Here is a 266,518-nt window from a genome sequence, read left to right on the forward strand (position 1 = left end):
AGAATGCAACACTGAAACCAGTGTTGGAATATGTTGTTCTGATCCCAGCAACACAATCTTATGAGGATGTGCAATGAGTTAAATCACTGTCTCAATTTAAGTTCTTCATCTTCATTGGAAGGCTATGGATAAAATCCAAGTAAGAGCTGTCTATATGAGGTCTGGGTGGATGGCATACTTTGGATGATATTTGCAATCTGTTGTCTCCAGTGCAAGCACAAACGGAAATATTTTTTCCAACATATTTGTACAAACATATGATGCAGAGAAACAAAGTGAAGTCCAAACCTTCAACTTCTTTATTATCTTACTGTAATCTGTTGGGTAAATACATGTTTAAAAAGAACCAACTAATCAATCAACCAACAAACAAAAGACATTATTAGAAAGAAAGATGGCTTCATTTAAAAAAAAGACTGTAGATTTTGGTTTGTGTGTGTGACATTTCTGTGAACTCAGGAACAAGAAGAGCAGGAAATTCCAAAGATATTGAGGACTTCATTTCACACAGTGTTGTTTTCAGTGACGTTGCAAGAGAAAATATTTCAGAAATCATTCAGTGTTCCATCGGGGACCGCTTTTTGTAAATTAGTCTGTATATTCCAGTTACCTTGACTGAAGTCAGAAGAACCAGGCAGACAAGCCAGAAAGACTGACCTCTGAATATATTATAGAATCCCTGGGTTTGAGAGATGGAAAACAGAGATTGGAGAGTATTCCAAAAAAGCTCTGTTTCAAAGTGAAGAAATTTGTCTGGTTTAGTTTAAACTCAGTCAGTATTTGTTTCAGGTATTTAGCAGAAGTTTTGATAGGACTCCTAATATCATGGTTCCCTTGTCTTTTGTCTGAGCATCCTTGAGATGCCGGGAGCTGAGACGTCACTCTGTATACCCTGACCTCTGGTATGTGATATGGCTTGCCCCAAGGTCTCAAACTCCCTGTTGACAAGATATGAGATTACATCAACGCCCACTTCTGCTCTCTTCTGGCATTTGCACTCCCTTTTCTGAGAAACCTGGGGGTGCTGGAAAAAACAGCTAGGATTTCCAGCAAAGGCATTTCCCCAGCATCAGGATGTGTGATCAGCACTCACAAGAAGTACTCCCAGTTCCTTTCATGTAAAGCTCAAGTGTAAAACACTAGTGAGTTTGAGGAATTGGACACCATCATAATTAGAGTCTAAGAAAGCATGCACAAAACTTTTAGCAAATCAAAGAACCTATATATATGTATATATATATCTCCTCTATAGGCTGTGCTCACCTTTGCCCCTCCATTATCAGTTATCTGTAAAACAAAACAAAATACATCTGAATTAAGACTATTGATGTTTTCAGAGAGTTGGGACCTATTTTAAAAGACAGAGAATTCTCTTTATTGTTTCCCTTTGGGGGTCTTGTAAATTTAGGGGCTAAAACCCCCAAACTGTAACTTTACTAACAAAAGAAAGTTACTGCCTTTTGCCTTTTTGCCTCTTAATTTGTGTTCTCATCTTGAGCCTTTGGTGAGTGTGAAACCAGAGAAGTCTAGAAAAGAAGAAATTATTTCCCTACAGACTAAATCTAAAGTGTTCTGGCCTACCTAGAAATATGGTATTGATGCAACTAGCATTAGTCCTTGAAGAGATGTATTTCTGACTAAAGACAGGTGACATGTCATAGCTGAATTCATTTCAAACAGGACTCTATGTGGAGAATTCACCAATATTTTTATATTTGTATGTATGTTTGTACAGAAGCAGCCAACATATATATTGTGAATTGCAATCAATGTTTTTGCATTAATTATTTTAATAAAGTTCATTTAAAATCACAGTAGCTTGACTTGGTGAGGCAGGGGTGAGCTGTACTCTGTATTTGCATCAAAAGTAATTTCATCAAAAATGTTGCATGGCTGTAGTTACATTTGCCTCAGCCTTTTCCCTTTAGTAACACTTAAAAAGAAGAAAAAGGAAAACAATTCATCTAGAAGACAATTGAACCTGACACAAAAGACTGTAAAAGCTTGAAAGATGGTCTAATGTGAAAATACATATTTCAACAATTTGTAAATTGTGCATTATATACTCAGTGAATAATTGTGGTCTGTTTACCAAATACAAATATAGACAATTGTTAATGTAGTATCATGTCAGTCCATGCGACAAAGACTTTATATTCTTGATACAAAAATGCACATTGAAGAAACAGCACCAAAGAAATAAGTACTTGCCACTGTTCGAGCATTAATAAAAGAACTGCTCTCATGTCATGAGAGGTTTGGAAGAAGTCTCATTTGGAGGCAGCTGAAACTTTTAAGACTCTGTTGCCTGAATGTATATTATAAGCGTGCAAAATGCATCCACATATGATGTGTTGTTATCTTGTCTGTCTCTTTTTTCTAATTCTGTCTTTTAATGTCATTTAAAAATGGCTAGGGGAGTGTTTTGAAGGCTTGTAAGAAGAAAAGCCTGCACTTGTTTCCAAGACGAGCCGTGCTACGAAGCCTCAGGAATCAGTTTGGGTGAAGTATTACAAACCCTTTAAGAAAATGGGAGTACACAAGCTGTAACAGCTCAATTTAAAATAGAAAATCTACATTCTCTGTGTATGTGAGTGTGTGTGTGTATGTGCGTGCAGGCAAACATGGCATTCAGGAGAGTGAAATGAAATGAGCCAGAAACTTCTCACATTTTCCTGGCATCTGTGGCGTGTCGCCATATGAGAACCATATGACTGCTGGCAGATTGGCATGTCAGCTCAAGCATGTACAACTTGACCTCACTGAGCTCTGTGTTTATCAGTTTATAACAGGAATATTGATACAATTTTAGCTGCAGTCTTTCTGTGCAAGGACACTTCATCCTTTCACAGTCCTAATTCTCCTTTGCTAAAATGACAGCACCTTGTTTTTGAAGTTGCTTTTCCACTTGGGGGGAAAAAAAAGAAAAGGCGGCAGAAGACAGCAGAAAGCTGTTCTGTGTGCCAGAATGATGTTTCATTCATTGTTTTGTTAACTGTGAAGTCCTTAGTGGAGTTTGTCGTGGGATTGCCTGGCTGACTTGCCCTGTCTCTGCAGCTGAAAACCACGAGAGTGTTGAAGACAAACATGGAGTCATTTTTGAATGGAAACAAAAATCCAGAGTAATGTTAAAGGTGAAAGTCATCTCTGAAGTATATCTGCACTGAGCAGATTGATATTGTCCCCGTTTTGAATTTGAAGAAAGATAATACAGAAAAACATAGACCACCCCACACTGGCTCTTGATGCCTCTATCTCCGAAGGAGTGAAATTCATCTGAGCATATATGTAGCTGCCATAGCTCATAATTATGCAGTTAAATATCCAAATGATATACATAATATAAATTCTGCAACAAATAGCTCTCCAAGAATAAGAAAATGGATAGAAATGTAATCATAAATCTGAATTTGTTTAAAAAAATCAGACAGCACAGAAACTCTGACTGTTTATTACTGGGTGAGATTCAATAACAATGAAATGATGTGGTTACAACCCTGAACCATGACCTGGATTGCTGAGAGAAATAAAAAAGTACAGAGAGCACTTCTAATGTTAGGATTTCACTTAAGCTGCCTTCAGAAACATTATTTCCTTCAAGAATAAGAATCTCTCTGATTCCGAAGCACACAAATGCACATTTCCATTGTGACTTGTTCCATTTAACAGTGTGGAAAGATGTTCTAATGAACATGCATCCATACACACTGATACCTGCAATTGCTCTCACAGTTTTTCACAACTACTGTTAATAATCTCTGTTCAAGATTCCTTGAAGGTTAAGCCTTAAACTACTGCAATTTTCTGGTTTTCTTGATACTAGCAACTTAATTAGAATGTCGTTAGGGCAGATTCTGGGGTTGAAGTTCCAGCTTTCTCATAAAACCACTGTTCTGATCAGAAATATGAGGGAGGTGGCACTACAATGACTAGGTACTTTCTACAGACCAGCATGGAGAGTACATAGAAGAGCAGCGCCGAGCATCTGCAGGAAATGAATCGGCAAACTTCCAGCATTAAAAAAAAGAAACAAGAGCATTTCTACTTGTTCTTTCTTATTTTTATTTCTTTATTTAATTTTAAAATAGGAACTGAAGGAAAGAGGCATCTAAAACTTCAGCATTGCGAGAAGCAGCGAATGGAAGAAATACATGTAAACAAATATCCTACTGCACCCAAATACGTAACTGTGTAACTCGAGCAGCCTGCAGTGATCAAAATTGCTATTCATAATATGCTTGAAGAACTTTATCCAAAGTCTAAACCATTTGTGCATGTATTCCAGAATTTTCTTCAACAGCCCTTTCACACTGATAGTGCAAAAGAAAAAGAATAGAAATTAAAAAAAGAGGGAAAATGGATCTATTCTGGTGAAAATTAAGTGCAATTTATTTCTAGAGCTGAGGTTTTTTTTTGTTGTTGTTGTTTTTTGTTTGTTTTGTTTTTTGTTTTTTTTTTTTGTTTGTTTTTTTGTTTTTCCAGCAAATTTGGCATTAAACTAAAACCAAACAGTATTGTTTTTACCCACCCTGCATTTGTCTACACAAGCTATGGAATTTAAAAAATTTAAAGTCTCAGAACATTTTGATTATGACAGACTCTGGTTTAGTCTTCATTGTGTGTCATCTGAATCTCTGCTGATAGATTGAGAAAACTTGCCATATCAAATTACTGCACAAAGATGTCCAGTCTCTGGAAATGAACAATGAACAACATCTATTTGACAATTGTCTTCTCGGTTGACCAAGAGATGCTCTATCAAAAGCATCAGTATGGATCAATGATGACATCTAAGGGGCAGAGTGCACACTCAGAAAGACCATTCAAAATTGAATATGAGCACAAATTCTCATCAATGTGTCAGTTAGGGAATTTGCATACACATTTGCAGTGTTGCACACACACATTCAGCTTGGAGAACACACGTATCATTATGGGTAGGCTTGACTCTCACCAAAATGTCCAAGTAGATCCTATGATTCTTTTCCCTCATTAGGAAAAAGTGTAGATGTGCAACTTATCATATTTATCAGACATACAATTATTATTTTGAGTGGAAGCAAACATGCTTTAAGAAGTAGTAAAAGCTGGAAACATGCCCGTGGCTCATGATTTTTTTATGCCTTTTTAAGGTGAGGTAAAATAACTTCTGAGCATTACACCAGTCTTACACAGTGGGCACCAAACAGTAAAACTGTAGTCATTTTAGAGAATGACATAAATCTGCACTAAACTGTATAAACAGTTATTACTGTAGTTGTAGTATAAACTTGATTAAATGGTCTATATATACTTCAACAAGAAAACTCCTAATCATTAAATAGTACTTAGAGTAAATGGACAAGTCAAGGTGTTTGTGCCTTTTGTTTCTTTCCATAGAAGCATAGTATGAGCGGGTACTTCAGTGCATAATTCAGAAGGGAGAGAAAATCATTTACTGCAGCATGTGGACAGGTTTGAGTGAGAGCAGATTTCCATGCAGGAATGAAATATGAGGAAGGGAAAACACCCCCTTCTGAATGCACTCACAAGCCCTGATTACATGGCCCACAGCTGGAGTTAATCCAGATTCCTGTTTAATTAAATAGTAGCAGTTATTCTGCTGTATTGCATCAAAATGCAAAAAGGTGACACGGAGGTGAAACACTAAATATGATATCAACCCCTCTTCATTGCTACTGGGAAAAGATTTATTTGAAATCTTTCAATGAAAATATACTAACAGACCAGGATAAATTCTAACTGCATAAAGAAATGTGTGGAATAATGTGAGATAAGTGTGGCCTTACTAGCATACGGTATTTTGTCATTGAATAAATTCTGTACCAAATAACCCCTGCTGTATTTTTCTATGAGAAAACATATCCTACCCTGGGCCTGTGTTTTCATTTGTTTGTGAAAGAGAATCATTCAAAGTTTTTTCCTTCACAGAAACTGCAGTTCAAGGATCTCGACATGGAAGAACCAAGAAACATTGTCCCAGTATATAACATTGTATGACAAATATAGCCAACATTCTTGAATAACAACAATAAAAATAAATCAGCAACCTTGATTTCCTCTTGTTATGGAATATAAGGCACAAGTTCTCTTTATTACCTGCATGAAGCCAATTAAAAAAACTGTTAACTACACTAAGTAGAGTGAGTGGAAGATGAAAAAATCAGAGCAGCAACATTTTCCCCACAAAAACATTGGACCTCTCCTTAATTCTTTCTATACTCTCCCTTGAAAGCAGGAGCAGAGAGAATTAAATGAAATGGAATGGTTAACACTTATCAAAGTAAAATGTTATCTTTACATAGCTCCTTATTGACTGGTATAACTCATTTTGCAGATATTACTAAGCCAAAAATCAGCAGGATTCAGCAAATGTATAAAACCTTTCTGCAGATATTGATATTGAGAGCATTCAGTCACATAGAATTAGAGGAAATTATCTCCTAACATTGTGAGTACCCATATCTTGAGGAATAAAATATTCTGACTGCCTGCTCATCCTGGCTAGGACATTATTTCCGGTGCAGACAGTTGACTTCAAATGGTTTTTTAAACCTTGCTCTGACACATCAAAGCCAATTAGATGGACTATTGATCTGACCTGGAATATCATTCTTGTGTTACTTCTTATGCTGTATATCTTTGTATCTGTCTTAGCATCATCACTTATCCCTTTAAGTATATATTTATGCAAGAATGTGTTTTTCCTTTATACACATTGACTGCCTCTGTCCTGTTGGCCTCCTCTCTACCTTTGGTAGTCTTGACAAAATGTCTTTTCCCAGAGTTCACCTTAGAGTTTCTCCTCAACCACTGATACCTTATAACTAAGTGGGAACAGCTCAAAAAGGCCTTCTTTTTTCCCTATCAGAATATCCTGAGGCATACACTCCAAATCTGTTGATTTCTGTATCCACCTATCTTTCTGCAGTCCTTTTCCCACTTTTCTTCAATAGCCATCAACTCTGCTCCTTTCCATAAACTTGCTGCTGCTGACTTGGCAGGGATGGGAAGGATGTTGATAAACACATTTAAAGAGTCCTGACATCTAGAAAAATGAGCAACATTTCAGAGAAAGAAGTTTCCTCTGAAGTCTGATTAACAAACCTGAAAATCTTCTCAAGGTACATTATTTTCAAACGCAGCTTCAGTTTCACAGAATCACAGAATCACCAAGGTTGGAAAAGACCTACAAGACCATCCAGTCCAACCATCCCCCCATCGCCAATAGTTCTCACTAAACCATGTCCTTCAACACAATGTCCAAACATTCCTTGAACAACTCCCCTATCCCTGTTTTTGAGACCCCCAGTGTTGCCTCCTCACCACCTACCTCAGGTCAGCTGACCTACAGGTCAGCTCTCACAAGCAGCCCACTAGGTGCAGCATGCTTCTCTGCTGCTCCTAGCTCTGCTTCACCCTTCCTTATGGTCCTGGCAATGGAGCTGCATTGGAAACACACTCTTGGGCACTATGCTCCAGTCAGTGCCTGCTAGAAGACAGACCACTGGTAAATCATGTCCTCTACAAAATGAAGAATTTTGATCTAAGTTTGGAAGGATGTTATCTTCATCTTCTTGCCAGCCATGTTCCAGTCTTTATACATTCATTCTCTTTATGACACATAAACAAAGGAAGGATCTTCATCTGCACAAGCTTTGTGTGTATTCCATACATGCACATTGTGTCTGTGGCCATTCTGGGACTTTCAAAAAGCTTACATGGAGCTCCTGTGTGGGCAGCAGCTCCCATGAGAGACAGTGGGATTTCCTGGCACAGGGGACACATGTCCCACTGTTGCTGCAGCAAGGTGGAGCAGGCTTGGTATGGCTGCTGTCCTACAGCTCGGTCCTGTCTCCTGGCACTGCTGAGGATGCCTGGAGCACCCTGTATAAGTACATCTGCTCATTTCACTGTGATTGCATGTTCTTTTTATTTTGCTTCCATTTTTTCTTCATCTGACCATATTTGACCATGTTTATCTTCTCCTCCATGTATTACTCTTCTTTCTTTCCTTTTGCATGTTTACAACCCTTTTCCTTGGTCAAAACAGAAAACATTATTTCTTAAGGTTTGAAACCCAGGTTTTCTGCTTGGGAGCATGGAGTTTCCACTCCTCCTGGTAATTTCCTTTCCTTCCCCAAATCCAGTTTTAAAAACCACAGGCAATGTAAGCTAGATACGATTAAAAAGAAACCCCGTGTTAATAAAATGTCATTCAGGTTTTGAATGACAGAGTGAGGCTCTATATTTGATATATTATAAAAAGCCTCAAACACCACTATATTATGTGAAAAAGTAACTGCTATTCATTGTGAAGGTGCCATTTATCAGCATCTGAAGAGGTTATTCAAGTGAATAGATTAACAAACATGAACTAAAGTGTAATGTTTATCAGCTGTCCCGTTTAACTCTAAATAATATAGCAGAAGATGGCTCTTAAAAATGAAACGGCCATCAATCAATATGTGTTGCCAGTTTGCACACAACATTATATATAGCCCTGTGGAAACACAGCACACTTGATTTGAGCCGCTGGGGGTCACTCCACCAGGTGGTGGATAAAGGCTGAATAACACACCTTGAGCAGGCACAGCCAAGCACTCTGTCATTTTAATCACACTCTCATTCCAGAAAGTTTCACCAGTTATGGCCATCACGCTTAATTGCTCTCATTTATCTCCCTAATAAATTATGTCATTGACTTAGAGCTGTTGTACAAATACATAAGGCAAGTCAACGAGTAAACTTGCTACCCACACCCACTGATGAGAGCGAAGGAGTAAATGGGTACAAAAAATACACCAAAGTGCTTAACAATGTAGGTAGATGAAATTTTGGTCAGTAAAACAGATATTTTATTGATTTTTTTTTCCCCTCTTTGTCTTGGGTAATCTAATCGAGCACCAATAAAACAAAAAGACATACGAAAACACCCCAAATGCCCTGTGTGTGGATGCAAGCCTGTTTAGTAATGCTGGGCAGAGAGTTTTAGTGGAGATAGTTACCTTTTGGTCCTGTTTCATCATTACATGAGAAGACTGTTGCAAAGCTGTATGATAGATACCTCCCCACTCACTGCATGGAGAAAAAAATGTTTTGGCCCCACATTCTCCTTTGTAGTAAGATTTTTATTCTTGCATGAAGTAGAACAACAGTCACAGTGCAGTAAAAAAGCAAAAACAAAACCAAACATAAAGTCCCCCCCCTCAAAACAGCTTTCCTCAAGTTGAGTGAACAAACAGAAAAAAAAAAAAGAAAAAAAAGAAAAAAGTCTCAAATACATCCCTGCTCAATCTCCATAGGGTATGAATCACTGCCGTTTCCATGCTTTTATCTCCCTTGCAAGGGTTACCACCTGCTGCACTTCCAGCAAACCAGGATGGCACTGCTGTGGCCTGGCTAGGGGCCGTCAGAACTGCTGAGCTCAGGCAGGGTAAGATGTGTCCAAAGGGCCTGGGTTTTTGTTTGTCTATTTGCTTTTTCTCCTGCATTCTAGATCTAAAAGGAATCTATTCTGACAGAGCTCAGCTTTTGGAGCCAATCTGCATTTCTTGTCTCAGCTCTGCCCCTTAATGGGGGAAAACATAGGAGGGCTGCTGATATCCTGTATCCTGGAAATTCCCCTTGCCCAGGCTCAGGAATTACATGGCTGAAGTCTGGAAATTAAGAAAAATTGCCCAGTCTCAGTTAACCTTTGTGCCTGCAAGGGCAGAAAGCAGCAGGACTTTGCAAGTCTGAGTGCTCTAAGAGTGGCCATGCGAGATGATGAGAGTCTTGGGGTGTCCTGTGCTGCTTCATGCAGGAAATTAGGTGATTATTGGAAAAAAACATCTTGGGAATTGCTAGATTCTTTGACCCAGGGTAAGAAAAAAATGATGAAAGTCCCTTTCAGGAAAGCATAAAAGGAGGGAGGAGGGAGGGAGACATAGAATGAACTGAGTAAAGCCAGGGGGCTTCTGCAGGGCCAGAAGGAGGTAACTGTCTATGCAAGCAAATAAGAGGTAGACCAGGGATGATCCACAACCCTGCAGTAAATCCAAGTTTCTTAATTTGTTTTATTCTCAGAACGGTTTGTTTCTTTCTTTCAGTCCACTGATTTCAAAGCTACAAAGAATGTGTGTTTTGTTGTGTTGTTTTGTTTTTTTTTTGTTTTGGTTTGGTTTGTTGTTTTTTTTTTTTTCTTTATTGTTGATTTGGTTGGTTTGGTTTGGTTGCTTTTTTTCTCCCTTGAATAATGTCCCCAGTTTATGGCATGGCTTTAGAACTTCTTTCAAGGTCTTGCACCTTTAGCTAGAGAGCTCAAACTGCCAGTGGGCAGATAGCTTGCTGCTGCAGCACTGAGAGACTTCCTCAGCAGGGTTCACAACTGTGGATAACAGCTTCGGTGTTTCTACTAAAAATACATTGCACCTGGAGATACTTGATGACTCTTTTCCCAGAGTTGATGAAAATTACTGTTAGTTTTTTGAAGGAATTTTCAGGAAGTGTTAGAAATATCTATAATAAGAGTAGCTGGCTTTAAATGTAACATTCGGTACAGCTTCAAACTGTTGGTAAATCCAGTTTGCTTCCCACAATTTCCCCACATTTCTTTATGGAAATAAATTCACACAGTTGGAATCTGTGAGAAAGAAGGTGATACGGGTCATGAAATTATACCAGATCTTAATTTCTACTGCATGAAATTCATAGCATGCAGGATCTCAAACAGCAGCTAACAAGTTAGACCATATTCTTAATATAGAGCCTCAAACCTGCAGCTCCCTTTTTGATCAAGCATTGACTTTTCTTACATTAAAGCATAAAAGGTTGATGCTGTGTGGGAAGTTCAAGGCAAATTGCAGGGTGTAAAAACAAGGGGAAAAAAATGATTTTATATTTTTTTTCCCCATTTTTGGATCCTTTTAAAATGTTGGAAAAATATTTCAGGTCATTTCAAAGCCAGTGCTTTTGAAATGTTGGTAACATGAAAAGCTATATAAAAGCTGATGGAATGAAACTTTGGTTTTTAAAATGCCTTTCACTGGTGATAAAGAAAACTGTAAATGAAGAGAAAACTGCAACTTATAAACATGAAGTATTTTTTTTTTCCAGGTTTTTTCTACAATATCTTTAAAGCTTTTGAATTTTCCTAAGTGAACAATTTGGTAAAAAATTGTGCAGTCGTACGAGATGATCTGTGATGGTGGTAAGGAAGGAAAATGTTGGGACAGAAGACTGCAGTGAAAGATGGCCATAGAGAACCCTCGCAAAAGTCAGGAAAATACAATATAGTTCAGAGACACAAAGTAAGTCGATAACTTGAAAAGAGACTCAGCAACTGAGATGGAGGAACTACTGAGAATATGAACTGAAGACTGAAACCAATGAACTGCACTGGCATAGTGACAGTATTATAGTATTATAAAGCTTTGTGAGAAAGATATAAAGGAACAAAAGAAGAAGAAATGACCATAATGGGGCCTGGTTGTAGAAGTTCAGAGAGAGGATCTGTAAAAGAGTGGAAGATATCAGCCTGCAAAAGAGGAGAAATACGAGACAGAGTTGGTGGAGAGGATATGGAATGGCAGCTGGAAGTGTCTGTGCAAGCCAACTGCCCATTCGTGTTCCACAATAACACATATTCATCTATTCTTTTCGGGTGAAATCCTGGCTCAGTCACAGACAATGGGAGTTCTGCCACTGACTTCACTAGGGCCAGGATTTGCTGCTTTTGGTTTAGTTCCACAAACAGTGTCTGTCTCATTTTAAGAGCAAAAAGATGTTTAAAAATTAAGAAGAAAATGAAGTCTGCAAATCAACAAAGCCATTGCTGGAAAGACTGGATCAGGGGTATAGAAACCCCTTGCTCAGAAACCAGTTGGGTGAACAGCTTCTGCACTGGTGAATTCTCTTGTCTGTGACTAGGAATGACAATAAATGACAGAATATTTCAGCAACAAGCCTGTTTTGTTGTGTTTATATATGTTTATATAACAGGCATCAGGTATGCTCCTCCCCTTTCCTATTTCTCCATTCCGTGAGAAAATTGCAAGAAGAGTTGCAAAGAAATCCTTTGCCTTTTCTTCTACTCAATGCGTAAAGGACATATAGTAATAAAGGTGTGGATTTTTAATAACCCGAGAACTATGTGTAGTTTTATGGTGAGTGAAACACAAAGGTATACTTAATAATGTCAAATTCTGATCTTTTGAAAAGCAGTAGGTTTTCTTAGCTGGATTTCAGTGAAGTTAGCCTTGATGTCTAAACAAATACCGCATGGAAAATGGGTATAAGCAAGGAGGATATTATTTGATTCAATATATAGATCTATTAGATAACTAAAGACACGCAAATAGAGTTGGTTAAGATGTTAACAACAGAATGTCAGATAGCCTCAACTTCTCAACTTCCACAGTCACAGTAAGGCATGTAAAGTGCTACATGAAGAGAGCTTTAAAAATAAAGATTTTCTTCCAATTCCCAAAGCAAAGTGCTTTTTTTTTTTTTTTTTTTTTTTTTTTTTTTTTTTTTTTAATCAGAGAATAAATTCAGTATAAAGATAAAAAGAAACCTTTGCAATTTTTGTGCAAAATTAAACACTGTTATTTGAACCACTGACAAATATATTTACATATTTCAGGCTAAAGATCTTTTGTAAATGTTTAGTTGCCACATTCAAACCTTTCAACACTTCTCCTGAAATCACATTATTCTTAGGAAGACACAAGAAGTCAAAGAAGAAAATGTAAAAAAGCTCCCCCTCAATAATATGGAGGTTGTGAAATTTGCTGACAGTACCCAGGGAGCTGGAAGTTATGGCTGACAGTCTGCCCTTAACTCATGCTGTGTGAAAAAAGCAAATGGCATTAACACATGTTAGCTGAGCTTGGAATTTGAACCCCTCTGCCCATCCCCTCCTTCTCTGTTGGGGTTGTGGGAGCCGGTGCTTTGAGTTTGATATTCAAACTCATTTTCATTGCTGCTGTTGTAAAATGGGTGTGTCAGCTTCTCCAAAATCTCCATTCTGTCCTGCAGTGATGCGACATTCAGGACAAAGGATATTGGTTACAGACATTTAAATCTTTCCTTGGGATTCTAAGATTTAATCGAGTGGGCAACAGCTCGATGTACACATATTCACAACACATTTGTTTTACCTTCTTCCTATCTTTTACCCCACTGTAGTTTATTGCCCTTTTCTATATTTCTAATTAGTAATGCTCAGTATAGATAGAATTTAAAACCTAAGTTTATGTTTGAAACCTATGGGGAACTCGCAGGTGATCTGTGCTGTAGTCTGCTCCTTTTAAGGAGCTGGCTTATACTTGTGACAGCATGGAGAGGACAGACAACATTTCCTAAGACTGCTTCATTGCCAAAACTGACTCTTATACTGCTTGGGAAAATAATAATAATAATAATAATAATAATAATAATAATAATAATAATAATAATAATGCATTTCAACAAACTATGTAGCTACTCTGCAGGAAGCAGGGAAAGCTTCACTAATGTCCATGGAAGTTTAGGAATACAAATTAGCATAAAAGCAGATGTTACTGTTTCACAGCCTAAGAAACCTCCCTTGCATTTCCTAATATGCAACCAACATTAATTCAGCTGAAAAGAAACCTTCTCAAACAGTTCAAACCGTTGTACAACTTCCAAAAATTCTAAATATGAAGAGTTTAGGTTTGGCAAGATGGGTAAAGTCAGTGTATGTCTTGTACCACATCTCTTTTTCAAACTAGTTCTCAAATATTCAATGTTTGTAATCTATATATCTGTGTTTCAGATTTCAATACCTGTGTATTTCAATTTAAGGCAAATGCCCGCTATATTTGGTATCTGCTTTCTCTGAATGCTACTTTTCTTTTTCCTTGCTTTTCAAGGCACTGTGCACTGGTATTGCTGATTAATCTGAGCAGCTTCCATAAGAACAAGTCTTGACAATACTCACTGGTTCTTGTAGATAACACTTCCATGACCTCTATTTGTGAAACCTTTCTGTCCATTCCCTCCTTAACATGTCCGAGCTCAAACAAGTGGAAGATGCTGGTAGCAGGATGATAATGATATTAAAGGAAAAAACCCCTCAAAACCACACAGTAGAGGAGGTATTTAAAAAAATTAGAACGTCTGAGATAAAAAGGTGTAGAGAACATGACAGTCTGTCAGTGGAAGTCTGAGCTGATAAAGGCAGCAGTTTGTTGAAATGTAACGGCGTTCTACTAAAATGCTAGGAGAGTAACAAGGCACCCATGCAAAAAGGGAAAAAAAAAAGGCTGGATGAACATTTTAATTAACTCATGTGCAATTTTAATTAAAAACATAATGTGTCAGGAAAATGAATAATGCCTTGGGGCAATAAAATAGCTAGATTTTCTGTTCAGTCTTCTGCTTCATATCTTTTATGGAAGTAGGATATTATTGTTAAAAGAAGAAAAACATCCTCACCATCCTTCCACCCCCCTGTCTGTATACATCCCACCAAGAACCTGTAATGTAGCAAAATACTAAGCTTTATGGAAAAAAATGAACAAATTAACATCGGGTTGTCAAGCAAGATAACCGATGTGTTGCCATTTTGCTGGTTGTACCATGATTTTTCTGGCTTTTGAAACACCTGACATCAAACTACAATATAAGCATCTTTGTATTAAAGTACATATAAAACATTTGAATGTTTCCATATTTTTTCAAGAGAAAACTTGGAACATCTGAGAACTATCAGGACTCAGTTGTCCTAGCAAGTTGTTCTATCAAGTTGTGGCCTCCACACTTTGCAGCCATTTTAAGTCATTTTAACCGGAGACCCCAGAAATCCCTACACTTTTAAAATAAGAGAAACAATCCCTTGATACGTGGGCTTTCAAATCTTAAAACATAAAAGGAATAAAATAAACCAAGGAGAAAATAAAGTTAAGGGAAGTTAACTTTTCCCCAGATGGAAAGCGTGGAATGTCCAAACCTATTTATTCTCTTTTCTTTGCCCAGATACTTCTCGGCCCTCACTGAAGGAGATCTGAAATTCTAGCAGCTATAGCATTGCCTGGAGCAAAGGCAGGGTCACAAGCACCATCATGTAACACATTTTAAAGGCTGTCAAATACACTTCTTCATTTCCTATGTCCTCAGCAGTTCCAGAGTCACTGGCTTGCTGCAGGGACTTGCTACCTGGTCATACCTTTTCTACAGCTCACATCCCTTTGACTGTAAATCACATATACACTGTGAGAAGACTCTTTTTCTTAATGCGCTCTGAAAGCATACTAAGCTTTGTGTGCAAATAGTCCTGGGCCACACGCAGTCTGCAGCAGATCTTTCAGATCTCTGTCCACCCACTGGCTTCCATACGCTTGGATTGGAAGAGAAAACACCTGGGATATCCCCTGTATGTTATAGAAGAGCCTAAATGTAAGCTTTTAATTTTGAAATCTTGTAGTCTGTTATGAGACTTGTTTTGGTCTGTTAAAGCTTTCACTCTTCTGAAAGCAAGCATAAAGGTAGGTGCAGGGCAGTGACGAGCCAGCACCCATGTGCACATGGGAGAGAGGTTAACAGGCAATGCAGCACAGCCAGAGCCCAGTGCTGCTCATGATTCACCAGCTGCCTGCTGCACCACTTTGGGCAGCCTACTGAGTCTGAAAGTGGAGGTAATGATATCAAACTTGGGCAAACACTTTGAGAGCCAGCAACTCAAAGTGGCTAAGGGAGAACCTCATCACATTTTTCCTGAATATAAAGGACAGATAAAAAGAAGGCAGAGTCTCTCCACAAAGATTCCCAAGGAGAAGACAAGGAGCAATGGGTACAAGCTGCACTAGGGGAGTTTTTGTCTTGATATAAAAAATTAAAATTTCAGTGACAACAATTAATCATCATCTCCACTATCACTGAAGATTTTCAAAATGCAATTGGACACAGTGCTTAATAGTCTCACTAGGCTCTGTTTTCCTATGGAAGGTCAGATCTGATGATCTTTAAGGTCCCTTCCAATCTGGAATGTTCCATGAATATTCTTATTCGATAGTATTTTTTAATTGGTTAGGAAAATCCTGACAGGGCAGGATTTTTAGAGAAGAAGTGGGGACTGAGTTGCTTCCAATTATTTTAGGAACTGTTTCTCTTCATATTGTTCCTGAACATCTGTATTCATACGCTTGCTAAAGGAATGCAAGGAAGTCTGTATCTTCATTCTGAAAAAGATGTTGCTTTGTTGCCATAATTATTACTACATCTAACGTAACTGAGTACCTATGCCCTACCCACTGCTAAGACACTTGGACCATACCTCAGACTAAACTCTTCAGACACAGTCTGAAGACAGTCTTTAAATACTTTAATTCCTACAATGAGACATGGAAATCACAGAAGAGCTATTAACATGCTTCTGCACATTTAACTTTGGGGTTCTCAATTAAAGAGAAAACATCTGTGATGTAACAGCTGTGAGTGATGTATGTCTGGGGATGATAAGAAGCCCTAGATTTCCCTTAACTTTTGCAATCCCGTCCACCTATCACCCCTCATTATATGAAGAGCACGTGACTCTGGGAACATGGTGCCCATAAGTCATAAAAGCCCTGAAATATGCCAGCTCTAACAGGAAACCTGTTCCAAGAGTAGCCCATCAAACAGAAGTGGGGCAGATCTCTAGCATCAGCCTGAATTCACAGTGATGCTCTTTTAAAATTAGGGATGTTTGTTCACTAACATGTTTACAGACATTACTCTTGCACACAGTGCTTGAGTACAACTTGGGTTTGGCACATGCTGTGGTAGTGATCAGTGAAGAGCATGGATCAGCCCTTGGAAGGGGGCTTGTGCTAGCAGAGGTGTCTCGCACACCAGTATGGTCAGCACCTGATCCCCTGTCTTTCCCAGATCCTAATAAAGCTGTGGACTCCTGGTACTGTTTTCTCCTTTGGTCTCACCTTTGGGAATGTGACTGCAGTCAACACAGAAATGATCATACGTCCTCCAGGAAATGACAGAGGTTTCAAAAGAAATACTGAAGATTCAAAAATGAATAAACTTTTCATTTGATTTGTCAAATAGCGAGGTCCTTTATGCAGCTCTGGCTTTAACTGGGTGTTAAATAACCACAAATTAGCTTGATTTGTCCATTTATTTTTACTTGATGCCTGATTCACAGATGTTCAGCCGCAGTACCTTTTTCTGCCCAAATGGGTTCCACAGTTCAGGTCTCATGTGATTAATGGACTTGCTTTGAGGATAAATTTCTGCCAGCTGTAGACTACTGGAAGACACGGTTAAGTAATACTATTTTGCTTTGTCTTTCCTCTCTCTAAGGCAATGATCGTAACACTTTCTCAGCTCACCAGACTGCCATGAATAGTGATAGGCTACAGGTTGCTCATACCCCAGCACAGCGGTTAGACAATCACATAGGAGGGACAGAAGTACTATGAGGCCATATCTGTGAGAGTCCACAGATAACTTACAAAATCTTCCTATTATCTTCCTGGTCTATTTAGTTTTTTGCAACTGTTTCATCCTTTTACTTTTCCCCTAGTCTTTTTTCATGCTTATTAAAGGACAATGGATATCACACTGACACAAAAACAGGAGTGTCCCTAAGAGAAAATGCTCAAGGATGGAGAGCTGCAATATTTCATGGAAAGTTTTTTTCCTCATCAGTTCAGTGGATGGGCTGAGAGCTCACTGCATGGCCCAAAGCCCACCCCACAGAAATACCTCGGCTCCTGGAGCTGCAGCAGTGTCAGGCTCCCTCAAGAACTGTCACCACTCACAGGCCAAGTTCAAAGAACTAGACCAGCCTATGGTATTGAGAAAATTGCAAAACGCAATGGAGAGTTTGCCACAAGCACAGTTCAGAAAGTGAACAAACTGATGGGAGTTGAAAATTAGGCTAAAAGCATGAGCCTCTTCCTCTGAACTTTTATATGTTTGCACTCACTTAAAACAATGAAATTCCTGAATGTGAGGTTGTAAAGTCTGTTTTCTAGAGCCTAAGAACCTAGAATGGCTTTCAATGTACAGAAAATTTCTTAGCAAGAAATACCTATTTAATGCCTCCTCAGAACTGTTATTTGTCTTTTCATCCTTTTGTTTCCCTTCAGTTACAGGTTATATCACATCTTATAAATAAAAGGTAGGTATGACTCCAGGTTGCACACACCACTGATGAACAAACATGCTTTAACCATGTGTTTAACAAGATGCCTGCCATTTACATCTCACAGAAGAGTTTGCTTTTTGTCATAGCAGAAATGCCCACAAGAAAAGTTAATTTTATGCAAATTCTGGGGAATGTTCCATTTTTTTCCCCCAGCCATTCACTCGATTCTAAGACTGCCATTCACTGATGGAATAGTAAAACGCCATTTGATTTAGGAGAGAAATCACAGTTCATGTTTCAATTCCTGAATATTCACAATAAGATGAAGCAAATTATTACAGAATTATTCATCAAATTGCTTTGAATAACAAATACGTGTTGTGGAATTACAGTCTGGATGCAGACAGTTCACAAAGGGGTAAATTCAGTTTAAGTAAATTCTTCAGCATTAATTAGTGGTTAATCTGCTATAGCCTAGGATCTTCTGAGCAGAAATCTATGTAATAGTTTACCCTGTTGATTTCAGTGAGATGATCTTTTCTGGGATTATCTGCAATATTAAGATTTTGCCATGGTGACATTCAAGCAGAAAAAGTGTAAAATAACCCAATAGTTTCACCCAGTAACTTTATTTCTGGTCATAGACTGGAAGAACCTAAAAAAGTTTTCTATTTTCATGAGGCAGAAAGTAAATTTACGGGCTTGTTTCTCAGACTCTGTTTTCAAACTTACAGCAATTAAGAAACTGAAATTTATACAGTAAATATTGCAGGTCTCTCTAATTATTCCTACCTAAATTTGGCCAAGAGCGGAGTTCTGACATCCAGGAACAAGGATTTTTAAAGCATGAATTGAGTACTCAGTGAGTGAGCAGAGGACCCAGAAGGGAATTTCCAGATACTGTCTGACTGTTGTTTCCTCTCCCTCTTAAATCACTTTGGTTCAAACTAATGAAATTATCCATTTGTATTTTGCTACTACGTATTGGTCTGCCTTAGAAATGAAGCCAAAATTCAACTGATAGAAGTTTACACGTGGACACTGCTGCAATAAATGTGTCTGAGACAGACTGAAAACACCATTAGTTGCAAACTGAGGTTTTTTTCATGGAGTTATTTAAGAGGTACAGGTATAGTTTAGAGCTAAGTTATCCACATAGACAAGATCTATATTGTCATTTTATAGAATAAATATGAAACATAACTTCCAGAAGTGTTTCATCAGCCCTTTAGAACACCAAGCAGCACACTTACTTGCCTAAATGTCTGCTGTATCACCTATGCTACCAAGGCCTGATTGGCATTCAAATGGTGTTTACCGGAGACTTTCCTCCCCGGTAAAGCCTCTTTCTGCACATCAGACACTTGCCTACAGATAAGGAAGAGAAACACTCACAAAGGACAACTTTCTCCTGTGGTTTAAGGACCCAGAAATATTCTGAACCACTGTTGTTCTCTTCCTTGATTTCCTCCCAAAGTTCTTACATCACATATGTGAAATGGCTTTTAGTTCTGATATAAATATGACAGTGCTTGATCTTCTATGTTATGTGGTCATTTTGCAAAGCACTTATGAACATGACAACTATGAATGGACCGAAATGTAAGCTGGCAACACCCACTGTTCCTTTGAAAGGAAGATTAATTTCTCAGAGAGGATCTAGATCATCTTGACTCTTCTCCTATAGATACCTACAAATGTTTTATATGGAGATTTAAGAGTCCTAAAATTTTATGTAAAAAGGGAAGGAAGTAGATCATTTTAAGAAAAATGCATGTATACATTACTTAATCTTTCTCTACATTATTATCGGTACTGTAGATCCATAAATACTGATGTCTAAGTATGTGAGCAGTGTTTACCATTATTTCAGCTAGTATATGTAAGTTAATGTTCTTGCCTCAAGGACTCAATTAATCCCTGAAGGATTTAACTCTTCTACTCAGTCTGATTTTTCAGAATATCCAGGTAGGTTACATGGCTTGACAGTACGGTGTTTCCAAGCTCCTTGAGACAAGATGTCACACTTCCGGTTAGCCTACAGTAAAATAAAAAGTAGTGGTCTTACACGTGCTAGCTGCAGATTTGCCCATCCTTTTAAATTTCCCTGTACACAAATACATATTGTCAAGACAAAAAGAAAGGGCTTTGCAAAAATTCAGAGAAGCAGTGTTCACATCCACAGTTAATGTTGACTGATGCAGATGCAAAGATAATTAATGTAATCTAACACATCTTGAGGTAAACTAATGTGCATACAGATATAAACAACAATTCCAATCTTTTAAAGAGCACAAATCTGGTGCTTATTAGAACAGTTCATAATCAGTCCCATTTCAAGTTCTGCATGAGAATATGCTATAATGAGGAATTTAAAATCTTCTAATTAGACGTGATTTTATAAAACAGACAGATAATTAAAATGGTGAGGGTTGCAAAGAGAAGGATGAGAAAGCACTGCAAAGCAGACAGAAAGAAAGAAAGAGTATTGCAGAATGAGAAATTGTGGTTTGCAAACCACAAGTTGTTAAAACAAATCAAAATGTGTTCTTATCTGGAGAACCATTGCAGAGCTATTTGCCCTGTTTGTATTCAGTGAGAGACAAAAAAAAATATTTTATATATATTTTAAAGAAGAAGAATATGTCCTTTTTATAAAAGACATAAATGAGTAAGAAATTTATTCTACAGAAAACAGTTATACTTTTCCAAACAGAGTGGTGTACTTAGTCCATATATTAGGAAGAAACTATTTACTGTGAGGGTGATAAGACACTAAAACAGGCAGCTCATAGAGGCTGTGGATGGTCCCTCCCTGGAGGCATTCAGTGCTAGGCTGGATGGAGCTTTGAGCAACCTGGTCTAGTTGGAGGTGTCCCTGCCTATAGCAGGGGGTTGGAAATAGATGATCTTTAAGGTTCCTTCCAATCCAAACTATTCTATGATTCTATGAGTGTGAATGCCAGGCTCAGGACTATGAATGCTTGTTTGAAGATAAAGAACAGAAGAAAATCAACCCTTGACCCCAAAGGAAGGGTAGTTTTAATTCCTTCTGATGAGTTCATATCAAAAAGGGTTGGGAATGAAATTTCAGCTGGGAGTATCATTTCATTTTGTTTTCACTGAACCAGCTGATCTTCCCCAACGGTTTAAGCTATTTCCAGATTGTAACAAGGGATGCCACACGCTAGCGAGATACTGAACAAGAGTCTATCCAAAGAGTTGCTGTATTTCCAAATGCTCCATACCAGTGGGAGAAATTCAAGGAAGTACATATGTTGCTTCTAGTTTCCACAATATTTTGGGTGTGACTGACTAGACTCATATGTTCCCGTATTTCACCAGCAGATATGTATTGGACTCGGAAACAATTCCACATGATCAATATGAAACTGATGTGTGAAGCCAAGAATACTATTACTTAAGATCTTGCCAACTACCCTAGATCAATACATGAAGGTCATCTCACTCAAAAATATCTATTTCTGATCAATCAATTCTAGCTGCTAGGAGCTAATCTGCATATATTAAAAGAGCAGTGTTTCTCTTTACTGATAAATAACTATCAATGTTGCAAGTGCTGCTTATTTTGTGAGGAATTATTCATTCTTGACTAAGTTTAAGAATGATAGCAAAGAGAAAGAAGTTTGAAACTCATCCAAAAGTGAACTTGTTGATTAAAAGAGTTTCAGTATGAACTTCTGAGACACTCGTTCAGCAAGAAGTGACTAGCATGACATAGGAAATAAATTTTTCTTTCCTCCTTCCTCTTGCAAATAAAACTTAAAAAAAAAAAAAAAGTTTTCAAGGAGATGCTTGAATTCTGACTGAAAATAAAAGTATTGTTAAAACAGAACCTAACTAAAAACTAAAATTATACTGGAGAAGAGCTCCTTTCCTTTTCCACATTTTAATAGATATTCAACATTACAGTTTTTGTTGGGTTTTTTTGTTTTTTTTTTTTTTGTTTTTGTTTTTTTTAAAGGATACAGAATTCCATGAAGCAACATAATTCCTCATTTGAAAGCCAGTACTGACATGCAGTTGTCTTTTCTCTCTTCTCCTTTAGCCCATGCATTGAAATGTCGTCTCTGGTTCCATCTTAAGCTTCAACAACAATAGAGCTCTCTTGAGGATCTAGTATTATTCTTGGTTAAAGTGAAAGCTGTGGCAAAGTATGTATTTTTGTACAGATCTAGTGGATATAGTATCATTCAAGAGATGCTGAATCTTGTGGATTGCCTGCTTGTGTGTGAGACTTCAACAAATTCTGTCACCCACTGCAGAATGATTATCAGTCTCTGATCCATTATCATCGTATCAGGATTGCTCCCTCAAGTCAGCTGTCTTCTTCAGAAATAAGAAATAAATCTCTTAAAGAAAAAAAAAAAGATTTATATTACTTCTGCTTCTCTGTTTGGTGGATGTTGCAGATGCCTCAAAAGATAAGATGAGCATTTTCCCAGAGTTCTCTAAGCCTTGGCCCATAGGAGTGGTTTTTAGGTCTTTGCACTTCATTTGAAGTCAGTCATTCATGAATTCTAGTGAAAAACAAAATGTGGTCATCCCTCAGTGTTTTAGGTAAGGTCAGCTAGAAGCAAAGAGACTCCAACTAGGGGACAGCATACGACTTCTAGCAATAAATTAATATTTAGACTTTTCTGACAGCTTTGGCCTTGAAGATACAAAATTTATGATATGTATACATTTTTGATATGTATGTTCGCCAAAACTAATACAATGAAATTGTTCCCATTGTTAAGTTTCATGATACTCCTTTTTATCAGGAGTTAAAATTTACATTTATTGAAGTGTTATGAGGCACTGAGGTAAGGTGGTGGCATTTGCTCTGTTTTGACAACCACTGTAATGAAACAATCTGAAGTGTGTTGGGTGAGTGGAGGGTGTTTAATAATGCTTTTTTTCTTTTTTTTTTCTTGTCATAACAGATTGATTCTCTTGTTTGAATTTCTGTCAGAAAAGTCTTTTTACTGCTAAGGACAGACTTGAGTGTCATATGTATACACTTCCTTGGCAAAAATTAAGGCCATTATCTCTTGCTGTTCCCTGGGAGAAGAAGCTGCCCCCCACCTTTCTTCCACCCCCTTTCAGGGAGTTGTAGAGAGTGACAAGACCTCTCTGAGCCTCCTCTTCTCCAACCTTAATAATCCCCTTTCCCTCAGTGGCTCCCCAGAAGTCTCATGTTCCAGAACCTTCATCAGCTTTTCTGCTCTTTGCACTTGCTCCAGGACCAAAATAAATTATAAATGGCAGACTGGTTCAAGCTCCAGTAAGACCACTGTTCTACACATCTATCTTACCCAAGTGCCGTGTCCTACACCTGAGGAGGAGGAACTGCATGCATCAGTACAGGTTAGGGGTTGGCCCTCTGGAAAAGAGCTCTGTAGGAAAGGTCCTGAGTGTCCTGGTGGACAATGGACACAGAATGGAACATGGCAAGTTCCATACAAACATGAGAAAATACTAAGTTATTGTGAGGTGACAGAACACTGGAAAAAGCTACCCAGAGATGATGTGAAGTCCTTCTCTGGTAATATTCAAAACTCACACAGGATGCTTTCCTATGTACAGTAGGGAACTTCTAACCCCTACAAGTCTGTGATTCTGTGATCTGTTGAGTCCCTCAAAAGCAGCGATTACTCAATTGGCCTTGGATTATCCATTTGTGGCAACATTTTGCCTCACAACTGAGTTAAACAAGGAATTATTCCTACAACCAGAAAGCACAAATAGGATGATAAGGGAAGACTGATTTATTATCACTTGGTATCTGAAAGGTGTAGCATTCTATTTAACAAATAGTATTCCTCTAGATTGGAAAACATCATAAAGACATTGGAAAGCCTTCAACCCAGACCCATCAACCACATATATATATTTTTAGATTTTAATTTAGCTATCTGTTTTGGATTACATAAATAAAATAAAATGAATTCTGCATTTTCTTTCTGAAATAAATCAATTCTGCTACGTTGGAATTACCGATTAGATTGAGCATTAGGGAATGTATAAAACTGCATCTTTAACAGACGAGACATTTCTCAATGAGAATCAAGCAGTTTGCAGTGACCTTCATGTTGATCAGTAGGGGGTCAGTACTGGCATTAAATCATTTTGATTCACAGATGAGATCAACATATTCATATTTGTTTGCCAAATGTGTATTTTAATTTAAGCTTCCTCTGATTGATGCATGTAATTTATGCTGCTTAGAACTAAGGCGTCATATTTTTCTTTTTTCCTAACAAACCGGGGGAGACTTTCTTGGAAACAGATAAAGGAAAGAGTCCAGTAATTTGTAGCAATGTGACTACAGCCACACATGTTCTAGAATTAATGTTCTTCATTAGGGTGAGGAGTATCAGCTGTATATATACATCAGGATTTTAATTAACTTGGTCCCCACAACAGGACACATGATTCAGACTGTTTTTTGCTTTATTCCTCATTAGATTAAAAAAAAAAACAAAAACAAACCAACATGATATAGAGTTAAAACAGAAAACAACAGCAACAAAACAATCCATTCACATGCAACAATAAGAAACAAAATCTGAGCATTGCAGTCAAGGTCAAGAATGTGTCTATAAATTGGAATTAACCACCAGGAGTAACTTGGCACTGACTACTCTCAGAGTTGTGTTCTGGCTGAGACCTAAGCACTTCTACTGTGCTTAGCCCAGTGTAATTCAAAGGCTACTCATTCACAGGATATTTTAAATTCTTCTGATGCAATTCTGTTTACAAGCATCTTACAATTGGCTACAAAAACTGTTATAAAGAAGGAAAGCTGTGGACTCAGATATAGGTATGTATTTTCAGAAGAATGCCTAATCTTCTATAACATAATGTTTCCAAGGGCTGTGAACCTTTCCCATGAGCCCCTTTCTCCACTTCTCAAAAATTTTCCAAGATATCTTATTGTGCAAAACAGAATTGCCATCATGAAAAGGAAGCCTTTTTTTCAAGTGACATGGACAAGAGCTGGGCAGTGCATTGCATGCAGCCTCATGTACAACAGGTCTCAGCTGACTTTGTGCATTCAGTCAAACACTGAGATAGGTGCTGGATTAGGTAAAACTGGTACTGATCCAACATAACTCATTGGCTCAGAGTATGGAAAGGGACTCATGCAAATGGAGCCACCACATCTCTGTGCTGTGACAGGCAGGTTGTCCTCCAGTAGGACTGAGCAATTTGTCCAGGGAAATAATGCATCTTACTCTGCAAGTGACTGGTTCAAATTTCACCTGATCAGCATGTAATCAAACTAGTGAATGGATTTGCAGCCATCTTGGCTGAGTTTTTTCTATCTCACTGAGCATGAATAATGAGGTCTGCTCTGAAAGTAATGTGTCCTATTTTATGATGTTGGCTCACAAAGTCAAAGGCAGATGCTGGTGGTATAGCAGTAGAAGTGGAACCTTCCCACCAATATTCCATTACATGTTGTTGCCGTGTGACAGATGGCAGCAGAGGGTGTCTGACATGGAAGTGCATATGAAGCAAAGGGATGTAACTGAATTCCTACATCCAGAAGAAATGGCACACACTGACATTCACTGGCACTTGCTGAACATTTATGGAGACCAAACAGTGGATGCACAGTGAGGCAGTGGGTGGTGCATTTCAGCAGTGCTGACAGCAATGTGAAAGACAAGATGCATTCCAGACGGCCATGCACAGCTGTCACACCATGAAATGAAGAGAGTCTTGATCAACTCATATCCATGCTGTCTCAGTTTTTGGTAGGTTCTTTATATTGATCATCCTCTAGCTGTGTAAATTAAGATTTTGAGGGGTTCACATTTTGTTATGAAATCTTTTTGTACTGCTGCTTCAAATTCCAGAGGTGTATAAATTTTAGGTTAAAAAGTGAATAATAAAATAAAAGTTTGTATGATATTTGGTGGCTGGTCATTTGAATTGACAGCAATAGTGTTGCAAATAATGAAAAATTCCCTATGTCAAATTAAGCTGTTTTGGAAGCTTTGCTCCATTAAAATTTATGTATGTTTCTGGACTACAGATTCCATTGGGAAGGTGCTGGGTGCCCCTCAGTTTGTGCAATAAGACATATAGCCTATGTCTGAAATTGCTTTTCTAAGGCAAGAATATGCATTACATTTTTCCCATTTCTAGCAAATTTCCTAATGGCTGAAATATAAAAACAGAGTCTGGGAGAAGATTCTTCCCTTGCAAGAAAAGCTTTGAATTTTCTGTTTGCAGCTCTTTGTGATTTGATTAAGTCACTGAAAATCCAACTCACTGGGGGTGGTTTGCCTTTGGAGCTGTAGAAATGAGCCACTGAATGGAACAGTCCCAGAGAAAGTCCACTCTTCCCACAGAGGTGACCTTTATCATTTCTATAGAAATTGTTAATGTGCTAGAAAACTACGGGTGACAACCACTGTTAAGAAAATAAATCATATGTTTTGTGGAATACTGTTGGTTGGGAGTCAAGACTGTAAGTAAAAGCGTTGCACCATTTGTGTTTTGTACTAGAGCCAGTGTCTGAACATGTCTATATTGCTGTTGCCACAATCCTCACTTTGAACAACAACTACATTGCAAAAGGTGGTTTAACAAAAGAAATTCAGACAATATGGACAAAGCATGAATGAAGCTAAAACTTCTGGAGTTAGTCTTAGCATGACTTTTGCATTCTGACACAAATTCAGGCTAGACTTCTGATCATGTACTGCCACATATATAGCAACTAATGCAATCAATAACCTAAACTTCTAATAGGATTAAAATAAAGGTACATAGCTGGAGAGAGGTACATTTGATGCTAAAGTTAAGTTGGACTCTAATATCTGTAACTAAAAAAGGGAAAAATGAAAGTGCTACAGAGTAACGTGAAGGATCTTAACATGCTGAGATATTGGTGAGGCGTTGGATCAGACTGCCCAGGAAGGTGATGGAATCAGTGTCTCTGGAGGTGTTCAAGAAGTGCGTACGTGTTGCACTAAGGGACATAGTGAGTTGGCATGGTGGAAATGCTGATGATCTTAGATGGTCTAGATGATCTTAGTGGTCTTTTCCAAACTTAGTGGTTCTATGATTCTATGATCCTATTTTGATGAAACATCTGAGGATTAGCCTGGTCACTGAAGTTACCCAATACTTATCAAATTTCTCATAAATTATAGTTTCAAAAGACAAAAAATAGATTACAGTGGTTTCATTGTGTCATAATGATTTAGGAAATCACCTTGAATTATAAACTGAATTCTTTAAGATACAGAATTAGTCATTCTGCCATTATAGCACACTTATTGTCAGTTGGTAATCAGCAAGTAAAGGCTTTTTATTGTGGGCTTAACACAAATATATTTGATGCTGATCTGACAACAGGACACTGCTGTTATTTTTTTTCTAGGGAAATAATGTTATTAATTGCTTGGTGAATAAGAAGGAGTGTAACTGGGTGGTAATGTCTGTTATATAATAAATAAAGATGTTACAGTAAACCTACTGTAAATCTGGATACATATGCCTGGAAGCAGATCTGGCAGTCAAAAAGCAGGTTATGCACCACTTTTGTTTATCAAAATTGCAGACTCCATTTCCAGCCACTGAAAAATTTCCTGTTACCAAAACTTGTTTATCCACTGGCCATTTCCATACCATTATTCTTTATTTTGTTCCAGTCACCAATAATACAGAAATGTTATCAAATCTCTCCGCTGGTTGATTCGATGATCTCTCATACATAGCAAAGCTGACTACTTTCCAACAACTTGATTTCACAAATGGAGAAACAGCATCTGTTTTCCTGCAGCTCCACATATGGCTCCCATCACTGTTGTGCAGAGGGAAGCAGGTAGCTCCCATCCACCCCCTGGAGCACCACAGCCCCCTGGGACTGGGTCATGTGGTCACCTGAGAGAGACACCCACTCCCCAGGTGGTTGAAAACCAGTACACTATCAGCACGTGCAAAGCATTCCTCTGAGCAGTAGCCTGTGGGGAAAATGCCCAAACACGGATTTAGGGCTCCTGTGCTTATCTTTTTGGCATGGGGATTTAAGTATACCTACTCCAAGGAATGACTGCTTGAGGACTTCAGAAAAAATCTAGCTGTTGTCAATGGAGTGTGTGGAGAAGTCAAATAATTTGCAGGCAGAATCATGTATATATGAAAATGTATCTATATCTCTGCCAAAATTAGCTTAAAATGTATTTATTTTTCTCTCCAAGGCACATGATTACTTGTGTCCCTGCAACATATGCCATCCAGTGCATCTTCTGGATCCATTTGGATGAATCTGAAACTGAAGTGAGATGGAAATATCCAGGATGTTTGGTTGTGTGTTTTTTGTTGTTTTTTTTTTTTTTTTTTTCTTTTCATATGTTTTGGTAAGCATGTGTGCTTGTGAAGGTCAAGGGATTGGCAGCATCAGAAATTGAATCTCTGAATATATCTGCAGCCCAGGTATATTTCAGACAGATGCTCTCATTCTCAGACTGCCCTGCCAATGACCTTAACCCCGATTTGGAAGGACAACTTAATCTACTATAAAGAGGAAAGGTGATTTAGTCTCCAGCCATGCTGGCAGAGTCTTGGAGCTCTCTGAACACAGTTTGTCATTTGTGTTGAAATGTCAAATCATTTGGTAACATGAACTATCTCCCACTAGAGATTAAACAGAGTCTGATCAGTAGTCTTTCTCTCTGAAATCTGGTTCCAAATAATACCAGCAATTAAATAAACAGTTGTGGTGGGTTTTTGTTTGTTTGTTTGTTTTTGTTTTTTTGATTGTTTGTTTTTTTGCCCCTTTCCACAAACAAATATAACACATTACTATCTATTTAACCAGCTATGCCATGTTTTCAAGCTTCTTGGAGTCCAGATTGAGAAATAAAAAGCTATCTTGTGTGGTTTCTTTAGCAGGAAGGTCAGTTTTCTGCTAACATGAGAATCAAGAAAAGAAAGATTGGCAGGAAAGGTCTGGAGACTGCATTATATTGAGTTATAATTCAGTGAATTTCTTGTTATGAATCAGATGTTCTCTTCGTGCTCTGAAGACCCCGAGAAAGAAGAAAAATCCATTGAGAACTGACTTCACTGGGGGATACAAGTTTGTCTTTGGGGGTTTAGAAACTCTTGTACATAGGAGATGGAAGAGTTTTCCTGTATTACATGGACTTTTCAGCTGGAAAAATACTGGGACCTACAGTGAAACTGAAAGACCAAGAGGGAAGCAGAGCCTTTGCCATGCTGTGAACACTGTGGCAAGTAAGCCTCAGATGACTGTCTTGCATGGCTGCTGAATATCTTCTCATACTGAGTAACTAATTCACAGAAATTGATGCTGGAGTTATTTAATAATTATCCTCAGGACTCTGAGAGTCAATGCACTAACATGTGAGTACAGGAATCTAACTAACTTTTTGCATCAAATTTGCAGAATAACACAAATGATCAATGTGTGTGATCAACTGCCCTCTAAATGCCAGTTTCTGAGATTTAATTTCATTAACTTGCTTGCGGATGTGTTAGTAAAGACTTGTTTTTATTTGCCCTTTGGTAGAAGTGGCAATGGGACAGTTCCCTCTGACTGAGAATTAGGCTAGTTCATACACAGGCAAAGCTCTTTTAAAAGAAAATATCTAACTTCTGTCAAATACAAGAACTACTTACAGGAAAAATACTAAAATACAAATGATGTAAACAAAAGTAGGCACTGGGACATAACAGGAAAATCTGATCCCTCTTCTAATGCTGAAGTCTGTATTTTTTAGTTTGAATAAAGCATACATTTAGCATTCTACTTCACTCAGTGAAATGCCATGGATGTGCTTGAATAGCAAAATTCCTTCCTTACAGAGCAGTAAATTTTCCAAGTGTCTGCAGTTTGTTCTTTTCAGAACAAATTGAAAAAAAGGAGGCAACCCACCTCAGAAATTATTAGAATACTGTCACAGCATCATTCATCTTGGCAAAAGTTGACTGAGCAGATGATGAAGATCCACTTAACTTGGACTCAATCAAAGGTTTTGCTATTTTCATTTCACAGGCCAGATGTAGCTCATCACCAGTTGGAGCTGATTTCAGAAGAGGTGTTAGAGTTTGCTGGTCCAAGAGAGGATGTCATCCAGGCATCAAAGGGAGCCACAAGAGAAGTGTGTGTTTCCACCCATGCTCTCAATTGTCTGCACTGCCTGCTGCTCGCTACTGATGACACCACACAGCCAGACTGGAGTAAGGGCTCACACATTCCCCTCCAAAACCATCATCTTCCAGGCTCTCCATCCAAGCCTACCATCCTGCTGGTGGACAGTGACACAATCACAATATCACATTATCGTGCGAGTTGGAAGGGACCTTAGAGATCATCGAGTCCAACTCCCGGGTTTCGAGCCCTCTGTGTAGCGAAGCGACACTTCTACCCCCTGCACCACAGGGAGGATTTGAACCCCGGTCCACCGGTGTTGCAAGCAGCAATTCTACCACTGCACCACTGGGGCACACAATGAGGACTTGGTGCCCACAGAAGGGCAAGGAGGAGCTGCTGATAAATGCAAGCATGTGCTCTGTGAACACTAGGAGCCAGCTTCCTGCTGTGTGCTTGTTTGACTCATCCATGCCCATACGCTGAGTAGTGAGGTAGCTATCCCCTCACCATTCTTCCTTCATGACTCTCAAACTTTTTCACTCTTTTGTGGGGAACACGCTCCAAGTCATCTGTGCAGCATCGGTTGCCTGATCTTTCTGACCTGTGCAAGAACCTTTGCTCATCTAAAATGACTGAGATTTGTTTGTTGCTGCTGATGCCCACAGAACTCAAGATGTAAAAAATTCAGCAATAAACCAGCATATGCAAAAAAATTGTGAAAATATTTCTTACTCTGTCTTATGTCCTTTAATAAAGGGTGTGCCTGAAACACTGACAACTACTCTTCCCTATGTCTACCACTCATTCTTATCAGATCATTTCTTGAAAGTAAAGTCCTCTCAAGAACTGATAAATAGACAGTGGCAATTGATGCAATATTCATCCAGTAGTGATTTTTTTGTTAAATTACAATTCAGCCTCATAGAGAGCATCAGCCTGAGACCTGTTATGATCTTCAGACTCTAACTCGAATTTCCTCGAGTTTGAATTTTTTTTCTGACACTTTCTGAGGGGTAACCTCCCCTCATAGGTTTTCTGTTACTGGGTCATGGGATTCTTCAAAATATTTTTAAACCTTTTCTGGTAGCAGCAACTTAAAGATGTTTTTTTCTGGCAATTTCCTTTCATTTTCAGTCTCTAACTGGAAAAAACAAAATGTCTAACCAGCACAAAATAAATATTTCTTAAGGAGGTTACAGCCAAACAAACTGGTTAATAGTTGCTTGTGTTTTCCAGAACTGAGATTGAAAGTAGCAATTACCTTTCAGATTTTACAAGGTCAAACTCCTGCCTGCTCACAAAAAAAAACTACATTTTTGTTCCTTGTTTGGTTCTGTATTAGCAAAGACTATTAAAATTCACCTTCTGCAAATACAATAAAAGGATGAACCAATAGAAGAAACTCACATGGTAATAATGCACATTTAGGGTACTAGAAGAGTACATATATTCATTAATGCTATGCAAGATGTACTGTTAGTTTTGTTCTTCTTTTCATATTTCTTTTTATTATTATTTTTTTTCATTTTGCCAATGACAGCAAACAATAAAACATTTAAAAAACTAAAGGCCTCATAATTGCCTAAGCAGTTATCATTTGGAATATTTTCACAAACGCTCTTTCTAAGGCATGTCTTATTCAATGAAATAGATGCCTGAAATCACGCACAGTTCAATGTATTTCCTTTGCACAATCCTTCTGGTCATGTATTTATATGCCAACACATCTTCATAAATTTTGTACTGGCCTTATAATAGCACAAATTAATGATGCCACTAGAAAAGAACTCAGTTGATTTCAAAGGAGCAATAATCATGTCAGAGGTGCAGTTGGCATGAAGATGATTGAGTTGCACCTCTTTGAGAAATTTTCAGGGATGAATCATCTCTTACATAATATATAACAATGAACAAATTTTCCATGTTACTGTTCTACCACATGACATCACATTTAATTGTGTAACAGTCAATCATTATTGCATAAATTTTCTTCCTCAATGATTTGTTCTAAGATTGTGGTAGATGTGTTTTTGGTAAGCTGATTCAAGATTTCCAGAGATGCATATCTGATAGCACACTTAATTGCAGGGAATATGGAATACTGACATATCTTTCTGGAGACAAACTCTCCTGACTTTTTGATGTGAGCTTATTGGTACTCCCCACTTGAACATTAACTCCCCCACTGTGAGTAGTTAAAGGGAAAAAAAACATAGTCAATAAGAAGTTACTTTACTGTAAAGAAAAGAGCCTTATTATACACTTTGCCTAACACTTTTTCACGCCTTCATATATCAAATATTTATTTTACTGCTTGTGACATTTTTCAGGTTATGTCTTGCACCCCTCTTTAAGAAAAGTTTAGATTAATTACTCGTCTAATATTGCAAGCTAAATATATCCATCTAAAGTTCCATGCTCTTTGCATGCCACAGTATGGATACAGCCTTGCTGATGTGACACAGGCTATTGTCAGGCATTCAAATCAAGCGTCTAGAGTATTTTTACTAGGTTTAGATTATTAATTTTTTGAAGAAGCCAGAGTTCATTTTAATACAATAAATATATTACTAAAATTTTCACTGAGGACTCTACTGAAGAACAAAATTAAACAGAAGTAGTTTAGAAACAATGCTTTAATGCAAAGTTGTTATTATTCAAGTGCATTCCAAACCTAGAAAGACTGAATGTCAGCCTTCCACAGAAAAATATTCTCGGTCTGCATTTTGGGTGCAGATCAGGCACGGTGCATCAGGCTGCTGTTTTACAAAAGCTCCATGGAATGTGGAATCTATGTAAACCATCTAGTCTTCATTTTTGAAAACATTCCACATCATCTGAGTACATCAGAGGAGTGAACTGTGTTTACATCTACCTTAGTTTTAACCTAACTGGGAGAGGTTCACTCCATTTCACTTTAAACACATAAATGACATGACTATTTTACCTATCTAGGTGACTCGCAACTTAAATACACTGGGTTTTATATTGGTACATTAAGACTCACCTCCCCCCGCTTTCTTTCCTTCTTCCTCTCTCTCTTTACTGAACTTATTAAGCTCAGTGAGGAGCCAAAAGCTACACGATTTAAATTTGCCCAGAGAGGCTGTGGATGCCCCATCCCTGGAGAAGTTCAAGGCCAGGTTGAATGGGGCCTTGGGCAGCCTGGTCTAATATTAAATGTGGAGGTTGTCAGCCCTGCCTGTGGCAGGGAGGTTGGGATTTGATGATCCTTGGGGTCCCTTCCAGCCCAGGTCATTCTATGATTCTATGATTCTATGATTCTATGATTCTATGATTAAGATGACCTTCTGAAAAGACACAAGATCCGCAGCTACCCAAGGAGAATTTCTAGCAGCAGAAAAATCAGATTTTATCTCTTCTGTCGAGGATAACTGACTAGGTTTAAATTAGCATTGTCGTTTCAAATCCTTCAACAGATATCTTGTTCTTTTTACCAGAGAAGAGGCATGCATGCACACACATACATTACCTAACATGTTTTACTTTTCTGACACCTCTGTTAGAGACCAAAGATGTGATCTAGTTGAGGAAAATATCCGTGACAGAGATTACAATGTAAATTTTCTGTGAAATTGTTCCATAAAAGTTTGTTCAAGAGAATTTGTCTAGTCCAGGACAAGGCAGAATAAAGGGAAATAAACTTAGCACAGTATACAATTAAGGAAGAGATTAAGATTTTGGAATGAACTTCAAGTCATATGTTGGATCTTACTCCTATAGAAAAAATAATTTAAAGCCAGAAATGGAAAAATTCGTTCAAAACACAACATTATGAACAATTTCTAGGATATGGGTTCTATTAGTTTTTATTTCCCCTTCCTCTGCAAAACTGTAAACTGTGCAATATATTTACCTTCTTTACAATTATACTCTAATATGCACTTAACATACGGCCTAGCTGCAGCCTATGTGATCTAAGGCTCTATGCAGAAAGCCACGCTGTTCTTAACTGGAACTGTATGAAAGACTACCTATATTGAACTTCCACTTTGACACAGTCCCATTTCCTGCCAGAAATTTTGTGTGGATAGAGTTTAAGGATCTTGAAAATCTGCCTAGAAATTCCAGAACTTTGGCAGCCTGACTGGGCCAACAGGACACTGGACATTCAGAATTCCTGAGCACATATGCTTTGGATGCGCTCCACAACCCTGAAATGCATGTAGGGTAAGGTTGAATTTCTGGAAATACACCCCTCAATGGCACTGACTGTTCAGGAGACAAATGATCAAACTGTCCCTGTGGGTTCTGTCTTTGGGATTTCTTCCTGTACTTCACACATAAATACCTGTGCAACAAACTTTGCCTTTCCAGCCTTTGCTGCAGCTTGGTTGTTGTAGTACTGTTAAGGGGACATAGTGCAAGTAACTGGACAATTTCTTTTCTGAAAATTATTGAGGAAATGGTAATGCTTCTACATACAATTGCAACTTCACATTTTCTGTTCAAATAATCCAGTATTAATTTCTACTTTTCCCCCTCCTTAGTGTCTTCCCAAGTGTTTTCCCGTGGTTTTCCTTTCTCTACTGTTAAGAAGCTAAAGCATTTCAGCACTTCTCTGAATAAAAACAATCCATAGGTTGTTTTTTTGTAGCGTGTGTGTGTGTGTTGAGAATGTGTAAAGTGAGAACAGGATCCTGTGTTTTTACTATAGTACTGATGGCTCTGCAGTGATATTGCAAAACTCACTTATTTCTGATTTTTATGTCTCAGTAGATATTCTTGCATGCAGCAAACTTTCTGTCTTTGAAATAGCATGCGTTTGATGGCTTTTTGTGCATTTCTTGACAAGGCAATCAATCTTTCATCTATATATACTTTTAAGGTAAGATATGAAGTAAGGATGAAGAAGCACATAGAGCTAGAGTGACATCTATGGCATCAGTAATGGGAAATGGGCCTTGCTTGCTAAGCCCTCCCAAATGCTAATAGCCTCCCTTGCTCTTAGCCACCCATAGTATAAAAACTGAATATTTGTATGAAAAGAAAACATGGGTTATTTTCTTTCATATACCTTTTTCTTTTCTTCTTGGACTCTCCTTGTTGTTTTTTGTTTGTTTGTTTTGGCTGTTTTTGTTTTGTTTTGTTTTTTATTTGTTTGGTTTTGTTTGATTTGGTTTTAATTTCCTTTTTTTCCATTACAGTCTTCCAGTTTAACCAATACATTTAAGGAGATTTGTAATAGACTCTGCACACATTTCTCAAAAATTCAGGTGTCTCCCTTTATTAGAAATTACTTTGCTATATCTTGCTGGGTTTCAACACAAAAAATACCTGTCTTTAGGAAAGTAAAATGTTACACAATCACTTTTGTGGCACATGCTGCTGTTTATAGTTTTAAACAGACTTTAAACATTCCACACTGGCTCTTAAACCAGAATGGATTGAAATGTACAAGTTTGTAATTTACAGAATTGCTATTCAAGATCTGGAAAGAATTGCTTCCTTCTCTCTTTCTGAATAAATTCTACATTAAATATCCAGTGTGAATCTAATTTAAAAGACTCATCTCCGGTTCTGCAGAGAAATCAAATTTCCTATAAATATTTCTTACAAAGCAGATATTTTCCTTTCAAAATTCCAAAATAAAACTGCCATTGGTGTGGGCATATTGAAGTCAAAATTTATTCTGTTATTTTCTTTTATTTTTATTTTTTAATTGAAAGCTGTAGCTCAGACATTAGGGAGCAGAGTTTTTTGAACTGGGTTTTTGTCTCAGACAATGAGGGGTTGGGCAGTTAACTGCTTTTAATCATACTGTTCTCATGACTTCTGTCAGCATTGCCTAAAGCCACAGAAAGCTGCTCAGTATTCAAATAAACAAAAGTTTACAAACTACATAAATGCAGATGTATATAGAAGGAGATGGGTTAGGATAAACTCTCTTACCCTCTGCCCCTAGTCTATATATCAGGAGGGGAGAAGCGTACACAACTGGCTAGAAGTGCATATGATTTACAGAAGCAAAGGTGGTAGCAGAGAGGACAAGGAAGCCAGAGCCCAGCTGCTGTGTAACCATAGGCAACTATACAGACTCACAGGGAATTTCAAAGGTGCCAGCACAACTGCCTTTGGGGTCTGCCAAGGAGCCAGATGCTGGTACTGAGTGAATATTTTAGACCACTTGCCATACTGTTTTCAGAATTCTACCTGATCATCTTCCCATCTTCTCTGGAAAACCCAGTGGTGTGCTAATTACCAACTCGATATATAAAATTTAAAAAAAAAAAATTGAAAGTCCGCTGTAAGTTTAGTGAGTTTACAGAACTTTTGCTGAGATGCCAGACAAAACATGCCAGCCATGCCAGAGGAGAAAGCAAATAAATAAAGTGCAGTGCTGTAATCAGTATGTTAAAATTCATGGACAACATATACAACGTTCATAGTCTCTTTGATTAAAAATGAAGTTCCTTCTTTCTGTAACACCCATGGATTTTCATTAAGCAAAATGAATGTCTTAACTGCAGCTACTAAAAACAGCAGCTGGTGTTTCTACTGGTAGTTCTACACAGCCTATGACTAGTTCTTTCCCTGCTTCTCGTTTCTAGGGAGGCAACACGTCTGCTGCTTTTTCCCTTCTGTTCAAAGCTCTCTGACCACCTGAGAAATATGTGAGCCCTGTAATAATTTGTGGTTGAGTCGTTCCAGTGAGAAGGGTAAGATGGAGGTATGGGTTTGCAATCTGTAGATGCCTGTCTGTTGATTAGATATAACTGTGTTTTTATTTCCTTCTCTTCTAGATTAGAGGATATAAAAGCAGTCACCTGTCAACCCAATCCAGCAATGAAATTCAGCAGCCTATTGTCCCAATCACTGCTTTCAATCACTCTAAACGGTCTCCAGAGACAATCATTATTATAGGACATGTTCCTAAGAGTAGATAAATGGAGCTCAACCTGCCAGCCTGCATAGGGAAAGATGGACAGTCTTGGCCAAAAATATGAAAGGGCCTGGAGCTTTATTGACATTTACATCAAAAATAGTTAGCAATGAAAGCAGCTGTTGTGGAGAGCTTTCACCACAACGTGTTTGGAATATGCTGTGAATTGAAATACAGACCTCCTGACAAGCAATTTACCTTCTGTCATTCTCCATGTGCTTGCAGCATTACTGGGTACTTGCTGTGATAGCCCACTTAAAGCTGCACATGTGTACAGTTTGGATGAAAGATTAACTGCAATTTGAGGCAGGAAGTAACGAATTGTGGAGTGTCATTCATAATGGCCGACATTGTCATCTGCAGGGTGACACCACAGCAAGAAGGTGCCTCTGTTGTGACGAGCTCATAGATTCAGATGTCATTCATCCTAATGAAGATCTGCCTACAGTTCTAATAAGCAGAATGTGAGACAGCTCAGGATTATAAGCATTAATCTGCCTTGTTTGTTGACATTAACATGATGACTAAAATGCCATTATGCAAGAAATTCTTTCGAAAGCTATTAAAAAGGGGCAATCTTAATATGAGTATTACAGCTCAGAACAAAAGATGTGCCAGGAGTTAATTTCCATGTTTACTCTTGTCATTTTCTACACTGTATTGATTTTTTTCTCCTCTAAATAACTGATACTGCACAAAAAGTGTTTGATATTTCATGAATACACCACCACTATGACCAAAATACAACCCACATGTTAGTTTCCCCTAGCACAAAAGGTAAACCCATTAACCTAAAAGCAGGTTACATTAAATAGAAATATCAATATGATAAATATTTAGCTGATATCTTTTGAGAACATCAGACTTGAATCATGCCAAGCACACTTAAAAGAAGACTTATGATAATAATTAATGAAAATAATTGAGCTAATATGTAAATAGATTGGATCTTCTTTTCAGCCACACAAATAAGCCATTTTCAAGCTGATGTGATGCTCTTGACTGTGGGGGTCAATGGAGAACTGCCAAGGCTGATTTTTCCAAAGACATCAAGACTCTTATAAGTCATTATCAACTGGAATTGAAATAAATCTATGTGTAAATCTCTGTTTAAAGAGGGCTAGAAGGAGGATATTAAGGATTTTGATCTTCATCCCTGCAGAAGTGGATGACATATATAAAAATGGATTTGTGTGCCTGTCTTTGCAACTGAGCTTAAATATCATTTGCTTTCTGTAAACTGTATTCACTAACAAAATCCAGGCAGCGATAGAATATACTCAGATACGGGATAAACTATTTTCATTCTGGAGACCCATAGAAGACTGAGGGACAGGTTTTAAAGGACCATAGTGCAGACAGGAGATCTCTGCAGTTCTAGATATTTTGAGGTTCTTTCTTTCTCTCTTTCTTTCTTTCTTTCTTTCTTTCTTTCTTTCTTTCTTTCTTTCTTTCTTTCTTTCTTTCTTTCTTTCTTTCTTTCTTTCTTTCTTTCTTTCTTTCTTTCTTTCTTTCTTTCTTTCTTTCTTTCTTTCTTTCTTTCTTTCATGCCTAGTTCTGATAAGCAAAGTAAAAACTCTAAATTCTTAATTCAAATTAGATACATTTCAACATATCATATATATTTTTGTTGTCTGGATGGGGACAAAATCAGACTCAACATTAAGAGATTTTGACTGGGAGTAGATTAGTAGATATTCTGAAAATATTAGATCAAATTTAGTAGAAGTTGTTACCTTTGTAATGTGTCAGGGGAGAACAAAGTGAGGGATTTGTTTTGACATTTGTTTGCCTATACATCAGTAGTTGCAGGTTGAGGTAATTTAAAAGCATGCAGAATCTGAAAGACATAGTAGATATGCATTGCCTCTTCTTAGCCTTTAATATCTCTGCACGATGAACAAATACTCCTTAAATACTCCTTCCTATCAGAGTCCTTAAAGAAAAGAGAGGGAAGTAAATCCATACTATGTGTGGGAGCATTGTAGGCTGCTGCAAATGACAGCCAGGATGTGGGACTCTGACTGCAGTTCTGTGAGTTAGCAAGTGAAAGCTACATGCAATGGTAAAGTTGGATGTTGATTTTCCTTCTCATTCTCAGAAAGATTTTTTATTAACTACTGAGCCATATACCTTTAGAAAGGTCCTTTTGCTACACATCTACACGCAAGCACTTCTAATAAAAGGGAAGTTAAAACTGACAAATTGTACATTTGTTCCATGGGAGACCCATCTGGGCAGGTTGCCAATTTATGATAGCTTTACATTTTTTGGCCTACAGGCCAAGCCCATAGTTGAATCTAAAAGCCATAGCAGCAAAAACTTAGTGGTAGGCCTTCATACTGAGAAGTCGGTGGACTCCAAATGTGGTAGCTGGGGTGAGTTAAGTGGCTTGGAGTGAGGTTTAAAAAGGACACTGCATGAGGTAGAGGATTGCTGGATTACATAGCACAAGATTTTATAAAGCAGACAAATGCTGGAATGTCACTGAGTAGAGTAATAAATATCAGGTTATAGAAACCTTGCGAAAGCTGGGATTTGATCTCCCTTCAATCAACTGAGCGGGGCACAGGTTTGCTGAATGGCAGCACCTGGAGAAGCTGGTAGGTGGGAAACCCAGTTTCATTTCCTCTTTGATAAGTCCCTAAATCCACCCAAAGCCTCTTGGTGGGGCTGGATTCAAGGGGGATTGGTCTTAAACTGAGACAGGGGAGGTTTAGGTTAGATATTAGGAGGAAGTTTTTCTTTCAGAGGGTGGTGACGCACTGGAATAGGTTGTCCAGGGAGGTTGTGGATGTCCCATCCCCGGAGGCACTCAAGGCTAGGCTGGATGTGGCTCTTTGCAGCCTGGTCTAGTGGTTGGCAACCCTGCCTACGGCAGGAGATTGAAACTAGATTATCTTCTTTGCAACCCAGGCCATTCTATGATTTTATGATTTTATTTATTTTTTTATTTTTTTATTTTTTGCTGTGAACTGCAATTCCCTGTGATTGCATGTGTCTTTTCTTAGCAGATGAGAGCAAAACTTCAGAACAGAGGGTTGTGCTAAGTGCTCTGACCTGCCAGGCACGAAACTCCCCTGTGCCAACAGCAGAAAAGTGAGAAAAGCCCAGGTGGGTGGGGGGCTGATTGCCACATACATGGGCTACACTCTGAGGTTATGAAACACAATTCTGCACTGTCGCAGAGGCTTCCCATGCTGCTGGTTGTCTTCCCTCCATGACGTGAGTCCCCTGTGCAGTCCCCACTGACTGGTTCATCTAACTGGGACTTCTCGTTCAGCTAGTGCCACATCCCAGATGTATTCCTGACTAGAGGTATGCTCAGTCCCAAGGGGAATGTGCCTCAAAGAGCAGCTGCTGCCTGTTCATTCTACCCCCTATGTCAGCTGCACATCTCCAGAGCACCAGATGCACATGGGAGTTTTTATTTTCCTGTCCTATTTGAACAAAGCTATTATTCATTTTTTTATGCCTGTATTAGCTAGATGAGGAGAGCATACAATTGAAATGTCAAGCCCTTCTGGGTTCTGAGGGAATATTCCTCTTGCAAAACTCTGTACTCCTTCATGGTGGCACTCACCTGTCACTTAGGAAGTGTCCTGGAGGTAAAAGAGAAACATCAGTTGTGAGAAAGAGTGTTTGCGGACTTCCTCAAAGTTGTCTCAATTACATGGCCCTGAGCATCATTCCAGCCTACAGACATCCTGCTTAAGCTGCACCTAAATGAAAAGGAATGGCTTCAAGTTGCACCAGGAGGTTCAGGATGGATATTTGGAAAAATTTCTTCTCAGAAAGAGTGGTAATGCATTAGAACACTCTGCCCAGGGGGATGGTGGAGTCACCACCCCTGGAGGTGCTCAAGAACCATGGAGATGTGGCACTGAGGGTTGGGATTTGTGGGCATGGTGGGGATGGTTGGACTTGGTGATCTTAGACATCTCTTCCAACCTTTATGATTCTATGATTCTAAACTGATGTATGGGTGCATGCACACAGCAGGGCCCAGGTCTCTGATCAGGGCATGTGTTTGGCAGGACACTGTGTGTTTTGCCCAATGTCTGCACACAGGAAGCCTTTCTATGGGAAGAAAAAAGAAGTTCTGGGATGGTGAAATAAAGATGGTAAAAACCCCAGATGTCATACACACAGAGCCAGCATGCTCCTGGAAACTGCCTGAGTGCCACGTCATAGGCAGAGCCTTGCTAATTGCAGGCCAGATCTGGGGTTCTGCCTGTATAGCTAGTTCTGATAGCAGAGTCAGTTAAAACCGAACAAGTTAATGCAATTTAGACTCAGTGATACTGGTCCCAGATGATTCAAATGCTACATCAGTGAATATTTTTGGTGGAGAAAAAATAATAATAAAAAAAAAAAAATTAGAATACTGCTTGGACCTTTTTTTATCACAAATCTGTAATCAAAAAATTCTTCTGAAGAGGATATGTACTTAGTGTTTGTTTGTTTACATCCATGGAACAAAATGAACAAAAATAATCATTCCAACAATCCAAAACAAGCTGAGATTGGAACAAAATGGTTCTTTGCTGGGAAGAGCTTTTGCTTTTAACATATTTCTATTTTCTAATTGAATCTATCTGTTGAGAATTGTCCAAAATCTCTAACCTCAGAAGGATGGAGTCTGCAGGAAAGGGGGTTCTTAACAAGTTTTAAACATGGGAGTGAAAACACAGCTAATTAAAGAGAAACACAAGCTAATTTACAGCTAACTGTGGATTTTGGAGGCATGGATTATTTCAATAATCAGCCTAACTGAAGTGAAGTGAACAGGTGAATAGTGTTGTAACTAATTATTTGTTTCCATAGTTGGAATAGGAGTACAACATTTCTGTAAGAAGGAAAATGATAGCTGAAAGCATGAGGAGAATTAGAAGGAGAAATATGAACCTAAGAATGGAGAATTTATTAAAATAAAAGCAGTTGAAAAAACGAAGTACACATTATTGATCAAACCCATAGAATCTTTAACTAAGAATTTCAGCTGTTTTGAGTTAATTCGCTGAGTAAACACATCGCGTTCTCTAAACAAATTCTGATGCACAGTTCTTACAGAGCCCAACAAAATCTCTGACAGACTTGTGTCTTTAATTAGACTTTGTGCTGGGAAGCAGCTGACAGTGACTTCAGGGGTCAAGATGGAACATCCTATTTATTTTGCTGTCCTTGACATGTATTATGAGAGCATCTTTTCTAAAACAAAAATAGAATAGTAATGGGTCATTGAACTGCTGGGTAAGTTTTTAAAAAACAGGAGTATCTGACTGCCTATGAAATTTACATTTAAATCTAGGAGCAGGACTAAAAGTTTCTAAAAGTTTTTCAGATCAGATAGATCTGTCAGAAATTCTGCAAGTGTTTTTAGTCTCTACTCTGACTTTTTTCATATAAAAGTTTTGGCCTTAATAATGGAAGGGAAGATAAACAAAATCAGATACTTGAAAATTGTTTATTTTCCCACCAGTATTAGGAGAAGCAGCCAATTGAACACATGGGGGGATATTTTTCTCTTTCTAGACTGGATCAACTTTCAGTTGGAGTTATGCAAGCTTATTTCTAGCTCAGAAGCAGGACCTACTTTTGCCTACTCTAACACTGTCATTAAACAGTAACATTATCTGGCAGCAACAAACAGCACAAAATAAGTGTAAGATTATCCAACAGCATACACAGCTGACAACATTCAAAACCAGCTGGCAAATGTTTGGATTTCCTCCAGATTCTTGTAGATGTCTTCCTTATGGTAGACAAAGGTAACAAGTGTAGTAAGAAGGGCCAAAGATCCTTGTTTTTCTTCCATCCCTTGTTTTATCCATCAGAATGATTATTGCTAAGGACACATCATCATTTTCTTTCCTTAAATCTCATGAACTGTTTGAATTTGAGGAAGGGATGTAATAAAGTTTTTTAAGATCATCATAAACATAGTGCAGGATGGAAAAGAAACACTCTTCCTACGTATCTAATTAAAACCTTGCAAAACGATTACACTGAAAATGCATTTCCCTACTTTTGCTTGAAGGGCACTGCAAAGTCACTGCTCCAAAACCAGAAGTCTTGATTTATTGCACCAGAAAAGACCAGAAAAATCAAGAAAACAAGTCCTTAAGCAAAGGACTCATCTCTTTCATACAGCTGCTGCAGAAGGAAAGACTTCAGGCAGGCACCGCTTGACATTAAAACCTGCTTGTCTGCCTAGCAGAAAATCTGTGCTTGATACACAACCATCGTTGTCTCTGTGCTTGCCATTCATTTAAGACTACCCATAGTTTGTAGCTACAGCTCAAATCAGCAAATGGAAGAAAGGCTTGGCAGCCCTGAACACACAAAACATGGGTCTCCGTTTCCCTTCCACAGCACACTGGTACTGCTGCCACAATTGGCTGTTCTGCATGACACTGGTGACAGAAAAATAGTGAATGTATCACCCATCCTTTAATATTACTGATGTGCATCCTCAAATTGGAGGCATGCTTGTGAGCCTGAGCACAGTTGCTTCTCTCAAATACTCAGCGTTAGCCCTGTGGTAAACAGTTTCCCTAGTTGTATTCAGTTCCTAAATGTAGACCTGAGAGAGGCAGAGATCATATCCTCTGTGAAAAACTGAGTCTTCTTGAGTAGTATGAGCCCCTTCTATTTATCCAGACTTTATTTTTTCTGTATGTAGCTACAAGTGTACAGAATTTTCTAGTTCATATCAGCAGTGAGGTGTTTCCTATCAACACAGGTGAAAACTTTCAGCTCTTGATCTCACTGTTTTAAGGAGGAGAGATAAAATATTCCCTGGTGATGGAGGTCTTGCTGCTGAGTTGTCCTAGATGACAGAGCTGAAGGACCCTTATGGAGTGCATCTATGCCATTCTGGATACCAATCAGGAAACCAGATGCTGTTTTTGGTAAGAGGTAATCATGATTCTCTGCTTCTGGGAATATGTTTTGATACATGCATTTTCAAGACTTTAAACATGACCAGAAGCAAAAGCCCTGAAAGGGGCTGGGTATTGTAAGATGAAGTCATGTCATTGCTTAGTATTCATGGTATAGCAGGACCTAGAGACCTCAGTAAAACTCAGGCCTCCCTTGCACAAGCTTTCATTTGAACACTTTTGAGTCCTTTATCCTATTTACTTATTAATATAGCTCTTATCTCCTGTTTAGCCTCTTGAAACTTTGCTTTTTTCCCCTTTCTTTCTCAGGGGCTTGACATTTCCTTCTTTGTCTTGTTAGCAGAGAAAGCAGAAACAGTGTTTAATTTATTGGAATTTCAAGGTTTTATTTTGTGACTAAGTTACAAAGAAAACCCCTTGCTAGGGAAAAATTTCTTTAGTGGCTTCTGTGCTTGGCATAGGAATAGTTTGAGCAGGCAGCAATTTTTAAAGGTAGTTTCTGAATAATCAATTTTACTTGGAATTTCATTTGCATGATTCCCTGATGATTTTGAAAGCACTGATTGCAAAAGTTATCCTTTGACGTAATTAATAATTTACTACTTTCTTTTGCAAACAGATCTTCATTCTGACTTTGCAGCTCATCTCCCTCTGTAGACAGGGCAGCCCCATAAATCACCCGAGGTCTGAATGAGGAACTGGGGGAGACAGAAATGTGCAAGAGAAGAGGAAGGGGGTGAGTTATACAATTAGCTGAGGCATCCAAGCAGGCCTTTTCCAGGCATTCCCTCCTTGTTAAAAATGCATGGGCCAAGGAAATCTTGGATGAGAAGCACTGGCCAGCTCCATGCCCTGTAATGTGATGACAGCGACATGTTGAGAAGCCTTGAGGGAGGAAACCTTTGAATATATATGAAGGAATAACTGCAGGTGGTGGTGGCCTGGGTGTGCAAAGGCCCATGAGATGCTGAGGCTTCACTAATGTTATCCTCCTCTCCCCGATCTCCCCCAGCACAAGCCCCACTGCTTGTGTCCCCTCTGATTCTGAACAGCTGTTTCAGGACCTCTGCTGAATCATCACACAAAGCCTGTTCCAGTCATAAATGACTAATGAAAGTGAAAGGGGGTATGGGACAGGATACGGGTTTCAAAATCTAAAACAAAGTTCTGAGATAAGGGGAAGCTGTGGTCATTCAGCAAGCAAACCTTGGGCTAGGAAGGAATGTTCTAGGGAGAGCAAATCAATGAATAAATAAACAGATAAAGTGCCTATGTGGAGATTTAAATAAGGAGTCAGCTGCGCCATAAAAACAGGAAGTCGTTAACATATGAGGAGAAAGAGAGGTTTGTTTTCTGTGCTCAGAGCACTGTCGGCTTGCTGGAATGGAGCAGGATGTGTATTTAGACTGAGTACTTTCATTTCCACTCATGGGCACCTTCTGCTCTGAGTGGGCTGGGACAGTGAGCTCTTGTGCCACGTAGGCCCAGATGGAGACAGGCAGAGATCCAGCTGTACCTGGGCTAAATGCAGCCAGGATCAGGTTGCAGTGCTGCTGAGGTCATTTTAATTCCCTGTCTAGCTGCTTGTTTGTTCTTAATTAGCCTTTTTGAAGTGAAATAATTTATCGTAATAGGTCTGGTTGTATAGACCACTGAGTTGTCAGTCTGCAGGAACACAAAAAGAGGAGAAGGATCTGCACTTATTTGCTTTCAAATTCTAGCTCTCCTGCAATAGAAATCGCATTTATGTGCTTATTCATTCACAAGAATAGCCAAGAATGTTCACATTTTCAAGTGTATTGTATTAAAGGTTCTCCCCCAAATATCTTTAATATTTGCAAGTGTTCCCTGTGAAGAAAAGTTTATGTAACATGCTTAAATATTTACAGAATACTAAAAAAAAAGAGGCATTAATTGGCAAACAACTTAATTAAAATGCTTTCTCAAGTAATTAGGAGCAAATACTTTCCTATCTGCTTTGCATGCTATTTGTCTGGTTCTCTGTTTGATAAAGCCTGCCTGTCTGTCAAACTTTGCTGCAGGTAATTTTTTAGCTCTGTGGGGAAAATCTTCAAAAATTACATCTGAATTTAAAATATTTTGATTATCATTTTTGTTTAGCAAATTCTCCTTTTTACTCCGTCTTCTATATGTCCCAGTAAAGCAGCATCCTGGGAATTTAGGGCCTGAAGATGAAATTCTGCATCAAAGCATTACTGAGTTTCCAAAAACACTCTCTAGAGAACAAACTGAATCAATCTAGAATCAACAAACAGCGCAGTTAATTAATGAGTGCACCATAAGGGAGCTTTTTTAAACAATGTTGACTGCTGCTGCCTCAGGACCAATAGCACCAGAAGTTATTGCTGGTTTCAAAGACGTGATTCTTAAGGTTCCCCCAAGGCACCTTTTGCTTACATTAGTTATTGACTACAACTTTTCCTCTTATTCACACCCTAGGGAAAGTATACTTGTTCACTAAATTACTTTTTAAGTGACGCTTCTTCATGCCAGTAGCCTGAGGTAGATCAGGGAAGATGCTATGGTGTAAATAATAGCAGACATTGCACTGCTTTACAGCGAAGTGTGAGGAAAACCTTAGAGCTGGACATCACCTAAACAGTGCTTCCAAGAGGGCTGAACTGGGAGTGCTGGGGACCAGTGGCACTTGCAGCCAGCTGCAGGTCACCGCTGTTGGGCACAACCCTGCTAGGCATCAGGTTACCAGAGAGCATGGCTCTGCAGGTTGCTTTGCAAAATTGGGACAGGTAAAGTGAGGAAAAAGTAATGATTCCAGGCCACTATGAACCAGGAAAGCTCAATCAGTCTTAGGAGAGGGATGCAGGATCTGGATACTGTAGCTATGGTCTTCCATTTAAAAAAAAAATAATTAAAAATAAAATCATTAAAAAATTAAAAAAAACCAAATGAATTATTAGCAGTGTCACCATTTTATTATTATTTTTAAGGTCGTGGTCTTAAACAGTGACGATGCAGGGACTGTTTTTCTTGTGTAACTTCTAGAATTTCCCCTTTGGGTTACTTTGCCGGAGGAGAAAAATTTCTTAAAGTAGGATGTCTGTGTTTACCAGACACCCTTCAGAAGATAAACAGAGTAGGCCTTCACATTCTTGCAAAATGAACTTTTCTTGTTACAGCTGTGAGCTAAGAGTTTAAATTATTACCCAAATATGGTCGAGCTATCTGGATTGAGTTAAAATTCTATCTTTGTGTAACAGGAAAAGCAGGCATGGGATAAACTGAAATCCCTTTCTAAAGAATGCAGCTGATGATTGCCCTCACCTGAGTCACACTTTGAGCTCTTCCTTACTGCTACAGCATCTATCATTGACCCAAATTAAGGTGTCTCATAAATGAAAGTGCAAAGTATTGATCTAAATTTGAATGGCAGCATTATATAACAATAAGTCCAAGAGTCTGCGCAAGTAATGGGATTAGCAATAATCAGCTGGTGTTATTGATTGGATCTTGCTAGAATGCATTTCCAATCTCTACGTGCCCTTAATAACATTTATTTTCAAATTACCTCTACTGTAAATATTTCAGTGGGAACTCACTGATCTAATGTAATCTCTTAAGTTTAGGAATAATTAATGGTCAGGGTTGTGGAATGGAGAATAAAAATAAGATACATGTTCCTGTAGCAGCATTTTTAACTGGATTTTTACAGGACAAGCTAAGGTGTCATGGGCTGCAGGATAAGGGTGAAGTTGGAAAAAGAACTTTGTTTCTGGGGCACTGTCTCTACCAAGAGCTCAAGCAGATAGTATGGGAAAGGATCCTGCAGAATTCAGCCTCTATTCCCAGTGTGGTGAGATCTGCTACCAGTAAGGTATGACCATGAAGTTAAACTCAGTCATTTTAATGCTTTTATATTTATGTCTAGTCTTCTTAATTTGCTGTAAATTTGAAGAGACTTTTTGCAGAACAGGCATGGTGACAGGGTGTGACACAGGCAGCCACAATCTGCTGGCAGGGAAAGCCCTCTTGCCACTGAGGCTCAAGCACAGCCACAGGAGCCTGATGCAGCTGGTAGCTGAGTGTGAGGATGCGGTTTCTTTGATCTGCTCCTGACATTACTACCATTGCTTTATTTTTTTATCCAGTTTCCCTAAGCAAGCACTGCTGTGCCCTTCACATCAGAGAAGCTTTGCCCAGTGACTGTAATCAAAGGGGAAGCTGGTGGCTTCAGTCTCCAATAGAAATCTGTTGAGTTCTGCCAGGTTTGCCATGGTGAGAGGGGCACCAAATTTGCAGTTTTCTTAAGATGCTCTGGGGCTGATTTTGAGAACATCAGGCAAAAGACACTTCACTCTTGACATTAGGGAGTAGACTATAATTGTGACTTTTTGATGTTACATTTAATCTTATTAAACAGATAAAGCAAAATACATCAGTTGCTTAAATTGCAAACTGTTCCACACTTAGCATTGATACACTGAATACTTTATCAGGAAAAAAAAAGTATATACATAATTTCTGTATGGCTAGGATCTGCTTCAGTTTGTTCTTTGATGTATAATGAAAATCAGCCTTTGAGATATGCATCAGATTATTGCATGCAAAAGTTGTTGACAATCTTATCTGGTTTACCTTTATAAAGTAATAAGGTAGATTACATTATTATATCATGTTGACCTTATGCTGAGAATTTAGTCTGTCAAATACTGTTGATGTTTTCTTTGTGTCTGTTGTAAAAATAAATAGAAGCATTACTTTTGGGGTGACCCAAGGCATTGGGTTTGAGTATCCAGTGTAGATGTGAAAGAATCCACATTCAATTATCAAATATCTCAGAATTTCCAGTATGTTGATGGGTTTTGTGGCATCATCTGCTGTCCTGTCTAGACTGCTTACAAGTCAGCAACACGACCTAGACTTCTCCAGGTCCCTGCAGTGACCTTTGTCTTTGATTTTTCTCAGTGGGACCTTGCCATCTCCTGTACAGTCATGGCTATGATAAGTTGACTTGTACCAAATGCTGTGCTCTGCTGCTGTACTTCTTCCCTCCTGTGTTTTGTGGCCTATAATTATTGTAAATCCTTGGAAGAGTATTTTATGTACAATTTGTCCAACTGATTCAAGTGGAGTTGTAGCACTAAAGTTTCATTTTGCTTAATAGTGATGTTGCTGCTGACCTTACCAGCAAACTATCTCCCTACTTTCATTAAATCTTGCTTATGCCATCAACTCCAGAAGTGAAGGTCTGCTTTTCCATGACCATAGGTAACTGTAACTGGCATGGAGAATTTAATTTCCTTGAATGAATAGGACTGATGTGCTTTTATTAATCTCCTTACACATAGGGAGTGTGTCTGAGGTTTCTGGGTATAGCTGAGTATAAATACTTGGCAGGGATGGGTGGTAGCACTCTCTGGACTATTCTACCTCCAAAATAAAATCTGCAAAAACTGTTAAGATCTCTATATCCTCATAGGGATTATTTCAGACAGAAAAGGTAAAAACCTGGGTAAAAAACTGTAGGTCAAGCATCCAAAAGTAATAAATGACACTGGATCCAATGCTAGATCCTTAATGGATTGCTGATGTTTCACAAATACAAATTGTCTTTTAACTCAACCCAGATTCTGGGATCTCCACAACTTCCTGGAAGCCTATGACAGTTTTCCTCTGAAGCCTGTGGTTGAGGTTTGAGGTTCAGCCTCAGCACTCCTATTGGCAGACTGCGTCATGTGGCAGTGCCATTCTCGAAGTGCTGACTGGGCATAAGCTGATCCAGCTAGTTCAAATTCTCTGAAACTTTCCAAGAGAATTGTCTTTCTGTAGCAGATTTTTATGGCGTATCAGGTATTGCCCATGCATGTAGCTGTAAGGGCTTTCTAAATCAGACATTGCCTATCTTCTCTCTGCTAACACAGAGCTATACATAAGTATATATGGATAGAATGAGTCTGCATTCTAACTAATTGACAGAAAACTGTGAATCCACACCTCATCTGGATCAAAGTCTGTCAAGCATATTAGTAGTTGACTCTGCCATGAAGGTGGGTGGAATGAAGTACACAGCCAGTTATTCTGAACTAGTGGAAAATAACCTGTGGCTTCAGCTTGTAGCTGAACTAATACCTCTTAATTTCAAATAACTGAATATCAATATTGACCCACAGTCTGTAACGAGACCCTAGAAAATTCCTGACAAACCTGAGCTGTCAAGCAACATGACATTTATGAAATGTGTCATCATTCTGTTTCAGCAATGGGGATTTACAAAGCTGAATCAGCCAGATAGCCCAGGACAGCTAACTTCCATACAGTCCTTTGCTGTAACCACTTGGCAGGGAAAAGTTTTGGGTAGTGTTCTTGCTGTCTGACCATTTGCTTGTTTGTTTATTTTCTTGTGCAACATCAAAATGCTTCAACATTTTAGCTGTGAGAGTTTGAAATCCTATTTGCAAGTCAAACTGTTTCAAAGTAGCCCCGAGGGGAAGGAAAACAAATATTCCCTTAACCTTCATTCTAATTATATCAGTCATTAAAACACAAGGAACAAAGAACAGTGTTTATTAAAACTCCCTTTTGTTGATAGCTCTTCTTTAAAATGTGATTCATCCCAACAGCTGTTTAGAGGAAAAAGTCTTCGTGGAAGGGAGGAAGAGAAAGCTTATAAATAAATATCAGTTAGCAAAATGTTGTGTTTTGTTTGTTTGTTTGTTTGTTTTGTTTGTTTTTTTTTTTAATATTCAGATATTTCTTACAATCTTCCATACTATTTGTAGAGAGAAGAGTTACTTTAAGAACGCACTTCCATTGCAGCTTTCTGCAATTGTCTGACTTCACGTAGTCTACTTAAATGCACACTCCTGATGAAATCCCAGAGTCTTTGATAGTTGCTTGTAAGACTTGGAACTGGCACTATGTTCTTCAGACTAGCAAATAGGAGCAACAGGAATGGTTTCTTCCCACTGAAGGCTTAATTGCTCTTTGCTGTGACAACTCTTACAACTTCAGTAATTAGATATGATTTTAATTCTTGAGATTATTAGCTCAGCTGCCTCTTCTTCAAATAGTGAAGGGGGCTGGACAGACTTCTGCTCTAAATACATTCACTTTTTCTATAGTTCTCTTTTTTACTGCAAGTTTCAGCACAGGTTTCAGAGCAGAGGCAAATGTGCTAGGTTTGTGACCTAAGTGTCTTGCACTGGGTTCAAAATGTCCATGTTGCGCTTTGGAAAGATCAGTTTCAGGCTATCTGATGATCCACAGGGACTAATAGGAGAAGAGGAATGCTGTTTTTTAGCCAAGATTTGCAGTATCATGGAGACTTCTTCGTTAATTAAATAGATTTCCACAGTGGTGACTAGATCAGGCTGCTGTTCTCAGTTCCTACAGCACTTTATTACTGAAGATCGATCTGGAACACTTTATTAGGTTCAGTTTTCACTTTTAGCTTTCCAAATGGTAGGCTTTGTTATAATTAAGAGCTGTAGAAGTCCTAGTAACTTCAGTATTTACTCTGGAGGTGATTCTTGTTTCCACTTTTGCTTTCATAGTCAACAGAAACTATCATAAAGATTTGGAAAACAGTGTAGATATTTTTAAGAAATGTGTGCTTCCCACAAAAAAAAAAAAAAAAAAAAAAAAAAAAAGGAAAGAAAAGTGGAAGTTTAGTACACTACTAGACTGTCTAGTATAGACAGTAATAATTAGCTTCCCTGTCTTGGTGTTCATCCTACAAGGTTTCCAGCTGACTTACAGGTTGACAGCTACAGGCGAAAAGAAGCAGTCAGAGCAATTGCCATGAGGGTTTTGGCTCTCAGAGAGTTGCTGTGTAGTACATCTCTACTGCATGGCACCTGTCTACCTTTGTATGGAAATACACATTGCTCTTGATGAACATGACGATGATAGCATATGCTGTTGAGGTTGTCCTCCTAAGTTGGGGAATTCTAGCAAGTAGGTTACAGAGGCTTGTCTGAAATCCAGGTCACACCTGACACAAGGAAAGACAAAGGAGATGACTTCTGGGAAGCTATAGGTCCCAGCAGTAAAAGAGAGAGTGAGAACAAGCTCCTTAAGTCGAGTTCTTGAGGCTCCATGGTATACAAGTGTCAGCTGGTATCTTGAACTCTGTCATGTTTTGTGGCTGTGAGCATGAAGACCATTCAGACTGAAAAGAACATGACAAGAGTACCAAGTATAGGGCTGATGGTATGTAAACAAATCACTAGGGGAGCAGGTGGAAGGCAATGGGGGCCAAGCACCTTAACCCCATTCCAAGCACATCTACTGCTCCAGAAGCAGAAGGTGGTTGCAGTGCAGTGCCAGGAATCCCAAGGCAGCTCGGAGCTACAGCTCTGACATGCAGAGCCCTGTCACTGGGGTAGAGGCTGAGGCTGCCAAAGCATTTCTGCTGCGCTTAAAATTTCTTCTTCTGTCAATAGAGAGATGGAATTATTTACTCTTGGCCTCTAAGACAAAAGTGGGTAGGAAATTCTCCTGAGCAGTGTGCTGTAGAGGAATATTGAGACTGAAAGGACCAGAAGCTGGCTTCTGTATCTAACTTCCTGGAGTTACTCAGTAAATGTATCTTATCACATATAGCAAAATAGTTTTGATTCATCTTTTTTCTACATCTGTGTCTATTTTCCTTAATGAAAAGACTATGTAAATAAATAAATGAATTGATAGTTCTATTTTAACAACAAAACATGATCAGATACTGTTAGCATTATTGGTATCTGCTGTAAATGCAGACTTTGTTTCAAGATCTCCTTTGTTACCTGGAAGGATGTAACACCACCTGGAATATCTGTTGATTTGCACCACCCTATTCTATATCTGCTGTATCCCATGTCTTTTGCCTAAAATCAGACCCTTGCCTTTTTCTGTGAATATCAGAGGATATAAGTCAGTTATGACAGATTTATTTTACTGGAGAGCACAATTATTATACAATATACGTTGTATGATATAAGACACCACCCATCAAAAATCACAAAGAAAAGCTCTGAATTTTACAAAGTCAGAGATTGACTGGATGGAATAAGAGAGAAGCCTTACAGAAAACTCAAAATTAAGGAAAATTGTATTGAAGACAAAATGCTTGAGGTTATCTAAATACACACATCAAGTAAAGGCTTTTTCTTGTTTCTTTAAGTGGGTAATTAATAGATTCTGTTGGTGTTGACATGGACACTAGTGCACTCAGTTCTGGTTGGATGAAGGGCCTTATTCATTGAAGGCAGGTTTCTGTAGAGAAAGAAAGCACTTCAGATTTTGAAAACCAGTTGCAAAACTCAAACAATCCCATATTACGTATATCCAGGAAAATAAATATGACCTAATTAAAAATGTGAACATAGAGGTAAAAGCACCAGTTGCTTTCCATAATTGCCAGCAGTCAATGTTATTGCATGCAGAAAATTGACTAGCACATCCAGTATAAATTATTGATGTACTTATATTGACTTATTTTGACTTTGATGGATAGAAAATGTGACACTATTGTAATACGCATATTGTATTAATAACGTAACTAATCAAACATAATTTTTAACAAACTATGATATAAAGCCTTAAATTATTGATGGAGAACAGTTTAGAGATGGTTAGTGCATTAGTTGAATGTGTTCATTTCACTGACCATTTGGTCTGGTCCCATCTGCCACGAGTTAGCTTCCTCATCTCTCTAGTACCCATTCAGGTGCATTTGGAGCAGCTGGGATATTAGTTCTCTGTGGAGAAATAAGATATCACCACAACTCGCCAATGCTCCCTGCAGTTCCATGTTCCCCAGCAGCCTCTTCAACAATAGGACAAGGCCCTTCTCAGTTCCAGGTCTAATAATTTAATCTCATAAAACAATGTAACTTAGTCCCTTAGAGGGTTTTGCCTTATTAATAAAAAATGCGGGCATACAATTTACATCGTTACAGTGACATTCTTCATATTGTGATTTGTTTGTTGTATTTCTTTTTTGTTTTTCATTCTATCAAAAGCTTCTAGAAAAACCTTAACAAGAAGAAATTCAGTCAAGGATATAATGTGGTCTCTTGAGCTCATGGGCCTAAGATTACATCATGAAAATGAGAAAAGGCTAGGGATAAGTTAGGGGGTGAATGTGAAAGCTGGTTGGGGTTCCACACTGAAGAAAATGTTTTGTTATTAATCCTTCAGTTCCATGATGCTAGAAACAGAGCAGAGGCAGCAAAATGAGAAAAGTTCACTGTTGAGTTATCTTTGCTGTTGAACATTGTATTAGCAAATAGGCCATATAGTCTTAATAATAATAATAGCATCATTTAGCAATCTGCTGGATGGCAAACCAAGACAGTGTGGATTTCTGCTCTAAAACAGCGTTGATTTCTGTTCTAAAACAAGTGGCTTCCCATAACTTTTACTTAAGCTATGCAGTGCAAACCGGCTGTCTGCTGCATGCAGTGTGTGCAGGCTGGGCTCACTTCCAGGGAAGTTTTAAGTCAGAAGCCGTTCTTTACTGTTAACCCTTAGATAGTATCTAGAGAGGAATGTCAAGATAAACAACTGAATGCAAGCTTAAACAAGACATTAGCTGATAGCAGGCAACTCTTGAAAGAAAATACTCCTTGTTGTCAAACATTACTTGGGGTGGTGGGAAATGATGCTCATCAGTGGACAGCTTACAGGAGCTTCCAGAACACCCCCTCTCACCCACTGTTATTTCTGCTCTATGCCTACTATGAAAATGCCTATGTTTTCTGGCACTGGTTTTCAGCCTAGGCACATCCTCTTTCTGCTTAAAGATTTATAGTACTCCCACATGGTCTGCTAGACTGGATCAGTGTGCCCATCTCTGCAGCACTCCCTGTGCTTTCAGTGGGTCTCTGCCTTAGTTTATACGTAGCTAGCTAAATGAGCTTCAATAGTTACCAGAAGCACTCCAGGCATGAGTCAGAGGGTGAAGTCAGCCACTGAATGAACAAAAAGATATGTCAAATAACTCCTTGATTATTTCTGCCAAAAAGTTACTTATTTTTGCGTTCCCACAGTAAGAGAGTATATGATTTCCATTGTCCTTCCTTTAAGTAGGCTGCAATTACTGTTCTTATCAGAGCAGAAGGAGGCGGATCTGAAAAAGCAGAGCAATTTCAGGATATATTAAAATGGCAAGCCACTGTTTATAACAACCCAAGAACAAGCGCAGAAAAGGTAACTGGTATTTCCGTGTGGCTCCAGATAATCAAGGTAGCAGTTCTGCCTTGTCTACTGTCTGAAAATAATCCAAAAATAACTTCCTCAGAGCAAGGTTTTCTGTCCTACTCACAAATGAGAACTTATTAAATACAGTTGGGAAACAGTACATCCCCTCTGTTGCATATTTATCAAATGTGACTAATGCACAATGCAGGAAGCTGTGATGGGATTTCTAGTTTCCAGATTCAGTGGCACAGAGTGAGATGTCTGTGGTTCTCCAGCTCAGCCATTTGCTGGGGGAGTGCTTGGGAACTTCTCAGAGCACAAGATGGACTATTTCCCTTTTGATGAAAATGCCACCCTTGGTGGCATTGTCCCTTGGTGGTTTTGACTGCACTCCCCCAGCATCAATTTGCCCTGTGGTACACACTGAACATCCCCATCCTTCTGCATCACCCACCAGGTGCACCCAGGTCCCTGGGCAAAAACAGTTCCACGGACAGGTTTGCCATTTCCAGAGGCTGGAAGGACCCAAACAGCTTTTCCCAACATGCTCTTTACATGCACAACAGGGACTTTATCTCCTTCTATGGTGTATAGGGGACTAGATCGGCTAGGACCATCGCGATTGACAGATCCTCTAGTATTGACCAACCAAGTGGCTTCTGCCAGGTGCTTCTCCCAGTGCTTAAATGTTCCACCACCCATTGCTTTCAACATCGTTTTTAATAACCCATTATATCGTTCAATTTTACCAGAGGCTGGTGCATGGTAGGGAATATGATAAATCCATTCAATGCCGTGCTCTTTAGCCCAAGTATTTATAAGTGAATTTTTGAAATGTGTCCCATTATCAGATTCAATTCTTTCTGGGGTGCCATGCCGCCACAGGACTTGTTTCTCAAGACCCAATATGGTGTTTCGAGCAGTGGCATGGGGTACTGGATATGTTTCAAGCCACCCAGTGGTTGCCTCTACCATGGTAAGCACATAGCATTTACCACTGCGAGATCGTGGCAAGGTGATATAATCAACCTGCCACGCCTCCCCATATTTATACTTCTGCCATCGCCCTTCCTCCCAGAGAGGTTTCATCCTCTTGGCTTGTTTAATTATAGCACATGTTTCACAGTCATGAATAATTTGCGCAATAGTGTCCATAGTTAAGTCCACCCCTCGGTCTCTGGCCCACTTATATGTTGCGTCTCTTCCTTGATGGCCCGAGGTCTCATGGGCCCATCGAGCTAGAAATAGTTCGCCCTTATTCTGCCAGTCCAAGTCAATTTGAGCCACCTCAATTCTGGCTGCTTGATCTACTTGGTGGTTATTTTGTTGTTCCTCTGTTGCTCGACTCTTGGGCACGTGGGCATCTACATGACGCACCTTTAGGGCCATATTCTTTGTTCGGGCAGCGATGTCCTTCCATAGTTCAGCGGCCCAAACAGGTTTACCCTTCCGCTGCCAGTTGTTTTGTTCCCATTGCTGCAGCCATCCCCATAAGGCATTGGCCACCATCCATGAGTCAGTATAGAGGTAAAGCACTGGCCATCTCTCCCGCTCAGCAATGTCTAGGGCCAGCTGGACAGCCTTTACCTCTGCGAATTGGCTCGATTCTCCTCTTCCTTCTGTGGCCTCTGCAACTTGTCGTGTAGGGCTCCACACAGCAGCCTTCCATCTGCGATGTTTCCCAACAAGGCGGCACGATCCATCAGTGAACAGGGCAAAATTCTTTTCGTTTTCCGGAAGTTCGTTGTATGGTGGGGCCTCTTTGGCGCGTGACACCTCTTCTGCTGGTGATGTTCCAAACCTTTTACCTTCAGGCCAGTCCATGATTACCTCTAAAATTCCTGGACGATTGAGGTTCCCCATTCTTGCTCGATGTGTAATCAAGGTAATCCACTTGCTCCAGGTGACATCGGTAGCATGATGGGTGGAAGGAACCTCCCCTTTGAACATCCAGTTCAGCACTGGCAGTCGAGGTGCCAGGAGGAGTTGCGTTTCAGTTCCAACTACTTCGGAAGCAGCCCGAACCCCCTCATATGCGGCTAAGATCTCCTTCTCAGTTGGAGTGTAGCACTCTTCAGACCCCTTATACGCTCGACTCCAAAATCCCAGGGGTCGGCCTCGGGTCTCTCCTGAGGCTCTTTGCCACAAACTCCAAGTGGGACCTTTCTCTCCAGCAGCAGTGTAGAGGATGTTCTTTACATCCTGTCCCGTCCGTACTGGCCCCAAGGCCACGGCACGGGCTATCTCTTGTTTTATCTGCTCAAAAGCCTGCTGCTGTTCAGGGCCCCATGTGAAATTGTTCTTTTTCCGCGTTACGTGGTAAAGGGGGCTTACAATGAGGCTGTAGTTTGGAACGTGCATCCTCCAAAAGCCCACCACACCCAGGAAAGACTGTGTCTCTTTCTTGTTAGTTGGTGGAGACATGGCAGTGATTTTGTCAATCACATCTGCTGGGATGTGACGACGTCCATCCTGCCACTTGATACCTAGGAACTGAATTTCCTGGGCAGGCCCTTTTACTTTGCTTCGCTTAATAGCAAAGCCGGCTTGTAGAAGAATGTGAATTATTTGCTTTCCTTTTGTAAAAACTTCCTCTGCTGTATTGCCCCACACAATAATGTCATCAATATACTGCAGGTGTTCGGGAGCACCACCTTGTTCCAGCACAGTTTGGACCAGTCCATGGCAAATGGTTGGACTGTGTTTCCACCCCTGGGGCAAACGGTTCCAAGTATACTGAATACCCCTCCAGGTGAAGGCAAACTGTGGCCTACATTCTGCAGCCAAAGGAATGGAGAAGAAGGCATTAGCAATGTCAATGGTGGCATACCATTTGGCTGCTTTTGACTCCAGCTCGTATTGGAGTTCCAACATGTCTGGCACAGCAGCACTCAGTGGAGGTGTTACCTCATTCAGGCCACGGTAGTCTACAGTTAGCCTCCATTCTCCACTGGCTTTACGCACTGGCCATATGGGGCTGTTAAAAGGGGAATGAGTTCTACTGATCACTCCCTGATTCTCCAGCTGACGAATCAAATCCTGAATGGGGAGCAAGGAATCCCTGTTAGTGCGGTACTACCGTCTATGTACTGTCTTTATAGCAATTGGTACTTGCTGTTCTTTCACTCGTAGCAGCCCCACAACAGACGGGTCCTCTGACAGGCCAGGCAAAACAGACAGCTGCTTAATATTGTCTGTATCTACAGCAGCTATTCCAAAGGCCCATCGATAGCCCTTAGGATCCTTGAAATGCCCCCTTTTGAGGTAATCAATACCCAGTATACATGGAGCCCCTGGACCAGTCACAATAGGATGTTTCTGCCAGTCTTTACCAGTGAGACTTATTTCGGCCTCTAACACAGTCAACTCTTGTGAGCCCCCAGTCACTCCAGAAATATGGATTGGTTCTGTCCCTTCATGACTGGAGGGCATTAGAGTGCACTGTGCGCCAGTATCCACCAGTGCCTTATATTCCTGTGGTTCCGATGTGTCAGGCCATCGAATCCACACAGTCCAATAAATTCTATTATCCCTGTCCCTCCCCTGACTGAGGGTAGGGCCCCTCTATTGGTTACCTGTGATAACCGGAGCAGCTCTACTGGTGGTTGGTCTATTCTGTAGTTCTCTCACCCGTGCTCGCAGTACAGAAGTAGGCTGGTTATGCCACTTCCTCATGTCCTCTCCACAGTCACGTAGGTAGCGCCACATGGAAACACGTGGTGGAATTGTACTGTTATTCCTTGCTCGAGCTGGGAAGCGTGTGCGTCTAATTGCCGAGACTTCTGATCTTACAGGTGAGGAGTAGTGTTCATCACCTTTAATTAGTTTGATCAGTTCCTTTAGTAGACTTCCTTGATCGTTCTGATCTTCATTGGACACTGCTGATACCTGTATGGGTTTGTCACGATTGGTCAATGGAAATAGTTTCTCGTGCATCTCATCCAGCCGGTCTTTTACTTGTGAGATGGCAGAAATAGTGGCGGTGTACAGTGGGGAAAACTGATGTTCGAAGTATTGAAGTGTCCTAATCAGTTCACTAACTTCGGGCCTTCTGTTGTGGTCCACATATTCTTTACACGTTGTTGCCAGTGATGACGCATATTTCTCTGGTGCTGTACTTGTAAGTTTCTGCCATATGTCAGGATCGGTCTTCACATTCTCAGGATCACGTTCGTTTAAATTCGCAGGGTTGTACAACAGTTCCACCATGGCCATTTCCCTCAGGTACTGGATACCACTTTGGATTGTATCCCATTTAATAACGTTAAGCTTCAAAGCTGCCTTGTAGGGGTGCCTTACTTTCACAGCTGCTAAGAGTCGCTCCCAGAGGGTGGCATCTCCATCTGAACATCTGCTAATCTCTCTGTCGATAGCTGTGTCTCCGGAGATGTTTCCTAGCTGGCGTGCCTCATTACCATCTAGTGACAGGCTGTGGGCCCCGTTGTCCCAGCAGCGAAGCAACCAGGCAAGGATACCTTCGTTTTGACGCCGTATGAACTCCTTTCTTGAGCCTTGGATCTCAGTCAGCTTTAGAGGTCGACGATAAACAATTTCCTCCTCCTCATCAGCCTCTTCTTCACGCCTCTTACTCTTTCTTTTTGCCTTTCTCGGTGCCGATCCAGACGAGGTACCTTCTTCTGCTTCCTCTTCTTCTGCTCCTCCTTCTCTTCGTTCTAGACGCGTGGACACCCGTCTCCATTTCTTGCCTTCCACAGGGGCAACTGATATTGCTACTGATGCCTCCCGTGACTGATTAGAGTCGACCTGGATATTATCTTTGTTGGTCTGAATCTCAGATCGGAAACTCTCTCTCTCCAGAATAGTATTATACAGAGCACGGTATGCGTAAGCCAAACCCCAAATAATGTTTACCTCCTTAGATTTCTGACCCAAGTACTCACTTAATTTCTCAGGGTCCCTCAGGTGTTCAATAGTGAAATCCCACGACACTGCGGGTCCCCACGCTTCTAAGATCTTTCCTAAACCTTTCCATATTCCCTGCCAGTCAGCATTCTCTGGTTTTGGAGGAGACTTCTGCATAGAACGAATGTATAGGAATACATATACATTCACTGATATTGATAACATGAACATGAGTATGAGACCAAGAATTAATATTACCTCGGCTGTTGAAAAGCGTACGACAATCTGAGAGTACAGCCTGTACACTGGATTGAACATCGTGGTGTCTGTTAAATTAGCTATTCCATCTGGAATGTATGTGCCGACAATTAAATTATACCACACTGCATATAAGTACCAGGCAGGTGTCTCCATCACGGTTCTTATTAGGTTATATAGATACAGAATTCCACAAAAAGAAAGCACGTATGGACAATATGTTGAGAGGATCATGATTGCTTTCAATCCCCTAAACAGAGCGACTGGAATGAAGAGTGGGTTCATAGCTGATAGTAGCTAGCAGGCCCTGTGAAAGTCAGAGCTAACTAGCTGTGCTCTGAGAGAGCAAGAAATCTCTTTGTTTTCTTTACAAAAGCAAGATAGTAATGCTCAGAGTGAGCAGCTAGCTCAGACTGTTGACAGTTCGTCTGGAATTTCAAGGTCACGCTCTCAGTGAGCAGCTATGAAAAAATAACACTCCTGTAACAAAGCTTTTAGAGAGCAAAAAGAGAGTTGTTGTGGAAGCTAAAAAAGCAGCAGATCTAATCGAATCAGATTGCCCGCATTCTCCACCAAGATAATGTAATCGGGTTATCTAGATTTATCCGTGATAGAGGCTGCTGCCCCTAGAAGGGGGAAATGAACAAAAACAACGGCAGCAATCTAAGGAAAAGAACTTATTTTACTAAATACGAGACACAATATGATACAATATAACTACAACTACTATATCAAACAAGGCAGAGGAAAAGAAAGAGAGAAAAAAGAGTCCCGGAGAACCGGGGGCCTACTGCAATCTCTAGGCGACAGGCTGGAACGTTGCTGATAGAGCGAGACGGCAGGGATGGAGCGCTCCAAAGCGAAAGACAGGGCGAAAAGAAGGACGTTCCAGCCTGGGAGCGAGATTATATGTGTGTCCTCCTCCTCTGGTGATTCATCTCTGGCCGCGTTGTCCCCTGGGATATGTAGTTTCCTCCAAGGGCTGAGTACTCGGGATGCTGCCATTCCACAGATCTGGAGCATGAACCTTCCACACTTCCGCATACCCTCTGTTACACTTCCACATACCCTCTATTACACTTCCACATACCCTCTGTTACACTTCCACATACCCTCTATTACACTTCCGCATACCCTCTGTTACACTTCCACATACCCTCTGTTACACTTCCACATACCCTCGGTTACACTTCCACATACCCTCTGTTACACTTTCTTATACCACCAAAACAGTTCATACCGCACATGATGTCATGATGTAGAATATTGACAGCACAAAACCATGACACCCCATCCTTGTCAGACATGACTCTCAGGGTAGATTTAGGCTAGGTATTTGGAAGAAATTATTTACTGAGAGGGTGGTAAGATTCTGGAACAGGTTGCTCAGAGAGGTTGTGAATGTTTCCTCCCTGAAAACATTCAAGGCCAGACTGGATGGGGCTTTGAGCAACCCGGTCTAGAGGGAGGTGTCCCTGCCTATAGCAGGGGGTTGGAACTACATGATCTTAAAGGTCCCTTCCAACCCAAACCATTCTATGATCCTATGACTCATAAAAGCACTTCTGAAGAAACGATTTCTCCCAAGTACACCAGATGTACAAAAATGGATGAGCATTTTCACTTTTTTTCTTTTTAAAAAATGAAAAGAGTCCATTTTCCACGAGACAGCAAAACCATCACATTTGGGCTCTGTAGAACATTCAAATCTCTTAGATTGAACATAGCTGTGATATCAGTATGAGATTCTAGGAAGCATAGTACAAAGTACAGAATGGACAAAAAATTGTTTTCCTACTGCTGTTGGCAAAAGTAGTACTTATTTTGGTATTCTAACTGCTAGAGAACATATGATCTCCAACTGTTTCTTCCAGAAAAATTAGAAATTGTCAAGTGGCATTCTGCCTTCTTCCCAGATTTCATGGAAACAGCTGCCTACAATTTTGCACTGCCTCACCCTTCTGCTGGAGCTTGGTGTTTAGTCCTAGAATCATAGAATGATCTGGGTTGAAAATGACGTCAAAGATCACCTAGTTTCAACCCCCCTGCTATGTGCAGGATCACCAGACACCAGACCAGGCTGCCCAGAGACACATCCAGCCTGGCCTTGAATGCCTCCAGGATGGGGCATCCACAAACTCTTTGGGTAAACCTGTTCCGGCACGTCACCACCCTGTGAGTGAAAAACTACCTCCTAATATCTAACCTAACCTATCTAAGCCATTCCCCTTGTCCTATCACTATCTACCCTCATAAACAGTCATTCCCTCTCCTGTTTATATGCTCCTTTAAAGTACTGGAAGGCTGCAATAAGGTCTCCCCAGAGCCTTCTCTAAGCTAAACAGACCCAGTTCCCTTAACCTTTCCTCATAGGAGAAGTGCTCCAGCCCTCTGATTATCTTAGTGGACCTCCTCTGGACCTGCTCTAAGAGCTCCACATCCTTCTTGTACTGAGGTCCCCAGGCCTGGACACAGATGGGGTCTCACAAGAGTTGAGTAGAGGAGGACCTTTCTCTCCCTGCTGACCACCTTATTTTTAATGTAGCCCAGAACACAGTTGGCCTTCCAGGCTGCAAGAACACACTGCTGGCCCATGTCCAGCTTCTCCTTCACCAGGACCCCTACGTCCTTCTCCGCAGGGCTGCTCTCACAGAGCTCTTCCCCAGGCTCTATAAATACCTGGGATTGCCCCGACCCAAGTGCAGCACTCTGCACTTGGTCTTACTGAACCTCATTAGGTTTTCATGGGCCCACTTCTCCAGTATATCCAGGTCCCTCTGGATGGCTTCCCTTCTTTCTAGTGTATTGACTGCACAGCTCAGTTTGGCGTCATCTGTAGACTTGCTGAGGCTGCACTTGATGCCATCTTCTATGTCATTAATAAAGACATTGAAGAGCAGTCGCAGGCTCATGTTCTTGTATTTCTATTTAAACACCATCTATATGTTTTTAGTCTAGGCAGAGTAAAACTTTCTGCAAGGACTTGAAATTAAGGGCAAGAAATGTGTAGTAGGATTGTCAGAATACACATGAAGGAAGACTGAGCTGTGATGCTCCAGGTTTGAATCAAAGGGTTTATCCATATTGATAGAAGTTATTAAATATTTGTACAATTTCACAAATATACAACATGAACAGCCTAATTAATGGAAAGAAGATGGAAAAAAATCTGCATTTTTTTTCCCCCTTAACTATATTGTTTATGATAAAATTCCTTGTTCCTATGTCAGAGAAAGTTATGTCTCTTGATTGTCTATCTGTATACTTAGTTTAAAGCAGATTCCTCATTGTTATCCAGATTAGTCTGTGGCTGGGGCAAGATTTATGTTCCTATATATTTGGTTAATGATGCCTTCTCAAAATTATTCCTGGTAATTATTGGTTCCTGACTGCAGTATTCCTAGAGAAGCTTTCAAACAAAATGTTGAGCAAAGCAGTTTTTGCAAAACAAGCTTAGTTTTAAAGGAGACTCTTTCAAATATTGAGATTTCTCTGTGATAGAAAACATGATTTTAATTTTTCAGTATTAGTAGATTGCATGACATTCCACATGTTTGGCCTGTCTGACACCAGGTAGATACATGTAGCTGATCTTCTTTACATGTTATAACTTTGGAGATAGGAATGAAAACTGACTCCTGTTTCATATTTCAGGTGAAAGTTGTAGTGCTGTCCCTCTTTGGAGCTGGCTTTGTAATTTCTGCATAGTGGACATAAGGACGCACAGTGCAGTCCCCTCAGGTTTCAATGTTATAGGACATACAGCAATGTGAAAGCATTAGTTTAACTTCAGCAGTGTCTTATGTGCAGCGTGCAATCTAGAAGAGAAGATATCTCAGTGTGGGATTTGTTTACCCATACAGGCTGTACAGATTAAAGCTCCAGAACCTATTCAGAAATATTGGCCTAAATCCTCTGCCTTGCTGGGAAGGGTGACAATGGACAGCTCACATTTCACTGAAGGTCCTTCCCATTCACACAGCAGTGACAACACTGTTCTGTCTGTCAGCCTCCTGTAGCTCCATTTTAAAAAGTACATCTGAAAATCTGCTGTGATTTTATATGCAGATATCTGAGTCTTTTGCAATGGATACATGGAGGCAGAAAGGGTGTTGTGCCCTGACCTGTGTTCTGCTAAGCAAAATGGGCCCATCCTTTGCCTCAAGCAGGGATGTGACATCTTACACAAAGGGTATGTCCACTTGGTACCAGATGAACATGCAAATACAAGCTAGATGTTTTTCCATGACAGGGAAAAAATTCATGTTTTCTATATTTCAGTTGATAAATGTAATGCCTTCTCATGCTAAATAACATGAAATTGCATCATCTAATGCTTTAGCAGCATTTGAAAACACAAAAAGAATCACTGGGTTTGTTTGGTCAACAGAGATGAAAAATTAAAAGGAAGCTAAAATCTTTTTTGTTGATTTTGCTCAGTTTACTCATGAAGCCAGATGCTGCCTAGCTTTGAGTATCTGCTGAGGAACAGGGTTTTTTTGCATAGCACATCATGAAATACATGGGAACAAGGTAATATCTAGAGTTACTGCAATCTCAAATCACTAATTTGTTTTAATGTAACTCAACCCCTCCCAAGATTGCTTCAGAACTACATCACAATTTGAAGTGCTAATGCTTGCACTGGGATGCTTGCATTAGCAAATAAATCTGGGAAAATGAACGTGTCCATTTGTCTGCCTTGCAGGGATATTCCTGAGGAGGCAGCTGCATGCTGTTCTGTTTCATTGTTTTGTTTTGGGTTTAACCAGCTTGGCTTTCTTTTCAGTCATGCTGCAGGACAGGAAGACTCCATTTCAGTGGTAAAAAATACTTCTTTTTAGCAAAAAAATAAATAAATATGTAGGTGCCACCATGGAAATTTCAAGGGTATGCAGCACAGCTCTATTTACAGTAGGATGGACCGTAAAAACAAATGACAGAAAGTCAGTCATCTTCACTTCACTTTTGAGTTTCACCAGTCAAAGCATCCGATGAGATCATAGTGATTTTTATTGCTTTACACCTTTTGAAAGTGCTGGAATTCCATTTATGAAGTCTAAATTTCCCAGGACCAATAAACACCAGTATGTATCACTTGAAAATCAAATTTTCAGAGGCAGCTCAAATAAATTGTTCAACTTAATGCCATGCTAAAATATGACTCAGACATTCAACATACAGAATTATATCTAGAAGTCTTAAGCAGGTGATGAAATTTATGCAGCAGATTGATTATGTATTCTATGAAAAGACGACGCTTCAAGCTTTCATGGGAAAATCAGTGGGAAAATAGTAGAAACACTTTAAATGAAGTAGAAGCATGAAGTCTTCTTTTTAAAATTGATATGTGATCTTTGAAATGATGTAATTTAGGGGATTAACCTCAGGAATCTCATCTTTAGGAAATGTTTCACTGACAAATGAGATAGAAAAAAAATCAAAGAGCTGTAAGTAAAACTCCTTTACTTTGAGGGTGACAGAGCACTGAGACAGGTTGCTTGGAAGGGCTGCGGAGTCTCCTCTGGAGATATTCAAAACTTGTCTGGACACATTCCTGTGCAACCTACTTCTGGGAACCTGTTTAAGCAGGGGGTTAGACTAAGTGATCTCCTGAGGTCCCTTCCAACCCATACAGTTCTATGAATCTGTGACTCGGTGATTCTGTGATTCTGATTTTGTTTAGATATCAGTTGAGGTGACTGAAAGCACAAAAGAAAATAATAGTAAATGCTATTTTCAAGTAATTGTTTGACTGACTCTGGGTGAAGGCAGACCTAGGAAAGAGGTTGTGTTGCTGCAAATGTGTGTAACTTCTACGTGTCTCCTCATTAGTCTTTGCCAAATGGTGGATGTTTCTCTCTTGTGTCAGTTTTCAGAAGCAGGAATAAAACAAAGGCTTTTAATTTTTACTTGAAAATTGGATACTGACACCTTTCTTCCATTGTTACACAGAAAGATGAAGCCACATAAAAGCTACTACATTTTCTTAAGGGATATCTAGGCCAGGAGGTATCTTGTCTGATTTTGATCTCAATTTTCAGCTGTTTTCAAAGGACAGCAGCATACTCAGCCTCCTAAAATTACTGTGTCTTCTTCCTTGGTGTTGAAAAGAACAAGCTATTTCTAGATAATCAGTTTGGATTTGGGCATCAAACTTATGTTGGCTTGCATTAAATGAGATGGGCCCCATCCTTTGTGAAGATGAACTATGAGCCAATTGCTTGAAAATCTCAGATGTGAAACTAAACAAGTGCTCGAAACACATGGGCTCCTATCCTTATTCTTTTGCTCATCAAAGTAACTGAATCTGTTACCCTGTAAATACCTTCAGAGATAGATATTTGCCACTTTGTGTCTGACTACTATTACTGCTAGCAGGAGATGTATGTGGCAATTGAGAACAGAATATACCCCAGTTTCAGATGTCTGAATTATTTTTACTTTGCAAGGAGTATGACTAGTTGTAATGAGAATTCAGGATTCAATGAAGGTGAAGTAGCTTAATGGTGAGAATTTAGTGTACTTTTACAATCTGATTACCTTAAAATATCTCAACTTACAGCTTTTTCAAGCAGACATAATGGACCTTATTCAATAAGTTTGCTTAACCAGGTGTTACTTGCAGAGAAATATTACCATTCTTCTAAAAATAAAAAATTATGTTTCTGTGTATTACTACTGGCCTTTTTCCTTTTCTTACTATGAAAAGGATTTCTGATATAGCCCTAAAATTCTTTTATTCATTTGTTTAGTACACTGCAACTAAAGTGACCGGTAGAACTTGCTCTCCCACACTTTGTTATTTATATATTTCTGATGATCGTAGTAACTTGGAGTTATTTCAGCTTCCATAGATGCCATCTGGCCAAAATAGCATATAGGAACCAAGAAAGTTGTGGCCTTCTGTGGAAATATGGTCCTGATGAATGAAAACAGGACTGAGACACTGTTTAAATCCAGCCTTTTAAATCCAGCCTTGACTTTAACTCGTTACATTATTTTAAGCAGCTTTTCCTGCTGCTGCCTAAGGTTCTGAAAAACAGAGGTAATGAAGCCTCATACTTTAGTACTATGTCTATATCTACATATATACTGGGTTTGATATATTCCTGCATCAAATGCCTAACAAAGATATCAGTTTTTCCATGTTTAAAGGGAAAGACCAGAAAGGATACAATAACTGCTATATTGTTATTGTAGGAGGGTGTGAGAGCCCAGAGAAGTCTTTCACCTGTGGTTTATGTTATACTGCATAGTGCTACACATGACTATCTACACTTAAACAGAGACTTGTCCCTCTATGATAACTCAAGCTTCCTAATCATCAGTTTTTCAGTTTACATCAGCTGAACCTGAAGCAGCACTTCCACTAGTCTGAAAATAAGCATTTAAAGAAGGACCATATTGTCCTTTTGGAGGACTTGGGGGTACTGGTGGATGGCAAGCTGGATGTGAGCAAGCAATGTGCTTTCACAGCCCAGGAAGCCAACCATACCCTGGGCTGCATCCAAAGAAGCATGGCCAGCAGGTAGATAGAGGTGATCCTGACCCTCTACTCTGCACTGGTGAGTCCTCAACTGGAGTACTGCATCCAGATGTGGAGACCTCAATAGAGAAGAGACATGGACATCTTGGAGCACATCCAGAGGAGGGCCACACAAATGATCCAAGGGATGGAACACTTCACCTATGAGGACAGGCTGAGAGAGCTTGAGCTGTTCAGCCTGAAGAAGAGAATGCTTCGGGGAGACCTGATAGCAGCTTTTCAGTATCTAAAAGAGGGCTATAAGGAAAAGGTGAGACTCTTTAGCAAGGCCTACTGTGACAGGACAAGGGGAAATTATTCCAAACTAAGAGAAGAGAGGTTTAGATTGGATATAAGGAAGAAGTTTGCTTACAATAAGGGTGGTGAGGCACTGTTACAGGTTGCCCAGAGTGGTAGTGGATGGACCCATCCCTGGGGACACTCAAGGTCAGGTTGGATGGGGCTCTAAGCAACCTGATGTAGATGTAAGTGTCCCTGGTTCATTGCATGGGGATTGGACTAGATAACCTTAAAATATCCCTTTCAAATAAAAATATTTAATATTTTACTATATTTCCACTAAATATATAGGGGCCTAGGTGACCCTCTTAGTCTAAAATTAAGGAAAAAGTTAGAGTAAAATAAAGTAAAATGAAACTTTCAGTTTGCATGAAAATATTGAAAAAGTAATAAGGATATAAGAACAGTAAATAGGAAAAATCATTTAAATACATATAAATACATTCATTTTCAGTCTAAAAATGATGTAATTGATGTAATGAAAGGTCCATAGAGAATTTTAAATACCTGTTTGTTGATAGAAAATGCAGACAAGACTAGTGAGGGTGTGAACCATATAGATGCCGGGCTGATGGTATCATCTTGTGAGAAACACCCTATTATTGAACAATCTGATATCCTGTGCAGAAATATTAGTCCAAATAAATGACTAGTATCCTAGGGATGACAACAATCTGTGATCTCACTTTATCAGCATCTATCACTATGGTTTTTCAGTGTTGCTAATTAATATGAAACTGACAGTCTATGGAATATAGGAGAGCAAAACATGAAAACCTGTAAAATTTTGAACGAACAAAAAGATTTTGATTATAATGAAATTTCCCTTTGTTTTTCAGGTTGAGATAGAGCTGCTAAAAAGAAAGAACCAAAAAACAAAACAAAACAAAAAACAAACAAACAAACAAAAAAACCCCACATAACTAAGGATATATGTAAACACTACAAGTTCTCTTCTTCCCTCTATTAATTGTACTACAAACTGTATCTTGTTGTCCATACTCAAACATTCAGATTGATCAAAGTTTTGTCTGACTAGTAGGAGAGACTACAACTTGACAATACCTGTCAAGTAACACTTTTTTTGAAAGAGGAGGTATGCTCTGCCATTTCAGTGTGTTGCCTCTTAGTCCATGTATCAGAAAGAAAAGCTAGTCAGTGAACAGAGACCGAAATGATTAAACCACTGAAATCCAAAACAGATTCAAGATATTTGGAAAAAGCTTAAAGTCAAGGATTGTGGTGCCTTAACTGTAAAGGAGAATGTGCTAAATGGTAATGCAACAAACGTAGTTGAGAACATCCTGTGACTATTATTGCATGAGAATACTTAGGATCCAGGTCATTCCTTATTCATATCAAGAGAAGTCACTGGAGTTACTCTGCCTTACTGATGGTGTCATTAGGAGGAGAACATCAATCCCAACTTTTAACTTGCTTTACATTATGATCTGAGTTTTCTTTTTTCTTAGACAGTGAACTTTTATTATTGGAAATAATTGTCATTAAGAGTCAACTTGTGGAGAAGATATTTTAGGTAATATTACTTATACTATTGTAATATTGCTCTTTCTTTTGAAGCCTGTCATAACTTGTGAATGGTCAAAGAAACTTTCCTATAATCCCTGTGCCATACGTCCATATAAGCATACAAATATTGGCATGTATTTGTTTTTGAAAGAGCTTTTAGTGATTGGCGAGGCCAGCACCATCCTTAACAAGCTTGTTTTAGTCTATTACTTCAAATTAATTTTTCAAGACTGGAGCATTAGAGAGTATGTCTGCTGGGACTGCAGTTGGAAAGACAAGTCTGCAGGCTAGTCTATGAAAGAAAAACAGCACATAAGGAAAGGAAACTGCCTAAAGGAAACACACTTCTGTTTGAATAGCAGGAAAGAGGTGAGAGTCAACCAGTAGAAATAATTCTTGATTAAAAAAAAAATAAGAGAGAGAAGAAAAAATCAAAACTGAGGGAAAGATACAGATCCTCCGTGATATCCCAAACTCAAACAGAGGCTTTGCCTGCATTAGTCTAATTTTTCTTAGCATGGTTGACTTTCAAGAGGATCTGGTGGAAAAACAGCAACAACATAAAAAAAAAAAACCTTATTAACACTAAAACTTCAAATGCTTTTGGGGATTGTACACTGACCTACAGATATACATCAAGGGGGGCAGCGGATGGTGTAGTTGCGTCTTCAGCTTTCCAGTTTGGTACATCTTCTGTGACATAAGGAAAGGAAATGTCATGTTGCATATGGCTCTGTGCACCTATCAAATTTTCCTCATGTTCTGAGTTCCCAGGAAATTTCCAGATTATCGTCTGAACACAAAATAGCTCTATTCATAGGACAGAATAGTAGAAAAAAAATATGACAACCAGGAGACCGTCATAAGTATTCTGAGATTGTTTGCTTGATTATTTTCCAAGTCCTTCTGAATTCTGGACTTGAATGCTCAGTATCACAAGAGTCAGGTGCAATGAAAGCAGGTAGCATGCAATATTCCTAAATAAAGCACTTCCAACAGAAATATCTGTCCTTGCCAGCTGCCTGAGCCTCAGACATTGCATGATGTCTGTTCCAGGTCCTTATACATGCTCTGTGGGTGTTTCCATGGCTTCAAATGCCTCCAGAGGCCCCTAGGAAACCTAAGTTCAAACTCTAATGTAATACTGGGAACAAACAGCAATGGAAACATTGAAGAGATTTGTATGTATCTATCATCTCCCAGACCAGGTCCAACAGATTCTCATGAGCTCCAGTTTTTTGGACTTCAATGCAGGTAAAATGATCTGCTTTTTGCTCCAGATCCCTTTCTTTTATCTCCCTCTGTGCTGGGCATATTACCCGTAGTTCTCCAGGTTTTGATCCAATCTGAGATCTTCCACTTTCAAACTGATACCTTCATCCCAATGTTAATCTTGTTTTACTTCTCTAGAAAATATATTATTAATTTAGCCAGTATACAGCACACATTTAATGTGTAACATTAAAAAAATAACTTTAAATTCTTTGTGGACGCACCAGTTCAGAGTACATACATGCATAGATGCATGTGTGTAGAGGCACTTTAAATGCTTTAATTGCACACTACTCTCTCTCCCAAAGGTAAAATAGGAATCATTTGAATGAATTGCTGTCGATTCAGTGGTCTAAACACTTAAATCCTTCTCTGCAAACTGACTATGTTTAGAACTGGACATATATAATTTTTCCTAAAGTGCTCAAAGAAAAAATAGTTGAAAATTGAAGCTATTTCCATTTTTAAAATATGTTTAACAGTATAATCGCTGCTAAACCCGCTCTTCCTCCCAGTCAAAGAGAGAGAGAAAGAGAACATTTGAGGATATGAAATATCATTGAAGCTCTGAAAAAAAAAAAAAAAAATTGAACTGCTCTGTAACTAGCAAAGCATTGCTATAGCAAAACACATACTAGTGAGTTGGAATCATATCATTCTGAGCATCTGCACTACTCCTCCTTGGAGAGTGCATACTAATCATCTCTCTTCATGGTCAGTAACCACATAAGGACAACACCAGACGATGCCAGTGGTTTTGGTCCTGTAGCATTTATATGCTTTCCTGCAAAGATAGTCATGCCAGATAATATTCGTCAACCTTGTCTTTGGTCTTCTCTCTTGATTGAGGCAGATGTTTATTTTCCATCTGCACTATATGTCAGTGCAACTGCAGCCTTCATCTGGCAAAGGGTGCCTGTAATATTATGAGGCCATCGCATAAGCTGCTGGAAAGATTACTCTTGTGAATAAAATCAGTTTATGGCTAAAAACATTTATTCTTCATTTTGATAAGCCCTTAACAAATGAAAATTTGCTTCCTTACACTTTTGCCAAGCATAGGACCGTGTTTATTTCTAGCTATATGGGTCACGAAGGATTCCCAGCTGTTAGATAGAGTCAGTTGTGCATTGCTGCACTCAACAACATCTGTTTCACAAAAACAGCATCCAGCTTTTAGCGCTCAAATGGAGGTTATACCATATGCCAGCAGACCACTTAGTTTTTACCTTGGGAACCAACTTTACACTAGTCAAGGTAACAGAGGAAGTACTGAGTATTTAAATGCTACCAGGCTTCAGTCACATCTTCATGTGCTCTTGTCATTTCCAACTATATATAGTAAAATTAGTTCCAAGCATATACTGCAAGCTGTTCCTCTGTTTAATTATTAACTGGAAGAAAGTTTGTTTGCAAAACAGTTAAAATGTTTTTTGTGATAGATTCTGATGTTGAAAGTGGTGCCATAAGATGCTTCTGCAAATACAGAACCTTGTTAAAATGTCAAATAATATCAGCTATCAACAAAGGCAGATCAGGTTGAATACCCTTTAACTACTGAGTAGTGCTAAAAAGCCATACTACCATGGTGCTCTTCAGAGTCTCACAAAACATTCAAAATGTCTGGCAGTGTTATATTACCAGGATGTTGGCTATTATGATTTATGTTGTTCCACCAACTGTCTTCTATACTCTCATTTGGTTTTAATCACTTAATGGGTCTCTAGAAATAAAGTTTTAAAAATAGATAGATAAATTAGATCAAAGGAAATGCCAGTGATGGGTGAATCATTCTCTAAGAGGAATACCAAAGCATTTTCTGCCCTTAATGGTGGTGGGAGGACAGTTGTTGCTGGTAAAATTGCACAGTATTATATTGCAGTTAGTGATGCAGCAAGGCAGGTTTTCTGGACAATTATTCATTTTTATCATAAATGTTTTGTTGCAAAATTCATTCCTTAATGCCTACTAGATGCTTTCATTTCCATAGAGCAGACATCACTGGCGCCTTATAGAGGAGTGCTTTTGGGAACTGTGTCAGTAAACCTAACAAAAGGCAAAACAGTATTATAAGTATACTAGGTCTTCTGAGGCAGATCAGATCACCACAGGCAGCAAGTTTCTGAGCAGGATGATGTGATTTTATGGGTAAGTTTATCTTGTCTTCTGCAGAAACTACAGGCAAAGAAGAGGGGAAGAGAAACAAGTCTAGTTTTTAAATTCAGGTTAGGCACTTGATGAATAGAAAATCTTCCCCGATAGCAATGTCCAAACTCATTTAGCAAAATTTAAGTCAGAGGAGGTACACTAATTTATACTGTCTCTGAATTTAGCCTATAATTCTGTCTTCTTTGGTTCAGTTTTGCTCATGGTTCTCAGACATGCACCTGAGATATATTTGCAACATTTAATGAAACCATGGGTAGAGATCTCAGTGAAGAGAAAAAAAAAAATAATTCAATTTTTCCCAACTTATTCACCAATCATTTCAAACATTAGATAGCCTTTTAGGATTGGCATTTGGTAAATCCCTGACCGCCTCAAATAAAACCCACAAATTCTGCTTTGTTCAGATCACGTGATTTTCTCTTGTTTTCAAACTGTAAGAATCTATTTAGCTGACAATGGTCTACCCTAAAGGCAATATAAGAAACTTTATTTCTTGTAAAATGCAATAAATCCTTGAAATAATTACATCTGGCTGATTATAATTGGAAACAAACTAAGAAACAAACAAACAAACAAAAAAAAACAACACAAAAAAACCCCAAGACAATGACAAACAATAAACTTATCATCATTAACTTCTTAGAAACATTTTTGCCTTTCTGTATATGTTTATTGTGCCATGTATTTGGCCAATTCTGTATAACAATAAATACTAGCTTAGCTTGTTATTATCTCAGGGGCTGAAGTTACTGAATGGTTTCCCATTTTTTGTCACCTATAATTGTTTGAATATTCAGACCCTTCAAAATCTAAAATAGGCTTTATTTAAGAAAAAAAGTACCTTATTGCAAAAATGATGGACATGCCATCAATTTACAGCATCTACCTTTCAATGATTTTCCAAAGGACATTTAATATGAGTATTTATATTTTTCAGTCTTCAGAACAAAATTGCAGGTTGCTGCAAAATCTTCCCTTCTGTTCGTTATTGTTTGGCATCCAGCTCAGCTCTGAAGTGTTAGCCCTTGCATCACTTGGGGAACATGAAGATTCAGGGGAGTGAAATGACATTGAGATGGCGATGGAACTGGGAACACTTGTTCCAAATCAAACAGTGGCAGAAAATATTCCCTCCTCAATTCACTTCTTTATCAGAGAATGCTTCACAATATTTCTGACCAAAACTTTAAACTTGGAACAGTACTTCTATAAAGGTATTTCTGCTCCTTTGATGTGACAGGAAAGCTGGTAAGCACATTGGACTCATTCTGGAATTTAAAGCTTTGCTCTTTCCTCCTACGGAATCATCCAGGAACAAAGGACCTCCTGGCATCCCTTTTCAGCCCCTTCATTTATATCATGCATCTGTACAGGTTTGCTACACTTGAATACATCTGCAAGGGTACCTCAAGACCCTATGTTTGGCCAGCAGAGTCTATGCTTGGCGTTATGGCCGTTTCTCAGTAGCAGACAAAATAACAATACTGAATCTCTGAGTTCTACTGAACCCTTAACCTCAGACCACACACAGTTTTCAGTGTCCGACAGCCTCAGCACATCAATAGCAGGAGCAGGCAGGTGTCCTTTGCAGTATGTCAGATTAAGTCTGCTCGATCTTTTGGTGATTTTGCTGTGATGTGTTCCATTCTTCATGCATTTCATCCACAAAACCAATGGTGACTAGCAGTTCTGAATCCCCTTTAACTGTTTGACTGCTCATTTAGTCGACTGGCTTTATTTTTAAGTGCTCCCTAAGCCTAGAAGTTTGGTGAGCTTTTCTGAACAAAATAAATAAAAAAACAAGCTGTTTTTCCAGGTGGGTTTTCCCAGTCTCTCACAGCTCTCATTAGAGTAAAGTTTTTTACAGTTACATCTGTGCAAACACTGAAAACAAATACAGTATAATGGCACAGAGCTGAAGGAAGTTAAGTGCACCTCTCCACCTGCCAAGGCCCAGATGTGGGATATAACATAGCACAAAGACCTCAAATACTGGGACACAATAAAATTATTGCTACAGAAGTCTTCAGTACAATGATAGTTTAATTTCTTCAAGCATAATGTTTTCTGCAGCTACTGTTTCACCCTTTCTGCTGTAAGCAGTTTTACGGCACTAGGCATGAAGTAAGATTTATAATGTTGCTTCAACCAGAAATGAGCAAAATGTTTGCCTGCAATGAAGAATGGCCATCATTAAGAGAGACCATAAAGAGAGATGCTGGTGTCTATTGCCAGAGATAGGTAAGCCATGCAAATTTCAGCAGGACTTACTGTCTCACAGAATTTGGATCTGTATTAAGAGAGCAAAAGAAAAAACTGTTTTTGGATTTTTTAACATTTCTGCTAAATACCCAAATGACAGAGCAACTCACACACTGAGTTTCTTTCTCTTCATTAGTCCTCACACTTTTTACCAAGTGATGTTACTTGCTACATAAAGGCAGTGAACAATAAGCTGTTGCTTAAAAAGAGTAATTTCCTATTAGCAATAGGACTAGAGGGAATGGCTTCAAGTTGCACCAGTGGAGATTCAGGTTGGAAGTTACAAAAATTTTATTCTCTGAAAGAATGGTTGGGCACTGGAACAGGCTGCCCAGGGAGGTGGTGGAGTCACCATCCACGGTGGTGAAGAAGAAATGTTTAGATGATATACCAAAGGACACAGTTTAGTGGGGAAATAGTGGTGGTAGATGGACAAGTGGGACTGCATGGCCTTAGATGTCTTTTCCCAATCTTAGTCATTCTATGATACTCATAACTACCAGACAGAACATAAAGGGCCATTATCTAGTGAACGCCAAGAAAGCTTCTGAGATGTAGTTCACCACACCAGACTGGGTCAAAGTTCCATTGAATCCAGTGTGTGAGCTATAATAATAAAATGTGCAATGCTAGAGCATGCAATGCTCCCTCAAATACATTCTCTCCTTTTTATGAAGACAGCCATTTAAATAGTCTTTTTTAAGTCCATCTATGTATCATATGACATACTTTGGTTATGAGCTCTGCAATCCAATTGACATATGAAAGATATAAAGCCTTTTGCTTTACTGCATGACATGACTGGGTTCCCCTTGACTTTTTATTAGAGAAACACTTAGTAGTTGTTCCCAGTTTGACATCTGTGACATTGCAGACTTGCCTTCAATCTTTCCTTTTCTAAATGAAAGGAATTTAACTCTAATCCCTTCTTATAAGGGAAGCCTTTCTCTGTTCTTCCAATTACCCTTTTCACACTCCCCTTCTACTGTAGCCTTTGGATATACAAAGGGTCAGAAACACATGCCGTTCTTGTGGGACACACCAGGCATTCACAATATCATAAAGATCTTTCTGTTTTGTGTTTGATTCCTTTTCCAATAACATCTAAAAATCTATTTGTTTTTTTTATTCCTTCTCAATTTTATGCTGCCATTTTTGTACCCACAAAGAGTCAAGACCTCTGAATGGTAGTGGCTAATTTAGAGCTCATCACTGTGTATGTGCATTTGACATCTATGGATATTGGATTTGCTACATTAATCTCGGTCATTCAGTACTGTGATCCCCTTTTGTAGCTCTTTGTAGACATCTTCACTACTAAGAATAATTTTGCACCATCTGCAACTTTACCACCCCCTTTTTTTTTTTTTTTCTGGATTATTAATAATTTGGACAGAACAAGTTTAGAGTAACTATCAGCACAGAGAATTAATCTGCTATGCTTTGTGATCCTCAGCTGCTCTTTTCACACTGGAGTCATTTCTTAGTTGATTCACAGGCTTTCTTCTTTGCTATGTAAAACATTCTTGTAATTGCTGTTAAGGTTGTATTGAGTTCTCTGTCATTCCTTTTTCTTTCCTTACTAGTGCTTACACTCATAGTGCTAGAATTTCTAGAGTTCCCTGCTCGGACATTTATCCAGAAGGTTGTTTCCTGCAAACTGAAGAACACTTTATTTCATTATCCTTCCTATTCTATTGAGTCTTCACCTAGTTCTTTTCCAGTTCTTCTGAACAATGTCTGTCATGGTGCACATGTATTTAATTCTAGGTGAACACTTATATATTCAGTAATTCTGAAATTTGGGGAATCTGCAGTGCAATAGGAAAACAATTGGCTTGTAAAATTACAAAATTATAGTAATACATAATACAGGACAGAATAATAAGTTACTGCAATAGGCAACTTCCCTTTAAATGTTACCAACATCTGGAGTAATTAGGATGAGTGGAAAAGGGCAAATGAAATACATAAATTCCTTATATTTGCCTTCTCACAACACAGACACTCCACATCTGCCAAATAAGGATGAGTAATAATGCCAGGTACCCTTGGATTTCTGTTTTGTTTGTTCAAATGTTTACTACAAAAGTTATCATGGGGGAATAATTTGTTGGTCTAGAAAGAGTAAAATACCATGCTTAATAGAAATGATTTCAAATTCCAGACTCATCCTTCTTTCTTTGGGTTGCAGTAGTTGAAAGAATTGGACAAGAATGTTGTTGAGATTTCAAGAGTAAGGATTTGCTATCTGTTATATTACATCAGTCTTGGGATCTTTTTAGGAGAATGTGTTTATTAAACTGTAATGTATGTTTCAATCATGTCTGTCATTGGAGGATAGCCGAAATTGATGAAATATGAAAAGAAATGTGGGAAAGCTATAGAACAGACCTTCTCATAGACACTGATGTGTCCAAGTTACCTGGCTCTTTGGTTTCCCCCAGCAGCTGACTTACTGTGTTATTTGGTTGTTTTTCCTATTCTCATCTGTGAATCTTTTGTTCTTTCAACTGAATCAAGTTTTATATATGATAAAACACATCCAGTTAATAAGGACATATTCCACAAATAACCAACAGGTACAACAAAGTTAATCAGGGAAGAATGTACCATTAGACATACGTTAAAAAAATGGCCTTATATTAGTGGGTAACACAAAGCCAAACAAACATTTTCCATTTGAATTTAGCTCTGAAGTTGGGGAAACAAGCAACAACAAAAACCAAGCAAACCAAACCACCACCACCACCACCACCACCACAACAACAACCTTCCCACCCACACAAAAAAAAAAAAAAAAAAAAAAAAAAGCAACCAACAAAGAAACAATTAAGCTATTTTGAGCCTAAAGGTTTGTAGCTTCCCCAGTAACTTCAATTCTTCTCGTGGTTGATATTGCCTGTCTGCAAACCATGACTTGTACATTGTCTTAAACAAATGTGGACAGTTAGCAACAGTAATTCTATTACTTGTTTTGATAGCAGCTTCAGAGGCTGTTAATCCTCCCACTGAAGAAAAACACAAGACTAATGATCATTTATTTGTATACATCTTCCCTGTGAAATTAGAGACTGAGTCTTCCCTTCAGCCTTGATACTGCACATAGGAATCTTTAGATGGTCCTGTATTAACATCATTTAGAAAACAAAACCTTTCTGTTTCAGTTTTTCTGCCTAGCATTTATGAATATGAATTTATAAAAAATTGAACTACTATTCTGACTTTATTGGCATAGGTGTAAGGGTTGTATGATCTCACACATTTCAGATGTCTGCAGTGACTGATGGCTACATCTGAGATTGTCTTCCTAGGCTCCTTTGGTGGTCAGAGAAGGAGAATGTATCTTGCTTTAGATACCTACTTTATGACAGAACTAATCACACTTGACATTTCTCTGCTGCTAACAAAGTGGTCAAGGCAAATAACTAATATGTACTTTTTTCTGTATAGATATCTTTATTTGGTCAGATGAAAACCACCTACAATGCTGTCAATTTTTCCTACCTGTAAAATGTTATTAACAAAAATAGTTGAAGGAGAACATGCAGTACCAGAAAATCTGTTCTTTTACCTCTAACTCACTTACTTGAATACAGAGTAGGAGTGTTCACTGTCTGACAGCTGTTCAGTGACCTATGTGACATGCTCTGAGTCTTCAGATTTTGGTTTTATAAAGTCCTAAAAATAACCTCCTTTTTGCCATCCACCTGTTCTGTTCCCACTACCTGTACACTTGGGGTATTTGTTCAGGCATGTTAAATGCGCTCGCCTGTGACTCTTTGAAAACAATCTCGTTAGGTAATTATTATGCCAAACACAAGAGTAAGGGGAGGAATATAGATTTACCTGATCTTGACAGCAAACTCTATTGTCTGGAGCTAGTACCAACCAGCAACATACCAGACAGTGTATCAGGAGACAGGGACTTCCTAAATACTAAATACAAGGATTTGCAATCAAGTCCTCTACTGTCTTGATATCATTTTTCAGTGCCAACTAAGACCTTTGTCCTAATTGTCAAAATAATTCATGTTTTAACTCCCAGTTGCATTGGATTTGCATCCATGAATCCTGCTGACAGCTACATTCTTTGGAGACTGCGCTGACCACAAAGCTGAGTGTGAATCTGGGGATGCAGCATTCTCTGTTCAGGGCATCTGGCTAAGGAACAACAGTCCAGAGGAAAACAGCTTTAGGAAATGTTGAAAAAGCCATTTTGGCCCCAGAAAATGCAACAAAAAATTTGAATGCCTTTCTCCATCTCAAATTCTTATCTGAGAAAGCCATACCCCAACAGAGCTTTGGCCTTTAGTGTACTGAAGACTCCCTGAATTCCTCTGTGCACTTTGGAATTGCAGATGCCTCCGTATAGTGCCAGGGCTCCTGGCAGCAATATAAGACACAGACATATATGGAAGAAAGAATGTGCTTCCCACATCTAGAATCATTGAGGGTGCAGGTGAAGAAGAGGTGAGGGAAGATGGCACAAGCTGGGCAAGTTGGTCAGCTATTTTCATTCCCTACGCCAAAGAACAGACCAGCCCTTGACGCTTCAGATTACTTGGGGGAAAGATAGTCGTGCTGCCTGTTGAAGAGGTTTACATTATCCTCTGCTAATTTCCAGGGGAACTCACTGTGTGTCTGGCAGGACTAGAAGCCAGTAAAATGATTAAAAATGCAGCTTTCCTTAAAACATTCATGCAAAATCTGCATCTACCTAGTTGAATGCCTAAATTACTTTGACTTTCTGAGGGTTATATAACTATACATTTCCATATACAAAACAATTTTAAGGAGCTTACCTGGGAAAGCTGGCTAACCAGAGCACCCCAGAAAGAGGCATTAACACTTAGCTTTTTTGGTATAACTGAGGTGCAAAGCTGCACAGAGTTACTCAGTCCAGTAATGCTGGCAAAATTAGAAGATACTTGCAGTGTCATTTTAAAATGCTTTGATTACAAAATCATAATGTGACAAAAGTGTTCTAAATCCACGGTACTCACTCATGTTGCTCTGATAGAAACATCTCAGGGACCCCACAAAAGCTGTTTGTTTTACATCATGAGACTTCACAGGTAGACACAGTAAGATCATTTTTCTTGTCCTAAGAATGCAACATCAGTTTATATATACAAAAAAAAATCTCTAAAATACCATTGCTGGTGTTGCTGCATCCACTAAACATTCCCAAAGCCTTTAGTTAGCACAAAGAAGCACCACTGAGAGGGCTGATGCCCCAGAGCTAAGGTAGGAAGTAGGATCTGGCTGGTGAAAGAAACCCCAGAATTCTACCCAGTAAAAAGGTTTCCATAACTTTAAGATAATAATGATGCTGTTCATCAGGCATTCTAGCCAATAGCTCATGTTCTGTCCCATTGTACCATGCACTTGCATCCCACTGGTAATGACTTGTTCTTTGAATTGCAATTAACCTATTTAAGACCAATTAAGAAACAGATCTTGAATAGGCCTGCAGTATTACAGCTCAGTACTCACAGAAGATGACAATGATGTTTTAATTAAATATGGGAGCAAAAGGTCTCAAACTGAAGCTTACAGCTAACTAAGCAGCAGTCATTTGGTTACTGAACAGGCAAGGAGCTTTATGGTCTCCTTCCACATGGTTCAGCCTCCACAGATCTCAAGTTTGCTTAAGGCTAAATAGTTTTCCTAATCTATTATTGCACAGAAGAAGTCCCTCCCACCCCCATTTTCCAAATAGCAGTTTGGTTCGTTTTAACTAACTGTGATTATCCTTTGGTTTTTTTTTCGGGGTGAGAGTATTGCTGATAAAGTGATTTCATTTAGGCAAATTAACTCTGTTAGTTACATGAAAGATTGAACACTGTTATCTTATGCTGGTATGCAGAGAGTCTCATAAGTGCAAAATGCACATCAAGGGCCAATTTCACATGAAAAACTCCTGATAGTATAGGAGCTGGTTAATATTTCTGAATTATTAAGTCTGACAGCATAATCATGCTTTTTTGTTGTCTAGGCTGTTGATACCAGATGTTTAATGCACGGTAAAATGCGATAGTATAATAGGAAGCACTTTAAGGAAGTGCAATTTTGGAAAATGAAGAAACTACTCAGGGTAATTTAAAGCATAAAAACAGATGTTGGAACCTGGAGCTGGTTTCGTTTCAAATCAAATGGAAGCCTTCCCTGAAAAACCTGTAGACGTTCACTACTATTTGTTCCCCTTTTCTTAATGCAGACCTGGCTGGCATTGCTATGGCCAGCTTTGACCAAGAAATCATTTTGAAGCGCTAAGCCATGCTGTAATATGGTGTTCAGTACTATGCCTTGGCCATAGGCACTGCAAATGGGAAGTAAAGTTTGCTCGCACAGTGCCATGGTTCTTGTTCTGCCTCTGCTGCTTGTTTTAGCACATGGTGATCACAGGGCTGAATTGAAAGCTATACTGCAGTTCTCATCCTGTTGTTGTTTGAAGTACTCTAAGTATTACACGTACTTGAGGAAAATCAGATTGGAATCGAGATGTGATACCAAGTTGGTTATAGAATTATCTGAATTCAGACCGTGTGATCCTTTTGTTAACTAGTATAAATTCATTTTATTAAAATATACTGTACAACATGAAAAACAGTATCTACTATCATCTTATTTCTTTTAAAGGTATATTTGATAAGCTGAATATAGTTATAGGCAATGAACTGCAATAGAACACTACTTACTTATGAAAGCAACAGACAACAACGAATGCCAATCAGTATTTTGGGACTGCTGAGTCCAATGACATAATCATGCTTCCCTTCTCCTTGCTGCTTCTTTTGGCACCAGATGTTTAAAGCACAACAAAACAGAACCTTAATGTTCTCTGTAATTAATGGGTGAAAGCACAGAAGTATATATAGGCAGGTTGTGTTTCTATTAAGATGTTGCCACACAATTTATGAGTGAAAACAGATGTTCTTTTAAGCAATTTTCACTTGGTGTGCCTGGAATTCCCCTTGAGAAGTGAGAAGCTGTGGGAATTTTCCAAGACAAAAATGAGTGAATATCTTGTACTTAAAAAATAATTGTAATTGTAATCAGAAATTCTACACAGCAGGAGACAGGAAGCTTCGTAACAGTAAGAGCCATTCCTGTTTGATGTTACATTTCCTTATGTGCTGCAAAAAATCCTAGTCTTGGGCAACAACTTCACAGAACTCAACTGAAGGGCAAAGAGAAGCTTGCCTACAAAAGAAGATTAAGTGTCTACTGATCTCTGACTGTTTAACACATAGATGTCATCTTTTTAATTTTTTCTTGTTCGGTTTCTTTTTTTCTTTCATAAATTGTCTGTTTCTCATTGCCACAAGTAAGATCTGTCAGGTGCTTTGACTCCTATCTGCACACAACTGGTATTTCAGCTATCTTCAGTGGGTCTGGTTTTGAGAGAAATTCTGCTTAGAGTTTTCTGATGACCATAATTTTTAAGGCATTGCAATATGCTCACCTAAAAGAAAGCTTTCAGGCCTTATTCAAGTGACATTTGGGTCATTAGCTTATGCCACGGTGAATTACCTCTTCCCAGCACTTTGTAAACACTTTTTGTTTGCTTCATTTTTTTAGCTCAAACATCCTTCACAATTAAATAAATTATTTCCCACCCATGAAAAACTCTTACAGAACTGCAAGCCACATAGGTGGAAGCCAGGTTCAAGTAGGAACATGGGAATCAAACATTCAGTCAACTTACTGCACCTTTGCCATTTATCTCATATCAGCTGAAGTTCAATAGCCATCCCCAAACCATGGCAAGAGCGGTGTTAGAGGCATAGTTTATACACAATTGCATTCCTCTTGTCTCTGGTCTTCAAATCCTGTGCGTAGATCTCTCAAACACAATTTGAAAGATTCATAAATAGTTAATTAAATTATTCTAGAGGGTATCATTTTCTAAAGGGGGTATGAACTTCTTTTAACTTGTCTGCTGACCACCGTCAAAAGTTGTTAACAAAGGCTGCTGCCGTGTGGTCCAGACTGACAGGCAGGACAACAGGAAGATACCAATTGCTACTTGCTCAGCATTGCTTTGCATGGCAAAACAAAGATACAGAATCATTTCAAATTAAAATAAGCTTCCCTAATCTTCCACTGCACAATCTGCTAATATTTCTTGTAAACAGATGTGTAGTAGACAGCTGTTTTGTTTAACAACCAACTGAGAAAACCAGGCTCCTGCATGTAGTAAATAAACAGATGAAATGTTAGATTTAGAATTGCTTCTTTCAGAAATAGTAGCCGGAAAACTCTGGCTGGGGCACAACTAGCATTTCTTTTCTTAGTAATTCACATTCCTCAAACAGAAAACAGGGAAGCTCCCCTGTTGCAAGCACGTGCTTGAAAAGCATAAGCCATCTCTAGTCTGAACATCATTAGTTTAGCTTGGATTTTTTAGAAAATCAAATCAAATCTGGGGACCTTCGGTGCAAAATTACTGCTTGAAATCATGGATTACGATAGGAAGTACAAATAATTGTATCCTCATTTGAACCAAGTGCACCACCACTCAAAATCCTACTGACTCATCACAGGATTTCAAGTTTGTCTTGCTTCCAGTCACTGATCTTCTGGGACTTTTAGCTGATATATTTGAGAAGCTCCTTTTTTTGACCCTCTTTGGGGGAAAAATATTAAAGAAACCATCTGTATGTTTTTGCGGCTTTGACATTTTCTGCCATCATTTTTTGTGACCCCAGATTGGTAAAATGTCTGAAACATCATTCCACTATGCCTCCATATGGCAGAGATTAAAAATGAATACAGCTACAGCACATCTGTCAGAAGTAGCTTACTATTTAATGAGGAATCAGAACTCTAAGAAAAAATATATATATTTGTATCCTGTTTTACAATACAGACTTATTTCTCCTGGCAGACTGGTCAACTGGGTATTGTTCTCATTGAGACTTACAGCTCCCAAAGCATCAAATAATTACTTGAAGTACACACACACAAAAAAAAGGAGGAAATAAATACTATCTGAGATTTGCGCACATACAGATACATATATTTATTTTATAACATGGTAACTACTTGATAGAAGAAAAATTCCAACTGCGAAGTTCAGAATTCCTGGAAATAATCCATACAGTGTTTCTGTGTTAGAAGGATTCTTGAAAAGCATAGATTTTTCTTTAATTGTGTTTCTCTTTTTAAGAAGAATAAAACAATGAAAGTAATAAAAATAATAAAAATGCAAATAATATGTTCAATTCAAATCAATGGATTATAATAGAAACCCCCTTGGGAGGAAGGAACACTGAAGATATTTACCCTGAAACTGAAGTCAAGATGATTCCTTTGCTTGGAGAAGCACGTCAATGTAACAGAAGTGTTCTCTGTAGCTTTCCTAACCCCAGCTGTAATTTTCAAGGGTATGGATGACTCTGATGATAAGCTAGGCTGGCTTTGCAGAGCACTTTGTTCATTTCCCCAAAGACCTGCTGCTTGAGGACTTGGTGTCAAGATAGCTTACCTTGCTTTGCTTGCTATGCCCTGGGAGACTGAAAGAACTCCTGCTCCCAACAGATTTCATAAGAGATGTGTTTTTTAAAAGTCTGTTTAAAGTCAGGTGTTTTTGTCTGTTTCCCTGAGAGAGGACTGCTCATGACAGTATTTATTCATTTCCAGAAGGTTTAGGTCAATATGCCTAACTGTATTGATTATACGGACAGAGAAGTCAGTTCCTGATCTCAGATGTGCTGGAGTAAAGTAAATTAAATCGCTCTAAATTTAAACCAGAGTAAAAAAGCTCAGGATACAGCTCACTGTTCGCTGCATGCAAGCTAGTCTTCTCATATTTGCTCCAGGGGATACAATATTGGGATCTCAAGGGTTCTTCATTGTCATTGTCATAATCTGTGCATTACCTACTCACTTGTGCTCTTTTGTTATGTTATCATTGCTGTGTTGTTCATATGGGCATGGTCACAAACACCATGAAGAAAAATGTTCACAGAGATCATGCGACGGATTAAGCTTCTGCAGTCCCCAGTGATTTTAAAGGTTTTTAAAAAACTAGCATGCCCAAGGATCACTCATGCCAACATGAACGTAGGCAGCATTTGTTTAGAAACAGATAGCTAGCATGTCAATCCATTGTGACAAATTCCCTTTTCTTTAAGAGTTCTTAAATTTGATGATGAATCTCTTTCCTCCAGAGAACAGAACAAAACAAAAGAAAACACGCTTGTTGGTTAAACATGAAATTATTGAGGAGAGAGTGTCAAATATGTGTCAAATGTCAAATGTCAAATATATTTGTGTCAAATATGCTGTCAGGAGGAGGAAGCCATGCTAAGAATGTCAGGTGAAACAAGTAAGAAAAGAAGTTGTCAAGTGCAGCTTTTGAATACATTATTAATCCAGAACAAATGATCAGCTGAGATGAATCAATACAACAAAGGGACTGAACAAGATATTTATCTCATGCTCACTTAGGAAAAAAGGTGGTAGAAAAACAAGAGAAAGGAAGAGAGCAAAAATCTGAATGCAAATTTCTGTGAGTCCTGTTGGCAGTTGGCCAAGGTGGGGTTTGGATCCCTATTAAGATACCTTAAATTTAGGATTATTTTGTTGGTGACTAGATGAGCTGTAGGTGTCCAGCTTCACTTGATGCTCAATGGAGAGCCACGCTGTGTGTGTCCCAGAGCTAATCACTGAAATTCCTGTCCATTTGAGGGTAACGGTCCCCACTGACTATAATGAGAGTTTAAGTGCCTGTCTCATTTGTAGATGCCTAAATCTTCATATTTGCACATTAAAACACAAGTGTCCTAGTCTGGAATATACATGCTACATTGCATTGGTAGTGATGTGACAGGAGGCAAGTAGAATACCTTCTTCATGGCAGCTGATGCCCAGAGAGCACAACCTGAGTTAACCAGAGAAAAATGGTAAATGGAGAAGGTTGCTACCTTGAAACTGGCAGAAAGCATGTAGAAAACATGCCTTTCCTTACTGCCCCTCAAGTGAGAGTGCAGCGAACAAACTGAGAGGAAAATCAGATGAAGTTGCCGAAGCTAAGGAATTTGGAAATGATATCAAAATGCTCATGTACAGATTTCATGTGGTTTCAGTTTACAGGTACAGATATATTCCAGTTCTTCAATATATATGAGCAAGTTGACCTTTACAAGTATTTGTACTGCTTGATATCTGGGAAAAAGAATACAAACACCCAAATGTAATTTTATTAGTATAGAACAAAAACATGAATATGATGTGACTTATAAATCCTAGTGCCATTTCTGCGTGTTATTTCTCATTTGCAGTAGGCCCTATGAGAATAAGGAAATGCTACACATTCAAAGGTTGATGATAAACAGGGAGGATAGTCCTCAAGGTTCTTCATTAGTGAAGAAAACATCACATTTCCAGATAGCACTTTTGCTGAACATGCTAGGCCATCTGCTCATGAGGCTGCCGGCTTCATTTCAGACACAACTGGCTTCGGCCCATCTCTAGCAGTCAATAAAAAGAAAGTTTCTAAAAAATGAATTACTGTCCCAAAACACAAATCACTTTTTGCAAATGTTGTGGTAAAGTTTCAGAGTAATGCAAAGTGGGCTGCCATATGGGCAAATCTCTGTGGGGAGGGAGATGTTCCCACTGTAGATCTCTGAGGCCATGTATACTTTCATTTTAATATACAAATATTAGAATCTGTATTCTTTCTTATTTTTTATGAAAGCTTTTGTTCCTGCTAGCTTAAATGCCCATCTTTAACAATTGTTTTTCTTTTTCAAAACAGAATGCTGATATCAGTCATCCTTAGAATGCAGCAAAAGGGGCAAAGATTTCATTCTGATTGGAAGAAATTTATGGAAATTTTCTAGTGTAGCCTCTCACTTGAATCAGGACTGTCATCAATGTGTGACCAAGTCAGGAAAGGCATTTTTCAGCCAGTTGCTGAAAATCTCCAAGGCTGGACCATAGTTTGCACTTATCATTGACTTTTATTAAAACAGTATAATGCAGAGGGCTGAAAGATCCATTCAAGTGTCATGAACTTCATCAGCAAAAGTCAGGCAAAACCAAAACAGACACAGTTTCTGTGTGCACAAGTCAAACAACAAAGTCTTCAGAATTCAGCATTTTATTATGAATCCTACATCTACGAGCATTTACATCTTTTCCATCTTCCCAAGCAATATCAGAAGGGCAACCAGCAACAACTGACTAGTTACTAGTGTTAATCACTGCTTTTCAAAATGCTATACATGAAAAAGAGAGACTGATAGACAGAACAGTTATTTGGAATCAATACCTTGCTTGTCACACAAAAGACAGAAAGAAACTGCTGAATCTATTACTGCTGAGTCGCATCAGTAGCGTGTTTTAAGGAAGAAGTTTCCAGCATTCTTGGGTAGACTAAACACTCCTTTTATTAAGCTTACAACAGAAATTTCACAGAGGCAATTTAAAGTTCTATATAATAATCTCTACATAATTAAAAATGGCATATGTGGTTCATCAATGGCCTCTTGACAATGGAAAAGCAGGTGTTTTGTTGGCATTTTAAGATCAGGATGGTCTTTGAATTTGAAACTCTCATTTGATGAAACAACCTACTGGCTGCCAAGTTCCAACTCTAAGAGCCTTTCGGCAAGGGAGAGGTACAGCTCTGGAAAAAAATGTACAGCTCTGGAAAAAACTGTACAGAGGTACAGTTCTGGAAAAAACTTGGTTGTTCTGATTAGGTAATCTGCACTCTGGTGCCATGTCCTGTTGAACCTGTAATAGCTTTAAGTTATGTGTAACCTGGGCTAGGCATCTTTATGGTGTTACAATATCAAATAAATTAGTGAACTCCTCAGTCTAGGATGAATCATAGAGTCACAGAATCATAGAATCACCATGGTTGGAAAAGACCTCCAAGATCACCCAGTCCAACCATCCACCGATCATCAATAGTTCTCTCTAAATCATGTTCCTGGACACAACAACTAAATGTTCCTTGAACACCTCCAGGACTGGTGACTCCACTGCCTCCCTGGGCGGCCCATTCCACTGCCTGACTACTCTTTTGGAAAAGTAGTATTTCCTAATGTCCAGGAAAGAATGAAGAATTGAAGCTCTTGATTGCTGGGTGAAAGGATGAGTTACCAGGAAAATATATACAGGTAACATGCTGGGACTTTGCCTTCACAGCTGCTCAGCACTGTTAACTCCTATTATTGAAATTAGGGCATACTATATCTATATCACGTTGCAAATGAATGTAAAATACTTTTTAAACACATACAAGTTGTACCACTGAGTCTGAGACAAATGGTGAACTCTTTATTCAGCTTACAATGAAAATTCTGAGAGACTGATCTTGTGAATTTTATGAGAGTGGTGAGCTGCTGGAACTGGCTGCCCAGAGAGGTTGTGGATGCCTTGTCCACCCCTGGATGTGTTCAGGATCAGGTTGGATGGGGCCCTGGGCAGCCTGGTCTAGTATTAAATGTGGAGTTTGGTGGCCCTGACTGTAGCAGGGGGATTGGAGTTTCATGATCCTGGAGGTCCCTTCCAACCCAGGCCATTCTGTGATTCTGAGATTCTGTGATTCTTTGTGCTATAAAAGGAAACATTCTTTAGGATATGCTTTTCCACTTTTAAAGCACATGATCATTTAATATCATGTTAGATTTAAAACAAGGCTTCCATATTAACATGTTTCAAGCAGAAGCAGACCTTCCCTTAGAATTAGGAGACTTATCCTTTACACATATTATTCTCTATACAATTTCAGCAAGTTCACGCTACTGTTTTTGATGCAAGCTCCTGCCAAGATAAAAAGAGTAGACCATTTGTGATAGCCAGTGTGAGAATTTCTACTTTACAGAGTTCTGGGCCATATCCTCAGTTATGTAACCTGGTAAAGTTGTATTGAAGGTGAGACATAAATATGAATGACCTGATTGTTGTCTTACTCCCCATACTGCCATTTAGAGCAGGAATATTAACCAGGAAGGGGAAAAGTTACCTTCACAAACACTAAAAACACAATCTCTTATTTTTGTATTTGCAATAAATAACACTAATATTAATGTGATTGTTGAACAGTGTGCAGATGAACAGTGGTGGAATTATTTGCATTTTCTGTGTATACTTTTGCTCCACACCATGCCAGAAGACAAATGGCTCACGTGAAAACCCACACATTAAACTGATGATTAATCAAATGCAAAAATCTCGTTGTTTTACTACCATTTAAAAGTATTTTTCCAATAAAAGTGAATAGGCTTTGCTTACAGAAGTACTCATTGGGAATGCAGATGTAGTGAAGAATATATTCTTCTACTATTTGACTTTCTTTTATCTTTTAAGAACAAAATGTTAAGATTCAGAAAATAAAAATTATATATATTTAACAATTCCTGCACATATTTTACTGCTTTAAAGTTGTTCAGATAGAAATCTGTAAAGGTATCCATTTTATTTTAATAGGTGATAGTATAATATGCCGTCTTCCAGCAGATTGCACTATTACATTTCTCTGCTTCATGAAGTTTTCCGCTGACTACAACTTGTAGGAGTTCTAAATGACTTAAAGGATCAAATCCTTGGAGTTGTTTTCCAAGCTGAAATAGTATTGGCCTAAGTAAAAAATTCCCAGCATATGATCCTCACTATGTCTTAAGTACTTCTTACATAGGACTAGCAGTTATTTTTTAAGCTTCGTTAGCTTTGCTAGGATTATATCTTAGACGATTGTTAGCTTTGTTAAGATTATATCCTTGATTGTGTACCTTAGATACAAATCATTGACAAAGTCTAGGACTAGTACTGGATCCAGCCACATCTAGGATCCCTTCCTCTGCGGTTCAATATGTTTATAGCAAAGGGGTCTGCTCTGAACCTCATGAATCAATGGGTGGACCTCTTGTAGGCGTGTGTTTAACCCTACCCTCAATGCAGTCAAGTGTATCCAGCCCTCTCAAATCTTGTTGCTCTAATTGCTGAGGGTATTACTGATTTTATTTTAGTTTAGGAGAGCCTCCTTTTTAAATACTTTCTTCTGTTGTTTTTGTTTGTTTATTTTTTCATGCATCTGCCATGTGTACTTATCCTGTTTTGCAAGAGTTATCTTTCCTGATCCCTGACTAATCAGGAAGATTCCTCACACAGTCACTTTCTTTTGCTTGTATATTTCCTTCATTTTCATATGTGGGACTTGAGAAATGTCTGTGGGTGGATTCCTAGTTGTATTGTAGCCAGTATGAATACCATACCCTACCATATCCTGGATGACAAATGTCTGGATTTTTCTGCCATTTCCACTGATTGTACTGCATAACCATTTGGCCCATATAATATTCTTACATCACAGCCCATCACTAAGATGCTCATTAATAGTCTTTGGATATTTTGCAATCTTCAGTCATTCATTCTTTTCACTAGGATAACTGTGGCCTCTTAAGCCTTTCTCTTCAACTGTTTGTTTGCAAGTCAGGATATTCCGCTCTTATTGTTGATTCATCCCAATAATGGACAGGGCTTGAGGAAAGTGAGAGCTGATATTTTACATTCCCTTTCCATTTCATCTCCTTCTCTTCTCCTCTTCTTTCCTTTCTCCTTACTTTTCTTTCTCACCTGTCTTCCAGTTAATGCTGAAGCTATGTTCAATACTCCAGAGAAATGAAACTGTCCAGATGTTGTTTATATATGTACACCTGCCAGTTAATGAGTTAATAAATGATATTTGTTTTTACAGTAGTACAAACACTGTTGAGTTGTCCCAAATATTCATTGCTAACAAAGACAGCAGTATTCTCAAGGAAAATAAACAGAATTATAACAATGAAAATAAAAGGCAGGTTCTGAAAGTTATGAAGTCAGATATAGGAAAGTTAGGAAATTCCAGAAATAAAGGCTTTTCAAGAAGGTACGATATAGTTCGATGTACTTCTTTTTATTTATTTTTTATTTATTTTTTATTTTTTATTTTTTATTTTTTCTTCCAGAGAACTTTGCTAAATATTTCAGAGTACTCTGTCCAGTTCTGGACTCCCCAGTTCAAGAAAGACAAGGAACTTCTAGAGATAGTTCAGTGGAGGGCCACAAAGATGGTGAGGAGCCTGCAGCATCTCCTGCATGAGGAAAGGCTGAGAGAGCTGGGATTGTCCAGCTGGGAGAAGACTGAGGGGAATCTCATCAATGCATAGGAATAACTAATGGTTGGGAATCAAGTAGATGAAGCCATGATTCTGTGATTCTGTGGAAGACTTTACGCATAAACTCAAGCAGAGAATGAGGCATTCTTCAAAATGCTGTGGTTTTACCCTGAGTACTGTATTATATTGCAAATATAAATTATATTTAGGGTACATCAGCATTAATATTTTCATGGATACTCATCAGTAGGGATGTTAAATTTTTTCATGCCCAGAGTGCTTTATGTGTTCAAAATGCAAGTCCTGAATACATGATTTTTTTTTTTTTTTTCATATATCTCTTTTTTTATATCAGAAGATGATATATATATTTTGGTGCACTTTGGCAGGGCAGACCTAAGCACTCAAGGTGAGCCTAAAGAAGATGAAGGACTATCAGAAAATTAGCCTATGAGCAGCATGATGTTATATGACTTCCCACATACAGGAACAGAATAGAGCTCACAAGGAGAGACTTCACTTTAGTCAGTAGAGTCACTGCTCTTGCGTTTCTCTCCTTGACTCACTAAGTTTCCAGCTATCACAAAAAGGAAAGAAAAAGAAGCAAGAACTCTGTAGCTTCCTCATCAGCACAATTCTCATTTATCTGTAAAGGCTAAGTCCTAAATTACTTCTGTATAAGTACATATTTATCTTTAAATTGCATCACTAAAGGGGGTGAAAATTTAAATGCCCCCAAGAAGCACAATGCTAGCACAATTCTGAACATCACCTGAACATCTGAACATCTAACACAACTCCTTTAAGTTTCATAATAGCATGTCTCATTTTCCAGTTGTCCACATCTTAGGATGCTACCCCATTTCTTTGCATGAACTAATGACTTCACAGTTTCTAGAGGAGTTGAATCCGTGACTTGACTGGTAAGTGTTATTCCTTTCTCTCAGGGAGTTTTATGTCAGATTGGGACTTAGATAGTTTTTACTGTGACCACATGATAGGTAGAACAAAAGGGAACTGACGTGACTGTATGACATGTGGCATGGGTGGTAGAAGGAGAAAGACGATTCCTCTCAGTGTGGGATCTTGCCCACAGACCACGCCAAGTGGCTGTGACTGACACAGGAGATCAGCAGAGGGAGGCTGCAGTGCTGCCTTACAAAAGTATTAAACACAGATTGATCTGTTCACTAAGAAAGGAACACAAAGGAGAAGGACACAAGGCAAGAATGAAATCTATCAGTCTTAAGTTTAGCAAGTGAGCTTTGACAGGTCTGTAGCCTTTTCATCCTATGCTTGAATCACTGCACTTCCCTTGGCCTGCCTTCCAGCAGGAAGAGACACGGGGAGCAGCAAACAAAAAGGCTTTGAGTTCCGTTGCCCTGAATTCAGCCTGATCCCTATTAGCTCAGAGCTTCACTTTCAGAGAAAACAGCTGCTGAGCTGTGAGCTGGAAGCAGACCCAGTTCCAGTGGCATCTTCATGGAACTGTGTTCCAGCAGTCCAGCAGGTCACTGCAGAGTACAGAAAACCTCTCTTCTTGTGAGACTTATAACCTAAATAAATTTGGACAGCTTATCTCTGACACAGAGGTTATTTTGTTGACCTGGTCTGATGCAGTTCATTTTCTCAAAATCACTATCAGTGTTAACATGTGTATTTTTCCTCAACATTTTTTTTTTTTCAGAAAAATATGTAGACTGTTTTGGCTGAAATATCTCATATGCATTTATACTGAAGTCAATAATGGACTTGCAAAATTGCAACTGCAGTGGTTATAGCAGAGCTGTAAGGTGCTGAAAATAGTAATCCTCACTCCTGCCATTGCTTATAACACATATCTCAGCAGTGTTTCAGTGATGTAGAATCTGCTCCTGTCTGAGCCTGGTAGTTTAAATCCTCGTGCACACAAAAGCTACCCAGTAGAACAGGCATTTGTCCATGTGCTGCATATAGCAAAATCACACTGTGATGTGTAACATACAGTACAGATTGCAGTATATACTGTTCTAAGTTTATTTTGAGTCTTCTGCATTTTCATAAGACAAAAAAATATGATCTATATCATCTTACAACATTGGCAGTATGAAACATACACACAGTATGCATTTTGAACTGTAGCATATGTACAGAATGTTCACAATTTAAACAGGGGAAATGTAACAGAGCATCTATCCGTGATCCAGCTAGGCTGACTACCATGGTATTAAGAACATACTGAAACCTTAGGTGTCTGTTAACTGGAAAGATCTCAGGGCTTATTTTATGAATCGTACACCTCTCCCACCTCCATTCCCCCTACTGATGACTGCAAATACCTTCACCTCTCTCCAGGCTGCAGATGTTTCCTTGAGCCTTGTAAGCTCTTGAAGAAATTTTGTCACTTGCCAAAGAACTAACGCTGCTGTCACAGAACAGCAATTACAAGCCAAGAGTAAGGATAAGAAATGGACACAGTTGTATCTAGCTGAAAAGCATACTACTCTTCTCCAAATATAATGGTATTTGCATCCTTTTTCCCCTGTTTATGAGCATGCTGCAGTGAGAGCTCCATAAAGACCTCATAACAGCCAAAAAACCTTCCAGTTCATAAGCATAGTTTTTCAATACTAGACCATATCACTGTAAGACTAGGTTTTCACCTCTTGGAAATTAAATATATCTCTTTTCTGCTACATCTATGTTAAAACAAACTATTCAGCCAAACCCTCTTCATGCTGTCCGCTGAGATGCCAGTTTGTATGAACACATCTATTATAATTTTACTTGTGCATGTTGTGTGCAAATACTGTCCAGACAGACCTGCACTGGGACAGTCTTTCTGTAAAACACAAAATTTTGCAGCTTTGGGCTTCTAATTTATAGGCCTTTACTAATAAAGGACAATTTCACCTACCCCCTTGGGCTTTTCAAAAGGTTGATACAGAAGACTACACAGCACTTAAAGGTTATTTAGATCCTTCAGGTTGCATTTTGAAAGAAGATAATCTTGGCTCTTTCCCGGTGATGTTTTTTTTCCTTTCTCCATTTGCAATTAATTGGAGATAGTAACTCTGGCAAAGACAAACAGTAGAAATAAAGAAACGTTGTTGCAGCCCAGCCCTTTCTGCGCCCTCTGCCAGAACTATTGCAATCTCATATCAAAGTCTTAAATCTAGATGAGGGATTACTGTAGCTGCTGTAGCTATGTACTTGTAAGTGAACAGATACTGCTCTCCACAGTGAAGAGAAACACTGTATTTTCACAGCAGCGGTCATTTGTAAAATGAGTAATAGTTCACCCTGCATAAACTGACTGTGTAACTTGTTACTGTGCACCGCCTTTCAGTTTTAAATTACTAATTTTGCAAGAATTAGCAGGATAAGTTGCTAAGAAATCCACTGGGATTCCCAAGCTGGGGATTTCAGAGTTCCTATAAAAAGCCCTAGAGAGCTGTAGTAAGATGTTAGTTTTTCTTACGGTTTCTCTCAGTGCGTTGCATTGCCCAACTGCAGTGCGCTGTTTGATCTCAGGAAGAGCTGCCGACGGTTCAAAGCAGCAGTGCTCAGATATTTCAGTGTGAGGCACAACAATCATCATTTCTCCAGGGAACAGAATGGCATTTTTCACTGTTTCACTAAAATCAACGGGAATGTTTGAGGAATTAGACACAAAGTGTTGCCCAGTTCAAACCATCTGAGCCAGGCCTCTAAAACTGAGATTTGCTGAAGTCAGGAGGGGTTTGTAGCCAAATCCCTTTTTTATCTGCTGATGTACATCTGGGTCTCTGAAATTTTAATTAAGCTTACAACAGAGCAGTTCAGAAAGTTAGAATTGTACGTGATGCCTCCAAGAAGTAAGGAAGCACCTAATACTGTGAAGCATGAGGCCATTTGAAGTACTGTGTGCAAGTGAGAATGCCTTGTCAGCATTCAGTCTAACTGCAGACACATCGTGTGTCATGTCTGTGGTTCTGACCAAGCCTGACAGACAGCAGCAGTGCTGCCCAGCGTTGCCAAGGCTCTGCCATGCCCCTGCCACTGTGCTGATGTCACAGCCGCAGACTCTTCCTCTGGCCCACTCTTTCTCCACCCCTCACTCTTCATCAAGATAGGATCCTCAGTTGCCCCAAATTTCCGCCCCCTCCCTTGTCCTAGCAGCATGGGACTGGAAGAACTCAAAGTGCTACTTTGGCAATTGGCTCCAGCACCTAATGCAGCGCATCAGAGCCAGTCTTTGCTACCCACATCTCTCACGGTGTCTCTCACGGCGGGCCTCGTTAGGTTTTATGAACAAGAGAGGAGGACTGTTCAGCAGCGAGCACAAACCGGTTGTCTGCCCCAACAGCGACCTGCCCCAGAGCAGCACTGGGAGCACAGGGGCACAGCCGGATACGAGGCCCGGCCTACGGGCGAGCCGAGCCAACCTCCCCCTGCTCCGCTGGGCCGGCCCCAACCTCGCCGCCGAGGCTCCCACCGGGACGGGAGGGAGCGACCACCCCCCCACGGCGGGGCGCTCCCCGGGGAGGAGCCGGCCGGGTCGCGGCGTGCCCGCTCGCCAAGTTGAGCTGGGAGCAGCCAAACCCAGCCCCCGGGCGCGGGGTGGGCGGGGAGGCCGGCCGGCCGGGCGCCTCTCCCGCAAGGAGCGGGAGGACGGGCAGAACTTTGCTCCCGGACTGCGGAACGGCGCCAGGAGAGGCGAGGGGGAATGGGCCCCGAAGCGCTGCCGCTCGGCCCCTACAGCGGGGCGGCCGCCGCCGCGCTGCTGCTCTGGGCCGTGTGCGTGCTGTGCAGGAGGAAAAGGTACGGGGGGAGAGGGCCGGGGAGCCGCGGGGAACGGGGCTGCGAGGCGGGCGCCGCGGGTGGGCTACGCGCCGCGCATTGGGCCGCGTTCCCTCCGCCCGCCCCTCCGCCGCGAGAAGCCCTATCAGCGCCTGGCGGGGGCCCGGGGCTGTGGGCGGCGGGGGAGCGGCGGGGCCCGGCGGCCGCGCGTGGTGCGCTGCGGGGCTGAGCAGCCGCGGGGGGCTGAGGTTGAGGGTGATGGGGATGCGCGGGCGTCCGTGCGCACACGCACGGAGCTCATCGCATGGCCTTGAGGCTGGCGTGTGAATGTGCGTGGTGTGGTGAGAAGTTGTTCGCTGCGTGGCCTGTGTAGCAGAAGGGACTGTGCGGCTCTTGGTGACATTTCGCTCGGAATCCAAGGTGCGCTGCGCTAATCTGCTCCAGCGAGGTGCTGGCTTGCAACAGCCTCACTCTGAGGGCAGCTTTGTGTGACGCTGTACCAGCGATGTGATGCGCATCTTCACGGCTTTTGTAGGTGTCACCCACTGTGTTGCTTTTAGTTTGCTTCTGCCGTAGCACTTCTCAGGAGTTACACAGAGACACTGAGATACTTTCAGTAGACAGAAGACATTTTGAGGGAGCATGAAACACAACCTGGAAGGGGGCTGGCTGCTTCTGACCCGTCCCTTTTTCCTCATAGCAAACCTCCTCCCATGCGTCCCTTGTGTTGCTCATATTTGACTGTTGGACTCGACGATTTTGTAGGTCCTTTCCAACCTGGTGATTCTATGATACTGATGTTCTCCAGCATCAGCTCCTCTCACATGGCTGAGGAGTAAATGGATGTAAGGGCTGGGGGAGAGAAGGAGTTAGAAATGGAGGGTCTGAAATTCTCTTTTTTTAAATCACATAATATTTGTAGCGAATAATAAATGTAATTCTTAAATAATAGTTAATTTTTCAGGACATTAGAAGTTCTGGAAGGAGTAGCAAATGTACAAGGGCAAAAAAAGTAGTTGTCGTACATCTTAAGAATGGTAAAAAAGAATCAGTGTGGCAGCCTTTAGACCAAGTGTAGCTCTGGGGCCATGTGTCGTAAGGAAATATTGAAATCATGGATTTTCTCGTGTTGAGCTCAGAAGGCATTTGGTCACTGTGTAACAAAGGTGGTTTAGTGCCATGATGTTCCTGCTTTGAAATGAGGAGCCTCTCTGAGTGTTAGAGTGGGGTCATCTCCTGTGCCTCTCTCAGCCTCCCTGAGCCGGTTCTGCAAGGAAAACCAACAGAAAGCTCTTCATTTTTTTGACAGGTTTAGTTTTCTGCAGGTTGAACTCCCTAAACTAGCTTGGCATGGGATTGAAGACATGGTCATGGCAAACTGCAGTGGGTATATTTTGGGGTTAGGTGCTGTCGCATTGACTCAGCTGCTAACGTTTGTAGAAATGCTGCTATTCATAGAAATGCTAGCAGAATTGTAATAGGCTGAAGTTTTGGGATTGGAAGAAGATGAAGCCCCTTACTGTTAGGTTTTCAGACAGATGTGGATGGTAGACAAAAAAGGGCCAAAGAACCCATTTTGGGTAATTTTCATAACCCTTGTGTTTGTAGAGTTCTTGAAGTCATTTCTATGGAGTCTGTAGTACAATTGTTTGGATGTTTGTTGCACAACAAACTGGTATTATATAGGAGGCCTCAGCAAGAAGGCCTGCTGTCTTGCCCTGAGAACCAAATGGCTATGTGATTAATAAAGTAATCGTGTAAATCCCATGCTGTTTGTCTAGCAAGTATACAAAGCAACAGCTTGTAAGCAACTGGAAATAAAACATGGAAAAAGCCACCAACCTCTGTGCAATACAGTCCACAGCATAAAGCACTGGTGTAAAAGGGCTGTCCTGCCCCAAGGAGATGTTCTTTTTTTCTTTTTTTCCTTTTTAGCATGAGGGAAGAAGAGAAATTGTGTGTGTGGTCTTGAGAGATGCCTGGCAGCAGCCTGGCTGCCTTCTACTTTGCAGTATGGAGAACTGTGCTAAGGGTGCAGTGCAGTGTGCTATAACCTGGGGAGAAGGTTAAGTTTGTGCACCTAGGATTTAGGGCAGTTTTGTGGTCTGCCCTTGTTGTGTGTCTGGCCCTGAGCTGCCTGGAGGAGAGAGGGCTCTGGGTTGAGCCAGTGTTTTTTTCTGTATCTAATGAATGTCTGTAAGAGTGAAGGGGACAGAAGGGGTCTGTTGTGATAGATCAAGAGGAAATGGTTTCAAATGAAAAGTGAGGAGATTTAGATTGGATATAAGGAAGAAGTTATTTACAGTGAGGTTAGTGAGGCACTGGAACAGGTTGTCCAGAGATGTGGTAAGTGCCCTGTCTCTGGAGGTCAGACTGAATGGGGTTTTGAACAACCTGATATAGCTTTAAGTGTTCCTGTTCAGTGCAAGGGAGTTGGGCTAGATGGCCTTCCAGTGTTCATTCCAACTCTGACAGTTCTATGATTCTGTGATTTATTTGTGTCTCTACCTCCACATTTCCTCCAACTGTCAGATTCTTCTCTCCTTATCTTGTATTTGAATGTACTAATCCCAACAGCAGGCTGGGCTGTCTCCCTCCTGCTCAAGCATACACAGAAGATATCTGGGAACCTGTCAATGTAGGAAAGGTGACTGTTGGCAAAATAATGCATGAATAAATGCCTAAGGCATAGACTGTAGCCCTGACATGGAACATACCCACTTAGACTGAGACATAAACAGTTTGGTTTTGCAGAGCTTGCCTACACTGTAGAAAATGTTGCTACTTCACTTATTCAGGTGTTATTATAAAACTGAATGTCTTGTATAATGTTGGTGTGCTTATACTGATGTACTCACTCTGTGTAATGGGATTGCTTCTCATGTTTCAGCTTCTACCTGCAATCACTACAGTAGTCAAATGTGTTTATATAAACAATGCATATATAAATAGAAAGCTTAAGTACATACACACAGCCAAGTGTAACCTTGCCTTAGAGCGCTGGGTTAGGTTTGCTCTGCAGAATGATCTCTTAGTCTTGCTCAGCTCAGGACAGGCAGAACCATTGATGGGGCTGTTAGAGTTGCATTTCCAGAGCGTTACAAGGGGCTGTGTGTCTCAAGGAATGCAACTCCCCACATCAGTCCCTGGATTCCTTAAGTAGGCATCACAGGACTTCACCTTTCATGGCATGAGGTGTTTCAGTTTCATTCACTTTCAGGCTGTGTGCTCATTACTGTATCAAAGATTCTGTTAGGAGAAGTGTTGTATTGTGTTAACCTGTTACTACGTTTATCTGCAGTGCCTTTGGTATAATCCAGTGTTACCAGATTTCAGGGTGAGCTCAGTACAAGTCTTCTTATTAAAGTATTTACATCCACTGTTTAGAGACAGAAAGAAATGCAGAGGAATTTCCTTTTGCATAAATGTTTATCGTTTGAGTGCTGGTGGCAGTAATAACACAAAGGGAACTAATCGGAGTCTTTGCCAGGTTTTGGATCACAGATGGCGAAGAAACAGGAGTAGAACAAAAGTTTCCTTAATCACAGAAAATTTTGAGTTAAACTTAACTGTCAGCTAAGGCTCATTGCCTTCTGCGTGCTACAAAAAGATCTCCCTCGTACTGGTTCATGAAGAAGGGCATATCCAGGCTGTTTGCTGGGGATGTGTTTCCTCCAGAGAGCTTCCTTGAAAGTATTCCTGCTATGGCAAAACCTGGTGGTATCCTAGCCTTCAAATTATTCCCTTTTATGTTCATGAAATGGCTAAGTCAGCTTCAGCTTTATGTTGCTTTTTTGTTGTTTTCAAACTGTCTTTGCACTGACTGTGTGCAGTCTCACGGAGTGGGAGGTGGCACTGCAGGTGAAGGCAGCTCCTGCTTGTCTTCCAGCAGTGATGTGCTGAAGTCAGGGAAGCACGCCTAAGATCAACAGGGGTTGGCTCCAAATGTCACACATAGGGATTCTGCTTCTTCTTGCTTGAGCTGATGCCTACTTTTTTGGCTGCTTGGGTCAGAACATGGTATCTAAAAACTTTGAAAATATAGTAGATTAGACCTAATGTGAGAAGAAATACTTGATAAATTTATCAGTCAGAATTTTGTCACCGTCTGAGCTATGGATTTAAAGCCTTGTTGGAGTCAGGTGTCTTTCATTTCTGTCCTTTATTCTGTCCTCTGAATTACCTCAAATACATACTGCAATATTCATCTATTTATTTTTTTTTTAATTGCTCTCTTGAACCCAGATAGTTATTGTTGAAAAGAATGTAGATTCCATCTTTGCCTTCAAGAACATCTTATCCTTCTCTGTGACAAGCTGTGAGCTTGCTAACAGCTCTCTTACCAACTGAATTGTAGTTCACAAGATGTCATCAGCCTGTCTTTTTTACCACTTCTGCTAATTTAGGCAATATGTTAAGGTAGTTTTCTGTTGGAGAGAACATCAGGAAGGACAGATAGGATACCAGAAAAATGTACCCTCTCCTTTCTTACCTTGGCTTTCTACATTGACCTTTTTCTCCATCCTCCTTGTTGGCATTATACAGAGCGCATGTGTTTTATGACCTCCTTTTGCTAAATTTCATTGCCCACTCTTATCTATTTCCATTTCGAAAAGATTAGTACTGAAGAGCAAAACCATTCAAGGGAAAAAAATAGAAGTTACGTTACTTAAAATAACTTTTCTTAAAAAAAAAAAAAAAAAAAAAAAAAAAAAAAAAAGACCTTTATTTCTCACCAGTGCTCCTGGGTTTTCTACATAGACTTCACCGTCATGCCGCTCTGTAGTAAAAGCTAATTTCTCTGCTTTTATCTTCAGTCTAAAGTTAGCAAGGGTTGAATAAAATGGCGTCAGCAAACCTGTAGTCTTCTCAAGGAGTACAAGACTCAATTCACTGGCTTTTGAGCTCTCTGCTTGCACTATTGATCTGGAGAACCATTATCATGTGGGTCTTGCATAATAGTGTGTCCCAAGACAGGTTTTCTTAGCGTTTTCCAGCACTACTTTGAAACGTTGTCTGTGTGGTGTGTACATTTTGGGTTCTGTTTCCAGCCAAGGCTTTGAGGATGACACTGAAGATGACACGTACTTTAGCAGACTACCAACTTTTCAATAATCTATGATTTACAGTGTTCTTTGCTTAAGGTACACTGCCACCTAGCAACAGTTTCTCTTCCCTCCCAGTTTTCTTGACCTACTTTGTCAGGGGTTGTTCTGCTTTAGTTTGTTCCTGGTCTGGTCTTGATTAGCGTCTAGAGTGCATCAATAGATGCTACTCTGGTAAATGTATGGGGTGGAGAGACAGAGATATATTTAGTGGTTGTCAGAACTGCTTGCTTCAGATTTCTTTCTAACATGCAGTGGTTTTCACTTTTTCAGTGATTTTTCCTTCCAGTGTTTTTGTGAAAAATGCCAATAATCTTTTCTTTTCTTTCAATTTTTTTTTTCCAGTTTCTTTTTCAGTTTTGCTTTCTCCTGTTCATTATTGTTTAGAAGAAATAAAAGCGAAGTATGTGAATTAAAGGGAATTGCTTTTAGTTCTTTTTGTTACTCCAGTGCAATATCAAGCATGGAGCATCCATCTAGAGCACTGTACAGAAATGCACTTAGCTTACAGGAAGTGCCAAACAATTAACCCTGAAGTTATCCTTCAGACTGATAGTCCTACATGGCAAATCCAAGCAAATATGGAATGCAGAATGGACTGCTTCAAAAATTAGATTCAGGCTTACTACTATACTCAGAGAAGGAAAACCAACACTAGTTGGCAAATTAGCTGAAATATTATATGTAAAGGAAAGAAAAAAAAAGGCAAAACTTAATCCTAGTATCACAGATTCACAGAGCAATTGAGGTTGGCAGGGACCTTGAGGCCATCTGGGCCAACCCCTGCTCTGTCAATGACACTCAGAGCAGGGTACCCAGGACCCCTTACAGAAGGTATTAACTGCTTTTCATGCTTTTGCATGATGGTGAAAACTGCCACCTAATGCATTTTAATCATTGGCAATACAAGTAGAAATCTCTATTCTCTGGCTACTTCAGGGCAGGTGTGAGCCCAGACCCACAGAGCCTCCTGGACCTGTTAACTCCTGCAGTGAGAATGTTTTTCAGCGGGATGTATGGACCAGGATGTGTCCAGAACCCGAAGTCCTGCCTGCTGGTCTGCCTCAGTACCTCAACTGCAAGCTGGAAGTCAGTGTGCTGTCCTCTCGACTTACAAATAGCATAGCCAAGTGCTTCACATGGGTCTCCAGTTGTTGCTAGAAAAGAATCTTTTGGCAGAAAACCTTCTTCCATGGTATAACCACTCAATATGTATCAAAGAACTGCTGCCTGTCCTTCCTGTTCACCTGTATGCTCAAATACAAGTTCTAATTACTGTTGTAAGCCAGAAATGTTACATTGTGTCAGAATATTCAGCTCAGCTGTTGGATCGTGTCAGCTGCTTTAGTGTTTTGCTCAGTTATGAGAACTACTCTATTTAATTATTTCTTTATTAAGAAATTGGACAGGGCTTGTTTTGTTCAGGTAATGTAACTGTTCTTAGAATTCTGGCAAATCACTTATTTAGCTTAGTTCTAGGAATGCTGTGGAGTTGGGGAAAATATAGAAGCTAAAAGAAGCAGCGTAAGTGCAGTGTTAATATACTATGAGAAGTTAAGGAAAATCTCACATTTAAGTTGGCAGTCTTCTTCTCTTTTATCCAAGTTTTATAGAGCTGCTTGGTAGTGGAGCCAGGGCTGGAACTCATTTTCCTGACTTCTAGTTTCATGTTTTAACTTCCTACATTTCCCTTCCAACACACTTACCATATATGACATTATAGCTGTCTGGTAAACTAACTTTTTAAGCCACGAGGCAGATTTTGAATTCCGATTTAAAACTTTAGCAGTATTCCTTTTCTTTCCCATCCATTTACTGATTCTTCTACAAGATGCGTGTAGGTTTTAAGGCTAATATCCATTTGCACGCCGTCTGGGAGAATTTTGGCTGCCTGAGAGTCCCATAAAACAAAAGTTTCCTCTTTACAAACCACATGGAGCTTGGCTGTAGATATTCAGTTCCTTTCTCCACAAACTGTTTTTAATGGTGCCAGATTCTTCTGTTTCTTCTCTTTGTTTGGCACATGTCAGGAAAAAAAATCTTGGCTCTCGTATAGAACATATCTTGTTTCCTCCTCACTGCTCGTACTTTCTATTCTTAATTCAAATCAGAAAAAAAAAAAAAAAAAAAAAAAAAAGAAAAAAAATATCTGATGGTTGTGCTTCTAGTGATTTAATGTTGTAGTTTCTTAATCAATATTCTAATGTTCTGAAAGAATATTCTCTTCCATGCTGGAGGCCTGGCAGTAGGAGGTTCTATGTGAACGCAGTGGATCTGTTATCTGGGGGAATATTGCATGGTGCCCTGGCAGGGTGCCCTGCTGAAGCCCTGTGCAGGCAGGTGAAGGAAGAACAGATGGGCACAACGAAGTTAACGCGGGGATGTTAGAATAGCGTCCTCTCAGTCTCACATTTGACCCTTTCTGATGCTGTGTTGAACACCCAGATTGCAACACCGCATCCTTCATGGTTGTGGCTGCAGCGGGAAGTTGACAAAGCATCTCCTTGCTGCTCTGTGACATCCCAGCATTCCACCAGAGAGAGAATGGGTGTTTTTTCCACCAGCTCCTCGTATTCCTTCCTGATAGCCTCTCTCTGCACCCATGGAATTCCTTGAGTCCACCTACTCCTGATGGCTGAGAGAGGGGAGCACTGCTGAGTGTGGTTGCCTATCTAATCTTCTGTGGCTTCCCAGCAAATCAGCAAACTCATTACCGTCCTGTTCCTTCCTCATCCAAGCTCTGTGCTTTTCAGAAGGCCCATCCCCAGGTATTTCCTGAACAGTTGTTATGAATCACTGGCCTTAACTAAAAAGAGAGGATATTTTTTGAGTGACACAGGAAAAAAAAATGATCACAGAAAATTGTCACACTTTGATTACCTTCTTAAGTAATGAAGTACTTAGAAAAAAAAAAAAAAAAAAAAAAAAAAAAGTCTCATTTCAATGCTGTGTGAGCATTGCAGGAATTTTGCAATTATTAGCTCTGAAATAATTAGCTTAAAAAGAAAAGGAAAAGAAAAAAGGAGCCTGCATATTTCTTAACAAGAGAAACTACTGCTGCTGAAGCAAAGTAGACAGAAACTGCAGGGAATTTGTGATTAAAATGAAGTTCCTGAGAAGTCAGTATTTCAGTCTTTTTGTACTTTCCCTTTGTATACGTGCCAGAATGGGGGTGGATTTGCCCCTTTGTCATGGTGTAATACTTTAGTCTCTGAATGCTTCAAAGAGATGGTGTCTAACATTCTAATAGGGCTCCAAGGAAAATGATTGTAATTTCAGATACTCTTCATCCTCTATTCTGCATAACCGAAGAAAGATGCTGACCAAAGGAAGGACAGCCTCCTGTATTTCATTTTGTGCTACTCAACATTTTTGTCCACTCAACTGATGCTACAGTAGCAGTTGGTCATTGCTTCTGTGGCTGGAAAGTACTGTTTCCTGATATCCTCTTCAGCGCTGGCCTGGTTCTGGAGGTTACAGTAGCACTTCAGAGCTTCTGGTGTGGGGTAGGTCACAGCTGTACTATTTTTTACCAGCTAGTTTTTCAGCATGAGAAGCTTCAGGATTCTTGTTTGAGAAGCTTCTCTGAAGCTGGCTTAAATGGTGGAGGTATAAGGTATAATTTTTTTCTTCAGTTGTTTAAGAATTGATCTGTGATACTTACTAATCTCAGACTTACACTTCATTTGGACCAAAAAAGCCTCTCTGTGTAAGGTTTGCTTTTGTTTTGGTATCATCACCTGTGAAAAGTATTCAGTGCGCTACGTTTCTTCCTTATACCTTTTGAAAACTTCTGTTATTTTGTTGGATGGAATCTTTTCAAGTTTCTAAAAGATTTTTGGATATCTGTTAGCATTCAGCCTGATAAATGTTTTATTTCAATTGCTGACTTCTCAGCCATACAGCTGAGGGTGAGGCATGTCGCCAGACCCTGCACTATGGCTTTTATATGTGATTCTTTTTGAAAAGGAGCAGCTGTGTAGCTGTGCAAGAAGTGAAAATGTCTCACAGTTCAGGACTCATCCAGGAACTAAGTGTAAAATGTGATGAACCTGCAGAATTGATATTCGGACAAAAAAAAAAAAAAAAAAAAAAAGGCGGGGGGGAGGAAGAATGAGTGTACTGGGAGGACAGGCATGTACGTGGTGATCTTTTTGCCTCCAGAATGCATGTCTGAGGTATTCAGTAGCAACAGGGCGTAGTTGTGTGTATGTGATGATGAAATACTGTGCATGATAGTATGTAAAAGATGTTTGGGACCCTTCAATAGCAATTTCAATTACAGTGTGTGTGACTGATAAGGATTAATTTCCAGGTCCTGAAGTGCAGCAAGGAAGGTTCAGGTCTGGGACTCCTTTTTAGGACCCAGTGAGGGAAATTTGAAGTGTGTGTCCCTGCAGCTTGCATTTAATATCCTTTAAAGCCGGGTTGAATTATCTGTCACCACTAAGGAGCAACAGAGTTGCTCACAGCAGGACTGGAGAGTTTGCCTGTGTCACTGTTCGGTGGCTTGGGAAACAGCTGCTTGCGCAATGTCTGGTTTGTGGTTGAACAGGCAGCTGAATTTCTGGCATTGCTGCTCCAAGATAGAAAAAATGGTAATTAAGCTTCAAGAAAAGAAATCTTGCATATGTGAAAGAGTGAATTTTTTTTTCTGTAAGCTGTTTAGTTTCTTGCATCCAATATAGTGAAAACGCTGCTAGATCTTACTTAGAAGAGAATTATTTCATAGCCTGTGGATTTCCTCAGGTAGAACCACATCAGACATGATAGATTTAGAGCTTTAAAAGCCTGTTATTATAAAGACTTCAAAATAAAGCTGTGTGTATCACTCCCATTAGCTCTGCCATGCTAAGAAGTTAAAACAGGCAGTGCTGAGAATCTGATGGGCTCAAGGGAAAGTTTGAGCTTCCCAGCTTGGTGATCTCATTTGGAGGAGTAGGACATTGCTTTGTATTTTGCACTCAAAAAGAGACTCCAAATAAAACAGTTATTGGGACTCATCCAGTCTCACTTTCTCCATAGTCTAGGCCACTGCTGTGACTCCTGCATCAGCTAAACTAAACTGTATCTAAACAAAATTGTGTATGGAAAGATGACCTCTTTGGCTTAATTTTTCCTCCTGAAAGCCCTTGGATTGATGAGTAGTCCAGAGCTCATCCCACATTTTGTGCTGCTGCTGGTTAATTTTATCTTTCTCTCCTTGCTTGAAGAAAGAGGGGTGAATTTAGTATCATGAGTGGATGGTGTGTCCTTAGTGAAAAGTTTTAATTGAAGAGTGAAAGAGGCCTAAGGTGGCCCCAGGAAGTATTTCAGGCCATATCCTGTTCAAAGTACTGTGTACTGTTGTAAAAAAATAAATATTTTTTTATTTTGTGATGATTCTTGCTGATAGGTGCAGACGGGTCCCCCTGGCATGTTACCAAGTTATTTTGGATTTCTGCATATCCTTTCTCCCCACTCCAAGAGCATTTGTATGGACGCTCTACCTGTACTGCCTGCTGCCGTTCTGTGGTCTCTGCACTGGATGCTTTCTTGTTTTGTTGAAAAGCAGAAGAGCAATTAAGTTTTCTTAACCAAAGCTATAAAAAACAGAGCCAATTCAGATGGGACCAGATGAACGAATGTTTCATTTTTTAAATTGAAATACTAAAAGGTCTTGTTTGTTTTGTACTCTATTTCAGTGTATCTTGTTATTAATAATGCCTCTGAGACTATTGTTTAGGAGCCAAGAATATGTGTTTTACATTTCTAGAGTTCCAAATGCATGATATTCAATAGAAATGAAAGGGATAGAAACTTGAACTGTAGTGCTGTGGTTCATTTCTCCAGAGTGAAAGCTCAATACGTTTTTTCTTGTTTTAATTGTTTTCAGCATGAATGTAAGGTGCTGATCTAGAATGTCAGATGGTTTCTATTACCAGACCATGTGAAAAAAATCCCAAACAACAGTACACTTACAGCTGTATATTTTCATAGAATTGGCAGTGTTAGGAAAGTCCTCTGCAGGCACAGTTTTGGTCCCTTAGTAGTCATCCAAATAAAGATTTCACAGCTGGTTCCGTTCTCAGCACAGGACTGAACTGTTAGAGATGGCAGGAAGATGTAAGTCCTTGCATGGTCTGTGGTAATGGTCCAGAGTGAAGGCTGCCCTGGGATTCCCACACGTGCACAGCATGGCCATCTCCCATAGCTTTTCTTAGGGGACAGGAACAAACGCTCCAGGTGACAAAACCCCTGCTTTTGCTACCACTGATCATTTGATCATATCCTATTTAGGATATCAGCCACTCCAACCAGATGTAGCTACAGATTCAGCCCTGCTGAATACTTCTTTTTATTCTTTGTGGCATATATGGAGTCATCTCCTTAAAGGCAATAAGGAAAGTCTTTCCTGTCCCTGCTAGTCAGCTCATTTCTCAAGACTATGGAAGGGACAGATGAGTTGCTTCTCTGCTGAAGTATGAATTGTGTAAGTCAATACAGAATCTGGTCATCCATTCCATTTCCAGTGTTGGTCTGGTCAAAGTTGCTGCAATAAACATGTCTTTGCATGCTAAATTCCTCAGAACTGCTCTGTATATGGAAAGCTAATTGAATTCTATAGTATAAACAAGGTCATTGGGCCCTACAGTAATCCAGCTGATAATCATTCTAACCTGAATACAGAGATTGGACGGTGAGTAATGCTGGATTTATGTCAGTAAAGGATGATGTCTTTATGTGCCACTTTTTCCTTTTTCAGCAAGCTTTGCATTTTGTATCATTTTACCATCAGGTATTAGGGTGTTTTTCCTGATTTTTCCCTTTTACTGTTCACAAAATTCACTTCATTGAATAGGAACTGTCTTCATCAATTCCCATTGCTCTGCTCAGGGGATAAGCTAGGCTAATGAGACCCTTCTTTGTTTCATTTGAGTAGGTTTTGCTAATTGCATTTATCACACTGGAACCTGTAAGGGGATTTTCCATAGACAAAATGACAATAAAAAAATTAAGCGCTTTTGCTGGTAAGTCACCTGGCAATTCCTTCTGGATCCTCAACATTGCTGTCAGCAGATGTGACTGTCTTCTTAACGTCCACTGCCTCTAATTGCCCTATATTTCCCCTCCGATCTCCTTGTGTAGGATTTATACCCCTCAGCTGATGAGATGAAACCTGCAAGCTGGCCATAATACATCTCCAGTTAGAAGCAGAGAGAAAGAAAGAGAAAATAAGGACTGAAAACTAGGTCTGCACGTAGGAAGAAGTGAAGTGCCATAGGTTTTATGAATGTTCTCAGAAAATATGGTTGCATGAATGTCAAGCCCCGAGAATAAGATGGCAGCTGTTGGTTGAGTGGACTGCCTCACTGAGTCACAGGTAGACCCACGCTCTGACTATTGAAGAAAATTTACATTCCATCCTGATGGAGTTAATTGAACCATTTAATTTATAATTATTGATGCTTATGAATTTCTCAAGGTTTATGTTAAATCAAGGTACACCGGGATTTTTTGGTCTAGCTTTAAAATTTGCCTTTGAGTTATCCTATAGTCCCTTCTTATCTTTGACTTGATCAAGAGTAGCTTGAAAGCTTCTTGCCTTTTCTAGGAGATCTGTCCTCTGTAGGACTCCTTCTTTCATCTGGGGAAGGGATTAGAGCAGTCACTGTGCTCTTCATTTATATAATTCTGTCATGGCTATGACACCAGCTTAATCTTCTTGACTGGCTGATCAAACTGATTTTAAACAGTTTTAGACAGAGTAAAAATTAGTGCATTTAAGGCTTCCCTGATTTTTCTGGCAGTTTTTCTGTCATTCAGTCTAGCCTTTTTTTTGTTTACCTCAATTCCCTTTTTTTTTTTTTTTTTTTTTTTTTTTTTTTTTTTTAATGTGCTTATCTTTGCCCCACAAAGTATCTACTACAAGTGGCATTTTTTTTAACCTTTAGGTCTCTAATTTTACTAATTTCTCAATTCCATTTTAAGCACCATGTTTTGCCAACCTGGTTGTATTGGAGAACAGTGTGGTTCATCTATCTTCATTTCTCAGCAAGGTGTCTGTGCTTGCAGAAGCCCTGGGGCAGTTGGGGGAAACTGCCCAGGCAGCTCACCTGCTTGAGGAACCAGTTTAGTGGTGCTGCTATAGACATGGTTGCTTGCATGGCATTTTCTGATGAGCATGGCAGACCGTGCCATGGGAGAGAGATTAAATCCTGATGTGAATGACTTGCAGCATGACCATGCATAAGTTCTGCTTCTGCTTGATCTCATCTTCACCACCTCTAGAATGTTAGGGATAATAATTTCAAGTTTAGTTGGGTTTCCTAAGAAATTCCATTATCTTTTCTGTGAATTGCTGAAGCGAGGGCTTGATTTGAGGCCTTTGAATAGCCCCTGATTTTAGTGGAATTTGTGCTGCTAAGTTGAGCAGAAGCTCAAATTTTTTTGATAGATTAGCACTTTCTTACTGAGGCAAACGTGAATTTCTAGTTTGGTAGTACGATGTAAAATAGTACTCCCTCACCTTAGTGTTACAGATTCCTGGGGAGGAAGGAAATCTGGTACTACTTTACGCTCTAAACTGGATTTCAAAGCTCAGTTTTGATACAGTTAGAAAGCCTTTAAGCTTCAGAATCTAGAATGCAGTTCTTGTCTCCTAAAAGTCTGTAGGTTATGAGACCACTTCTTGGTTGGCAACTGAAGTTATTTCAAAGTGGAACTTTTACTTCCATAAGAGTGTACATGCTGGCTAGCACTTTAAAGAGCTGGAGCCAATTTTGGGTTTTCTTTCAAATAAAATTCAATGTTGGGTTTTCTTTCAAATAAAATTCTATGTATATTTAAATTGTATGGATGCCATAATCCATTCTGACCACATGGCCCTGATTATGAGACAGTTTTTTTTCACATTCCTAGCACTATGAAACAGTGACTTATCTCATTTTTTCTTGGGTCCATAGCACCAGCAGTTGTGCCACTAGCCAGAGTTAACACACTCACTTTCTTCTGGTCATGTAACTCATCTATTATTTTTCTTTCCATAAACTGGCAAGCTTGTAGGATACTGATGTTTTTACAGCAATCTGAATTCCTAATTCTATTGACTAACACAAGGCAAGTGAACTCTGTTTCCATGTTCAGGAGCATAAGCCTTCAAAGGGTTTTTTCATTTGTATGCTCTATGTAAGATACAGAACACAGTTGAGGATGGCTGTCTTCTGGCTGTGGACCACATAGTATGTGAATTTACTTCAGCTGGGATGACAAACTTCATCACATAGTCACTAAAAGTGATGAAGGAGCTTTTGAGCCACAAAGATTTCGTGACTTCGTAGTATTTTTGTTTGTTTAGTTTGAGCTACTTGAGTTTACTGAGCTACTTCTTGAACCAAATCTGTCCAAAGTTTCTAAGAAAGTTGTCACGTGAGAACTACGCTTGGTAGCCCTCAGCTACTCAGAACTGAATTTTCCAGAATTTCTTCATGTTGCTTTTGTATGAGATAGTTCCTTCTAGTACGAAAAAAAATGTTGCAGAATCACAGAATTGCAGGGGTTGGAAAGGACTTGTAGAGATTGAGTCCAACCTTCCTACCAAAGCAGGCTCCCTACAGCAGGCTGCACAGGTAAACCAGGTTGAACGGGTGTTTTGTGGCTAGTAGAAATAATGGGCTTTTTCTGTTCTCAAATGTGCACATACTCCTTCCCACAGAAACCAGATGTGAGGGGAGAAGGAAGGGAGGCTGCGGAAAATCCCAGCATACACACACTGGGTGAACATTACTGAGTACTGAGTACCTAGGAGGTGATTCTTGTTCTGTTAACAGGCATAGCCACACTGAGCTTCTTTTCCTTTCCTTTTTCCTTCTTCTTTCTCTCTCTCTCTCTTTTTTTTTTTTTTTTTTTTTTTTTTTTTTTTTTTTTTTTTTTTTTTCCGTTCCCCTCAAATAAAGGGACATTTACCTCAACCATCTATCGTATATGTGCAGTTATGGTCCTTAGTATGCCAAGTATCACTTCTCATCCTGAGCTCAATTGTAAACTGGAAGTTTCTTCCTCTACTTTAAAATCATTCCTTTTTTAACCAAGCAATTTTTCTGAATGAATGAGGACTATAAGCAATATGGAAGATAACTGCCTGTATGTGATAGAAAAGTGGAAGTGTAGGGTAGTTAGTTTAAACTGGGGTAAAAGCAAGTGGTAAACCCTTGAAAAACAAAGAGGGCTTTTTTATCTTCATAAGATACCTTAAGAATCGTTTGACTACAAACACTGTACTAATTAATCACGATGGTATATGCTGGGAGTTGGACTAGATGCCCTCCAGAGGCCTTTTCCAACCTCAGTCATTCGGTGATTATGGATGTTTGGTGCTAAGTAATTTTCCCTTAGTTCTCCTAAAGGTAATATTTCAGACACTCACTTTCATGTTTTTTCTATATTCACTTAGCTGAAACACAGTAGTCTGGTGTCAAAATTTGAACTTTGCTAATTTGATACAACTTTCTTGATATGTGTCTTTTAAAACAATATCAGACCTTGTCAGCCTACAGCTTCTCTAGCTTTTAAAAAAAAAGGAACTCTTTATTTTTCTTTAAAGCTGATTTATATTTCTGGCTATTTTATTTAGAGTGAACTACCATACTTGGGTATCTTTAGCTGAATCTGAAGGCTGAAACTGGAAGCAAAACCCAACTTTAGAGTTGTTTCCATACTGGTGTGTCGAAAATAGTTGTCTGAGTTCAAATGTGATCTTCTGAAGTTACGTTTTCTTTTTCCTTTTCCTGTTTATTTATTTATTTTTTTTCCTCATAATGAAGAAATTGTTAGTGGAACCAGTCTGCCATCAGTCTTTGGCATTCCTTAGATTTGTGACTTTGTAGCCCCAGTGGGACTGTGCCTTTGTAGCTGAATGCTTGATGTTGGATGTGTGCTGTATGGATAGCTTGAAACCTTGTCACCTGTGGTTGAGTATGCTGAGGTTTTGTTGTCCTCACTGTGTTCTTGCAGCAATGTAGCCACATTGTGGCTCAAATCACTGTTGTTTAGATAGGATCTCATTGAAATAATAATACTGGAGTTCATCGGAAGCTTCAGCTTCAGCCAGAGCCATATGTTGTTATCAGAAGTTCTGACCTCTTGCAGTCTGATCAACAAGTAGTTCAGCAAGGGGTTAGTCGGGAATTGGGATTCGTGTTCTGGGCTATCTGCCTTGTTTTCTCTGTACTGTGTGTGAGATCCCAGGGTGCATACTACTCACTGTGAAGCATTGCTACTCCACCCACATGCTTCTGCCAGGAGTGCTGTGAGGATACAATCTGCTTTCAAAGTCCTTTGCACCTGTTCTGGACTGTTGAACTTCACTGACCAAGTCACTCATTTTCATCAGGGAATTGAGTGTTGCCTGTCTATCTCTGTAGAGCAGGGAGCAGCTCCCTTGATCAGCAATGAGCATCCTATTAAATAAGGAAGCTCTGTGTATTTATTCTGAGTAATTAGAAGGCTACCTGGATAGGTGTTTAGATAAGAACGCCAAGACTTCCTTGTGTGTGAGAAGTAAAACCTCTCACGTAAGCACGAATATCTGAAGATAGTTGATCAAGTATGAGGAATACAGTCATTTCATTTTGGCTTATTTAAAGCAGTGACTGCCATAATGAATACATTTTTAAAGAAAGAAAGAAAATATGAAACGAAGACATTCAAGCAACTTTTTTACAACTTCCCTAAATATACTCTACCATGCAAAAAATACTGCAAAATGTTGATAAGCATCTTTTCCTCCACAAAATTGAAATAAAATTCCTTTCTCTTTTTCAACCTGGTGCTTCCGCCAGATTTGTTATGTTGGGAACATGATGTGGTGTAAAAGGCATCTGTAACCTCAGGCTCTCAAGAAAAGGCATGTTTTATACATTATTCTCATCTCTTCGATGGATACCTTCTAGGAAATGTCTTTGTTAGTTGTTCTTTTTTTCCACTACAGAAATACTGCTTCACCATGTTCTGCACTGAAATGTCAGCGTTGTGCTGTTGTGTAGGTGGTAGTATGTATTATACACAGTTTTGAAAACCTGAATAATCAGTGATGTGCATGACTTTGCCAGGGAAAACAAATGGCTGTGTCATTTTGATTTCGGTATATCAAGAAAATGTAACCTATAAAAGTTAATTAGCATTCTTCAGAAGGGGTTGTTTAGCTAACATCTTTGTTTCCATGTTTTCAGTTTTGTCAGAAGCTGGAGGGGAGTGTTTATTCTGTTGCTAATATATACCCATGGATTTGCAGATTATTCCATGGAGTTTTAGCTATCATGCATCTGTCCTCCACTTCATTGAATGGGTAGGTTTCCACTCACTTGAACAACTGCTTAGATTCACTGAAGAAAAATGTATCACAGACTTCATCAACTTTTTTTATGTAGTGTTTATCAATAAAACTCCTTGAGCCTGATTAATTATATGTCAAAATGAAGTTTTCCTAGCAACTTTAATAGGAAAAAGATGTGGATAGAAGATGCAGCCATTTGCACACCAGCATTATGTAACTGTGCTAAAGGAAGTTGTAAAAATTAGAGGACATGGTTCTCACTCACTGACTGCCTTGACAAATTTCTTCTGTACTGAGACCTTCCCAAGGCTGAAAAATCAAAGATGAATAGAATTGTACTTCTATAGTAAAAAATTAAATTGTTAGCTTTACAAATATTCTAGTAATGGAGGTGTGTAAAGTTTGATTTTGGAGGTTATCTCCAGACAATAATTTTTACGTGAAAGTATTTAAGAACAAGCAGTCAGTAAAGAGATCTAATTTCCATGTCAACATGCCCCATATTTGCTCAGAGATATGATTTAGAAGAGGGTTGTTAGAGTTAGGGTACTGTGGTTAGGCTGTGGTTGGACTTGATGATCTTCAAGGTCTTTTCCAACCTGGTAATTCTATGATCCTATGATATAGAAAAGATAATCCTTAGAGGCCAGACTTTCAAGCTGGCTAAGCCTACTGAGATGCAGTTGCTGGGTACAGTATCCTTCCTTAAATAGTAAAATAAAAAGTTGAGGTTCCTGTGGATAGAAATTAAGAGTCTTGTGGATAATTTGTCCTATTTTCCATTGCTCTGCAAATGCATGTGTGAGACTTTGATTTGGGAATTACTTTGATACTGTGTTGCGCTGTGTGTATAAAAGCTTGGTGTTCCTTTCAGTGTCACCTTGGAGGGTGACTGAAACCCATTCAGGGACTCCAGCATTTTAACTACCTATGAAAATGCCCAGTCCTGGGCAGGTTGTGGAACTGGTGAAAAAATGATAAGGAACAAAGATTTGAAAGTTAATGAAATCTAGTAGTTGCAGTGAAAGGAAATGAACGGTGGGCTTGGTGGCAGGGAGAGAGGACTCAGGACAAAGTAAGTTGAAAATAATGACAGGGATTTTGTCTTTGAGTTGCTGTTGTTGAGGAGATATTTCTGTGCTGCCTTTTTGTGCTTAGGCCTGCTACAATCTTCAGTTCAGTTTTACAATCTCTGATTATAAATCCCAGAGCATAAGGGCATGAACACTGACCCTTGGCTTGAGGTAAGCTTTGGTATCTTACTTAGCAGTGTCAGGCCAATGTCTCTTTGCTGAACAAACATCTTCCAAACCAGCTCTCATCTTTCCTGGTAGCCACTCCTTTTGTGTTTAAAGCACCAGATCTATAACCTGGATATATCATTTCCTAGTCATTGGCAGTTGCTATGTTTTTCTCCTCCAAGACTAGAAGCCCATTAAGACTCAGTTTTTCACTTAAGACTTAACTGAGTTTTTACAAGCTTCTTCATCCAAATGCCAGGTAGTTGATTCTGTTCTTCTGACTCGATTTTCTTTTGTTGGACTGGAAAACATTCCTTCTAATCAGCCTCAGATACTGACTCAGGATACTGATGCAGGACTCCTCTGCTGCTGCTCCTGTGCATGGGTCCCACACTGCAGCTGCAGAGAAACAGCTTCAGTTGGTATGCATGGAAATGAGCAGTGGGCAGAGCTGCTCACTACTACCACAGGGTAGCAACAATGCCCTCTGAAGCAAGGTGGTTGGCAGCAGTACTCTTGCTGTATTGACTGCTTCCCACTTTAGAGATGGTGCCTTTGTAAGAGATTGTTGGGTTAAAAACCTATCAGTGTCCAAGAGCTGGAATGCAAGTCCCTCCGGACTTATTACAAGTGTTTACTCAAATTTGCAAGCCAATATTCTTTCTTGCAAGTTCACGGTTTTCCTTCTTTTCATAATTTCCACTTTTTCTGATATGCTTGATCTCTCCCATTATTCTCAGTTCTATCAACCACATGTAAAAAAAGAGTTTTTTTACGAAGATTCATTAATTAGAAAATAGAATACTTAATAGAAGTGAAGGGTAGCAAATATCTTTTTTTTTTTTTTTTTTTTTTTTTTTTTTAAGGTAAAACTATATATTCTGTTATATACATAGAACATTCATTTCTGCTCTTAGTTTTTATAAGTAAATGTTGTCCTCTGTTCTTCACTGACCCATGTTGTGTTATTTTGCAAGCTTTGATACTTCAGCTAATAGATACCTTTGTAATTTTGAAGAATTTTAAATCCCATTTCATCTCTAATAAGCAGAAAACACTGTAAGAATACTCAGATCATAACCAGTTAATTTTTTTCTGCTGTCTTTATCCTTTACTAAGGTAGTATATAATGCAATAGGAACAATACTGTAAGCAAAAGCAAACTCTGTGATTTAATGTGTTTTTAGGTAATATGGAGACTTGATGAGAAGTCTGAATGACATTTCCCAAGATCTGGAACTGGTAGATATTTTTCCACTGAGAGCAGTGAGACCATGGGGAAGGATGAGGAAAATGCCAATGCCAGAACAAGCAGGAGGAGAGTGCAACACAACATGTGGGGTGGGCTAGCACTTCTGGGCATGGACCAGCTAGTAAAGATTTGGACAGCAACAGAGTTGAAAAATATCACAGAATCATTAAGATTGGAAAAGACTTCTCAGATCTATTTTATCTATCAACCACTCACCACCATGCCCTCTAACTCACGTCCCTCAGTGCTGCATCCCCATGGTTTTTGAATACTTCCAGGAACGGTGACTCCACCACCTCTTCTGGGGAAGAAATATTTCCTAATATTCAACCTGAACCTCCTCTGGCACAGCTTGAGGCCATGGCCTTTCATCCTATTGCTGTTCCCCTTGAGAAGAGGCCAATCCCCGCCAATCCACAACCTCATTTCAGGCAGCTGTGGAAGTGATATGGTCACCCCTGAGTCTTGTCTGGAGATTGAACAACCCTATTTCCCTCAGCTTTTCCCCATTAGACTTGTACTCCAGACCCCTCACAGCTTTGTTGCCCTTCTCTGGATATGCTCCAGGGTCTCAGTGTCTTTCTTGCAGTGAGGGGCCCAAAGTTGAACACAGACCTTGAGGTGTAGCCTCACCACTGCCAAATACAGAGGGATGATCACCTCCCTATTCTTGCTGACTATTGACAACACAAGGGCGGCTACGAAAGTAACGCCTCCTACTTCATTGTGTTGGCCCATGACGTCAGAGGCAGATGGTGGTATATCCATACCTCTATGGTAGTAGAGGCTGAACTTTCCCACCAGTATTCCATTACATTTTGTTGGTGTTTGACAAATGACAGCAGAGGGGCAGTGAGGCAAAATGGCTTTTGACATGGAAGTGCATATGTGTCATTAAATTCCTCCATGAGGAAAAAATGGCACCTGTTGATGTTCACTGATGCTTGCTGAATGTGTATGGAGACCAAACAGTGGACGTGATGACAGTGAGGCAGTGGGAGGTGATAAAGACACTGAATCATTTCCGCTGGTGCAGACTGTTAAAAATGCAGCATACAGTCTATTGTTCATTGGTGGTGAAAATAAGTAGCTAATAGTGGTGACGTGTTGAAAAATGAAGTGAAATAGCTGAGAATTTGTTCTTTGTATTGGTTGTAGTGGAAATAAATAGAAGACATTTCTTTTGGAGCAACTTATGTGAATATTTAGTACAGCATTCATACAATTTATAGTTTCGTTTTATCTTAAATAATGATTGAAAATTGGGACAGTATATCTGTATATTAATGCCAAATGACATGAGTATATCTTTTAAAAGATTTCTTGAAAAAAGCAGCAAGCTTCTTCCTCTGGCACTGAGAGAAATGGAGGCATTGCTTCCTATACAAATTATAAGTAACTGTAAAATGTGTCTATCCATCCAACTTAACTGCAGGGAATTAATTCCAACAGAATGGGTTAATATGTCATTATTATAGTGATTGCAAACTCTTGGAAAGAGAAGCATTCCTAAATGAGAAAATAAGTGTTGTGTTTAGCTCAAGCTCTTTTTTTTTAAGGCGTTGCATTTCTTTCTTTCTTTCTTTCTTTTGATTTATTATTTTTTTGTTGTTGTTCTGAAACTATGTTGCACTTTTGTTCCCTAGTTTGTACTTTTGTATACTGGTGTGAGGACAAAAGGCATACCTTCCGCAATGATCCCCTACTGTAAGACGAATTTGCAGAAATGTGCAATAGTGTCTTTATACTTCTATAGAAGTGTAACATTTATTTTTATCTACCTATATATATAATATTTAAAACTAGTCCTTTCTCTCTTGTCAGTGTGCTGTGCCATATGGTGCCGAGCAACATGCCAGATGATAAAAATATTCCTAGAACATATGATATCATCAGTCAATTCAAGAGGGGTGAAACTTCTTGACCAAAGCATTTGTGGCTTTGATGCATTTTCATGGGTGTAAACTGTATATTTTGAACTGATGAAGTATGTCCAAGAGGTCTCCTTTTATGCAAATCCTAAAATACATGAGTATTTTGTTTGCTAATAAGGTTAAAAGAAGAAAATTTTGATTTAACAAAGGAATTTGTGGCAAAGTAGCATGTTATTTTCATAGCAAGAAATGATTCGCCTTCTTCCTTTCAATAGATATTGCTGATAGCTGCTCTGAAGTTGGATCTGTTCCATGAGGAATGGCATTTCTCCATCTCTTTTCTGCTTGTGGAGAAGACAGAATATAGTGCTTGGTCAGAGGATGTTCATATTTAGTGCAGACAGCTATCTGTGCTTGGTGGGGAAAAGACTGTGTGTGCACTCTCTCACTCTCCCCTAGGGAAAAAAAAAAAAAAAAAAAAAAAAAAAAAGAGAGAGAGAAAAAAAAGAAAGAAAGAAAGAAAGAAAAAAGGCCATATTAAGTATTATGGTTTCCATCAGAGTTTTAGTTAATCTGAGGTGTTATAGCTGGGATTTTTCTTGCTTTATTTTGAGCTTGTTTCTTGTTTCTGACTGTTTGCACCAAACACCAAAAAATTCTGAATGTTTTATATTGGCAGAGGAAACTGCTCTGGACAAACTTGGGTGTTTCTTTAGGAAATGTCACAGAGATGTTACAAATCTAGAAGAAAGACATTAAAAGCTGTGGGGCTGTGGGGACTCCCAGTGCTGCAAGAGAATTGGCCTTTGCAGTGATGTTAGCATTTTGCAGACTTCAGTGTCAGAAGTACCTTCCAGTTCTCTGTTCGCTGCTGTCTTTGTCACTGGAAGCATATTGAGGATTAAAGCCTTGTCTTCAAGTTGGCACCTAAAAACCCTGTTGGTTGAGCCATTAGGATCAGATCTACGGCACTGGACTCTCTTCCTGCTCAATGTATTTCAATATGTCTGTGTTTATACTGGAGAATCTCAGTAGTGCGAGGTCTGGCAATCCTCAGCTGGTATTTTTTAAGCTTGCCTTTACGTGTGTTTTGCAGCATTCTCATTCTGCAGTGACTGTTAACAGATTTTGAATTCCTAAAGTCTTTCCTACTTCTCTTTCCATCAAATACTTGCAAGGGATCTGAGCTATTTGTATTTAAAAATTGCCTTCCAGGAATTCTTAAATATGCCACCACAGGGACCTCAGTTATATAAGACATGTTTTATACGGTACTGTCTGTTCTGATTGTTATAAACTAATAATTAGAGTGAATTAATTAATTGGCCCTGAATGAAAAGTAACTTTCAAAAGTGCAGTTAAAAATCATGTTTGTACTTTGCTTGGGCTGAGACCTCTGATGTTACAGTCCCGCTAGTTCTTCAGTTGTGTATTAGCTTACCGAGTAGATAAGGTGTGTAGTTATAATTAAAAAACATACGTTTCATGGAAAAGATGCTTTTTGTGTTTTGTTTTGTTTTGCTGTGGATTTTTTTTTTTTTTTGGAAAAAAAAATAAAAATGGATGCAAAGTTTAAATATGAAACATTCAACAAAGTTTAAGTATTGTCATACATTATTGTATACCATTTTGCATGCTGTTGGTGCAGTGGAAAAAGACAAAAGTCCACAGCTAGTCATAAACTAGTTTGTGCTTTTCCCCCTTTTATTTGTTGTGAGTATTCTCTCCATTAGTTCATAGTCCTCCATAACAATCTCTTGTAACCCATCAGCAATTTGTCCTACAGGGTAATACACTTAGGAATGTTTTTATAACAGAATAGCCTCATCAGAAGGCAGATTTATTAATGCTCTCTCTCCCATTTTTCCTTGAAACTGAATATAGTTTTCCACACTTTTGGTGACCATTTAGTTTGGAGAGGAGCACTTTGCCCAGCGATTAAACTCTTCACCACTCAAGTGTCTCCAGAGATGCCTCACAGTGTAGACATTTTAAGAACTCAGGCCCCGTATGTTTGTTTGGGGTTTATGTTTAACACAGCTCTAAATGGGGTTAAGAATCCATTAGATTAGACCTTTGGGGATTTGGGGCTCTCTTCTGGATAGAAAGTATTGTGCTTGCATTATCTCCTTACAGCTGTCAGTCTTTGTGCTTTCTCCTCCATGAGACTTGCTTGTGCTCAACATTTGTGAAACAGGGCACGTTTTTCCATGTAGGTGTTTGATTATATAATAACCTTCTAATTCAGATTTTGAAAATGATGCTGTTGTCCCCTTCAGGCACCTGCACTGTAAACTGAGAATCATATGAAAAATTGAAATTAAGGACATCTTTAATCATTGAAAGTATATTGTCTATTTCTTACTGGTTCATCAGTATGTTGGATTTGGTGAGCATGGCAGATTAAGGTTAAAAGGAGTACCAAAAGTGTATAAGTCATACATAGTTCATTTTTGTTTCTTGTTGAAGTGGTAGAGGCTCTTGGGATGGGTTTCATGTCCCACCAGCAGCAGGAGCAGTTTGGCAATGGGTCCCCTCCACAGAACCATGGCTCTAAGCCTGCTGGTCAGACCTTTACCACCTGTCCAAACTTGTAGATCAGACATGCAGAGGGGTTTATCCTTTGCTCAGAACTTAGTAGCATCACTGAGATCTGTCAAGCCAAAGTGATCAAAGTGCTTTGGAGCAGACTCTGACAAAATCATGTTGTAAATGTAATTCACACCTTTCAGGAGGGCAAACACAGCTGTCTGTATTTCAATGCAAAAGGCTTCAGAATTATTTCTTAGTAGGGTTCTTCTGTCTGAAGGTATTCTTCATCACTAACTGTAGGCTGAACAAGGTAATGTGTCAGAGCAAAAGACATGGATATGATTAAAGGCTGAAATGACCTCTGTGGGTAAGTTCTTTACCTCTGAGGCACAGATACAGGTTTTAAGGATGCCACCACAGAGCTGGATCCATGGGAGCAGTGATCCTGTGTCAAGGATGGGAGCTGGACTCCTCAGCTGAACGTTTATTAATTTTCTGTCACAATATTGTGACCTGAAGACCATCTCAGTTAGATTCTTAATCAAGCAAAAGCAACTAAACAGAACAGAACTTCTATCTAAACGATGAGGAGCTATGAGGCCATGTGATGCTTTGTGCAGACATGGCCATAACCTGCATATAAAGTTGAGCAGGTGCATCACAGTGCTCTCACTCTGCACCCTCAGCAGGGCTGCTTCTGTGCTGAGGCTTGTTCATTTGCAATGGAGTCTACCACAGGCTGCAGATCAGATGCATTTATTGTATTATTATTTTTCAGTGTTTATTAAGCTGCTCATAAACTTTATCAGCCTGAGCTGACCACATGGTAAATGTTTTCACTGTACTTTCCCAAGCAATGAAGAGTAACTAGAGACAGCGAAGCTTAGAAGTTGTAGCAATGGTAGGAAGGAATTTGTAGGTTCTTATAATACTGAACATTCATTCTTATGAGAGATCACATTTTCAAAAGGTGAAGGAACAGAAACACAAAGATATGCATGCTTGTATAGATCAGCGCAGTTGGCTCACTACACAATCAAAAGCACATTTCAGCACCTAATTACCCCATCTGAAGTGTAGTTATGCAATGTATCCGCCCACTTGCTACAAACCTGAATGAAGATATAAGCTGCATATAGGTTGTTTACATTGCAAATCTCTGCCTCTTTTAGAAGATTCAACCTTTACTCACTTCGTATGAGCAGCTCACAGGATTTTAAGAAATCATCTTAACAGAAAGCAGATGGTTTCAGAAAGCTGAAATGAAGAAGAAAGAAATGTAAGATTAGAACTATAGTGTGTAACGTTAAGTGTAAGCTACCATGGTACATCTTCTTTTTAAAGATGAGGGATTACAACAACCAGTCTTATAACCTGCCATCCAGGGAAGGTGAAAGCACTCAGAATGTTTTTAAAGAGATAACTTTATTTTGTTTCGATCTAGAAAGTGTTGGACAACAAATTACAGAGCACAGATTAGCATTCCTTGTTTAATCATATCTGTCTGGTTAGGAGGTGGTGTCTGTTGGCACTACCCAGCTCTTCTCTGGGACCACACTCCTCTCTGCTTGTGAAAACCCACATTGCCTTGCTGTGCACTGTCCCAGGATCTCGTCTCTGCACTGAGGTGCAGGAAGATGTCTCCAAAACAAGGGGATACAAGCTTCCCCAGTGTCAGTAGGAGAGCTGTGGCCTGCTGCTCTCTTCAGCCTCTGTCTGCAAAGATAAACTTGGGATTTGGGGAACCTTAAGAGCACACATAGCAGTCCTACTGCAAAAGCCAACAGTCTGTTTTAAATTAGCAGCAAGAGTAATTTTCTCTTGCAGAACCAATATTTCTTTATTAAAATGAGAGGTCGGGATTTAAATATACCATAACACTTCCAATGCTGTGTCGTGTTTCTTGGAGGACTGTGTTTTGCTATGTTTATTTGCCTCAGGGGTAACACTTTTTTATGTACATTGTGAGGCTCAATAGTCTGGCAGAGGCAGCATTTAGAACTGCTTTTCTTGATACTGTGCATCTGTCTCTGTTGTGGTGGTATCTATAGCAAAGTTTATAGAAAAGAAATAGATAGCGAAGATGTCCCTGGACTCTGTTTTTCAGTGTTGCTGTAGTTTGGTTTTCCAGCAGGCTGTGATTAATGTTAGTGTAAGATAGCAGGGTAACCTATTTTGCCTGTGGCTATTCTTAAGGAAAGAACAATGAAATTTTCTCAAAGCAATTTATCTGTAAATTTATCTATAAATACTGAGAGACAGCTGCCTGTTCTCTCCACATGGATAAGTAATTATTTCAGTTATATGCGAGAATATGTTCACTTTATTAATGATCAGGTTTTGGTCAAAGTAAACTTTTTTGCTATTTGAAACTCCTGTTCAGTTACAAACTATCAGTCTTGGTACAGGAACTGGAAGCAAGATGAACATAGCTTGTATTATTCCTATGTAGTAATTACACCAGGTCACTATTTTTTGGTAGCAGTGGTGATGGGAGGACGGTTGGACTAGATGATCTTGTAGGTCCTTTCCAACTTTGTGATTCTATGATTCTACTATAATTATAGTATTTTTTATATGTTGAAAGATCATATTTAAACAGATGATATAAGCAAGCATGAGTGGTATGTTTTCTCCTTTGACCTTACTCTCTTCAGGGTCTGGATTCCAGGGACTGAGTGGTGGTGGCATTTTGCCCTGTGCTGTGTGGTTCCATAGCGGAGCCCCAGCTCCCCAGCCAAATAGTTCTTCAAAGAAAGGCTCTGGGAACTGCAGTAATAGGAGACTATTAAGACTGCTCAGATAGATGGAGAGTTGATTCTAAAAGCTCTCTCTCGATCTTGACTCATGAACAGGTGATTCAGTATTCTTTTAAATTCTCAGTTCTAGTGTTTTTTCTTATTCATCTACGGAAAGTTGTTTGCAAACAGGTTCAGACAGGCATTAGACTGCTGTCTAGCACCAGTAGCAGAAGCACCATTACTGTACGTCTCTGTAAAGATACAGTTATTGATTTTCTTATTGGGGGAAAATATATATATCATCAGCGTATTCTCTCTATATTTGTATACCATATATAGAAATATATATTCTGGAAAGGGCAAGCTAGACACATGCCTAATTAGAACATACCACTTCTGTTGCTTTTATTCTTCCCAGGTTATTTACAGAGCATAGCTTTGGGTATACAAAGGCTGCTCTGAAAGTAATGCCACCTATTATGTTGGTCTGTGATGTATGAGGTGGTTGTTGGTGCTATGGTAGTAGAGGCAGAACCTTCCCACCAATATTCTGTTACATGTTGTTGCTGTGTGACAGATGGCAGCAGAGGGGCAGTCTGACAAAATGGTGTCGGACAAAATGGCGTCTGACATGAAAGTGCATATGAAGCAAAGGCGTGGAACTGAATTCTTCCATGAGGAAACAATGGCACTCATTGACATTCAGTGACGCTTGCTGAATGTGTATGGAGACCAAGCAGGGGATGTGAGCACAGTGAGGGGTAGGTGGTGCATTTTAGCAGTGACGACTGTGGCAGTATGTGGATTTTGACGAGCATGCAACCTCTTGTTCATTGATGGTGAAAATGCATAGCTGATGGTGGTGACTATGTTGAAAGAATAATGTTTAGTAGCTGAGAATTTGTTCTATCAAATAGTGTTATTGGGCTGTTTGTATCTTTTGCAGTTTCCATGGAAATAAATAGGAGGCATTACTTCTGGAGTGGCCTACATACATCAAAACGGAAACTTGTTTTCATAATGGAATTTTGTGTTCCAGCTCTCTGCTCATCTATCTTAGTGCTATTCATTCACCTATTTAGAATTTCATACCTAAATCCATCTACAGTATCTGAAGCTACCCTCTTGGTTCCATAATCTGGTGAAGCAATGAACTGGATTAGATCCACTTGTTAGTGAATATAGGAAGTTGTAGGATTAATACAGAAAATATAGTGTTAGTCCTACAGTAGTGCAGGGCTATGCTTGGTGAGTAACTGGGTTTTCAGTGACAAAAGCAATAGATTATGTGGTATGTCTGCAACTTTTCGTAGCACTTGAGTTGACCTGAATTATACTGAAACCACTACTGAAATCAGCTTCAGGTTTGGAGAACCTGACCATAACATTCTGGTTCAATTATCTGGCATTGATCTTTCTGTCTGCTTCCTTATTCATGGAGAAGTGACCAGATCCAACCATTCTGTGTGCAATTATAAAAGTATAACCTGTTCGTGCTGACACTACTCAGGCAAATTTCAAAAGCTTTTGAAAATAGCAGCAGTTAGTCCTAGCCTGTGTTGGTCTCTCCTAATCCAAAAGAAATGGTGGTAAGATCACTCCCTGGAATGCCGCTTATCCCTGGAGTCCAAGGGTAAAATCTATGTTGGACTGAACTCTTCCTCATGTTATGAGGCAACTTGTGTCCTTGGATTTGCTGTGAGAGGATCAGTTCCTTTTGTTCCTGCCATTCTTCACTGTGGGTTGAAGTTGCTTGTGGGTAGCATAAATATGAACATGTAAGTGGCAGAGGACCTTCCTTGGGGTTCATCCGGCTACATGTGCATTTGGGAGAAGGGAGCCCTACTACAGCATGATTCATATCATTTCGTCTGAGTCCAAAGCCGATTAGACAAATTGGAATTTAACAGTGGGTGATGGGTCATCCAAATGTCAAACCAGAGACCATCACTCCATAAGACAAGAGGAACGAAAGTGGAACCAGAAAGCCCCCTTGTATGTCTCAGCAAATATGGCCACACGCATCTAGCCAGGACTTCATTTCTGTTGTTACTCTTCAAAATTGGCCATTTGGAGATAATATGTGCACAGTGTTAAACACTGGATCAAAAATATCTGGAAATTTGGTATCCATTAAATTTTGTACGCAGTTTTCTATTTTGCTGAACTCTCCCGAGGATAAAACTCATTCTCTGTGTATGTCCAAAGAACAATTGCTTCTTGATTTGTAACAGCTGACACAAAGGAATCTTTCTTATTAACAGATCTGGGCAGAAAGTCAGATTCTAAACTCTGGGCTACTCGGTTTTCTATCTCTGATTTTCTCAAGAGACAGTGAATAAATAAATTTAAAGGAAAAAAAGGAAAAAAAAAATCCTTGGATACCTCTGACATGTTGTGCAAACAACAGGCTTTCAACTTTCTGGAGGATGGAATGCTAGAAATCTAACTTGGAGAAATGAAGTTTTGAGAGTGTTTGAATGACGAAAACAGTTGAATTTTGATTAAAAAATAAAAAAAAAATATAAAAAAATTGGTGGTGCAAATGTTAGGGGAAAATAAGAGTTTTTTAGATGGTCAGTAGAGGGCAGGCATATTTTATTTCTGAAGAACCTTTGCCCACTGCTGTGTGCAAAGAATATTTGTTTTATCTTCAGAGTTGAGGAGTGTAAGTCTACTTTGTCATATTACAGTGATATAAATCAGCAGTTGTAATTTAAAAAGACATTGTCAACCCCTTTGAGGAGCTAAATGTCCATTTTAAAGCAATTGGAGGATATGAGTTATGACTACAGGCATTTAATTTCTGTGTTTGGATTGTAAAAACCGTGGCATAAAAAACCTGAAATACTGCTGCTACTGAGTACTAGAGAAGAATCATTTCTCTGCTGAATTCTGTAAAATGCAGTAGTTCTTTCTGATGTGAACTACTATATCAGTAATGGGGTGGAAACACACTCTTGGAAGTCATGATTGTTTAAATCTTAAGCTCAGTAACGGAGATTCTTCTTGAAGATCTGGCTATCCAAGTGACTTTAAACCTAAAGGAGCAATGCCTCTTTTAATTTCTACCTGCCTTCCTCTGTAATTGAAACAGTGTTTGTATTTCAGCTGGACAGAATACCTAACAGGTTCTGAATACAGGATAAAATCAGTGTCATATCTGATTAACTCAACAGAAAAAAAAAAGAAAGTGGATTTAAAGAGGCATTTATTTTGAATGAGAACACTCTCCCCCAAATGTATTTTAGTACTAAAACAAAATGTAGACAGTATCTTTCAGGAAACTAATCAATATAAGTACATTTCTAATATAGTTATGGTACAGAACTTTTAAACTATTACAGTGAGCTTTATTCTTGAAGAGAAAGAACAAAGAAAACATATGTGTTGATGATAAAACCTAGAAATTTTTGTTTAGATTTACCTGTGTACGCACCCACAAACTCTTATTTATGTGTGTGATCAAACTTGCTACAATGAAGCTCCACATATAAGTTAAGTAATAGTAGCATGAGGCAAGGCTTATGTCATCTACCATTTCTTTATGTGGTTTGACAGTTTGATTTTTTTCCGGCAAGATGTTCACATAGACACCTTTAATTAGGATCAAAAATGTTTTGAAGATTTTTCTGAAAATACACGGTTCTTATTCAGTTTGCCCTTTCTTTATGTATCAAGAGAATATTTTTATTGCCTTTCATGTCTGTTTCAGCTACTAGAGGAAGTGAATGCTCTAAAAATTGTTACCCCCTCCCCAACTTCATAAACCCTGCACTTCTGGGAACCCCAATTCCTTCTTTACAACTATGGTTTAGGTGTGTGATGAGGGAAGAGAGGGCCTTGAATTGCTCTTGTAACTGAACATAAAGTAAGTTTGTATGATTACTTTCATTCCTTTTTAAGGGATGTGGCCTTACAGGCAAAGAGATGAATTCTTATGCTACCCATACCTTCCAGATGGTCTCTGGGATTAGTTTCAAGTTTTTGTTCTAGAAATTAATGGAAGTCCATATTTACATGCAATCCAGATAGATACTGAGAGGACGAATCTCTATAAGAAATGAAAGCTGATTGAAGAGATGCAAATGTTAGAACCTTCAAATGATTTCAATCAAAATTGGACTTGCTGTAATGTGGGTACATGTTACTAAATTAACTGCAATTTTATCTACTTGTATCTCTGTTGTAGTCATCAAGGCAGATGGAAGAAATGTCCATATGCAGGCTATATCATAGATAAAATTTATAGGATATACTTATTCTAATCCTGTGCTTAACCCCTGAACGTTATGTTTTCTATGAAATGTTAAATGCAAAAGAGGGAACTTCTGGACTAGTGCTTAGGTTACTGGATTTCACAGCACTCAGGTAGATAGAAAAACTAAAACTTGATTGTTGTGACGATGCCACTGCAGCAAAGTGATTTTAGCCATATGGGTCTTAAGGAAAAAAACAGATATTTCTGTAGATAATAACACTCATCAAGCTAACAAATGACTTTCAAAGTTTTAATGAATAAACTTTCAAAAAGGAATTTTTCATTTAAAATTTCTGCCTTGACTTGCGGTAGTCAAACTGCTGTAAGTGTAAATTTTAACGTTACTTGCACTGACAACATCAACTTGAATCCTGGTCATTTCATAAAAAAAGAGCTAGTGCTTTCAGGAAATGTTCCTATTTCTATGTTACCTTGCCAGTTTCTGTAATTCTGCAGTTATATTTTCCTCTTTAATGATGTCTGTCTCCTGCATTGCTCTGCAAGGCTTTAATGAAAGAAGGGGATAATACATTTATGCAGAGTAGCAATGAAACAGATGAAGGTTTTTTTACACAAATTATTTTATGAATTATTTACACCAATTCCATCTGCATGTAGTAAACAGAGATTAGGGAATCTAATTGTATTATTACCTTTGCATATATGAGTTCAACTGTTTATTATTACGTCAGTGCCAAGCATGGTAAAAGCTGGAAATAACTCCTCCTTCAAGAGCTTGAGTCTTGAAAACAAGACAGACAGATGGCTTTAGAGGAAACAGAAATGAAATAGAATGGCCTACTCAATAGTTAGGTTTTTTTTTTGTTTGTTTGTTTGTTTTTTCCTAGTAGTTTTGTTATGAGGTATTGCTGAATGACTTCAGTACCCTCTAAAATAATAAACTTCTATTTAGCTTAGCCATTTATTTGAGGCATATATAACCCATCCAGCATAGCCTCCATAGATGTGAGGTCTCATCTCATCTCATCTCAAGAAAGCTGAGAAATATATATGACCACAGTCAAATGTGAGATATCTTTCCTATCTACATACTTTTGTCTTTAGAGGTACAGAAATTGCTGTTCCCAGTGTCTTTCTTGCACTCTTTCTCTTTGTAAGCTCCATGTTGTGGGAGATAATAATGGAAATAGCATCAGTGTTGAATTGAGGTGACCCAGGTGTGAGCATGGGATGATGTTAAACACCTAGTTGGATGCCTGTGTAAATGTCTTTATGGTTAAGAAGACTTGTAAAGAACTAAGTAATGGAAAAGGTGTGGTAAGTCTAATAAAAATGAATGATAGTATAAGAAATGAATCTGTGGGAGACAGAGGTAAAGGTAAAGAGGAAAAGAGGTAATGGGAACCCTGAGAAAAATACAAGGAAGGAAGAAAAAACACCTCTTGATAGACACTTGTATAAGCAGTTCTACCTGAAGAAAATCTCATTTGCACACTGGCAAAGTGAAAAGGAAGACTGAAAAGGGAAAAATTGAACTGGAAGCAAAACAAAGAGGGAAGGGGCTTTCATTATTACTACTACTACTATTATTATTATTATTATTATTATTATTATTATTATTATTATTTAGGAGACAGAGTGCTTCCAAATAGCTGGTAGTCTTTTGTTTAATGGTTTTTGTTAGGTTCTGGCTAAGAATCCCGATTTCCCAACTTCTCATTATCCCATAGTATTTATTAGTGTTGTTGTAGTATCACCCCAAGTCTTGAAGAAAATCAGGACTTTTCAGGGAGAGAGACTACATGAAAAAAGATGATAAACTTTGTGTTCTGAAGCATGATACAAAACTCATTGCAAACAGTGTGAAGATTTTCATTAACATTTTAAATGTGCTAGAAAACTAAGTATATGTCCATATTCTGCAGTAGCACATCATTAAGAATTGTAAGACAGCTCTGAACATCTGAGCAGCAGAAATCTGAAGTAATTCATCCTACAGCACATAATCAAAATGCCAGCCTCAATGAAGCAAATGGGAGTAGGGATTTACCTCTGCAGCTTCTGGGACAGATTTGACCCAAGTTTGTCTAAATAGCTCCTTATTTCTTACAGCACACTGCAGCTGCAGTGGTTAACTACAAAGTGACCCTAACGTAAAAGGTGTCTGGACTTTGTTTGAACTAAAAGAATTAAGTATGTTTGATGTAAACAGAAGAATTCTAGCAGGGCTGAAGAAAGTCAGGCTTAGTGCTTGTCATCAGTTCCACGGGTACTTCTTTTTCCAGTTGCCAAGTCCAGTTTGGCCTTGGTTTGCTTCCCCAAAGAGATGCTAGAACAATACATACGCACCTAGACAATAATAAGGTGATAAAAAACAGCCAGCCTGAATTTGTCAAGAACAAATTGTGTCAAACCAATCTCATTTCCGTCTTTGACAAGGTAACTGGCCTAGTGGATAACAGAGAAATAGGAGATGTGATGTGTCTTGACTTAAGTGAGGCTTTTGACACTGTCCGACATGACATTCTTATAAGCAAGCTTGAAAAATATGGCCTAGATGAAATTGCCATAAGTGGCTGCAAAGCAGCTGAAATAAATGTTCACCAGGAGAAGTTATCAGTGGTTCTCTTTCCAGCTGCAGAGGCAGCTCATGAGGAAAGGCTCACCAGTCTCTTCCAGGGAAGTTCTGTTCTTTGGCCCATCATTCAGTTGTTAATGAGAAAATAAACATATATTCTTTTTACAGGGGTGAATGCAGGGGGAGATGAGTTTTGCAAAGCTAAGAAGGAATGAATGTGTTTGGAAAGATCTCTATAAGTGAAGAGGCCATGATAAAAATCAACCAGGTGAAATTCAGTAAAGAAGTACAAAAATACCACCCTTGGAAAAAAATATGGTAAATGCACAAAGGCAAAATGCAAAAGTAAATGGGAGGCAGATAAGTGTCTGGGGTTTTAGGAGATCACAAGTGAAATATAACTCACAAAGGACATGCTATTGCAAATAAAGCACCTCTTTTTTCGGAATTCTTTAACAGGAGTGTCATGTGTAAGACATGGGAAGTAATTATTTTGCACCATATGGTGCTGGTGAGGCCTCAGCTGGAGTATTGAATCCAGTTTTGGGGACTGCATATAAAGAAAGATGTAGATAAATTGGAGAGTTTCCAAAAGAAATCACGAGAAAATGAAGAATTTTAAAAGCATGATTTAAAAGGAAAGGTTGAAGGAGATAGATTTGCCTAGAATATTTATTCCCCTTATCCATTTCATGAGGCAGGAGAGTCTCTTGAGGTCTCTCCTGGTCCAATTTTTTCATAGTTCAATCTGTAATTTCGGCCATTTGACTCGCTTATATTCCTCTAACTCATGATTAGTTGATGTCATAACAGGGGCATCAGAAAAGATCCGAAAGAGAAAGCAGATATTCAGTGTGACTTACAAGGATTTCTCTGTGTGAGTATCTCAATAAGGATGATGAATTTATGGGAGAAATAAAGAAATCAGTGTTCAAAACTGACATCATTAGTAGTGTGGAAAAAAACCACTTGGTATGTGATTATTATTTTTGTGTGACAACATGTATCTCAGTATCATCGTTTTGACAGATTGGTACCTTCAACAGTCTGAGTTTTCCTTCTGTAAAGTTTCCATTGGTGGAGATTTCTGATTGGACCCGGAATATTTTTTTTCCTGAACTGAAATGCAAGAGAATGAAAAAGTAGGAATTTTAAGGAGGAAATAACTACACATTTACAGTGTTTGGGCAGAATTTCCTCTCCTCTCCTCTCCTCTCCTCTCCTCTCCTCTCCTCTCCTCTCCTCTCCTCTCCTCTCCTCTCCTCTCCTCTCCTCTCCTCTCCTCTCCTCTCCTCTCCTCTCCTCTCCTCTCCTCTCCTCTCCTCTCCTCTCCTCTCCTCTCCTCTCCTCTCCTCTCCTCTCCTCTCCTCTCCTCTCCTCTCCTCTCCTCTCCTCTTTTTTTTTTTTCTTTTCTTTTTTTCCCTTCCTTTCTTTTCTTTTCGTGTTTATTTTTCAATTCAAAAAATATCTCTTCTGAATAGTAGCATTTAGATATTAAGGCATTGTCAAGAGTAGTTGCCAATGGCTCTTACTTTCCTGCTTTTCTTATAGCTGTATGGCTCATGTGTTAATATGCCTACTGCAGAAATTGTCCATTATTTACATGTATTCACCAACAATGTATTAATAGATCAATAGATAATGAAACCCTTTAAGCTGCTGGGCAAGGAATAATACATATAATTCCTTTTTGTTTTTAATTTCCCTATGCTGTCACACTAGTTTGTTGTTCCAGTGTCAGCTGAGGGAGTTGAGCTTCCCCAAAATTGTCTGGATTTGTGGGACAAGTGGAAATAGTCATGCCACCTGTGAATGATAAATGGGGGTGAGACAGTACAGAGCTGTCCTTAGGTCACATCTGCAGCCTGTGGAGCTGAGAAGCCATGGTCATGACTGTGCTTCTGGTTATCCTTAATACTGAGCTAGAGCATGGTGTTGCATCATGGCATTCATTGAATGTTATCCCTCAAGGAGACCCTTGACTCTGTTGTGCAGAGAATTGTGGCTTTGAGACTGCTATACCTGTGGCTGGAGTGCAAATTATACAGTAGTGTATAGTTGCTAGCAGAATCTGTAGCACTCCTTATTCCTTGTCTTTCCTGACAATACACTGCCTCAAAAATATTCTTGTTTGCCTGGAAAAAGCAATAAAAAAAAAATCTCTGTTTCTCTCAGATGTATTTACACACAAAATAATAGGGTCTGATTTAATCCGCAGCAAAACCCATGCAGCTCGAAGTTGAACTTGCCATTCAATTAGTAATTCATTGCTTTTGTTTGTGGGTACTGCAGTATATGGAGTGTGTGAGATTACCCGCTGGCTGCCGTTTCTCTCAGTAACGTGGATATCCCACAGAAGGAATTAAGAATGAAGCTCCTTTTAGTGTTCACACTTCCAAATGCTGTAGGACGCAGAAAAGTTGTTTTGTGTGCATGTGCAGGGAGCTGTGTGTGGGTGTGAATTAATAGAGTTTTTAAATGTATTTTTAATTTTTATCATCCGGCAATGCTCTATTATCAGATAGATGATAAAATGTCTTGAATAGTTGACTCTGGGGCTTTCACTACACTGCCCATGAATGCTGAAACCATCTGTTTTTCTGGACGTTTGTCAGGGTGAGTGTGGCAGAGGCAGCTGTTTGAAAAGGGACCCTTTGGATGATGAACCAGCCCATTGTTTTGGAGCGATCCGCTCGCATTCAGAGGCTCTACCCAAGCGTACTATAGAGCAATCAAAATCAAACTATTGTTTGTACCAATCATATTGATCTGAAAAGGAGGTGGTGGGATGACCGCATTGTAGATGCAAATAGTTGCTTAGAGCAGCTGTATGCTGGCCAATATGTACCACAGTAGGAAACCCACATGGAAGCTAGAGGGCTCCCTGCACCCTACTGGGGAAAAAGAAAAGATGCTGCCAGATTGAACTCTAGTTTACAGCAAAAATGAAGGCTCTGGACTGTTGGTATTGCTAGTAATTTGCTTTTTACAGCAATTGTTGACATTAACCCTCTAGTGCCTTAGTAATTAAAGTCAATTTTATTATTTTTTTTTCTTTTCTGCAAGCATGCTGCAAAAGGACTTTATCAGAAAGATAATTATCTAAAGCTACCACAGTGAAATATAGGAATGATTGGCTTGGATGTCAGCTATCGATTTTCTCTTCTATAAAAATTAATTGCATTTTTGTTGTTGTTGTTTTAATGCAGAATCATTCATGCACTGTTTAAAGTTTTCATAATTTATTTATGATGATGAAAATATAGCAGCTGAATTGAAACATATTGTGGTGTTCATTTCTGTGTTAAATATAGCTGTCTTATCTCTTCAGAAAGCAGGGGAAAAGATGATCTTCAGTGCATGTAATGAAGATTATAGATTTTAGTTTAGAGTAACTGAGAATGCTGCACTTCATCCATTAACATTTTAAGCTTTTCAGTTGTCCTTGTCACTTCATTGCATGCATGCTAATATCTCCTCATATAAAATTTAATCTGTCGAACTAAATGAAGGAATTAGTATCTGAAAGACATCTTTCATTAAGCAATTAACGAATCTTTCTAACAAATCTACAAAAGCATATGTGTTTATATTTAATAAGTATTTGTATGATCAGCCAATTACAATACACAGATACATCTTTTTTGTTTATGTTTGATACCACAAAATCTAAACTTCCAATCAAGTCGTAATTATGCTTTAGTAAATATATTGCAATTGTCAACAACTGTGGGTAGAGGTGATGATTTTTTTTCAAAATCATCATAATCACATAAAGCTTAATATATATTAATCTGTGAAAGAGCCTTTTTTCTATCTCTTTGTGATTCACAGATGAAAATTATGAGATAGTAAAGAAACTTCACAGGGAGTAAACTGAAGAGTATGTCTTTTTAACATTAACAATGTTGTGTGTGTGTGTGTGTGTGTGTGTGTGTGTGTGTAGGAGGGAAGGAAACAAGAATAGGACGGCAGCCTGTATTAAAAGATGATCACCTGCACCAGCTGCAACACATTTCCTTTCACAGCCACAGAGTAGCTTTTCAAATCTACTCCCTTTTCAGACTGCTTGCATAATTTTATGAAGGGACATCCCACCCTACATTAACCTATTATTAAACCAGTGTCAGTTCTGTGTGGCCTCCATGTAAGATGTGAAAAATGTCAGTAAAACTCAGAACATCATCCTTTTGCTCTTCCTGCATTATTAACTTCTGTGAGTCATTTTCTTACTAGAATATATGAATGTTTCCTTCTTTGGCTTCATCCTAGTCTGAATTACTTTAGTCTTCAAAATGCACCAACTGATGAATGTCTAGTCAGTACATAATAATAAATTATCAATTAACTAATAAACCTCCCATATGTCAAATATATGCTACTTTATTTCATTGAATGATGTGGTGCTCAGGCAATAGTTTCTCTGCAATTTCTACTACACAATAAATAAAGAATAACATTATTCAGAAACTTCTGCACTTCTGAGCAAATGTAGGTCCATCTATAGGAAAAGCTCTGGAAAGTTGGCAGAAAAAAATTCCTCAAATCAAAACTGTGGATTCGTAAAAGGAATAAAAGCACCAGTACTATCAGTACTATTTTGTATGTGCAATTCTCCTGGCCCAGGAGGGAGTAGGGGATAGAGTGAGGCACTCATGGAAGACATCAGGTCATGAACTGCAGGTGGGCACTTGGGTACCAGGTGACAAGGGCAGTAGAGACATGAAATTGGAAAAGCACAGCCTGTAAAAAGACTTATTTTTCTTTCCAGACATAACAAGCGGCGCTAAGACAGACAGTGTAGCATGCTTAATTTGTCTCATTTGCTTATCATTTTCATTAGCACTTTGCTACCTGACTGTTTTAGAGCCAGTTCTGTAAGTGTTAAAATAACTCACCATCTTGACAGCTATCATATATGTCTGGCAGTATTAACAAAGTGAAATCCTTGCCATAAAGTTTGAAAAAAACATATCAGACACCTACTCACTGGTTGCCAGAGGACCAAACCTCTGAGCAGGAGAGAGACAGAGGGAGAAGTTGCACCACCGGGGAACTTCAGGGCTGAGCAGAAGCCAAGGCACCTGCTGCCTTCACTTCCCAGAAAGGGTGGGGTGAAGGAGCCATGGAAATCTTTGTTCACTGCCTGGTGCTTCTCTGTAGCCTCTGTGAAAACCTGCTCAAATTTGCCCCACTGCTGTGAGACTTCAGGTCATGTTCATCTCAGCTTGCAGTGAAGGCTAAAGTCACCTGCTCAAGGATGCTTTCAGCTGTGTGCAGCACGCTGCACAAAATACTGATAAGGCTCATTCCCATCCTGGAAGAATTACCAGCTTCTTTCTTCTCTTAGCTTCTGTTTGTACTCCTGCAACTTCCCAGACATAGGCTTTTACTATGCTCCTTTTTTTTTGTATGCCTCCAGTGACTGATTCCAGTGCCTACTTCCAAAGCTATTCAGTTTTACCAAATATTGGCTATGTGACAATGAACGTTTAGTCAAATCCAGAGATTTTACTGTGTGTGATTCCTGGATACACTTTACTTCAGATGCAGTTACACAGGCAGGAGCTGCAGAAGCTTAGCATTTGGTTACAGCACTTCTGATAAAGAGCACTATAAATACGTAAGAACACAAAACACAAGACCTTGGAAACAGTACATCACTACTGTATTGCACTTTAACCTCCTCCCATAACCAGTTTTCATCAGATAAAATCTGGAGACGAAATCGGCTGCAGGTGTAGTGTTGTGGTTTTATGCTGCAGGTATCAGGTAGGAATTACTCGTGTGTGGTCTTGGACTGAACTGGCCTTCTGCTGGGTCAACCCAGTGTCTCCAAGCCTGATGAAGATATCCTGATACGGGCACATGTAGAGGTCAATGCTATGACGTGGAGCTATGAGTACTCTGTGTGTATTTATTAGCATCATTTTTCTGTCTTTTGATTAGGATAAACATGAGAGCTTCTGTTTTACAGTAAAAAATAATGCGGATTTTTAAATCCTGATGGAGACAGGACTATGATAATATTTTATATATATATATAATATACAATATATATATTATACAATAATATAGATATATATATAATGTTTGTTTGAGGTGAGCGCACAAAAACAAAGCCCATTTTTCCTTATTTCCTTTACAGTTTTAAGCTTCTCAGTATAAACATCTGAATAAACTTTTTTTTCTTTTCTTCCCAGTAATAGAATTATTGTATTCACATTTTTTCTCGTGATAAAGAAAGATTTTTGAAGCAATTTCCTTCTCTGAAAGGAAAACTTGTTCCCAAAGAAACATTTTGACAATGATACTATTTCACATCCTTTCACGAGGTGAGTAGTATGTTAGGCAAAAAATGTAGTACAGTTAGAGAATTTGGCACAAAATTGGAATAAGGACAAAACGTTGTCAGAATTGGGTGCTGAAAGCCATATGCTTGTGTTTTGAAGGTGGGTCACGTTTTTAACTGTCAGATTGTTAAGAATCCTCACGTCACCCATGATTTCAGTCAGAGACAGGTTTTCACCACTGTGAGAAATCAGGACTGCCTGCTATCCCCCATTTGGCACATAAATTCAAAACTTTTATGACAAGGCATCTAATTTATCAACCCTAATTTGTGACGTGGAAGGACTTCTCTTGCAGAAATTTGATTTTCATTCCTACTGTGGCAAACTGTCATTTCATTGTGAGTGTCAGAACACTGGGAAGATTGTTTTTCTTGTTTTATGTCTTTCTTAAACGGGTTCAACTCGTGAAGTTGTGGTGGAATAACAATTTCATCTTCTATTTAAGAATACAAACACGTTCCTTGACTCATGGTCCCAAGCATCGTTCTTCTGTTTGTTTAGGAAGAAAAGAGAGAGAATGGAGTAAAACCTCTAAAAAGAATTAGAATTCTCATCTCAAACCTGAATGAGCTCACAGGTAATTTGCAAACACACTTCTATGCCAACATTTCTGTTCTAGCATGAATTAATCTTCTGTTTTCACCTTTCACTTCTTTCCATTATATTTTTAGGAAGCTGTAGTTTTGCTGTGCTAAATAAATATGTCTCCTTCATTCTGATGACCAAAGGACATGCTTTCACTATTGTGCCATATTAATTCAATTCTTTTTTTTTTTTAATGGGACACTAATTTTTCCTTGAAATTCAAGATGATGTTTCATGGAAGGCTTTTTGGAGGCAATACAAGTATCTCTGTGGAAAGCATCCTGATCAGTTGTGCATTGCTATTGGAATAGAAGATATTATTAGATGGAGGTCCTTCATCCTCCTCTATGTTTTCAGTATTGGAACCCCAGAACCTAGCAGAAGTTTTTGTTTCTTCCCTGAAGTGCGTGACTTCTCATTGCCGCCTGAGAAATCTTCGATTTCCTTTACTATCACCCCAGATTTCTCCTTTGTGATTTCTGGTTGTGTTGCTTGTGAGTCCCAACTACATGTTCTCATTAAAATCCTTAATACTTTGTTGGTGAAGTCAGTACAGGAGAGACATAAACCTCTTGGAGCACATCCAGATGTTGATCACACAAATGATCCAAGGGATAGAACGCCTCCTCTACGAGGACAGGCTGAGAGAGCTGGGGATATTCAGCCTGGAAAAGGGATGACGTGATAGCAGCCTTTCAGTCTCTAAAGGGGAGCTACAGGAAAGAGGACAGACTCTTTATCAGGGTCTGTGGTGACAGAACAAGGTGAAATGGCTTCAAGCTCAAAGACAGTAGATTTATGTTGAATATAAGCAAAAAGTATTTTACAGTGAAGGTGGTGAGGCACTGGCACTGGCACTAGTTGTGCAGAGATGTGGTTGGTGCCCCAGCCCTAGAGACTTTCAAGGCAAGGCTGGATCAGGCCCTGGGCAACCTGATAGCTGTGCACGTCCCTGTTCATTGCAGGGGAGTTGGACTACTTGACCTTTAAAGGTCCCCTTTAACTCTAAGGATTATATGATTCTATGTTTCTTTTGTATTGCCATTGGAAAGAAATGGGTATAACTGTACATTTCAACTTCTAGTTTGTTAGAATTCTGAATTTATTTAAAGCAAGAAATAGCTCAGTGGTATTTCAAATCAGCCTCTTGTGTTGTAATCTTTTGCAAGTTTTGGAAATTAAGTTTGTTTGCACTTTATGGATGTTGAATGTCACAAGACAGACATTTATACTGCAATTTATCACCTTGAATGATCATTTCTGAATTATTTTTAATCAGAAACTTGTTAGTCCCAACAGGTTTCTTTCCAGATTCTTTTCAAGCATAAGCCAACAGATATGGATCCATTCATACTGAGAGAAAAATTTTCCCACTGTCTTGCAACTGAATTTTAAAAAATGAGACTGTTTACGGTAATTAGAGATCCCATAGGAATCCTGTAGGATGTTCATCAAATTCTGCCAAGTCACATATTTAAGTCTCAGAAAATACCTTTCCACTAATATTATTAGCCTTTATTTTATTTTATTTCCTAAGCTAAATAGTTAAATCCCCAAATGGTGAGAACAGCTACTGAGCTGCTACGCTGCAGTACCTCTCATGTAACTGAGTGGGGTCAGACTTTAAAACAGGGCTGGTCAGCAGCAGAGTGGAAGTTATTTGTGTTTTCCTGAAGTGAGGATGGTTCTCAAGTAGCTTTCTTATGTTCTGTTATGAGAAATCACTGACTGACCTATCGGTTCCTCTGTAGATTTTTAATTTGGGAAAGTAGGAGGTGTAGCTTTTTTGACAGAAACTTTTGTACCTACATTGTCTAACAGATTTGATATTCAGCACTCACTGCGGACAAATACTGCACATCCAGTCCTTGATATGCATGAATATTATTAATCAGCATCAAACTGAGGAATTTGTACTCTGCTTTCAACTTAAAGTGAAGGCTTTCTTCTTAAGTGATGCATTAACTCTCTTGTTCCAGCAAGGAGTCAATTAAAGTTTGATGATAGTAACAGTGCTAAATTAACTGAATTTATGCATCAAATAAACGTGAAAAATTATAAATTTCAATTTTGTTTTAGTATATTAAGTACTGTAGGTTAAAAATATTCTTCTACCATCCTTGTGTTGTTAACTAATGGATATTTACCTCCAGTCCTTTCTGTTTTAAAGCCAGTTTCTTTCCAATATTGAACACACAAGAAATAAAATGTAAAATATATATGGAAAATACTGTGTAGTAACATAGCACATTGATGGCTTCTGTACAGGTATAAATAATGAATAGTAATTGCACCAAAATAAATATTTGTCAAAATTTAAAATTGTTTAGACAATTACAAAAAGGCTTAGTGGTAACTTTTGCTAAAATTATTTCTGATATTATTCAGATATTGTCAAAAAACAAATAAAAATTCATGCTTTACTGGAGGATAAATTCACTTCTGGCCCATGAGGAAGTGGGAATGCTCATCTTTCAGTCCCCATGTGATGTCCAATTTTGAGCACACCTCCTCCCTGGGATTTGGTTTCATTGGCAGTTTGACAGTTGACCTCAGCCTCCCAAAAGCCCTGCAGATGAGATTTGCTTCTACTAATTTGATTTTCATTTTCTGGTTGCTACTTGGGTTGCTAGATTTTTTTTTTTTTCTTCTATTCCCCTGTAGTTAAAAAGTTCAAACATCAGAATTACTTCTTTACAATGTACAGCCATGCTTAACTGAGCATTAACTGTAGCTTTGGTGAAATACATAGACAGACCCCTAATTTGAGATTGGTGGGATTTATAATGTTGTTTGTTTACTGCTTTGAGCCACAGGTGATTGCAGACAGGCCTTCAGAACTGCCCCAGTTTTATTTTGTCCTCAATTCGGTCCCTAGAAGGAACCTATCCTGAGGTCCCACTGATGGTGTTGTGGAAATTATTTATACCAATGCAGTAATGAATACATAAAGGGCATCATGCGTTCTCCGAAACGGAGTTGTCTGTCATGCATGGCTTCCTGCTGTGAGTCCAGAAGGATGCAGTGCTCCCTTTGTGGTAGTGTCACACCTGCCATAAATGCATGAATGTGGAGTACCACTGAGTGTCTCATAGCACTGTGTAGTCCCCTGTCTTGAAGCAACAAACTGAGCCCTGTTTGTCTATTTGAGCTGAAATAGTGTGAGCTCCATTGTCTGTAGTGATACGGATATGGCATTTTTAGGTACCTACATTAAGATACATCTATCTAATCTAAAATATAATCCCCTGTATGTGGCCAAGGCTTTGGTTTTGTCCTTCTGTGCAGTCAAGGGAGGTAAAGCAGATATCTCTGTGGAGGAATTCAGATCTTCCACAGTTTAACTGGCATCAAGAGTGATACTTTCCATTACTTGTATAGGATATACAGGGTGTTTAGGATCCATACTGTTTGCTTTAATTTAAGGGGCATTAATGTGGACCTATATTATTTCATGCTTTATTTTCAGATAGGGCCCCTAAAGTGTATAATAATATAGCCAGCAGAATTTGATGGAGAACATGTAGGTTTGGTGTTTGGCAGCCTCAGGTATTGAACTGAGTGTTCAGTTTGGGCTAGGAATTATTTCCTTGCTTATCTTTAAAAGCACAGCCTGGTGATTTTATGTTAGAAATGGTGCTAGCAATGACTTATCCCAGCTGTCAACAGGACCTCCAGCCTATGTCTTTTCCACTGAGAATTCATGAAAGAGAACTGACAAACAACTGGGATTATTCCAGTGGGAAGGAAGGAGAAATTACTGATTATTCCCCAGGAATATTGAAGTGTCCCTATAATAAACTTAGGTGCTGTAGTAGCAGTTCCCAATAATTCTTTTTATACTCTAAAAATGACTTCTGTTTGTGAGACAAAGCTGTGTTCTTCATTTTGTTTTCTTCTCTCTGGAAAACACAAAGCAGATCTTTTCTTAGAAATAAATTAAATTAAAAAGTGAATTCTGACTATCCCATTGCAATCAAGGAGTAACTATTGCAGAAATTTGGCTCTGATCCTGCAGTCAGTTTGAGACTGTGGAGAGCTCCTTCTACCATATTTCCAACCTTGTGATGGTGAGTTGAGTTACACACTTCACTGCAACTGTTTTCCAAGGCTAAGAATCAAAGCTGAAAGGTAGGGTTGTGGGATATTGACCATCCAAACACAAAGTACTGCCATTCTACCTTGTGTTTGCCTGTGGAAGATCATGGCAAGGCCTGGGTTGATGGTGATGGTGGCAAGGAGGCTCCAGACTCAGATCTGATGGAATGGGAAATCCTGGAAGTTCTGATCAATGCAAGTTGTGGTCTTTAGGGGAAAATCAATGTAAAAACACCTAGGTTAGTGTTTACCCTTGTTTCGAGCATAAAGCATCCTTCTTCGGCTTTCTGAACAGGATGGTCTGTGTATACCTTCAAATATTAAACTCTGAGTTGGGGGATTCTTTTTCTGTTGGTTTTTCTTTTCTGTTGTTGTTTTGTTGTTTTGGTTTTTGTTGTTGTTGTTGTTGGTTTTTCTCATGTTTTTTTTTTTTTAGTTGCCATCACCTTAATTGAGCTTGACTCATTACAGTGTTTTTTTAACTGTGTTCTTGGATATGTTGGGACTTCTTGTGAGTTTAAAGCAAATTAACAATGCTTCTTTTTTTTTTTTCTTTCCCCTCTGTAAAAGCTGTTTTACAATATGTCTCTTGTAAACTTGCAGCTTTCTAAGTTTCTGTATCAGAATGTGAATTGATTATGGGATTTGACAGATTGTATCCCATTAGCTCTTTGGCCTGTAGGAAACAGCCCTTGACCTATTTTTTTAAGCTTTATTTCATAAATGTTTTCAAAACTGACTGAAGATCAAAACAGCGGGGTCATTCATTCAAATTTACTTTAACGACCAGCGGTTCATGGCTAATGAATGTATGGTTTATTAATCAAATGTATGTAGCTGAAAGAAGCCAACTACAATTCACTTACAATTGCGATTTTACCCTATTTTAACGTTATTTTAATGAGCTACAGATTTGAATGTGGGCTTTGTTCATCTGTTGCTTCCACTCAATTGCAGTTTCACCCTAAGAAGACACAAGACAGATTGATCAGGCTTCCAGTCATTGTGAGACTTAAATGAAGTGAACAGGGCCTTATGTTTCAAAACCAAATGAGAGGATTAAAGCAACAGAAAAAAAAAAAAAAAAATCTCCTATGTTATCTGTCTGCTGTTCTTAAATTTGATTAAGCTACTTGCCACTAAGCACTTTTGGTTTTACTGTAAATACAGCCTAGAAATAAATTTTCATGGCCGCAGGCACCAATCAGCAAGTGATACCATGAATAATTAGCACTTAGAAACACTTGTTCGTGTTAGAATATTTCTTTGATTGCCATTTCCAAAAACACACTCAGATTATAGGACAGTACATTTCTTTAATGTCTAATTGGGATAAATCTCCATGCCAGCCAGCAGTTACAATGGTATTATAAGCAAACTTTTCTCAATCTTTTTTGTGTGCATGTGTGAAGTGCAAATTTATATTCTGTGTGAGCAAGAGAAAATGGATAGTCTTGAGTTAAATTAGTAGATTTAATATGTAATTGGATATATTAATTTTATTTTTTAAACTCCAGAATTTAGTGCTGGGCTATAAAAAACACTTTTGAACTTGAATGTGATTGTGTCTAACATTGTCCTCTTAAAGTCTAAACAGATTGCAACCACCTGTGGAATAGTGGAATGGCCTGTGAAGACAGTGTAATCAAGATTTCTGTATTCAGCTTCCTTCTAAGTCTGCTTTCTTCTTTAAAGCTCACAGGCTGGCTTGAAAGAGATGGGGAGTGATGATAGTTGAGCACACACTGAACATAAACTCTAGGAACACGACAGTGTAGAAGCATAGCTCAGTTTTATGGACGTATGCTTTGGTTTGTGTATTCAACTTCAGGCATAAGTATATTTGAGCTGCAAATTGCATCAAGAAATGTGAAAATATTCATTGCACTCTTAACAATGCTGTTTTTCACCGATGCTTAATTGAATTGTTTTATTACCGATACTGCCAATTAGACATTTCTACATTTGATGTTCACCTTTCATGTTCTTTCTAAATTGCTTTTTGAATTTTGCTTAAAAAGTCTACATTGCAAAGCAAGCTAGCATATTTATACTTAACCTGACATTTCTTGTGTACCCATACTCTGACCCTGCTCTGTGGTGACTTCCTGTGCAGAAAAGGGCTGTGTGTCGGTTCTGTTGAACTGGGCAGTGTGAAGTTGTTTTCTCAAATGACTTTTTACATTAAGATTTTAAGAAATACGTGAAATATTTTTTTCTAGTGCTGAGACATTTTAAAGGGGTAAAGTAAATGTTTTTATAGTGGAAAAAAAAGCTGCAGAATGCATTAAAAGAAATGTTTTTGAAAACTGATCTCCATGTAATACCTTGACTGGGTTGAGAACACAGGTCAGTGCCAGCACTAACCAATTAACACAGTGTCTCTGTGAAGTAGGCTGTATTTACAGCTGGGGAAACTGAGGCAGACAATGAACAAATGGATCTTCTGCTGGGCTGAGGCCTGGAGGATTTCCTCTAGATTTTTTTCCCTGCCATTTCTTAAGGAATCAGTCTCTCAGCTCAACAGATGAGGTGCTAGCTGCCATAAACGTGCAGGTTTTCATCAACCTGAAAACAATAATAACAAATAGTCATGAAGCTGTGGCAGCACATCTGGGCAGCCAAGGTATATTTTCACTAATGTTATTGTCTAGAGGACCAAGATGAAAGCTAATTGAAGGTTTCGTAGCTAGGCTGTGAACCGTCCCTTCCTTCAATATGCAGATGTATCCTAAGGACATACCCAATGTAGAATTTGCAAGATTATGATTAGATGTGGAAGTCCCAGATTCCCAGATTTGCGTGGTTCTCTTGAGCATTCAGACTCTCCTTGCCTTGTCTAAGTGTTAGACTAACGTCTATCAGCCTGAAAAATTAAATGTGTGAGAATGAACACATTGATAAGAGAAACTAATTTATAATCAACACTGAGTCTTTATGCAAAAATTTAGAATAATGCAGGTTTTAAATCTGTCCAATTCCCACACATTGTTTGTTTTTAAATAATATGCTGCACGAAGTACATTTTTTGTTTTCTAGGGAGATGATTGTTAATAGACCTTTGTGTTTTCTCCTTGTTTGTGTGGTCATATGTATACTTAAGGAACTGAATTATGCTTGTGTGCATCTGTGTCTAACTGAAATGAAAGGTCATTAGATTCTTTCATTCAAAACCAGAATTTAGACTGAAAAAAGAAGTACTTATGGTGGTCTTGAAGCACAAACTTACATTCATATTCTGTATGTTAAATGTTTTGTAAATTGTGTGTTGCTATTAAGAGGAAATGTTTTAGAAATGTCTACATATATATATTTTGAAGAAATTGGATTACTTTGCTTCTTAAAAGTATAAATGAAGACAAAAGCACGTGGCATAATGAAATTTTTTAAAGCATTTATAGGCTTACTTTCTATAGTGCAGGGTGTTTGGCACCACAGTTGGCAAATATTTCTGTACAGCTTCACAGCGTTATACAAATTTATGTTGACATTCAGTGTATGTAAGTAACTGAGAATATAGTTCATTTCATTTAGTGTTCAGTCATATAAAATCAAAGCATTTGGAATATTATTGCTTAACTTTGGTATAAATGAGTAATCTACCGTGTATTAAGCTGGCTCTGTTTAAAGCGAAGTTTCCATATAGCCCTGGTTACCATCTGTATTTTTTCATATTATTATTGCCCTCATAATAAGTTCAAGGTGAGGTTTTCAGGCAGTAAGCTGCAAGTCAGTTTTCATATAAACACTTCAGAAAAGCTATCTTGACATCAGCAGCTTATGCAGCCTTCCATCCATAATGTAAATGACTACACCTGCTTTATTTTTAGTTCTTCATTATTTTGTGGCCACTCATTTAAAAATGTTTAAAGCATTAAAAACGACTCTGCAAACACGTGTGAAAGGACACAGTTGTTCTTGGAGGAAAGGCCAGGAAAACACACAAAAGAGGCCACAGCGAGACGATCAACATAAAGGTCCAGGAGGTATTATTATGAGGTTCACAGATACTGTGTTCCAATCAAGCTCAATAAGGTCTGAATTCCTATTATGTTTCTCAAGCCTCCAAAAAGACATGGGAAGGAACCAAAAGTTTAAGTCAAATAAAAAGCACTTAAGCCAGGAGCGCATGAATGTATAGCTGGGTAATGGAGCTTTCATCTCTGAAATAAAAACAGTTCAATTCAATTGGAACCGAAGTTTCTTCCCCCTTTGAGAAAGTTTATTTTAATGAGTTTCCATTTTATGCGTGAGCTGTCCTTTAATCGATGCTGCTCCATTGAAGTTTTACCCGATGAAGACACAAGACAGATTGTCCAAGCTTGCAGCTATTGTTGGGAGCTGATGAAGTGTATGGGCCCTTATGGTTGATAACAGAAGTAGATGGTCAGAGCCAATAAATAAAACTTTAACTCTGATTGTTGGGTGTTTTATGCTGAAAAGCTTTCTATTATCACGAATCTTTGGTTTTGAAGGACTTGTGAACCCAAAGGCAGCTCATAGCTCTGTCACACAAACTAAGTCAGTCAGACAAGCAGCAATCTGTCCTATCTGATAAACCCAGTTTTGTCTTTTAAATTCTAGACTTCTCTTCAGGAATCAGCACTGTTAATATCTTGACAGACCATTAACTTCATAATGCATATATCTGCTGCCCTGTTGATTTATCATAAAAACATGATGTTTGCAGAAGTCCTGTCCTTGGTCATGTTTTAACAAAGTAAATATGAGAAAGAACAATTTCAACAGCTATAAACCTGTTCTGATGTTTGAGATAATGAGTAAAATATTTTTGTGGTAGCACAAAAGTGAGCCACAAGCACAAAAGAAGCGTAAAAAAACCCATACTCCGTATAGCAAATAATCAGAATATTAAAACAAGGTTTTGTGTTTGAAAAAACAAATGAGACAAATGAGATTTAATTTACAGATAAAGCAGTCTTAAAGACAAATTCATTTGTTCATCACTTGGCCCAAGGAGATCACAGTGAGCAAAAGAGCAAATATAAATTAAAATATTCTGTATATTTACAGAAGAAATGCCATTCATTTCAATTTTAAGGAGAAAAACTGTTAATTTTTTGTGTTATAAGTGAATTTTGGTGAGTGACAGTGCCTCGCTTTGGAGGTGTCACACAGATATGGGGAAAGATATTTGGCTGTAGGGCTGCCTTGTGTGTCCTGGAGTTTGCTGGTGCCTGCAGCAAGAGGCAGGTGAAGAACCCTGACCAGCTAGGGGATGCTGGGTACCCTTGGGAGGAACAGCAGAAGGGAGGAGGTGAGGCTGCAGGGAAACAGAGATGTTTCTCTCAGAACGTCTGTTGACCACTTGCAGGAAAATGACTTCAGATCTGACACTTCTCACACTCTGAGCTTCTTACTTTTCCCCATCACTCAGTATCTTCTAGTGACACATGAAGTGAAATGGATGAGCTTTTAATCTGCAGTGGTAATCAAAGTAATATCAACCTATATACAGTAGATGGGGAAGGTAGGCAAATCTTTTTTGATTTATGCTTATTATGCCCAAAGAAAAGTTTTTACTTCATCTTAGTATTTGATACATCTGCTTTAATAACTGGTACTGCACCAAACACTGTTCAACATACTTTACTCATACATTTGGTGGAGATGAAAATGCTTTTTACTTTACTCACTCAAAGGCCTATGTTTTGTCCATCTTCTAGAATAAGTTGTGCTTGTGACACAGAAGGTAGTACAGAAAAAGGAATTAAACAACTGGAAAAATGTCTTCGATTTGGCTATTACTTTAGTCTATTACTTATAGCACTTACACTTAACACCACTATGCATGGAATAGCCATAATGAACAAAGTGTGGGAGGTCAAATAGGTACACTCAGTATATGCCAGAGGACTCTGGACTGTAGCTGTGGTGCATCCAAACTGTGCACCAATCTGCATTAAGGACAGACTTTGAATTAAGTACTCAAGGTATTTTATAGGATCTGCAGCGCAGAAGTTACTCCTGCAGTGCAATATGCCAATATTAGTCTTCATACAATTCTTATGTTTTTAATGTGCTAAGCATGCGAATATTACCATATTTTTGCAAACCATGCTTTAATTCAAAGCACTTTAGATATGGGAATAGATGAAAAAGATGTGTTTGATACTGTTTTGATGTCAGTTGTTGGAAAGACTGAATGTAGAAAAAGAATCTTTGAAATACAGCGAAAAACACTTGGAGGAAAGCCATTTAGTAAAATCTCTGTAAGGAGTGGACACAGGCAGTGCTAATTCCACAGCAAATTAAAGATCAGGATAATGTAGTGTTGATCAAAGCTGTTTAGCACTTGAGGTGGACGGCCCAGGTTCTTGTGAGTGTGCTAGTTGCAGCGTCAAATGAAATCATAAAACTTAATAATCTCTTGAACAGTGTAGGATTCGTTTGGTTCTTTCAGTTGATAAGCCATTGACTGGAAGAATTCAAGAGCTTAATTGCATCTTACTCCAAGTGATGGCAATTTCATCTTTGTTATATCCATTTTTCCACTGCTGTTGAATACTGTGTTCTAGGAAATGGTGATAGCACAATCTATTATTAAAGCAGAAATCATGTATTTCCACATCTTTTTACTGGTTCCTGTCTCTCTTTTATAACATGCATAGAGATTTGCACAAGAATAGCTACACAGAACTCTGGACATGACTGTATTATATTTCTTTGTTATGTTGCTCAGAGTGGCTTTGTGCAAGCAAATCTCTCTGCTGAGGAATAGGCAATGTGAGCTCTTGCAGATGAGCTTCATTCCCTTGCTGATGCTTATCCTTGTTTTCCTGAGAGGGCTTCTGGCTGCAGAGGCATCCTCAACAGCAGCGGGTTGTACCACCCCAAAGTGCTTAGTGGGAGAGTGGGAGACACAAACAGCGAAGTCATTCAGAGACCCACTTAGCCATTTCTTGTTAACACAAAGAGAATTCTATATGATTCAGATTTCAGATTTGTCTCCAAGTAGAGAGAGCACTGTTCTTTCCTGAGGCACCTAATTATGAATCTATTCTTGGGTATTATCTGGCACAGGGAGGCGTGTTTGCATTTTCCTCATGAGATAAAAGTATTCCTTTCCTACTAATTACATGCGATAGAAATTTATTCATTTTACAGTTAAATCTGTTCTGTATCAAGTTTCTTTCACCTACTGGTACCCCTCAGGTTATAGGGTTCCCTCTGGTCCGGTACCAGTGGAATTAGAGAATCTGTTTGTTCCCCCAAGGATGTCCTAAAGGATGGTAAATCCATATTTTGTCTTGGACAGTGTAATTCATCTGAGGATTTCCCCGGTTTCAGGATTTACAAGTTGGGCAAAAGAGACCTGGGTGGTGAGAGTCTAAAATGTATTGGGAGTAAACATTTTGGCTGTAGGAGCAGGCTGGGATGTATGTAACACTCACTGAGACTGCCTCATACATCCCTTGTCATGCTCAGAGTACAGAGTTCAGCTAGGAGCTGCACAGCCTCCCAGTGAGAGGCTTTTGGTTTTTCTGTTCACATTGTAGCATTTAATGTCTCAGGCTTTAGAAGACCCTATTGTGTTAAGCAAGGCAGTCCACAGAGTTCTGACACAGTGACTTTTAAGCCTGTGGAACATAAAGCAACATTCAGTTAGAAAACTGTAGTTGATAAAGCAAACTTCTTCTGCCAGAAGATAAGGAGCATTATAATTCGATTTATATGATAAAAGTACTAGCTAGAGACTGAATTGCTTGCTGTCCTTTATTATAATTTTGCAATTGCCAGATATGGGTCAAAAAGGTAAGATGTACTCTTTTGTACCAAAGCAGTGGAGTAATGAGGACATCTGTTTTCATATGGTACTTGACACACACTACCAGAAATTTGATGTCATGCTGTCCAAACTTGTACATCATTGCAGAATTGCATTAGGTTTTCTGATTGATTCTGACAAGTCACTGACAGTTTTTGAGGTGAAACACATACATGACAAAGGGCAAGCAGAGGCTGCATATGTCAGCTGGAACACTCCCTTGTTGACTGGAAGGGGTGAAAATCTTTCTATATCTTGCTTCTATCTGCCCCTCACTGTTGTTTAGCCTCCTCACCATTGTCCCAGTATTCAGGTTTTATGCATTATTTGCTTACAGTAGGGGGTTCTTATGAGTTTTCTCTTAAAAGTAGTGTAGTGCCAAGGAATCATTTCTTTTCATGGGTTAATGTGTGTGCCCATAAGGTAAGAAATAGAGTTCAGTAAATTTATTCATCATGAATCATGCAAGGTTGGTTTCATTTATCATATCACACCATAAACATAGTATTTTGTCATTTGTATTTACACATGCATAAACTTAATTTACCCTCATGATGTCAACCAACTCCTTATTTCCTTTCCAGAAAATGTCATTGTATATCAACTAACACAACGTGTTTTAAAATAACAGTGCTTGATGGAAATAAATAAATAAATAGATTTTAATTTATTTTCATTGTAGGCGTTTTTATTTGGTTTTGGAGTGTTTAAAATAAATAAATAAATAAATAAAAGAAAAAAGAAAATTAATTGCACTTTATTGATGATATACACAGGTTTACCAGGTTCAAAACAACACGGGATTCCCTCCGGTGCTACTATCAGTAAGGCCAAATGCATCATTTGTTTTCAATATATGTTTCTAGGTATACTTGCAAAAGAGCAAGTGCTTACTCTACTATAGCACTGCAAGTCAGTTGTATTTTATTTTACAGTTTCATGTGCTACGTTCTGCTACAGCCCTTACCTGTGAGATGAGTGAAAAATTTTTTGGTCAGGTCTTGTTTGGCCCATTTCTTGAAAAACAGCTGATCATTAAATGCAGACTGGTTATAATGTAGTTGTTCTCTTCAGAAACGCTCAGTGTTAGATAAAAGGAATAGAAGAAGGATGCACCATAAGTGGAAGAATACAGCAATGAGCCTGGCTTGTCTAGATAAAGTTGCACACTGATCTCAGAAAGTATCAGATAACCTAGATCGTGCTTGTAACACAGATAAGTGTGTTACAGTATTTTGGTTGATTTATACATTTATAGATAGAAATTTGTAGATAAAGATAGAAATTCATTGATCCCCTTGAAATAAAATACTGAAATCAGCATTAGCTATTTGAATGAAGTATGTGTTCTTAGTAAAGCAAACAAACAAAACAAACAAACAAAAAACCCCAAACAAACAAGAAAGCTTCCTCCTTTATTTTAATGGAGAAAAAGTCTGCTTACAGAACAACAACAGTAATATTAGTATTGAGGAAAAAATACAGAGAAGATGAAATATATAAGGAAACTATTTTGAAATAGTATCTGGATCTTCAGCCACAGGTTAGGTAATGCTGGCTTTTTATCACAGGTTCAATATTTCATTTTGAAAAGTTTGTGATGTCTCAGTTTAACTAGTGGAAAGCACTTGGAGAGGAGCCAAAGATGGCATTATCGCGTCTTCAAAGAAGGGGGAAGATATGAAAGAAACAAGGTGTAGAACAAAGAAAGAAATTTGGCCTGGGTTGAAAAGGACTTCAAATATCATCGAGGTCATCAGTTTCCTCACTTTATTGTCATGAAAACTGAAAAGGACCGCTTCAGCTGATTACCTTCACCCTGCTGGGCTCTGTGCAGTGGAAGCTGTTAGATGCTTGCAGAGATTTTAAACTGGTCATTTTTTTGCTCCACTGGAGATGCAGATCTCTCTGGTTTGCAATAGGCTTGCTTTCTTCAGTTGACCTTTGCAGATATCCAAAAGCCAATACTAGATTCATGGATTACACTTTGGAAACCAGTGGCATCTGGAGGACAACCAAAGAACTGATTATGGTGGCCATTATGGTGGTATGGCTGATATTTCTGTGGCTGTACAGAGCTGTGGTGGGCTCGGCTGACCCACCAGAAGTTCTTCTTCTACTCAGGCTCTGTGATTTGGCTGTCAGACCTCAAACTGATCAAATTCTTGCAGCATTTATGACAAAAACAGGAATAAATGTAATTTAAAAAATATTCCTTCAAGTATCTCTTATTTTGCTGAAATGTTATTGACTTGAGTTTCCATTGTATTTTTTGCAAAACTCAGAGTTAGAGAAGTATTGTCTGTTGTGCATACAAAATTTCTGCTCACCAACTGGAATCATATGTATATGTAAATGATGGCAGATTTGGGCTCATAATTGTTCATATTGGCTGTGGCACTTGTTCTGTCAACCCTGTGTTCTCAGTGCTGCCACTCTGATTTCAATCAAGATTTTATTTGGGCAGGAGTCATGGAAAACTCTTCTAAAACCATTCTGTTAGGCATGTAACTTTCTCCTAATACAGAGTGATGTTAGTGGCTACTTGAAGCATTACTAGAGCAACATCAGTCTTTTCATAGTTAAACTCTGGCATCCTCCAGCAGGTTGTATTCTTCACATAAACTATTCAACAAAATACCTTCCGATACTAACAACATATTTTTCTTTAATCTATTAATGTAAAATTGAATGCTTTTTTTTTTTTTTTTTTTTTTACAAAATCTATCTTAATATCTTTAGGTTCTTAGTTTGGGCTTAAATTGAGTGAAATTGCTTTAACATGCAGACTCTGAGTTTTATAATTAGAAGGCATTTTAAAGACAGGATGTATGTTATTGAAATTCAGCATTCTAACAACATGACTGATGTCTTTTTGTTAACTTACCATTCTGCAATACCTGCACAGTCACTTACAATGGCATGCTGTACTATGAAGTAGTATGGGCAGTCAACCTTTCTTGTTTCAGATTTTTATTTTTGCAGGCTCTGCTTGAACCTATGATATAAATGTTCTAGGTGGTCTATTTTTATTTATTTTTTTTCCCCACAAAATCACACGGCCTATTGTCCCTGTTCATGCTTGTGTATTCCAGGGAAACAGAAAAACCCATTTAGTAATGCTGGAAAGGCTCCATTTCCTCCTCATCCACTCATTCCTCCCCTGTCTCCCAGGTTACCTCAGTAGAAAGGCAAGAGAGGACATCCAAGGGGTGTCATCAGGCCATTTTCAAGCAGCTTCTGAGCAACCTGAATGTGGCTATAGATGTCTCTGTTCATTGCAGGGGAGCTGGGCTAGGTGACCTTTAAGGGTCTCTTCCAACTCAACCAATTCTACAATTCTATGAACAACTCCAACCCTAAATGATGCTCTGTTCAGAGACTCAAAGTTTATTATCATTGACCTTTTCAGGAAAGGTAAATTTTGGAGTTCTTTAGTGTAAAGATGTAGGTGCGTTTGTTCCTAGTTGGATGCAAGTTTATGCAGGCAGCAAAGTCTGAATTCTATCCCATGGCTGGAAATCTTTTTTTTTTTTTTTTTCAGCTTTGTTTCTGAGCGTCTTATTACTATGTAACTGAAGATCTATGGCGTGTATTTCCAATCACAATTGTTAGTGGCTATTTCTAATCTGCATGATCATGTCTGAATTTGTATAGTGCCTATTAATGAAGCTAACTTGTATTTCTCTCCTGAACTTCACATTAATTTATTCCATTAAAAGTACTGATTCTGGCTTGACGGATAGCCTGTTCAGACTTTGTTTGATTCTAGTGCTTGACTGTTATTGGGTTTAGTATACTGATAACAGAAAAGCATCTTTCCCACCCAGATATAATGTGGGTATTGTTTTGTTTGTTGGGGTTTTTTAAGCAATTTCTACTGTGATCTGGATTTCATTGCAAGGTATTGCAGAAAAAAAGATACTAATACATTGTAACATTTACAAAACATTGCTGTATATTTATCATACTGCTTTAGTATGGCAGCACTATTCCAGCATTAAGTTAATTGTAAGGAAACTGCTCCTGGGCACAGCAGCTTGCTTTCTGTACAGAGGTCCAGATTGCAAAAACTTGCTGATTTATACTCCATTGGGTCCAAATGTTTTTATGCTTATAAAAGATTTGTAAGTCCATCTTTTATTTGGAGTGCTTGTTGATGTGTAATATATGAACTTAGTTCCATGAACGTACTGGGAAAAAAACAGAAAAATACTTCCCCTGAAAGAAAAGCTCAGTGCTTTTTTGTCTCAAAGCAATTGTTTGGCAATCTGACACGTCGAGGGGAAGAAGTGATATGATATGCTTATATGCTTATATATGGAGACTAAAGGTAGAAAAATAGGAGATTGTGATAGGCAGACACCTCCAGTAGTACAGTGATGAAACTGAGTATTCCTCTAAGTCTGGGGCAAATCCCAGCTATCTCATGCTTTTTTTAGAGAGAGAATGTCTCCCTTAAAGGAAAGGCTTAGTTCCATTATGAGAATTGAAATTTATAGGCAGCACAACCCGTCTCTCTAATTTTCTGTCTGGGAAGTAAAACTGCCATAAAATTATGTGACCTGCATTGATGAGGAATAATAAAGCAACATCAGAAGGAGTTACACTATGTTTGTCTTCCAGAAACAAAGAGTGTTAGCAGCCATTTTAAGCTTTAATTTCATCTAAGCAGTGGCTCATTTCAGAGACTGATGGGTTGGCAAGGGGAAGGCAGGGTTCTGTGGCTTCTGACAGGGCTGCAGCTCTGTGACTCGTGTCCTGACATAAGGCAGTACAAGAAACCATTGCTGAATGGTTTCCTTTTTATGTCATAATTGCAGGCACATGTACAGGAGTCTGGGCAGGGGCTTTGAGCAATATGTAGAAGCATAACCATCTCCAATCAATTAAGATGCAAAAAGTGCCTCACTGATATGCAAGAAGACAAAGCCTGAAATCATAGAGAAGTTTGAAGATTAGCAGGCTCTCAATGCAGTACTGAGATGTTCACAGTATGATAATGTCATTATTATTAACATGTATCAACTTTTCTCTTGGAGTCTTGGCATTCAAGGTACTGCAACTTGATTTTGGATGGTGGTTGGTTTCCAAAATTCAGGGTGAGATAGACCATTCAAGCTGAAACTGCTCACACAATTTTCCTGGTACAATACCAGCAAAAAAAATATTGGAAAAGAAGAAAGGAAAAGAAAAGAAAAGAAAAGAAAAGAAAAGAAAAGAAAAGAAAAGAAAAGAAAAGAAAAGAAAAGAAAAGAAAAGAAAAGAAAAGAAAAGAAAAGAAAAGAAAAGAAAAGAAAAGAAAAGAAAAGAAAAGAAAAGAAAAGAAAAGGAAGTGGAAAAGATTGTTAGGTTCTCATTCACTATTGAGCAGATGATTGCTGAGTTGTTGAAATAAATCAGTTTCATTGTATGCAAGTTCTCAGAGTGGCTCAAGTGCTGTGGAGCTCTTGCTTTATCTATTACAGATCCTTTAAGTCATGGGAGGTGACAGGAATACCTCCGAAGAGAGCTTCTGAGAACTACAGGAACTTTCTCCAGGCTTTGGCATCCCTGCTATTTTACAGCACTAACTTTCCCCACATTTTCCAGTGTATGTTTGAGGACACTCAAGTAGAATCATGTACCAAATAACTCTGTAGCTACCAAGGCTTGGTAAAAAATCAAATGAGTCAAAGACAGGATTTCACTCCAGCAGACCTTCTATTGTGAACTTTAAGAACGCACTGAGAAGAATGTACCAGATCAGAGCGAGTTTTCCTTTGAAGAAGCCAAGATATCTTCCCACTGAGATAAATTTTCTTGCCAAATGCTGGCTCTCCAACTGTGGCCATCTTGACTAGAAAGCTATTTAAAGCAAGGAAGCAGTGATTCTTGCATTGTGGCAAGACTTTATTTCACTTTTTGTGGATGGTTGATCTGTTGATGCTCAAACTTCCCTCAGAAAAGTATACTCAGGCGGAAAACAAGATCAGGAAATTTAAGAAGGAAAATGATAATGGAAGGAACTGAAAGCAGTATTAAAAGTATACTGTTACTAAGAGTATGTTTGTTTTGCTGCTATAATATTATTATGTATCATCAGAACACACGTTGCATCCACTTGGATATGTACCAATTTTTCAACATTCTGACATGACTTACAGCTGGTAAAGAGAGAGTATCACTGAAACTGGTCCCAGATGTACCAGTCTCTGTTATGATAAATCCTATTGCCTTGGATGAGAATCCATCAACTGTCTGATCCCTTGGACAAAAAAAAAAAAAAAAAAAAAAAAAAAAAAAAAAAAAAAAAAAAAAAAGCATACATTAGGAAGCATTTTACAAAAATTTAAGAATGGTCATTTTTTTTGTATTTTGTGTCCAGTGCTGTTCATATTTGTGAAAAGGAACTTGGAAGGGAATATTTACATCTACAAGGAGCTAGAAACGTGCAAGATAGCTGGTACTTGCTCGTAATTCAAGGTAAGGGGGAGATAGTAGTGAAGCAACCAGTTAGGTATTTAATGTGTAACCTCAGGGCTGAGTTCTCATTGTGGACTGACTTGTACATTTTTTCCATGAAATTAGTGGAGTCAAGACATGCATATGCTCAGTCTGCTTGGATACAGATTTTTGACCCTTGAGCAGTGTAGTAGCTATTTCACCTTCTCCATTCGGCAGAAAATGAACAACTCATTTGTTGATATTCAGCTACATCTCAAACAGCTTCTGAGAAGGATGAAACAAACTTTTCTGTGTCTTATGTCTATAAGAATTTGTCCTCAGAATTTGAGCAAGCTATTGCTAACTCCTGACCACAAGTCATTCACCTTCACAGGTCAGGAATGTTTGTGCATAAAAAAACATTTCAAACATCACTTTCATGTTATTACCTAGATAACCAAGGCTTCTGCAGAATACTGTACAATCTCCAACTGATAGTTACTATCCTTGAAGAAAGCTTGCATTTGAATCGTAAATTCACTGTGAGTTTACTCGCCATATAGTAAGTACTTAGTTCTTCGGTGTTTATTATTGGTCTTACAATGAAAAATCAACACGTTTTTGACAGTAAAGAGCTTATCTTTTGGAACAAAACTCTTACAGCTGTTAATTGTCTAATTAGTGTAATCAAATCCAGCTCCTAACAACCCAAGTATCAGTAATATAACTGTATTAGTTTATTTAAAAGTGTAAGTATACAGATGCTTACTGTTATTTGGGATGCTTCCTTTCCTCGTTTCCACCCTTGTGAAAAGAAACAGAGCTCTATATTGCCTTCCAGCTCCCACTGTTTTTGCCGTCCTTTTCTTCCGCGCCACGAGTCTTCCTACAAATCATGCATGTAATGCAGTTGTCATTATTGTCTGCTCAGGTCTTTCTATTCAAAACCTACAAAATATTTTTCCAGAAGTATCATTAAGATACCAGCTTCCTTGTCTCTGTTTATGTAGTGTGATTCTTCTGTTACCTGTTCTGTTATCCTTCCGGCATTTCATCTCAGAATATGACCACTGGGGTTCATAAAATGCTCATACGTACCTTCATTCTTGAAGTTTCTCGTGGTGTCTCCTCTCATGGATCATCCTTTCTTTCATATAGTATCCAAAATTTACATGCTTTCCTTTATCTGCCCAAAATATTAGTTTATCTGTGAGGATATTGTCCCTGGTAGATGACTTCCATAGCTTACATTTCTTTGTGATGATGCAAAAAAATTAGCTCCATACGTGTCATGATGACTGCTAATCAGCGTTAACTCAGTGCTCTTCCTATGCCATTTTGCTATTTTCTTCTGTCTATAAACAGTTGTCTATTGTCTAAAGAAGTGCCTTTGAGAAAGATCCTGCCTTCTTCAATTGCTGTGGCTTTATGCAGTGTCTAATTCAGTGGGTTCCTGATCCATGCTTTAGATTACAGACTTACTCCCAAAAATAATTAAGTGCAGGTTATTCTTGTGATTAGCTATAATAGCTTCGGTTATGTCAATTTTTTTTTTTACCTGCAAGCAATTACTTTTAAATTCATGTGAATTTCAAAGTAAAAATAATTCACTCTGAGATTATGAAGTAAGTACATTGCTAACTAAAACCCATCATGATTCAGGACAACAGAAAAGAAAAATAAAGGCCACCAGCAATTTAAGCTTCGTTTGTGTTACTATTCCAAGTCAGTTTACTGACTTGAGAAAAAAAAAAAAAAAAAGGAAAATGTATTTTCTCCCTTTGCTTTGCTTATGTTTTGTAGTATTTTGTTTATAAACTGTTACAGTGTTTCCCTGAAGGAAAAGATGAGAATGCAAAGCCTGTTGAAGCCAATGAAGCATTAGTCAGATTTGCCATTTGTTTGTTTGTTCGATACAGAAAGAAGGTTGGTGTTATGTTTTGTTTTGTTTTCTAATTTAACATAAAATACACAAACCTGATTGCAAACCCACAGAATTGGTAAATTGGCTTGAGGGCAGGCCCTGAAGCTGTTTTTAAGCCATGTTTTTTAATTGACTGCATTTAAAGTTGACTTCTCTTTAAACAACCTCACAGGGATACCAAGGAGAAATCCCAAATTCAATAACTGTCATTTGATTATTCTTTTTTCCCCTAATTTTCCTTCTCATCGATACCCTTTGGCTAGGTAGATTGTCAGAATAGTTACCTAGAAAATTACTTCTGTGTTTCTTACACACCAATTTCAGTTTTGACTCTTATTTTCAGCAAAAAATAAAAAATAAAAAATAGAGGCCTCTTTGCCAGAGGCAAATTATAATCTGGCAGACACACAGGGCCCTAAAGACTTCAGAGGAGCTGAGCAGAATGGCCCATATATCTCATTTTAAAGCTCTCTGCAATAGCTTTGAGTGCAGTGAGGATCGGTGTGATGGAAAGATCTGCCTTGTGACACAGCAACAGAGGAAGAAGGATTAAATAGACACTTTGTTCCTTATGTTGATGCCTATTTTTTTCTTTTATCAGAAGGACCTCAGCAATGGGCTGTTGGATATGATAAAAACATGTCTTTTTAACCTAAATCAGGACAGTGATGACAGACTTTATTGTGTCATAATCTGGTGCTGAAATCTGGGAGGTAGATTTCCAAGAGACAGTAAGAAAGAAAGAAAAGCCGCAAAGCTTTAAAATTTCCTGTATCTGACCAAAATGCTGTGTTTTTTGAAACCATTAAGGGCTTGATCACTTCTAGGGAGATGTAATAAGAGTAAGAGCTGTAACATGTCTGTTTACCCTCTGCTGCCGTCTCTTCTGTGCATGCACATTGAATAGATGTAAACAGATTGCCTTAGACTCATTTACACAGTCTTGTGGATGTATACTTGAAATAAGTGTGCAGAAAATTCAGATGCAGAGTGCTTTTAGATAAATAGGACAGGGGCTCTGTTGGTGAAAGTTAGCAGACTTCCTTTGACCTCAAGCAGAATAAATCAGCAGAGTACTGCTGGAGACCCAGCCCATCCCTCCTTAACTCACAAATATTGCTCTTTTCATACCTGCCTTTATTGCTTCTAAGATAAACATAGGTCTTTCTCTGCCTTTCGGTATTCCAGTGCTTTTGGGTTATTGGTACTGCAGACTCAGGCCCTTAGAAAAATCCAAATACAGTCCATACCCCGCTAAGTACTGAGTAGGAAGGCCATCTGCAGGGTGGTCTTTGCAGAAGGGGCTTTGGACTGAATCAGCCCAATGGAGTGAACTTATCTTTCTCTTGCACTGCAGAGATTTGCTTGCTGAGATTGGTGGCTGCCACAGATTAAACTAAAAATACATAAGACTATCTCAGGTGTCTCTGGCCTTTGTGCAGTAACATCTTTTAGGTGGTTTCTAGTGCCACCTATCCTAAAGATGGACTAGAAGCCCTGCACTCACATGTGTTTTAGAGGCATTTCTTTTCATTTCAATGTAAACGGATCCCAGTTTCAATTCAGTAATCTTCCCCCACAGCAACAAAATAAAATAAGGTATCAGTTCAGAACACAGTTAGAAAACTAGGGGAGGAGGCATTCAAAAAGTGGTCTGGATGAAGCATCTTGTCACAGGTCCATGGCAGTCTGCCGCATGGGGTTTGTTTGGGCTTTTTTTGCTGCTTCTAATAACGAAGTTGGGAAGTTTTTTGACTGCTACAACTATTAGAACCGAGCACAAAACAGGTTGTCATCAGGAATTTTCCTAAAGCTCCAGGAGAAACAGAAATCAAAGTATTCCTCCACATTTCCAGACTGTGTCCTAGACCATGGTATTAAAATAAATTAGATAAAGCATTAATTTTATATATATACATATATATATATATGCATAACTCATTGTATATGTATATTCTAAATAGAACTCGTGTCTTTTTTAAGAAAATAGAAGAAAAGAAGTTCTTTTGTATCCATAAAATGAAATTATCCTGGTAATCCTCTCTAAAGCAGCAGAGTTCACTTTATTCGCCCCTGCTTCCCCTGCCTCCCCATGTGCATGCTCACAGGTTGTATGTGCAGCTTATTTTTGAGAAAGCTGGGTACTGAGAGAGCCCTGTTGTAAGAACACCAGATTCATCCTTCAGTATTTGTAGTTCCCAAGGGGCAGAGCTGTCACGAGTGGTTGACGTTTAAAGGAGAGGAGGCTGTATTCTGTGAATGCTGTGCAAGGCTTTTAGAGGTTTTGAAAACAGGGACTGAAAGCAAACTATATAAAGACTTGAAGGGCGGTGAGCTCCTCCTTCCAACCTGTGTTACTGTGGGTGTGCAGGTTGCTGTGCTGGATTCACATCCAGAGGATTCAGTCTGGTGTTGGATGGGAAACGCTGCTGTTGTTGGCATCCATTTGCATTCATTGCTTATAGAGGAGGAGAAATCTTCCATGTTCATAGAAGTTGTTGTTGAATATATTAGGACACAATGGGAAAAGTACACAGATTTAAACTCATTTGGAGTCACAGGAAGGATTAGGAAGCATTTCAGTCGTGCAGTAGATTAGTGCAGAGATCTTTCACCTCCAGCCACTGGGTTCAAACTCATGCCAATCTGCAAGCTGATAAACACAGAGTGATTTAAACTACATCCTTTGTAGGCATGGCCATGTTTTCTTATGTGTACCTCCCCTCAACTGAAAAGGCTTTCCCTTACATTGCTGTTCATAACATGGGATTATCACACTGTATTATCGCACTGATACATTTTCAACATCAATTGCAACTGTTATTAGAGCTGTTATTATCTTAATTTAATTGAAATATTTCAAAGCAGAACTATTGAAAGTTCTGTGACAGTTTCAGTGTATGGGCATTTTTATAGGAGTATGGATATTTTTTATTCCCTTCTTAAGAAAAGTTAATGTACACATGTGAGTATGCATACTCTTTACATATAATAAAAATACTAAAGAAGAGAATTGTCTGTTTTTAAAAACCTTAAGTCCTTTATCTTTCCTTTCTGTATAATAACTAGACTTGGATGTAGCTAATGTCATTTGGATGTTCAGTACAACATATGCTACAAAAGCTCAGCCAGCTATATTGATAAGATAACCCTACTTCTGTGCACACTATGGGTGCATATTTGAATTTAACACTGTTAAGCTGTGGATGCGAAATGAGTGATTATGTGAGGCCTTTTTCAAAAATCAGACCATAAAACATACATTCAAATGATACTGAGTCATAAATTCATAAAAGTGAAACAGCTCCCTGTTTATGTTTCTGTAACACTCCATAACTCAGGCATTTTGTGTATATGTTGTGTTGTGGCATACGGTCTTCTTCTATCGGAAAGTTACAAAGATCTGAATAATGTTACATAAAAATTGGGAGAAAAGCTCTGGTATTTTTCATTGTTGCGATTACGATCTGGTATATGGTATGGATGACAGAACACCTATATCCTGGACAAGATGAGATACAACTTTCAGTAGGTATCTCTAACCGAGTGAAATAAATATTATTTTATGTATTTATTTTATTTTAGGAATGTATTATCGTCTCTTATTGCTCAGGCAGTATTTTATTAATCGTTCTCTCCTGGAAGAAAATAACATCTCACTAGTCGGTCAGGAATCCTTACTGTTCAGCAAGCTGCATAACACAGCCTTTTTGGATACAAAATGGACCTTCTGGAGAATTAGTGAAACATAGATGTTTGTTACTAAAAGCCCAAACGTTCCACTTTTGTTTGTTTGAGTAATTCACTTTACTTCAGTAGAAAGAACTGTTCACATATCAGTACGAGGCTCATAGTGAAAACGTACCAATTTGTAATTTCTTAAATAATTCATCTCTGGGGATGGATAATGCATATTAGAGCATTTTAATTATGGTGGATTGTATTATATTTGCAGAGTAACAGCTAGGGTACACAGCAGTTTTCAGAGTTATTGTATTATGGGTATGTTTCTGATTAAAGATTATTTAATGTGTTGGGATTTTCATTATTGTTTTTATTTACTTCATAGACATACTTCACAAAATATCATAGGCTGGCATCTCTGCAGTAGCTCGGAGCTGCTCTTTAAAATGTCCTTGACTTTAAATAAGTATATAGCCAGAATAGGCATATTCTTGGCTTCAATGTAATTTGCCTTAGTCCACTCTCTGACAAGGCTGTTTAGAAGGGAGGATGCCAGTGGTTTCCAACAGGAAAATGTATACTGGGGGAAATTCTGTGTTTGACAGAAACACGAAAGGACACTGAAGGCAGGTATGGTGGCACCTACTACAAGGGATTCCAGATTTTAATTGGACTTTTATTTGCTTCTGCCATACAAACAGTTGGAGAGTTTATTAATAATTAAATAAAAACAGTAGAATCCTTCTGGCTGATTAGGCCTGGGGGGAGCTAATAATGTATCACAGTGCTTTAACAAAAAGTCACATTTTCTGCTTTGGCCGTGTGCTGGGTAGAGCCTGAATTTGGGAAGAAGAACAAAAAGGGAAACAGCTAAGAATCTTTTTACCAGAAAAAACAACAAAAATAAAACACACACACAGACAAAAAAATAAATAAAAAGGCCTACTGCAAAACATCAGTTTGAATATTCTATCCTGAAAATATAGGGTAACCTAACTCCTGGTTTCCCTGCCCAAGAGGGGGTACAGGGTTTCAGCTCTACCTGCCTAGCCTTACAAGTTACCTTCTCCAAAATGCCAGCTCAGGCATGGAGTCTCCATGTCACATGTAAGGCAGGCTGGGCTGATAGGGCTGAGGCCATGGGAGCCCCCATGGCTCTCATGGCCCTCTTCAGCCATTCTAGAAGGGTTAGATCAGATTCAGTAAGCAACAAAGAGCTTTTTATTGCCACCTGAGCGCTGTCCGAGTTCTAATTCCTCAGGTAGTGAGTTAGTTTGTGATAGAGTGGGGGAGGATGGTGTAAGAACTTCCTGGAAGTGTGCCTCACAGCATTAGCAACTGAAACCAGCCCAGAGTTAGTCAGGTTTTTTTATATACTTATCAGTACAGTATTCTGGAGACCATTAAATATGAATTTAATTAATCCTCATAGTTCCTCTGGGAGATAAAAGATTGCTGTTAGTCCTACTTTGCAAATGGGGAAAGTGGAACAGTTTCAGGTGGCAAAGGACTGTGGCAACAAAGGGGTGTGACCCCTCCTGAGGAGGCAGCCTCCACTGCTCCATGCCACACCATTCCAGGAACGCTGTATGGCCCAGCCCCTGTAGTGTACCTACGACATTTGCAACTGCTTCAGGCCTGCTGCAGTTTCTGTTCCAGGTACCGCAAATTCTGCATCTGAAGAATGGAATACATGGTAAAAACATCCATAAAAAATTTGGCTTAAAGGTTCTGCCATGCATGAAATAAAATATCTTTGAGAGCACCGGGCACAGGGTTTGTTTTGGTGGTATTCACCTCCCTTCATCACACTGATGTTTTTCTCCAGCTCCGTAACACTTCCCTTTCTGTACCTCTTAATTGAACACCTCTGACAGGAATCTTGTTGAAAACAGCCTCACCCACTGCGGAGTCTTAATTTCCTCCTTGAAAATGATCTTTATGATGCACTGAGGCCATGGAAGAACAGAGCACATGCCAGTTTATAACCAATGAATGGGGCATAATATATAAAAATAAAGGAAATAAAATAAGGGCATCTTTAATTCTGGTACTTTTTTGTATTATGCTTGATAAAGCAACGTACTTTTAACTGAGATTTAAAATGTAATTCCATTAGGTTGTTTGTTTCCTTTGTATTTTTTGAGAGCCAGAAAGAATGATGTTGCTTGCCATTGTAGCAACAACTTCCTACATATGCGATGATCACTCATTGAACCCTGGGCCTCTAAGACTACAGCACATGCTGTTTCAGCTTGTTAGGGGATTAACAACTTTAGCTGAAAGCGTAATAAGCCTTTTATCCTGTAGGCAGCAGCTATTACAGGGGGTATGCACATCACGTTTGAACAGTGCCCTATCTAGCATGATTTAAAAAGAAACAAAGAAGGAATGGAGGACAGTTGGGGACACAGCCTGAACTGAAGGCTGGGGCTGTACTGCAGGTTATATTGAGCCTCAGTAGTTTTTGCATTCTTAATTGTTTTGCTGTTCACAGGGCTGACACTCATGCTACAAAGAGGAGGACTCTGCTGAGGCAGTTGTTAATCGGGAATGTGCCTCTTGCTGTTTTGGAGCATACTGTATTTCCTTTTTATTGCACCTGCAAGTGTTACTCAGGAGTAACAACACTAAACACTAAACAACACTAAATTTTCTATACCGTCTGCATGTCAGCAAGCATTCCAGAGAGGCTTTTTGTGTTCTAGGTACAATTCTAGTTCATGTCAGTAAATGGATGTTGGAGCTATGGAGTAGCTCTGTGTTTCCTTTGCTTGCACCAGTGCTCTGAGCTGAGCTGAAAAACATTTTCATTTTCCCTTCATTTCTCAGGGAAAAAAGGCTGCCATTATTATTTTGCCCTCTGAGAGCCAGTTTCATTTTTTTTGAAAACAAATGAAAAAAGTCCTTTGTTTCTAATCTTTGTTTATCTGAAAACTCTCTTTGTCTGTAAATCAGGAAGTGGTAACAGTGCATTTTGGGCCACGCTTTTAGTTGTGCATGGTGGACACGGAAACCTTCCTGGTGCTTTTTCTGCTCTCTTTTTAATCTCAGGAAAAATGTATAGTATTTAGTACCCTTTTGTTCCCTGAAATGAAATCTGTATTTAAATTTATGAGGCAGATCACCAGTATAATGTTTATAGTCTGAGTTCAAAATATATTTTGGCTATGTCCTTCTTTGTACAAAACTTCAGTTGGAGGGGACCTTCAAAGATCATCTGGTCCAACTGCCCGAAAGTTTCACCCTTCTGACTTTCAGCTATTAGAATATTATCAAAACAAGACTTTCAGCATTAAAACATTGTCCCATATCTGCTGATAGATTAGTTTCCCAGATGTCTGAAAGAGCATCATCTAAGGGGCAATATCGGGATGCAGAGAGCAGACCTGGCACACCTGGACAGCATGTCCCTGTGCTGGGCTCTGTCACCCAGCAGCCAAGCATTGGGGATAGACACACGGAGGCTGTAGTGCTGCCTGGCAGGTGATGTGACTGTCAGCCAAGTGTGGAGGAATGCCACATGCCAGGAAATACTGCGACCACCTCTTGCATTTTGTATAAGCAATTTTCCAGTCTGTTGTCTTCTGTCAAATGCAATGTTCTGAAACATTTAAATAAAATAAATATTGCTGTTGAGTTATATTTAGAGCCATGTGAAATTCCTCTAGTGAAACTCCCAGCCAGGCAAAACATGCCAGCTTTCAGGTTTTCATACCACTTGAAGTACGGTCCGGGTTTATCAAGGTGGTGGTTCATGAAATCTGCTCTCCCGAGGAGGCCAGTGGAGGCCAGTGGAGGCCTGGCATTGTGCTAAGCAGGCAGCTGTGGAGATTTGGGGTGGGGATCCCACAGAAGGAGCAGGGTTGAGATTCTGCTAGGTAGAAGGTCAAGAAAGCAAATCATAAGAGGGGCTGCTGATCGAAATTAAAATGAAGGATTTTGCTTGTACCTCCCACCCCTGTTCTTTGCACTTTCAGATTTTCCGATCTTTCTGGATGTGCATTGCTCATCTAATGATTGATGTTATTGATGTAATGAATTCCAGCAAGGCTGAGGTCAGAGGAGGTAGTCAGGTGTCCCTCTGGAGCCTGCTAGGATGAGGATTGCTGTGGGGGACCAGGATGGAGAAGGCTGGCCTTGGCTGAGGTTGCCCTCCGGCTGCTCACTCTTCTTTCCTCCCTTTCCTCTAGCAAGGGGGTGCTCCCTGCACACCACCCGTAGCCCTCACCCAAAAGCCTCCAGTGGCACCGTTTTGCCTGCCGGGATGCAGCCAGCTGGAGCACGCACACATTCTGCTTTCAGTCAGCTGGAGGCCCATTTGGAGGCTCCTTCAGCACAGATGAGTGAGGTCTGCATCTTGGTTCTGTTTTCTGGGAGGGTGCCAGCAGCGCAACAGTTTGTCATCCACATGACACCCACTGCTGGTATCGTGTAGGCTCCAACGCACATTTTACTTCACTTTTCCCCGATACTAAAATACAGTCAACGGTACTTGGATAAAGCAGCATTCGCTGTTCTCTCTTTTTCATGGTGTCAGGGGGAGGGGAGGCTGAGCATGCCTGCAAATCACTGTGGTTCTCCCTCATAAAGATTTCTAAAATAATTTCCAAATATACAAGGACTTTATTTTAAAATGTGTATTAATGGAGAAGCATGCAGATTTTTTTTTTGACGCGCTGGTGGTCTGGCTGTGAAGGTTATGCAATAAAACAGAATTTTAAACAGCACTTAAAATAGGAACATGCATTGTCTACAAGCCTGTTTTATTTTTAACTCAGTAGGACCCTTCTTTTGTTCATTTAAAAGTTAACCTTGTTTGATAATACACCAGGAAGGGACATAGAAGTCTTTATTCTTCCAGAGGGTTGAATTCTTTTGTGAGATATGATAGACAAAGCTGGCATCCCTTTTACAAGATATGTAAAGCCTGTCTCCAGACATTGTGACATTGCTACAGACAGAGTTTGTCATCCATAAATTTACAGCTTATTTCAGTCTATTCATAAATTGACTAAATTTTTTTTGAAAGAAAAAAAATATATAGGTGTATAAAATACCCGGTTACAGGTTGTGTTCTATTTAGCCCTTGATTGAAACGTATTGCTCCTCAGTATCTTTTAGCTATGAAAATTATAATATGGAACAGAGATTAGAATGAAATTATCATGGCTAGAAGGCATTTACTCAGTGGTGGCAGCCACATAAACCTGAGCCCTGAGAATGATGATAATACATTAGGTTCTGCATGCCCGATATTATTGCTGTACATTATGTATGTTTCATTTATACTATTTCGCACACACCAGCAACGCTGACAGATAGGTAATTACTCTCTGCGCCAATGAACACTTATCAGCACTGCCGCTGTTTATTGCTGGAATGAAGTGCGCTTGTCAGTCAAGGTCACTTGTTTGTGTGTCCTTTTTAATAGTTCTTTCACAGTTGTTGAACTTTGCGTGCAGTTCTTACAGTGGGCTTTCTGGGGCTTACTTTACTGCATAATGTGCTGCTTGTGTTATCAAAGTCATTTGTATTTATCACTTTAATTGATAAACAACCAGGTTGCAGGGAGCAGAACTGCAGATATGAAAAAGCATATTTTGCTAGTCACCTGATCCCAGCGGGTGTTTGGTCATGGGTGACCTCGGGAAGCAGTGTTTAGCAGAGCAGCTTGGACTGTGGAGTGCCACCAACAGAAGTTGGTGACATTTCATTGTAAAGATAACCGTTAATTTAATGGTGATGGATACCAATGCAATTTGCAGAGTGTGCAGTGCTGCCGCTTGTGCTTTTTGGCAGAATATTTGCTGTTCCTGAGCAAAGAGATTACTGCTTGTTCCCTTAGATTTGCAGGCAAACAAGGTAGGAGAATTTACCTTGTTTGCCTTCAAGTGAGGGTTTCATTTTCTGCAAGAAAACTCACAGAAATTTTGTAGTATTGCATAAAATGTTTCCCCTATGTATGTGGCTCTAAACATTTTTCTGTTCTTCACATTAATAGTGTCAAAAATGTAACTGCAAGCCCATAGTGCCATCGATTAAGAAAAAACGACTCTCGAGCTTGTTATTTTCTTTTTCTTCCTTCTTTATTTTGTTCTTTCTTTTCTTTCTTTTCTTTCTTTTCTTTCTTTTCTTTCTTTTTCTTCTTTTTTCTTTTTCCTTTATTTTTTTCTTTTTCTTCTCTTTAATTTTCCTTCCTTCCTTCCTTCCTTCCTTCCTTCCTTCCTTCCTTCCTTCCTTCCTTCCTTCCTTCCTTCCTTCCTTCCTTCCTTCCTTCCTTCCTTCCTTCCTTCCTTCCTTCCTTCCTTCCTTCCTTCCTTCCTTCCTTCCTTCCTTCCTTCCTTCCTTCCTCTCTCTCTTCCTTCTTTCCTTCCTCCCTCCCTCCCTCCCTCCCTCCCTCCCTCCCTTTCCTTCATTAGGAAGCTTTATTAGGAAAAAAAATAACACAGAATAACCTCTAGGATATAATAATTTATCCAGTCAAGATAACTGTAGCTATTTCCTTAAGCCTATAATCAGCCTGAGTTTGTGTGCTGTGAGATTTATACCGCAGTTACTTATTACCAAAGAAACAGTTAGAAAGGATTTATGTATTGCATGAAGCGTGTGTGTCCAGAATTCTTGTGCATATTTGGAACTTCTGTACTCTGATATCTCCTTGGTCATTTTAGTAGAGGGCACTATTTTGAAGTGGAGACTGAACACTCAATTAAATGCAAATTTTATTCAGACACTAAAGCAGAATCACATTCATTCATTAAACTCAAATGATGCTTTTATTTAGAAAAATATATCAGCACATGGTAGCACCACATGCTGCTTATAAATAACTGTGGTGATCTGGTTGTGCAAAAGTATATAATTTCATTATTAAAGGATTTAAACTCCTTACAAGGTGCATGGTGTCCATGAATGTCTCACTTAATTTGATTACATCCATAGAAAAAGAATTTCACTTACATGGGAGGCAATGGGTCTCCCATCTTACCATGCAGTTCTAATGCATTATGATCCCAATATCACACTTGAAGGTGCTGACTTTGCTGGATGCATTTAATATTTCTGATGCATAAATGCAGATTTGAGCAATTTGGTTTGTTTGTGAACCTAGCCTGCCAAGCTTCTTCCACGTTTTCATGCCACTTCCTTTTCTTAGTTCTTAGTTTCCAGAGTGTTACAAAGAAAGGGTTTTGATCTCATGTAGATAGCATAGCATTAATTACCCTGACACTAATTAAACTGCATCAAACAAATACCACCGTGTTCCTCAGGGGGACAACAGAAGGCAGTTTAAAATAATTACTGGAGCTTCATGCATGTGTGAAGTTTTCATTACTCTTAGGACACGAGCAAAAGAGATTTGATATCATTAACCCCCCCCCCCTCCTTTAGTGTATGCAAAAAATGACTAAAATTTCCTTGGAGCATATTGATGTCTAAATAGTAGTGATTTCAGTTCTTGCACATAGTAACTTTTCTTTAAGAATTGTAAGCCTGTGAAGCAGGAACAGGTGTTCCAGTCCACATTCTGGTATGATTATGTATTAGCTTATGTTTGTCAGACCATTTCATTAACCACCCACTGCTATCACATATACATATACTTTGTTCTTTCTGAACCATGAAATGAAATGCATATATCTTCACTAATGCTTGCTATCAATGTAAATGAGAAAAGGAGGCTTATTACCAATCACTGCTGCTGTGAAGCACACACCTCTGTACAGTTACAGGTAATAAACATCTTTTTATAAGTAGGAAGCAAGATATATTGAGTTGTGCCTGAAATAAGGAGCAGGCATGCCTTCCACTGTACTCCAGCATTAATGGATTGCAATTCCCAACCACGTCTGCTCATTCAACAGGACATCCTAAGGCATGTTTCTAATCTCCAGACCAGAAGGCGTTATTCTTTTTCAGACTCGTTCCTGTCTTACATGTGTTTTGAAGCTAACAAAACTTTTCTGGCCAACAGTTAACAGACAGGCAGCTTTTCCGAGGAAAATCTGAGCATATTTTCACCATTGAGCAAGAGCTGGTTTCTGGATCAGTGGTCACTGCTGCCAGTGTCCTGCAGCCTGCAGCAGCAGCAACTTCATAGGTCCTTTTCAAAAAGTGGGTGAAGAGTGGCAGGAATCAAATACCAGCAAGCAAAGATAAGACAGGAGACAGTAAATGCGGAAAATCTGGAGTTCCAAACTCAATATGATTGCCATATTTTGCTAATGCTTACTCAACTGTGCATGGAGCACTGCTTTCCCTTCTCCAAGCTTGTGTGTATTTCATATTTCCCAGTGGCATCCAAGCCACCTAAATCATTGCACGTGGCTTTGTAGCCTGTTTATTTCTAGAGATCTATACAGTATCAGTAAACTCCTTTGAATTCAGTACCAAAGGCAATTGCCTGCAGTGTTTGAGACAGCCAGCATTTCTAGATCTGTGCTAGTCATAGCTTTTGGAGTATGTGATCCTTGCTTGAAATTTGATTATGTATAATTTGAATGAGTACAGTCATGAATCATAACCCACTTATTTTCTGTCTCCTTTGAAAGAACTATTTAAAAGATTTATCTGTGATGGAAGGTCCAGGGATATTGATGGTGATTCTTTTTTCTTTTTTTTTTTAAATTAAAGTAATGCCTTGATATTACTAAATCTGTTGCCTGGAATATACCATTGAATTAGTATTGTACAACTGACAGACTAAGCAGAGATGATCAAAACCGATTGGAGAGGGAATACAAAATTAATCCAGTTGTAGGATTCTGCAAACCCAACAAACATGCAGAAAGGAGTACTTTTATTTCTTCGGAGCCAGATGGTTTGTCCTATTTTAAGCTGATAGAATCTTCGTGCATTTCTTTTGGATGTCATTGGTTTTAACTGCCAGACAGTATCTACTGTTAGAACTTTCCTTATTCCTGGATTATTTAAAGAGTATTTTTGGCACATTTGAATGATCATACTGTACACCAAGTTAATTTTTCCTTACACTTAGCTCATACGAAAAAAAAAAAAAAAAAAAAAAAAAAAGTGTTTATATAATGAAAAAAACCCTCTAAAATGAACAGTTCTTTTTTTCCTTCTTTTGACATGATGTTGACAGAAGTCGCTTTGATGTAGTTTAGAGTCATGAATTTTCTATCTGTTCTGTTTTTCCTGGGGCTCCATCTATTCAGACATCCTGATCTGTCATTTTGCAACACTTTGTGAAGTGCTTGACAGATAGCGGTTTTGACAAGTGCTGGACATCAGCAGCAATTCAGAATAAGCAGTGTATATTTCTCCAGGTAAAGTGACAAAACGTCTAAAAGCGTAAGAAGAACTGTACAGTCTTCAATCACATTTAATGTTACAAAGCAAGACTTTTTTTGCTTTCTTCGTTTGTTCTAGTAATGTGTAGGGGTTCATACCTGAGTATCTGTTGGAATTTTGGTTTGGGAACAATTTCTGTTTGTTTGTTGTTATATTTCCTAATACGCATTGTGATAAAAAATGAAAGGACTTGCTGAGTCTGAGATCCAGAAAAGTGCAGCTTAGCTAATGTTTCATGCAATAGTAATTTCCACAGTCTTCTAATGTTTGACATAAACAATATGCATATGATCAAATACCTTTTTCTTTTTTTTTTTCTTTTTGTTTTTTTAATGACAGAAATTCTACAAAAAGAACATAATTTAGGAAAGTCACCATCACTGATTATCATTCTTTCTCCTATTCTACTTCTCAGTTCCTTTCCTGATGGCAGTTTGAGTTATATCAGCAATAGGTACCCATAGATTCCATATTTACGTTAGGTAGAATATTGAAAATGTAAAACATTTCATATAATTATTTTGCATCTGTATTCACTCAAGAAACAGCTGTTGAAAGTTGAGGGGGATGCAAAATGGCACAGCCTGAAGATGTTCTTGTTCATTCAGCTAACTCCTTTTTGATGTGATACCTACTGGCAGGGTTGTGTGGTGAATTCAACTTCTTTGACAGCCATCAGCCTCACTGACCAGTAGTTTCAGTTTTTTTAGTTAGAGGAAAGATGAGAAAAAATATTTCCATAATTTAGATTTTTTTTTTCAGCTGCTGGATTGAAAGCCCCTGCCAACAACTATCTAAATCAACACCATGCCAACATGTTCTGTAGTCCGAAGGTCACTCAAACATCTGGCCCCACAGTCTTGTTCTTTAAGGTTTGTCACTGGGCAGCATCTGTTTATAGATTCTTTCTCAACCTCTCTTTGATCACTTTGACAGCAAAAAGAAGCTTCTATCACCCTTGATGTGTTAAGATAAAAATATCAGGGACATTGGACCATTGTAAAATTTAGTGATATTTAATGTAGTACTGGATCTGTACTTTCAGTTTCTCGAGTTTAAATATTTTTCCTTGCCTGTGTTAGAGGGAATTATGTAGTACGCTCTGCTGTTGAGACTAAAATATATATATATTGTCAGAGCTGATATGTTCAGTGGGAATGTGAAAATGACTACACTAAGCAGGTCTTGCCCGGCTGAGCTTGGTCAGCATTTAAAAAAAAAAAAAAAAAAGTTTGGAAAGTGAGCATAGACTGCATATTTAGCTCTTGTCTATTTTGAGTAAGGTTATCTAACGCTCTCTGGTATGTCTATCCTATGTAGTCCTGTGAAGAGTTACTTCGTAAAGACTAACAGCTACTTCTGCATCTCTGGATATTTCTCTTAAAAGTAATCATGGAAGAAATGCAAGATCATTAATTCTCTGACTTCCTTGAGTAACTGATGATTAACTTTTGGAACTGCTGTTTCAAAAGAATGAGCAACTTTTTAATTTGTTCTAGACAAGAATAGGTAGGCAATTTGCACTCTGGTCTTTTGTTTCCTGAGACCATTTGGTGATCGTTGACAATGTTAGAGTGATTGTATATATTTATGAAAATTCCTGCAGTCTAGGTTGTGTCATGGTGGAAAAGAGCTCAAGACACATATTGTTTTACATTGTAGAACAGTTCTGCCCTCAGCAAGTGCTATCCTCAAACAAGTTGAGGATAACCCAGAGACGGAGATAGCCTGTAGTAAAGTACAGAAAATTAGGAGTATGTGAAATTAATACATTTTTGTTCGTACACTTCTAGAATTTATGGAAAATGTTGCAGACAAGTCCTTTGCTACTCCATAGAGTTGGTTTACCATGATATCAGTCATTCAGGCATCTTGATCTTCAGCAGAGAGATGTCTGCATGAGGAGTTAATAAGATGTGCAGATGAAGTACTGCACATCTGCCATGGATGGTCACCTCAATTCTTTAATTGTTGTTTTATAGGTATGTGACCATCTAGAAATGAGCCATGAATCCATTTCATCTTGCTATCAGCCATATGTGAAAGCCAGGAGCAGACATATCTTGGTCAGGTGTTGTGTAGCCATATGAAATTATATGGGAATATGTATACCTAACAGCCAAAATAAAGGGGATAAGTCCAAACTGCTTTCTCAGGTGCCATCATCCTAGGTGTTGGGTACATGGGATCTTCCCAACTACTTGTAGTGTGATTGGAATTCCATACTATAGCCTTGAGAGAGAGCACTGTTGACAGAGTGGAACTTTATCTGGAAACTGTCTTTCCCAGGAGCAAAGCTAAGCCATGAAGAGACTTAGCATTAGAGAAGAACAATTTGCACCTGATATGGAGGAGTGAAGAAAGCAGAAGAACAAGGCAGCTACCTTCCCTGGCCCCCACCAAAACAGTGCAGCTATTATATGGTCAGAATGGAGAAGGAGGAGTAGAGTCTTTACTGAAGTATTTGCAGTAGCTTTGAGAGGCCTGTAAATCTGAAATATACAGAGGGTAGACGCTTCCATAGTAACTGTGAAAGAGTTGTAGGCTTTGAATTTAAATTCCAGTTAGCACATTTAACATTGTACAAACCTGTTTGTGATAGTTAACTGGAGAGTAATTCTGCCCAGAGTTTTTCTTTTTATTAGAACAATGTGCTGTGAAAACAGATTGATTATACCCTACAACATCATTGATACTCTGTATCTCAGTTCTCCCATTTCCTCCTTGGTGTTGCCATATTTTCTTTGCAGGTTCTCTTTCTGGATGATCTTTTGAGTTCTCTTGGAAATACATTCTGCACTTCCGTTCTGCACCTTGCTTCATTAAATGAACATTGCTTATCCCCCTGTCTCCAGTCCTCTTTTCCTATGTAGCAAAATTTTACTGTTCTTCTACCTAAGAAAACCTTAATACATTACAAGGGAAAAATTTGTAAGTGCAAGTCATATTCCCCTCCATATTTATTTACTTGGGAAGCATCTCAGATGAAGGAGGTTGCATAAGGAAACAAAATTGCTGGGCAGAGATTTGTCTATATTTTTGTAGAACAACTGTAGTTGATATCACCTGTAAGAATCAGAAGTTTTTGTGCTGCTGCTAGTGCTAGCATCAGAAAGATATAGGTGCTTTCTGAGAAAAACAAAGCAGTTTGCACATTTGAAAGTCTACTGTACCCTCTCAGGTGAGTTGTGGAAATCTTTCTTTGAGGTGAAGCAGGTCTGAGTGTCAGGAATGCTGGGTGCTAGAATTAATTGTAATTAGCTAGATCTAATGCTCTTTCCTTTTATAACCCACAAGTTGCTTGATTTTAAGCTTTAGATAAACAAATAAATGTTCACACAGAAACTGATATGAAACAGGAGTGTTCTCTGTTCTTGGTGAAGTCAGGAGATGGGTCACCAAAACTTCTGCCTTGGACTTCCAGAGGACAGACTTCAAACTATTCAGGACATTGATAGGGAGAATCCCTTGGGAGTCTGTCCTGATGAAGGGTAAAAGGGTCCAGGAAGGCTGGATGCTCCTCAAGGAGGAAATCTTGAAGTTGTAGGAGCAGGCAGCAACTTACAGAGAGTACAGAGAGTTGTTAGGATACACAGGGAGAAAATCAGAAAGGCAAAAACCAAGCTTGAACTCAACTTGGCCACTGTAGTAAAAGACAACAAAATTATTTTTAAAAGATATACTAACGGTGAGAGTCAAGGATACTCTTCATCCTTTACTGGATGTGGTGGGGAATGTAACCCCTAATATAATCTCTAAGGATAAGGAGAATGCTGAGATTCTCAGTGCCTGCTTTACATCTGCCTTTAATAGTCAGACCAGTCATCCTTGAGGTACTCTACCCCCTAGCCTGGAATTCTGGGGAGCAGAATAAACCCCCCATGATTCAGATGGAGACAGTTATAGACCTTCTACTCTGTCTAGATTGTCACGAGTCCATAGACTAGATGGGATCTACCCAAGGGTGCTGAGGGAGCAAGTAGAGGTGATTGCTAAACCACTTTCTACCATCTATCAGCATTCCTAATCAACCAGAGAGGTCTCAAAATACTGGAAGTTTGCCAGTGTGACTCCCATTTACAGGAAGGGTCATAAAGATGATCCAAGGAACTACAGATTTGTCAGCCTGACCTCACTGCTAGTGAAGTTTATGGAACAGATTATCTTGAGTGAGATCACATGGCATGAGCAGGAAAACTGGGGGACCAGACCCAGCCAGCATGGGTTCATGAAAGGCTGATCCTGCATGACCAACCTTATCTGAATCTGTGACTGGGTGACCTGCCTAGTGAATAAGGAAGAGGCTGTTGACATTGTCTGCCTGGACTTCAGCAAAGCCTTTGACTCTGTATCCCATAATGTTCTCTTGGGGAAGCCAGCAGCCCATGGTTTGGATGGGTATGCTCTTTGGGTGGGTAAAGAACTGGCTGGATGGCTGGGCCCAGAAGGTAATGGTGAATGGAGTTAAAACCAACAGGTGTCCAGTCATGAGTGATGTTCCCCAGGGATCAGTTCTGGGCCCCATTCCGTTTAATATCTGAATGAGGGGATTGGGTGTACTCAGTAAGCATGCAGATGACACCAAGTTGGAAGGAAGTGTCAGTCACCTTAGTATAAGAAGGCCCTACAGAGTGATCTGGACAGACCGTATTGCTGGGATGAGACCAACGGGATGAAATTCAACACGACCAAGTGCCAGATTTTGCACTTTGGTTACAACAGCTCCATGCAGTGCTAGAGGCTTGGGGTAGATTGTGTGGAAGACTGTGAAGAGGACCTGGAGGTGATGGTGAATGCATGGCTGAACATGAGCCAGCAGTGTGCCCAGGTGGCCAAGAGGACCAATGACATCTTGGCTTGTATCAGAAACAGTGCATCCAGCACTGGAGCAGGAGGAGGGAGGTGATCATCCCCCTCAACTCATCTCTGGTGAGGCTGCATCCTGAGTGTTATTTTCAGTTTTGGTTCTTTTACTACAAGAAAGATGTTGAGGCCCTGGAGTATGTTCAGAGAAGGGCAGCAAAGCTGGTGAGGTCTGTAGCACAAGTTTTATGAGGAGTGGCTGGGTGGAACTGGGATTTTTAGTCTGGAGGAGTCTCAGAGAAGACCTTATTACTCTCTACAGCTACCTGAAAGGAGGTTGTGGCAAGCTGAGAGTTGGATTCTTCTCACAGATAATTAGCAATAGGACTAGAGCAAATGGTCTCAAGTTGTGCCAGGGAAGGTTCAGGTTGGATAGTAGGAAAAAATTTTTCTTTGAAAGAGTGATTGGGAGTGAAATGGGCTACCCAGGAAGTCATCATCCCTAGAACATGTTTTTTGAATGATCTAAGAAAAATGGCTTAGTGGGCAACATTGGTGATAGGTGATCAGATGGACTAGTTGACCTTAGACATTTTTTCCAACCTTTGTGATTCTATGATTTCATGATTCTGTGAAAGAAAAGAACGAGGTAAATCTTATTCCATGAAGTGTAGCTTAAATATGGCTAAAGCTTTCATTAAATATTAAATGGATGACATAAAAAGCTAGGTAGTAATGATTTTATGTAAGAAGTAACTTTGTAAGCAGTACCGTGAGCAAAGACAAAGCAGGACAATTTTCATCACTGTGTCTGTGAGATGAGACTCACTAAAAATCATTTATTGTCATGTGCTTTTTTATCTACTAATTTTCTTTCACAAGGAACTTTTGTTTTCATGTTTGCCATTTTGTAGAATCATAGAATCCTTAGAGTTGGAAGAGACCCATATAGATCCAACTCCCTTGCCATGATCAGGGACACCTGCAGTCAATCAGGTTTCTCAGAGGCCCATCCAGCCTGACCTTGAATGTCTCCAAGAATGGGGCATCCACCACCTCTCTGGGCAACCTGTTCCAGTGCCTCACCACGTTTAGTATAAATAACTTCTTCCTTATATCCAATCTAAATTTCCCCTTTTTTAGTTTGAAACCATTTCCTCTTGTCCTATCAAAAATAAGGTTCCAAGAGTGGTCAGATAAGTCAAACAGCTCACTGGTTTGGTTTCTTATCAACTTCAGTGACCAAAAGTGAGTATGCATCATAGAGTGATATGGCAGAAGCAAAACACAGAGGTGCTTTCTTTTGCTTCCCCTAGTTTCTGTGAAACTGCAACTCAGTGGTTTTATAATCTACAAACATTATTTTTGTAATTTTAAACTTCCATCCATAGATTTCTCTATTTATTTGATTAATGTGTCAAACTTCTAGTTTCTACAGCACAATTTCCACAGACACTCTCTCAAGCTGATTTAATGCCCTCTAGTTCTTACTGCAGAAAGGACAGCCCTTTAAAATCTATAGGATCTGGACCAGGTTGTTTAAGATATTGCCTTCTTGTTCCTTGGAATTCAGCACTGATCATTTCTTTTCTTACTTCCTAGATCCTTGAATGACTTCTAGATCTATTCCTTTCTTTTTCAGCTTGATATTCTTCATGGTTTTGCTCTTGACTCTGTTCTGTCTCTCTCACCATCCTTTCATCCCTCTCCATGAATTTATCTCAGACAGCTCTTCTCATCATGGGTCATTGGGAAGATGTCTGCTGTGCTTTTGCATATATATGCAGGAGCTGCTAGCTGAGTACTGGATCTGAGAAATACAGAATCCTGCAATCATAAAATGTCTTCAGTTGGAAGGGACCTTAAAAGTCACCTACTACCAACTCCACTGCAATGGGCAGAACTCACAGTGAATCACAGAATCGTAGGGCAACCCCTAGGGACCTCCAGAGATCATCGAGTCCAACCATGTTTGGGGCACATCAAAGCCAAGCATACCTCTGTTCACTTATTAAACCAGACTGGTCAGTGAGGGTGGGAATCATACCAGCACAGGGTTAAACATGTTGGGCAGCTAGGAAATGAATATTTTAGTGGGATTATCAGCTCAAGTTTTGAGTCATAAAGGGCTTCTAATTAATCAAGAATGTGGTCCTTTTAAATGTCAGAGATCTCTTTAAAACAAGATGCTCATATTCCTGCATGTTGTCTGGGAGGGAGCACCTACTAGGAAGAAGTCCCTGACTTACTGGCTGCAAGGCAGACCCATTCTGATGACTGAAGTTCATTTTCTGTGATGAAACTCTCAACAGATTATGTTAAAGGCTAAAGAGCCTTTCCAAGCAGACTGGAATATTTTATGTAAACAAGTAACAGGACTGAACATTGTGTAAAATGGCATGATACAGAGGCTGTAAATATTTTGCCACATTCCTTACGTAAACAACTGAGCTCATAACCATTTGTGTCACCTGTAATTAAAAATGAAATAATTCCAGCAATATGAGAAAGTCCTATATGATTAATATCCATTTGTTAGTTGTATACTGCACTGAAAGATAATTAGTTGTATAAAGACATTTTTAGAAACAATGTGACAATCTTCTCTCACCAAAAGCAAATGTTTAAAAAGTAAGAAAATTGATAATGCAGTTAATTATGTGAATATTGTAATAATCTAACCTCCTTGCTAGAAAGTTGGTGCCTAGGGACAGTATTATCCACACATTAAATTGAAATTAACAATAACATTCTCTTCTTCATGACAGTCTAGGAAATGACAGATGTAATATAGCTGCAGCTCTACAGAGTTGCTTAGGTTGAGATTTCAGAGTAATTCTTGAAGATGTGGATCTGTATTAATCCATAGATATTAATAGAAGATGTGTCTCTATGTATCATAAAAGGATGTTTCAGCTAGAGATATTATAAGACTTAATCTAAACTGTATTTATAGGCTTTGCATTGTGACAGTGCTTCCAAATTCCCTAGGTGAATTTTCATCAGGATGGTGGGTCAATGATGCTGCATCCGGCCCTTTTATACTTTTATATGGTCATTTAATACTTTTTTATGGTCATTTACTCAAAAAGTAAGCATTCATTGAACATACATTTTCTTCAGTTACAAACAATATCTTTAAAATTTTGCCTAATTTCCAAAACAAATACTAATGGAGGAAACAAAAATAAATAATTTATAAAATGCAAATTTACAAGAAAATACATAAAAGATACAGTTGATAATAGAATGGAAATTAATACACAGAGTTACTGCAAGCTGTTGTGGTGAACCTTTTGCTGAAGAACTGTAAATTCTTAACCAGTTGGGTATGTGGATATAATTTACATACAGTATTTTGTTAACATTACATATAGCAGTAGAAGCTCAAGATTAAATTACTTGTCTGGTATTCAATTAGATTTAGACAGGTTGCTTATAATATAATAAGAAAATAAGCATTTAAAATCCTATCAGTTGTAATAGTGAAGTGATAATACACCAGCATGTGAAAATACAGCACAGTAAGGCAAATTGCTGGTGTTGTATTAGCTCTGCAAATATATGTATAATAATGTGTATGATTTTATGTCTGATGTGAATGTATGCACTTTTTTTCTTGTTGTTCTGTTCATTGGGAAGGATATGCATCAGTCAGTATGAGCTTTATTTGTAAAAATAAAGAAGCAATATATTTATTGCAAATAGTAGGAAAACGTTTGCAAAAAATATAGAGGGGTAATAGGAAGTATTTGTCTTTCATTTGTTGCTTGGTGACTTATTTGTATCTATGTATAGAAACGTGTTTCTCAAGAGTTAAGTAGTTATAACAAACTATGAAGCGTCTGCTGTATGATTCGCGTTCCTGTGAGAAGTTGATACACCATCCAAAGGAAGAATATGCTGTTCTAAGCAGTGCTCTGCTGTTGAGTTGCATTGATGGAGGCTCTGAAGGTGAAGGCAACTTAAAGAATTGGAGGCATTAAGGGATAGTTTATCTGTAACAACTTTGCTGAAGGGGTTTTGAACTTGGTATCTGATTGGCATGACCTTCCAACTGACTTCCCACTGGGGCAGCACTGGCACCTCCAGGTCTCTGCCTTCTCCCTAAGGGAAATCTATACCTGCTGGTTGGACAGGATCTCCTGTGGGCGTCAGCAGGTCAGGAGAGGCTGTGATTCCTCTTATTGTAACTGAAAGCAGCAAAAGCCAAATTTCTTTTTTTTCTTTTTTTTTACACACCTATGGAAACCATTCGAGATTTATAGATGAGGTGTAAGACATGAAGCTTGCTCTTAATTTGTTTGTGTGGTCTGTACGTGGCCTGGCCCTGAACTTGGGTCATTATGATTTGAGCTATGCTTGTCATTGCAGAGGAACGAATGTTTCACACATTGCTCGATGTCAGTCAGTTCCATCAGGAGTTCATCAGCTCTAGCAAACAGTTCAGAGGTACCTACCTACATTACACTTCTTCCTCCTTACAAACACACATAGAGCCCAAGTCATTGAGCCAAAACTCTTGAAGCTACCCGAACACCAAATTAAATTAAAAAATTGCCCATAGCAACAAGCAACAGTCAAAGCTATGTGTTTGGTTGTACAGAGTAGTTTGAATTAAGCATCTGCTTATGGTCTGCGGGATTTGGAGCCATACATTTAAGCAGTGTTTAAATTTGTTGTTGGTATGTTAAGACTGCAATATTCTAATGTACGTGCCCTGAATTATATAATACTACTGAGCACCCTGTCCAATTTTCTTAATGCTGTGAGTCATTCAGCTTCTGGGCATTAGTTAAGTTGTTACATAGATGATTTCCCTCATAATTGTAGGCAGTTTTGCTGCCTTGTTTTTCTCTTTTTCTTTGGCAAACAGCATTGTTTCAGTAGTGTTAATAGAGTTGCCTGTTGCTATTCCAAGTGTAGCCAGCTGTGAAGTTGCACTTACAATTGTTATTACCATGCACTTGTTTATGATATGCACCTATTGATAACTTCACCAAAATGCAGCCACTGGGCTTGATCCTGGCCAACACTCTTTCCTACTTCTCTACATTTCCATTCATTTTAAGGGCAGTTTTTGTGTAATTTTCCTTGGACATCATTGCCTTTTCCTTCTGAAGACTCCAGTCAGTATTTTCCACTGTTGTCTCAGTTCACGTTTCTGGTTGAAAGCTGTCATTGCATCTTCTGGTCTCTGGTTTCCCTTTTGATGCTGTAGTTGAACACTGAGGTGTACAGGAATGGAGGTCAGAGGTGCAACACTTCTGATTTACCATGGAACAGCTTCTCAGAGTAATACCCACATTTAAGCACTAAAAACATTTGACCCATAACCCGCCTTGGTTGCTGCAATTGACATAATAGCTCCATTTTGATTTTTTTTTTTCCCCCTTTGGATCTGATTGGTATTGCCACGGACTTGTTGTGGAGTTAATAGCTATCACGACGATCTTTATTTTCTAAATGAAACAATGCCCCCTGGTGCTCTAGGATTTGAGAGGTCTGGTTTTATGGTCAAAACAGAAATAAAACCAAATAAAATCTTTTTCAGACAGATATTTCTTGTGCCTGAATCTGCCAGCTACCACTCATGCGCTGTCACTGTCATTCATAGGGGTTGGGGAAGAGCTCTGACAGCACTGAGCAACAAAGTCAAAAGGAGAGTAGCATGGAATAGAAGCACACTTGAAAAGAGACACACATTGGTTAGGCAGAGTAAAAGCAAATTACAGAAGAAAAAATGAAAGGGTCAAGACAAGAAACAGTCTAATCAAAGGAGCAGCCAGAGAAAAGTAAAATTAAAGCTGTCTGCTTAATGAGACATAAAACCCAGATAGTGATAGAGAAGAAGCAATAACATTAACAAATGGAAGTACTTTTTTTCTAAAAAGATTGGATTTAATAAAGATACTGTAGAAGAAAAATAAATAAATAAAGGATAGAGAGGGTGTGGAAAAAATACAGTCAGGAGCAATACATTAAAGTGGTGAATTTAAAAATAAAGAGAAAACAGAAGGTATACAGTAAGTGCTTGGATAGCACAGAAATTAGGGGAATAAATGTAGTTTGGTATTTTCTGTGAACTAACAACGTAGATAATTAATGCAGTAAACCAAAGCCTCTCTGGAGTAAAAATCTAAGCTTCTAAGCACTGAAATGAAGCAGGTTAGCCTGTCACTACCAGCTGAATTTTTAAAGATTATAAAACTGTTCTTTATGGGCAGGGTATGTGTGCAGAGCAGGAGAATGCTGTGTGTCTTGAGATCAGCAAATTCCCATCCACCATGGCTTCTGAGAACCCTATAGACCTACCACCTCAGCTTTGTAAGGCCAGTCAGTGTGGCATGGGCTGGCACATCTCACCATCTCTGCTGGACTCGGGGCTGTGTGCACACCCAGAGCTACCTGCAAAACCCAAACAGACAGAAAAATGAAAGCAAAATAAAGGCAAAGTCATCCCATTGCTTCAGCTTCAAGACTTGCAAGCAGGCTGTGGTCTTATTCCTTTTACAGTTGCAGAGATGAAATAGCTTAGCTCAAAAGCAGGGATGTCTGCAAATGGCTCTAAGGTAACTTTATGTTCCCACAGTCCTGGAGCAGCAGTGTGTCAGTCGGGTCCCTCACAGTAACACAGAACAGCCTGAAGGCTGCTCTAAATCATCCTGTCTGCCATGACCCCATTGCAGTAGCACAGAGCTGCTGGAGCATTGCAGAGCCTTGGCTGCGCTTCCCTTCCCTTGGCCATGTCCTCCAGCCCAACTAGGGGAGCTGGCAGGAGGGTGTCAGCAAGAGGAGAGCAGGGAAGGCTTGGAAGCAGCCGCAGCCACCATTCTGCTGGGAGGTGCTGCTCCTGTGGGGCTGCTGAGTGGCAAGGGCCTGGTGCAGGCGGCCGGCGTACTGCAGGCTGGTGACCCCAGTGCAGCTGGGAGAGGCTCTGGGGCTGTGCACAGGCCAGGTTCTGTGGAGGTTTCTGTTACCATGTTTTACAGATCTCCTTTTTGAGGGTTTTTGTGGAGAGTTCTGAGGGGTTCCCTTTTCCTGGGAATCCCATCGCAGTGCTGACTGTGATGTAGATCCTGCTCTGGTGCATGCTGGTGCATGCTCACATTCTGCCATTGCCACAGGCTGCTTTGTTTGTGCACCAGTGTTAATCTGGCACTATTACTTACCTGGTACTATTTAGCCTAGCCATTGCAATGTATAAATTGTACGAATGTGTCAATGTGGATTCATACCACTGAGCTGAGTTCACAAACTGTGATTTGTTTTTTAATGAATTTATTGATTTACCTGCTCTTAGAAACAAAACATTTATCCCAGATCAGGAGAAAAACATACCAAATATCAACAGTATTTTTTTTTTTTGTTTGGTAATTCTAAGTGCAGATATTTACAGTTTGGATTAGGACAGCTTGATGCTGTCCTCAGTCCCCCTGAGGTGACCCTACATCAGATGGAAACTACAGTTAAGAGCACAATGTGCTTCCCAGTTCTTCTGTAAGTCTCCTAGTCTTGTTACTTCCTTGTGAGCAAAATGTTTTTTGCTTAGGAGAAGATGCTGCTTCTTTCCAAACCAAAGCTCATGCATTCCCAAACCTTCCCTTTCTTCCACTCTGCAGCAAGCAGCCCAGCCTTGTTAGCAAGCTGCTATCAGCATGGGATGCTATCAAACTGACTGGTAACAACGGGCAGTGGAGCATGCTGTTAGAAGAGACAGTGAGGCAGTGGGAAAATTACCACCCCTTGTAGGAATTCCTTTACAGCAGCTCCCAGCGCTTTGCTTTCAGTCAGCTAGCTATCCCATGGTGTGTTGGTTTTATAAGTAGTAACCTACCCGTCTTGCATCTCTATATGGTTATGCAGATAACTTTTTTAATGTATTGATATAGTTTATCATTCCAAATATATAGAAATCTTCAGGAGGAGAAAGTATACCTCTAAGGAGGTGTATTCCCAACTGACTAACAGTCAGTGTAGGTGCAGGCAGAGGATTTTTTTCCAGTGTGAGGGCACAGACATTTAATCAGTTGCTGCCACTAATTGCTGAGGGAAAAGGTTACGATCTTCTGACTAGCAAGTCGTAAAATAATAGTAGAAGTTGCAGTGCAGCGTGCAAGTTAGGGAACACGGATGCTGTGATTTGTAATAAAATGGGAACTCTGTTGATATCGTGCCTTATAAAGTCTTGTCTTTTTTTGATAATTTAGAATACAAGTTTTTAAAGGAAAAACCAAGAATATATCTATAGCACTGGCTGACATAGTCAGCTCTTCAGGGTGTAAATTCACATAACTCAGTGGGTGCCAAGAGAGCTGTGTGAGCCTGCAGCACTTTTAGCTCTGTCCTGAGGACAGCCAGCATCATCTGCAGGAATCCCTTGCACAGAGGCAGTCGAGCTCCTTGGAAAGGGCTCTGTGCTCCCCTGCCAGCAGCTTCAACTGCAAGTTGTTCAGCACAGGCACTGGTACTGAGGATCTGGTGCTGTCAGATGAGACATGTAACCTCTGTCTGTTGCCTTCAGTCATAACTGAGGGGAAAACTGTTTAATGTTATCTTCAAGTCTGAAAACTGTTAACATCCCAAAATACTGAATATCTTCTTATTCTGTCGTTTGCCTGTTGGTGTCTTCGCAGCCTTTTCAGGTAACACAGATTACATCAATTAATGTAGGCATGTGGGAGGTTGTTAAAGTACCTTCTTGCATCCATCCAAACATGAAGACATTCCCACTGTAGTGAGCATTTCATCATTTCATTCAGTATTGTCATAAAGCACCAATCAGTTCACCAGACTGAGCAGTCACTGAAGCTAGTTCTGCTTAACAGAGCAGAGGAACATTTATGGTAGCTTGGGGGAGGCAGTGAAAACTGCTTATTCTCTGTGTTCCCAGCTGACACATGGGTCAGTGCTGGACAGTACTTCCAGAATATATCCGCTTGCACAGGAGAGCCCCCTTACCAGGTATCTTTGATTTAACAGCAGGATAGAGATGGAGTCGTGTCTTTGCATGCAAAAATTCCAGATTATTTAATAGCTTATTTTCTTTTTCCTTGAGGATTGATGAGTTAGCCTGTCATTCATCTATTTGAGATAGTTTATGATCTTTTCTACTCACATATTTTAGGAAGGCATGTTATTTATCATTGTTGCTTTATGTTTCCTATTACTGAAAATTAATTTTTCACACAGTATCTTCATTTAATTAGATAATACAATCACACGTGCATTTTGCATTAATAGGAAGAATCTGTTTTAATTTAGCCATTACATATTTTGCTGTCTTGGGTTTCTCAGTTCAAATTCCCAAGTTTTTTGTTTTAGCATAACAATAGTCATATTCATTGCTTCTTACATTATAACAACAGCACTCAGATGTCAGTTCATAGATTGACATAATCAGCTTTGTCTCTTAATTAGAAAAGAGAATAAAGCTGTTTAGGGGTGTCTATGAATGACAGATGTACCATTAACAGAAGGCTACGTTGGATGAGAATGGCGCAAATGCTTGGAATTGAAATGTTAAAATTGTTACTGATAACCTTTCATTTCCAATTTTCATTTTCTTAGGATTCTTTTCTAATTGAAAAATAATAAAGTCAAAGGTACAAGATACAGCATAGAAATGGAACAGTTGTTTGTAAAGCGGGACTCCAGTTCCTTCTGTAAAGACTCAAATTTATAACAAAAGTATCTTTAAGACTTTTCCTGTAGCTAAGGAAACCAGTTACTCAGGATTTGACCATGCCTTTGGATGCACTCCTCATCATCTGTATGACAGCACCATTTTTTTATGAGCAACAGGACACAGTGACAGTTTTAATAGGAGATTCATAGCACAACCTGTTCCTGACTTTGCAGCGCAGCACATGGCACGAGGCAGTTATTCTGAAGAGTGAAAAACTGACTTCAGTAAGTCCACATTTTGAACGTTTCTCCATCAGTTTACAGTGATATCTACCCTTTGGTGAATGTTGTCCTCATCAGACGTAACAGCGTTCAGCTGAAGTAAATAAAAATTGTTGAACTTTAGTGAATTTCAAGTACTGGGACAATGAAAAGGACCATATGGGAGAGATTCCTTGAATGTACTCTAAAAAGTTGCTCACACTCATGGCTTTCTGTACTTGATGAGTGGCCCCACAACCACTCATGGGGGTGGTTCAGCAAGGAGGATAAATGGATGAGCAACCTGACTGGACTCACACCTTTGCATCCGTTTCCATGTAAGGATGGATGAAGTGTCTTGAATTTTTCTTTTTCTTTGCCTGCATCCATTTGCTTTGCACTAGAATATGTAACACTTCTCTCCCCAGTAGAAATGTTCTAAACTTGTAAGATTTATGAAGCTTTGCTACTTCAAAGAACTTTGTGTTCTGGGTATAGGCTGCCACATTAACTGTTTGGCATTCAGCAATTTAATGATGTGGGGCTTCAAAACAGGTGTAATAGTGCTCACCTGAAATAGCTGCTTATAAAATATTGAATTTTTCTTAAATTAAACTCCTAATTTTCAAATTCAGGCTTTTTCTTGATGGGAAGAGTAAATTGCTGTTACCTACTGTATACACCAGGCAGTTTAGAGGCAGGGAGGTGTATTAATCAGAAGCTGACTGAAGTCACAGAATTTGAATTAGAAAATAGGTTTCAGTTGGAAATTTTACACTGTTGAAAGGCAGTGGTGGTGACATTTTAAATCATTTCCATGTTAAGTGATCCAAGAAAAACAGGGGATAGGAAGTCACAGTCTGCAAAAGTGCCTTATGGATGTGGTGTTTGGATTCTGCCTGTTGAAGTATATGTATGATTGAACATGGCCATGCAAAACTAGACCTATCAAATTTCAAATCTAAATCTGAATGAAATTTAGATCTATCCTATACTTTTTGAACCAGAGAATAAAATGATGGAATTGGATGGTACTTGTTTTTTTTTTTTTTTTTTTTTTTTTTTTTTTTTTTTTTTTTTTTGTTTGTTTGTTTGTTTTTTTCCAGTTAATCTAGAACAGTGAAGTCTTAGATCTCAAGTACTTTGTCCACTTCTGGGCTCCTCACTGCAAGAAAGACATTGAAACCCTGGAGCATGTTCAAAGAAGGGCAACAAAGCTGGTGAAGGACTGGAGCACAGGCCTTATGAGGAGAGGCTGAGGGAGCTGGGATTGTTCAGCCTGAAGAAGAGGAGGCTCAGGGGAGACCTTATTGATCTCTGTAACTACGTGAAGGGAGGCTGTAGTGAGCTGGGGGTTGGCCTCTTCTCTCGTGTAACTGGTGACAGGACTAGATGGAACGGCTTCAAGCTGTGACAGGGGAGGTTCAGGCTGGATGTTAGGAAATACTACTTCTCTGAAAGAGTGGCCAGGCAGTGGAATGGGCTGCCCAGTGAGGTGGTGGAATCACCAGCCCTGGGGGTGTTCAAGGAATGTTTGGATGCTGTGTTGAGGGATGTGGTTCAGTGCGAACTGTTGGTGATGGGTGGATGGTTGGACTGGATGATCTTGTAGGTCTTTCCCAACCTTGGTGATTCTGTGATTCTGTGATTATTTCATGCAGTAAAGCAATTATATATATATGTGTGTATATATATATATATGTATATATGTGTGTGTGTGTGTATGTATATATATATATACACACACACATATATAATATAATAATATATATTATATATATATATTTCCATTTTAATGCCTCTGCTAAGTTCCCAATTTGACATTTCCTCAATATAATTTAAAAAACTTGAGAATTGTATTTCCTACTCCCTCTTTCACAGCAGAGGGATTTAAAACATGTTCAGACCTGCAGTGTTCCTGTTATTGTTCCATCGTACAGTCTCCAATTAATATTTTAGCTTTCCATGAAGGCAGAATGAAAATGTGTTCCCAATTTACCTAAGATTGAAATTAGCTGGGTTACCTAAAACTGACATGGATACTGTATTCTAGCAAGTACAAAGCCAAGAACTTCTTTGAGATTTAGCCCTTGTGCCCTTGAACACAATGGAGTTTAGATAAATGTTTTAAAAGGGCACATGCAGACCAATTAAAGGAATATATGTCCCAAGCATCAAACCATTGTTTTCAGGCAATACACCGAAGCTCTTCAATTAATACATATTAAGTCTGTTACAGGCTCAGCAGAGTTTTAGGCTCAGGAGAGGGAAAAGCAAATGAGGGCACCCCATGGGGAGGCCAGGAGGGCTGTTTGTGAGCTGCCCAACCTGTTGTCTGGCTTGCAGGGTGTCTGCAGGCAGCCCTGCAGAACCCCACCAGGAACAGAGGGGACCACCGCCCCTTCACTGGTCCTGCTGAAACTGGGGAGCCCCCATTCTGGTGTTTGCTAAATAAAACCAAGGAGCAGCTGTTTGGTGGGAAATAAATTTAAGGGTCTTTTGTGTTGTTTGTTGTTGTTTTTAATAATTAAAAATAAAAATGTCTTAGGGTGTTTTAGAACCTTCCTCACAATGAGAGTTCTGATTTCAGGCTGATAGTACTCCTAACTATTGAGTAAAAGGCTGCACTTTATATCCAGTCAGACCAAATGAAAGGCTGGGTGATGTCACTTTATTAGAGAGTGTGCAGCTCAAGTAATAGAAGGGTGCTTCTCATAGATACAGCCATGTGAAAGGGATCAGTGCCCAGCCCAATGAACATCCTTTGCAAATAATCAGGTTTGTTGCCCCCTAATTTGTGAAAGCTTGTTAAGTCATGGATGGGATTTATCAGACTATGAGAAAGTCTCTCTTGGAAAGGACCAAACAGGTCTTGTATGCTGGGGCAGGACTAGAGTGGAATTTGGGGAAGGAAAAGTTGGAGGGAAAGGATTCAAGGGAAATGGAGAACAAAATAGGCAATTTTTGGAAGAAGAGAGATTTGAGGAAAGAACACAGAAGCACATCTATGGATAGGGAAGGAGATGTTACAACTGGTGAGGAGCAGAAGTGGAGTGCAGATTGCAACTGGCTTTCTTCTTGAATAAATTTCCTGTATTCTGTTCTGAGAGAAATAAAAGCTGAGGTTGGAGAGTACATGGAGTGAGGCAAAGATGACAGAAGAAAGATAGCTGGGATTTCAAATGCAGCATCAATTTGGGTGGAGAAACAGATGTTAATCTAGGCTGGTAGCATAGGGAGGTAAAGCAGAAGAGAAGGAATTTGTAGCAGAGAGTTAAATTTCAAGGCTGTTTATTCTGAAGTGCAATAGATCTGAGAAACTAGAAAGGAAAGAGGAAAAAACAAGGATCTGGTATGTAAGCATGTGTAATCCTTTAACAGTGAAGAAAACATGACCTTCTGATACTATGTTCATCTGAAAAGCATTAAGGTTTTTGAACCATTCAGTACTGCATTCAGTTGCTGTTTTCCTGCAATGTATGCATTAGTGACAGGATTTGTCTCCTTCTCTCAGTGCATCATCTCAACTGTGTTTGCAAATAGGTGGACTAAGTAGGGTATCTGGGACATTTTTGTATTTATTCAGCTCTTCAAACTATACTTCGGAGTCTTTCAATACACCTTTGAGCAAAATGTGTATGTTCTGTTGATTCTATACTGCAATTTGCAGAATGTCAGACATCCAAAACTGCCAGAGAGAGGAGAGCAATTACTTCTAGGTCTCCTTGTGCTATGAGGCACACAGCCGGGGACTGCATGGCCATAACTGTGGAAGTCATGGAATTGTTAGTAAAAAAATTCCCAGCTGTTTTCCATCTTCTTTAAACATTAAATGCTTTTTTTTTCCTATTTCTTTTTTTTTTCCCCAATTCATATATAGCTATGCATATGCAGATTTCAAGGCAGAGAAAGTGGCCCTGTATTCCTACTTAAATACCCCGATAAATAAGAAGTGGGCTGCTGGTATTTGCAAGTTATGTGCATGGTAGGCAGAGCAAGTGGGAAAAGAGCATTCTGCAGGGTTCCTTTGGTGGCCTGCGGTGGGACATACCACACTTAGCTCACAAGGACAGACATACTCACAGTACGACCATGACTGTAACATCGGAAGCTTGATATAATAACATTAAATGTTTCTCTTACTGTTTGAAAAAAAAAAATGTTATCAATACTCAATGGTTCCTACTGTGAAAATACTCTCTGGGTGCATAAATTTGCATGTAAGCATAGAAATAAGTTTGTTAATATGCACATAGTTTGTGTACATAAACAGACACAACACACACACTCATGTTCTTAGTGAATCATGATTGCTTGTTGAAAATGGCTGATATTCCCTGCAAGGGGAATGGACAAAGGAAATGTTTCATTGACACTGGTCCATCTCCCAAGTGAGGATCAGTTTTGCAAAGTAGAGTGCAGGAATGCACTGCAGAAGGGCTGTTCCTGTATCAGGCAAAGAAAAGAGGCAACAGGTGAATGTAGGCAGATAGGAGGCCACAGTGGAAAAACTGGACAAGACTTATAACTGCTGTATGGATTCTGTGTGAGTTATGGATGTGGTCTGCAGTAGCTATGATGATGTTCAGGATTCAATAAGAGATTTAATTGAAGATGAGATGGAAGGGAAGCCAGGTAGACTGTAGTAGGACCAGGGGTGTATTGGAGGCTCTCCAGACCTGAAATAGCAGCTTGGTTTGAGAAGCAAAGTAGCAGCAGCAGGACAAAGGACCAAATGGTGTGGACAAGTCCACTGAGGAACCTGGGAAAGGATGGGCAATGAGGGTGGAAGGATGCAGAGGGATCATGGGGAGGAGGAAAGAGACAGCAAATTAGTGAGCCAGAAAAACTGACCTGGAAAAAAATGTGTAGGATGGAGGGTGGGAATTGAGTGAAAAACCAAGCATGGGAGCAGACATGGAAGAGTTTGGGATTTGTAGGGGATTCATCTGCTGCTGCCTAGGAGAGCTGCCCTAACCTATGCATGTTGCTAATAAAGACCAGTACTTCCATAAAATCTTCCACAGCTTTTCTGTCTACTGGTAATAGACTGCTTCAAGATGTCCAGCTTAACTAAGATGCCAGACTTCTGGACAGCTCACTTACATGAAATGAAGCCTATATTTTCAACACCTGCATTGTTTAAATGAACATCCTATGTTACGTAGTGTTCATAATGTTTCAGGTGAAATAATAGTTGATTTTAGCAGTTTTTTTTTCTTCTGAAACTCTATGCTTTATACTCAAGGAAAATACAGTTGATGCGCACAGAAGATGCAGTATCGTTGTGTAATATTCTCCTCCCTTCCCTTGTTAACATGGTTTTTTAAACATGATAAAGTCCCACCACTGTTTCTGAAATTGCCTGAATTTATTTGTTTTCTCTTTATTACATAAGGAATGGTTTCTGCATGTTTGAATATATTTCTGTGTGGAGTGCTGACATTCTTATCCACACTTCACTTGTCATTTCTAGGCCAGACGGTTAATATGATTTCCTACTTTGAGCTACTTACTGTGTACAGTTTTAACATGTGTTGCAGTAAGGCAATATATTAAAGTGCAGAAATGGATTATGGAAGAGATAGATATCAGATGAGAGTTGTTGGGTTCTCTTGGGTGAAGTCAATCAATGTGCGGTGTAAATATGTTCCTGATAGTGCTAAAAGGAAGTATTGGTAAATTCATATTCTGATCCAGTCCCTCTTACAGGAATGCAGGGGAAAAAAAAGCATTTGTGTTTGTGGATAATATTAAGAGGAGGGGCTGCAAGCCTGCAAAGGATTAGTGTTCCAAATGGCAAACTGAAAAAATAGAGGACTAATCAGCAGCATCTGGATAGGACCAGGATCTTTTCTCTGGGAAAGGGCTGAAGGCTGTAATGATTCCTAACCTGGGTTTTTCTCAACACCATGGAGATATTGCATGGAATGCTGAGGTTTTGTTGGGACGCAGATGCCCATGAGGTAATTGCTGTGCAGTGCTCAGTGCGGGCATGGCTCTTCCAAAGGGGTGGGAGCTGACCTCAGAAATCAAACGAGGAGGAATGTGAGAGCATAGTGGTGCAGAAAACAGTTGTGAGGAAATACTGTAAGAAACTGGAGTTGCTTAACCTAAAGAAAACTAAAGGAGAACACGATAAATACCTTTGAATATATAAAGTGCTCCTGCAGAAGTGAAGGGGGTTATTTTTCTCTTATTCTCTGTAAGCAAAATGTGAAATAGAGGGCTTGAAGTGCAGCATGAAGGTAAAGAGCAGACATGAGGGGAAATTTTCTGATGATAAGGGCAGATTGCTTGGGAAGATGGGAAATTCTATTACTGAGTATCTATAAGACCAGCGTAGGTGAATATAAGGAAGGATGCTGGCATACAGTAGCCTATCATCTGGAATACAAGGCATGGAATAGGTATCTGCTCTGGATCCCTTCCTAGCTTGACCTATTTTAATTTGGATAAAGCTGAATTAAGATAGGAAAAGACTTGGATGGGACAAGTAATTTCAAATATTAGACATAATAAAATAACCATGGGCTTTACCAGGGAATGTTCTGAGCTCTGCTGCTCTTAGTGACTTCACCCAAAGCAAAGACAATGAAGAATTTTAGAGGCAAGGCCATAAGCACCGAATCAGTATTAAGTTCTATTACTGCTGGACTACTTTTGTGTAAACTGAGTGTTATTCAATGCTCCAATTCTGGCTTTTATGGAACTTCACATTATATTTTGTGTAGAACCCTTCTGGGAATTTTCAGCCTCTGATAAGCCTGAGCCAGAAGGGCTTCTCCAGTAGGTTTCTGTTTTCAAACTGTTCCTCAAAATGATTATTTCCCACCTTTGGTGTTTTTAGACAATGCTCCAACCAGTCACTACAAGTAGTGGTTGAGTTTGAGGATGTATTCTTCAACGCAGAACTTTGAAGAGGTGATATGTCCAATGTGAACCTAGAGCTGCTAAGATAATGTAGCCTAAAAAAAAAAAAAAACCCAAGCAAAATAAAACACCTCCTAGGTAACAGTATTTCAGAGCTGCTGAATATGTTGCTGAGTACAGGTATTTGGGGGATTTTGGGGGATAATCCAAATGAGAAGAGGGAAAAAAAATAAGAGGTTCCAGTGAAGGACTGCTAGCAATAGAAGTTAGAGCGCAAACAAAAACCTTGTATGCCTTTAGAGAACAGGTGTATTTTAGGTTAAAAAAAAAACAAAACAACAGAACATTTTGCCTCCCCCCAAAAAAATCTGTCAGTAAAAAGATGGCATTTTTCTGTGTGGGGAAAAAAAAAAAAAAAAAAAAAAAAAAAAAAAACAGAAAAACCCAAAAGAAATATTCACGGGTTGGTTTTCATCAACATGCTCTTTTTGGGAAAGCAGACAAAATCTCTCTTTGATATGGTCACAGGTGTATTTCCCAGGTGTGGCCATTGTTTTTTGACATCTTCTAAGCTGAAATCATGTGAATAGCATTGCAAAATCACCCTGTGTTCTCCATTCATTGCCATGCTGTCACAGCACATCAAGCAGGCATTGCACTGGACGGCACTGAGCACTACAGTCGTGGAGAGGGCTCTGTCCTGGGTTAGCCATAACAGAGGACAGCAAGGGATTCATCTCCTCTTGTGCTCTTTTCCTCTTCGTTAGGAGTGATCTTCATCCTCCCAGAAGAGAGGAGGATCTGTGCTTTACCTAGACAGAGGTATGGGCAGTGGGCAGTGTGCTTTTCATTTCCACGCTTGAGGAGTCAGCTTCTTCAGTGAGTCCATCCGTGTCTGTATCGTCCTGCCAGTCTACAGACCAGCGTTTCCATTTGCTTACACAGATCTCCAGATATTGATCAGATGGGAGCAACAGCTGGTCCTTACCTCTGTAGGAAGTGCTCAAGCAGGAATTCAAAGGTGAAAGACTATAAAACCGAAGCTCTTGTCCATCTAATTTTGCAAGAAATACTTTTTAATACCGCATATATTCAGCCTAGAAAACTTAAGAGTTCCAGGATATCACTGAGGCAAATAATTTGATGACATATTTAAGACATATGTAATTTTATATGTAAAAACAAAAATAATTTTGTTTTTATCAAATGTTCGAAAGAAAATGTGTGGGTTTTTTTGTCCACATAGGTGCAGAACACCTAATGCTGTGAAGAGGTCTGGGAGAAACTAACTGCTGAATGTAAAAAAAAAAAAAGAAAGAAAGAAAGATAGACTTGCTGGCCTTCTCCTGTCCTAAGTTTCCTGTGTCTCTGTTTTATAATACAACAAGACACTCCAGACACCACATTTCTGGGGATTACCTTTGTTGGGGTTGAAGCCTTTGGCCTCATTCTTTTCCTCACAGTTAGAGTGCTCATAAGCCCCTGGAAAGACACTGTCTGTCATGTCTTGTTGCTTAAATATTGTGATCGAGCCTGTGAATAATCTCAGACTGCTCTGACATGTTCATAATAGCTTTTGTTCTACTCCCGCACCCATACATTTCCATTCCTCGAGGTTCCTCAGCATGGGCTGTTCCAATATTGATGCAGAAGGTGGCAGTTGGACTAAAAGTGCTATGGGGAAATCAGACCAACACCTTTAATTTTGGTGGATGGCAATGATTTAGAAAGCAAAAATGGCTCCTCTGTGGCAAATGATATTGTCCAGTCTTTTCTGGGCCCTTTTTCTCCCCAGCTTGAGGATTCTTTCACCTGCTGGTGAAAGTTGTGGTAAAGCAGTCATACCCCCACCGAGTGACATTGCCATGCATGGCTTTTTCAGTTGTTCTTTGTGCAGCAATGGCTGCGCTTACACCAGATGCCAATCATACACCACTAGTGGATTTGCAAGATTATAGGACAGGAAAAAAGATGAAGGTTAAGCACAGGGCACAATAGAGATTACTTATGGTAATGAATTGTATAATTTTTCTAGACAGATCTGGATTAATGTTTATCCCAGGCAAGAGATTACTGTATGTCTGATTCTAGTTGTAAACAGACATTATTAAACAGAAGGTTTATGTTCATGAAATGCGACTATGGGTGTTAAAGCACTTATGATTTATTATGTGCAAAGAGAAAAATTAACCTGTTCATCTGCTGTAGTACTAAATGCTCTGTGGATTATTATTTTTTTTAATTTTTTTTATTTTTTGCATAATTTGGAAGGCATCTGCTCCTTTGGAATACAAATAATGAGTGGAAGATTCTTCTCTCATTTACACCGATCCAATGCCCTGCACTGCACATGAGCTAGAATGATGTAATGAGCAAAAGAATAGTCCTGCATACTTCTATAAGCAATAGTGTTTCTACTAGAGATCAGTGTTGGCAAAGTCTGTTTTCTTGTGAATCTTTTTTTTTTTTTTTTCCAGAAGAATTATAAAAAATGGTATTTGTTAACAGTCGGAGAGCTTCAGAAATAATGACCTTATTTGGATTTCCCACTTTTGCTAATAGAAAATAATATTTAGAGAACTCTGGGATAAAAAAATAAATATTTCCATCTATTTTTCACATAATTAATATTGCAGCCCATTTTTCTTCTTTTTTATTTTATCAATGCAGCATAGACATAACATTCACATTGTTTCTGCTGCTTCTGCTTCTTAACTAAATGATCATACCTGAATTAGTGACTTAATTTTTTTAAGTGAGCTCAAATATATCTCTTATGGAAACTGTAAGCAAACTCCAAAACTTCACTTCTTTGATTGAATAGAATTACAACTTCATTATTTACTGACAAGGAAATACCTTTTCAAACAAAGGCAGATAAATTGCATATATCAATCTGTGCAGTGTATGTGTGCACCATATTTGTAGCCGGATGATTTTTTGCAGAATGCCATTTGAAGTACACCATTTACCAGTGGTGGGTGATACAGCTGTGCTGGTTTCCTTCCAGTTGTTAAGTGATCTGCCTACTTCTAGATTATGCAGTTTTGTGTTGCTGGTGCTTTATTCGTACGATTCAGACATATGTAAGAAATCTGACCATTAAGTTTTACTGAATTCAAAGGGACTTCTCATGAAGGAATAAGTATTCTGCATGTATGTGAAAGCAAGCCAAGATGCAGAAGAAAAAACAAACAAACAAACAAAAAACTAAATGGAACATGGAGTAAATATTGTGAGATACAAAGAGTGTTAGGTGAATTAAGATTTAAGTGGTTAAAATAGATGTGAGTGCCACTGTGCACGGGACTGTCAGGTAGGAAGTTCTCAATGCTTGAATTTAAAAAGCTGCAATCTTAAATTGCCATCAAAGCACTTCATGTTCTTTTTGTTTTTTTGTTTTGTTCTGGATTGGTTTGGTTTGGTTAACTTAGATATGTGTTACGTTTGATGCAAAAAAAAAGTGGTAGCTTCTTTTAGCATTTTTTAACATTTATTCGTCTAAGTACCACATTTTATAAAGGCTGTAAAGCATGAGCCCTAGGTTAAAGTTTGTGAACAAATTTAATTGGAATGGAAAAATTTGTGTGGGCTTTGTTGGTGGTTCAGACCAATCGCTGGGAAAACAGTGCAGCACCCCAAAGCTGCTACAGAGTTTTGAGCACGGGTTTCAGGCAGCTCAGGTAAAGTGAGCAGCACTGCCTGAATGTGTGTGCAGTGAAGCATGTTTGGGGGAGCAGGAAAACCTGTACCGTGTTATGTGTTGGCAGACTATAAGTCATTAAGACGACCTCACTCACCCAAAGAGCAGCAAAGATGGAAATGAAGACACATTTCTGTGAGCAGCCTGTTATGGGTTGTGAGTTGAAGTGGTGCTGCATTTCCCTTCGAAGCACACGGAGCTCAGCCGTGGTGTTTAACGGCGCTGAGCTCATCGCTGCTGAGCTGAACACGGCTGAGGCGAACGATGACCCTCACGTCTTGGCAATAGCAAAATGTCTCCCTGATGTGATCCCACGGACTTGGAGCATTAAGTTAATTTCCCCCTGGATCTCTGAGCTGCATCCTCTTTACCCGGCAGAAAGCTGGTGAAGAATACAGCTTCTGACCGACTGACAGAACGTGGAGTGGGAAATGAGATGCGTTAAATTAGAATATGACAAAAAGCCTATATAAATATCTGTCACAGGGCTACGAACGGGGTGTCACCGGGAAAGGAAAGCAGACCACTGGTGGGACTGCATAGTCGGGGGGAAAAATTGGTAAATCATCCAGATTTGTTACAGGCTTTGAGGGGATAATTAAGGATATCGAGTGGGCTGTTGCACTTCTCAGTGCTGGTGATCCCTCTCATGTAATCTCAGATTAGTTCTTGTCTTGTCTTGTCTACACCGAGCATAGCATTAAGCAGTACAAAGTTTGCTGCCCCACTGTAGAAACTCATGCATAACATGTTGGTTTATGCAAGGCATGAAAAAGAAAGGGTGCACCTTTCCCACAATAAAGAAACCACTGCAAAACAAACAACAAAACCCCAACCCACAGAGTTCCAAGAAACAACAACAACAACAACAAAAAGGCAGTGCAAATGTGTGGAATGTAAATTTTTCTGGTTGCTACAAGAATTACATGTTTGCAAAATGATTTCCTGGAAAACCAACATCTGTAATTAGTGGCCGGTGAAACAGAAGTAGCTCAAGGCGTGCAGTGTGGTTTGGCTACAGCTGTTCATCTTTAACTGAATTTGTAACAACTTTTTGCAGTGGGAGTGCAAATCACAGGCTTGTAATTTGCTCCTTGGAAAGTTTTAATTAGAAAAATAGAAAATGTAAGTTCAACATTATCACATTTACATTTTATTTCTGTGCGAGCAGTTCACGGGAGAATGTGACTATGATAGGGTTAATCCAGCTACAGAAAAATCCATGCTGTGTATGATAGTAGTAAAGCTTGTGATCCCTTGATCTTTGATTAGATCTGAGCTAGTAAATATCTTGTGTTTAATCAGAATGAGTTGTTCTGCATGTAGTATAAGTCACCTTCACAGATGGGATGTAGAAACAGAGTTGTTCGTGAATATTTGTTTAAATCCTTTCCAGAGCAAGCATGCTTTATGTTTCTTTGTTGTAAATCAGATTGAAGCAAGTAAAGACCAGCACAGAGGAAAGACGTCTACTTGCAGTTAGGAATAGGACAGTGTGAACCTCTTTTCCTTTGCAGAGAAAAATATAACTTAATAGAATCTTGAAAGGTATTTTATGCTGTTCTGCAAATATAACCAATGCAGTGTGGCTGCTCATTCAGGCTGGGTTACATATACAGTTATCTAGAATTTCATCTTAAAATGTCCATGCAGGTTTCTAGCTTAGCAGACTATAAATATACAGAGACCGAGATTTATTACGGTGAATGTTCAGCACCTATTATTATTCTATATGTTAAAGATACTTAGTTAGAATGGTAGCTGTTTTGTATGCTGGTAAACAGGAATTCTTAAAACCTTATCTGTAAGGCTATTTGTTTTGTGTGGTACATCAGCGTCCTATTTACCTAAATCTGTCATAAATGCCTTCTGAAACGCATCTCTTTGACATGCAAAATATTGAAAATGAGAGGACTTCTCTCTCTGAGATTTTCATCACTATGTAATTTTTCCATGTTCATAACTTTTTGGTAATAACTGGATGACCTGTAGTTAGACGTGTCTCAATTTCTCCTTCTTATTTTTCATAATCACTGCACAGAGCCCTCTATGCTCTGAGGTGTGATTATGCTTAACCTGCTGTCGTATCTAAAGAACTTTCTGTACAGCGTATTATACATTGCATAGATATTAGATCTAACTGTGATATATAAATAGATATAAAGATGAGTTGCTCTCTCACCAAGGCTCATTCCAGATAATTTTTTTTATGTTTTTAACAGGAAGACTGGAGAGCCCCCGCTAATAAATGGCTGGATTCCTTACCTGGGAAAGGCTTTGCTTTTTAGAAAAGATGCTTTCAAATTCTTACTGGATCAGCAAAAGAAACTTGGAGATATTTTCACTGTACATATTGCTGGTGAGAAATATTTTAGTATTTCTCTTAATTTTTCCATCAGGGGTGTTAAATAGCAATTCAGATGTTTACTTTAGATTCTTACTTAACTGAAAACATTCCTCTGCAGCACAGGACACAGTGTGTTAAATTCAAATGTTTTATAACATCTTAAGTATCCACAGGATTTAATTACAAGTGCGTGTATCTGTATATAGATGTAGGTGTACATGCATATCAGCAGAATTTGTAGATGTGTAATGTAGGGAAACATCCAAATATGTATTGTTTTTTTCCTAAGGAAGGCAGAACTAACATCATCTTGACACTGCACAGAAAAAATATCAGATTAAATTTAGAAAACACTTAAGAAAAAAAGTGCAGGATATGTTCTCACACATTTTACAACTGGTTGACAGGAACACAAGGGAATGAATGACACGTTGACTCAGTGATACAATCAGGACTAGAACGCAGAAACTTCCCATTGCCAGTCTCTTACTCTGATCGTGCTTGCTGAAAATAACAATATAATATAGTATGATATCACCTTGCTGCTTTCTGTATTTATAGCTGTTTTACTAGTCTAGCTTGAATACAAATGTTTGAGTGAGTTTGCGTAGATGCTTAAAAGCATAAGGAAAGCAAGGAAAAAAGCTGGATTCTTGAATGAAACCTAAATTTATAAATGTACATATATGCCTGTGTGTACACACACACTTTTTACTAAAATCAACTTAAAATCAAGTAGTTTCCTTTGTTCAGAAAAAGATAAACTGTTATCTGAGAGAGTCAGTAGAATGAAGGTTTTGCCCCTTTGAATGCTGATATCCTTGTTCAAATGATCAGTTTTATAGTTGTATCAATTATTACTCAGAGTTCTCTACCCCACTTGTATCTGTCCTTGTATTTTTAAAGAGTTTCAAAGAAAAGTGAAAGTATAAAATTTGCTTTGTAATTTTTTAACGGTGACATTACTTTTAGTTTTCCATTTAATTTGTATTTTGCAATACAATTTTTTTTCTTCAAAAATGAAGTAAATTGCATGCAGTGTGTTTAATTCATATTTTTTTTCTTCCTTTTATTGTGTTCTTTGTCTTTCAGAAGGGCATTTTTACTGCTGTTAACCATGGCGTTTTTCATTCATTTGTGTTTGTTTGTTTTTTTTTCCTTTGGAAACTGGTGTGTTCAGGTATTTCTGCATCTTGAAAACGAGTTCATCTACAAGACTAACTTTTTTTGTGAAATATTGTCTTTTATTGTTGATGTACGCTCATACTATACACAGTAATGGCTTCTTATGAGTCAAAATTAATAGTAATTATACAAATACTCTCTTAGTGCATCCATAAAAACAAATACAGTCATGCTTCAGAATGCAAAATGTGTTTGATTAAATATTTATTTGTACTGTTTTGTTTATTTTTTATTTCGGAATTTGTGTCTTTAAGCAATCTGTGGATGCAATTTAGTTTAACAAATTTGTTTGCACAGTAAACGAAATTCCTTTTCTACTAATCTCCCTATGTTTAGGTGTTCTGAGGAAACCTTCGTTGAAACAGGTTAAAGCAAACAGAGTGAGTTATGGATGTTGTTTCAACCTTATACAGAGAAATCTTTGATTCTGCGAATTGGTCGTATCAGAGATGCTATCTTGGCTTCTCTTTTTTCCAGTCTAAAAATACTGACCATCAGGACTTCACTAAGCAGAAGCAGCTTGTCAGCCACAACTCAGAAAGGAAGACGAAGCTAGTTAGTAGCTTGTATCTTGTCTTGATATTGAGACGTACAGGCTTTCTGTACATCTCTGTGATTTGACAAAGATGATGTTTGTATGTTCAGCAGACATAACGTAGCCGGCTGTGTATGTACTATCACTGCATTACCCCCCTGGTGAGTGACTACAGGTCCTGTCAACAAATCCTATCAATATGTATTGTTCTAATTATTGGTTCTCAAACTAGTTCATTTGGAAAATGTGGAACGATGCTTGGAGTTTCTGGCATTGCCCCGTACCGGTAATGCGATTTCGCTGATTGTACTTTCCCATGTGATGAGCAAATGATTGTCATACCTAAAAGTCGCAAGGGACATGGATGTCATCTTAATAAAGAAATTAAAAAGCACATCTTTCTATGAGAAACAATGTAAATTCCTGACCTGTCGCAGAAAATAGTTCTCTAATTGGTTTTGTGTGGTGGTGCAGCAGAATCGTTTTCCCCAAACGTCATACCGGCGAAGCACTACTGTACATCATTGTCAGCAGTTCAGCAGAATCTTCCTAATAAGAGGACGATTACGTAAAAGCGATAGTCTTCAAAAAAGAAAAGAGAGGGAGAGAAAAGAAAAGAAGAAGGAAAGGATGAGAGAGAAAGCTCTCGAGTCTGTTGTTTTTAGATGGCAGTACTTTCTGGCCCAGCCTTTCTTGTTAAGGATCAGCAGCATAGGCAGGGAGCTAGGTAAGAACTTAACAATCTCGAAGCAGTTTTGTCACAGTTTCCTGTCTTTAAACTTTGTCTCCTTTTCCCGATGTGTTATTAGAAATGACAGTGGGCACTGCAACGCCATCTATGAAACTGTCTGGCTCAAATCTTAATAAAGTAATCTGTCTTTCGGTGCTTTCGCTAAGCACATGTGGCCTTTTTAAATTCTGCTAATAAGTAGTTCTTTTCTTTTAAATCATGACACGCCTACAGTAACATACCACATTTTTCTGTCTTAGGCAAAAGGTAATTTCCATGAACTTACAAAGCTGAAGTCTGCTGCAAGCATTACTGAAATAACATCCATCATTATATGGCATATGAAACGCTTGTCTTTCATCATTAGCATTAAAAAGCTCCGGAATGCATTATTAGAGTAATTTCTTAACTATCATACAAATACTGGCTTCTGTGCTCAGATTTACCAAAGTTGACAATTTTCATATTTTCCACATCAATCTTCTATTTCTAGGAGAGTGTATAAACTAAATGGAGATAACCAGGCTATTTGCGGCACGGTTGTAATGCAAACTGAAGGATTGGACAAGGAGTATAAATTTTCTGTATCCGTATTAAAATAACTCAAAGGGCTTTTTACAGAAACAAGTATACATCTATTATTTTGACTTGTTTCTATTGTACTAAATAAAATAGCTCTGTGACTTAAACTGTCAGGATTTTCATTGTGGTGTTTCTGTATGGACAAGTATACTTGCTTTTTTGTGCCAAAGGAATTTTTTGTATTCTAACAAGGACAGGCTTTGTCCCCAGTGGTTTCTTTATAAATATGTTCAATATTTAAAGCTCCCTAATTTGGAAAGCATGTGGCATGCCTTCATTTTTGGCTGATCTGTCATTTACCTGATGTGTCATTTACCCTGATGGAAAATCATGAGCATCAGTATTTTTGTATTGTTTTAGAAAAGACAAGAGGTAGTTCTTGGCATTAGCTGCAATGGAGTGGCACTGGAGGGGAGGAGGCAGCTGCATTTTAAAATACTGCAGAGTAACAAGAAACTTGAGGAAGAACTTTGCATTTGTTGGTATTTGACACCACTAGGGATATTAAGTGGGAAGAGACCTCAACAAAATGATCTGAAAAACAAAATTCATGGCAGTATTGATGCTCAAAAAACTCAAAATGGTATATTGAGGTCAGAAATTTTGGTAGTTTGCTGTTAAGTTCTCAAAGGCTGCTTAGGGTAATGGAGATGCTGGGACATGATTTTGTAGTTATCATCAGTCTCTTACTGGATGGAAGGCACTGGGGCAAACCTGCAGTGCTGCATTTGTGCGCAGGGCATGATGTTAATGGCTAAAAGCCCTCTTGCAACAAAAACTTTCTCACTGCAGTTAATTAGTTGTACATTTTAGTCTTGTTCTAACAAAGAGATCTAAAATTAGATCCCCTGTGAGGTACATACACAAGCTTCCTTTGTTATAGAGGGGTTCCACTATTCTGACTACAGAGACACCGCATAAATACAGTAACAAAGTTTTGTTTTGTGTGTTTATATATATCACCAACTTGCAATGATATGGTCTGGAGCCCAGGCTGATTCTACAGAATGAATTATATTTTGGTACATACTTATTTTTTGCTACCAGAAACCTGAGAAGAATAATAAAAATAAGGATCTGTGTTATTCTGTTTGTCAGAGATTTTCTTTTCCAAAGTATGTGCTAATGTTGAGAGGGTTTTGATTTAAAATTATTGCTAAAATAGTTTGTTTGTCTGAAAACCCATTTGCTGAAAATTATTTTCTTGCTTAAAAATGATAAGAATTGATGTGTGTTTGCTAAGAGTCTGATTAAAGATCACAAAGAAACTCATATTTTGCATCAGAAATAAGCAGATGGTGGACAGATGGTTTAAATTAATATTAATTAAAAATCTTAACTTAAATTGTTTACCCTGTAAACGCAAAGTTAGGAAGCCAGCTTTCATCTTTAGGGTTAATAACACTCCAAGTCTATTTATTAAAAATCACTCCAGTGGGCATTCTTTCCAAGCTTTGATCACAAAGCTGGTGGCCTCAGTGAAGAGTGTGCAATTGTGAGAAAGCTGGGGTGAGAGGAGTGCAGGAAGAGCAGTGCTGGGACTCTTTGCAAAGGCTTGGGAGGATCCTGCAAGGGTTAAAAAAATTAAGGGGCTAAAAATTCGTATGTGTGTTGGAAAGGAAGCAATGTCCAGGGAAGAGGACTGGGAATTGAGGATCACTTTATCAGGCTGATTTCTTGCTCTTTAAAACTGATTTATATCTGTAGTTTATTATGTTACAGTAAAGCAAACTCCATGAGTACCTCAGAAACCTTCACACATTGTTGAGAAGAAGGGAGTCAAATTCTGTCTCTGTTTGTCCCTCACATTTCCTTACTGTTTCACTGGGATTGCAGGGGATGTAAATGGGATGAAAAATTCACCAGCTGGTTATTATTGCAAAGAATGTCCAGAGCGCACCCATCTTTGCCACTGAGCAGTGTGTGTATGTGCAAGTCAGGATATGGAATAACTATGATCATTCAAATATCACTACATGGTAACCATGGATACTAGTTGACATTTTTAGTGGTAGTGACTACTTTATCTCAGGACATCTGTCACAGAGCCAAATTTGGCCTTCAGTTAAGCATGTAGTGTTCCCATTAAAATCAAAGGAGATTTGTCCTTCTAGTAAGACAGAATTAGACTGTAAGTATGCTAAGCTTTGATGTTTTCTGGGTTTATGGCTCGGATATGTCACAGAAAATGTGCACATTTTAATGGGTACCTTTTTTCCCTAATGCACCTGTCCCTGCAAGTTAAGAATCAAGAGCTCTAAATTTAGACTTAACATGGGAATCGCCCATAAAGAGTTAATATTTAGTTGAGCTTTGTGAGTATTAGCGTTTGCATTCATGATAGTTCACCAAAACGTCCTTTATTACATGACTTGAAATTTGGGTGAAATTTTAGATTTTTGTTCTGGTATAGGCAACTCCAAAAGGCATCGTACCACTGCGGTGCTGTACCTTAGTACTCACAGCTGGAGGACCTGCTGTACAGTTCCTCAGGTGCATCAAGAAGGTTGGAAAGTTTTCTGTGCACTTTGCTCAATGAATGAGCATGCCAGGTCAGTGTGAACCCCATAATGGAAAGCACTGTAAGAACAAGATCCTCCTTTGTAAGCCAGGGCTTCAAAGTCAGATTCCATTGTGGTCATTTTACTGATACTGAGTAAATTCTTAGCAGGGAAACTGAGACAAAATTAAAAGAAAAGACAGATGTGGCTTTAAATGTTGGGTTTTTACAGCTTGCAGTTAAAGCTACTGACAGCAGATTTTGAGTCTAGATGCTATCTCCTTGAAGAAAATCTGCCTAGGTAACAAGTTTTCCACTTCAGCCTCCCTCATCCACTCTCCTCTATGCAAATGAAATATGAAATCTCTTACTGCTATTAATAATAATAATAAATAAATAATAAATCAAAATGCTGCTATGATCCTACATTACATTTCATAAATCGTACTAGGATAGTAACTGATTTGTTCCAAAGTGCCATATTGTTGCCAAAACCTGTAGGTCAGTCCACAATAGAAATGTGTCCTCATGCTGATTTTAGAAGTGCTGTGAAATTATATGCAGTTGAAATCCTTTCAAGGAGAGAAAGTATTGTGTTTTCCAAATTTAAATACAATATGCTGGATCTTTTTTCTTTTTTTCTTCTTTTCTTTTTCTTTTTTCTTTGCAGATCTCTTCACAGATCTTTTCTTTGACAGTTTTCTTGGTGTTCTTCTTCCAGATGTTGATGGTGCTTATTTTCAGTTATTACTTCTGAAAGCATCAGAATATAAAGCTACATTTCTCTAATTTTTCTTCTTTTCTATTCAGGAAGATATATTACCTTTATCATGGACCCATTTCAATATGTTTACGTCATCCGAAATAGCAAACAACTTGAGTTCCATGAATTTGCTGATAAGATGGCTTCCAAAACTTTTGACTACCCAGCCTTGTCAAATGTGAAATTCCCTGATCTCAAGGAAAACCTGCACAGAATCTACCAGTATCTACAAGGCAAGCCTTTGGAAATAATTTCTGACCACATGATGAAAAATCTCCAGGATATATTTGAATGGAAATGCTCACAAGCAACAGATTGGGAAACAGAAAAAATGTACAAATTCTGCTGCTCTGTAATGTTTGAAGCCAGTTTTGTAACACTATATGGAAGAGTTCCTGCTGCAGATGGCCGCAAAGTTATTAGTGAAATCAGAGACAAATTTATCAAGTTTGATGCCAGCTTTCCCTATTTAGCTGCAAACATACCAATTGAGTTGCTAGGAGCTACCAAGAAGGTTCGGAAGGAGCTTATACATCATTTTTTACTTCAGAACATGACAAAATGGCTGGGAGGGTCAAAAGTGGTCCAAGCCAGACAAGATATATTTGAGAAATATGAGCTGCTTGGAGATTATGACAAAGCAGGTAGGAAACTTATGAATGATAGCTTGTCTAAAATAAAATAATTTACTATAGACCTTTGAAATAAAAAGGCAAAATGGCGACCTTGAAATTTTTTTATGTTCTTTCTAATTGGCTAATGATAAAATGTTTTACTCTGAAACAACCCTCTATGATAATTGATTTTTTTTTTTTTTTTTTTTTTTTTTTTTTGTGCTGAGGTGGTAAAACAAGATACTTAATGGTGATAATGAGAAAGATTATAACTGAGCTGCATTTACTCCCCTTATTCCCCCCACCCCCCCGACATTACATTTCAAACTATTCTCATTAAGCAGAAAATTAGACTTCAGAAGCCTATTGGTCCTCATTAGCATTCACTGATCCTTGGCTGGGTCTGTGTCCTAACATCTTTTAATTAGCACACTGCAAATCTAATCAGTGTAATAAACGCTATTAATCTTCCTTTTCACTTATTTTCTCCCAGCACATCATTTTGCCTTCCTGTGGGCCTCTGTGGGAAACACGATTCCAGCTACATTCTGGGCCATGTATTATCTGCTGCGGCACCCAGAAGCTCTCGCAGCGGTGCGTGACGAGATTGACCATTTGCTACAGTCAACAGGTCAGAAGAGAGGGCCCACGTATAACATCCACCTCACCAGAGAACAATTGGACAACCTGGTCTACCTGGGTAATTTATTTTTATCTGTTAGCAAGAGAAGAGGGTCTCTCCCTGCAAACCGGGTTTATCACTCATTTCTGTTTACTGAGAAGGTGGAGGACACAGCTGCCTAATTGACATAATAACACCCATTTACATCAATTATAAATTATGTAGTTTATAGCTGTAGATACTCTCATTGCATGTAAACATTAAAGCCTAGGTAATTAACTATGCAAGGTATGCAAAAGGCTAAATCGAAGCTTTGCAATTATTTGAAAAAAGTTGATGCCTATTAAGTTGCTTGATTCTGAGCATCTGCCGAAGTGTTAATGCATTTCAAATACTTCAGCGTGGTACTGCCAAGAAAGACCCGTTTCTGAAATTAAAGTAGGGTAATGCATTTAAACTGGAAATGTAATTTTTTCACAAGCGGTTTCTTTCTTTTTCTCTCCTTAACACGATAAAAAGAGTTCTAAAGCAGGCTTCAGCATAGCTATGCCTCTGAACTAAAGAGAAGAACTAAAGCTTTCCAGATGAGAAATGGCATTTTCAGTACTGAAAGCAGTACCTTGATTCAAAACAGAGAGCTCCAAGGGAGATCCAGGTCTTCCAGTTGTAGATCAGTGGCTCGCAGGAGGACTCTGGCCAGTCACGGTGGGAAGTTGTGTTCTGGGGTTGGATGAGCCTTCAGGGCCCTGTGGTTTCACTTCACTTCATAGTGCACAGACAATGGTCAGATGAATGCTGAAATTAGCCTGGGGGAGGAGAGAAGGAAGTATTCATAGGTGTGTGTAGCAGGGAGCAGCCTAGCTTGAAAGCATCTGAAAATCCCCATAGGTAGTGGTATCAGCATAGACAAGAGCTGTATAAAGGCATAAAGGGTGAATATCCCTTTTGTTTTAGATACTCACAGCAATCCCCTAATAAAGCTGAGCTCAGCACTATGTGTTTTGGTAGCTCCTGTCCTGACCTGGTAGTCTGCTCTAAAATGAAGCTGTGATGGATGGGGTGGTGAAGCAGTATTGGGTCAGTGCATCTGGTGAGCATCTACATAAAGGTTGCCATTCTCCAGTATGGCATATACTGAGAGCATGTGGTTCAATTTCAGTTGTCTCTCATAGCACAGAAATTGAGTTTGATTCAGCTACTTTTTATTAAAGCATTATTGTTAACTATATATAGCGATAGCGTGGCTCTAGTAAGTTGGTTTCATCTGGAGTTACAGCTCTTTTTTATGCAGATTTATCTGTAGTTGATGAAGAAGGCTTTTGATGATGGGAAGATATCCAATAACAAGAGTAACATGACATTCTGAGAAATTCGTGTAACATAGGAACACAAGTAAAATTGTTTCACATCTGAGTTAGCATCCACCAAAAGATAACACAGAAGAAAAGTTGCCAAGCATCAAGATCACAAAATCATAGATTCATAAATGTTAGAAAAGACCTCTGAGATCATCTTGTGGAACTGTCAGCCCATCCCCACTGTGATCACTAAACCATGTCTCTAAGTGCCACATCTGCCCTTTTCTTCAAAACCTTCGGGTTTGGTGACTGCTCCATCTCCCTGAGCAGCCTTTTCCAATGCCTCACCATGCTTTCTGAGAAGAAATTTTTCCTATGGTGATCAAGACAAAATTTATTTTCTAATTGGAGAAAGAGGTGGAATTAGTAAAGGAAAAACAGAAGCGCCCCAAAAGTGAGGGAATAAGGAAAATAAAAGCACAGAACTCACTAAAATCACCTGGTGAAAAATGGGATAAACCATTTCCAATATTGACTGTGTCATCCTCTTGCAGCTCCTTGAAACTGTCAAATCTCTCGGTATCATTGATATACATGTTAAGAGGAAAATGCTACATCTTACTTTGTAGTATTCAAGTTATGCTTTTATTAAATTTTATAATGGTGTTAAACATAATGTGGTATGTAAAGGAGCTTGATTTCAGTTCTTCTGGCACTTAAGTCGTAAAGGGCTGGATACTGTCTCATAAAATAATAATATAGAAAAAAAAAACTGTACCATAAGAGAATTAAATTCATGCTTCAGTGGAGAGGAGAAAAGGATGTTTTCTTAGTAAATGTATAGAAGGAACAAAGGTTCAAATTTTCATTGCTTGTGCAGCAAGAATTCCCCATCTCCACTGGCAGCTGCGTGGAGAAATCCATGGGCCAACCATACCCGCACTTGGAATAGCTACAGCTTTCTGGCCACAGCATGTGAGAAGGAGCCTGTCCTCCTCCCTCTCCCCCTGTACTGACCTGCAGCACAGAAAAATGGGAATTTGTGTCCCTGCTCCTGGGTAAGGCAGCCAGGTGGGGTTCTTGTCTATTTATCACCTTGTCATCTCTTTCTCCTGTTTTAAGCGTTCTGATTCCCTGTCCTCTTTTTGGCCTACTGTAACAAGAGCCTTTTTTTGGATTCCTCATGCTATGGGGAGCAAGCAGGAATTGCTAAAAAGCCTTTCCGATAGGCATTTTTGTTATTGTGCCAAACTTTTGTTGGGTCTAGGGAATGACATGTCCCGATTTACTTCTAAATTCAAAACACAGGTATGTGATTTAAAAATAAAAAGCTTTCAATCCTCTTGTCACACATTGTGGCCCTGGTTATTTTCTTTCGATGGCATTTCTGGGGCAGCACACTTCGTGTTGTCTGCTTGAGACTTTTCCAGCAACCAAAACACGCGTGCTTGTGTGCACAGAGTAACATACATTATTAGTCATTATGACTCACAATGGAGCTCTAATATGGTAAACGATACATGAGAACGGTCTGTTGGGTTTTATGGTTAAAATGGAAATGCAAAGGGTAGAGTAGAAAAATACTTAGTGCATGTGTAACGCTAGGCATGTTTAGTCAGTTTGTTTGTTCAGTATTAGTCCATTCATTTATATGGTGAAGCATTCTTGCCCCAGGTCACTGCTGAATCCCAGAGATTTCCTGCAAAAAATAAATAAATAAATAAATAAATGAAAAAGCACAGCTTGAAAAATCATTTTGTATAGACAAAATGGCAGAAACCCCGAAAGAGCTGATGTGGAGTGTGTAACTGTAACACAAGCGATAAGCATTAAAATTGTTGTTTGGGTTGAGGTAAATAAATACATTTTTCCTGGAGGCAGCTGGGCAGTACCATGTAATTCTTAGGAAGATACAGATGTAGTTGTTTCCAGTTGTCGTGCGTGTGGGCACACCGCTGTGCACATGAACTAGAGACACCCCCAAATATTTGCATACCCAGTCGCTTTTTTCCTATAATGCACTCTAATAATTATAGTACCCTATTACCTGCTGTTAGTGTAAAATTAACAATCCATTATGCACAATAAGTTTTATAAAACATTTACAGATCGAGATCATGTTTAATTAAAATTAACTTGCCTATGAAAGCCAAGTGCACTTATGATTCACTGTGACCTTTTATTACCTGCAGTCCCTTGTTTTGGCTGGATGATTGACAGCTTGCTGTTTGGCTACCATGTTGTATTTCAGCTGACAAGACTTTTCATTTTAACTCAATTTGCCTGCCTATCACAAGCTGGTGGCAGGCCAGGCTCAAGTCACCCAGCTTTGCCTCAGCAGCTTGCTCTATTTCTCATTAGTACGCATTTATTCAGTGGAAATTGGAAGACAAATGCTTGAAGGCATGTGAACTAAGTATAGCAAATTAGGGTTTAAAGACTGAATATTTATAAGTATATTGAAACAGTTTAAAAAAAAAATCTAGAATGAATTGGAGACTGAGTGCTAGCTTTAGTATAAGAGGAATGAAGAGAGAAGTGGGAGGATTCTAAGAATAACAATACTATGAGATATTTCTCTCTCTCTCTCTTGAAAATATGTAAAATCTCTCTGACAACACCTTATCAAACAACAGCCTGGCTTCTTTATGTAGTGTGTGTACGGCAAAGTTTAGCATCTCATGTGTGTAAGAAGGGGGAAAAAAATGAGGGTCATGCTCATTTGCTGCTTGGTTATCCCTTGGTATGCTTTAAATTGCCTTGTTTGTTCGGCACAAGCACAGAAACAGATGTTGCTCTACCACGCTGGATAATTTACTGTACCTCATGGTGCAGAATGGAAGGCCTCCCAAGCTACCCAGCTGGTCTGTCAGCGGCGATGGCTGGTGTCTGCTCAACTATGACAACTGCAAGCAAAGGCTGCAGCTTTATTGTGCAGTTGTCATTCCTCCCAATGTATAGCCCCGGCATTTGGGGAAAGCTGACTGTCTCTTTTTTTAATGTTTGCCTGCAAACCCGTATAAGCTTCCATCCTCCTTTGTTGATCATAATGTGACTCATTACTTTTGTCATCTAATGATTATCGGCATGATCGCTCAGAGCTAGAGCCAAGCTCGCCTTCCACACATAACTGGTACTGGAAGGTAAAACAGATTTGTCATTTACGATCTGACCGCTAAGCCACACTTTGTGCTCCATTATTGTGATTAACTTCTGCATAAGATATGCTGCCCGATTGTCATCTGCGATCCGGTGGTGGGCACCGACTGCCGCGCTCTGTGGGAAGACAGCCCCCGATAGGATGTGACTGCAGTGCTGGTCGAGTTAAACACAGACCCGCTATTTCGCAGTGGCGCTGGAATAATTATTTTCCTTTTTTGCTCTTCCCACCTCCCCCACCCCATTTGATTTCCTGGGTGAATGGTGTTGCCGTATGTGTCGCCGCCGTTTCCAAAATCACGGCGTTCCGAGCTGTGCGTTTTGAAGGCTGAGGGCAGCCTGGGAGTGGAGGCTGGACCCTTCCTTTGTACCATGCAAAGTTTTGTTGCCAGAGCACTGCCAGTTGAAATCTATCGTGTCAGGTGCCTTGTGGCTATTCGCAGTAGAGGCCATATTCTGGAACCAGGGTTCTTCTCTGGCTTCGTCACCAACAAGCCGATTTGACTCTGCCTGATTATAGTAACGAAGGCAGTCCAAAAGAATATGCACAGACTCACTGTACGTCACATTGAATCACGGTGCTGGCCACACAAAGCTGACCGCAGCCTCATTTCTTTAGACAAATGCATGCTTAAGGAAAAACCTCTTGCAAGAAAGCATCCAGGGCCACTTTATTTGCTATGCATGCTGCACCAGATTTAATTTTTAGTGAAAGAGCATTTGTTATTATTTTTTTCAGCTGCATCTACACTGGGTAGCTCCTGTCTCTAATAAACTAACCTTTCGGGTGCAGCAGTTACAGCGCCTTGGTGAATGCTTAGGAAAGGCTTATTTGATATCCCCAAACATAAAAATGGGCACAAATGGATTGTTATGAGAAAATGGAACCCAGTTTTAGGCTGTTTTTCACGCTAACGATTAGAAAGAATCAAGTCACATATAACAGCACCCATACACACTGGTGGAAAAATAGTCAGTTTTGATTACTAAGTGAGAGATGCAGCCTTAGACAGGAGCTACATGCTGATATACATGCTATCAGAATGATTTATGCAAATTATGCATATTATTCCCAAAGGAATTCCTCCTCAAACTGCCAGGATAAATTGCCGGAAATTAGCCATAAAATCTGTCGTGCTAGGAGCAAAAGGTGAAGGCCACTGGGAAAGCAAGGACATTCAGCTTCTGGAGCCTTCCAGGATGTGATGGTGGAGACAGAAACTGAGCTTCCCCTGTATTGAAAGGGCTGTGTTTTGTTTTCTCTTTGACAATTAAAAGTGTCTTTCTCTCTTAAAACTCACAGGAAGATAATGAATTGCTTTCATTCTCTTTGACCATAAGAGATGCTACCATTTGGCAATGTGGCTCACTGAAAACAAAGCAAATAAATTTAAAAATCCTCAGACTAACAAGCAAAGTGTTTTTTCTAGCATGTAGTTGTACCTCTACACCCATCAGCTTCTGAAAGACAAGCTGAATAGCTCAGTGGATGCTTTCGTTGGTGTTTGCTCTCAAGCTCCAAAATGAAAGGAAATGCATAAAGCATTCATGTCTTCTGATTGTGTTGTTTTCAACATGGTGCCTGAATAATGACTTTCCACCCAAAATCCAGGGCTGCCTCCAGCCGACACAGTTTCTCAGAACCATCAGTGAGAATCACATCGCAGTGCTCAGAGCCGCAGCCCCCGCCCTGCGGGACTGTTTAGTACCTTCTCTTGGTGTCTGGTTCATGTTTTGTTTTGTTTGTGGTTTGTGTTTTTTTTCCTTTTTTTTCCCCCCCCTCCTTTAGCCTGCCCTACTAAACCTGTCGAGATGCAGCAGCTGCAGCCATGTATAACTTGCAGTCATCTCCCATATTTCTGATGCTTCCCCCCCTCCGCTTTTGTTTAATCACAGAGAGCGCCTTAAACGAGAGTTTACGGATGTGCTCATCTTCCATGAACATTCGCATCAGCCAGGAGGATTTTGTTCTGAAGCTCGAAGGAGATCAGGAAGTCAGTTTGAGGAAAGGAGACTGGATAGCCCTTTACCCTCAGATTTTACACATGGACCCTGAGGTCTATGAAGATCCTAAGGTAAACGCTCAGCTGGTGCTGCTCTTCCTACTTCAGGCACATTGCAGCAGCCAGGCCTTTTGTGTTAGGGTTTTTTTGTTGTTTCTTTTTTTTCCTTTTTTTTTTTTTTTTTTTTTTTCCTGCTGTTCCTTCTTGTGGAACAAATCTTCTGACTTTCAGATGTATTTTCAAGGGCCCTACAGGTCAAAAGATTCATGGCCTGAAGAGAGAAATATGGTGATGAGACTGACTGCTACTGCTTTCAAAGGAATTGACAATTGCACATTGACTACCATAAACTTTAGGCTAAATGTGGGTTTTGTTTGTCAGTGGATCATTTGATACCCAAGGAGGGCTGAATAATAGAAGGTGGTTTAAATAGCAAATAATGTGGGCCATTTAGCTAAGTGCCCCCAAAGCATCATTGACTCTCTGAAGCCCTATAATAGCAGTGACTTACTTAAGCCTTATGCTTTTTCACCTCTCTTCATAGGGATTCACCCCTTCTCGATCAATTAGTATAGCATTGTGAACTTGAGACTGTAAAGCTGTTGCTCCACAGCGAAGCTCCGAGGGTAATTGTGTCATCTCCTTGTATTTTTCTCCAACGCTCAAGTTAATGAATATCAAAGACTCGAAATTAATCCACCCTGCCTCAGCCTTAATATGGCTTCAGAAGTTCACCACCTGCATGCAAATTAAATAGTCTGAGTCTGCAGTAGGTTATTCCACTCGGTCGCTGTCCGTGGTCCAGGGTGCCGCGTAGGAAGTGAGGCTGTCTGTAGTCGGTTCTTTTCAGCATTACGGATAGGAGCTTTTCCTGAATCACTCCTCATCCCCCTTTCCCTAAGCAAACAGCCATCTCTCTACCATACTGATTTCCATGTTTGGGCATGTTTACATGTTCATAGAAAACCTATCTTAGAGGCACTGCTCCCCAATGCTCTTCTTTTGGAGAGTTTCAGATAAAGATGTGTACGTGGGGTTGCAGAGGAAGGATGAGATTCAGATGGCTTGTTGGTGAAGGGCAGCATTCTGCTGTGCAGGAACCCTGCCAGAGACAGAGGGAAGTTGTGGTGTGTGTTGGAGTTAGAAGGAGCAGAATGTAGAGAGAGGTATAATCATAAGAGCCATGAAAATGGGAATAATATCCAGTAGGACCCCGCTGTCTGCTCCCACCCAAAATGAAGACAAAGACTGCTGAGAAAATCAGTGTTTTTAAAAAATAATCATGTATTGGCAAATAGTTAATTAATACTTCTATCCTTAAAAAGTCACAGCTAACAAATAAGCTTTTCCTCATTTTATTCTTAACACTTTATTTTGGAGAACATTATTGATTTGTCAAAAGTCCATCTGTTTGTTTAGGTCCTAGACTAAAGCATCAGAGTGGTAGCTGTGCCCCTCCCTTATTCAATAATTGCAAGAATACATTACCATATTTCCATTCCTTGAATATATCTGCTTGGTATCAGTTCTGCTCAGCTTTCACAGTACAGCTTTAGTTCATATATTTTATCTTTCTGATAGTGAATGAGCAATCCACACATTGCAGTACATTGATTTCAGCACATGGGCCCACTTGAAAAGTGGGGAAATCACTGTTCTGTTTAGTTCTTAAAATATGCAGTGTGCTTTCAACAATAACTACTGAGGATCAGATAGAAATGGAGAATGAATTTTTTGAAAGGTGCAGTCTTGAGCTTGTCATGTATTTAGGGAAAACTTTCCTGGGAAAACAGGCAGCTTGACGAGATAATTTTGTAGCAATGCTTTTCTCCTGGATACATAAATTTAAGAGCTATCAAGTTATCTTCTGCTTTGGCACCATATTGTATATGTGTAAGCATATATTGTTGACCTCTTTCTCCACTCAAAGTCTAAATAAATGAGTCCATTTTTGTAAAGTGGATAAGTAAACCTCCAAATCATAGCACAGTTAAGTTACAGAGCTCAGTAAACGGAGCTCTGCAATTTCCCTAGAATGAAAGGAAAGGAAATCTTGCAGGAAACCCTACATGGTGGCTTCCCAAACAAAGCTAAATACAGGGCATGACAGTGAAACTTATATCAGTCACAGGAGATTCCTCCGTTTTCCTAATACAGTGAGCAGACCATTCACAGAAAACGTTATTTCCAGTTTCTTCACATTTTCCTCACCATGATTCCCAGTCTCCCTTCCAAGAAGTCCTCATGCATGGCTGGAATCCCCTTTGTTGTCAAAAAAAAACCACAGCCTTTCTTTAAAAGCAAGCTCACAGGCTCTGTAAAAATTATCACAGCCTAGTGGCCCCAACAACACAAGCCTGAGTTTGGTAGCTCTCATGTTTTCTGCTCTTCCAGTTCCTTACACAGCACATTATTTTTTGATAAAATTAGCTACAGTTTTCAAGTAGATCTTGGGATTGCAAGAAAGCAGTGAGGCTTGGCCCATTATGCTTATGTGTGCAATACCTCAGTTCCCAGTAGTTCCCAACACCAGGAATGTATCCTGTGGAAATACTACTGTGAAGAGCTTTGTTTTTTTCTGTTTCATTTTCCTTTTCAGGCAGTTACAATTCCTGTCTGACAGTGCTTTTTTACATTACTGGGATCTGTATTTCAGGAAGGGATTCTTTTTTAAGGAAGAGGGGGTATTCTGGGCTTTCACTTGTTACTGTGCTCCTTCAGATGATGCAGTAATTTAGACAAATAAATATGTATATATGCTTCCTTTCACAAATACTAAAAAGAAGTATTTCCCAGTGAAAACACTTTAGCCCTGTGGGAAATTCAGGCCCTTGCCATTTAGAGAAAAAGGCTCCTGGTCATCAACATCCAAAGTTGTATCCCCTCCCTTTCGCTTGCCCTTTCTCATAGGCCAGTTCCCCTGCTGCTGTTTTTCTTGACAACCAGACCCTCAATGTGTGGTTTCCAGAGCTGTTAATCTAATGGGTAGATCAGTATCAGTGTGTTTTATCATTGTGTTATTTGGGTTTTTTTAATCAGTTGAGGTGGTTTCTGTCTGACTGACTTGTTCCCAGCCAGCTCCAAATGGCTGCTGCTATAGCAGATGTATGCAAAGCAGGACAAATGCTAATGAGTGACCATAAGCAAGAAGTGTCTGTCATTTTTATTCAAAGCATGCAGGAGGATTTTGTAAGTGGTTAATTTGCCGTTGACTGAGTGAGGGTGCCAGATCTCCTTCATTCAAAAACATGAATTATCTCTTAACAGTGATCCTGCTGCTGGAAAATAGTCGGAAAGATGTTCAATTTATGGAATGCAAGTTACAGCCCCAACCTCAAGCCTCACTTGAAAGCACGTTCTTTATAATGGTCAGTCCCTGGCTTTGCTCACTGCTTCTGGAGCAAGCCATGTGAAGGTCAGGTGTGGCAAATTAAGTAGCAACCCCACCTGAAGGGAAAACTGGCTGCAAAATACAGGGTCTGCTTTTTAAATAATGTGCATCACTGGGAGCAAAAAGAAAAAAATAATTAAAAATAAAAATAAAAATAAAAATAAAAATAAAAATAAAAATAAAAATAAAAATAAAAATAAAAATAAAAATAAAAATAAAAATAAAAATAAAAATAAAAAAAAGGATGGATTTTGCTTTACCTTGCAAGAACAGGTTCAGTGCAACGCATAAGCATTTGTGGATTATCCTTATTCATGATGTATGTACCACACCAAGCGCCTATGATGCTTTACAAGAAATTGTCCTTTCACTAAGGTTCATTGTCCCTGCTACAAAGCAGTCAAAATCTAATTGCAATCAATACAGGCCAGACACTCTAGTGAATGAGACATGGAATCTGAAGGAGCTTGATGTAAAAGGGCTGAGCTAAGTAAGTGGATTTAAGTAGTCTTCTTTGCAGGGAAGCAAAAGTGGGTTAATGAAACTTGAGGGAACCAGCTGAAAAGGAAAAGCTGTCAGCTCCTTGTCTTCCTCTTTATCTTATTTTTTGGGTTTAAGAAGCATCACTGACATGCAAACAAAGCCACTCATGCAACTGTTTTGTTAGATACCTCTCGCTCACTCTTTCTCTTTAATTTTCAGGAGTACAAGTTTGATCGTTACATAGAGAATGGCAAGAAGAAGACTGCATTCTACAAGGCAGGAAGAAAACTGAAGTATTTCCTAATGCCCTTTGGTTCTGGGATCAGCATGTGTCCAGGGAGGTTCCTCGCGATGAATGAGATGAAGATGTTTCTTTTCCTACTTTTGGCTCATTTTGATGTAGAACTAGGGGAAAACAAAGCTGTCAGACTTGATAACGGTCGTATGGGCCTTGGTATCCTCCTGCCAGACACTGATATAGCCTTTCGTTACAAGCTGAGGTCCTTAAGAAATTGAGCGGTTGCCTCTGTGCCTTCTACTAATCTTAGTGTTTGCTGTTTCCTCACTCAGCTTTGTATTTTTGGAATGTTTGCTTTTACCCTCTCTTCTTTCACCTCCTTCCTTTTTTTTTTTCTAAGGAAAATAGTCCTTGGGCTGGAGGTAGGTGACAGACACAGGGACATAAACTCTGTTTGTCCTGCCCATGTTTCGCTGAGATGAGATGACAAGAACTTGGCTGAGTAAACCATCCCAAAGTGAAGGATCCCCATACTCTTGGCCTTGAGTTGAGTAGGGCTTGGGGGAAGATGATGTCAAGCTGAATCCAGGCCACCATATTGGAAATGGGCTCAGTAGTCACATATAGGGAAACACTCAAACTCTTCAGAAATCTGGCAGTCCAGATACACGGCAGGCACATTGATAGAGCCAAAAGACTTTCTACCTTCACTGTGCCCTGCAGTTCCCCCTTGTTGGATTGAGAAGCCAGCCATCATCAGGAAGCATGACTGCATCTGCTTGTAGAAAAATAATAGTGAGAAATGGGGGGGGGGGGGGGGGGGTGTGGTGTTATTTCTACAAGGTGAAATGATTTTTTAGAGAAAATTATTCTAATTTTGTGTTTACTGTTGCCTTTTATGAGTGTCTTAGTCCTTATCTGGAAGATGTAATGGAAGCTATATGGAGTGGGGGTGATTTGCAAAATTTGTGATTTTTCCTGTAGCCAATTAAGTCAGAGGGGAGGTTCTGTTGATCTTAATAGGTTCTGGATCAAGCTTAAATTATGTTTGGGTTTTTGAGCCAAAAAAAGTATACTCTTCAGGGAGAAAATTTATGAGCCTATTTGAAATGATTCCATCATCTCAAAAGTTTGTCTTACTGTTTTACTAGTAGCATATCTGTGTGTTGTGTTTGACAATTTATTGTGTTTGTTAGTTTCTCCAAAAAGGCAAAAGAATGAGAGGGCTTCAAGGACAAGTGTGGTGTCTAAAACTGCTTTCTAATAGTATTTTAATGTATCTAAGCTGTGTACAGGCAGACTAGTGTGACCTCTGTTTGGAAACAAAATTATCTCTCTGCAAGATGGAAAACAGGCTCTTTATGGCTGAAATCTGAGCAAGTGAAAACACCAGGTTGACACAGTATAGTTGACTGTAGGTGGGCTGCACAACCTGCTCCACTGGGTGATCCTGCTTCAAACATTAATTCTTTTTGCTGCACAGCATGCAGAATATAAAATTTTAGACCCTGTCTCTTTCTAGTGAGATCCTCTCTCACTTTACAGATGGAGGAGGATGGAGGCTGTCCAGTCTCCATTTACCATGAACATAACCCTAATGGAAGACCAGCCACGTTTGTTGGCCTTGCGTTGTGTTCCCCAAAAATTCTGTTTGAGATACACCAACCTAAGTCCCACCCAGATTGCCAGCTGATGAATAACATTGCTCTATGTGATACTCCCAAATGTCCCGTCTTCATACATAGACATCAGAATGAAAGGAAGATGAATAATTGCTTCAAGTGCAGGTTAGTTTGTGCAGTAAACCCTTAATCTATTCTGTGCCAGAATTTGCAACTTGATAAGTAACTAAACAACCACAGAACTGTTACCTTTGTCTGGACACTGCTGGATGAACTGCTGGCTCATCTGGAGTTGGTGTATCCAGCTGCGTTGTAGAAATTTCTCAGTGAGTGTAGAGCAAAGCATTTAAAAGATTATTTTTCTCAAGGATTTCATTGTCTGCATTCCTGTGTTTCAGAGTATCCTGCTCTGACAGAGTTAATGATGCCCAAAAAAATTGCCTGACACTATACAGAAGACACAAAGTTCTGCAAGCTTCAGCTGGACTTATCTTTTCCCAGTAGAGCATCAGAGCCACTGGTTCATTTTGAGAATATGCAGCTGAAATCTCTTGTGCCTCAATCTTGCACGACTTCCAAAATCAGAAACTTTACTTGTCTCATGAGCACTTGATAGCCTATGGATGGAAACCGCTACGTTCATGCTAAGGTTTAGTATTATTTGTTGTTACTTGTGTAGAAGACTGTTTTGTTATTCATGTAAAGCACATATCCTAAATAAACACCAATAGAAAGGCTTTTAGACATTGGCACAGCCACATTCCAAATCCTCTGAGTAGGAAATTGTGTTTTTGTGAGATGCATTGAATGAATATTTTCTCTTCATATATAATATCAACAGTGTCTGCAGTGTTGGAGTAACAGCTACATTAAATGGGCTTTGCAGCTGATTAAATGCCTTAACTTTGCTTCAACATTTAATCAACACCAGAAGCTGATTATTGCTTTTTGTCACAGAATAAAATTTGTTTTTATGGAGAGATTCTTGCACTCAGGTTACTTACTGCTGTACTTACTCAGTAGGAGCTATTCTGTACTTGGCCATAGCTCACAATCCAGTTTGGACATTAAAGCCTATTTTATTGAGAGAGGAAACGCTGATGTCATTACACTGTTGACTGTATTACATTATTGTTTAAATGTAAGCTGTGGAATGCCTCATGCCACAGCTAGGATAAATCTTTCTTTGGCATCCAGCTTTGAAACAAACCTGAAGCAACTGCAGAAATAACAGTAGGTATTTGTTTTAAAATAAGACTTTTTTCTTTTCTTGTAATGGTAATCTATTGTTAGGATTTTGAATTAGTATATCACAGGCTGCTGCATAATTTAGTGGGACACTTTTGTGCCAGAAGTACATGCAAATCATTAGTAATTTCAGATTAATTGCTAATCAGTTTGTACAGTATCTGTCTTGGAATTAAAAGGAGGTCTGGATTGTTTCTAAACCAGCGAATTAAAGCTGCAGGGATCGCTTTTTCATTAAAATAAGAAAGAAAAAAGAAAGAAACATGGTATCAAAGTCTTTCCAGGGGATGAAGGAAAGCTCTATGAGAGCACTCAGAAGCTGTGCCTCGGAGCTGGAGACCACACCTCACAGCACACAGGAGGACAGGGTTTTTGTGGTGTGAAATGTACAAGGCCTGCCCAGTTCATCCTGGAGCTGTGTCCCTGGGAATCCACGCTCCCGATGGATGGCTTTTGCTAGCAAGCAGTGCGACACTGAGGTGGGACCTGCATTCCTTGGCAGGCATAGTAAGGCTCATTGTTTTAAAGTTGGAGTGCTAGAGCAGGAGAAAGGAAAAATTAAGCCTGGTCATCCTGCTGGTTCACATACTCTGCAGCTGAGCAGTGACCCAATGAGTCAGCAGATGGCTGACCGGGAGGAGCTTGGTCTCCTTGGAGCAGGGAACAAGCTCTGTGGTGTTGGTATTCCTGGTTTTTAAGCAGCAAAGCAGGACAGGTCTGCAGCATCCCTGGAGCCAAGATGGCCAGAGTGTTCTGCCCAGGGAGAGGTCCAGCTTTGTGTGTTTGGTTGCAGCACCCAGAAGGCACCAGCTTGTTGCTGGTTACTCAGGCATTGTGATGACTAAACCACTGATGTAGAAACCTTCAGTAGCTGCATTGGCAGGTGGTCACTTGTCAGCCATACAGGGCTGGCCTCACTGCTGACCAGTGGGACCAGCCAGAGGACTCTGCTAAGCCAGGCCTGCTTCCACTCTGCCTTGGGGGACATAAGGAGCCCTCTCCTAAGCGTTACAAGTAACTGTGCTGGTCTGTACTGGTCTCCAGTTATAGGCTATCACTGCATACAGTTATATTTATACAGTCATCTGCTGTTAAAGGGGAAAAAAACTAGTCTTCTGACATACAATAGGTTTATTAAATCAGCATCTCCCATTTGTAGCACCTGTTCAGGAAGGTGAATTCATCATAAGCTAATGCAAATGCTGAAATGTCATTTTATTTGCCACTATTCTTTTAGTTTACACTTTGTTCTGCACCACCGTGCACTGTTGCTGTGACCCACCACCAACACACTAACCTGCCCTGTGTCTCAAAGGATCGTGCTGCTCTATGTGCACCTCTTTGCAAGTTTGACTTTCACATCTCTGCCAATACATCATAACGTAATAATCTAAAACCATGTCAGAGTGTAAGAGTAGAGTGTTATGCATGTCACTGTTTTTGGTGTTGCACTTCTTTTCCTTCTTTATTTTATTTTATTTTGGTTTTGAGTGATGGCTGATCTGTAAATTTCTCTTGTAGAATTATAAATGATCTTTTACGTCATTGTCATTGAACTTTCTGTCATTCAGAAGATTGTGAATTGCTCTTAATTGCCAAAACTGACATTTTGTATATAGATGGACAGTAGTTAGGCTTTACTCTAATAGTTAATCTCCATCATTAAGGCTCTTAGGTCAAATGAGATACGTTGTGAATTTCTAAGCAAGAATGAAACTTCATTATTTTAGTAATCTAACAACTGAAGTGATTTTTGTATTTCAAGAACACATAAAAATGTATCTATTTTACTACTGAATGAGTGTCTGTGTTGATTTTTTTTCACCTTGCATTTGCATTTTTCTCACAGATACAGGACTGTTGCTTTCATTGTAGAACACGTTAGCACACAGCATTTAATTCAACACTGTCGTGGAGCATCTTTCTTGGAATTTAGGAAATAATCACCTCTCCCTTCCCTCCCCCCCACCCCCCATCAAACTAAAGCAGTTTCCTATCAGGAGGAATGTGGGACCTTGGATGTTCTTAGGGTATTATCCAGAATCAGAATAGAGATACATACTCCCAGTATAAAGATAACTACCCAAATACAGCTCCTAGTCCCTTCCTTTTGCCAAACCCCTGTGCAGTAGAAATCCTACCTGCTATTAAATACTCTGCACCCTTACATCATTCATTTTAGAAGGAGAAATGATGGAAAATTGTTCCAGTGTGCTGCACTGCACCAGCAAAGCACAACTTGGCTTTTCTAAGCAGCACCGTCGCTATGAATTCTGCCAGTAGCTCTTTTGTACACAGCCTGCAGAAATGTGTGTGAGGTGTATCTGTGAGGACTGCTGAAAATATGCTGCACAGAAGAGGGACCCGCAGCATTTTTTCTGCATTTCCTACCTGTGTTTGTAACTTTTTGATTAACATTCAGAAATAAAAAGCAACGTTATTTGAGGTATCCTGAAGGCCACGTTTCTGCGTGAGCTTTTATTTGTGGTATGAAAAGCAGTTTGGGGAGGGAGGGGATTATAGTAGTTCCTGATACCGTATTATGTCTAATATTTGTCTGGACACCAAGTGCTTTTTTTATGTCATTTATATTGCATTTTATTTTAAAATCGAGACATTGATTTGTTCATGACATACACTTAATTCATATGAATTGAGCTATTTCAACTGTCTGACCATAGCAAGTGAAGTCTTTTCCTGCCCATTACCTGAGCATGTGCGTGTACCACAGCCAGTCATGTCTTAATACCCGCAGCACACCAGGAAGCTGGTCTAATTACAAAAGCACCACTTACAACTACACCTGTACGATGATGCTTAATGACTATATTCATAAATGCTAGTAAGTATGAGTGAGAGGTTACTACATATGAAGAAGCAAATCTACAGATATTTTAAATACGATTTTTTTTCACATGAAAGCAAAGAACTAAAATGTAGTGAGATCTCGATCCACGTACAACTCAGCCCTGTGTCTGTGATGTGCAGCAGGTTTCCCCGGGACCTCAGGTACTGATGTTGTGGTCGCACACCTTCTGTAATAGCATCAGTGTGCTTGTCTTCCCAACTATTTGCACCAAAATAGAGTCAAAAGAAGTCTGTCCCTGCTATAAGCATTGCAGGGTTCTCTCTTGCCATATTTTGTTACACTGCTTGGATGTATATATATATCTATTTTCCTTTAAACAACACTTGTTATCACAAGAAAGTTGATCACAAGTCTGGGCTCTGGCTACTAAGGAGACAGTAAGGAAATGCCCCGTGGTGACTTTTGCCGATTAACTTCTGTATCAGCTCCTCTTTCCCGCTACCCCCGTCTTCCCAAGAGTTCAGCCTCCAGCCTCCCGCAGGCACATTCCCACGCTGCCAGCCAGTGAACCGCCCGGCTGCGGAGCGCGTCTTCCATCTCCTCCCAAGGAGGAATTCTTCCCGGCAGAGACTTCCGAAGCCTCCGTGGACTTCTGAAGCCGCTTCGAACTCGCAGCGGAGGGCCCCTTCCCGCAGACCCCGCTCGTCGCCCCGGGGCTGAGCCCGTCCGACCGCAAACGTGCGTGCCGCGCTGCCTGCTCTCCTACTCCCTGTTCTCGGCTCTCCTTGCTCCCCTGAGCCCCTGAGAATAAGCGGGGAGCGCCGGCCGCCCTTCCTAAAGCAGCCCGGACGGGGACGGGAGCCCGAGGAGGTTCCCGAGTGAGCTCGCTCGGAGTGCTGGGTGAGTTCGGAGCCGGCGGAGAGGAGGTTTACTCCGGAAAGGCGATTGTTGGTCCCTAATCCTCAATTACAGGGGTTTAAAAATAGTATTAGAGGGGCAATCTGTTCGGCAACTTCTTGGAAGAAATAATTGTTGATTTAGATAAGCGCTGATCCCCTCAGTGTTTGATGAAGACGTTAATTTATGGCTGTCTGGCAGTTTATGGCTGTCTTTAGACGTTCAGCTTTGTCTCTGTTCTAAGTGCGTCTTTCTCTTTATTTTCAAGCGGTAAGAAAACGGTTGTGTTGGAAGTAAACCTCATCATTTTCCTACAGCATCTCGAATTATCCACAGATCATAGTTCTTACGTGTATGAATTTAAAAACACAGCAGTAAAGTGCTCGAAACAGACCATCAATTCACTTCATCTTTTATGACACGTCTCGGAGTCGGGTTGCGAGGACAAGGGCAGCGGGGGAAGGAATTAACTCCTCCGAGGCTGCGGGACGGCCGCATCGAGGCAGAGTCCGAACGGACCCGTCGGGGCGGCGGCGCGGGGCTGGAGGGAGGGATGAGAGGACACGGGGCTGATGGGCGGGTGAAGGGACACGGAGCTGATGGGACGACGTGCGGCTGCTCGCAACTCTGGGTTCGGCCCTTTAGTTGTACTGCCCCAAGTTTTGTCCAGCCCCGGCCGGGAGCTGCTCTGCTGGGAACCTTCGTCCCCTTCTGGCCTATGGGAATGCAAGCGACGCTGGGGAAAGAGCTGCAGGGTTCCGAGCCATTGATTTTGCACCCCCCACATCCCCTCTCCAGAACCCGAGTGTTAATTGCTGCAAAGTTTCCGAGCACGTGGATAATTTACTTTGACTGCCGCGTTTTAATTAAAAGCAAACTTATTTATGTTTCCGATGTTTATATTACGCGATTTAATTACATTTAGAGTCAGCGTCGCATCTCCCCCCTTCCCCCCCCCAGCCCCCCCCCCCCCCTTTCCACTCTAAATCACATTTTCATTAAAGGTTTTAATAAGAAAACTCACTTGACCACTATCCGTTATGCGGTCCCTCCATGCACACAAGTTCACTTACCCATTCATTTAGTCACTTACTCATTCCAGCGGATCCGCCGCCACTGCTGCTAGCAGGGATGTGAACACTCATAATTATTTGTCAAAGTCTGGAAAGTGTATTATCCCTTCTTCTAGTGGTAATTAGTTACCATAGCATCTAATACGTAAATGTGCCCAGAGCACACCATTAACAGTTAAGCGGAGGATTCAATTTAACACATGATTATATCTTTCATAAGTCATTACATTAGGAAAGCCAATGTCACTCATGCTGGGACCATTTCGGGCTCAGAGCCGGGGTAAGGGCCGGGGAAGGGTCCCGAGGGGGAAGATGCAGCGCGGTGAGGCTGCCGACATTGGGGGCTCTCTGGAAGTGGCCACGCTGCTTTCTATCAGTCAGGAGTTAGACGGGGAGGGCGAAGCTCTTCCAGCGCTGCCCGGGGAGGCTGCAAGGGGACACGGGGGGTGGCAACACCCCTCACCTCCCTGCCCCTTCGGAAAAAGCCTGGAGGCGACAAGCGTACACCCAGGGCCGGCCTGGACGGCAAAGCATGGCGTTCTTCTTCCTCCCTCCTCTGCCCTGCCGGCGGAGCCAGGATTGGGGAGCGGGAGGGAGAAACCATAGGCTACGTCCATCTGCAGGAGAGGAAGAAGAGAGGTTAAAGGAGCGGAGGTGGGAGCCTCTCACCCCTCCGGCCCCGATAGAGAGTGGCAGCCCCCGCAGCCCCCGCAGCCTCCGGCCCAGCTCGGGAGTTCCTCCGGCATCCACCGCCCCGACGTGACCCCGTCGAAGGGACGGCCGCAAGCAGCCCTCTCGGAAACCAGAGGTACCGAGCGCTAAGTCTTGAGGCGAATGCCTCCCCGATGCTGTGAGCACACACGCACACACACACACACGGGTACACACCACGCCAAGCTGGTGGCGGTGGTTAATTCCTAATCAGAATGATGGACAGCAGAGACGGAACAATACAAACTAATGGCTGTGTTGCTGATCACTTTACCCCTTGATTAAAGACACCCAATTATGGCGCAGAACAGTGTCGTAATTATGTTCCTTAATCACATCCAGGAGGTTTAATTGCCTTAACGATGTGTTTCATTAAATGAATTTAGGTATTATAGTCGACAGTTTTCATACACAGTTGTTTTCAAATTAACATAATATTAGACATCGTCATGGAAATTGTTTTAATAATCATAATTAGACGCACCCAGCCTTTGTCTCGCAAATGCTGAGAGACGCTGCTCCCGGCGCCCGGGGGCTGAGCTGCCCACCCTCTCCGGGCCGCCTTCCCACCGCTCCGTGGCACTTTACAGTTATGTTTCCTGAAAAGTTACAGGTTCTGATTAATCTTTTCTGATGGGAAGTGGAGCGGAAAAGATTGATCCCCTTCCCCCCCTTCCCCCGTGCGGAGCTGCCGATGGAAGCGGCGGTACGGAGGGCACCGGCCGGAGGGTCAGGGGAGGGGAGACCCCAAAACTCGGTGGGGAAGGGAAGAAGGGGGTCCGGAGTGGCAGTCGGGGCACGACGGAAGGGGAAAGCGCTCCGAGCAAGAGTCCCTCGTCCGGAGGCACCCCAGGGCTGCCGGGGGTTGGGGGGGAGGAGGGGGGCACTGGGGAGCAAAGGAAAGGAGCCATCCCTCCACATACCCCCTCCCCCTAATCTCGTACACCTCCTTAAATCTGGAAGTAAATGTTTAACACAAAGCACAGCACGATTACAAACGTTTGTTCAAAATATTTTAATAAAGATTCTTTCCGACATAGATACACATACAAACGATCGTACATTGCTGTCATCATCTGATTGACCTATTTAATATATATCACTCTTTACACATCCGTGACCTGCCAACAGATCCATCACGGCTCCCATTGCGCGATCCAACCTGACAGTCCGAATTTGTATTATCTGCGAGGAGTGGAAAATAGCAGGACTCGGGGTTGGAAAGAAAAGAAGAATTACAAAATCCGGATTTACAACTGGCAGAGAGGCAGCACCCAGCCATGCAAACTCAAGCGGAAGGCTCACTTTGGGGAAACAGCTCCTTCTTGCTCTTCATCTTTCTTTCCCCCCCATCCCCCCCGTCCCCCCCCCCCCATAAAAAAACAATCCCACCCCGTCCTCCCTCCCCACCCCCCGAAAAACAAAAGAACTCCACACGCTTCGGAAATCAGCCCAAAGTATTTTCAAGTGTTTTCAACTTCAAGAATATCATCCACGGTCGGAAGGAATCATTTACGTACGCGTTATAAGCGGTTCAAACGACACCTCTGCAAACACAGCGCCCTGGGAAACATTGGCGATATTCGCGTAGCAGCTTTTGCTCTGCTCACGGGAAAAGGGAACGACCATCACCTGCCCTAACGCAAAGCCCTTTCCCAAATCAGTGGCCGAGCCACGAAGAATACACCTTTCCTGTCATTGCTTTTTTTTTTTGGACTGAAGCGATTTATTAAAGCTCAATTGAAATACAGGGATGATGCAACTCAGAAAGAAAATCCAAGATGACCTTTCAGAAACCTCAGCAGCTCGGGTACAGCAACAGTTCCGGTTATACGGTGTTGGCAAAATAAACGCTTTCAACACTTGGCACACAGTTTTCAAGTTCATCCATAAACAGAATTTTAGAAGCATTATAAAGTAACCGCACAGAAGACCCCTGACCTTAACACATGAGAACTACCGGCAGGGCGGGAGGGTCACCCAAAGAAGAACAAATAAATACGTCCCGTCTGTACAGCGCTGCGGGTGGGGAGGACGAGGTGCACACAGATCCCTCGTTCAGAAACGCGGTGCTTTCAGCCACACACGGAGGACGGGCTCGGATCAAGGATTGTTTCTTTGATTTCCCATTGTTTCTTTATATCTTTCTCGGTATATATATATATTTTTTTCAATCACTCTCACCAAAACTTTGCTCATTTGAACAGCATCAAAGTTTCGAGACGCTCAGAAATACCAAGTCTTCCAAGAAGCAACGCTCCAGTCTCTTTGTTTCTGCGAGTCGCTTAAATAAGAAGTTTACATTTCAAGTTTGTTTGTTTCCTGGCTCAGAATAATTATAATAATGCTAATAAAATAAAAGGGAAAAAAAAAAAAAAAAAAAAAAAAAAGAAAAGAAAAAGAAAGAAAAAGAAAAACCTACGTTCGCGTGCCCTTCTCTGATTTGTCCCATTCACCTCCGCTCCCCATCACCGGGACCGCTCGATGCTGGGCGGGCCGGGACGCGGCTCCTCTCTCCCGTCCCCGCGTTCTGTCTCCCTCCCGGCCGCTGTTTCTCAGCCGCCCCATTGTCCGGACGCGCAGAGGCCCCGCCGGGGTTCAGCCCGCGACTCCCCTCTGCAGGGCTCGCCCCCCGCCGCCCCTTCTCCCGCCCCGGCCCCCTCCCGCGGCCGTCCCGTCCCGGCGGAGCCCGCGGAGCGCTCGGAGCGGAGGGCGGCGAGGACCCGGGCGGCTCTCAGTCCCTCCGCCGCCCCCGCGTCCCCCGGCCCGGCCCGGCCGCGGCCCCCCGGCGCCCTTCCCTTCCCTCTCATCTCCCCGGGGTCGCGGCGGAGGCGGCGGCGGCGGCGGCGGCGGGGCTCGGCGCGGCTTAAGGCTTCTCCGTGCACTGTTTGCAGAGACTGGAGGAGACGCTGTTGAAGATGGCACATTTCTCCGGGCAGGAGGTGGCTGGAGGCAGCCCGGCGCTGAACGGGTACCCCGCCGCCTGCTCGTAGGCGCCGAGGGCGGGGTGCAGCGCGGCCGCCGCCGCCGCCGCCGCCGCGGCGGAGCTGGGCAGGGAGGCGGCCGAGATGGCCTGGCCCTGGTTGAGATAAGCCACGAGGCGCCGCATCTCCTCCAGGGCCTGCGCCTGCATGAGGATGTAGTTCTTGGCCAGCAGCAGCGTGGCGATCTTGGAGAGCTTCCGCACTGAGGGGCTGTGCGCGTAGGGGATGACGGCCCGCAGCTCGTCCAGCGCGTCGTTCAGGTCGTGCATCCGCCGCCGCTCCCGCGCGTTGATGTTGAGGCGCAGCGCCTTCTGCTCCTTGGACTTCTTGCTGCCGCCGTGCCCGTGCCCGTTGGAGCAGCCGCCCTCGGCAGCCTTCAGCCCCCCGCCCCCCCCCTCCTCCCGGGCCGCCGCCGCCGCCGCCGCCCGCCGCCGGCGAAGCGTCGCGCGGGTCCCCCCCGGCGCCACGCAGCAGCAGCTCGCAGCGGCCGTCGCTGTCGTCGTCGGGGCTCTGCTCGCCGCCGCTGCTCTCGGCCACCGAGCTGCGGCTGGCGCTCTCGCCGTACTTGACGCAGACGGAGCCCGGCGGCAGCGCCAGCGGGTCCCCGCCGACGCCGGGCTGCAGCAGCGCCTCGGGCTCCGGCGCTTCGTAGCAGGCGAGCGGCGAGGGCTGGCGGTCGCGCGGGTGGGAGAGGTCGAGCCCCGGGGGCGAGCGGAAGGCGGACTCCATGCGCTTGGCCGAGGCGGCGAGGCTCTTGTGGAAGAGGTCCTCTTCCGCGGGCAGCCCCAGCGCCCGCTCCATCGGCGCCTCCGCCTCCTCCGCCCCCCTCAGCTCCCGGCCCGCTCCTCCAAGGCTCCTCCGCGCCGCGGCGGGCGGCTCCCCGGCGTCCCGCAGGCGGAAGGCGCCTCCCGGCTCCCGGCGGGGCTGCGCCGCTCTCGGTGGCCCCGCTCCGCTCCGGGATCCGGCGGTGGCTGGCGGTGATCCGGCGGCGGCGGCTCCCGCTGCAGCTCCGGCTCCGGCTCGCCCTCAGCAGGCGCCGCGCTGGGGCATTGTGCGCTGCCAGCCGCGCCGCTTCCACCGTTTATCTTGCTTGGATTCACCTTCAAGAGATTTCCGGACCCATCAACCAGCAGCCGCCGCAGACGGGGGAGTCTTTTACATCATTATCTCGGAGAGTAGGTTATTATGGAGAAGAGTCGCCTGTTGGGACAGAGCTTTCTACCCAATCAGGTTAACGTTTTAATTAATAGGATTAAAACGGTAACAAACAATCCCAGGCGCTATCTGGCCCCGAGTCTGAATAGTTTCATTTCCCAGGTCTGCAGGCAGGCAGCAGCCCGAGCTTTATAAGCGGCGCCCGCTCCATTATTCTCGCTGCCATCTGTATACACAGCTTAACGCATATGTTTGCAAGACGTTGTGTCCTGTTAGTAACCCAACAACTGCCTTTAGCTTGACATGTGTGGCGACTTTCACTCATCAATGAGCACACTAAAAGCCCTACTTAGATCGAAGGATGTTCTTTGCCTCCTTCAGCAAATTGCAGCCCCGCGCCTCGCCGGAGCCGCCCGACTCCCGCTGCTTCGGCCGTGCGGGCGGAGGGACACCCTCTCCCCCCCCCCCCCACGCCCCCCCCGCAGCCCACCCGCCCCCCGCGTTTACATCCACTCAGAGCCCCCTCCTCCCCCCCCCCCCCCCCCCCCCCCCTTCGGAAGGGAAAAGAGAAAATAAATAAATAATTCGGAAACCCCGGCCCAGCCCGAGCCGAGGTGCTTCTGGGGGCGGGGGGGTCCCAGCCTTCTCCACCCCCACTCACAGAGAGAGACCGAACCGCGAGGAGGTTCCCCTCCTCTCTAAGCACCAGTTTGCCGCTTCCTAATGCTTCTCTCCCGTGTCCCTATGGAAAGATAAATCCCCGGCATTTACCTCTGTCCGGGGAGGAGAGAGGGCAGAGAAAGCCCCAAACCCACCAAGTAAGACCCGAATCTACCAAGACGGCCCCGAACCCACTAAACTTTTTAAGACGATCGCCCTACTCTTCACAGCGCCTTTCCTCTCTCCGTCCCTCTCTTGGGGCTTCGCTCCGTTGGCAGCCCGGGACCCCGCACCCCCCACCCCCCCCTCCCGCTGGGCTCCGTCCGCCTCTCCCCTTTCAGAGCCGCTCTCCTTCTCCACTGCGGAGCGCTCTGGGAGCACCCACTATTTAGCGTCGGGTTTTCGTTCCGGCGACATCAGTAAAAACAATATTTCCCAACGCTTCCACTAAATCATCCTTATGGGGCAGAATTACCGAGGGCTATGAAATTTTTTGGTTTCCCCGCTTTCATTAAAAACCTTTTAATTGTGTCTTTCGGAGTTGGCCCCAGGTGTTGGGCTCTTTTCATTACATTTTGCTCTAATGTGATGAAATTCTAATTCTCTCCTTACCATATGGTTAAATTTCCCCACTGAGAATTAGTTGAAAAAGGAGAAATAATCTATTAATCTCTGTAATAGATTCACAAATGAGCTTCGCCACAGAACCTGTTTTTGAATGGTAATATGGGAACAGTTGGGTGCCTTGTTTCAGGGAAGAAAGGAGCAGGCGACAACAGCAAACGTTTGAATTTTCACCTGGAAAGAATGAAAAGGAGCCAAGCTGCGGATCTTCGAGTAATTGACTGAGATTTCAGAGAGCGAGGACAGGACTACAATGCGGACCGTACAATGCACACCCCGGCACCGCGCGTCCCCAGGCCAGGCACGGCCATGCGAGACGGGCCCTGAAGGAGGGGCTGCCCCAGCCCGGCCCCTGTCCCCGGTCCCCAGCCAAGCGAGCGGCCACCGAGCTGCCCACCCCTTGCCACACTTTAATCCCCATCATTAGTGATCCAAAGGTATTTTGCCTTGATAATTTTTTCCCCTTTGGCAACTTCATTTTCCTTGGGACAGTCAACAAAGGCGTTTATAACCGCAGAGTGTTTTATTTATTATTATTATTTAAAATATATATTTTTAATCAGCTCCAACTTATGAAAATCAGGCGGTCACTTGAGGATGACGGACGCTGTTACTCCGATATGACGGCTAAGGGGAACGTTCCACTGCCGGCAGCTTTGAAGACAGAGCTCTCCGGCTCCATCCCTCCTCACTCATAGCTTTCACTGCCCCTCCCTCCCTTCTGCCTGACCCTTCGGGGCCCGCGCCGTCGGGCCGGTATTACTCCCGGCCTCCTCCTCTCCGCTCTCCCCCAGGTGCGCTCTCCCCGTCTGCGGTTTCTCTCCGTCCGTCCGAGCTTTCTGTCCGCCCCGTCGCCCGTCGCTCTGCCCGAGCTGTTCGGTAGTCTCAGGAACTTGAGTTTGGGAGGGGACAGAAGAATTTATAGGAACTCTAAATGCGGGGCTTATAAAAATACCGAGGAATGGTCTTTGAGGTTTATGCACTCGTAAACTTTTGCTGATTGCTTCTGGGAAGTTGTCAGGCATTTAACATCGCGTTTATCTTACAGCGCAATGAAAACACATCTGTCCAGCTCCTCGTTACCTGCTTTAATTGCACCGTGGCCCGCTGCCATTGGTTGCGCGTTATTTCGGGGCAGGAGAGGCCCGTAGTCGCAGGAGGGAGCGGGGCCCGGCCGGCAGAGAGCAGTCCGACCGCTTTCCCTCTCCGCCCGCTGCCTGACGGCTCTGCCTGCGGGTGGAGGGGAGAGGAGCGCTGCCGAGGTGGGATTCAGACCGAGAGTGTCACGCAGCTCCCGGTCTGCCCCTCCCCGACTCCAACTCCGCACTCCGGGGCCGGGCTGCCCGGACAGCCGCGGGGCTCGGGGGGTGCTCTGCCCTCTCAGCAGATCCCTGAGCGTGAACACACTCGTTGGCAAACTTTATGTAAGTTCGGGGTGAAGAAAAAGAAAGGGTTAAAAATAAAGCAAACGACGGCCCCGCTGCATCCTCTCTTAGTGAGCAGCCCTCACAAGCGTCTCCGCAGAAGTCCGTGAATTCTCAGCTTGGCAAGGTGGTTGTTTTTTTTTCTTTTTTCTTTTCTCTCTCTCTCTCTCTCTTATTTTTATTTATTTATTTATTTATTTACCCATGGGCAGCGCAATCCCACCAGGAGCTCCGTGTAGGGGAGAAGAAAAGCGCTCCCCCCTCCCCCCCCCCCCCCGGCCGGGCGGGACATGCTGGTGCAGGGACTGAGCGGGGAGCATCTCCCCATCCCGGCGCCGTGAAGCGAAGGGAGAGCTGCACAGGGAGACGAATCTTTAGCGGGGCACAGACGAAGCGTACTGGGGAGGGAGTGCGGCCCCGCTCCTCCAGAGATGGGCAGCCCTTGGAGTAAGGAATGAAAAGTCAGCGGGATCGGTATCACCTGAGGGTCCCTGGGGAGACCCCCGCTTCTAACCGACCCCTTTCCCGCAGACATCTAGCAGAGCCCCGGTCCCGACGAGGCGCTCTCGATCCAAAATCCACAGCACCATCTCCTGGGCAGCGGGCGCAGTGCAGGGTCCCTGCGAAGTGCCGGGCTCGTTTCGGGCTGCAAGGAAAGGTCGGCGTGGGGTTGGGGGCACCGGGAGGAATTGCCATCTGGCTGCGCTGTTTTGGAAGCTGAACCCTGGGGAGTAAGAGACGGGCTTGGGCAAGAGTCAAAAGACTCTCTGTAAGTTTTATCTAAACATTTACATGGTCTCACATCAGGAAATGTATGTACTTGAAATAGGCTAGAAGAGCCTGTTGGTATTCCAATTTCAGAGGAAGCACTGGCCGCACACACACTGAGGCATTATCCTAAGGTTTATGAGGAAACACCAAAAGATCTTAACTAAATGCTATGTCCTTCCTTCTTTCTTTCCTCCCTTCCTCCCTTCCCTCCTTCCTCCCTTCTCACTTTCCCTTCTCCCCACCTTCCCACCTTCCTATCCTCCTTCCAGCCCTCCAAACCACACTTGCCACTGCATTTTTCCTTAGCAAATATGCCCTGGATTTGACAGAGCAATCTGCAGTGCTTATGAATCTATTTCAGCCTGAATTCTGCCCTATCAGATCCATCTAATCACTAGGTCTTTATTCTCTGTCCCTTTTAAACACTCGCAAGAAATGTCAGGATGGGTTTCAGCGAGGGTGAAGGCTGAAGCGCTGGCCATGAACAGTTGATATTTACTCCTTGTCCATCTTCTATGCTCATGCTCAGTCCTATTTTCTTTATATTGGAATCTTTCCACTCTAACAAGTGTGGCACTGAGCTTACCTTCCTCACTCCCATTTGACCAAGCCAGAGACATTTATTTTCAGTTAATATTTCATTGCCAATAGACCCTTCCTTTCCTTTCCCTTCCCTTCCATGCTTCTTGAACTCCTTCCAGTTCACCTTTATTGGTACTGAAAGTACTTAAATTTGAAAGCAGCAGTCGAGGTGCTATCTCATCAGTATTGTGTACTGAGAGAGACATCTATCACTTCCTGGCTATATGACACGATGCCTCTGTGTTACAGGTCCAAAAATTACATTGGATTTTTTTTTTCTTGGTCTCACTACTGGATCTTATTTAATTTACTGAAGCCCATACATCCAAATCTATATGCTGGTAGGCACGTATATTACACCTACTGTGTTCCCTTCAGTCACCACTTTGCAATTATAGGAAGAAAAAAAATGCCTGTGTGTGCCTTTCTTCCCTTCTTTATAAATCCATGCTGTTTATTGGCTGCGGATCCATTTTCCCCTAAGTGCTCAGGACTTTTACCTTTTAATATTTTCCCCACTATATTACTGCAGTCTGAAGTTAGGCTTACCAGATGGTAGGTGACAGGATTGCTCTTTCTCTTCCTCTTCCCCTGCCATTTTTAAAGACCAGTAACAAGTTCCTCTTTCTTTTCAGACCTCGTAGAGCTCACTAATTCTCCAGAAATGCTTTAAAATAATTGCCAGTAGTTTGGATAAGTTCATTAGTGAATTCCCTTTTCTCCTTATGAGGCACATCCTAAGGATATGCTCAGTTTCACATACTCAGTTTCTTCCCCCTTCAATCTTCCTTATGACCTTCTCTCAACAATTCTTACTACATGGCTTTCTTCTCTGGCTGTGCTTTATTTTGCTTAAAAAAGCAGTTCAGTGTATTTGCTAACTTAGCATCATCACCCCTTTTGTTCCCTTCTGCATAGAACAACAAACATCTTTTATTCCTAGCAGTTCCCTTCCCCTTGTAATTAAAAGCTCATCTACAATCTATACACATCTACATAGCTGTGCCGAAAAATACAGGCACTATTGCTAGCAACTCTGTTTTACTCTATAAATAAGGTAATTTTATATGTTTAATAAGTTATCATGGACATAAAATATAAAGAAGTGCTGAAATACAGCTCAGTAAGAGTAAAAATCCATATATTTAAGAGAGAAAAATAATTTAGTTTTCAGATTCTTGCTGTATTTCAACTACTTTTGAATGAAGGAGTAGGCTCTTTTCCCATTAAGCGCTTCTGTTGCCGTGCGAAGTAATAAGGAAGAACAAAAGATATCCTTTCTAGATTACTTTGCTGAATTCACACTTTAATCTCCAGGTAGATGATGTTTTTCAAACACACTCAGATGTCTGATTGTCAGCTTTATGTCTCGGGAAGTATTCCCAGCAATTCGGGTACAGTAAAGTATCTACCTCAAGCAAGCCTCTGTGTGCTATATAACTTTTATAGTCATTATAAAAAGTAATTTATTGAAAAAACTTAAACCTTTTCCAACTCAACTGACTTTTGATTTAAAGGTGTGAGCTCCTGGTTATGGTAATCAGGTGTGGTAGGTGCTTTTTTCAGAATTAGGTTTGCTGTTTATATCATGAAGTTTAGAAGCTACAGGAGTAACATCCTTTAAAACATAGCACGTTCACAGAAACTGTGATGCCTCAGCCCATGTTTCATGGTTGCACTGCCTAGAATTGCACATAATCTGAGGTAGGGGAACTTTTCCCTTTTTCATATCACATTTTTTTTCTCCTGGGTACTCTTTTTATTTTCCTTTACTGTAGTACAAAGCAGCAATTCTGGATGCAGGCTGGTTTGGGGAAATGGCATGTAACAGAAGAGAGGAACTAATATCTCACTGCTATCTGACTGTCTGTCTCTGTCCTTCTGTCTCTCATTTTCTTTCTGTATTTTTTTCCCTCTTTCTCTTCCTTGCTTGCTTTTGCTCTCTTGATTCCTTGTGTTCATTCTTCATATACCATATGGCCACGCTTCACTACAAGATGGAACAACCCTGTTTTCAAAGTGACAACATCCTTTAATAACAGCAGAGATCACGACCGGGAGGAGAGCTCCTTGTAACAGTGCCTAGCTCTGATTAGCGCTGTGACACAAGCTCATGGTGCTTTTGAGCCAAACCATCACAATGGGATTTGAGCTTGCAATTTGATCCGGGGATGAGATCAACCATCTTCAGCCCCTCTTCTGCTATGTGTGTAGGCAGAAAGCTGCTGCTGCAGACTGGAGGATCCCACCTCACTGCATACACACCAAGGGAAGGATCAACGACATCGTGTGCACCCTCAGCAAGTTTGCAGATGACACCAAGCTGAGCTATGCAGTCAATACATTGGAGGGAAAGAAAGTCATCCAGATGGACCTGGACAGTCTGGGAAAGTGGAGCTGTGTGTACCTAATGAGGTTGAAGAAGGCCAAGTGCAAGAAACCCTTGAAAGCAGCCCTGCAGAGAAGGACTTGGGAGTCCTGGTGGATGAGAAGCTGGACATGAGCCAGCAGTGTGTGCTTGCAGGCCAACTGTGTTCTGGGCTGCATTAAAAAGGGGTGACTAGCAGAGAGAGGGAGGTGATTATCTCCCTCTACTCAGCTCTTGTGAGTCCCCATCTGGAATACTGCATCCAGGCCTGGGGCCCCAGACAGATGCAGAGCTCTTGGAACAGGTCCAGAGGAGGGCCACTGAGATGATCAGAGGGCTGGAGCACCTCTCCAGTGAGGAAAGGTGGAGGGAACTGGGCTTGTTTAGCTTAGAGAAGAGGAAGTTCTGGGGAGACCTCAATTGCAGTCTTCCAGTACTTGAAGGAAGTGTATAAACAGGAGGGGGAATGACAAGGGGGAATGGTTTCAAACTAAGACAGGGGAGGTGTAGGCTAGATACTGGAAGCTTTTCACACAGAAGGTGGTGACACACTGGAACAGGTTGCCCAAGGAGGTTGTGGATGCCCCATCCCTGGAGGCATTCAAGGCCAGGATGGATGTGGCTCTGGGCAGTCTGGACTAGTGGTTGGTGACCCTGCTCACGGCTGAAACCAGATGATCCTTGAGGTCCTTTTCAACCCAGACCATTCTATGATTCTGATTCTATGAAGAAAGAACAGTGAGGCATGGGCAGGTGAGGTGGCAGCCTTAGTGTTGCTCTTCACCATGCTGCTGGCTTCTGCCTTTGGGATAAGGACAGAGACCAAGTGCTATCCATAGAAAAAAAATCCCAGAGCACTACAGCTCAGCTTCTAGAGAAACTTCGGCTTATTCAGGGCATTTTGTAGCACAGCTTCAAATAACCAGAAAAGCCCAGGTACCACGGAGCTGACACTCCACTTCCTTTCTGAGAGTAAGGACGAGTGACCAGCCAACGCTTGAGGGCTGACAGAAGCATTTAGCATCCTTAGCCCCTCCTTGGGCTGTCACAGAGACTTACTGTTGTTTCCTCTGCAGAGTTATTGGATTATTCCAGGAGAGGGCTGCTGGAGGCAAGGGGCTCCACAGACCTGCAGGCTGAATCCACCAAGGTGACAGTCATCTCTCAAGAGGCAAGTCTGCAGTGAGATCTGAACATATTTCAGACTGATTCACTCCGTGATGGTCTGGCTTCTCTTGCTGACCATCCATTTGGACAACAGTTTGATTTATTTGAGTTCAAATGGGCATGAAAACAAATGACGTGGCCTAAGGAAAGTCTAGGTGCACCTAATTTACAGAACATATAAGATCATAGCTGAGGACTTGTGAGCTACTAAGGCACTCAGGGAAAGGGCATAGGCAGCTGCTTCATATCTCAGCCCTGTGCTTGCCTCTACATACAGCATCACACTGGGTTAATGCTGGAAATCAATGCAGGCAAATAAAGCAGGAAAATCCAAATGCAAGAATTGGGATTACAGGCTGGATTGGTGGGCTGAGGCCAATGGGATGAAGTTCAACAAGACCAAGTGCTGTACTTTGGTCACAACAACCGCAGGCAATGCCACAGCCTTGGGGCAGAATGACTGGAAAACTGTATAGAGGAAATGGACCTGGGGGTTGATTCTCATCAGATCATGAGTGAGCCCAGTGTGCCAAGAAGGCCTATGGCATCCTGGTCTGTATTAGAGGTAATGGTGCCAGCAGGAGCAGGGAAGAGATCATCCCTCTGTATCCAGCACTGGTGAGGCCACACCTGGAGTACTGTGTTCAGTTTTTGGCCTCTCCCTACAAGAAAGACATTGAGATCCAGGAGTGTATTCAACTCGTATGGGGAGGGGCTGAAGGAGCTGAGATTGTGTAGTCTGGAGAAGAGGAGGTTCTGGAGAGACATTATTGCTCTCTATAGCTACCTGAAAGGAGATGGTGGCGAGGTGGGGCTTAGCCTCTTCTTCTGCTAACTAGTGACAGCACTAGAAGAAATGGCTTCAAATTGCAGCAGGGCTGATTCAGGTTGGATGCTAGGAAAAATCTCTTCTCTGAAAGAGTGGTCAGATGCTGGAATGGGCTGCCCAGGGTGATGTTGCAGTCACCATCCCTGGAGGTCCTCAAGAAATGTTTAAATGTTGTACTCAGGGGCATAGTTTAGTGGGTAAATATTGGTGGTAGGTAGATGATTGGACTGGATTAACTTGGAGGTCTTTTCCAACCTTGTTAATTCTATGATTCTATGAAGAAAGTCCAGTTTAATGTATTGATTGGAACAAGAACAAAACAAGCAGCCTACAAGAAGACTTAGTTGAGGTCAGCTTCATGACAGACTGAGCGGCCATCGAGCTTGGAGGATGCTTTCTTGAAAGTCCCTGTGCCACAAATTTTAGGCATGAGATTTTCCCGGTCTCCTTCTACTAATTCTGGCCATGGGAAGCTGTAGGAATTTCCTGGCATAATGGCAGAAGTATGGAAGATGGATGCTGCATCACTGCCTTCAGCTCAGGTAAACTTGTCACCCAGAGGACACAGGTTCTGTGTCACATGGCACATACCAGGTTTGCCTTTTGGGCATTTGGACATCTGGTCTCTTGGTCCAATTTTTGCTTTTCTATTTTGATCTCCCTTCTTTTCTCTATACTGAATGAAACCCGTGTGCAGGGGAGCATAGCTCCAGTGAGCTCGCAAATCTTCTGCTCACACATGGGATGAACCTGAGCTGAAGTGTCCGTACATTACAAGATTTGGGCACCATTTTTAGTGATGACTTCAGGACTATGCTAGTAGCATGAGAGCAGGCATAGCGAGAGGCACAGAGCTTGTAGCACACAGTTATTATATTCATGCTATTGATTCTGATTCTCTGATGAAGTTAATTGACTGAGTCAGGGCAAATTTGCTCTGCACCTGCTCTGGACAGAGCAAGCTCAACTAGCTCTAATCAATCACACCCACCGGTAAACTGGCACAAATAGTGCTGGCTTTGCTAAGTGCCAGTGGCTGATCTCAGTGGCACTGGTGATCAGGGAGTCGTCCCTGAAGCCACCTTTCCTTTAACAATTAAAATAACACTTTCCCTCAACCTTCCTAATACGCTTTTCTGGTGTCTGTATCACTCATATGGTGCTCTGACGTTTTGGAAAAAATTGTACATTATTTCTTTTGCAGTGCCCATTTAGATTGATTCTGTGATGGACCAAGGAATTGTAGAATCATAGAGTCATTACTGTTGGATAAGACCTCTAAGATCATCTAGCCCAACCATCAACCCACCACCACCATGCCCACTAGCCCACGTCCCTCAGTGCCACATCTACACATTTCTTGAACGCCTCCAGGGATGATGACTCTATCACCTTCCTGGGCAGCCTGAAGGATCTTTTCTACTGATATCTACTCTAAGCTTCTCCTCCTCAAAAGGCTTTCATAAAGGAGAAAAGTCTATAGTTTGCTGTACCCATAGGGCCTGTGGGTCAGGAGTCATATACAGCTCACCATGCCCTGCATTTCCTGGAATTACTCATCAAGGTATCAACAAAAGAATAAATTGTAGGGGAAGACCACATTTGGATTTGGGTCCTGTAAGCTTCCTACTTACATGCGGTGGCTACTTACACTCATCCTGTGCTAAATGTGGGTTTGTATACATTGCTTCTGATGTACTGTGCGATGAAGAGCTATAGCCTTAGGCAAGAGGGCACTCAAGGAGTTATTGTGTTTTATTCCCTGTCCCAGATTATCTTGCTTATGTGTCTAGGTGCTCAATAAGAAAGCAAGGAGACACTTAGGATTTTAATTTGGATTTTAATGAACAGACCAGGGCAGGGGCAGAAGCAGTTCTATTAACCCTCCTGTTCTCACCCCATCTGTGATGGGCACAGTAGTGATGTGATTCTCTCCATACCAGGAAGGGAAGGCATGGGAAGGAGTTCATCTGTCCCCAGGAATTTAATTCCTTGAACATCTGGTCTCTGTCTGCCACAGACAAGATGGCAGGCCAGATGGGAAAGTCCTAGTGGCTGCAGTCAGTCATAGGGTACCTACTGCATTAGGCTCAAAGATATTTTGAAAATAATAGATCGTGGGACCTGAAGAGCTTTTGCATAAAAGACCTAATGTTACTGTTAGATAATAAGGTTCTTGCTCTTCCTTCCTTCCTTCCTTCCTTCCTTCCTTCCTTCCTTCCTTCCTTCCTTCCTTCCTTCCTTCCTTCCTTCCTTCCTTCCTTCCTTCCTTCCTTCCTTCCTTCCTTCCTTCCTTCCTTCCTTCCTTCCTTCCTTCCTTCCTTCCTTCCTTCCTTCCTTCCTTCCTTCCTTCCTTCCTTCCTTCCTTCCTTCCTTCCTTCCTTCCTTCCTTCCTTCCTTCCTTGAAGTTGTTAATACAGTAAGAGGTAAAAGATACACTATAGATCCAGTCTGAAAGCTGGAACCTCCATCTCCAAGTCTATTTCAGCTGATAAGTGATGTTTTCCCAGGATGTCAAATGATGGGTGGAAATTTGTCCTACTCAACTGGTCAAACTAAGGGGTAAGGAGAACCAGTGGATTTTAGGAACCAATAGAAACTCAAAGCTGATCAGTTTCAGTCCTTGGATTTAAATATTTTTGCCTTAATAATGAAGAGGAAAGACATTTATGCACAGAGACAGACCATACATCACTTATTTACGTCACTAAGCAGGGTGGACAGCTTTTACATTGGGCTTATAGAATTTTTTCTTTCAGCTCCAAATCAGTGATTCCACACTGAACACAAACCTGACTGAGGTTCTGTACTTGAAAGAAATGCCGTGGAACAAAGTCTAGTGTTATTTCATGTTTATGCTATGTTAGGAGGAAAATAAAAACCCATCCAATTCCAGCTAATAGCTGGAATGAAACCTTGGATGGAAAAAATAAAGATACTAACATAAAGCAGGCAGAACAACTCATTTCAAAGAAAAAAAGTATTGTCCATTCCAGGAAAGGATAGGGACTAAGTGGGATTTTATTTCACAGTACTTTATTTCAAATTATTTGATATCAGCCTGCACTGTGATTCTTAAACAGGTACAGGAAAAAGCTTACTCTTGTTCTTCCCCCAAAAAATCCAGCTGGCAACTAGAAAATTTAAGAGGAACACTAGAGGAAAAGTGTAATGTCTGCAAAGAAATGGAGTGTTCAAACACTCTTAAGGATTATCATTTATGCAAAACATACAGAGAAATTAAAGCAAAAGGACACGAAGACTAGCTATCCCTGTACACATGGCCCATAGAGCTGATGCAGGGAAGATTTGTCGCTTTAGGTCAGATCTGACATAGATTATTCGCTGAGGTGTTTGAGTAACCTCTCTGTCCTCTCTTTTCTCACTTCCCTGAGACAGTCTTGCTGTGACTAAATGGGACATTTTTGTATTTCAGATCATTTTCACTGATCAGTCTGGAACAGCAGGCACCATTTAGAGTCACACAGTCTTAGCTAAGTGGACATCAGTTTAGCAGTTCACAGTAAAGTAGGCTTAGGTAAGAGCCCTTTAGTTCTCATTTTCTTCAGTCTGTTTCTTTTTCCTTTTTTTTAAACTGTCACAGTTTAAAAAAGCACCTATTGAAAAAGAAAAGGTCTACAGAGTTGACTTCTGACTATGCTTAGTACTGCTATTAGCGGATGGGGCCAAAGAAACAGGGTTAACACAACCTTGGATTTCTAATGAGAGATCAACACAAATAATGTGTCATAAATCAAGAGAGATTAAAAGAGGCAGATGAGGCAAGACCAGTGTAACTAGAAACTGCCACCACGTGGAAAAAGCAGAATAGTTATATGTGAGGATATCAATTGTTGTCATGAGAGGTAGTCTAGTTGTTGGAGGAGGCTGTAACTCCAGATGGACACATGCTCTGCCAGAAGGAGAGCAGGCTAGAGGTATTAAGTGGATTGCTTTGTGCAAGACATTTTCAGGCAGCAACCAGCAGGTAGAGTTGACTGAGTCCCAAAATATGACACAGTCAGGAAAAGGCCGCATCAGGGTAGACCTAGAGGTCCAAATGATGAATGTCTAACTCAGCATCAGTTCAGATAATTAATAGTTTGTTTATAAGAACTTGGAGGACTTTATTGTGTTTGCTCTAGGAAGGTGACAAAGACGATGGTGTGTGCCTGCAAAGGGAAGGTGCAGGGAAGTGTGTTTTGGGGTGGTGCTGGCACTTGCTCTGTGGAAACTACTGTTGTGTTGTGCTGATCTATTTGCACAAAGGCAGCACGTGGAGCAGATCTCTGTCAGGCTCCTTGGCTCTTAAGGATTCTAAACAACAGCTGTTCTTTTTTTTTTTTTTTTTTTTTTTTTTTTTTTAATTGGGCCAAAGTCAAAAGCAGCAGCATAAAACATGTGGGCTTCAGTGCTGCAGAGCAAGGGTGCAATTCATCCTCCTGTAACAGTTGCAGGCTTGTGTACTTGTATAAGTAGCATTTAGATGCATGTGACACTCCAGAGGAGAGAAAGAGAGTAATGAAGTAAAGATTATGGTTGAAATGCCCAAAAGAACCGCTGTGAACATCTGATCTGGCCTCCTGTGTCAGTGCAGAAGACTGTCATGAATTCATTAAAACTAGATCATGTCTTTAGGAAAGAAAACTGTAATGTTTCGGTTTCCCGTGTTAATGTACCATGACCTCAGAGAAATTGTACCAATGGCAGCCGTTCCTATAGTTTTATAGCATGCGGCTTTGTTCTGGTTTGAATCTGGCTTCTTGGCATTGCATTTTTATACCTTCTATGTCCAGGCTAATGATCACTTTTAACCGAAGTAATGAAGCCTTTAACTTCACACTTGTTAAAGTCAGCATTTTAGGTTCCGTGAGTTTATCATTCTAAAACACCCTTCAGTCACTCTGGTTTATTTCTATTTATTTTCAGTGTTGTGAGCTGCCTTCCTGAGAGGTGGGCAGCAGGACTGGAAACTACTCCATCTGCACTGGTTCAAGAGCTCACTGTCTCTTGAAGTGGCTCTTGAAAACGAAGCCTGAATATGAAGCTGTCTGCTACTTGATATTCCCCACTTATATATAACTTCACTATCCCCTGAGTTGCACTTGGAACTGGTGTTCCACTTTTTTTTCTCCCCTTAACAAAACCATCCTCCATTCTTTGTCAAGATGTCATTCACAACTAAGTCATTTTTGTTTTTAAGATGTGGGCATGATATTACCTTACTTTTAGTCCTCTTGAACTTTTCTAGCACTTCAGAGACTACAGAAAATGTTAAGTTTCTTTGCCAACTCTTCTGAAGTTCTTGTCTACAAATTTTTCCTACATTGTAACCCTCATCTACATTTTGAAAGGGAATTCATATTCATTTAAATGCACCTGCTATAACCACTGGGATTTGCATATTCCGTTCAAATATGCTAAAACTTATGTTTAAATATGCACTGAAGACCAGGGAACTGTTTTCAACTACTGACTTATTATAAAATCAGAAACCACCCTTGTAACAGTCTAGGTCTGCCTATAAGGAAAAGTTTCAGCACAAGCAGCAAAGATAAAAAAGTCTGATGCTGATAACTAAGTTGTACATTTTGATCTAACTGATGTCTGATTTAGACTGCGGATATTTTTCTTGACTTGTCAGAAATAGATTTTAATTTCTGAATAAGCTGGAGCAACCCTTTAGAGCAGACATTTTGTCTTGATTCAGCAATTCATTCTTGATTCTGTGTTCAGTTTTGTACCCCTCACTACAATAAAGACACTGAGGCCCTGGAAGAGATCCAGAGAAGAGCAATGATGTTGGGGTCTGCAGCACAAGTCTTATGAGGAGTGGCTGAAGGAACTGGGATTGCTTAGTCTGGAGAAGAGGAGGCTCAGGGGAGACGTTATTGCTCTCTGTAACTTCCTGTAGGGAGGTTGTTGTAAGCTGGGGTTCAGCCTCTTCTGTCATGTAATTCGTGATAGGACCAGAGGGAGTGGACCCAAATTGCACCAGGGGAGATTCAGGTTTGATGTTAGGAAATACTACTTCACTGTAAGAGTGGAATGGGCTGCCCAGGGAGGTGGTGAAGTCACTGTCCACGCAGGTGTTTGAGGAACATTTAGATGTTGTGTTGAGGGACATGGTTTAGTGAGAACTATTGGTAATTGGTGGATGGTTGGTCTGGATGATCTAGGTCTTTTCCAGCTTTGGTGATTCTATGATTCAGAGACTTCAGCTGATGAGAAACTATCACAGGGACAGAAAAAAAAAAATCATCACAGTCCAATTAACTGTTTTTTGAGTTCCAAATCTTAAAATACCATCAGTCACAGAATCACAGAATGGTTGAGGTTGGAAGGGATGTCTGAAGGTCATCCGGTTCAAGCCCACACTCATATAGGGCCATCTAGAACAGGTTCCCCATAACCATGTCCATTTGTATTGAAATCTTCTACAGATGGAGACTTCAAAACCTCTTTGAGCAACCTGTCTGTGCTTTATCAGCCTCACAGTAAAAAAGCACTTTCAGGTGGATTTTCCTGTTTTTAAGTTATGCCTATTGCCTCTTGTTCTGTCTAAAAGAACTATGGAGATTTTGACTCACTGTTTTCCATTTATTTATATCAAGTTTTTATATATGTTGATAGGAAAAAATTCTTTACTGTGAGGATGGCCAAGCACTGGAAGAGGCTTTATAGAGAAGTTGCTAATACTTCATGCCCGTCAGTGTTTAAAAGCCATGGCCTCAGCGGCTCCTGAGGCTCCTGAGAGCTCATGTGCTAGGCAGTGCTGTGCCCATCTGCAGAGAAGGGCAGCTGGGAGAGCCCACACCATGGTTTCCTGGATGCCCAGGGTCCCAGCAGTGCAGGCTTCCAGCCTCTGCTGGCAGTCGCCAGACTCAGCCCTGCCCTGAGGCATGCACTGATTGCTGCCACTCCACTGCTTCCCTTCAGCACCAATACCCCGGGCTCAGATTACCCTCTGTCTGTTCCTGCCCCAGTGCCATAGCTTGAGCAGAAAGGAATCAGTGCCCTTAGGCCTTACTCACACTTGGCAATGTGCAGCCCCCTGGGTCATACTGTCCCATAAGTTTTAAATGCACTTCTCTCATCAGGCCCATCCATCAATGGGATGTGTCAAAAGCCCTAATGAAGTGCAAGCAGACAATACCCACTGCTCTCATATTGTCTACCAGGCAGTCATTTCATTGTAGAATCATAGAATCACAGAATGGCTTGTGTTGGAAAAGACCTTTAAGCCCATCTAGTCTCAGCGCCCTGATGTGAGCATGGCTATCACCAGATCAGTTACTCAGGGCCCATCCAACCTGGACTTGAATGCCTCCAGGGATGAGGCACCCACAGTTTCTCTGGGCAGCTTGTGCCAGTGCCTCACCACCCTCTAAATAAAGAATTTCTGCCTAATAGATAACCTAAATCTCCCCTCTTTTAGTTTAAAAACAACCTTCCTTGTCCTATAACTATCAGATTATATAAAAAGTAATTCTCCATCTTGTTTATAAGCTCCCTTCATGCACTGGAAGGCTGCAATGAGGTCTTCCTGGACCCTTCTCCAGTCCTCACAAACCCAGTTCCTCTAGCCTTTCTTCATAATAAAGGTTCCAGCCACTGAACAAATGGAAAGGTGATCTCTTGTTGCAGGACAAGGGATGAATCTTGGTGATAAAGTCTGGAGGAAGAGCTTCTGCAAAACTCCATCTATTTATCTTAAATCTAGCCTTTTAATACCATCGTTGTACTTCTCTATACAATACACAGATAGAATATAACGATAGAGACTATCATGAAAAACTAGACAGTAGTTTCCCTTTGCTGGCTGCAATAGAAACATCAGTTTTTCAGTTGCCTTACACTGTGTGCAGCTGTCTGCAGAGCTTTATCATCTAAAGTACGGAGAAAGGAACTCTAGGAAGCAGAGTAGATGCAAATAGTGCAGTGCAGAAGACTGCAGGCTTACTTCATCGACTTTCCACTCTTTCTGACGTGTTTTACATCATCTGTAAAAAGAACAAAGCAGTCCTTCTTCCTGTTCAAACCAACCATTTTCTTTCTTTAGTGTAGAATTTACATCAGTCCATATCGTTGTTGATAAATGTAAAATACTGTAGGCTTATGCAAACTGCACAGCCAATTTACAAAATAGCAATTTTTTTCTTTGTATTTTTCTACAAAAGCAAGAAGACACCCCAAACTACACCACAGGAACAGAGCAAGTTTTAACTGGTTTCATATGTGATATGTCAGTACAAATCACCGCATTCTGCTTAGATAATAGTAGTTCCCTGATGAATATTTTTAAGTAAGTAAAAAGGAAAATACAGACAAGAACAGCTACGCATTTAAGGGGAAAGCACATTCTTTTTAGAGGAACTGCAGATCACCAGTGATTAATCTTCATGTAAAATAAAGTGTTAATAAATCACTAACTGATCCCTAATTATGCTTATCTAACCCTTATTTAAAAATGATGTACAGTAAAATTTTAAAAATAATAAGATTCTCCCTGAACCTTCTCTTATTTAGGCTAAACATTCCCAGACCCTTCAACTTCTTCTCATATGAGAGGTACTCCAGTGCCTTAACCAGCTTAGTAACCCTTCAGTAAGTTTATCTCTCTCTTGTACTGAGGAGTTTGGAACTGGACACACCACCCCACATGGGCCTCACAAGTGCTAAGAAGAGAGGAAGGATCATCACCCTTGATCTGTTGGCAATACTTTTCCTAACACAGTCCAAAACACAATTGTTCTTCATTATATATTTATTTTTTTTTCCACAGTGTGGATGCACTGTTTTCTCAAGATAAACTTGAAAGTCCTTCTCTGCAGAAATGCTTTCTTGATGGTCATCCTCCATGGCATTACTGGGGGGTTATTCCTCCCCAGATGCAGAGGTGGCAATTCTCTCTGTTTGACTTCATGAACATCCAATTATTCAACCCATTCCATTCATTCAAACTTTATATTCAGGTTACCAGTGAAAAGTTGGAATGGTGGTTTTTTTTGTTTGTTTGTTTGTTTGGGGTTTTTTGTTTGTTTGTTTGTTTGGGGTTTTTTGTTTTTTTGTTTGTTTGTTTATTGTTTGTGAGGGTAAATCTTTCTATAGAAATGAATTATGGGTTACAAATTCAAAGAACTGACAAGTTTTTGATCCACTGCAGGAATATTTTTGCCCTACACATGCATATGTTGGGATTAAATAATAAAGAGTGCATATCACATGAATATTGACAGCAAAAGGAATCACATAATCCTCAAATGATTAGATTTGTAGTCTAAACTGCTCGGGCTTTGAAGTCACACATCCACTTACATGCCTGGCTCCATCCTATTGATAACTACCTTGTGGGTACTGGAAGGTTGCTATGAAAACCCTTCTACTCCAGGCTGAGCAAGGCCAGGTCTCTCAGCTTCCCTTCACAGGGCAAGTGCTTCAGGCCTTGATCATCTTTTTGCCCTTCTGCTGAACTTATTCTTTGTGCCAGTGAGGGCAAAACTTGAGATAGTTCTCTAGATGTCATCTAAAAGTCGACAAGCAAAAGAGAATACTCATGCCCTTTGATGTATTAGTCAAACTGCCATCGATGGAGTCCTGGATGCTGTTGACCTTTTTTGTCTGCCAGAGTGCAGTACAGGCTCACGTTTAGCTTGCGGTCTACAAAAGTCTAATGTCCTTTTCTGCAGAACTGCTCCACAGCTGGTGTGTTTTCAGACCTTATCTCTGCAATGAGTTCTTCCTTTTCATGTGCAGGATTTGGCATTGATCTGGACTGAATTTCTTAAGGTTGTAATTGACCAACCCCTCTGTTCTATCTAGATTCCTCTGGATGCTGACCTTGCTCTTGGGCGTATATACATCTCCTTGTGAAAGAGAATCAGGTTGGTCTGGCATAACATGTCTCCAAAATACATGCTGATTGTCCCCAGTCATCAACTTCAAGTGCCCAGAAATGCCTTCCAAGATGTCACAGTCCCTGATTTTTCCAGGGACCAAAGTGCAACTGATTGGCTGATTTCCTGGATGGTCTTTTTTGCTTTTCTGAAGATGGATGCAAGTGCTTGCAGAGGTTGTGGATCTTCCCAATCTCCCTAACTTTTCAAAGATGTCAGAACACTGAAATGTCTGAAAGGACATTGGTCAGGTTTCTGAGTACCCTTGGATAAATACCACAGTATGAGTAGCTTGATAAATACCATAGGCTTGAATGGGTCATCTACTTTTACATAATCCCTGTCTGGTCCTCAGTCACTGCTGTTACTTCTCCTTATCAAACTTTCTAAGCAAGGAGGACTGGAAGACTGTTTGTTGGAGAAGACTGAAACAGAAAAGGCAGTCTTATCTGTATTTACTGTTGGTAGATCACCTGTTCCATTCAGAAATTGATTCTTTTTCCTTGTTCAGTGTTTATTTACTACTACTACTAACACAGTGGTAGAAGTTCTTCTTGTTACTCTTGACATCCCTTGTAAAAGTCAACTTTGTGTGAGATCTGGCTTTCTTAAGACATCTCTCAATATTTATAATATTGATTAATAATAATATTTTAAATCTCAGTGTTTATGATATTCTCCTTTGTAGCCTTTCTCTCATTCCATTTCTTCTATGATGCCTTTCCCCAAAGAATTTTTATCCTATATTCTCTGGAAAGACAAGTCTATATCCTAATACATCTACTCTCTTCATGAGTATTGGGATGGATCATTCTTGCGCTTGGAGGAAGTAGTTCTTCTAGAACTACAAGCTTTACTGATCCCATTTACCCTTCAGAGTTGCCACCAACTAGATTCCTGAGAAAGCTGAAGTCTTCACTCTTGAAATCTTTATTCTTGTACTCATCTTCCCCAGTGAGCATGAATTTCTGTAGAGATATTTGCAAATTAACGTACGTCTCTTAAAATATGTGATAAGAAGGACAAAGATTCAGTAAGTGGTTAAATAGCAAATTTCAGTTTCTGAGATTCAAATATAATGTTTATGTCCAAGTAAAAATTCCTTAAAATCACCTTAAGGCTTTATTACTTCCCAGATCATAAAATACCTTTTGTAAATGAGGGACAAAAAAGATCCATTTTGTCAGGTAAGCTGTTTTAAACATAGAATGGATTGTTTGAGAAGTATCTTCAAAGCATGCTGCTTAACAGCGAAAATGTAGCTGAGCACTTTGTAATTCCAGATTGAATTAGTCCCATACAAGTTATTTTATCAGACATCCACTGGCAGTGATGGTAGAAAGAATCCTCCCTTCCTTGAGTATTATGGGACAATGGTGGGATCAGGTTGCTTTAGAGACCCTTCTCATCTTGAGGTCACTACATGGGATAAGCTATTTCTTGCAGAGAATGTCTAGCATTTGATAGGCAGCAAGGACTCTCAATAGACAGTGAGAATGGGCCACCTCATTTTGGATAGAAAAGAATTTGGACAGACAGATGCATGCAATACCATTCCATTTTCTTTCAAGATCATCATACAACTACTGTTTATTTCATTTACTGACACAGATCAGACAATTTTGTAGTTTAATTTATTATTCCATACAAGATTTAGTCAAGCTCTAGAGGCCACCACCCGGTGTCTTTTATAATAAATGGAAGCCTTTCCACTTGTTACTATCAGTATCTACTTTCAGTAACGATGACCCAAGTACTAATTTTGCATAGGGCTAAATTCCTTTCACATTATTAGAGAAAATAAGGGGGAAAGAGTTTCAAGGAAGGAAAGTTTTGGGTTTTATTTTTTATCATTTTCAGAAAGTCAAAATGAAGAGTTATTCAATGGTAATTCTGATCTAGCTTGCAAAATAACAAATTAATCAGGTGCAAATCTGCCATGTTAATTAAGATCAAACAAACATGAAGTAGAGCCTGAAAATCTACAATGTGAGGGGCTGTGTTTTACTTGTTTATTAGGACAGAGTCAGGAAACCTGCACCGCAAAGGCCCATACTGTATATGTTATATGAATAAACAACATTTCTCTCTTAAAAATCTGGCAATCTTACACTTTTTAAAAGCACTAAAATCATTTCAGATATAAATTATTTGTATTAAAATATTACAAGCTGAAAAAATCCAAGAGAAATATATTCACTAAACTGGGGTCATTCCTGTGCCTCAGAGGGAGATGAATTTTATAACCTCACATAAACAATTACAAACTGCACAATGTTTTAGTGAAACACCAAAAATAAATGCATGGTTCTGTTAAACTGCCAAAGCCTGTGAAATCAGGTGATATAAACCTTATTCTGACCACTGTTCTTGTTTTGAAAACTTGAGGTTCCTCGGGTTTGTTGGTTTAATTTTTGTGTCTTTTACTTCCTTTTTTGGAAGTGAACAGTTGACAGTCTGTTTTATATGCAGCATGCATTGCACATAAATAGCATTCAAATTAAATTCTACACCAGCTGTACATACCCTATACATGTGGTTTGCGAATGTTGCTGACTGCAAATGGTGCATATTTTGATTTTCAGTTGATATCTAAAACTGTGAATTATCTTTTGAATATGTAGTGTTTTGCTTTCGATCCCTAGATTACATTTATATCAAGCAAAATAAATACAACTGTCTGATAATCACAACCTGGCTTTCTTTAACTTAGGTAGAGACCAGTTTCTGGCAAAATGACCCCAAATCTTGCCCTCCTTAAGGCAACAGTCTCCTTTTAGATCTGAAAGGGAAGTTTGAAGTGAAAACTAATCACAGAGGAAAAGACGGCACATTTCTGTGTGCCACTCCCTGTTAACCTGGAGTATCTTGAACATGGGGCTGTTTTATTGCTGCTGAAGTCACAGAGTGCCATTAACACACAAAGATTTAGTATTCAGCTATTAGTCTTTTCAGGCATGTTCACACTGCATGACATTTATTTAACATTGACTCCCAGAAACCTGTTCCAGCATCCACTGGGCCCTGTATAAAACCTGTGAGGATTTTTTGGATGTGGCCTGTATCTGGTTCTTCCAATATCCTGGTCAGGAATATGGCAGGGAGCCATCTGAGAGAGGAAAAGTAGCCAGATGGCACCAATACATTGTTGCTTTGGCATTTTTTTCTGGCCAGCTGACTGGTGAGATCTCTAAGGAGATTTTTGTTTGTTTGTCAGCTTGTTCTGTATCTTTTCTTCGAGGTAGCCTGTGTACCTGAGATGAGCTCACTGGTAGTTGGATTACCTAACAGGTTTCCTACCTTTTCTTTCCTCTTTTTGTTGTACACAGTGTTGGAGGAAATTTACTTTGGTATACTAAAATCTTGCCCTTATTTCATATTCATTTTTCATACAAAAGCCTTGTTGGCTCTAAGGAGAGCCATATGCTTGAAAGACATGCAACACTGATATTTTTTTTCTTTCTATCAGCATATCTATGAACATTGCAAAAAAAAAGAAAAGAAAAAAAAAAAAAGAAAAAAAAGAAGACAAACCTCAAAGAGAGATAAGACCCATATAGATATTAATCCCTTCAACAAAGAGTTTATTTGAAATTCTGTCTGAGTTTGAAAGTGCCCTCCATCACTGTCTCCAACTCAGATGTTGGCACCTTCCTTAGTGAGTCTGGGGAGAGCAGGGGGACCTTTGGTACGTAGTTGTAAGATCAGTCCCCTGTGCCCTGAGCTGTCCAGCCATGAGCCACTTCTGGTCTATAGAACCATCTTGGTGTTTTACTGTGTGCAAGTCAGTAAGGCCTGGTGACTGGCTGTGCATATTACTGGTTTGTGTCTAAACAGCTTCTAGAGTAGAACTGGCTCATATCCAGCCATCTGAGAGCACCGACCAGGCAGTCTGCATGGATCTGCACCTGTCCACGTGGATGTGTTACTAATGCATATGATGCAATATAATTCACTGTTTATAAATGACATACTGTGACACCTCCTCCTTAAAACACATTTTTTTCCTCCAAAGCCTTTCAGCAATGACCCAACACTGAAATAACACGGCTTGGAGGGTAAGAGCATTGCTGGGAGTTACCACTTCTTCTTTGTGTTTGAACCCTGTGATCTGCCTAATTGAGAGGTTGATCCTGATTGGCTGTGAGCACCCACAGTTCCTTCCGATGGGACCATATGGCATTGCACTGTGTGTGCTTTGAGCCAGAGAACAGATCTCTCGCTACCCTCTTTACACATGGGGCTGACATTACTACAAAGGCAAGTGGCAGTAATATAATGCCATCCAGCAACTGTGAAACTGTCTGCATGATTCAGATGCTTTCCTACTTACTGATAATGCAGTTCTGATTGTTCCTAAAAGGCAGTTCACTACCTTCCAAAAACACAATGCTTCTGTGCCACTATAGGTGATGCTGTTCCTTCTGCTTTGGTATACCAGTGGTGAAGGAGTGGCTTCAATATAAAAGGCAGATGTCAAAGCATTCAGTTTAAAAGCTGCTATTGACAAGTATCTTTTCAACACAGAGATTATTTATTCTTAAAAGCTCATTTCAGACTCGGATGGCTTACGGCTACCCACATTTTGATGACCAATTTTTGCACAAGACAGGAGCAGCAGCTTGATTATCTTAAGAGAGGGAGAAGATAGGAAGCAGACGTTTGTGGTCTGCAGATGTTCAAGATGACACCAATCAGGAAACTGCTAACTACCTTTATTTCATCAGCATGCTGAACTTGGGGAGTGAAAGCTCACATCTGTGGCCCATTCTTATAACGTGTTTCCTCTTCACTAGTTCCTGCTTCTGGCTGGAAGCTTTCCATGCTACTGCTGATGATAAGAAGACAGTTCTTCCATAAAGACCCAGGCACTTCCAGCTCTCAGAGGACTTCATACAACTAAGCTGTGGTGTGTTCTGTTGCAATAATCTGTTAAACTAAATGAACTTTACTTAGGATTTTAGCTCATTGTAAGGGGTTACTGCTCCTGTAGGATTGCTAGGCCTTAGCACTTTGCTAGCTATGCCTAAAATCAGGTGAATGTAAAAGGTCTGAAAAAAGTAAAATATAATAATGTAACAGAACATTATAAAGTCACAGACAAGAGGTTGCAAAACAAGACATATTTAGTCTGTAGGGTCATATAAAGGAAGATCTCTCTCCATCTCTTTATTTAGCATTCAGCTGGGGATATTTTCCTCAGCCCTGTGGTACTGTGCATTGCTCTGCCTCCAGGTAACACAGAAAGAAGAGCCCTGACTTGGGAAAGTACACCTGCCTTCAGGTACTAAATCCTCTCTGGGGCTTCCATGGGGTCCCATTCAGATTCAAATCATCTCACTCTCTCTTTCCTTATGACTTAACTCTGTGAGGTGGGAGTCCTGAGTTTCCTCTCAGGAGACCAAGGCTGCCTCTGCTTTGGAAATGCTAATGTCCCCTGGGCATGGCTGACAGTGATGAGGACTGGAAATTGGCTAATCCCTAAACAGATTGTTAGCCCTTGGCTCAGGTGGAGAAAAGTTCATATCCCAGGCTTAACCCACATTCTGCATTGCTAAGCGTTCTTTAAAAGCTCACATAGTTTGAGACAGTGCACATAAAACACGTCTGTCTTTGGGGTGATAATGTGACCGCCTTTAACCTTGGTTTTGACAGTTTCTGTGATAAATGTGCTAACAGTCAATTTAGAAAGGTAAAGATGGATTTAGAAATCAGGGTCCATTCTGTGGATTCGGGAGGTGAAATGCTCAGTAATAATAAAATGTAACAGATGGTGGAATTCCTTGTAATAGGATGTTGTGCAAAATAGGAATCTAAGTAGGATTGGATATTTATAAAAGAATATACAGATAGATAAATAGTTAAATGTATGAAATGGAGGGAGACAAACCTTTTTCTTGAGACTTTTTTTACTCAGTGAAGACAAACTTAGTCTGTTTCCTTACATTATGTACCCATCTGGAAACAAAGTTTTTACCTATATCTGAAATTTATAAGCCTCGCAACAACTCTGAGCAGTGTAACTGCATCAAAGAACACTGAGTGGAATAGGCATGGAAACAGTTGTCGGTTGTGCTGTTTCAGTGTGTTCATTTCTTTTATTCTATATCTGGATGCCCAGATAATTATTCAAGCATTCAATATAGAGTGAGACTTTCTGAGATGAGTAAAAAAAAGTAAAGTCAAATAAACTAAGATGCAAAGTCCGATCTTTTTTTTTTTTTTTTTTTTTTTTTTTTTTTTTTTTTTTTTTTTAGGCCAAGTATGGATATTTTTCAGTTTAAAACATAAATTTAGAATGTCAGAGAGAGGAAGTCCTGTATTTCTTGTTTTCTGTCAGAAGTATGGTTTCTGAAACCACACTTTAAGAAGAAAAAAGAATTGATTGCTTCAGCAATGTATGATCTGATAGCTTTAGAATATGGGTTTAAGGTCTCAACCTTTCTGTGAGGAGCTAATGAGTAACTGCAAAGTGGGATAAAGATTGTGCTGCGGCTCCAGATTATGTACGGAAAAGTCTCTGAGCACTACAGATGACTTTGTCAATGCATGTACAGCAACTACAGAGTGTGAGAGTTCATGCCAATTTGACATGCAAAAGCAAACAGAAGGATGTGGGAAAAAAAATTTTTCGGTGACAACCTGGCTGGGCCGTGCCATGTCACTGTGCTGCTGAAGGCTGGTCCAGAACAAGTTTCTGGCAGTGCAGCCAAGCAGCTCAACACATTCACCTCTGCATGCCAAAGCTTTCTTCCCCCTTGGAAAAAAGGGTGCAATATCTAACATGCTGGCTGGGCCTGCACCCTGACATGTACTGTGTTCTGAGCCATGAGCAGGCAGGCTGGGCTGCTGCTGCTTGTCACGGATGAAAACTGTGCCAGGGAGCAGTCTGACTTCTGTGTGTGGTCATGGGCTTCAGCTTTTGCCCTGACTGATTTTATCTTTTAGCACAGGCACATCCTGAGAGAGCCTGACTGAGAAGCATTGAGCCTCTTAAGCATGCTCTCCCCTCAGATGTTGAATTCCTGCCCACTTAGCTTGCCACTCACATCCACTTTGTGCTTCTCTTCGAATTTTACCTAAACTTTGAACTGGAATTATTAGTGCCAGAGATAACTTTCTGGTGGGTAATTAGAGTAACCCTTGTTGGACTGTGGCATTGAAGAGCGAGTACCAGCAGCTCCATTTTCCTCCTCCTGAAAGCAGAGAAACTGATGCATATGATTCCTCTTTTGAGCAGTTCTGCCTCTCATTTCTCTGTGTCATGTTGGACATATCCATATTTACTGGCCCCTGCTAGAAACTTCACAATTCCGTGTGTTCTTCTGGTTTTAGAGCTCTAACTTGAAGGGTTAATCTATGACTCTGACCAGGAAGTATCTATTAGGCCTATGTGGAATAAATAACAACTCAATATTCACCTTTTTATTTTCATTTTTTCTTAGATAATTTGATTCTGCACTCTCGGTGAAACTGATTTAACAATGACATAAATTAAAAATGGTTCAGCTGTATGGACTGATAATAAAGTTGAACTGATGCCAATATTATAAAGGTGTCGCAGATTTAAAGACTTATATAAGAGGCATAAATGAAGAGTTACATACTGTTCTGTGATTCACCCCTCAAGGTCTTGTGATTTCCCCAAGAGGTCTACCTACATGTGACCCTATTCTGCCTTTGTTCCACATCAGTTATAATCCACCTGACTGAATTAGCCAAAGCCTGTATATTATTTCATTTCTCCAGAGTGATAGCCAGGACTTAGTGTTGCTCCATCTGGAGTCACAAGGTTTGGCATGACCTTGGAGCTCAGAGGGTAAAAGGCAACACTGCTTTTTGTGTCAGCCCAGCACCCCTCCCTTGTGCACTGGGCTGCTTTGGGAGAAGCAGTTCTATGAAGCTGGAAACTGCAGTCACTAAAAATAGTCAGGAAGGTTAAAAAAAGCAATAGTGAGAAAAAGCATTTAATGTGTTATAAAGTAAGTGATTTTATAACTGATTTTATTACTCAGAGTTTAAACATTATTTTCACTAGTCTTTGTCTGGTACAAATGAAGATGAAAGAAGTTGGACAAGAGGAGACTTGGGTACTGCAGTATGCTTCAGGAATCACATCTTTAAGGGTTATTAAACACAATTCGTTTTTGTCAGATTCCAATTTGTCTGTATTTTAGCAAATTCTACAAACTTGAGTTCTGACATTTTGTATATCCCTATTAATTACTCATTCCTGAGAATCTGTACTTGTTTGACCTTAAGAATTACTGCCTGTTTACCTTGAAGAAGACCCACTAAAACTCGTCATACATCGTCCTTCATGAAAAATAAAAAAATATCAGAGTCTTTCTCCCTGGGTAAATGAGGAAATAAAACAAGCTGGGCTGGGTCAATGGTTTTAATACTGGTGGGAAACTCTTAACATGCTGCAGAGGCAGCAGCTCAGGAATCTGCTGAGATAGCTGGATCTGCAGTTCTAGGTTAAACTTAGGGATAAAGGTCCACACTTCATCACTGTTATGTGGGATGAACTGACCTTTGTGCAGAGTGCCAACAGAGTATGCACACATCACTTATGTCTGACAAAATGTCCTGAACGGGACTTTGGTGGTGCATAAGGCTAACGTGGTCATTCGTCACAATAGCTAAGTTTCAACCATTACAACTAGGAGTAAAACAATCTCTCCCTTTATATAATATCTCTCTTTATATCGCTTTGTTTTTATTGTGATAAACTTCCAAAGAAATCAAGCACAAGACTTATGCAGTTCCATGGAAGAACTAGTTGCACATTTCCAGTTAGAACAAGATTTTACTGGAAAATCCCGACTCTGTGAAACAAAATGCTTTTGATGATGTCAGTGGTCCAGTCAGAACCTCCCTTGTCAAAGTTTTATGCCATTCCCTAGTGTTCTACTGATGGTTACCAAGAAGCAGAGCCTGGCACCTCCCTCTCTGCTTCTTCTCTCAGGGAGCTGCTGAGAGCAATTAGGCCATCTCTTGGCTTCCTCTTTTCAAGACTGGGCAACAAAGTGTTCTCAGCCTTTCCTCAAAGACTTGCCCTTCTAGACCTTTTGCCAGCAGTTGCCAATAACCTTAACATCCCTGTGCTAACATAAATTGGAATAGATTTCTTGAGAAGGAGACAGAAGTTTTCCAAAAAGCTTCACCCTGTAAATTGAGAACCAAGAGAGTCAGCCTCTATAGGCATCTCTATACTGGTAAATGAAGCAGAACTTTATTTGAAAAGCATTAGTACACTTTAAGGGCCAAAGGGAAAGAAATCTAGATGAGTGGGAATCATAATTTGGGCTACTGTCTTCAGCTGTCTTTAATTGGGATTTTGAAATGAGTGAAAAGAAGGCACCATTTTGTGGGGAAGCGTGTGTATTACTGAAGATGCTTTGAGCCTAGGATAGATTTTCTATCTAGATGGTGAGTGGGGGAGAGGACAGTAAAAGAAGCTCAGCCTGAGAGGCAGGGCTGTGAACTGTGGAGAAAAATGGAAGCAAAGCAAGGGCTTCCTGGTAGGAAAGTCAAGGTTCATAACAGAGTCTGTGACTGAGGGAGAGTTCAAAATAAAATGAGCTAGAATGATTAGATTAGGAAATGGAGATACAGCAGACCTAAGTTTACTTCTAACTTGATGCATGATTAGTGCCAAGTTATCTAATTTCTCAGTGCATAAGTTTTCCTGTCTGTGAAATATGAATAATGTGACCACCTTCAATAAATGTCACAATCTAAGTGCAACGTGATGCCTTTCCCCTGTGCCTCGTGGACAGATTTTTATTTAGATACTCGACCACCTTTGAGATCACATTGAATAGGTGATTTGAAAGCTTTGTCATAAATCTGAATTTCCCTTACACATTAAGAAGAATGAGGTGATCTGAGAATGCACTGCGTTAGCAGAAGAAATGTATTTAAATCTGCTATAAATTAGTTTGAACTGCAGTGGTATGAAGGCATTTTTGTTTAGGCAGTGAGCCAAAATGTAAGCCATTCACATTTTTATAATTTCTATGAATTTTCTTTCAATGTAAATAAAATACATGTTATTGTTACAATTTGGCAGATGTAAATAAATCAAATACAATCTGACTATTGGTGACCAACTGATTTGCTTAGAGGAAGCAATTTTGTAAATGTAGAATTGAATAGAAGGGGAGCTCTAGGAGGCATCCATCACACCCTGCATTATTTGTTTTCTCACAATATACAGATTAAAGAGAAGGCATTCATTTTACAGAAGACTGTGCACTGATTTGAGGATAGTCTTTATATCAGCAATGGATATCACCTTCCAAATTTTTCCTAACTCTCTACCAACTTCATAATTTAAAAAGCTGAGTACATCTTTTAAGCACAGGATAAAAGCACATTCAAAGAAGAAATGCAGTTCAGCCCTTCCTGAATAAGTCCTTTACAATTTTTGCAGAAAAAAAGGCCATGAGATTGGCCCTAAAAATAAGCTGAATTGCAACTCTAGTTTCAGCGCTGTAATATAAGCCATGCATTTTAATATGTACATCATGCTTGCAGCAGTGTGATAATATGGAAGCATAACAATTACATCAGTAGAATGAACACATTTCTAATGGTATTTGTGTTATATGGATATATGGCTGTTGGCCTGTATGCTGATACTTTCATTGCTGCCATATACATGCAATCTACTTATGGTTAAGGTTGCCAGGCAAGTAATTACCAGAATGGAGTGCTAAGCAAGCAGTCCCGGTGTCAAAGAATCTGACCTTGTGAAGATAATGAGACAAGGAGAATTCAGAACAGATGAAAGCCAAGAGCACCTACTTTATCTACTGACAGCCAGGGAACACCTTCATGCTCAATCAGCTCCTGCTAATGAGACAAGATGGGGCAAGATGGTAAAACAGCAGTAACGGGCAAACTTTTTTTCAGCTTAATGATCTATAACTTAGTTTGATAAAATTGTCTTTTAAACCAGGCAGTAGCATAAGTATGAACAGAGAAGTACAAAGAACGTAGTTAATATCTTTTGGTTTTGTTTACATTATAATGGAGAATGATTAATGGGTGGGGAAACATATCCTATAGTGTGGCTGGGGGAAGCTCAATCCATTTAACTTATCAAAGGGAAGGCAAAAGGGCAGCACAATCTGTCTCTGAGAGTCCACATCAGGAGAGGAGGATGGTTAATGGAGGGCTTTTTAGCCTAGCCAGCAAACAGAAACTGTGAATGCTGCCTGAAACAAGAGAAATTTGGGTGAGAAATCATGAGATTTATTTGTGAGGGTAATTTATTAGTCATTGTTGTGGGAGACTCCTTAATTAACTTAAAATGTTTATTTAATTTATTTAAACAGAAGACTGGATGCTTTTTGAAGGATATACATGTTGGGTTTTTTTGTTTTGGTTTGGTTTTTGGTTTTTTATATGTTTGTGAGAACTTTGGCTACTGTGGAAGGGTCTAAGAAAGGCTATCAGGAAAGACAAGTTCATTGTCAGTGGGCCTGAAATGTTTCTACAGAATACTCAAGCCTATTGGAAAGTTTAAGGGTATGCAAATTGTAAAAGGTTGAAAACTAATGGACTAGATAAATAGACTCTTGGACTTGGATCAAGAATTAATGTAGGGGAATGTTAAGATCTCTCTTACACAGAATATCAGTCTAAACAATTGCTCTGGACTATTCTCGTTTTGCAGTCTATAAATAGGAGTAATATTGTGGAACCAGACTGAGGAGATCAGAAAATTCTGACATATGCTGTAGATTACCTTTTTAGGTGTATGTTAACCAGACAGCCTTACAGTGTGTTTGCAATATAGATAGCTGGCTTTCAAATTATCTTCTTGCACAGTATTTTATTTTATTTTATTTTATTTTATTTTATTTTATTTTATTTTATTTTATTTTATTTTATTTTATTTTATTTTATTTTATTTTATTTTATTTATTTCCCTGATGGTAACACAAAGTTGTAGCCTCATTCTTTCTCTTTTCCACTGAAAACTTTTGCACTTATTCCCTAGAGGCCATGGCTTGGTAAGAAGGTAGAACAAGCAAGGAACAGAGCAAGGCGTAAGAGCGACATATAGCCTCAATCTTACTTGAAACTCCAGAAAAAAATGAAAATTAACAAAGGTCCTTGGCAGGCTGAAGACACGGAAGAATATAAACTTCATACCCAAGTCGCTTTGTAAAATCCTTTTCCTTTGTTGTTTACTGCAAAGAAGTCAAGCCACACAGAAGAAAGCAAGCCACCTGAAAAGAACAAATCAGAGTTTTTCAGAGGTGTTTACCTCTTTCATTTCCCTGGAGGAAAAGAATAAATCATCACCTCTGGGAGATGCTGGGCAGAAATCTGCTCTTTCTGTTTTGGGAGTTAAATTGAGTGCATCTCTGGGTCTGAGAAGCCATATTCAGAAGTGAGGAGAATTACCATGAGGTCGTTTAGTTCAATTTCTTTGTCCAGCCCAGAATTGTATCCATTTGTTTCTATGCTGACCTACAACAAAATTTGTTGCTTTTAAGAAAAACAGGCTGTCTTGGTTTAATGCCTTAGAGCAGCCAGAGCACTAAGGAGGCTTGATCTGATCTCAAATTGAGAAGTAAGAACTAACGGTAGTTCCCCAATAAAAGTCACTCCTGCAGCTAGGTTAAAACATTGCTCCTACAGTGCTCCTTCCACTAATAAGCAATGAAATACCTAGCTGTTGTCATTCTTTCCTGAAGAAAACCATGAGCAACTGTATCTAAATGCTGAAAATGGGCCTCCCTCTGTAATTTCAAAGAACTACAAAAATAACTGTTTCAAGATTTCATCTCAAAACACAGAATTATGATTTTTTCTTAGAACAGCTGAGCTGCCATCAGTTTAGTGTAGAGAAAAAAAGGAAGGAAGGTTATAGTTTGGAGAAGGACATGCCTAGGTCTTGTAATTCAGCTGTGCTGTAGAAAGCCATTTCCTCTCCTACTATTTAAATACATAAAGGGAAAGTTGCAAAAATTATCTTGTATTTTACTATCTTTAAATAAACTGGAGTGTATGGAGATGTATAAGCATGTGTAAATGCATATATATAAAAGAAAAGGCAAAACAGCATTTGAATTTCTACCTTGGCTTCAGATTATAGTGGTTATAAATGAAGAGAAGATGGCCATATTACTATGTCTTTGTGTCTTTTTTTTTTTTTTTTTTTTTTTTTTTTTTTTTTTTTTTAAATAAATATCTCAGTTTTTGGCTGATTAGCTGCCAAATGAAACCTACTTGTGAAAAATAGACAGCAACACTCATTTCTTGAGGCAGCCAGCAGTTTAGCTTAGTTGCTTCATTCATGCCTGCAGCAAGGCTCAGCAAGGTCATTTGGGTCTGTCTTCTGTATGGGAAGCCAATAATGTGCAGTATTTTTTATACACATACACTGACTTTATCTTAGAGATTTGATGTAAAAGAAGTCCATGTGTTCTCCACAGTTGCAAGAGACTATTCTTTAATCACAAAGGCCAAAGCACTCATTCCATTAATTCCTCTGTACAGCTTGAGCTGTGGATCTGAACCATTCAGTACAAAGGGGCTGGACTTCATTACGCTTTTCTAAGGAGACACAGGATAGAGAGACACAAGCAAATGTGAGCAAGCTAACACTAAGAGTAGTTAAAAGGTGCAGGGATTCAGAGCAGGAGCAGGGAGGTGATTGCCTGTATTCTGCAGTTGTGAGCGGTGTTCATTTTTGGGCCCCTCAGTATAAGAAAGACACTGAGACCCCAGAGCTTGTCCAGAGAAGAACAGTGAAGCTGTGAGGGGTCTGGAGAACAAATCTCATGAGAACTAGCTGAAGGAACTGGGATTGTTTAATCTGGAGAAGAGAAGACTCAAGGGAGAACTTATCTCTCCCTACAACTGTCTGAAAAGAGGTTTTAGTGAGGTGGGCATCTGCTTCTTCTCCCAGATAACTAGCAATAGGACAAGAGGACTTAAGTTTCTCCAGGGAATCTTCAATTTGGATATTAGGGAAAATTATTCTCAGAAAGAATGGCAAGGCATTGGATTAAACTGCTTAGGGAGGTGGTGGTATCACTGTCCCTGGAGGTGTTCAAGACACTTGTAGATGGAAGGGATGTAGGCTGAGGGACATGATTTAATGGGCATGGTGGTGATGGGATGATGGTTGGACCAGATGCCATTAGAAGTCTATTCCAGCATTCTATGATTCTATGATTCCAAGGGGCTACATTGATAAGATATGTATAATGGATGAAATAGTGATTTCTGCTCTGAAGTTTTGACTTCTCTGTGCTTGAAATGATTGGGACTATCCTCTGTGTGGGCACTTAATTTCACTCCATTTGATGTGCACAGAACTGAATAGCCATATGCCTCCACTCTGCGGAGGGGCCTGATCTATTCATAAGAGGTACACCTGAGAAAACAGCTGAGGCAGCAGATAGGCTTACTCCTCAGAAGGATTACCATGGCGGTGGGAAGGAAGGAGCACATACTGAGGGGTTCAGGAGTAGAAGCAAGGCCACTGCCATGGCTTGTGCTGCTCCATTCTTCTCTGTGTTGCTGACCCTCATTGTAACCCATTTCCCCATTCCCTGGCAAGCCTGGCAGGGAGCACTGCTCAAACACCTGAAGCGTGGTCTTGGCAGGGGTGAATTCAGCTGGCAGCATGCCATGGCAGTCAGATGCACACACCGCAGGAAGCCTGTCAGCCAGGGGCTCTGTGAAGAGGCACAGAAGGAGTGAAATTCAGCCTCCTGACAGCTGATCAGGGGCTGACAGCTCAGCAACAGACACCAAAAGTAATTGGTAGGTGTAGCTCTGTGGAAGAAGACAATTGCAGGCTGAGTGAGGCACAGACTGTCACAAGGAGTGTAATGTTGGTGGTATCAGCTGTCCTGCTACACAGCTCACTTCCCAAATCTTTGCCTCAAATTCTGTTTCTATAACAGATAGTACAAATCTTGAGGTAGGTTCCAGGCAAATCTCAGTTTATCTTCTGAAGGTTGAATCATAGCTGAAAGAGTGTCAGCTGAAGGAAGAGATGGTGGAAAACCTAACAGCCCAAGTTTGGCACCCATTTAGAGGGGTGGAACAACCTGCTTGTGTGGAGAATGGCCCCGGGCTGGGTGAGAAGGGCAAAGCAACTCTCAGCCCTCTCACAATGGATGTGAGAGAGATACAAAAAATGGGAGAAACTGCTGGCATTTTCCTGACAAAAAGGAATCCATTCATTCAGTAACAAGAAAATACATGATGAGAGATAGGTGTCACTTAAGTGTACTTTTCAAACAAGAACTTAGTTACTGAGCTGATCAATTTAATTTTTGTTTCTTCTTATCCCCTACTTCCTTTAGTATCACCTTGTGGCACACTTCATATTGGTAAGACTGGTTTCAAACAAACTAAATAAAATGACTCCAGTTAACATTAACTGAGAAAGTAGTACAAGCCCAGAGTCCTTAGATCTTTAGAAAAATAGGAATCTTACTCATTTAAAAATCTATATATTAGGATGAAGATTTTTTTCATAGCCAAAATCTTCACATTTTTTTCCTAAGCCCACATTTTCTAAGTGGAAATTTCTGACACTGCACAAAGAAGAATTTGGTTGTGTTATTGTAAGCAAACTCCATGCTTTCCCTAATAGTTGTTTAGATTTGGGACTTTCATTTGTTTACCACTGAAAGAAGAGAGGAAAGAAGATGATATCTGGGCTAGTGAATGTAGCAAACCATCAAACTTTCGAGACTGTTCAGGTCTGAAATGATGAAATTCTGGTTAATGAAACTTTGCCAACATGTGTCTTCTCAGGATATCCTCAGATAAAAATACAGAATGCATGACTTCTTGTTAAGTGCCTGTTAAAACTTTATTGGATCAATAGTCATGAGGTTTGTTTAAAACAGATGCATGCATAAAGGCAACAGTTAAATGCAAACAAGAAAAAAAGAGACATTTTTTCAAAACAATGAATTGAATTGAATTGAAAAATATCCATCAACAAGTTGACATGACATTCAGAGATGTCTCGCAAGTTCTCTAGCTGTATATCCTTCCTGTACTCCGTGGAAGAGTGGCTGCAGACTGCTTGTATTTTATTATTCAAGATGGGATGAGACCAAGAAGTTTACAGACAGAAAATCTATTCAAAATAGCTTTCAATTCAACACATTCCTGTGCTTTATAGAAAACAAAGACTCCTTGGATCAGTACGAGGGAGCTGAAACAGAAGAAAGCTTATGTTTTTGATGAGGAACTGAAGTTGAGCAATAATATTCACTGTGTAGTTTTTTAGTTTATCACATCTTCCTGTGTGTGTCTGCCTTGATAGATAGCAGGATGACAGATGACATCTGCCTGCATCTGAACACAATGTTAAAACATGCAGATGCACTCAGGAAGGATCCATTGTTGCAGTGATATGCCAGCTCTAGGAAATGTAAAGGTAAAAGGAAGGACTGAAAAAAAAGGCTTTTAAAGATTTTTAGAAAACTGAATCATAGAAAATACACCTGTATACAACAAACTTTTTTTCTTCTTTGTTTGTGTCTAATGATCAAGATTTAGTACACTCTTCTCTACATCCACTGGCCTAAACATTCGTCAACCCTTTCTTAACTGGACCTCAATTGCCACTTGTTTTCCCTTATCACTTTTCTTCCCTGAACCACTGCAATGATTTTATCTTCCATTACTTTCACTATAACCTTGCATGTTTTTGGTCTCTTACCTCACTGTTTATCATGATGTGTCTATTTTTTTGTTCTCTGGTTTGACTATGTCTTCAAATTCAAAACAAAATAAAACACCACATCTTTTTCAGTCTTCAGAGACCTCTGTTCCCTCAGTGATGCAGCTGTAGTGTTACTGCTCTCAAATGGTGAGAGGATAGCTCCTAGGGAATGATTTTTAGTGGATAAGTTCATCTTGTATTGCCCTGAGCTTTTCATGATTGACATGTATACCATCAAATGTATGAAATTAAACCGAAAACTTTCTACATGAAATCAGCTTTCTCTTTAATTGCCCATTCAGTGACCCATGGTGCTAACAAAGCTTTCATTACTGAATTATTACAGATTATATTATATATATTATTATAGATGCCAACTTCATAATGAAATTTGTTAGAGCACATCCAGAGGAAGGCCACAAAAATGATCCAAGGGTTGGAACATCTCCTCTATGAAGACAGGCTGAGATGGGGCTGTTCAGCCTGGAGAAGAGAAGGTTCTGAGGAGGCGTGAGAGTGACCTTTCAGCATCTGAAGAGAAAGCTACTGACAATTTAGCAGGGTCTGTTGTGATAGGACAGGGAGAAATGGTTTCAAACTAAAAGAGGAGAGATTCCAATGGTATATAAGGAAGAAGTTTATTACAATAAGCGTGGTGAGGCACTGAAACATCTTGTCCAGAGAGATGGTGGATGTCCTGTCCCTGGAGAAATTCAAGGTCAGGCTAGATGGGGCTCTGAGCAACCTGATGTAGCTGTAGGTGTCCCTGTTCATTGCAGAGAAGTTGAGCTAGTTGGCCTTCAAGGGTCCCTTCCAACTCAAACAATTCTATAATTCTGTAATTTTCTGATTCTATGAAATATTTATTTTCTGATTGCATTTGCCAAAATGTTTTCCTTTTCATTACCCTTGAACAGTTTTTGCCTGCACAACTGTATTTATTATTCAGGAATACTTATCAGATGCTTCATACAAATAAGTCACTTAAATTATATTTTGAAGTGCAGTTGATTTATATCACCTAGTATTGTGAACACTTGATTGCATGACTTAAAACCAAATGGGAAATAAAATGTAATGCCACGTGGTACAGTTAATTAGCAAAGTCAGTAATTCTGAAACGGGACTGCATCACATAGCATTTGTTCAAATACCTATGAATTCAGTAGAACTCTTCAGCTGATCTTTGTAAAATTTGTTTGTCATACCTGAGGATAAAAATATTTGTCCATTACCTAATCTGAATCTCAGGTCTGCAGCTAAGTTCCACGTGATGAGCTTTTATTTATTTGTTTTAAAAACCACTCATTGAACTTATTAAAGACAAGAACAGTAGGAAAAACCTACTTCTAATTTTCAAATGTATGTCCCAGAGAATTTTACAGTAAGCATCCCAACAACTTTAGTTCAGAGCTAAGTGAAGACTCATGGATGTTGACTGAGTTGCTCACATTTCTACAAGGTAGTCCTGTGACTTTAACTCTGTATATTCTCATGAAAGCAAAAGCACAACATCACATTGTCTAAAGTTATATAAAATAGTTCTAAAAGTTTCCAGCTATCTAACCATTGTCTTTTGTTTTTGTTACAAGCAACACATGCTTCATGCCTATTTAAAATGAAGGCTTCTGATTGAACCATTAGAAGTCAGTAACAATACATGGTGAACCTGAAAAAAATCTGCAGAGATTTTGTTTTACAGATTCTTCAGAACATTAATTTCACATCCTGTTCTTTAAAATGTATTCCATTTTGTAGCAATAATTATAGAGGATGTGAGTAAATCAGAGTCTGAATCATTTAAGACCTCTACATCCATGAATAATGGTCACCAGTGACTGTTTCTAAGCTATGTATTTATGCAGTAATTCGAACAATGAAATCTTGATGTGTTTCTAGAAAATAAACGTTAAAGTAAACATCTTGTTCTGCATTGAGATTATTAGAGGAGATATTCAACAAATATGAGACTTTTGTCAGTTTTGTTAGGAGTTTATTATCCAGAGCTGTTGCAGTAACACTGTTATTTCAGTAGATCGGGCTGTTCAAGTTCTCTGAGATTTAAAGGTGAATTCAGGTCACTCATTACTTTTGTTGGCATTGTATATCTGCGGCAATAGGAAAAAGTGGAAAGACCACTACAAATAGCACAGATATGGAAGATATCATTTTAACCTTCCTGTGTGAAAATCTTTCTGTCCTCATGCAAGAATCACAAAAATAAGATAGAAAAATAAGCACAGATTTTCTTTTTCCAGTCATACTGCATATGCATTCCTGTTTCTGTAGGCTATCTTCTGAAGTCCTCAAACTCCTTCACTTTGTGACTTTCCACTGGTTCCTTCGAACACTGGAGATCAAAACCACTAGTGCAAACATGAGGGAGAATGATGAATTTACACAATAAACTACTTCTTGAATTCTGTGCTGGGACTTCTAACAGCTGCAGTCTGTAATGAGAACACTCCCTAATTCAAATCCTGCTTTGCCCTCAAGTTCTCAAAACTGGTAGTAGAATGTTTCTCATTCCCAACTGTTCCACCACTCAGATCAATTTTTCCATGAAAATATTGAAAATTTGTTTCCTATGACATGATAACGAGATTGATAGCTTCTAAGCATACTAATCTTGCTGTTTCATCATGTTAACTCTTTCTCTATGTTAATTTATTTGAAGCTGGTTTTACTTGTAGTTATGAGTCAAAAGTGATCTATTACTCTTTCTCTGGTAGAAGCCTTATGTACTTTATTCTAGGAATGGTCTGGTGGATATGTTTTAGGTGTTTGTGGCAAGTAGAAGGCTACAGGTCTCAATTCAATGAAAATTTCAAGCAGGGAATTTACAAGCAAGTTTGTATCTGGAGCAGTGTTTGAACTACATCTTTATTTTGGAATCTCATTTAAGCATCCTCATAGAGATGAGTGGTCAAATGTGAGTTTTATGGGTG

At 39.9% G+C, this 266,518-nt stretch overlaps 2 protein-coding genes and 1 long non-coding RNA gene across 4 annotated transcripts; 1 reads left to right on the plus strand and 2 right to left on the minus strand.

Moving 5' to 3' along the window:
• The first annotated feature begins 95,965 nt into the window (after positions 1-95,965).
• Positions 95,966-220,713, plus strand: CYP7B1 (cytochrome P450 family 7 subfamily B member 1). Its single transcript, XM_072328893.1, has 6 exons — positions 95,966-96,293; positions 197,797-197,933; positions 204,264-204,860; positions 205,324-205,530; positions 211,806-211,984; positions 216,006-220,713. Exons 1-6 carry the CDS (start codon positions 96,199-96,201, stop codon positions 216,300-216,302), a joined length of 1,512 nt encoding a protein of 503 aa, XP_072184994.1. The 5' UTR covers positions 95,966-96,198; the 3' UTR covers positions 216,303-220,713.
• On the minus strand, positions 199,613-207,838 carry LOC140248272 (uncharacterized). Of its 2 annotated transcripts, XR_011902821.1 has the most exons (4): positions 207,241-207,838; positions 206,072-206,258; positions 200,070-200,223; positions 199,613-199,983 (listed from the first exon to the last, which is right to left on the minus strand). It is a non-coding gene; the product is annotated as an uncharacterized lncRNA (long non-coding RNA). The 2 variants fall into 2 exon arrangements; XR_011902820.1 differs by having other exon boundaries at positions 199,613-200,223.
• Positions 220,714-227,117: 6,404 nt separating the features above from the next.
• BHLHE22 (basic helix-loop-helix family member e22) lies at positions 227,118-228,974 on the minus strand. The gene is given in 2 exon segments (XM_072330387.1): positions 227,118-227,743; positions 227,745-228,974. Coding segments are annotated over 2 exon segments (918 nt in total). The 5' UTR covers positions 228,170-228,974; the 3' UTR covers positions 227,118-227,250.
• Positions 228,975-266,518: the final 37,544 nt, after the last annotated feature.

The sequence above is a fragment of the Excalfactoria chinensis genome, chromosome 2 (genome assembly GCF_039878825.1).
Source record: "Excalfactoria chinensis isolate bCotChi1 chromosome 2, bCotChi1.hap2, whole genome shotgun sequence".
Taxonomy (NCBI): Eukaryota; Metazoa; Chordata; class Aves; order Galliformes; family Phasianidae; genus Excalfactoria; species Excalfactoria chinensis.

Excerpts from the sequence above, each read along its gene's own strand:
- CYP7B1 (XM_072328893.1), top strand. The coding sequence starts at position 96,199 with ATGGGCCCCGAAGCGCTGCCGCTCGGCCCCTACAGCGGGGCGGCCGCC. Across the intron at positions 197,934-204,263 it reads TTTCACTGTACATATTGCTG|GAAGATATATTACCTTTATC; the intron begins GTGAGAAATATT and ends TTTTCTATTCAG. Across the intron at positions 205,531-211,805 it reads GGACAACCTGGTCTACCTGG|AGAGCGCCTTAAACGAGAGT; the intron begins GTAATTTATTTT and ends GTTTAATCACAG.